Raw genomic sequence first — 263,888 nt, forward strand, 5'->3', positions numbered from 1 at the left:
ATTGCAACTCTCAGTCTTACCTCAGGTTTGTTGTAAGCATCTGAATTGGGTACAAAATTGTAAAAGGGCCATGACTTCTGAGTTCAGGAATACTATTCCGGTTTATATATTTTTAAAAAAGCCCAGTCAAATCACGATCTCAGAATTTCAGGTTTAAAAATGACTAAGATTCATCTTGCCACCAGTCCCATGTAAAATTTGCCTAAATTTGTTTTGGATCTGCTAAAAAGAAAAATGAGCTTAAGCACTGATAAGGTATTGTTTCACTTGTGCCGGTTTACAGTTTGCTGCGCTTCTAACCTTCTGCAGGGTGCCTTTTGCAAGTCTCTCCATCTCCAATGAAGCCAAGCCTACAAATGACAGGACCTCTGGAGAGGAACTGCGCCGTGCCTTTGGCATACCAGTGGCATCCTCCATTTTTTTTTGACAAAAGTAACTGTGATTCATGATGATCATGGTATTGTGAGCTGAGTGCCACAAGGTAAAGATTATGTAATGTAGTGGTGGTCAGCTGGTGGGTTCTGAAGATAAAGTAGAAGTTGCGCCTGTTCTAGTAAAACCATTAACTTTCTAAACCTTTAGTAACCAATTATTAAGTCATCTGACTTTAAGGACACTACTGTAGTTTAAGGTAATATAGTAACTTTATTTCTACAGCCATTATTTTAAGGTGAATTAAATAAAACAATTGTATCTTCACCCAGACATGAACACTGTCATTTACTCCCATTTCTCCCTCTTTCCCCTGTGGGACACAAGATATTTTGAAGTGTTGGTAACCACACACTGTTGTGGTAACAAACACTGATATTTCTCAATCGTCATCTTTTCCACATTAGAAAGTCATACTGTTTTGGAACATGAGTTTGTGTAAATGTTTTTTTTCTTAACAGCACGGCAGTATGTGCTGCTTTTGTGGATTTAAAATCTTTATTGTAGTTTAGTTCAAGTTGTTCAATGAAAACCAAACACTTAAACCAGCTAATCAAGACTTTTAGAAATGTAACTACAGGCAGGTGTTGGCAATAAACTCCGCAGCACTGGAGCAGTTTGTGATTGGCTGCGTCCGAAAACTGAAAAATGCTGCCTTCCGAGGACACGTTTCAAGGTAAGAAGGCATCAAGGCACGTCCGAATCCAATGTTAGCTTCACTTCCTCTCTCATGAGATGCCTTCCTCAGATCGATTTTTGAAGGAAGCATAGATGTATCCTTAGCTGCCTTTGATATCCATTTTATGCCTTTCCATTCTGTGACAGTTGAGCTAGAAAAATAAAGATGGCGTCTGAAGGTTGCGTTTGCTGCTCATTTTGTGTATAAATGTACGATTTTGATCAACATATTTCAATTTTGATATCATTTCTATCGAGAAATTACTACTGAAGTAATTAAATATTTGTTTAGTTCTCAAAGCTCGCGCTATATTGCTGTAGATCATTAAACTGTTACACTGCCTCAGAAGTCTGTCCGAAATCATAGACTGTAAAAAATAATTTTTCTGGCCGAAATCAATTTCGTGAGGTGCCTTCATGCATAAACGCTGCCATAATAGCGAGGCAGCAAGACAGCTATAGGTTTTCGGACCTATAGGACCTCAGCCGTTATTTGAGTGATATGGATTTTTTTTTTTTTTTTTTTTATAGATTAAGTTTTCTGCCTTTGGATGGTTTGTATATTAGTATCTTACCTTATTAGGACCTGTAGATGCTGACTGCATTCATATGGCATTCTCTATTATTACCAGCCAGGCATCGATTGATTGATTGGTTTCAGAAAGACACCCATTAACACATTACAAATACAGTTGTTTACCTTTCTTTGAAATGCATAACATTACATTCACAATATGTTTTCTTGACTTTTAAACCTAAGATAGTGGTGTCATGAGGGACATGTACTACCAGTTGAGTACACTACCCTACGAATAGAGTATTAAACGCTTACAAATGCATACTTTTCCATCGCCTTCATAATCTGGGTAACAAACACACATTTTCTCTCCTGGTACAGTACACTTGCACACGGCATGGACAGAGCAGCCACCACTTGTGTTGGAATTAACACCATATATTAAGTCACCATTTGAAATCATTGGCTACAGCAGTTATTTAAGTGTTTGAAAGTTTTCTGAGACGCTTACCTGTACAATATGTCATTGCCCTGAAATCCTGCTGCACAACTACAGTAATTTGTGTTGTCCACTACATTTAGCAAGCAGCTACAACACACATAAAAAACAAGTCAACTAAATGTAAATGCATTGTTTAAAGACCATAGAATATATGGATGTCACAAAAACATTAAAAAGCAAGTGCTCATCCAAATGTAGATGAGGAAAATTAGCAACAGGGTTATGCCCCTTGGATCTAAACCTACCCATCTCCTCCACCCCCTGGATCTCATGTGTTCTGCAGTGAGGGGCTACTGGATCCTGCTCCTGATGAGCCACTTTCCTGAGTTTTTCCAACCTGACTCAATGCTGCTTCAGATTGTGTTACTGACTACATTTCGAACAGTCACACGTACTTTTACATTTTAATACTCTAAATACTTATATGTTAAACTGCTGATCATCAGCTCCCTCTTGTGGTCAATAAATGTATCAGCAATAATAATTGAAACGACAGTCGAAGGTGAGAGGACTTTGATTTAAATTGCACATTACAACAATTCTGATTTCCTCAGTGTCTCGACCAGCAGAGCAATATGAATCAACAGTACCAGTTGTGGTAAATTAACCGGATGAGCTCTCAACTAATGGGAAATGAGTTAAACTCAAAAGCACATTATAAACACGCATGGAATAAATGATTCTCCAAGACTCTTTTAGTTGGGTAAAGTAGATATGTATTCGCTTTAATTTATTCAAATGGATGTGTATCATGTTTGTTCAGAGTGAAACAATGATTTGGTTTTGTGTCAGTTTTTGCAGATTCATAGGGAAGCTTGACTGGTTATTGAGAATTTACCGTCTCTCGTCCTGATATGAGGCTCAAGCTCAGATGAGATTTGTTATATAAAACAAAACTTTCAATAAAACCCTTTAAATCCCACTATTGCTTTACCAAATGCTCACACAAACTTTTACATTTTCATTCTTTAAAAAAAAATTGTGTTAAACTGGTGATCATCAGCTCCCTCTTGTGGTCAATAAGTGTATCAGCAATAATAATGAAAATGACAAACCCGAGATTGATGGATGGTTCACTCAATCAAAGGAGTGAAAACGGGACAAAAACTTTGAGTGGTGAGTGGATTGGCCTCTTCTGATTGGCCATTGTGTTCAATAAATCAACAGATATGTCTGTGATTGGCCACACTGCTAAACGCTGCAAGAACACGTTGTAAATAGAAACCTATGATGCTCTCCATAGTGCAAACACAGATTCGCACTGGATCATTTACCAAATCACCAATACGCTATTATTATGGAGAAAACTGATCCTAGACCAGCAGTTATAGGCAGCTTGTCCCTCTAAAAGCAGCAGGCAGTTTGAGTGTTTGAGTGAAAAAAATTTCATGCCAGTTTTAAGTCCATGAACACAAAAGAAGCCTTGCCCAGCCTTACATACGCTTATTTATCTTCATTTATTGTTCTTATTTTGCTGTTGTGTACATTAAACTGTTGGATGAAAATATATCACATTTAACTAATCTTAATTGTCAAATGATTTTTATTGCATGTATTGTAAAATTATGTAATTTGAGAGTAGGCATTGGTCCGCCTTATTCACCAAGGTCCACTTTAAAATTTCTGGCCTCGCCACTACCTATATATTTTATAAGAGATTTAAAAACTCTTGTGGTAATCTTTTATCTTACCGGTTTCTCAAAAACAACTTACACTGCATAGTCAGAGAATCCCAGATCTACAAAACAACAGAACAAGATTAAAAAAACACATCAACAAATGCTACACAAAGAAAACCTAAAATGGTGCAAATTAGTGTCAAGTAGGTCGGTGAGGAGAGTCTTAACACTGTTTTTCAACATTTTCCAGAAACTCACTGTGAGAAATTGCTGCTGTAACTCATTACATGTCCCAGCAGAGGGAATACACTTCTCATGTGTGCAAATAAATATTATAAGATGCACAAGGTTGACTTTTTTTCACTTTTGGATCAGATAAGGTCATATTCGTCAGTTGTTTGACAGCGCATAAACACACCCATTAAAAACCAGTTTTCACATGAGTGATTAAATGTGAATTTGAATCATTAAGTGGATTAAAAGATGTTTAAATGTCTTTCCGTTGTGTGCTTACGTTAGAAAGTTAATAAACATGCACACAATGATAAGTTTTATCCGCCTGCCGATTATATAACTTAGTGATATTTTAATAATTTGAGTGCGATTATGAATAGGGTGTTTACAAAGTATATATTTTCATGTTTGAGAAATCACATTTCTTTTGCCACTACTACAGTGTTTGAGTTTGTTTTTGTTGTACACAATGCAGCTTTGTTTTAGGTGGAAGTGGGTAAAACCACATTTAAAATGTGAGGAACTGTTGCTGTAACTCAATTCTGTTATTAACGAGAGTGAAACCACACTTTATTACCCACAATATATTAAGGACACAATTTCCGTAAACCTCGTGTTGTGTGAACAGAAATGGACTAGTTGTTTTTATGTGGGGTTTCAGTGACTCACATGAATATGGGCTGCATGTTCCGTTTTGATTACAGCGTCAAGTGTCAATCTGGTTCAAAGTGAAGCGCGTTTCTGCCGCCTAGTGGACCGGATGGGAAACTACACTTACCACAAACGAGTCTATTTTACACAGTCAGTAGACTCAGACTCAGTATTTTTATTTTTTAGTTCGATCACCGAACGTATATCATACTTTAACATTTACATACTCAATAAGTCCCTATAAAGTCAAATGTGTTTAAGGGATTGTTTACCTAGAAATGAAAATTCTCTCATCATTTATTCACCCTCAAGTTGTTCCAAACCTGTAAGAATTTCTTTATTCTGCTAAACAAGAGATTTTGAAGAATATTGAATAACTAAACAGTTGATGGACCACATTGACTTCCATAGTGTTTTTTTTCCTATCCATTTCCCCATACTATGGAAGTTAGTGGGGCTCATCAACAGGTTGGTTACCAACATTCTTCAAAATATCTTCTTTTGTTTTGAGCAGAAGAAATAAATTCATACAGGTTTGGAACAACATGAGGGTGAGTAAATGATGACAGAATTTTCATTTTTGGGTGAACTATCCCTTTAAGGTCACTTAAAAAAAAGTGAACAATTGCCCTCTTGTGGACAATTAGTGTGTAAATATAAGTATCAATTAATTAATTAATTAATTAAATGAAATGGTACATTTTAAATTAAATTTATAGTGAACTGCGATTGGTTTTGAGTATCCAAAAGATTCAGACATGTAGCCTAGTTATTAAAGTTTGTATCAAAATGTCTGTTGACAACTAGAATCTATAAACTAATGACTGATACAACTAATAAACTTATAAATTTTCTAATTGTGACTTTTTTACTGATTAATATAACAGTTTGATGTGTGTCACATCAGTGTACCAACCTGTAGATTAGAAGCATGCAACATTCTTGTCGTGCAGAGAATTCATTTCAGTGTGAATGATCTTTATTTCTCTAAAGTGGAACCATAAGGTAAGACTGCACAAAAAAAAAAAAAAAAAAAAATTATATATATATATATATATATATATAAACAAATGTAAAATTATTTCACAAGTGTGCTGATTTAACAGTCATTTTCGTTATATAATGCCAGCAGGTGGCAACAACAAGCGACTCACTGAACGAGTCATCTAATAATTGAGCCGATTCGCTCAAAACACCAAATTGACTCAGTAACAAAACAAGTGAGTATATGAACAGACATTTTAGATCGACCAACACAAATATTAGCAGAACTGTTTTATTGTATTAGTTGTTGCTGAATAAACATTAAATAGACATTGGTTTTGGTTGACTTTTTGTGTGAAGATTATTACAGAGAGCATTTTAACATATTAAACAGCCTGAAATATACATTACAAAAACAATAAAGAATATACACTTCTATTGGTCATTGCAAAAATATTGCAAATATGTTTTGGTCATGTATATGAACTGCAAACAGGTCGCATCCAAAAATATAATTTTGGTGGAATAGTTAAAAATATCGGTTGAAGTTGCATAATTAAGCAAAAATGCAAGTGTAAAATCATGTTAAATAATTTCATTCCAATATCATCCTGCATCTGATGATATAATGCTACAATAAAATCAAATAAAATAAATGTTGCTTTCATCAAGGCTTAAAACACACAACTTCTCCATGACTTAATGGCAGGCACAACTTTATGCATACAGAGGTTTCTCAAGAAAACAGTCGGTACATTTTGATATAAAGTGCCAGATAAAAGCCATATAGGTATTCGGCAGGTGGTAGCATGGCTATAATGTTGAGTGAAGCTGCACTTCTTTAATGCAAAACCTCTTGCGTTCAGGTTTCACAGGTGAGATCCTTCTAGAAGATGAAGCGCCTGTCAATGGAATGGCCCACCTTGTCCAGGCTGGGGTTGCAGGCGAACTGAATCATGGGAGGAGGTCCGCACATGAGAATGAGTGTGTCATCTCCGGGTGGAGGAAGCTGGTTCTTCACCATGTCCTCACTGATGAAGCCTTGGCTGTACTTCCAACCTACCACATGAAGTTGATTTATTTCAGCTTGTCACCTTCTGGTTGATTTATTAAAGAGTTAGTTCACCCAAAAATGAAAATTGTTATTTATTACTCACCCTCATGTCGTTCCAAACCTGTAAGCACTTTGTTCATCTTCAGAACACAAATTAAGATATTTTTGATGGCTCAGTGAGGCCTGCATTACCAGCAAGATCATTTCCTTTTTCAATGCCCAGAAAGCTTCTAAAGACATATTTGAAAACAGTTCATGTGAGTACAGTGGTTCAACCTTAATACTATAAAGTGACAAGAATACTTTTTGTGTGCCAAAAAACAAAGTAGCGACTTTATTCAACAATATCTAGTGATGGGCCATTTCAAAACACTGCGTCATAAAGCTTTACGAATCTTTTGTTTTGAATCAGTGGTTCGGATTGCATATCAAACTGCCGAAGTCACGTGAACTATTGAAATTTCAAAACACTTATGAAGTAACGAAGCATCGTTTACTGAAATCTCGTGATTTTGGCTCTGTTTTCGAAACAGAAGATTCGTGAAGGTTCATGAAGCAGTGTTTTGAAATCACCCATCATTAGATATTGTTGAATAAAGTTTTTTTTGGCACATATAAAGTATTCAAAATTCAAAATCAAAAACATCTTAATTTGTTTTCCGAAGACCTTCGTAAGGGTGTGGAACGACATGAGGGTGAGATTTGTGTGAACTAACCCTTTAATGTCTGGTTGAACTAGAGTTAGCCACCTAAACCAGTGGTTCTCAACTCCAGCCCTTAGGACATTTTGTATGTCAGTCTTATTTAATGCGTTAGGAGAGAGCTCCATGAACTGAACTGAACTGAGCGTGTCAGATATGCAAAATGTGCAGAGCAGTGGGTCCCATGTACTGGAGTTGAGAACCACTGACCTAAACTGAAGTTGTTCTTTGGCTAAACAGCATCTGCAAAAACAAGACGTTCTTACCGTCTGGAGCTCTGTCGACGGTGTACCACAGCTTAAAACGTGTGGGGTGATTGACCATGACCTCTTCTAACTCATCCTGTAGGAGAATGTCTTTTTCGGTCTGTTTGAAGATATAAAAAGTAGTAAGTGGGAATAATTCTTAGTTTTAAATACTTGCCAAGACAACAAACAAATTGAACCAAAGAGTGGTTGTGTGTCTTTATGTCTATAGGAATTGTACACACTTTAAACATAGTTTTGGTTTATAATTAGTACATCTATCATTTAAATATATATACAGGGCTTGACGTTAACACCCAACAAATGTGGGGGGATTTCAGCAGTGGAGTGTAACGCAATCAACTCCTAGCCACTTCGGCGGGTTGAATTTTACATATAATACATACATTGTTTGATTGTAGTCTTTTAAAAAGGCATCTGAAATAACCTAAGTGCAATGTAGTGCTGCCAAAAATATAGATTTTTTAAAAACTGAAACGTTTCCAATTCTCATTTTTCACAGAACAGATACACGGTTAGTGTGTAATGTTGCTGCTTGAGCATAAACAACATCTGCAAAGTTACAACGCTCAAAGTTCAATGCAAACGGAGATATTGTCTTTTAAATTTAAATGACTACAAACACGACCGGTGGCATGTGGAAGCGGAAGAGTTGTGTACACCAGACGCGAGCGACGTGTCAAAAGATAATAGAACCCATTGTAATCTGTGATATTTTCTATACTGGATGCGGTGCTGAAGACAGCTTTCAGAATCTACACAAGTTCAATGCTGGATTTGCACAAAGGCTTTTACTGAAAGAAGTAGTTCCCACTTTAAAAGCAGAAGCTGCTGTTTATTGGCTTCAAACTGTAAGTACATTTTTTTGTTTGTACATGTCTTTTAAACGTATAGTTCTGTTGCTATTTTTGGTTGCATCAAGGACATATACAAAGAGCAACTTGTTTTTGCTTCGCTAGCCAGTTAGCTAAATTCTACAAACACCAACAAACTTCTATGTTCATACACAAACGGTTGTTCATTCTATACATTAAAAGCTAACTTTAAAAAAATGTGACTACTCAATCATGTATTCGGCTACAGTAAAGCTTTAATCAGGATAAAACCGTATATTGAAAGCTAACAAACAGCAGTGACAGCATATCTAAAAAAATGAAATACCATTCATAAACGTTCTTTAAAAGCCGCGATTGCAGCTTGACCCTCTTCATCTGGGTCTGATTCGGGGTCAATTTGATACAGCAATATAGACGCTATTATTTACATTTTCACTGAAGCAACAGATGGTAAGGGGCGTGTCCTTTCCAGACGCTTCAGCGATACACTGGGCCAGCTACCAACCTGCTGACCAATCTGAGCACACTGCGTAATTTGGAGGGAGTCAAACGGCTCGTTCATATGACAGTGGAAACAGGTGTAGAATAAACGTAAAATATATGAAAAATACAGCGTTTTCAAAAAAATTAAGCATTAAGACATGTTAAACTGTGTCCCAAGAACACAATCAAGCCTGGAAAAAAACCACTTAACCACCCCTTTAAATTGAGTTCCTTTTCCCTGCTACAGTCAAATGCACACAAAATAACGTCAAAATGCCAATGCCAAACTCAGTCAGTTATGTTTTAAGTGAACGTAAACAGTTGAGAAAGAAAACGCATGTGTAATGCTGCGCTCACACCAGACACGACTTGTGTGAATAATAAATCGCGCTATTCGCGCATAGTTGGACGCTTGAACATTTTGAGTTTACTCGCTTCATTCGCGCATTAAAGTCCCTTCACAACAGACGCGAATTCGCATCACGAGAGGGGCTCTCCCGCTCCTTTATGTGTCCCAGACTCTCCCACTGCTTTCTGCACACTTCCTCTGAATAAACACAACTTGTCAGTGGGGAAATAATTGTAAATTACAGCGAATAAGCTCAATTGGTCATCTTTAGTTGGCTTGTAGTCTTTATATATATATATATATATATATATATATAGCTCAAATTGAGTAAAGACCGTTTTTCACAAATTATCAGATTGTCCGACTTTCTCACTCACTTTCTTTCAAACACGATCCTTTTTATTTCTGTTTCTATAAATGTATGAAGATGTACAGCGACAATGATTTTGTCCTCCATTGTTGTTCCGAATTTCTGCCTCAGCTCGCTACGTCACATCACTACTAGAGCAAGCTCCTGGTTGGTTAACGCGGTGCGGAAATTCGCCAAAGTTCAGATTTTTCAACTTGCGGCATTTGCGCGAATCGCACAATTCACGCCGCGTCATTCGTGCGAATCGCGCCGCAGGATGTCAATTCGCGTCTTTGCATTGACTTAACATGTAAATCACTCGCGCTTACCGCTTCATTCGCGTCCGGTGTGAACGCACCATAACAGTATAATGGATCCGTGCATCAGGTTTTAAAGTGACAGCAGCCTAATATACATGTTGCCAAATTATGAGATATTAAAAATATCTATATGGCAGTTTTTCCCCGTGGTATCGATGTTAAAATTGTGGCCAATGAAAATGCTGAGTAGCTAGTGACTTTGGAAAACCACTAGCCACTAGTGTCTGGTACGCAAGAAAGTTAATGTTAAAGGGGCTCTATGTAATAATGGCACCCAGTGTTCAAAATAGGTACTGCAGTCCAAATTCAAAATATTGTTTGGCCCGCCCCCTCGTTCAAAGACACGGGTTGCCAGCAACAATAGGTAGCGCAATTCACAATGAAAGCTGAGGAGACTTACACACTGTAAGCTGATGAGTTGATTTATCTGTGTATTAATATGCTATTGTTCATAGAGATTTTTAGATGGATGCAGAAGCTTTTTAGGTCATGTAGAATCTGCGATTCTCTGACCCAGTTTGTTTGTTGGTTTCCATGGTTGCAATACGCGGTCTTTTCGGCCAACTGGCAACCTGTGATGTCGAAATACTATTGGATAAACTGGCAGCACACAGTTTCGCACAGACCAAAACAAGGACAGACATCCCGACATATGTCTGTAATATGTATAATATCTGGCTGTAGCATTGTTTTTCTGAGAAACAAGTAGGTGAACTTAACATGTTTCCTAAATATCTGCAAACATATTGGGGTATTTTTATGTTTTATTAAAGTAAAAATCTTACATAGAGCCCCTTTAAGCTCTGTATGTATATACAATCAAACCAAAATGTATTCAGACACCTTGAACATTTCATTCATTAATAGTTTATTCACTATAGTTAAAAAAAAAATGGTGATAAAATATGACAAGTTAAACTGTCATAAAAAATTAATCTTCATTATGTCAGATAACACTTAAGCAAAACATGGTCAGGTCAAAGTGTCTGAATAATTTTTGGTTCCAAATTTGCATCAGTTTTACTGGTAGTGCACTGTATGAAGAGTTTTTGGGTATAAAATGTCAGTTTACTTTATTTTGCTATCCTCACTCACATAAATGAACTATAGTGTCCTGCACCCACCAGTAAAAATATATCAAAAATAAATACATTTTTGGTTTTACTGTAAGTCAGACAAACAAAAATGTACATTTAAAGTAGAAGAAAAAAAACTTTGCTCACTTGGTTTGCAAAAAGTAAGTAACACACGGTCTCATCCTTTGGATCTTTCATGATTGCTTTGATTATCTGGAGCATAGGTGTAATGCCTAAAGAAAAGGAAACAAAGGATTTTTTTGTATTGCGCTCCAAAAACTGATATAACAATAAAATGCATGATGATAATGTGCTTACCTGTACCGCCAGCGATCATGCCAACATGTTTTGCGGTTTTCATCACAGGGTCTGATTTCTTATCAGGTTTGATGGCAAATGATCCTGCAGAAATGTTGATACTGTAATTCACAACCATTTCGAAATGGTGTTATAATGTTTATAATAATCAGAGTACTCATAATTTCATTGCTTGCACAGCATGCTTTTTCAAGATGTCCTCGCTGTTGTAGCACTGTGATTGACATGAGTAATGAAATCTTTAGTATAAGCTGCGGGACGAGGTTTGTGCTGAACTGGGTTTGGGGTGGAAAAAAGTTCATTTTTCAGTTGGTTTTACAGCTTTTCTCTGACTCTTAGTGGATTTCAAGACTACAAACCTTTGCCCTTGTAAACCAGCAGCCCACTTGGTCCTCTGAAATCAATTGTGTCACCAATACGAAGGCTCTCCAAATATTGAGACATCTTCCCACCCTCTGGAAATTTTGGATGGACATTTTTGTAGTATATCTAAAATAAATGAAGCAATTAAAAGGCATTTTAATATGAAAATCTGTATGTATTGTACAGCAACATGCATTGTATGGTATACCTTCACAACGAGATCAACGAAGCCCTTGTCATCATCACTAGACACAGGAGTGTATGGCCTCACCACAATATTGCCATCAATCTTGGCAGACAGGTAGATGTGTTGCCCTGCAAATGCAATAATTCAGCATATGTTAAAGTTGGCCCATGAACAATATTCAAATGCACAATGACAGCTTATCTACTGCACTCACCAATAGGAAGTCCAAGAACATGATCGGGTGATTTTAAAGCAAAGCGAAACTTTCTTGTGTCATGGCTGATAATCTTAATAAAAGAGAGAGACCGAGTTAAAGCAGCTGATGCTGAGGAAAAACTTACCTATGCGCACAAGTTAAACAGTCACATTTTAAAACATCCTCACTTCTTTGTCCACAAGGCGCAATGGATACTTCACATTTGGGTCTTCAAGGGTAATGGCAGGTCTTTTCTTGCCAAAGAGCCTCTGGAGCAAATCAAACACGAATCGAAGGCTACCAGAGATGAGCTACAGAAAGGAAAATAAAACGGCGTTTTCTAAACAAGCAATAATATGGTTCATATACAAACGTGTATTGGGCGTGTGCTGCAGAAAAAGGCTAAAAAACAAACTTAATGAGTGTGTGACGCACAACAAACTGGATACAATTAGCATTCTTTCAAGCGATGAAATGGTAATGAAACATCTATATTATTGAGATTATAGTATGCTACGGCTTCAAAATACAGTTGCGTGCTGTACAAACAACAAAAAAAAACTATATATGGAACAACGACGTTGCAAGCATGCATTTAATATATAGATACTCACGTTGATGATGAAGGACATTTTCTTCTGCAGTGTTTACACAGAGACTATCAAGTAACGAAGACGGGAAATAACACTTACAGGCTAAGAATACTAGAAAGTTAGCTGACTGTCAAAACTACAATCTCTTCCTGAAAAGGGAGGAGCTAAATGCTAGTGATCACCAGACGGCGACAACGTCAACATGCAAGTTTTGAAATTATTATAATACAGCCAAAGGTAAATGATAAGAAACATGAATGATTGGTTCACATGTTTAATTTCACCCATGTGAAAAAATACTATAGGAAATACTATAGTGTTTTTGAACCATACTATAGTAAAATACTTGAATTCATTTGTTGTGGTAATTCTATAGTTGCTGTGATAATATAACAACTATAGAAATATAAACAAAATACTTTACTTAATACTGTACTAAGTTTTCTACAACTATAGGGTATATTATATACAATTACTGTAGTAAAAACTAAAGTATACTACAGTATTTATTACAGTTTATCAGTTCACTATAGTTAATACTGCAGTATGCTGTAGCATTCATTAACAAAGTGTTGTAAATACTATACAGTATACTACAATTTACTATAGTATGGTTCAAAAACACTATAGTATTTACTATAGTATTTTTTCACCTGGGCAGTCATGTTCGAAATAAATATCAGGTGAAAGGTGTATTGATTAGTTTAAATGCATGTCAACTTAATGCTTGCTAAAGGGTTAGTTCACCCAAAAATGAAAATTCTGTCATTTATTACTTACCTTTATGCCGTCTTAAGAACACAAATTAAGATATTTTAGTTGAAATCCGATAGCTCCGTGAGGTCTCCATAGGGAGTAATGGACACTTCCTCTCTCAAGATCCATAAAGATACTAAAACATATTTAAATCGGTTCATGTGAGTACAGTGGCTCAATGTTAATATTATAAAGCGACGAGAATATTTTTGGTGCGCCAAAAAAAACCTAAATAACGACTTATTTAGTGATGGCCGATTTCAAAACACTGCTTCAGGAAGCATCGGAGCACAGATGAATCAGTGTGTCGAATCTGCTGTTCGGAGCGCCAGAGTCACGTGATTTCAGCCGTTGGCAGTTTGACACGCGATCTGAATCATGATTCGATACGCTGATTCATTATGCTCCGAATCTTCCTGAAGCAGTGTTTTGAAATCGGCCATCACTAAATAAGTCATTATTTTGGTGCTCCAAAAATATTCTTGTTGCTTTATAATATTAATATTGAACCACTGTACTCACATGAACTGATTTAAATATGTTTTTAGTACTTTTATGGATCTTGAGAGAGGAAGTGTCCATTGCTCCCTATGGAGGCCTCACGGAGCCATCGGATTTCAACTAAAATATCTTAATTTGTGTTCTGAAGATTAACGAAGGTCTTACAGGTGTGGAACGGCATGAGGTTGAGCAATAAATGACAGAATTTTCATTTTTGATAACTAACCCTTTAATTCTTTAAATTTAAATATTAATTATTATTGCTGCCTTTCAATAAAATTAGAGGTTGGATTCTGCCGTTAAAATCCAAATGGTTATGATTCCCCCATTCCCAACATTGCTCATAAGTAATGTTAGTGCAATCTACAACTAGATTTAGAATATAGCAACACATTTGTTTAATAAAATGACTCATTTAGCCCAAAGAAACAAGGAAATGTTATGATTGTTAACACTAATAAACTTATGTATTTAAAATTCTAAGTGGTGCCATATAGAAAGTTATTGCACATATGCCCTATATTTGACATATTGCTTTAATTAGGCCTATATTTTACATTAATGTTTGTATTGAAATATTTTATATTCTACCAAGGATACAACTGTGCTAGATGTTGCGTTTTGTGATCACTATGATATAGAGATTTTGGCTTATTTTGAGTTTTGATATTGTCATTGGGCTAGTTTTGTTATGCAGACCGTTTCAGTTAATACAAATCCGGAAACACTCCAAATAACATTCATGTTTTCCGCTAAAGTTTTGATTTGGGCATATAACATTGCAAACTCACCAGTTTAGTCTTTCCAACATGATCTCTAGCTAACCAAACCTCTTTACTTGTTGAGGGCAAAACTTTCACCCACATTCTCAGTGAAATAACAAACAAGCTCTGTTGAACACACTTAAGGTGCCAATCAATCAAGACTCGACAGTTTATCACAGAAATTTATTGACGACCCAACACAGTGGTCAATCGTGGTCATTTCTATTGACTGTACACAAATGCATGTCATTGAACAACTGTACTGTAGCACAAGTGTAACATTCTTGTTTTTTCGATTGTTAAACTCAACCACGTCCCTTATATTTACACCAAGTTCTATAGATATTTCTCTATATATCTTTTGTACAATGTACAATGTTTCAATCAGGTGAAATAATAAGAGCAAACAAATTCTGTTAGACTCTGATCCAGCCAAAGCATGCAGGTTTTTGTCTAAAGTGTGCATTAGTGGAGTTAAAGCAAGTTTAACAGCCTTGAAGCAGAAAAAAGCTGAAGCCAAGAAACACAGAGCAAGTCTCTTTTTATGTGAGGAGGTATACAGCTTTTACGAACACTTCATGACGTTGGCCTCTGCTTTACATTTGGCTACATGGAGAAGCATCCATGCTAAGCACAAGTAATAGGTCTGATGAGAACACGGACCTTGCATGGACATATTTGTCTCAAGTATTGCTTTCACAAATCCTTTTTTTTTTTTTTTAACTGAACACATATGGTGGGGTTTGCTGAGGACATTGCAACTAAGCAGGCCCAATCTTCAAAATGACATGAACATGATTTATCCTTGTCTGTTTTTGTGTTAGCTCGCCAAAGCAATGACATTTTGCAAATGCAAGGAAATCGATACAGTTACATGACTTCTTATCACAAAATAGCAGACAGGGATTGCACAATAAATGTACTTTGTAAGAAAATAAAGTAACTATACTAAGTTTCTTTAAAATAAAATCTTCACAGTTTTAAATTATTTGCATCATGATATTGTCAGCTACATATCGGTAAACTATGTATTTCAATTGTTCGTTTTAAATTTAGTTATAATTCAACCTTTCATTTTACATGAGGATGTTCATAACCAAGTTGTTCCATTACTGTACATGAAATAAAAATCATACAACAAAACAGGACTCTTGGACAGCACTACCAGCACGTTATGCGTATCTAATCGGATAGTCACTACTCGATAAATGAGTATTTGGTGAGATTTTGATGTAATTTCCAGAGTCTTTGGATGAAATGCCATAAATATAAATCTGTTACTTTGGGTTCAGCCTGGTCAATAAAATCTTTTGCTGGTAACACCATACGTCCAGTACAGTTCCTAACTTACCAACATCCTGAAGGGTTACGGACGAACACAGGAAAAACCGGAACATGCACACTAAAAACAGCTTGTTTTGAGCTGGCTTCACATTTTTCACATTGAACAAAAGCAGTACAGCAGGTGAGGACTGGGGATTTGTACATTGGGCCACGAAGGTAGCGACCAGTGCAATGGCATCTTTCATAACACGATTTAGACAGACTTGCAAGCAACGAAGACCTTAAAAGACCATAGAGTCCTGCACAAAGGGCATTAGCAAATAATTCTGCATCCACTAAAGGAAAATGAGCTCCTGTTTTTATGTATTTTACAAAAGTTTCAGACTGCGAAGGACCCATGCAGATTATTCAACACAGATCGTTGGTTACACGACCCCAAGGCAAAGATGAACTGCTCAGTTTTAAGTGTACTAAGCACAGTGGTACATTGGAGGGTCATTAAAACGTGTGGGCTGAAACGAATAGCTCAGAACTAACGCACTGGTGGACATGATGAACATTTGGTGAAAAGAATAAACTAAAAGGGACAACTCAAATAAGTTTAGTCTACCATTGCTTGGATAATTTATGTTGGCAAATCCCTATTCCTTAAAACCGCAAAGCTTAAAACACAAGTGCTAGGATTTAAACAGCCGGCATATTATTGTTCAGTGACACAAATACCAAAAGTTGTAATTGGATGTGAGTATTATTAAGTATATAAAACACCTCAGTTTTAAAACTCTACACCTAATGGATGTTTTTGTCCAACTTGAAAACAAATGCTTAGGAAACTTGATGGCAGCATCACCTACCGAACTTAACATGCATCGCTTGCTTAGCGTTTAGTGTCACTTGGAGGGAAAGTTACACAAATTCAGGGTTCAGAAGGCAGGCTAACAATATTACATCAATTGGAGAGTAATATATATCTGTGTGTGTGTTACTAAAACTGTCCACAGCGGATAGCATGGCGACAGTTCCACCTAAAAATGAAGCAGACCCAATCCGCATGCATCGCCGAGGCAGTGATGACATCAGAAGCCATGGTTTCCCTGGGCACTAACGTTGGTTGGGCGTGATTAGCTTCTCACAACGTTGCTAGAATGTTTCCACAACATAACGTAGCCCTTGGAATGGTATGAGTTCAGCAGGCTGACGTTTCTGCAATGTTGTGGAGATGTTAGCCTGTTCATTTAAACGCATCTCTTGGTCTTCCCTACAGTACATCTCGTCGGGTAGGTGCTAGTCATGTTGGCGGTGATGTTTAAAATGTCTCCAATTGGTTGGCACACAATAATGGAGCTCTCGATGAAACCGCTGTAAGGAACAGTTGGCGTGAGTTTGGCGAAAGTGTCACACGATGGAGCCCTTGGAGGTGGAGAGATGGATGGAGCGGATCCGCAGGGCCAGGGTTCTCTCGAGGTCATGGAGGACGTCGTAGGACGGTCCTGGACCGGGGCTCTCTGCAGGAACCTCATACAGTAGCTGCTTAAAGTTCTCCAGCTCGATCAGGAGCACCATGTTCTTCAGGAAGTAGCCCTCGATGAAGGCTGCCAGCTCCAAGGCCCCCAGGAACTGAGGATGTGTGGGACGTAATGACAAGGTGAGATTTTACATTCCTAATAGAGCTTTCAACAATATTCTAATGCCTATTAATGTCTTGTAATTTTTCCTTAAAGGGTTAGTTCACCCAAAAATGAAAATAATCCCATAATTTACTCACCCTCAAGCCATCCTAGGTGTATATGACTTTCTTCTTTCAGCCGAACACAATCAGAGTTATATTAAAAAAATATCCTGGCTCTTCCAAGCTCCACATCCATTAATCATAAAAGTAACCTATATGGCTCCAGGGGGTTAATAAGCCTTCTAAAGCGAAACGATGCATTCTTGTAAGAAAAATATACATATTTATAACTTATAAACTGTAATCACTGGCTTCCGGTAATGGCCGTACACGAGTCTAATTCCGGTGGAAGAGTGACCTCTGACCCAACGTATGACGTACTGATGAACACTGAAGCGAAGAGGATAGAGCAAAACAAAACACCAGTCACAAATTAGAAGTCTAAAACGAGAATTTTTAAAGAGCAATATCGGATTAAAATGAGACGAGATTTCTCGTCGCGGTGAAAAGCTGTCTCGCTATATTTCCATAACAGAGTGTGAGGTTTAAATCAGGATAGAATATGCCACTGCTACACAGCAAAATCTCCAGAGTTAAATCAACTCTGCTCAGAGTGCATATGGTCCCTCTCTAAATAGTGTTAAAATAACACTGAAGCAGAGTTAAAGTTAAAAAGATAATTAAACAATTAATGAAGTGATGATTGTGCATTAGTGATGAACACCTGCTGTTAACAAGCAGAATCACTGAAGAAAAGAGAAACACAAGAACTACAACTGACTTCAGTCACAGCCTTATTAATTGCTTAATTATCTCATTAACTTTAACTCTGTTTCAGAGTTACTTTAACACTATTTAGAGAGGGACCATATGCACTCTGAGCAGAGTTGTTTTAATTCTGGAGATTTTACTGTGTACGTTTGCATTACACCTCCACTGTCATTTTGCTTTTTAATAAAAAAACAACCATTTAATTCAGTTGGAAAATGGACGCTTCAATCCCATCCAGCTCATCCAACATGAGCTGCAGAGTCGTAGTGCAACAGGAATCAGAGTTCCCTGATCACATAACGAGAGTAACTGACAAGATGACTGACAAGACCATGGCGGAGGATTCGTTGTACCACAGAGCCTAAGCATCTGGCAAATGCGCTCAGCACAACCGTTCCCTATTCACAGAGTACGCGCCATTGCAAAAACGAAAGCAAAACACGAGCACACATTCAAATGCAGTTTTAATACCCCACATTTTAAAACCAGCTCCCTGATGCATGCAAATATCTCCCAATATGAAAACTTTCTTAGGCTGGGCTGTGTAGTTGTAACCATCTCTTAGCTCTGTATCATGCTTGAAGAAAGATTTGGTCTCTATTTGCACTTTGTATATTGAAAGAGTATGGTTGCACTTATTGTTTGCACTTAATAAGACTAAGAGAAAACTGTTATTCATTTTTATTTATACTGTTTTTAATTTCTATGATCAATTTGTGGAAAGGAGTTCAGTTAGGAGGTCTTTGTTTCAGAAGTGTCAAAACCTTTTATTGTTCTTGAGTTTTGTCTTTTACTACATATGATTATTCATACTCAAAGTAGAAGTGAAATGACATGCATTACAACATGATTTGAACATTTCAAATGCACTAGCAGACTATTTTTTTTTTTTACTATGTACACTGTAAAAAGTAATACACTATATCTACTTCATAACATTTTGGCAACAGATTACAAGCAATATTATAACAAATAGAACTGAGTTAGAATTAATCAAATTAATTCCTTAAATGTCAACCATTTAAAACAAGTGAAATTTAAGTAAAATGTAAATAAAAATTGCAGAATCACTGAAGGAAAGAGAAACACATAAATTAACAGAGGTTTAGATGCTGATGTTGATTTTATTTAAAATATTTGGTCACCATTATGATGATCAGTGTTTCAGTTACTTGGGCAGTGTTGCTCTTTACCTTTTATGTCAGTTTGTGGTTTTTGTAATGGTGTTTGTTAATTTTACACATTTAAATTGTTGACTTTTAAGGAATTAATTAATCTGATTAATTCTAACTCAATTTAATTTAATTAACAGTATTGCTTGTAATCTGTTGCCACAATTTTATTAAGTTGATAGAGCGTATACATTTTTACAGTGTATTTCGTTATTGAGGATTTCTTAAAAATGCTGTGTAAAAATCTTGTCGCGTTCTTGTGTCTCGTCTCGTGAGCTAACTGTCTCGTCACACACCTAGTCGGAGGATTTCAATATAAGAGAAGAGGAACTTGAGTTTGTTGCCCAGCCCTATTTGTTTGAACCGCGAGAGGCGTCTACTCTCACCTAAGCTTACGCTACTCCTAGATCCTGAGCCGGGCCGATATTTCCCGCCACCGTCCTTGGGCCGGGCCGGGTCGGGCCCTTGATAAAGCACGTCACGTGTCATGCGCAGCGTCTCGTCCACTCGCACTCGCAGTCTCGCACGCGTGACGCATCACACCTGCTGTGCGTGCTGTACTATTCAGTAGCTTAAAGCCTCGTTTACACTGCACGCGTGTGCGACGCGGCTACCGGAGCTGATTCGCGGCTACTCTAGTCAATGCTCGTGTTTACACCAGCCGCGCCGCGGTGCGTTTGAGAAGCGTCCCAGAAGGGGCTCATTGCGCCGCTTCGCTAAAGATAGGCGCCTCGCCTATTTTTGACGCGCAGCTCAAATACAAAATAAAGTCAAAATAATCCTGTAAACTCCTGCTGATATTTCACATCACTACAATGACAGAAACTGAAGACAAGAGATTCGAAGTTGAAAAACTTGAAATTTCTTTGTTTTTGTTGTCCATAACTGGAATTTTAAGTGTGTTAACTTCATCTGTATGGCTACAGCAAAATAAAGTATGGCATAGCAATAAACACAATCAAACCGGACAAAATATAACCATTTAGCCATTAAAAACGTGAAAAATTTAACGAAAACAATGTTGGCAGGCAAATCGTGGTCTCGCGAATCCAGCCGCTTCGCTTCTGAAATGCTTCTGGTGTGAGTTGACACCCCTCAGAAGACGGAACAAAACCTTGTCAGAGCCATACGAACAGTGTAAACGAGGCTTAAGTACAACATGGAGCTTGAAGAAGCAAAGAAAAAAATTAAAACAGGAGAATTAACTTTGAGCAAGTCTGGAGGAAAATCGGAGGTATGGAAACATTTTAAACTAGTTTTAATAAACAAACAACGCAGTTTACATGCTTCTTCCTTGTCGTATTATTCATTAAGATAATAATTAATAAATGCACGCACAATTATGATGCATAAATGTTACAGATATGTTTACTATGCACAAACAAATGCTTTTCAACTTACATGTGCAAAATTCAGAATTAAATGAATGTGCTGCAATTTGTACAAAAAGAGAGTCTTTAGTCTACGTGTTTTAGCCATTAAATAAGCACATTTAGTTTCAAGTTTAAGTTTTGTTTTGAAGAAAGATTTTCTTTAAAGTGAATTTCGTTTAGTATAAATTGTATCTTAATTTTAATACATTTTTCATCATCCAATTACCTGGATTTAATACATAAAAAGCAATATAGCAGACAATGCAATTATGACATGGAGGCGCCGGCGCGCCGCGGTCACACACCTTTTGAAACTGGTAACACACGCTGTCACCGAATTTACAAATGCACATCTTGCTTGTTGCTCACACACATATTAGGCTATGTTGAAATAACAATATGTTGAAGTAACATTATTAATAATAATTAATCTTTAAGAATATTTGATTGAATGCTGAATGTTGAGCTTGTTCAATTTAATAAAATTAAAACTTTAATTATGATAATTAAAATAATTTAATATTTAATATTGAGTGGCCAATTTTTGCTCATTTATTAATAGTATTTATATAATTTAGCCTATATAACTGCGCAGCTCCCCCCTGTAGCCTAAATGATCTAGCACAGCAGCACCTGCGTTAAAAAAAAAAAAAAAAAAATCTGGCGCCGCCCCTGGTTATAACGGCCCACATATTAAAAATGGTCGGGTTTAAATCGGGCTCGGGCTCATAATTACAGTGGACGTGTCGGGCCGGGCCGGGCCGGGCTCGGACACAACATGCTCGGGCTCGGGTAGGGTCGGGCTTGATTTGTTGGGCCCGATCTAAGCTCTAGTGTACGCCCCCAATATTTGCATATATTCCAGCCCATGTTCCCAACTTTATGAAAGGCATTAGACAAGGGCAGAACGTCTGGATGTGCACAGCTGAATCAACAGACTAGGTAATGGCAGATGGAGCAATAATAACTGACATGATTCATGATAACATGATATTTTTAGTGATATTTGTAAACTTTCTTTCTAAATGTTTCATTAGCATGTTGCTAATGTACTGTTAAACGTGGTTAAAGTTACCATCGTTTCTTACTGTATTCACGGAGACAAGACACAAGAGCCGTCGCTATTTTCATTATTAAACACTTGCAGTCTGTATAATTCATAAACACAACTTCATTCTTTATAAATCTCTCCAACAGTGTAGCATTAGCCGTTAGCCACGGAGCATAGCCTCAAACTCATTCAGAATCAATGTAAACATCAAAATAAACACTGTACTTACGCGATTACACATGCTGCATGACGAACATTTTGTAAAGATCCATTTTGAGGGTTATATTAGCTGTTTGAACTTTTTTTTATGTTGTTTAAGGCAAGCGCGAGCTCTTGGGGCGTGGAGCACCAGATTTAAAGGGCCACACACCCTGAATTGGCTCATTTCGAATGATGCCCCAAAATAGGCAGTTAAAAAAATGAATAAAAAAAAAAATCTATGGGGTATTTTGAGCTGAAACTTCACAGACACATTCAGGGGACACCTTAGTCTTATATTATATCTTTTAAAAAAAGTTCTAGTGCACCTTTAACAACCCCCTGGAGCTGTGTGGATTAATTTTATGATGGATGGATGCACTTGTTTTGGGCTTCAAAATCTGGTCCCCCCTTCACTCCCATTATAAAGCTTGGACGAGCCAGGGTATTAACTCTGACTGTGTTTGGCTGAAAGAAGAAAGTCATATACACTTAAGATGGCCAGAGGTATACAATGTAAAAACCATGCAGTACTATAACAGTGTACCTCATCTCTTCTTATTGACACATAATTCACACAGCAACTTAGATTGTGTCTGAGGGAAATGGCTAAAAATATCAGCAAACACACCTCTGCCTTCCTTTATTGTCTTTATTTTTTAGTATATTTCTAAAGACTCAAGACAAGCACAGCAAATTTAGCTGTTGACATTTACACAGGTAGACAAGCAATTATTAAAACGGGTCGCATTCTTGTTTGCAAATTGTATTTGTCTAATCAGTGTTATTAACCTCATAAATATGCAAATCAAAATGTTAATCCAGGATTTGACAAATATACAGTGTGCAATATCCGATCCTGACAACACAGATGAAACGACTTATCCAGGGAAATGTATGAATGAAAGTGTAATAGAAAGGAATGTTTCAGAGTACCTTGGCATGTTTGTATATGTCCACGCAGGTGTCGGTGGTGATGTTCTTGGAGCAGATGATTTCACAGTGTCTTTGGAGAGCCTCAAGCTGGAAGAATTTGGCTGAAGACAGGAGCTTTGAAGCAGAGGGACTGTTAATGAGCCAAACTCATCAAGCTTTCAGGTTTATAACGATCAAGAGCAATCACTTAATTAAATTTAAAATACATAAACATTTATCAAAATTTCTGCTGCAGTTCTATGTGCAAGAGAGCCTCCAATCTGGTAAAGATGGAGATAAATGAGAGATTACATATAGATTTTTTTTTTCTCAAAGTGTTTTCTGATGAGAAATCTCCCATACGGCAATAGCCCGTAACTCATTCATTCATCACATTCAACATAATCTCAAGCCATTAATCATTAAGTCATCATTAGTATGTGAGTGCCGATGGTGATGAAAAAAGGTTTTAGGGTAGCAGGAATCATGAGCATTAAGAAGGAAAGAGAAGAGAGTATTTAATACCTCCATAATTTCAGTGTTCCTGATGTGCAGTGACTCAGTTCCGCCACAGTAGAGGTACTGCATTACCAACTGAAACACAACAAACCTCTAAGAAACATTTTAAGACAGATGCTAAGTACTAGTCACAAATGTACAGACACATTTTGTCATTAAGCCGAATTGTGATGACAGAGAAGGGAATTAGAGTAGCGCAGTTTGACTGTAATACCGACATGAGTTTGAGTGGGATTTATGAGTCAGTAGATTCCAACCTGAAAAATGTTGTACTTGACGTGACTGATCTCAATGCACGTGTTCTCAGCTGCTGGTCTGTTTGAGAGCAGAGACTTAAACCTGCAGGTCAGAAAGAGGGAGAGAGAAACAAGAACTTCCTTTAAAAGCTTTAGTTATTATTAAATCAATTATAGAGCTCAGTAAGAAAATCAACAATTTATATTGTAAGATATTCTGAATTGCAAAGCAGTGGCGCGGGAACAAGTTCAAGAGTGGGGCGGGTGTACAGTAGATGAGCAGGCTATTATGTCGTGTCATGTCACTGCATGATAATGAACTCATGAATATGACTTAGCTCATGCTGACATTATCTGCTAAGCCATCCAGTCACTTTGCATGAATTAATATTTTTGCAGACCCTGCAGATTTGCTAGAGTATTTTTACATGAATTTTTATTATTAAACCCTAACCCTAACCCTTGAGATGAAGTAGTACCCATTTCCAAGATGGCTAAATTGAAAGGTTAAAGGTGCCCTAGATTATGTTTTTAAAAGATGTAATATAAGTCTAAGGTGTCCCCTGAATGTGTCTGTGAAGTTTCAGATCAAAATACCCCATAGATTTTTTTTTAATTAATTTTTTTAACTGCCTATTTTGGGGCATCATTATAAACGCGCCGATTTTATGCTGCGGCCCCTTTAAATCCCGTGATCCACGCCCACAGAGCGTGCGCTTGCCTTAAACAGTCCCTAAACAAAGTTTACACAGCTAATATAACCCTCAAAATGGATCTTTACAAAGTGTTCGTCGTGCATGCGGCATGCATGCGTCGGATTATGTGAGTATTGTATACTGTTATTTTGTTTACTTCTGATTCTGAATGAGTTTGATGCTGCTCCGTGGCTAACGACTAATGCTACACTGTTGGAGAGATTTATAAAGAATGAAGTTGTGTTTATGAATTATACAGACTGCAAGTGTTTAAAAATGAAAATAGCGATGGCTCTTGTCTCCGTGAATACAGTAATAACCGATGGTAACTTTAACCACATTTAACAGTACATTAGCAACATGCTAACGAAACATTTAGAAAGACAATTTACAAATATCAGTAAAAATATCATGTTATCATGAATCATGTCAGTTATTATTGCTCCATCTGCCATTTTTCACTATTGTTCTTGCTTGCTTACCTAGTCTGATGATTCAGCTCTGCACATCCAGACGTTAATACTGGCTGCCCTTGTCTAATGCCTTTTATAATATTGGAAATGTGGGCTGGCATATGCAAAAATTGGGGGCGTAAACCCCGACTGTTACGTAACAGTCGGTGTTATGTTGAGATTCGCCTGTTCTTCAGAGATCTTTTAAACAAATGAGATTTATATAAAAAGGAGGAGACAATGGAGTTTGAGACTCACTGTATGTCATTTCCATGTACTGAACTCTTGTTATTCAACTATGCCAAGATAAATTCAATTTTTCATTCAAGGGCACCTTTAACAATTTAACATTACATACAGTCAAACCAAAAATTATTCAGACATTTTTGATATTTTTAATATATATTTACTAGTGAGTGCACTGCGGGACACTATAGTTCATTTATGTAAGTGTGGATAGCAAAATAAAGTTAACTGTGACAAATTATACCCAAAATTTCTTTATCCTGTGGACTACCAGTAAAATTGATTAAAATTTTGTAAACAAAAATTATTCAGCCACTTTGACCTGACCATGTTTTGCTTAAGTGTTATATGACATAAGATTATTTTTTTCTGACACAGTTTAACTCTGAGATCTTGTCATATTTTATTACCATTTTTTAAAAAATACAGCGAATAAACTCTTAATGAATGAAATGTTCAAGGTGTCTGAATACATTTTGGTTTGACTGTAGATATATATAAATTGGATGGATGGATGGATGAATGGATGGATGGATGGATGGATAGATACACTAAAAATAGCTTTAAAAAAACGAAACAAATTTTTTACACAGTAAAATACTGTTTTTCATTGAAACAATAATATACCGTAAAAATAATGCATTTTGGGTAATATTATTTGTCGTTTTCAAGAAACTAGCCTACAGGTTACTTCCTCGAAAATGACAAATAATATTACCCAGAATGCACTGTTTTACGGTGTTTTACTGTTTATTTTACTGTGAAAATTTTTATTTTTATTTTTTTTACATATATTTGTTTAGGATAGATAGATAGATAGATAGATAGATAGATAGATAGATAGATAGATAGATAGATAGATAGATAGATAGATAGATAGATAGATAGATAGATAGATAGATAGATAGATAGATGGATGGATGGATGGATGGATGGATGGATGGATGGAGATAGATAGATAGATAGATAGATAGATAGATAGATAGATAGACAGAAAGACGATAGATAGATAGATAGATAGATAGATAGATAGATAGATAGATAGATAGATAGATAGATAGAACAACAAATACTTCCTCGAAATGACAAATAATATTACCCAGAATGCATTGTTTTACGGTGTTTTACTGTTTATTTTACTGTGTAAATTTTTATTTTTATTTAGACAGACAGATAGATAGATAGATAGATAGATAGATAGATAGATAGATAGATAGATAGATAGATAGATAGACATTTTAAATTTCTCTATTTCTCTACACAAATTTTAATAAAATTGTTGATGTTTTCATGAGCACAAATGACCTTGTTTGAAATAATACCAGGAGCAAAAAGTACAGTGAATTGTAGACTATATTAGACAAGTGCTTTTAATGTGAGCCAACTCACATTAATCTGAACGTGTGTGCTAAAAATAAAGAGCCGACATCTCAAGTTCTGCCACTCCTGCTGCTGTGTAATAAATTCTACAATATCAATACATACCTCGGAGAAGCAGTGAAGAGCAGCACTTTATGGGCATAAAAGGGCTTTCCTTCCACCAGAAACGTCACGTCAGACATCTCTTTATTGTTGAGAAAATGTGGATCTGTAGGATGTAACAAATCAAATGATGAAGTCCCCAAGTTGGAGATGCAGTATTACACAACACTGATTACACAAGCTTCTTCATTATTCAGCAGTAGTCTTGTGTTTGACAGGCTGTCATCAACACATTAAATGAAAGCGCATGAAAGATGTCTGTTCTATGATTCTATGCCTTGCAATAGCTTAACCAAAGCCTAGATGGCACTAGTGTTCCTCCAAACCTTTGTGAGTCAAATGAAATGTAACTAAAAATTAATATTCTTTTTGTCTTCTGACTGAAATGTGTCCTTATAACTCTGTAGTTTGATGAATGCAGCTCACTGCATGGACTGAACAAGTCTACTTCACTAATTAACTCAAATTTGAATCCTTGTGCAGCACAAGTTGATTTGGCCTTTTCTAATGAACTGAATTGACACATAATGTGCATAACACAACAGTTAGTTTTGGTTGTCTATTTTTTTTTATTAGCGAAACAAAAACACAAAATTACTGGCCATATTGTGTCTAAAAAGTAAGTTGCTCTAATTTAAATTCTTGTTAGTAGAACAGCACAGACCAAACACTGTAGCTTTTTTAATGTTGTTTAATTATTGATATCGTTTGCAATATAGAGCAGAAATGGACTCCCTTTTGAAGGCAAACTTAACAAGGCGATGCAACTGACATACTCACCCAAACGAGACGTTTGCTTCTTTTTGATCTCTGTGAGTTTGGGGATTGGGAAAGGCCCGTAGCATTGGGTAAAGATTACTGACAGCTGCTGGCTGATCACTTCATTCTGTAGATCACAAAAAAACACTCGGTGTAGCTAGACCATAAATTCTGTTTTCTAAAAGTAAATCGCATCCAAGCCTACGGTAATAGCAACACGGTACTTATGATGGGCTCTGTAATGAGAGGATTTATCATGTTAATTACAGAGAAAGCTGAAACTGGTGTGGCTGACATTGATTGCCTGTTTGCTCAGAGACAGGGACTGACACGCAGTGATAACAATAATGCAGAGACTTAAGAGGGGCATTAAATTCGAAATAGTGTTGCAAATAATTTAAACAGCAAAATGACAACAAACTTGCGCTGTAATTTTACAGAGACTAAAACATAAACTACTACACTAAAACTAAAACTGTTAAAAACAGTAAAAGAAAATCCTGTCATCATTTACTTACCCTCAAGTTTTTCTAAACCTGTATGAGTTTCTATGAAGAATGTTGTAACTAAACAGTTGATGGACACCATTGACTTTCATAGTATGGAAAAAAAATTACTATGGACGTCAATGGGGACCAAAAACCTTTTGGTTTAGGGCTGCACAACGGTTAATCGTGATTAATCGCTTACAAAATAAAAGTCTGTGTTTACGTAATATTTGTGAGTGTTCTGTGTATAATAATTATGTATATATAAATACATGCACATACATGTATAAATTAAAAATATATATACATGTATAAATAAATATACATATTTATATTTTTAGATTACAAATAAATATTTTATATATATATAAATATAATTTTTTTCTGAAATATATACATGTATGTGCATGTATTTATATATACATAATTAATATACACAGAACATACACATAGATTACATAACACAGACTTTTATTTTGCAAACGATTAATCGCGATTAATCATTGTGCAGCCCTATTTTGGTTATTGATATTCTTCAAAATATCTTCTTTTGTGTTCAACAGAACCAAGAAACTCATACCGGTTTGGAACAACTTCAAATTTTTTTTTGGGTGAACCTTTAAATAAAATAAACCTGAAATAAAACACAAGTTTTAGATGAAAACTTAAAATGATTTCTTCACAATTAACTGAAATGAAGTTGAAGTACTAAAATGACTAAAACTGAAATAAAAATACATTTAAGCCAAATAACATATTAAGGGTGCCCTTGATTCAAAAATTGAATTTACCTCGGCATAGTTGAATAACAAGAGTTCAGTACATGGAAATGACATACAGTGAGTCTCAAACTCCATTGTTTCCTCCTTCTTATATAAATCTCATTTGTTTAAAAGACCTCCGAAGAACAGGCGAATCTCAACATAACACCGACTGTTACGTAACAGTCGGGGTGTACGCCCCCAATATTTGCATATGCCAGCCCATGTTCCCGACATTATGAAAGGCATTAGACAAGGGCAGAACGTCTGGATCTGCACAGGTGAATCAACAGACTAGGTATGCAAGCAAGAACAATAGCGAAAAATGGCAGATGGAGCAATAATAACTGACATGATTCATGATAACATGATATTTTTAGTGATATTTGTAAATTGTCTTTCTAAATGTTTCGTTAGCATGTTGCTAATGTACTGTTAAATGTGGTTAAAGTTACCATCGTTTATTACTGTATTCACGGAGACAACAGCCGTCGCTATTTTCATTATTAAACACTTGAAGTCTGTATAATTCATAAACACAACTTCATTCTTTATAAATCTCACCAACAGTGTGTAATGTTAGCTTTAGCCATGGAGTACTATCAAACTCATTCATAATCAAATGTAAACATCAAAATAAACACTGTACTTACACGATTAGACATGCTGCATGACGAACACTTTGTAAAGATCCATTTTGAGGGTTATATTAGCTGTTTGAACTTTTTTTATGTTGTTTAAGGCAAGCGCGAGCTCTTGGGGCGTGGAGCACCAGATTTAAAGGGGCCGCGTACCCTGAATCGGCTCATTTATAATGATGCCCCAAAATAGGCAGTTAAAAAAATGAATAAAAAAAAATCTATGGGGTATTTTGAGCTGAAACTTCACAGACACATTCAGGGGACACCTTAGACTTATATTACATCTTTAAAAAAAAGTTCTAGGGCACCTTTAAAGGAAAAACTAAAAATTACAAGAGCACATAAATAAATGACTAAAATGAAATATATAAATATAAAAATATAAAAATAAAAGCTAACTCAAAATACTAATAAATACTACAATACTATATAAATAATATTAAAATAACACTGATTGCAGATAGGAGGAGTGTAATAGCTCTGAATTCATACACTTCACAGGAAGTTTCAGAGGTGACTAAAACTCTACACTATGAATGTCTCCTGAAATGATCAGCAAGTAAATAAAGGACTGATACAGGCTCAGGCTGTAATAATAAAGCGTTGAGAACAGACCTTGCTGGCTCGAAGGATCTGGAACATGAGTGGCAATCCGTGCGTGATGAGTTCCTCAGTGTACTCATCTTCTTTAATGCAGCTGAAGTCCTTCAGCAGGCCTTGGATCAGCGGCCGCCTCTGCTGCACGAAGCACGTCCGCAGGGACTCCAGCCACGTGTGCAGGGTCCAGGGCACACCTGCATATGGAAATAAAATATCTATTATAATCAGAATTATATTTACTTCAGAATCGATCCGTAAATTCTCTGTAAGAAGAACTAATACAATGCATATTACAACTACACTACACAAAAAATTGGGGGTCGGTAAGATTTTTTTCATGTTTTTGAAAGGACAGTATAAAAAAGGAAAGGATACAGAGTAAAGCAGTAATATTGTATGATAATAACTAACTGTTTTCTATTTTAAAATGCAATTTATTCCTGTGATGGCAAAGCTGAAATTTCAGCATCATCACTCCAGTCACATGATCCTTCAGAAATCATTCTAATATGCTGATTTGGTGCTCAAGAACCTTTATCATCAATGTTGAAAACAGCTGTGCTGCCTAATATCTTTGTGGAAACTGTCATACAAGAGTCTCTGATGAATAGAAAGTAAAAAAAACAGCATTTATTTGAAATAGAAATATTTTGTAATATTACTTTACTGTCACTTTTGATCAATTTAATGCATCCTTGCTGAATAAAAGTATCAATTTCTTTCATAACAAAAACCTTACTGACCCCAAACTTTTGAATAGTAGTGTAGATACCATCTTTTAGTAGATAAATATGGTGCATAGTGATAGTGACAGGCAAAAAAAACAAAAAAACAATACACACAAAAGATATTCATGGGTAGTTCTAGTAACTAAGGGCCTCAAACATCTTTCAAAGAGTGACTTTCAAAGATTTGATGCCACTAACCTGGTAAACTTTGGCAAGTGATTAGTTCAGCCTCAAAAATGAGCATTATAGAATGAAAAAAAAAAGGGCTTTGTACCTTAACGAGTAAGATTGGAAATGGCAATTTCCACTAGTCCTTGCCATTTTATGCGCAATGCGCATCAGATGCCATCAGAGGCTGAGACTAATCGCTGCATGACAGAAGTGAGCCAGGCGGCAGATGTCTGTGGTAATCGTGCAGTGTTTTTACTAACCCAGGCTGCGGATGTCTATGGTAATGTCCACATGGCCGTGCTCGGCACTGTGGTACATGGCCTCGCGGAGGGCCCTTAGTTTGGCCTTGCCTGTCCGGAGTGTGCCTTCATTCTGTGGTGCTCTCCTCTCTACGACCTCGGAGCCCTCAGCTAGGATCTCCTCCAGAGACAGCACGTCCCCCTTGTCCTTTTCCACCTGGGACAGAAGCTTCCGGAACACGTTCCTGCAGGAGCAAGAGCGTGTGACAAACTCGCTCAGGTATGTATACTCATAGCTCACTCACAAATATATTTACTCACCCGTTTTCAAACCTGCTGTTACTTGTTTGACAATTTTTTCAAAAAAATACACAGACTATTGCATGACTTCAGAAGACTACTTTTGGTTACACTTTATTTTAAAGGGTTAGTTCACCCAAAAATGAAAACCATGTCTTGTCACATGCATGCATTGTGAACGCACATTGAAGACTGATGTGGAAGAAGGGAAATAGTTGAATAAAGTTGTTATTTAGGTGTTTTTGGCACACAAAAAGTATTCTCGTCACTTCATAACATTAAGGTTGAACCACTGTACTCACATGGACTGTTTTAAATTTGTCTTTAGTACTTTTCTGGGCATTGAAAGTCTAAATTAACTTGCTGGCAATGGAGGCCTCACTGAGCCATTGGATTTGAACAAAAATATCTAAATTTGTGTTCTGAAGATGAACGAAGGTCTTATGTATGTGGAATGACATGAAGGTGAGTAATTAATGACAGAATTTTCATTTTTGGGTGAACTAACTCTTTAAGGTGACGTAGTTACATTTTACTTAAGTTCTGAGTAATATTAATTAACTACATGTTCATTAACTACTACTATTACTACTATAGAGTTACGGTTAGGGTTAGTTACTTGTAATTATGCACATTTTACTGTTATTACTATAGTAAGTACATGTAGTAACGTGTAACTATGTCACCTTAAAATAAAGTGTTACCCTACTTTTTATAATATTTTTTACTTTGTCTTTTTTGAAGCTTGATTATGAACTGGAAATTTATACTAGAAAAAAAATATTATTAAAAAGAGCTGCATAAAGTACCCTTAAAATGCTCTTTTATCAAAACACCAGCATATACACTAATATTCAAAATGTTTAGGTCAGTAAGATTTTTAAGAAATAAATGCTTTTATTAATTTCTTTTTAACTTCTATTCATCAAAGAATCCTGAAAAATGTATCACAGTTTACACAAATTATTAAGCAGCACAACTGTTGTCAACATATATAATAAGAAGAAATGTTACTTTAGCACCAAATCATTGATCAAATCGATGATTTCTGAAGGATATTGTGAAGACTGGCGTAATGATGCTAAAAATTCAGTTTTGCCATCACAGGAATAATTTACATTGGAAAATATATTACAATAGAAAACAGTTATTTTAAATTGTAATAATATTTCACAATTTTAATACATTTTTAATTAAATAAATGCAGCCTTGGTGAGCATAAGAGATTACTTTCAAAAACAATTAAAAGTCTTACTGACCCCAAACTTTTTTTTTACATTAGTATAAGTTCAGAATGACATGAACAATTGAATTTTTGTGTGAACTACCCCTTTACGTAAGGATTAACAGTAAAGGTTTTTGTTTTTCAAAAGCAAAAACAATGTCATAATCAGACCGTTATATACAAAGCCATTAGCCATTGAAGATTACTTGCGTGCAATCAGTGGATTGATGAGTACAAAGTGTTTGAAAAAAGAACATTATGAAATACTGTGAGCGCTTCTTTGTTTATGACTTCATTTATCAATGCATTTCAATGTGTTTTCCTTCTCTGCTTTGCCGCATTTTCTTGTCTTTATAAACTCATATACCTTCATAAAAAAGTACCAGTGCGCTACAACTGATCTAATATGCATAAACAACCAATCACTGCGGCATGCCCAACTGCAAACATCACAAGGACTTCAAGCCAAAGACATCCAGTTCTGGCTCAGATCTCGCTTCGTGTCCCATTCTGACGCCCTTTATAACGGATTGCCTTAATACCGCAGAGGTGGGTGAGTTGGCCGTTGAACATGCTGGATTCTCATTCAGACGTATGCAGTGCGAATTTCAATGAGGTTGCATTATGCAGCGCTGGCCATAGGTGAGACTGAATGAATGAGCATGCAGTCATCCATACCGTTCACCAGCAATGGAGAGTGATTGAGTTGGAGTTATGGTAGTAAATTACATGCGATTTTGAGGTCAAATACACCGGCTCAGCTTTTATGTGTGCCAATAACAACACATCAGGGGTTCAGATCTGATAGATTAAGTTTCTGCAGTCAGAATGATGTATAAGGGCAGAAATAATGATATGTGTGACAAATGTGTCAATGAACTAATGAAAGTTCAGTTCCCTGTTGTGCTGGTGGTGAATGTGCTGTCATTTTATACACTTCATATGCTGTTGAGTCATTGGGTGTGCATTACCTGTGTCCATGTGCTGCTGCCAGGCTGTATGAGTTCATTTCGCCCAGCGGACCAGAGGAAATGCCATTACGGTAAGTGGTGCCAATCAAAGGGTCTGCTCCCCTTTCCAAAAGCAGACTGACCAGCTCAAAATTGCCTGTTAAAAGAAGACAATTTATATTACATTAATTTGGCTGATGCTTTTTATCGAAATAAACTATTTAGATACATACTACTGTTAAGATCAACAGAGAGAGATACAATGTTTGTTTACAACTAGCATATCTCTCAAATGTGTATCTTGTGACCAGATTTCAAGGTGGAAGGTCTCTTATGACAACATACATCAATCATTATGTAAGTGAAATATGTTGATAAAGTGTAAAAATTAAAGTGTGAAAAAAAATCTTAGTTATTTAAGTCAATCATAGTCATGTTAATAAATTAATAAATTGTGAGTGTGAAAAAAATCTGTTACTGTATTTTAGTCTCCTCCTTTTGCCAAGTTTGTCATGAGACATTGAGTTAGACAAGTTTATTTATTTTGTTTTGTTTAGTTTAATTAGGGAATGGATTAAGTTGTGGATTTTGTTTGTTATTTTCTGATTGGCTCTTCCAGCTACAATTCCCTTATTCAAAATAAGCTACAGCATAAATTTAAAAGCGCAAGTCCTTTATCTGTCATGGTTTGACTTTGAAAAGGTTATAAAAAGGTACAAGCATTTATGCATCCTGCGAATGAAACCCATGATGTTGATGTTGCGAGTGCTCGCTTTACCAGTTGAGCTACAGGAAAAAGTATTTATCAATCAGATTGTCTAGCAGGCCGTCCCCAGATTGATTTGCTAATGGAAATTAGCAGGCTGTCCCGTGCACATCCACATGGAGTAATGAAGAGAAGGCATTTCTAAATTAGAAGGAAAACCCGAACGCTAACACTGGGGGTAATTGACCCAGCATACAGCAAATGGGGCGTAATCAATGAGGCCTGATGAGTTTTGGATCCGATGAGGCTCAAACAATCCCATCCGCAGCCATTTCTGTTGGGTCACGAGGGAACACAGGCATACAGTTAAACCTGTTTCTAGACATTTCGGCTCAATCGGTTTGGCTTGTGTTCCTCCATTCCCCTCTTCTGCATGAGATGATACAATTTTTGTGCACCCCATCCTTTTTTATCACACCAAGAAGGTCTATTACCAGCTGACTCAAACCTGAATTACCCAAGTCTTCAAGAGTGTGTATGCTAAGTGGGGCAGACAGGTAATTTTCAGCATTATGCTGGAAAACACTTGGCAAATGTAAATGAATATCACTCAGGTCAATTCATATTCATAGGACTGCCACAGCCGGGATTATGAAATCTCATTTGGCACTGGTTTCCATACATCATTCCACCGTGTGGACTTGTCACATTCACACTGTGGATGTTAAGAAAGAAAAAAAAGCTGCTGTTGCTAAGGCTCATTAGCAAGTTTGCAAAGAGCTCCTGAGAGCAATGCAGCCCCATCAGTCTCTGAATAATACTATTATGGTTCTGGAACCAGTCTGGGGCACAAAAGTATAATGTCTTCAGTTTGTCAGATAACAGTCAGCAGAGACCATTTTGTTGAAATTAGAGGCACAAGAGGAATGGAATGTAACCATTTTAAAAATGGTTCTAAGTACAAAATCATCTAAAATGTATTCACTCTGCTGTCAAAGATTTCACTCACATGGAGCCTCCATAATGTAAAAGGCAGTACTCTCAAAAGTACCTTCTGTACCCCTAAACAGTGCATATTACTACCATAAAGTACTTAAAAGATATATTTTTTAAAGTCAAAGTATGAAGTTTTTTTGTCAATACAATGAAAGTCAGCTAAGTCCAATGTTGTTTTGGACCCCATTTACTTTCATTGTATGGACAAAAACAGTTGATACATTATTAAAAATATCTACCTGTTTCACAGAAGAAATAAGTCTTACAGCTTTGGAATGACATAAGAGTTAGTAAATGATGTCAAAATGATGACATTTTTTAGGTGAATTATCTCTACAAGGCACTAATATGCTCCCTTTAGAGCAAAAATCTACCTTTGAAAGTACTGCAACATTTAAAGGAAAAGTTTTTGCATATTTTTACGACATAGCATGTCATAAAAATAATTTACAGTGGCCCTAAATGTGTTTGGATACTTAAGCCAAAGCATAATGCCACTGTATTAGATATCAAACTATAAATATTAAACCAAGTGGCGTTTATTTTGAATATAGAAAACATCTTAAATGATAAAAAAGCAGATATACTGTAAAAAAAAAAAAAAAAAAGATAAACTATTTTATTAGGGAAACTACTTCATACATCCAATAAAAATAACCTTGACATCAGTAATTGTCTTCGCATTTTTTGCTTCATGTTTGCACTTGGTTTTATATTTTGCAATTTAATCATACATAAATTCATTAATCTTTCTATGTAGCTTCAATATTTCGTGGTACCTGCTGCCGACGCCAATTGAAGAGGCGTCTCAGTGTAGTTCTCTGCGCCATCTTGAATCGCTCCCTCCACGTTAGCTCTGGCATCCAGTAGAAGCTGCTCAATAAAGCGAGAAGGACAAGCATTATAAAACAGATTTCAGAGGATTTAACTTTAATATCACCAAGATATCGGTTAATATAAGTCCTGTAATTGCATAAAATTAGCCTGCTCTTTTCATCACCTAGGCCACCTCCAACTAGTAAACATCTTTATGGTAATTTGGTCATTATTTCTTTCACTCTTGATGCTTTAAGTGGACAATTTTTGGTCTGTTTGTCAAAGAAAATGGGAAATTATTTATGCAGAAAGAAATAAAATCCTACTGTGGATGTGTGCTTCTGGGAGATTGAGAAATTTCTCAGGAAATATCCCCTTGCCTTTCCATTTTCCTGGAAGAGCTATATAAGTGGGCCTTAGTAGGACATCGAATTCAACACTTTTAGAGTATTTATAGTGAAACTAAGACTTTTTCCACTTTTGGAGGGAAAAGTAGAGTGCACAGTCAATAAACTGGCCCCTATCATCAAAGCGTTCCTCTTTCTTCTTTGGCACATATGGCCTATTCCTGATAACAATCTACAGTACATGCCCGTTTAAGCTCCTCTGAACTGGGGCAGCACCATCCAGCCCACAAGAGTCTAACATCAAACCTTTTCTTTGTGCCATTATTATTATGATGGCAGCATCATCATAAGAATAATTTAGGAAAGTGCAAAGGTGGAAGGCATCAAATCATTTACAGCACCACTACCTGCACGACAGGGACGTGTCCGTGTAACACGGCGAATGTGAGTGGAGTCCCCTGCCTGGTGTCAGGATAAACTGAGGGGTGCTTGTGTAGTGAGCTGGGCACCTGGGAATCATATAGGTGAAGTTCAGGGAGAGAAAAATTCAGCCATTATATACCAGAACACTGAGCTCCAATTGCGGAATTGCAGGAGTACGAAAAAGAAAAAAGGGGAAGGAAAGAGTGAATGAGTGAGCGGAAAGTTGGAAAGTTTTTCAGCCGTCTGGTTGTTTTGTTAATTCAAGCGAACAGAGGAAGAAAGAGCCAGTGCTTGTTTTGTTCTCCAAACCCTTCTTCCATCCAGCCCATGTTAATCTAGAGCTTACTTGCATTCGCTTTCCTTTGGACAACCCCTACACGCCCTCAATGCTTTACTCAAAATCCTGACCACGGTTTGAAGACGGTTAAGATCTAGTTCACGGTTTTCATAGCGGTAACATGAAGACTGCAGGAAGAATAATTGGCAGCGAGTTCAAACGCTAGAAGTGTAAGTGAGCAGTGACTCATGTACAAAGCACCAAAAAAGACGGTTTGTCTGGTATTAATGCTTACAGCTGTACTGCATGCAGAATTGAGCTCTCCTTTAGTCAATGGTAAATTATGCAGGCATCTGTTCTTGTCTAGGCAAACATGACCTTTTGCAACCGATCGTTCAAGTGGGATTAGGGTTAAACAATTGTTTGTGCAAAACCTCCTAAACATTAGGTAGGCAAATAACTGCACATCTGCCCACTTGCTAATATTCTTCTTGTGCCTGAAGCAATTTGTAAAACAAGTGAAGATCACCGTATATGCATTTGGTGCTTTGTGCCCAAGTCAACAACTCCATGTTAAATCTCTTAGGGTCAAACGATAAAGACGACATAAGGCAAAAGAGCACAATATCACAACATAAAACACACGTATACAGGACTCAATTACATGAAAAACGGTCAAGAACATAAGGTCAAATTATTATAATAATAAGTCAAAATAATTTTCTATTCAATAACTTTCACTATTGTAATGTGAAATACTACTATGAAATAATCTAAGATGCAAATGTTTGATTTATTGTGGTACTATTTGTTATACTGCCTTAAATATATACTGATTTTAGTCTTTTTTATGGTAATACAGTTAAAAGAAATTCACTAAATTACAGTAATTACAATGAGAATTCTCATCCAGACATATTATGGTTAGGGCTAGGACAATAAATCGATTCAGTGATTCTGGATCCATTCTGATATTTTCCGAAAGTATCTCAATTCTCTCTCGAATCTATTCTGAGCTTAGTTTTTAACAGCAAATGGCACTACGTGCTTTAGAAACAGCCGTACTCTGCTTCCAATTCCTTACGCACACCACTTAAACCTAAAATAATCATTCATAAAGTTCAAAAAGGTTGAAGCGAATTACAAATCTCACATCATAAAAGCATTCTGAGCCAAAGTTCAAGTATATTTAACCACTTACATGACTCAGCAGAATGCACAGGCACTCTCCAGTACTCTTCTTCATGAGCATTTGAGCGTGCAGTTAAAAACTAGCCTAGAGCGCCATCTTCTGTTAAAATCTAAGCTCAGAATCGATTCAAGAAAGAAAATTGTGATACATTTGGAAAATATCAGAAAGGATCCAGAATCATTGAATGTAATGATACAAAAATAGGCTTAATTTTCTTTATGCAACATTTAATTTGGTATGGTAAAATACGACCTGGACACGTTCTTCACCATTTTCAAGACAAAAAACATGAAAGGCAAATACATGAAACATGTTTCTTTAAATATCATTGAATGACCTTTATATCAGTATGACTGCGTCAAAGTTGTTTTTTGCAAGCTAGCCAATTAAATCAGTTTTTATCCACTTTTATTATCATGTTTCATGTTTTCAACCACAAAGCATCTACTTTAGGCAATCATTGTATCTTTCCACCTTTTTTATATAATAGTGTTAAAAAGACAACATTTGTACAAATACGTTCATTTAGTTGGAAATCTTTAGCATATCTCATTTGCCTCTAATCTAATCAAATATTGATGAGCTCAATGAGAACCTAAGTAGACACACAACTACTATTTACTTCCACACAAGTGCATGCAAACAGAATCGGGAAGAGGACAGAGAGATTAGTTCATTATTTTTATAGAGACAGGATTGTTAGTTTAATAGAGACAGAGGAAAACACTCTACAAGACACTTCATAGTTGTCCAACCAATAAATACTGACCTCACTATTAATGTCTGCCCCAGCATCCAGCAGCATTTGCACCATGGCCTCGTCCCCACGGACGCATGCATACATGAGAGGGGTCATGCCCTGAGGAACACATAAAAAACCCTGAACACCTGCAGTACACATGCCATAGTATGAGCCCTTCGCTGTACAGCCTACAGCACAAGTCACTGCAGCACTAAGGGTTATTTAGCATAACAGTGAAAATAACAGTGTCTTAAGGCCTTAAAGTGTCCATTTAAATGAACTGAGTGGAACAATAATCTTTATGGATAATGCTCAATTGCACCACATTAAACCGAAAACAAAACATCAAATCTTACGCTGCTTTAGTGAAACACACAAATATAAGCATCAGTCCATGAAGGCACATAAAGCCAGCAAATAATTAGCTACGTTTTAAAAAACTTTTTTATGTCTTTGAAAGAATATACACCATTAATACCCTCTCACCTTTCATAGTCATGTTTTGATTGTATGTAGGGCTATTTGAAAGAGAAGAAGTTAACTAATAAGTTAGCATTAATTGAAAATAATTAACAATGAGCAAAACTTTTGATACCGATTTCTGTCATTAAACTCTAACGTATGCTGATTGGCTGTTTCTATTTACCTATTTACATATTCACCAATATTATTTAATAAAATATTGTGTCAAACTATTCCGAGAGTAGTCATGACTGAATTATGGTAATTATTTGTTAAACATTTGTTATATTGAGTCGGCGTTCTGACGTAGAACCTGGAAGCGCTTCACTGCGTTTACAACGTCAACAGCGTAGGAGACTGGGAGGGAAGAGAAGAAATTGTTGAATAAAGTCAATATTTTTTTGTTTGTTTTTGACCACAAAAGTATTCTTCATAAAATTAAGGTTGAACCACTGCAGTCACATGCACAATTTTAACGATGTCTTTACTATCTTTCTAGGCCTTGAAATTTGTTACGATGTTGCTATGAACAGGGAGATCAGAAAGCTCTCGCATATCAAACATATCTTAATTTGTGTTATGAAGATTAACGAAGGTCTTACGGGTTTGGAACGACATGAAGCTGAGTAATTAATGACAGAAATTTCATTTTTGGGTAAACTAACCTATTAAAGTTAACAGATATGACTTTTGATTTTAATAATGTCTCCCCAATCTGTTACAGAGATTTTACAACAGATAAAGGGGTTTTAGGCATTCTGCTTCATGTTGTGCCTAAAAAGTCACTGTAAACACTTTATTCTATTACCGACTCAAGAGTGTGCATTTCTACAAACAGTTTTCACCATGAAAAAGGAGATACATTTGTCAGTTGAGTCATATTTTCCCTCAAGGCTTTTCTTGAAATAACGAGTACCATATTTGCCAGCATGAATTTGGAGCAACTCTTCCAGAGTAAGATGGAGCTACTCTCAATGATTCCCAGCTGGACTCCAACAATTCTTTTTGTCATCACATTACATTTTGCCTCTGTGTCGCTTCAATTTTACATGTTAGTTTAATCCACTTTGTCAGCACCGGCATGTCGCTGTCATTCTTTGCATAAACTGGCTGCCGCATTCAAGACAGACTGTGACAATAACACACAATCATAAGATATATGGATGACACTATTTGATTCATAATACTGAGTGTCATGACTACTATCACGATAGATGCTTCCTATACAGATCAGGCAGATTAAAAGCTTTTTTTCCTTATTTAAAGGTCATGCAACTATTTATTTGTTTCCTTAGCCTCTAAATGTCTATGTTGGTCATCTTTCTTCACACATATAAGAAACCTACTAGGCCATTTTTCTTCTACAATAACACGTGCTGCAGAAACGTCATTGATTCTCAAATATTTAATGGTATGAGGCAGATGCTATACAGACGGAGGAGAAAACTATGGAAGGCAGATGTGGGGAAAGTCAGTTTACATGAGCATTTACATTACAGAGTAATTACAGTGCAAGTGCTGATTAATACTAAAGGATGTGTGGTTATTTCATGACAATTATTTTGTGGAGCTGCTCATAATTACACTCTGTTATTATGTTGTTGCTGTTGGTGTTGTAATTAATTGCATTCATAGTCACCGTAAAATTTAAAAGAAACTGTACGATCTATAAGAAAAGTAGATTTCTTTATCTTATTTTGCACAATTCAACAGTGCACATTATTCCCCCCAGAAAAAAAAGTCGAAATGTTAAATATCAAAATTTAGCAGATTTTCAACCCACTTTTATGTTGTAACAAATTAACAGTGTTTACTCAGTCGCCATGTTACCTGGACATTTATTTGTCAGCAAAATGCATCATCTGATGGACTTTTGACAGCTTCATATTTACAAATCTTTGCAACCTTTAGCCACTACCTACAACACGCTGGATCCTTCACTGGAAACTGAAAGTAAGCTAAATGTTTACTCTTCGAATTCTTGCACCCGGAAACAATACAAGTCGACACCATTATGACTAAATGTTTGCTAAGAAGTATTTCCTACTAAAGCAAGGCGGTATTTGACTCTGGTAAGCGTATTCACACACCAGACTGGTGGGAGTGGCCTTGAATGCCAACTTTTTCTACCTATTTGGCAAAAGAAAAGACACATTTTTTTTCTCTGTTTTCTATTTTCTCTAAGTACCCCTTTACAGTTTTTTACAATCGCTAGGAAACATTTCTTAATGTTTAGGTCACTTTCTTAAAACTCTTCACAGAGTTAGCACAACAGCAGTCTATCCTCCTGGCCCAGGAAGAGACTTCTGTCCTCTGTAGTAGACATGACATTTTAGTGGTTTTCTCTGACATCATACATGTCACAGTTTTAAGTCTGGATGTCCTGTAAAGAGCACATTCAGGGCTTTGCAGAGATACCAGATTTTTAGAGGTTTCCCCATTACAACAACTTCTTGGTCTTTAAATATGACTAAAAAATGAAAATTAGCACTCTTATGGAAATGATAATATTTTGTGATTATTTAAATTGGATTAATTTTCAAATTGTTTATTATAAATCAACATCTCAGGAAAATGTTATGGGGTTTCAAATCAAAATATGACTTTCTGTTATGAAACAGAACATTGATTTCATACATGTCCACTGTAGAGGACACCGGGACTTAAATCATGTTTATCAGGCATTTCAGGAGACACAACAAGTGAATAGGGAAAGAAATTATATATCAATATTCCTAATAATTATTAGATATTATTATGAAAATGTTGCCAATTATTGCTCCCATTATTACACTTCTTTTTTCATTGCATGTTGCTCCAAGAACACATTAATATGCAAATTAGATACAGTGTATAGATACATTGTATTGAATGGGAAAACCCATGTATGGCCATTTTACCCTCATACTGCATAAAGTAAAATGGTATATCAATTAATTCCATTATATGTTTCATAACATAGTTGAGAATCATCTTTATACAAAGTTTGGTTAAAAACAATCCTGAAGCCTAAAAATTGATTGGTGATTAAAAAAAATCCCTTTGTTTTTGCCTATACATGTCATTTCATGTCATTTTATTTTTTAAACAGAGTCCCGGTGTCCACTACAGGACATAGCATAACATATGAATAAAAATTTTTTTTTTTAAAATGTTATTTTTTCATTTGTTTCTTATGCTCTAAACAATGACGTGAAAAATATACTAAATTTAAAAAAAAAAAAACATTTGGGGGTCTCAGGAGGCTATGAGGACTAAACTGTGGATCATTTATCATTGCATCGGCACAGAATGCATTCAATGACTACTACTTTCAATTTACTTTTCTCACTTAGACACAACCACCACCAAAACTCTATGTGCCTATACAGCAATTTGCACGTTTACATGCTCTTTTCAAAACTGTTAAAAATAAAGTTCAAACCTAACATAGTACTAAAATGAATAAGACAGCAATTTGCTACCTTTCTACAGTAATACCGTATTGAAATATATTCAGAAATGTGTGTGGGTATGTGTGAATACACCAGTGCCCACCTGTTCACTCATACTGTTAATGCCATCTGGACCGAGCAGGTTGACTGCTTGCTTGACCAGGTCAGTCCGTCCACAGTTGAGCATCCGGAAACCCAGGTCCTGCAGGAATTTTGCTTCTGTGGATGCAGCATCCAGTTTCCTTGTGGTACAGAAGCAGTCATCTGCTCTGTTGAATAAAAGGTCAGTGTTTGTTTATTTACTTCTTAATACATTTACAACAGGTCTTTCATATTCTGCCATATTTCCATATTCATATTTCTTTCATATGTAACATCATTTCCTTAACAGAAACTATTACTAGTAAAAAGTAACTACACAGTAAAAAAGACAACAACAACAACACACACACACAGATGGTTATTAATTTAGCCAGCTTTCACTTGTTGCCATGGAAAAAGAAGCCCTGACATGAAATGCTTGTTTGCCAGGATAACCGGCATCTGTTAAGGTAATAGTGTGCTCCTGAAAATAACTATGTCCATGTAAAAAGCCATTTACATAGCACTTCAGAGCCTGTCACTAGGAAACTAAAGCCACACAAGAAGTTAACAATACTTTGAGCAATTCATAAGGGATGCAGTATGAGTACATGGTGTGTGTGTGTCCTTCAATGAATGACTAATTGTTAATTAAGGTACGTGCATAGCGTGTTTGCCGATCTTGTTTTTTGTGCATGTATGGAAGTGACGTTGCCTTCCAAACATACTTCAGCTGCCGCGGCTCACAATCCACCCCAGGTAACAGCAGTCGGGCTGCCTGTCGTACATCGTCGCTGTCCACAGAGAAGCTTCGGCGGTGTTCTGTGTGGGCCACGGCCACCCGGATCCATTCCATCAGAGGAGGCAGTACCAGGAACGGCCTGCAGGGGCAGAAGAAAGATATGTTTGATATAAGAAAAGCGGTTTTCATAATTTATTTTGTCTACAAACTTCATTTCTAGCATTTAAGAACTACATCTTCATATCAAATGGTTTTTAAGATAATAAGAAACAAATTCAGTCCAGTGCGTCCAAACGTCTGACTGTCAGCGTACGTTTGTTTCTTCTAATCACCTTTGTAATTTCCAATTTTAATGGACACATCTGTTTGTGTGCAGCTTCAGGATACTTTAGAGAAGTAATCATAAGCTCTCTGGTGGGATTACAGTTGCTACTAATTACCAGCACTAAGCTGCATCTAATTAGTGTTGCGGAATATGAAAGACCTGTTGCCATTCTGACAAGTTTTCAGTCAGAAAAAGAAAATTGGAGACTCAAGCTGCTCATTACCAAGAAAACACTCTCATTCCAACAGATGAATATGAATGCAAAAAATATAATTAAACGGCTGCAAATGTGCATTTCACTTTCGCTTTTACATATGGATTCAAAACTATTCTTTACAGGGGAAAGTTTGAAGAACATGAGGAAGTTGACTCAACTGCAGTGAGTCACAATGATCATTTTGCTTCAAGCATTTCTGATGAGCATATTCAGATTATTCACTGCTGTTTAATGAGTTTAGAGTCTTGTCAGGTTGTTGTGGACCAATATGAAATAATGCTGACAGCTATATTATATGACTATGAGAAACACACAGAGTTTGTTGAAATGGCCTTAGTTTATGGCTTTCAAGTTTGAAAAAACAATGACTTCACCATTTTTGTCTGCCTACACAACAACATTGTCTGTTTGTCTTTGTGTCAAAGTTGTTGCACACACCCCTCTGTGCTAAAAAGCTTGCAGTGTGAGGAACAAAGCATGTTATCATAATTTCCCCCCAAAATTGACGTAAATAAAAAAGGAGGCATTTGACACAAGAAATATTGGAAACAAAACCATCAAGCTTCATCTTGAACCCTCTATCTTCATCTAATTGTGCTTCCTGTGACCTGCGTCTAACAGCTAGCTATGCACAATCCACACTCTTCCTCCATGGACACCTACCCACCGCAAGAAAGCCTGCCAGGAATCTGAGTTTTGCCAAAACAAACCGCAAACCCTTCTCTGTTTCTCTTCTGCCTGAATAATGTGCTTCTCCGCTCCCCTCCCTTCGAAGAAATGTTTGTAGGAAAAGGACGTGGTTCTCATTCCAGTCTGGAGTTTAAAAGTGGAGCCACATCTGGCTGGAAATTTTTTTGTTGCACTATGGATTTCGACAACTTTGCATTGACCAGAGGAAGGGAGTTTCCCTATTAAAATGGTCACCCCTGAAAAATGTCAATGTCTTCATAAATATTTTGCATAGATATATACCATTGATTTATGGAAACTTGGTACTTTGATCTAAGGAGAAATGAAAAAGACCCCATGAAAAAAATAAATAAATAAATAAATAAAAAAATAATATATATATATATATATATATATATATATATATATATATATATATATATATATATATATATATATATATATATATATATATTTACAAATTAACTAAAATAAAATTAAAAATATTAAAAACAGAGATAGATAATCTCAAAATGATCAAATTTTGCTCCTACACATAGCACTTTAAAATTGAACAGTGAAATTAAATTAAATGAGTTCATTTCACTCAAATAATAATAAAAGTTTATTGTACTTAATAGAAAAAAAGATGCATGAACTCAAAATTTGATTGTAGTAAGCTGAACTTACTGATTGAGTTGCAGCAGATTTCTGGCCACTTGTCACAAACATTTTAAGTTCTAGTAACTTAAAAAAATGAGTTAGTTTACTTAAATGTTTTGAGTATTCTGAACTTATTGAGTTTTATAGTGTTGCTTTGTACCAATGTTAGTTTTTGCTTAGTCTCATGTAACTATTACTTTGAGTTTGATGAACTTAAAACATTTAAGGCAATCAGTTTCCTCAAACCATTAGTTGTTAAGACTTAGTTTACTCTAATGATTGAGTAAACCAACACTATTAGTGAATTTAACTTAATGTATATGAGTTTACAGTACTCATACTTATTGGTTTTAAAACTTAAATGGTTCAAGGCAAATGGTTCGAGTTACTGTTACTTATCAGGTTTCACAGTGTAAACACCTAATCATAACCTTACTTCCCTCTACAAATGACACCAGAGCTTTATGCTGAGAACGATTCCTCGTTTCAAATTTCAAGCAACTGTCTTTAAGATCTAGATGTTTCCAGAAAATATATTTCCCAGATCTTTCAGTGTATTTCTGTTGTAAATTATGCAGAACAGTATGTGGGCCAGAACAGGGTGATAATTACAGTGTGGATATATGTATTGGTGTGTTTTTCTTCTACTATGTATTGGTGTGTTTTTCTTCTACAGTAGGAATGTTGAAAGGTTGATGAAATTTCACTGAGCACATCAACAAAAATCCACTCGACTGAAGTCTGCAATCTTAAGCCACAACCCTGAACATCTCCAGACGCTCTTCGCTCTGATCTCTTGTTTTCTTTCTCCATCTCTATTCATTATTCCTGTCCTAACCTACAATCTATTTTATTTTTCCTGTCATTCTCTTATCTTTCACTCTCTCTTTCTTCCTCCACCCTCTCATTCTTCTGTGAGAAGCCAGGAAAGAAATGAATAAAATAGAGCAGACCCTCTCTGGGGAAGCAGACAGCTTGCTGATTCTTTCGAGCATTGCATGGATGTCACACAGGGTCCTTGGAAGGGGGCTTTTTATCACATCTGAGTGATGTGGGGCAGTCAGGGAAGAGATGTCCTGATGAATTTATCAATGTGCAGCGGATGCTGAACACAACTCCATAACAATCCATTAAGGCTCTCCTCCAACCGAAGTCAAGGGTTTTACTGTATCTTCATTGTGCTTAAACATTGCATCTGGGAATTCAAGATTAAGTCTAAATAACATTCTCCTTGCCTTCCCTGTGCCATGACATTGTCAATGCAGTTCGAAGTTACCCCATGGTGATTGAAATTTACCCTAGGGCATAAATTGACAAACAGAACAAAGACATATTGGAGTGTACTAGAGGTCATCTGAAGAAAATGTCGCCACCATCATGTACCAGGTCACTCGATGCTGTATAACACTGCAGAGGTGTTTTATGCAGTTGCTAGGCTGTCTTTGGGTGGCTGCAAAAGCCTATATGATACTCTGGTTCCTAGATAAGGCACAGGTCCCTACTTAAGGAAAATCCATGGGATTTTTCAGCTGTTTTATCATCTGCCAGTCAAAAAATCAGAGACATTGTTCATTTCTGCTGTACATATTGGTCAGGATGCAACAGAATATATTACTAGGGAAATTTTTAGTTACCAATGCAGTTTTCACTGGCCATTACTGATATAAAGAGAGGATGTATATGTGTATACGTGCCTTACGTCTTTACAAAGCTGTTGGCCGAATAGTCAAGCAGGCTTGTTTATGACCAAAATAACAGTCAATTAATCAACTTTGATATCACCAGTAATTATAGCATTGATGCTTGCATTAGCAAACACCACATATAAAATATTAGATTGGGATTTATGTATCTGTGCTGCATTAATTAGCCCTATTATCGGGACATACATGGTTCAAGGTCAAGGTCAAGGTCAAGTTTATTTATATAGCCCTTTAAAACAGCATAAATGCTGACCAAAGTGCTCCACAACATATAAAACAAAACATCAAATGCACAAAACACTGAATACCTTTCAGTATGCAGGGTAATCTTTGAGGGTTCAACATTAGGGTTTTCCCACTCCATCTGAGGACAGTGCATGAAGTAGCAGAGCGTATAGAGGGCTTCCGGTTCCCAGTGCACGGTGCCGGTGCGGTTCTCGTGTACGGGCGTTCCATTGCTGGGGTTCTTGATGTGCAGAGGCTGAAGTTGATGCATGGCACGAGACACCAGGTCACCTACAGGGGGCAGTAAAGACATGCGGTTAAGTGTATTGGAATTTTCTTTTGCAAAGTCTATCTCAAGATCGTGGCTTTGCATCAATTAAAGCTTTTAAACTGTCTTTGACATAAAACAAGAGGCCTCATACATCACCTCATGCACAAAGAGACACATACAGTGGCACATCTGATAGGTAGACATTCATTACAGGAGGAAATGAAGCTACAGGATAACAACCTTCTCCCTTTCTCACCCAGGGAAAAGATGCAGGGGTTACAGGAGATATTGCTCATGGTAAGGAAACTTGTCAAAATGTCACAATATTTGTATTAAACCTTAAACTGACAAAAGCTACCATTTAGACTGATTTCAACAAGAAGAAAAAAGCCAGAAAATATGTAGTTCTTGCACATTTAAACTCAGACAGTTTAAAGTGCCTAAAAGTGCCTGAAAAGGCACTAATGCAAAGGATTACATTTAGGGACTTACTTAAAGAAATCATGATTCATCAATAAGTTATAAAATAGACTAATGAAAACACACCTGGTAGACATAAAAGCAAGGAATATGTTATGTATTATATATATATATAATTTATATATAATTTATAATAACTTATGTAAACAATTTAACAAAAACAAACAAATTATAACATATTATAAACAAAACACCTGTTATAAACACCTGTTGTTACAAAATTGAATTTGACCACATAAGAACATTTGTACAGAATTATTAGTCAGTGAGACCTAGTATTTATTCACATAAACAAACAAATTATTAACTTAACTGATCAAATTATCTTGGATGAATCATTGCCTTCTTGGCAAAACCAAGGAAAATTTAATTGGTTCTTTAGGAAATCTCAGCAGTTAGAAACAGAACAACATCCACACACATTCACATACATAAACGACCCACACACACATCACAATTACTGAGAATGTGAGCAAGAGGAAGTCTACGCACTGTTTTAAAGCTTAAGTTGTTAACTTATGTCTGTGTGTGTGCTGCTTTCTTAATTTTATTGGATGAAGCACTATGGCAGCAGCTGTTGAATATCACTTGCCATCACACAAACTCTCTCTCAAACACACACAAACAAAAAAACAAACACACACCTCTCCTGCACACAGCTACACTGACTGTGCTACTCTATAATGGCCTTGTGAATTATCAAAAGGAAAGCCTTCTTATCAAGAGCAAATCTACTCTTTCCAAGTACACCCCTCATTCAAATTTTATATAGGAGAGCTGGTTTAAAGAAGGCAATCAGGCACAGATTTTCCCTAAAATTAATCCCTAAAAGCTTTTTGTTGTTGTTGTTGTTGTAAGTTACAGTAAATATTTGAGAGCACAGTTAGGATCAATTACTTTTTGTAACATATTACATGTTAAATTTACATCATAATATTAATAAATATAAGGCTAATTTTATATATATAAAAATTTATTTATTGACAAATACAATTGAAAATCCCTTTTTATTCTTGGAAAAATTGAAACATATTGTATTTAAGGTGCACACACTGTAAAAAGTATTTGTTATCACACCATTTTTTTCATCTGTCAAATCAACGTCAATAATTAATGTGGTTCAGATAACATAATATTTTGAGTTTCTGTTGATTAAACCAATCACCTTCATTGTATTAACTCAAATTTTTAATTTCAATGAACTCAAAATTTTAAGGCAACCAGGTAAATTAGTTACAATTCTTTACCAACAGTTATTTTTCAACTTACTATGACATTTTTTGCACAAAATAAATAAATACATAAAATGAGTGCCATTTTTCATTTACTTCGAAAATAAATAAATCACACACTTCCAATGTACAAATACCCTGCAAGCCACACTTCAACTCTGGAGGACAGGACTCTGGAGGAGTCTCAAATCATATGGTGAGGAAAAAAGTCACATGATCGATTCAATGAATCAAAATGGGCAATTCTCATCTTTTTTATGGAATATTACTGTATTTATTATCTCTTATTGCAGAATAAATCTCTTCTCTCATAAATGTTTGCTGGTACGAGGGCGGGACAACCTGCCACGCATATGAGATCACAGCAAAAGCAAACCACATTCCTGATGGACAAAGTCCTGCTCTACATGTTTTCTTGTTTGAGAAGCTGTTTCACTCGGATATACGTCACAATAGGAAAGAAAAGACTGTTGCAACTTGTTTCATGCCAACTCTAACGCTTTAATTTCCATAAAAAAGTAACAATAGAACATAATACTTTTTAAATTTTTATAATAAGTAACACTATTGTACTTTTAAAGAACACTGTTTGAAAGTAAGATGCAAATTAATATAAAATCGCTCTCAAGCCTTCTATGAAAAATTGATAAAAACCATGATCAGAAGACTGGCATGTTCAACTGCTCATGAACAGAACCACACATTTCATCACCTGTCCAGATGGTCTGAAACATGTCTTTCAAGCTCTGCCAAGCACCATTCACTTGAAGCTAGCCTTCACTTGATTGTACCGGTATGTATGAGGCAGGAATGATGTGGCAGCCGTTATGCAGCCGAGCTGCTGTTGTTATTCAGCACCGATCCGTGCAAAAGGGAACAACTCTCTCAGCAAGAATGAGAAAGGATTTGATTCCAGCGTGACCACTGTCCACCCTGGGAGTTAGTGTTAACATTGTACATTCTGCCTGAGCCAGTTTCTATTTTGGCTTTTGCTGCTTTAAGGTGAAATGTCACTGACTTGGAGCTGCACAAGGAAGACGAGAAGCCCAAATAAGAGAGGAAAAGCAGCCAGGACAGAATTCAAATCTTTGTAATTCAAAGAGCACACCAAAGGTTTCATCTCTGAAAAAAATGATTGTGTTGTCCTAATAAAAAGTAAATAATTATGTTATATCATTATTTTCTATGAAAAATAACATATTAGATGTTCAACAGGGGGTCTGGAATGGTGCTGCAGGGGGTCTGGATTATTGTTTGATCGCAAACAAACATTTTTTCCACTTGCTCCTCAAATAGTAATAGTTTGCCTCAGCTAAAATGTGACCTGTGAATCACCTCTGGAGCTATTGGGTGTGTGAGGAGCACAGCTGTAGGCCAGAGGAGTGGAAAGACCTCTGCATACCACTCATTCTCACTGCTGAGCTTTACAGCCGGTGACCTTTCTGCAGAAGACAACATATGGCATCAGCAAAAAATATGACTGTTCTGTCAAAATACTAAGAAACAGTTGGCCAATGGCTCTGGACCAAGGAGAGATAAGAATATGTTTCATATTGTAATCATATTGTGCAAAAGGCTAATCATATTAATTACCATTATGTGTTCGACGTTGTAAAGAGTGATACATAAAACCCATTACCATTCTGATACTTCGACTTGTAGATGAGCCTGTATAATTCACTCTTCCACTTCTTCTGAAACCGTTTCTGGTTCAAACATATATGACTGAATTAAACCAGTATTTCCACTTGCCATTGTGCAGGGTTTACTACAGTAAAGTCGACCGAGTGGATCTCTGAGCTGGTGTGAGTGAGTGGAGGCGGTGCTAATTTGCATATTTATGCTTATACTAAATGAAGCAAGGGTGTGGAGGAGAAATTTTTTTCACAGGAAAAAAAAGTTTAAATATGACATTTTGGCACACAAGATTTGTTTGTAAGGGATAAAATTATTGACTACAGGTGGACTTTAATGAATACATTAATAATAAAAGCAATTCAATGCTATTTAAATGATATCACTGAATGCACTAACTTCAGCAGCACAAGAATACTGAAACTGAAATAGACTAAAACTATAACCCCCCCCCCCAAAAAAAAAAAAACACAACAATAGTTGAACAACAGTTAAAGAGTGAAAAGTAAAATGAGAAAAAAAACAAAAAAAAAAACAAACCTTGGCAACTGGCCTCAAATATGGTTTTACACTGCCAAGTACCACTCACAATGTCTTCAGAAATTTTAAAATCTAGTTGACGCTATAATAATTGACACACAACAGGCTCCAAAACACATGCTGATAAATGGCAAGTTGGCCCACATATTCAGGCAAGTCAGACACCTCATACTCCTGGAAGGAGGCACATTCTTTTTTACCAGGATACAACAGAGGCTGCCATTTTTTTCAACCCAAGCCTTTTGGGTGTGATTCAGCTTTGAAATTGCTCCAATTATAGATCCACAAATTCCCCTTTACTCCCATCTTCTCTTGCTACAGAGAAACAGGCAGCCCAAATGATAGATCCTCTACATGGCCTTCGCTAGTCTAATTGCTCTTTGGCGGCTGGTGTAGTTTGGAGGGTGTCAGAAGAGGGGAGAGAGCGGAGGCATTCTCACGTCTTTATACTTTGCAGTAATTATTCTCCGGTCGTTCCCAAAAGGCCTCACAGGCACACCTGCATTAATCATGAAGAATGACTCGGAGGAACTCCCTCTCTCACCTCCCTTCAGCAGATGCTGGAGTGGGAGGTGTAATTATGAGGAACGGATCACGCCCCCGTCGAATATGATGCCGCAGAGATGCCCTGCGAGCCCATCCACTCAGCCAAGTGCGATATTGAGGCATAAAACTTAACTTTTATATTTCTTGCTGTATAGTTTTGCATAATATTGAAAGAGGGAATCTTTAAAGGTAAGTGATTGCAAAATGAACACTGAAGATCAATCTTTTTCCCCACTGCAAGTTACTTAAGGGAGAAGACAGTTCACCAGCCATTTTCAATACCATGTTTAACGTTTCAATAAATATTTGACAGATTTAAAGGATTAGTTCACTTCAGAATTACAAACCTGATTCCAAAAAAGTTGGGACACTGTACAAATTGTGAATAAAAAAGGAATGCAATAATTTACAAATCTCCTAAACTTATATTTTATTCACAATAGAATATAGATAACATATCAAATGTTGAAAGTGAGACATTTTGAAATGTCATGCCAAATATTGGCACATTTTGGATTTCATGACAGCTACACATTCCAAAAAAGTTGGGACAGGTAGCAATAAGAGGCCGGAAAAGTTAAATGTACATATAAGGAACAGCTGGAGGAGCAATTTGCAACTTATTAGGACAATTGGCATCATGATTGGATTTAAAAAGAGCCTCTCAGAGTGGCAGTGTCTCTCAGAAGTCAAGATGGGCAGAGGATCACCAATTCCCCCAATGCTGCGGCGAAAAATAGTGGAGCAATCTCAGAAAGGAGTTTCTCAGAGAAAAATTGCAAAAAGTTTGAAGTTATCACCATCTACAGTGCATAATATCATCCAAAGATTCAGAGAATCTGGAACAATCTCTGTGCGTAAGGGTCAAGGCCGGAAAACCATACTGGATGCCTGTGTTTTTTGGGCCCTTAGATGGCACTGCATCACATACAGGAATGCTACTGTAATGGAAATCACAACATGGGCTCAGGAATACTTCCAGAAAACATTGTCGATGAACACAATCCACCGTGCCATTCGCCGTTGCCGGCTAAAACTCTTTATGTCAAAAAAGAAGCCATATCTAAACATGATCCAGAAGCGTAGGCATTTTCTCTGGGCGAAGGCTCATTTAAAATGGACTGTGGCAAAGTGGAAAACTGTTCTGTGGTCAGATGAATCAAAATTTGAAGAACAGCTGGGAAAATTGGGATGCCATGTCATCCGGACTAAAGAGGACAAGGACAACCCAAGTTGTTATCAGCGCTCAGTTCAGAAGCCTGCATCTCTGATGGTATGGGTTGCATGAGTGCGTGTGGTATAGGCAGCTTACACATCTGGAAAGGCACCATCAATGCTAAAAGGTATATCCAAGTACTAGAACAACATATGCTCCCATCCAGACGTTGTCTCTTTCAGGGAAGACCTTGCATTTTCCAACATGACAATGCCAGACCACATACTGCATCAATTACAACATCACGGCTGCGTAGAAGAAGGATCCGGGTACTGAAATGGCCAGCCTGCAGTCCAGATCTTTCACCCATTGAAAACATTTGGCGCATCATAAAGAGGAAGATGCGACAAAGAAGACCTAAGACAGTTGAGCAACTAGAAGCCTGTATTAGAAAAGAATGGGACAACATTCCTATTCCTAAACTTGAGCAACTTGTCTCCTCAGTCCCTAGACGTTTGCAAACTGTTATAAAAAGAAGAGGGGGTGCCACACAGTGGTAAACATGGCCTTGTCCCAACTTTTTTGAGATGTGTTGATGCCATGAAATTTAAAATCAACTAATTTGTCATCTATATTGTATTCTGAATAAAGAATTGAAATTTGAAACTTCCACATCATTGCATTCTGAATTTATTCACAATTTGTACAGTGTCCCAACTTTTTTGGAATCGGGTTTGTAAAATTTCCTGATAATTAACTCACCTCCATGTCATCTAAGATGTTTTTTTTTTTCTTCAGTTGAATATAAATTTTGGTTTTTGAGGAAAACTTTCCCTGATTTTTCTCCATATAGTGGACTTCATTGGCTACCAATGGGTTGAAGGTCCAAACTGAAGTTTCAATGCAGCTTCAAAGGGCTCTACATGATCCCATCCAAGCAATAAGGGTCTTATCTATAGTGAAACGATCGGCCATTTTCTAAAAATTATATACTTTAACCACAAATGCTCATCTTGCACTGCTTTGCGATGTGCCACGCATTACATAATCACGTTAGAACGGTCACACGTGATGTATAGATGGAAGTTCCGCAGTAGGGTGAAAAACTCCATCTCAACTTCAAAATCGTCCGACATCGTTTTTTTTTTAACCTTTTTTTGTAAAGGCCGTTTGACTTAGTCTTTGCACGTTCACATAGTACACACTTGGTTGGTACTTCCGCCTAAGTCACGCGTTACCTTTCCAACGTGATTACGTAAAGTGTGGTGCATTGCAGAGCTAGTGCAAAATGAGCATTTGTGGTTAAAAAGTATATAATTTGTAATTTTATTAGAAAATGACAGATCGTTTCACTAGATAAGACCCTTATTCCTCGTCTGGGATAATGTAGAGCCCTTTGAAGCTACATTGAAACTGCAATTTGGACCTTCAACCTGTTGGTAGCCGTTGAAGTCCACTATATGGAGAAAAATCCTGGAATGTTTTACGCAAAAACCATAATTTATTTTTAAATGAAGAAAGAAAGACATAACCATCTTGGATGACGTGGGGGTAAGTAAATTATCAGGAAATTTTTATTTTGAAGTGAACTAATCTTTTAATATAGTCCTGGCATATATTACTGAACATTCTGTTTTAATATTGAAATATGTCACATTTCGGAAGTAAAGTGGGTTTAGTAAACACAGCAGTGAAAGTGACCTTCAATGATTTGAATCTTAAGTAGAATGCAATCTAATAATGAGGAACCACAACCTAAAGCTTCAAAGAGACGCCAAAGGACAAAGTCAAAGCTGAAAGACTAAGTGCGTCCCCTTCTCTTCTTTCCTGCCCTTTCAGTGTCAAAGAAGCATGGCCCCTTTGAAGTTTATTTCATGAATGTTCACTGATGGCATTTACAGAGCTGGACAATCTCCTCAGCCTTATTGAGACACCTTACAGACAACTCACCTTATGAACAAATACATACGGGAACATAGCCTAAGCCTAGAAATGTTTAAATAATTCAAATAAATCTTTGAAATGTTGATTAGTCATGTCTTAAGACAGATTTAAAGTAATTATTCACTTGAAATTGAGCTAGTGAAAGAACGAATCATTCTTTTAAGCTGTGAATAATGAATTGGTGGATCCTGTTCACAATTCGAACTGAACGAATTGTGAACGAAAAGTTAAATTTAAAATAAATAAATAAATAAATAAACTAATAAAAATGACAAAAGCACATAACAAAAACACAAAAATGTAAACAAATTAAAAATGAAAACTAAAAACATAAAAATAAAATCCAAGTCAAAATATCAATAAATATAATGATATACTAAAACAACACTGTGCTGTTAATGGAAACAACAACAACAAAAAATACTTTTTTTAACCACAGAATGAAGAAAGTAATACGGTTTTGAGTGAACTATAACTGGAGCAATTATATGAGGAGCAACAGCAACAAAAAAATGTTGATTTTTTTTATTCAATTTCTCTCCTTTTTTAAGTCTAATTTGTTTTTGATTATTGGTGAAAATGTTGTCTCTCACCATCAGTGATTCTGATTTGGATTCAAGGTCAAAGCGAACAATGGTCTACCCATCAGCGAGGCAATCTGAAAGAGATCATGGCTGGTGAATCACTGGTTATGCCTGACTAGTCAGCAAATGTGTCACTGAAATAGGTGCCTTCATTTAAAAGTCACGCACACACAAACAAAATTATGCAGTGTGTTTGTGTATGCATATGCTTTCTGGAGGCTGTCACACTGAATCCTCCAGAGAATGATGATTGCCTCATCCACCTTATGTGGCTGTGTGGACCGGAATTATAAAAGCAAACTATCACTGCGGGCCATGATTCATCTAGCTGAGGACTTGTCGCCATTAACAAAGGCGACTCACAATATCCATCACCCAGAGGCCAGAAGCACAGAGTGTCTCATCTATGGGTACATTTACAACATGACATCCATAACAAATAACCACCCTTTGGAGACCTTAACTACACACTCTTAGTGCAGTTACTGTATACTAAAACAGCTCTAGTCTTGTAATTTAATTTAACAAATTGCTCATGTCATTCTGTATGTGCACATTCACATTCGGATCAGAAATGTGGTATTGCTTTTATACAACAATTCAATAAACAAGAAGTTAATACTGAGTAACTTACAGTTTAGACACAATATTGCTTTATGTAATTTTGCTCCACCAACAAAAACACAATAGAACTGTTTAAAGGTGCCCTAGAATCAAAATTTGAATTTACCTCGGCATAGTTGTATAACAAGTATAACAAGATTTCTTATGTAAATCTCATTTGTTTAAAAGACTTCTGGAAAACACGTGAATCTCAACATAACACAGACTGTTACGTAACAGTCGGGATCATTAATATGTACGCCCCCAATATTTGCATATATGCCAGCCCATGTTCGACGCATTAGACAAGGAAAGGCAGAATTAAGGTCTGGATCTGTGCACAGACAAGGTAAGCAAGCAAGAACAACAGCGAAAAATGGCAGATGGAGCAATAATAACTGACGTGATCCATGATAACATGATATTTTTAGTGATATTTGTAAATTGTCTTTCTAAATGTTTCGTTAGCATGTTGCTAATGTACTGTTAAATGTGGTTAAAGTTACCATCGTTTCTTACTGTATTCACGGAGACAAGATCCATCGCTATTTTCATTTTTAAACACTTGCAGTTTGTATAATTCATAAACACAACTTCATTCTTTATAAATCTCTCCAACAGTGTGTAATGTTAGCTTTAGCCAACTATCAGACTAATTCAGAATCAAATGTAAACATCCAAATAAATACTATACTCACATAATTCGAAGCATGCATACAGCATGCATGACGAACATCTTGTAAAGATCCACTTGAGGGTTATATTAGCTGTGTAAACTTTGTAAATGCACTGTAATATAGTCGAGAGCTCGTGTGGCAGGGAGCACGCGAATTAAAGGGGTGGCGCGCTGCCAAAATCAGTGTATAGTTAATGATGCCCCAAAATAGGCAGTTAAAAAAACTAATTTAAAAAAATCTATGGGGTATTTTTAGCTGAAACTTCACAGACACATTCAGGAGACACCTTAGACTTATATTACATCTTGTGAAAAAGCATTCTTGGGCACCTTTAAGTGATTGATTCAATGACTTATTCATGAAGACAGTTACTTGTTTCATTCCTGAATGAATCAACAATTCTAAATAATTGTTTTAGTGACAATAACTCAGCCATTTATGCTGTTCCTGAATTAATCAACGTTTTTGAATTAATTATTTAAGTGAGTTATTCAATGACTCAATTATAAAGATGGTCACTTGTTTAGTTCCTAAAGGAATCCGCTTTTTTCAATGATTTGATTAGGTGAACGATTCAATGACTCATTTATAGTCACTTGTTTTGTTCCTGAATGAATCAACAATTCTATATAATTGTTTCAGTAACAATAACTTAGTTATGAGACGGTCATTTATGCTGTTCCTGATTTAATCAATGATTTGGAATTAATTATTTAAGTGATTTATTCAATGACTCAATTATAATAATGGTCACTTGTTTAGTTCCTGAATTAATCCACTTTTTTCAATAATTTGATTAGGTGAACGATTCAATGACTCATTCATAGTCACTTGTTTCGTTCCTGAATGAATCAGTGTTTTTCAACAAATTAAGTGAATGACTGCATGGCTTATTAATTGAATGACTCAATGACTCATTCATCTCTTGTTTCATTCCTGAATGAATTAGCGTTTTTAACAAATATGTTAAGTGTAATTCATTATTTATTCATAAAGTCTGCACTTGTTCTGTTCCTGAATGAATCAGCACATTTGAAATAATTGGTTGAGTGAATAAATCATTGATTCACTAATGACTTACAGTCATCTACTACCTACTGGCAAATTGATTTAATTTAAAGAAAGAGTCACTGAAAACAAGTGCACAGATGCACAGACTGACAGTCTGTCTGGAAGGCACAAAGACAGAAAAGCAGAGCGACACAAACGGTGAAAAGTCCCAGCACAGTTGGACTGTAAATTCAATTCTTGGACCAGAACAAACTGTTGTATAATCTTTAATTATTTACATTCAATCACATATATAAACACAGACATGCAAAATACAGTAACCACAAAGTGTAACATGGATTCAAGTCAATTTTTGTTTATCCTAAATCAATCCTAAACCCTGATTCTGTCTGCCAGGGGTGTTGCTTTCTAAGCTGTTCTCATGTTTTATGCATAGATGATGGTACCTTTCCCACAGGGAAACCTTTGCAGTGGTTTCAGAGGAGCCAGAGCAGGATTAGTGAGTGGCAGCCTAGCTTACCTTTATGTCCCAAAATCACATTTTATGATGAAATGTGTTGAGATTTTGGATATAAAACAACTCATCGCATAAAACCTGAACTGATCTTTGGAGATGGGAAATAATGCAAGACGTGTATTCATCAACACTGCCGTGTGCTGAGAGACAAGATTAAAGTATTCATATGACCTGGGTCTCAGCATCAGTAGGACTGAAGAGGATGCTCATTAGCAAAGTTTATACAACAAACCTCTATGAGACGCTCAGAGGAGTTCTTCATTTACACTATGTTAAAATGTTAAAAAGTGTCTGCTAAATGAATACATGTAAATGTCTATCCCTTTAAGCATATTATGGGACCTATAATGTCACTTTCACAAGACGTAATATAAGTCTCTGGTGTTCCCAGAATGAGTCTGTGAAGTTTCAGCTCAAAATACCCCACAGATCATATATTAGTGCTGGTCAAATTTTCCCCTATTTAAGTGTGAGCAAAAACACACAGTTTTTAAGTGTGTCCCTTTAAATGCAAATGAGCTGCTGCTCCAGGCCCCCTTTCCAGAAGAGGGCGGAGCTTTAACAGCTCACACTTCACTCAACAACAACAAAGCGGGAGAATCTCACGCAGCCAAAATGACAATTGTCAGTACTGGTGTTTGTTAAAATGTATGTAAATTTTCGTTGTAGTCCCTACAAGCCGTTTGTTGTAGTCCTTTTTGCAGATGTTGTTTATGCTCAAACAGCAACATTACACACTAACTAAAGTTAAAAAAGTGAAATCATAATCAATGACCCCTTTAAGCAAACACTAAACCACACACTTTTAATGTAATTTCTGTATTGAAAAACTATTTCTATCATGTTGACAACTTCCCCTTAGATCTAAGGCAAGTCTTAGCTGTATTTCTACATAAGAGATTGTCGAACGTGACAAATGGAGGTGTCTCAGTATTAACTACCAAAAGCAGCAGGAAATAGTGCCGGAGCCTTTATAATTACTCCCTCTCAGTATAATTACCGGGTTTTCCTTTGACCGTGAAATAAAGGCACCTTGCTATGCAATCTTTTGCACAGCTCATGGGATATTTTTCCATTGAGGCAGCACAAGACTTTTTGCCTCCATAAATTTTTGAAGGCTCTCACCTCATTTTCTAGAAGGGAGCACAGCTCAAGTGCACATTTATATTATCGATATTCAGACATATGGTAAACGCATATTAGATACTTTACTGCATATTGTCATCAAAATGAACTTTAAGCATAAATCTCAAGAATGTGATTTCCCACATGCTGATCCAGTGACAAGCTTGCCTGTCCACAATGACCACAAAACTGCTGTGCGAAGAAACCTTTTAAATATCTTCTGCTTGGCTGTGATTGCAAAATGGACACTTATGGACCAGTGTAGAAAAATTATCAAAAAAATTTGGCTGATTAGGATAGAAACTCAGATTTACATGGAAAAATGAAAGGAAAAAACAAAACAAAACACTTGTTGCTTTAACAAGTCACACCTGGTTAGGACAAGTGTTAGCATTGGAATTTTATATTTAATAAGGCCTGTTTTCCAAAAGTGTTAATTAACCTAGCATTTATTAATTTCACTATTACAGGCAATTATACTAAATTAGCAGCTGTTCTGTGGTATTGCTGATGCATGCTATGTTAATTACACAATTGTCATATTGGCGAGTTTAAGTTATCTTGTACAAAATGAGGGTTTTCAACTTTAACTGTCAGGAGGTTTACATTAAGCCTTACAGCGGTGGAATAATGCACTTGAATCATCTGCACGTATCATCCCACACAATACTCTGTATAAGGTGCAGGCTAATAAGGTGAACTAATTACAACAAATTCTTCAAGCCATTGTTAAATTACAATGCCCTTTTAATTATGATTATTGAAAGGTGATTGCTGCCACAGAAAGAGTATCTGCTGCAGTTTGCACAGATAAAAAATAATGACTTTCTTGCCCTTGTCTGTCTGGTCAACATCAGAGTTGAAAAGAGAGGGTTGTCTTCTTAAAACAGAAAGTTTTACTAGTACAGTTCTGGAATGCAATAACAAATCTTCTACCAATCAGCTGTAAAATGATCCTTCCGTTTCTTGGCGGATATGTGCCATTTGAATGAGTTTAAAGGGCCTTTGGCATAGATATACTTTAAGGCTTTCATTAAATATATATTTATAGCAGTCAATGGAATAAAACTGAAAATGCAAGATATCACATTTTTATTACCATCTTCTAATAAAGCTCAATTATTGAAAACCCCAAGAAATGGCTTGGCGAACACAGGTTTTAAGTTGAGGCAGGACATATCTGCAGGACATATAGATGCTCATTCCCCCTTTTTAATTAAATAATCTATATATTTTAGTAAGATCACAACCATGAACTATAATTTACTTTCTAGCTGGTTGCAGACAGTATTCAGGGGAGGGACATTTTCATCCTAGAGAGCATTTGATTTGACAAAAAATGTGAGTCAAATAAATTTTGAGAAAAGTGTAAAAAAAAACAAACAAACAATGGATTTATAATTAATTTTGAAGTTTTATTAAAGTCCCCCTGAAATCAAAATTTTAGTTTTTTAGCTTTCAGCATAAATATGTTAGCCTTCTTGTTATGAATATGCTGGTGTGTTCCAAAACAATGACAAAATTCGCTTTTAGGAGATATAAGCAGTCAAAACTTAAAGTCTCTCACTTCCGCTAAAATGGATCACGGATTTTCATGACATCCCATCGCACTTCAGCTTCTCATCAAATCTTCTGTCCAATCAAATGCTCTCTAGAATCTGAAGTCCCGCCTCCTCCTACACTATCAACAGACACTGAAGTTGCGACTGAATCGGTCGTTTGTTCACACATTTACTAGTTTCTACATGGTGAATGGCACATAGTGCACTATACAGAGAATAGGGAACGATTCAGACAGTGTGAATATATGTTACATTGACATAACATAGTATAACACAGTCTGCTCTGGCCCAGGGACACGAGGGACACGAAAGCACAGAGCGGATCATATCTGTGAGTCGGCTCGGACCACGAAAGGTATCAAACCCATTAAAATTCTGCACAGAATGCTATTATTTTAAAGTGATATAGAGGAGATTAGGATGATAAATGGTTAGATATTAAAAGCAAACGGAGGTTTTACTGAGTTTAATGGCTCTGGCCGAGCTGTGATATAAACAAAACGCTATTGGCTATTTTAAAAAAGGGGCGGGGCTGTTCGATATATCGCCCCGTCTTCCTGTTTCAGTTGAAATCACGTCAACACATCGAATAATGCTGCGCGTTCCAAGACACTGCAGTGGGCCTTTAAGTGTTAACAATGAGATTATGACATTTTAATAACCAATTAACACTGCTTTTATCATTTTTTACAAGATGTGTCACCAAAAAAGCCATTCGGTTTAACCAAAATTTCGGTTTTACCGAATGACACATTTTGGTTATACCAAATGACGATATTTTCAAACAATAACAGGCTGATATCTAGCTAGTTAGCAAGCTAACTAGCAAAAGGACAATCAAACATTTTATATTTATTTCAAGTTTTTAAAATATTCCAACATTTTCCATGTTTTATAACAGTTGTACTGAATGACCTGATGTTTCGGGACATGCATATGAGCAAGTGAAAACATGAATTTTTCAAATAGTTAAGAGAGAGTTAGTTACTTTGTTTTACAACCATGTGGTCCTTTGCAGGTGTCTGAATGATGTCACATCCTGTCACATGATATTGACTGCATGACTTGACCCAAAATGGTCCCTTTATATGGGTTACTCCGAATGACATTAATACAAATTTTATTTCTTTAAAGTTGTTTTCAGTGGCTTGATTTTAGAAATATAGTGTTGGGTACTTCAAACTCATAGCTAAGCTATTTTTGTGCTTGTAAAAAGGATGAGACATTTCTCATTATTTCTGTTCTTCGGTCTGTTTTCTAAAGCAAAGCATCCAGAAGGCATTTTCTCTTTGTGTTTTTTGATCATTTAGGTCACTGACAAATGGTTCAATGAGGATAAAGTAAAGTTCAGGGCATGAACGCTCTAGACCGAAGGCTTTCAGAGAGATGATCAATTTGGCAGGAGCGGTTTACGTCTAAATGTACATGTAAGTTTGTGTATGCGAGTGTGTGTTTACCAAATAGCCGTGTTTTAGTCTGCTGTCAAGGACTCAGAGAAGAAATTATGTAGCTCAGCAGGTAGAAATAAGTGATGAAGAAATGATAGACATGTCAGGTTTAAAGGACACAGCGATCTAAAGGAGAATGAGTTTGAGCGTCCATTTGAGAGCTAACTGCACATTTGTTTTCTACATTCTGAGTTCATTCTGAACTCTATGTGCTTAAAGGGTTAGTTCACCCAAAAATGAAAATAATGTCATTAATTACTCACCCTCATGCCGTTCTACACCCATAAGACCTTCGTTGATCTTCGGAACACAAATTAAGATATTATAGTTGAAATCCTACATAGCCAACAATGACATTTCCTCTCTCAAGATCCATTAATGTACTAAAAACAAATTTAAATCAGTTCATGTGAGCACAGTGGTTCAATATTAATATTATAAAGCGACAAGAATATTTTTGGTGCGCCAAAAAAACAAAATAACGACTTATTTAGTGATGGCCGATTTCAAAACACTGCTTCAGGAAGCATCGGATCATAAATGAATCAGTGTGTCGAATCATGATTCGGATCGCGTGTCAAACATGAATGTGGCGCTATGACTGTAACTGAATATTGTCATATAGATGTCTTCAGGTCAGGACTCTAATAAAACATGTGAAGTTTGGGGCAGATAAGACATTGTATGCCCGAGTTACAACAACTTCCTGTTTCATGGCGAAACATCAAACTTTGTCAGGGTGCCACGGACACGCCCTTCAGTGAAAACTCTAGATCTTCGCAATTTAACGTCTCAAAGGCCTTTAGATTAGACTGACCAAATATGATGTTGATCTGATTAAAGCTCTAGGAGGAGTTCGTTAAAGTACAACATGTGGAAATGGCAAAAACTGCCAAAATTTTGTAGAGAAAATTCAAAATATCTCACTTCCTGTTGGGTTTACAAACTTTGCACCCGGGGGCTTTTTTGTAGGTATTGGGCTGTTACATCTGTCTACCGAGTTTCATAACTGTACGTGAAACGTAGCACGAAGGGCACTTAATTGAAATTTTGTAGGTGGCGCTATCAAGCCATTTTGCCACACCTAATTCTGAAACCTATATCAGATGTAAATTTTCACCACATCTGATGCGTGTGCAAAGTTTCATGAGTTTTTGAGAACGTTTAGGCCCTCAAAATGCGATTCATTTTGGAGAAGAAGAATAATTGGCTGAGCAATTCCAATAGGGTCCTCACACCAATGAACATGCTGAAAACAAGCACTGACCAACACCAATGTAACACACTGATCCAACAAAACCTAACAAATGTGTCCGTTGCTACTGGCCGCTGTCTATTGGTGTAGTGTGAATTACCCAAACTTCCTAAGCATTTTGCAGCTGCTCTGATGCTGAAGTGGTTCTTGGTGTGTTTCTGTATGGCTCAGACCCATCAGGAAATATCAGAGAGGGGAAAAGGTTTTAAGTGGACCATCTTCATTTACAAGCAAAATAGAGCTGATTTCACTTCTCTCGCTGACACTGGACGTCATTATCATCAGTACTGCTGTGACATTTAAGTGTTAGCTAGATAAAAAGGAAAAATTTCATCTATATATAACAGCTATAATTTAGATTTAATTAGAAGAAAAAACCAACAAACTTGTCATGCAATTTAATTTCCATGATGACAAATCAGTCAAAGCCCAGCCCAGTTTTAATTTCTTGCATATTAAGATCACATCTTAAAACAGTGGAATCCTTCTTTTAATTACACAGAAGGAAAAATATTATGGGTAAAAAAAGCTTTGAAAAAGTCTTCAGTCTACTGAATGACTATTAGACATTATTCTGATTGAGCAGAGGGCTGTTATTAAAATTAGACATTACGTTTTTTAGAACTTTGTGTTACTATATCGATATAGACTTATTAAAGCTACTTAAGTTATCCTACCCAGAGCAGTGAGGGGTTTTCTCTTTGATTTGTCAAGATTGTGGTTTGATTAATATTCCTTAATTGCTAACTTTCCATATAAAGGCCTCTGGTAAAGGAAACTCATAAATTCCATGTGCTTCATTTTATTTCAGCCCACATATTGAAAGCAGCAGTTAATTCTGGATTTTTTTAGTTCCAGAATAGCATATATTGGGGATTTTTCAAAGATAAGGTAAGAATAAATGAACGAACAAACAAATGGATGTACAGACTGATGGACAGACAGATGGATGAATATGACTGTCCCTTGAATTCCATTTGCATAGTTTATTTTATTTTTAGATTTTAGCAATGAAATTAAGCTGGGAATAATTTAGTTAACCAATGAGAAAGCACAGTGCAGGCCGAACTCTTAAGGGGATTCTTGGAGTGTGTGGAGAGACAGATGTCTGAATTATGGGCATATTGTAAAAGGAGCTTCTTCTCACAATTTTGCACTAGGATATAAACAAAAAAGAATCCTTAACATTCTTTGAGAGAAATAACTAGGGTAAAATCCCATGGATGATTTTTGCCAGGGGCTGGAAAGCGAAGGTGAACTCTAGAGACATTTACTATCAAAAAAGTATGTACTTGTTAACTTAGATTGTCAGTGGTACACTAGAGATCACTATGGCAAAGGCATTTCTTTATATACATACATACATACACACACAAAATTACACAGTTTTTTTATAAATTGACTTTTCAAAACTTTTTAAGAACATATGAACAATAACATAACTAGCCATCAGGACAGTAAAGTCTGTAATGGTTGGGCCTCATTGTTAACTGCCCACAAAGTATTATGTTTCCTAGTTAATTTAACCTCAGCGGCATATGTGGTTTCACACAGACAGACGCCAGGATGCTCATAAAAAATGGACACATTCTAACAAGTACTGTTTTGCATTGCATCACAATGATAGTTATAGGTCTGTGATATGGACACTGAGAGATAATTACAGTAGACAGAAACAATATTTCACATAGCCAAACCTGAAATGATTCAATGGGAAATGAATATGCATTTGAACTTTTCATCAATAAAAAAGCTATTGCATAATTCAGACTTTTTTATTTTCGTATACAGTGTGAAAATATGCCATAATTAGTAAACTGTCAATTAGGTGACTTTTAAAGGGTTTGCAATCAATATATAAATGCTTATTGTGCATTGTGCACACAAAGCTGGAAAGGAGGAAAAAGTCAGTTACGTCTGATTATTATGCCTCATCTGTTGGTGAAATAGCTAAGGTTCTGCATGGTTACATCACCAATGCTGCATTATGAAAGCATCTTCACATCTGTGCTAATACTTCACACATGCAATAACACAAATACCCTGCAGCATCTTAAATAACCTACCTAATTTGTTTTGCCTGTCTAGGTCTGTTTAGTATTCAATATTAATGACTATTGAGTGCTACAAAAAAAAAAAAAAACCCTTCACAAAAAATACAGCAACACAATGATTTTGAATTCTAATCAGAACAAAGCCAGTACAACAAATACTGCCATGATAAATGATTTACAACAATGATTTTATAAATAAATAAATTATATATAAAATAATGTATATAATATATTTAAATATATAATTTATTAAAGGTCCCATTCTTCATGATCCCATGTTTCAAACTTTAGTTAGTGTGTAATGTATAAAGAGTATAAATAAAAGTATAAATAAAATCTGTAAAATTTTAAAGCTCAAAGTTCAATGCCAAGCGAGATATTTTATTTAACAGAAGTCGCCTACATCGAACGGCCAGTTTGGACTACATCCCTCTACTTCCTTCTTTAATGACGTCACTAAAACAGTTTTTTGACTAACCTCCGCCCACAGGAACACACAAGAGTTGCGTTTGTAGAGTGTGTTTGTCGCCATGTCGCCGAAACGCTGTTATTTTCAACCCGCAGTCCAATCACCGGGTCTGATTCCGGCTCAAATTGATAGGGTAAAATTAAAGACATGTTTACAATAACACTGAGCGCATGCATCTCCACCATAGACTGTGATCTCCACGTTATGGTAAGAGGCGTGACTTTTCCGGGCACGGTGCGCTCAGAGCTGTCGAATCACAACACAGGAACGAACCGCTGGCACAATCAGAACTCCTACAGTATTTCTGAAGGAGGGACTTCATAGAACAAGGAAGTCATCAGCCCGTTTTTATGACAGTGGAAACAGCGGTATACAGATAAGTAAATTATGTGAAAAATACTGGGTTTTTTTACACGCGAAACATGAACACATGTTATATTGCACACTATAAACACAATCAAACCTTCAAAAAACCACGAAAAACGGGACCTTTAAAAATGTTGATTGATTGACTGATGAGACAGCTGTGCTTAATTCTACTTTTTTTTTAGTTTTTTAGTTTTATATATATATATATATACATGACAGAAATATTGTTGACGTTTTTTGTGAGCCTCACCCAATCAAAATGAATTTAATAAACAAAACAAGCAAGCTCTGTTGTTTCACATTGCTAAATCTGATGTGTCTGTTTACAAGCAGAATGCAATGTTGATTAGAATGACAGAAGGGTCACTGGCTCTCTGTAATTTACTCAAGTCCCTCTGCACACATCGAGTTTCCCCTCCACAGAGGGGTCATATGTATTCTTCTGGCAGGCACACTTGAGCAAACATAATTAGTGTAGATGATTGTGTGCTCTTTTGCATCTTGACTTTTTGGGTGTTGTGTGTGTTCGCTATGATTATAAAATGACCATGACTTGAGTCCTGTAGTATGGATAAGCTCTGAAATCCACTGCCACACACAGACGATCACCAAGACAAATATGCACAGAGCTGTTATTCAGTCTGACATCCGGTGGACACTATAAAGAGACACACCCTGCTCAGATAGGGCAGGGCCTTCCAGTTGCTGACCACTGGGCTCATACACCCACACAAGTGACTAAAAACAGCTAATTCAGTGGATCATCCAGATGTCAAACTGCTCAGGGACTTGACACAGAATGGACACTAAACCAGGGTCGTTGCTAAAATTCTTATTGCGTGGGACAGATATTTTGACTAGATTTAAACGTTGACTCAATGCTCACTTTTAGCAGATTAAAAATGTACACTCTTTCTCTTCCCAGAAAATAGATCAAAAACACTGAGGATTCATCTTACAAAGATTTTTGCTCTCTAGAATGAGAATGTCTCTCCCCCTAATACCACCTGCAACCAACTCCAAAGGGAGTTATTCTCTATATCAGTAAGCACTGTTTCTGAACTGCCTCGATTGTAGTCTTGAGTTCTCTTATGGGAACGTACATGTCATAATAAAAGGGACGAAGCCTGGTTGAGTTGCATTAGTAGTGTGTTGTCACCATGTCCAAAAGACACTGTTTTAAATCTAAAGCCCCTTTTTTCAGCCTTCCCAAGGCAGGCAATCTTAGGGAAACAGTGCTTAAAATGTATGTCTATCACTATTCCTCAGACATATACAACCTCAACCTTTTGTTATGTTCTCACCATTTTTCTAGCAACTTCTTTCCGAACCATGAAGTACGATGCAGGTGAGATCTTATAAATGACACACAGATAAATAACATCAGATTTGAAATGTAACAGAGGTATAAAATAAAGATTTACTACTGTGAAACATCCTGCACAAGGTGGTTCGAACAGCTTGCTCTTCTTGACTTTCATTATCGGACTTGGGCTCAAACTGATATGGTGATGCACATCTACTGACACCTTTCTATCAGAACCTTCTTGAGCAATTTGAGCTACAGTAGTTTGTCTGTTGGATCGGACCACACGGGCCAGCCTTCGCTCCCCACGTGCTTCATTGAGCCTTGGCCGCTCATGACCCTGTCGCCGGTTCACCACTGTTCCTTTCTTGGACCACTTTTGATAGACACTGACCACTGCAGACCGGGATCACCCCACAAGAGTTGCGGTTTTGGAGATGCTCTGACCGTCTGTCGTCTAGCCATCACAATCTGGCCCTTGTCAAACTCACTCAAATCCTTATGCTTGCCCATTTTTTCTGCTTCTAACACATCAACTTTGAAGACAAAATGTTCAATATATCCTACTCACTAACAGGTGCCGTTATGAAGAGAAAATCAGTGTTTATTCACTTCACCTGTCAGTGCTCATAATGTTATGCCTGATCGATGTATATATATTTTATATTATTGATAATGAATAGATTGAGGAATACTAAAAAAGTTGATGTCTAACTTAAAAAAAATGAATGAGGGGGAGGCTAGTGAATGATATCCTTGGTCGATAAGACCCGAGGTATGCGTTTAAGGGTTAAATAATGTAACCGTATTTTAGTAAACTTCCTGTTTCGATAAAAATACATCAACAGACATTTTTGAGGCATGAGTACTTACTGAGCTCTGCGATGCTCCCCACGCGGGTCGCCAGGAGGGACTGCTCAATAGTGCGGAGTTCAGCCTGGCTGTAGGTATGGCTCTCTCCGGTTTTCCCTGCTCGCTGCTGGTCACGGTGCAGGTTCAGACTGTCCGGCAGGCTCAATACACCTGAGGGGCAAAGATCAGAAAATTCAAAATAAATAAATGTGAACGAGCCAAAGCTAGACAAAAAACATCTGCAATGGGACCAAGAGGCTTTGAGAGCTAAGTGTTATGACATTATTATTGTCTGAGAGGCAGATCAAACAACCCCTGAAGCAATTAAAACTGCTGTTTTTGTGTTGGATCTTTTTCAAATTGCAACAAGCCTTGCGCCCACAGGTGAGTTCAGCAGCGTGTATTGGCTGGAGCCCTGGCCATCTAATGTTCATTCAATAACCCTAATCAAATTACTGCACAGCACCGCAGCCAAGGCTTTTGTTTGAACTGAAGAATAGGCAGCAACAGATGGGATATTGAGCTCAGCCACAGGTGAATAAAGACAGACAAGCAGCTATCTGTCTGAGATAAAGGGTTCACACATTGGGACCACAGTATATTGTGTTTCTGAACTGGTTTTAATTAACGTCTCATATCTGTTACTATTTGTTTTTGAGCCATCCCTAGCCATTTGTCTTGTAGTGTGTCAGTATATTTAAGCTATATTGTTTGTATGATGTTGCTTTTATATAACAGATCAATAAACAATAAGTTAAAATAGACACAGTACTGTCAGTTACAATGTCTACATTTGACCCACCACAGCAGAACCACTCAGGAGTGGCATTTCTGAATGAATATTTTAATAATTCACTCATTAAAGAAAGCTATATTTTCATTCCTGTGGAGTAAATGGTTCAGTGACTCACTCATAAAGAGTCCCCTGATTCATTCCTTAATGAATCAATCTTTTTTGAATTATTTTATTGAGTAAATTCACTGACTCACTAAGATTTGTTTCATTCCTGAATGAAACATTGTTGAATGGATTGTTTGAGTAAAATTGTAAAAATATTAAATATTAAAAAATATATAAAGATAGTCCTCTGATTCGTTCCTGAATAAATCAATGTTCTTGAATGATATAACTGAATAAATGGTTCAATGACTCACTCATAAAAGAAGTCATCTGATTAAATTCGGAATGAATATGAATGAGTAATTAATGAGTAAATGATTCAACGACTCGCTCATAAAGACCACAACTATTTGTGCCTGAATGAATTCGTGTTGTTGAATGAGTTGAGTAAATGATTAAATGACTCACTCATAAAGGCAGTTGTCTGACTCACTTCTGAATAGATCAGTATTTTTTAATGAAACGGTAGAGTGAATGATTCAATGACTCCTTCATAAAGACCTGTGTAAGATTTCAGTTTCAGATTTAAAATGAGTAATTTGTTTATTGTTCAAGTGATTCATCTTGATAGTTAACTAAAAAGTCACAAAAGTAACTTAATGTGCATTTTAATAAACCTTAATAATAACACATACTGTAACATTACTTGTATAATAAGTAACACAATATTTAATGTACTTTTAAAAGTAACATTCTCCAACACTTCACACAAACATGCAACAGAAGCTATTTTGAGCAGGTTGTACTCTTGACTTTCATCTAAAGGGATTTGTGTTGTCAGTCTCCCAGAGGTGGGTAAATATCCTGCATCCTGTTGTATATTGAATGAAGCCGTTAGCACAAAACAACACAGGGAAAGAAACACAGAATCTCATGAAGTTTTCATAACGCCATGATTAAAATGACCTGGCACAGGGAGTTCTGGCTGCTGCAAATCTCTTTGTGGTTAGTGAGTTTATGCATAATGGAGGATGTGCAATATTTGCCAGATGGGAGACAAGCTGAATGCTTTGTCAAGAGACACAATGTTGTTCATGGGTGACATGATGCTTTTAAGGAATTTTGAAGGGAGTTCAAGCAAGGGAACGCTTTGTTTTGGTTGATTGTCTTGTCTGATGAAGTTTCTTTTAAGATGAGTGCCGAAATACTGCGTGAGGAGCAAATGTTTGCATGTGTACGGTCCCTAATGACGCCGCAGGACATCGCACAAGCCAGCATGATGATGCCAGTTACAGTAGTTGCAGTATTTTGCTGCAGGTTTTCATATAGTTGAGTGAGGGGTGAGCGAGAATGATGTAGTCCAAAAACAGGATCCGGCATGAAGTTACAGGGGATTGCTTGACCTGTTTTTGACTGTATAAAAAAAAAAAAAAAAAAACCTTACAGCTGTGACAGCTGGGTTATATATGGCAACAACATTACATACATTATAGGATCTCACTTAGTTAACTTTATATTTTAGTGCTCCTATGTCATTTAATTTTATTTTATAATGTTAATACATCAATTGAGCTTTTATTTTTACTTTTACTTTCAATTTTTTCTGTAAAATGTTATTCTGATAATAAAGAAAACAATTAATGTGCATAACCAAAAACAAAAATAAGACAATTTTTTTTTTTTCACACAGGGAATTCTGGGTATAAATAAATTCTGAATTTATTAATACTTTTTTATTATTATCTTTATTGCTACAATAATGTAATGCATTTTACTTCTAAACAAAACAATAGTTTAAGTTTTAATATATAGTAATAGTTTTAATATAAGTAGTAATAGTTTTAATATATTTTATATACCTTTTTTAAATACATTTTATATATTTATACATTTTATAAATATATTTATATATTTATGCATTTTATATACCATTTTATATTTTGGTATATTGTATATACCATTATACATTATCTAAATATAAATAATATCTAATTAAAATATAATTTAATTATTTTTTACTGGTTCACATGGGGAATTATGCCATTTTGGCCCATAAAGGCATTAAATTATTTTTACTCATACAAAACTTAACATATGTTTAACTTGTAAATCATTACACACACACACACACACACACACACACACACAAGGTGAATTAGAAATATATTAACTAATAACGTAGTTAAAATTACAAAAAAAAACAATGATGAACTGTTAAATATATAACAAATGGAATACATAAGTGTTGTATTTCTAACAATCTTTTTTTCCTCAGGCACAAACACACACACAAAAAAACATGCACTTAGTGGGGAAAAACATGCAGTGGATGTGAGCTGTCATCACCATGGGATAATTCCCAGAATGATATGGGAGGAGAAACAGACAGGTTTTTGATCGCTAGAAATCTTCTCATGACTCTTTCACTTTGGCCAAAAATATGCACTCCAGTGGGAAAAAAACAGGCCTCAATATTTTATGACCCCTCCGCCCAATCAACATTCCCTGCTCTTGAAACTCGTCACTCTCTCCCTCTCTATACTCTCAGCACATCAACTCTTCAATGTCATTACAGACGCTAAAAGATTCCCCTGCAATATTCATACAATGAGATCAAATCACGAAAAAGCGTTTTAGAACGTTCTAGTCAGTCCAACTTTGCAGCCCCACCATGTATAAACCATGTTATCTCTCTCCAGCACTTGTATTCCCTACTGAGAGGGAAGCAACGGTTATTTTTATTTTCAGCAATGTGTTTTTCTTCGCTTGATATGGCAACTTAAAAGGTGAAGGGGGTGGGAAGAGAAAAATGAGACCACAGTCCCTTGAAGATTGTGACCTTGGCCAGCTGGTGGCAAAACACTATGCTCTAAATGTTCTTTTGCGTGATATTTATAAAAACCTGATTCTCCAACAACTAGGAAAGTTTCTCAGTACTTACAGTCAAACGGGGAGAGGACATCGAGTCATAAGTACACCATCTACTCGAGAACAGTTTGCAATAACTTTGTTTTAGATTGACTGGCATAAATAATACAGTACAAATGCTGCTAGACACTTCAATCATAGCTGTGGAGTTCTCCATTTCATAAAAAGTGTGAAAACTTCTCAGAAGCCAGACTTGCTTTCAAAGACACATTTTGTGACCTCGTCATGTAAACCGATACCCAACGGACACCTGAAGAGATTCATCTGGAAAAAAATTTCTTTAGAATACATGCTGATGGATATTTGGGTGTCATACGATTCTAAGACTAAATCCCAATGTCCTTGTTTTTATAAACACCCATAGTCCTAGTACCAATGGTGCTCGGTTACCCAAGACAGAGCATATCCTTTTTTATTAAACTTCTGGCAAAACAAACATTTGCAAAGAATATGGATGAGCACACGACAAATCTTCAGTTTTTATAAGCTGTTCACTGACCTGAATATCACATTGCTCGTAGTTCAGAGGTAATCCTGTGCTTCTGTAATCCAATTTATTCACCAAAATAAGACAATATCCTGTGTTTGAACTGGGTTAGTAAAATATATTTTTTTATTATTTAAAATTTTAAATCTGCTGCAGAACCTGAAGTGCACGTTATGTCAAGTGGACTGATAAACAAACAATAAAGTGTTAGCAGACATTAAGTAGACAGTTTACAAATACTCTAATGAGAGTTAGTTGACGTCTAGTTGCAAAGTTATAGTCAGTAGAATGTCTAAAGTGGACCATCAAATTAAAGTGTTACAACACACAGCATTCATTTAAACACAATGCATTGTGTAGGCACATCTGCATTTTAAGAACTAATTACAATTGACTGATAAAATTACAGCTTCAGTCATTAAATGAGTGAATACTTTTAATGGACATTAAAATCTCATTAAATGACTGTAAGACGTATGCCTTTGGGGACCAGTCATTATGTGCAATATTCCTGCCATGATGATGGGCCCATAATTCTCTGCTGGTTTTAGCGGCATTTAAATGATATCCAAAAATGACTTGGATGCCTCAACATTGGTCGTAAACCCAGAACTTCGACAGACTATCACATCATCCCCCTCTGCCCATACATCTGTCACTTCTTAAAAGAGCCAATTCATTTTCTTTATAAGGAAAGGAGAGGAACACAATGTGCTAACCAGATGGATGGAAAATGAACACTATAAGTGCAGGTAAATTATATTAGCTGAATGCCAAATGGATTATTCATATGTTGATGCTGGTTTCAAGATGCATTACACTGAAAGTACTCCAAATAGATGCATTAAGACATTAAGCCTGTATTCGCATGTCTTTGAGTACAATCATGGCCGTAGCCAGCTATGAGGTCACCGAGGTCCGGACCTAGGTAAATTGCTCACACTCAAATAATATTATTTGTAGCAGTGAGCAATGTAGCCAATCACAGACATAGTTGTTGATCTCTTGAACGCAATGGCCAATCAGAGTTGTTTAAGTTAGTCAGAATCCACTCACCACTAGGCTGCGATGATCTGACAAAATGACAGTTTCTTAGTGATTGTAAAGGGAGCGGTCTTGGTTCACTTTTTGAGGATACAGCATATATAATTCATTGAATAATAAGTAACATCATGCTGGATTCACTCTGCACGGGACAGTAACAGATTTATGACATGTTAAAATAGTAACACATTAAAAAGCAATGTAAAGTCAGACTAATAGTTTAATAGAACAATATTTGTAGCAAAATATTTTTGAAATTCTATTTCAATTATTGGTAAAAGTGATGGCTTGTAAATAATCTTGTAAATTAATCTTGGGTTAGTTCACCCAAAAATGAAAATTCTGCCCCCCAGTGGTGAACCATTGAAATTTGGAAAGTTTCGAAACATTAATGACGTAACGAAGCCTCGTTTACTGAAATCACGTGAATTAGGCAGTTTGATACACGCTCCGAACCGCTGATTCGAAACAAATGATTCATAATGCTTTGAAACTTCTTGAAGCAACGTTTCATCACTAGATATTGTTGAATAAAGTCATTATTTTGTCTTTTTGGCACACAAAAAGTATTCTCGTCGCTTCATAACATTAAGGTTGAACCGCTGTACTCACATGAACTGTTTTAAATATGTCTTTATTACCTTTCTGGGCATTGAAAGCGTTAATTGCTGTTAAGACAATCACTGAGCCATCGGATTTTATCAAAAATATCTTAAATGGATAGTTCACCCAAAAATGAAAATGTGATGTTTATCTGCTTACCCCCAGCACATCCCCATCTTCATCAGAACACAAATGATGATTTTTAACTCCAACTGCTGCCGTCTGTCAGTCAAATAATGCTAGTGAATGGGAACTTCTACTATAAGAGTAAATAAAACTTGCATAGACAAGTCCAAATTAAACCCTGCGGCTCATGACGACACATTGATGTCCTAAGACACGAAAGGATTGGTTTTTACGATAAACCGAACAGTATTCATATCATTTTTTACCTCTAAAACGCCACTATGTCCAACTGCGTTCAGCACTCGTTTAGTAAGGTGTGATCGCACTCTGACAGTGGCAGTGATGTCTCGCACTCATTGAAGTATATGAGACATCATTGCCATTGTCAGAGCACGATCAGACCTTACTAAACGAGTGCTGAACGCAGTTGGACATAGTGGTGTATTAGAGGTAAAAAATTAAATACTGGATCGTTTCGTGTCTTAGGACATCAATGTGTTGTCACGAGCCGCAGGGTTTAATTTGTATTTGTCTATGCAAGTTTTATTTACTCTTATAGATTGTGTTACCATTCACTCCCATTATTTGACTGACAGACGGCAGCGGTTGGAGTTAAAAATCATCATTTGTGTTCTGCTGAAGAAACAAAGTCACCTACATCTTGGATGCGCTGGGGGTAAGCAGATAAACATCACATTTTCATTTTTGGGTGAACTATCCCTTTAATTTGTGTTCCAAAGATGAACGAAGGTCTTACAGGTGTAGAACAACATGAGGGTGAGTAATTAATGACAGATTTTCATTTTAGGGTGAACTATCCCTTTAAATGTTTCACTGTACACTGATATGATGGAGCCGTTGCATCAGCACTTTATTAGAGCACCCTCAGTAATTTCAGAAGCACCCTTTTTTCATAGCAATATTAGGCAACACTGCATTGCCGGTCTCATGTTGAAATCTGCTCAACATAATGCGGGCAGGTTATTTCTGACAGGATATCACATTTGGTAAGACAAGCGCAATGATCATCATGATATCTGTAAGAAACAGAATCAACTCTTTCAAAAACTCTATCCCCATTTCACTAGAAATTATATTGCTGGATTAATTTGGGTAAAAATGATGAATGTCTTTGTATTTGGCGAGCATCTCTTTAGCTTTACTAACAGCAGTATTTGAGCTGCATGAACTCCAAAAGTTTGTGTACATGTTCTCCAGCATTATTTGAAATGATCCAAAGAGCATCTGAAGCTTCAGTGGAAGAACATCTGACCATCTGTACAAAAAAGTTCACATGATCAATGTCACAAATCGACTTAGCGACCCAGAAACAGTGCAAACTTTGAAATATCTCTTTTTCATTTTACCTCATAATGTTTCTGTTTTAATTTTGTCGAAATCCTAATATTTTCCATTTAAAATTAAATTCTGAATAGCACATTTTCAATGCAGTCTCATACTTTTGGACCACACTGTATTTGTCTTTTACAAATGGGCGGAGGGTATACACTAGATTTGCATATGTGCACACCAGCCAATTCAGTTTTTCCACAGTTTTTGCACAACAACAGATTGTTCCCTTTCTTGGCTTGCCTTTAACCGGCGGTTCTGGCAGAAATGAGCAAATGTGGGATATTCAAGCTTGCCTGAAATCCCCTGTCAGCTCTTCACTGAATGATTAGATCTACAATCAATATGTCCCATTCTTTTCCTGTGACAGAAACACACTTCTCCTCCTGAGTGCACACTCAAACACTTTGTTTTGATTTCTTGCAGCTGTTGAAGTGATAAGGTATTAGGGGAAAAAAAGTGTTCATTCCGGCAAACTTTGTTAATGGAGTCACAGAGTATCAGGAATACAGATTAATTCCACAACTGGCAATCAAACTTTGCAGAATATATAAAATTGAAATCAGTCAGAACAATAAGATTGTTCAAAAATTCAAAGGGGTTCAGAGTAGCTTTGTTCCACTAACTAAATTAAAGTATCCTACTGGGGGAATGGTTCAATCGCGACCGGGCAAGGGAACCAGTCCTGTCACACACAAAAAAAGACAACAAAACTCTTTAGCTCGCTTTCAATTTCTCTTCTTTTTTTCTCCCTTGCTGCACTGCTGTACGTTTGCTGGAGGAAAGTCCCATCGATTTCTCTACGGTGCGCGGCCGGTCTCTTATCAGAGTGAGACTCGTACGGAATATTAACAGCCAAGTCTCCATAGCAACAGGGCAGAGCTGCCCAGCAGTCGTGCGATTGGTGGAAAGAGAGGCAGGGGTGGTGGGGATGTACTGGATTTGGAGGTGAGCGCATACAAAATGCGCAGTGACAAAAAACTGAAATTTTGGGGGTACCTCCCAAAATGAGGGTGTGTTTGTCATAGCATAAGAAAAAAATGCAGAAATACAGATAAGTGGATCTCATATTCGACAGCATTTGAGTTAATAATGTCTGAGTTTTAAAATATTCAGAGCGTGTCTATTTTTTGCCATTCGACACGACAGCTTGATATTTCCTTCTGAGTCATGCATTATTGTATGTAAAAAACATCTGAAAAGTTAGACTGAAAGTTTCACTGAAAGTTACAGAACTTACAGTATGCAGCAAAAAATGTGGGCATGTTTTCGAACGGATGCATGTAAAACATAGAACACCAATAAAACTTGTCTGCGCCACAGTAAAATTGTCTTAAACCCTGATGAGGAACATTTACAGTACGTACACCGGCCTGAGAAACAAGCATTCCAATTCTCTGGATTTGATCTTCTCCATTTGTTTAAACCATTTAAAACATGGCGGATAAACAAAAAGCGGACAACACAAAGTTTGAGTCCAAATGTTGCAAAATTCACTGTAAATGATGACAGATAGAGTTCTACTAAAGTTCTACAATCTATTTAGTTTTTATTAATGTCTAGGTCAATCAAAGTCAAATTTTAGCTTTTTAAAATATGTCAAGGATACAATTATGAACTACTGAAACCATCTGTATCTCATAGTAACATTAATTTTGCACAATAGTAGTTCTGAAAATTTAAAAAAGGCTCTGAAAGACACCAACATTTAATACCCAGGTAGTGTTTTGGGGAGAAAAAAAACAGCCACTAAACATTTCACATCGTCTGTCTCTGGTCAGTTCTTGCAGAAAGTGGGTCATATGGTGCTTCTCTTTTCACTTGCATAAATATTGTGTAGAAACTGGGCTGGGAATCTGACATTAGAGGAAAACATTCTAATATTCCTTAGGAACAACACAAAATATGTTGTAAATAATATTGATCACATAATAAAGGCCGCAGCTGCAATTCAATGCAACAGCGATTGTCTAGGCATTGAAAATGCTGAATAAATATCATTATGTACAATCAGAGTTCAAATGTGGAGACAGGCAGGGTTATGCCTCGAGTGCTAAATCATTAAAACACCCCACAAGCTGTCCGAATTCTCCTTCACCATGACAACCGAGGTGAATGCCCCCTTCTTCATAACACACACTGCTTCACAGCTGCAGCAGTTACGGGCAACATTTTCCCATTCTGACATTTTACATCAGCTTGAAGCAATATGATCAACAAGAGACATTGGAAGATTTTAATGAGTGCCTCACTACTGACTGCTACAGTATCCGTAGAGCTCAATTAGTAAAAAAAAAACAAAATTAATGCAAAACTGAAAATTCACTTCTGTTAAACTTCTGGCACTGAAGATCTTAAGGTCAACTTAATTGAATAAACAATCAATACTTGAAAGTAACGTTGTATGGGAGTAGAAACTATTAGCACATGATCCCTTTTTCATACTTTTTATAGATAAATGGAGGTTCATATTATATTGTTTGCCTTAAGATTGTGTGCAAAGCATGCTGGGACTGTAAGAAGATTGAGCGACATTGACCCGGGCACAGCCTCTATGTGAATGATGATTGACAGATGAGATTACTTTTAGGAAAAGGACACTGAATTTCCAAACCACAGAGATTCTGGCCAAGAGTTCTATCAGTGGATGACATTTCATTCTGCTGGGGAAGTATTTCAATTCCATTTCCACATTAACCCATCAATGGCTCACTTGTGGGTGTGGGTTTTTGGATAGTTCATTTCCCACATGCAGAAATGTTTTACCAGGTTACAGAGCTTTTTACTAGTGATACTCAAGCAGAAAACCCAAGTGCTTTGTGCTCAATCTCTCTCTCCACCAATGGAAGTCACAAGGAAACATCACTTTGCCACCGTAATAAGCATGTGTGTGGCGGTGTTGCTTAGAAACTGTAGCTACCCAAGCTTCTAGTAATGTAAAGTAGTTCTACAGTCAGTTTTGAAAAAGCAGTTGGCTTTTAACACGTAATTGCCAAATTATATATTTTATTTTTACAATCAGAGTAGTACTTACTGTATCTGGTGACAACATAATTTGAACATGCTGGTAATTTACAGTACACCAAATATTCATAAAATAATTTAAAAAAAGGTGTTTATTATTAACATATTATCCCTACTTGGACCTCAACCTTCTATTTTGTGATTGATTAGAAATACCACATATTTAGTCATGAAACAGTCTTTTCAAATTACAAATCACAATATGTTACATAAAGGTCAAAACAAACTTTTTTTTGTTTTGTTTTCAGTTTTCAAACTTGGCCTGTTTATCAGCAAGCTAACAGCTTAGATAAGAAAGGCTCCTTTGATTAGAGAACACAATAATCCACTGTTTTTTTTCAATCAAGCATAAAAGAGAATTCTGGATTCTGTGAGGAAAAGGATCTTGCACGACGCGGGTTCATTTAACTGAAATGTTTTCGAATGAACAAATTAAGCTCACAAAAATGAATCTCACTACCCAATATAAAGTAAAGAGAGAGTACAGTCTAGGAGAGTGTATTTGATGGCTGCTTCAGTTTGCTTGGTTGTAAATTTGACCAAAAGAAAAAAAATGTCACACTACACCACAACTCAAAAAAGTAAAATTTTGCTACTGAACATTTTTGGCTATAAGTTAGAAGCATTACTAGTTAGTTAGTCACTTACTCCCCAAAACTTCACTGCAGTCAGTCTGTAAACACACAAGATACTCATATTCGCATTAGTCAATGTCTAAGTTAGTCAAGGACTAAAGGTCTTCAGTCAGCCGCAAAAATTATGTTATCACAAATGTTACAAATAACCCCAACATACCGGCACTCTCCAAATAATTAACACTGTTCACATCATATAATGGGATCAAAAGAAAGTCCCATGCTGCTTTGCAGCATGCTCCTGCTCTCCATCTGTGCTCCCTGAGCCTGGACTGACTCATCGTGGCAGAGGACAACAGGCAGAACCCATGGAGTCAAAACCAACCAGTCAATAAATAAATGAAATACTCTTCATTTACTATCCCCCCCCCCCCCCCAATGATTCATGACTCACATCTGATGATTTATAACATACTACATGTGTACAATATACACCTGACTGCTATTTAGCCCTCAGCGACCCACTACATCAAAAGCAGGGTTGCCAGGTCTCTGCTGAATTTGTATGTCCTGGGGGGGAATCAACCCATTGGGAAAATAAATAAATAAATAAATCAACCAATGGCAACAACTTAAAAGTAGCCCAATTCCACAGGAAACCCACAGACTTGGCAACACTGATCAAACCACTTGTTGAAAGCAATTAAATAACTTAATTTTCTCACTAAATGTAGGTAATATAAATAACAGGACCTCACACTCTGAGTCTGAAATGTATCAAAAAAAAAAAATTGTCTATATATATATATACACAGTCAAACCAAAAATTATTCAGACACCTTGAACATTTCATTAATTAATTTTATTCACTTACTTAACTCTGAGATCTTGTCAAATTTTATTACCCTTTTTTTATAGTAAATAAACTGTATTAATTAATGAAATGTTCAAGGGAAATGTTCTAAACCTAAATGGAATGAAAAAGGACTGGAAGGCCAAGAATACTTTCAAAATATGATGAAGTTCCTCAGATTTAAATGTAAATGTAATTTCTATTCTATTAGAAGTAAAATAATGTGGCAAATATATGTTGGAGGAGGCTTGTAGGAACAGATGTTTTGTGCTGATGTAAGATTGTCCAGTTGATTAACATTGAGTGGGCAACAAGCAGCAAAGTGCATGTAAAATGTGGTCAGTTTGGGGTCATGACGTAAATGCTCTTTGGCCCGCAGGCCTCAGCATCAGTCAGTCACTTTTGGGAGGAAGAAGAAATTTCAAAGCCAATGGCGTAGCCAGATTCAGTGACCTATTCAAAACCCCAACTCTCTTCACGCGCTTCTTATCTGCTTTACAGGGACTGAAGGAAGAACAGAGATGGAAGATGAAGGGAATGAGAGAGTAGTAAAAAAAAGTGACAGAGAATTGCATGAGACGAAAAAGACATGGGGGAAAAAATTATAAAACAAGCTTTTATGTCTGCTTTCTCCTGTGCTGTATTTCTCAATCCTGACCAGACCAAAACAAACTTCAAATGTATATTTCATGTGAAACTGAAGCTGTCTACATTAAAGTGACTAGAACAAGGATTACCAAAAGGCTGTAACATACTCAAACCAGCCAAGGTGTTTTACTACACAAAATATTCCGTGTTCAAATTGAGATTCTATTCATCCTGCTGGTGAGATGGTCCATCTTAGGGGTTAACATGACCCAGAGGCCCCTGCTTGGGGCCCAGCATGTGTACCTTGATGCAGCCAGACCCAAGCAGATGGTAGCCATATGTCCGCAGAACACGGAAGAACAGCTACAAATGTGAGGCCAAAAAAAACTGAGTTATATTCACATTTAGAGCCCACTCGTCTTCAAAAATCGGCTGTATGAAGCTAACACACACACATACACACACTGTCATCTACTCATACTGAGGGTTAATGTATGCAGTCAATGAGAAAGCATATATACATTCCACCTACAGACTTAGAAATAGAAACACACACAGATATGTCAAGTGTCTGAGGAACAGTTAGCACTGCTAAGTAGCATATTAAAACAAAACATTCCCTGCATCCCAATATGCCTACTTCCATACTATATAGTAGGCAGAAAACAGTTTATGAAACTATTATTAAGTCCAAATTCATAGTATTAATAAAACAGGAGGCGAAAAGTACAGGGATGACTTACTGCTTCTCTAAAGATTCCTAAGTGTGCATCTGATGGACATTTTACTATTCCATGAGGCACGAAAGGAGTTTTAAATGGCAAAGAACCGATGCAACTGACACCATAAGTCACATGATAATTTAATTCATACTACACACATTGATACAATGTTGTGAAGCTTGTTCACTGTAAAATGTACAGTATTATGTATTTTACGCGTTTTTTGCGCTGGTTGATACAACAGTCGCCTTGAACTAATACCAAAGACTATAGAATAACACAAGACGTGTCACTCGTATTGTTTTAAATGGGAGAAAGTGTAACACGCAATATGGCGAAATAAGTCCTGCCTTCTAAATAAGAGCCAATCGCCGACTCGTCATCGCGGCCGTTAGAATCACCGGTTTCTATAGAAACAGTCAGACACGCGCCTCCGAAGAGACGCGCATTTAGGTCTCCGCATGCGCATTAGCTTGATCCAGCCTGAAAAATACTTTTTTTTCATGATTCGAGCGTTTAGAAACTAAATTTATGAGCCGGTTGTTGTTAGATTTCATTGGTGATTTCAAACATGAAATTTAATCGTAAGGTTGGCGAACAGTTTTGGAGAATTTGATGTTTCCCCATTCAAAGAGATTGCATGATGCATGCCCAGGATGCCGAGAGGCGTTTCAAAGATGGCCGCCGAGTGAAATGACTTGTCTTAAAGGGACTTTGCTAATACTGACAACTAATGGTGTGGATGTAAATGTAAAATAAGAGCTTTTATGAGGCTACAATTCTTGATTTCATGTGTTTATTTTTTTGTATATACTTTTTTTTACTTTCTGTAAAAGTTTTTTTTTTTTTTATTAATGTGTACCACATATTTAACAAAACTCAATATTTTCATTAGTCTCAAGTTAGAGGTACCCACCTCTAGTCAAGCAAATAACTGTATACCAGTAGGTGTAATGCAGGACTGGAATGCTGCTTTGTTGACTTTCTCACGGTCTTCCTGTTATACAATTAGGAAATGAACCATAACATTACATAACAAACCTTTACGACACAACACGGCTTTTACTTTAATCCCACATATGACATGGAATAAATGCATAGGTGTGGTCCAAAAGCCTCTGAAAATACCACAAAACATGCCGGAACATGTGGAAATTAGCCTAACCTTTAGGCAGCAATTACTGTTTCTCAGCTGACATTTACTCCAATTTGTCTGGCAGCAAAAATGTCCTTGAAGTCACTGGCTCCTAGATAGGATGTCACAGTCACAGGTTTCATCATGCCCTAGTCGACAGTTTAGAGAAAGTCAAACCGAAACACACCTTTGGGGTGGAACGATCCTACAGACACATTTACACGAAATCAAAAAAACCACAATGCGTTTTCAAGTATAGAAAAGGCAGATCAAAAGTCTTCACTTGAAAATTGCATTTTCTTCCTTTGTTTTGGTTTGTTCCCTGCTGCTTATGAGATGAAAGCAGTGCTAAATTAAGATTCATATATGAAAAGACATGACTTGATAGTTAAACATCTTCATTATAAACCAAAATTAGACTCTAACCCAGACATCAGCATGGATTATTTCCTTTCTTTCTTTGGAAACGGAGAAGACAACAGATTACAGAACATTCAGACACTTCTAACAGAGGAGTTGAAGGGAGGTGAATATACAGTTAGTTCAACTGAGCTGAGAGTGTTTCCCCGTCTGAAATGCTCCTTCATTCGGTCTATTTCCTCTATGCCACTGCACATTCATTTCCCTCTCGGTTTTCCACCATCCAAGCGGGTTCCGGCAAGTTCTGCCACAGGCAAGCAACACTCGGTTTAATTATTGCAGGGGGTTGAGCTCGTTTGACAGGTCGACCTACTCTACTCCATTTGATATGAATAAGTAAGTGTGAGAGAGGAAAAAAAGAGGAGGTACAAGACAAAATAAAATACAGAGATGGAGGGAAAAAATAGGAAACTATCTTTAGATGTCTAAATTTCTATGCACTGTAAAACTCAATAAGTTCAGAATACTCAAAACATTTGAGGAAACTTAAAACATTTAAGTAAACAAACATATTTTAAGTTAGTAGAACTTAAAATTTTTGTGACAGGTGGGGTGAGGCATTCCTTCACAGTTCTCCCATCATAATGTTAATTACATACAGTTCATTTACATAAACATATTCAGATCATGGTTAAATGTTAGATAGCAAATAACACATGCTATTATAACCATCAAAGAGACTGTTATGACATACTTGCATAATCAAACAACATATAGTATATGTGGTCTTAAAAGTTGCAGCCCATCCTCAACCTAACTACAGGCTCTACTCTTCACCACGATAGTAACCCTACAAAAATTAACATAACAGAACCCCCTGTAAATGAAACAAAACACAACATTAAACAAATTGTGTCTTAAATTATGTTAATCTTGTGCAAAAACACAAAATAACACTTAATTTCAACATTTATGTTGGATGCAAAGCATGCTGGGAATTAGCAATCTGCTGCAACTCAGCTTAATCATATTAAGTTTAGCTTACTACAATGAAATTTTGAGTTCACTAAATTTTTTTTTAAAAGCCCACTGAAGTGTCTTGGAACACGCAGCATTATTCAATGTGATTAAGTAATTTCTGCTTCCTAACCGTTTGCCCTCTTTATCTCATCTATATTGCTTTAAAATATAGCATTCTGTGCTGAATTCAGATGTGTCCAATACATTTTGTGGTCTGAGCCGATTCACGGATATGATCCGCTCTGTGCTATAGTGTCTCTGGACCTGAGTAGATTGTGCTCACGCTGCAGTGGTTCACGTGACATTAATCGCGTCAATTTAAAGCATATTTACACTGTCTGCATCGTTCCTTATTCTCTATATAGTGCTCCATTCACTATATAGAAACTAGAAAATTTGTGAACAAATGACTGATTTCAGCCGCAGCCTCTGTTTATAGTGTAGGACGGAGGTCGGCAACCCGCGGCTCTAGAGCTGCATGCGGCTCTTTAGCGCTCCCCTAGTGGGGACTTTAAGTACAAAAAACATTCCAATTTACCATTACCAAATTTATGTGTATCTAGTATTTGTTCTAAGTTTAATCAAGAAGCTCACAGTGTATGCACAAAAATATTTCTCAAAGCTTTATTTGTTGTCAACTGGTTGTCAAAACGGGAAAGCTTTCATTATCAAACACCCGTAACTGCAGAACATTAATACATCACCTATCATCCGAATGTCCACAAATGTCACTCTCCAACTTTGGAGGACATTTTAGTGCCTCACTGCGCTTTGATAGTTTGATGCTTACTGCTGTAGCAGTGACAGCTCCAGCAGAGGCTGTGGGAGACAGTGGCCCACTTTCTCCAGGACTGACAAATCAGAGACACCAGGCAGAATTTTAAAACTGATTACAAAACAAACCCAGCAGACCACACTGGAGTGACACAGACGCTCCTCTGCTGCTAGCCTCCGGTTCTGTCTGGCACTTAAGGGGCGATCTTCATCAATTCTTAACCTTACCGATCACAATCTGGCCATGACCCAGAGCCTCTGGGCTCGGCCCCCTGCATCCTGCGCTCTCCTGAGTGATGTAAACAGCCTGGTGCATATGTGGTCTCATTTTGTGGTGACCGTAATTATGTCGGTGAGAAAACAAGCAGCAGTTTTCCGGCTTTAAGCCTGCAGGTACAACCCAGGGAGCCAGGAAAGCACTGACGGGGATGTTTACCATGCAATATGACTGATTTGGGTCAAGAACACAAGAAGAACTAGGAAAATGCCAGGCCAGGGGGGAAAAGATAAGACTATCCTGCTAAGTGACCCTCATCCTGCTTGTGAAGGTGGCTACATTCACACAGTAACAGTTTCAGTCATCAGACCTGTTTTACAGTGCAAAATACAACTGCATTTAGGAATGCATAATATATCAGTAACATGTAAGTTACTGGCCAATTTATCGATATTGGATATTTACTTGTGCACTGCTGTAAAATGCTTTCATTTTTCACTGTACATTATAGTATTGTGATGCTTAAATGCATTTGTAGCATTTAAAATAACTGGTTTTAGTGTTATATTTTAATATTTTTTAGACAAAATAGTATAATTTTCAGCTATTTATCGGTTATAAATCATAATATGAAAATACTGTATCGGATTATTGGTATCAAACCAGAAGTAATTCCTTTTTTATTTATTATATATTTTAAATATTTTTAGACAAAACAATAAAGAAAAATGTATTGTTGATTTATTGGTTATGTCGTAATATGAAAATTGGCTTATCGTATTAGCCAGGATTTTAATATTGGTGCATTGTAAATAGGATTGTCAACCCCAAACACTGACTGTGATCATAAAAGGTGCAATTTACTCCATAACTAAAACTTTTAGGCTTTGAATTACCCCCAAAATCTCATAGAAATGCAAATGTATCTGGCAGAAAGTGCACCTTGTTTACTGCTGTGGCATAAATTAATCTAATTTTGTCTGAGTGTTTTTGTATTGCCATACTGACAAGGTAAGAACTTTGACTCAGTGAGTTCCAACAGTAAACACAGCAAAACCAGTGGGTTATTAAAATTATGGATATAGTTTATGATTGTAGTTTTCTTCACAGCCGGAGTCTATAACTCAAACTCGTCTTAATGTTTCCGCTCATTTTCCACCCTCGTCACCCTCCATTATAGCTAGTCTCAGAGTCCCTGCACTACCTCTATTCTTGTCTATAGCCTGACAGAGCAATACAGGAAAACACAATAGTTGTCTGTCACTCACAGGGCATGGAGGGATTCTGTGGAGGCCAGAGGCACTGGATTGAGCTACAGTTGAGCCCTAGAAATATCAAGACGTTGCCAAAACTAATGAGGAGAATAAATATGGGGAAATATGATCGACTGGGAAGTGCTGTTCATTATGGAAGTTAAGACACTGGGCCTATGGTTATAAAGAAATATTTCTCTCATACCCAAACAAAATGGAATTTTGTATTTTTTCCACTAGGATACACATGAAAACCCAGATTAATCATTAAAGAGACTAATTGCCCAAAGATGGTTCTATCATTTACTCATTGCTATGTGTCTAAGAAAACATTGCTCTGTGGTCCAGAAACATAAAAGTCAAGCCCTGTTCCAAAACCTAGTGAGCTATCTGCCTAGACATTATTCTGGTAAAAAAAAAATGGTAGACCTACTAGGCTACATTTATGGACCAAACTTAAAGGGTATGTAAAATTATCAAAACTTCTGTCATCATTTACTCAACCTCATGTTGTTCCAAATCTGTATGAGTTTCTTTCTTCTGTTGAACACAAATTAAGATATTTTAAAGAATGTTGGTAACACGACAGTTGATGGTTGCCATTGACTTCCATAGTATTTTTATTTCCTACTATGGAAGTCAAGGATTGTTTGATTACCCACATTCTTTAAAATATCTTCTTTTTTGCTCAACAGAAGAAACAAACTCATACAGGTTTGGAATAACTTCAAGGTAAGTGATTACAAAAACTTGGTGTGTTTCGACCGTAGGAACCAGGGTCTAAATGAAGTTCCAGGTAAAAAAAAAAAAAAAAAGTACCTGCTCATGAGGTAGCACTCTTTCAAAGTTCCGGAACTTTCGGGGGTGGGACTTGAGTCCTTGAACATGCTGATTGGTTGAGTCCACGCAGCATTTTGATTGGTTGACTCCACTCAGCATTTTATTAAAACTATTATTTTTTAAAGGTGCCCTAGATTCAAAAATTTAATTTACCTTGGCATAGTTGAATAACAAGAGTTCAGTACATGGATATGACATACAGTGAGTCTCAAACTCCATTGTTTCCTCCTTCTTATATAAATCTCATTTGTTTAAAAGACCTCAGAAGAACAGGCGAATCTCAACATAACACTGACTGACTGTTATGTAACGGTCGGGGTATACGCCCCCAATATTTGCATATGCCAGCCCATGTTCCCAACATTACGTCTGGATGTGCACAGCTGAATCAACAGACAAGGTAAGCAGGCACGGACAATAGCAAAAAATGGCAGATGGAGCAATAATAACTGACATGATTCATGATAACATGATATTTTTAGTGATATTTGTAAATTGTCTTTCTAAATGTTTTGTTAGCATTTTGCTAATGTACTGTTAAATGTGGTTAAAGTTACCATTGTTTCTTACTGTATTCACAGAGACAAGTGCCGTTGTTATTTTCATTTTTAAACACTTGCAGTCTGTATAATTCATAAACACAATTTCATTCTTTATAAATCTCTCCAACAGTGTAGCATTAGCCGTTAGCCACGGAGCAAAACCTCAAACTCATTCAGAATCAATATAAACATCAAAATAAACACTGTACTTACGCGATTAGTCATGCTGCATGACGAACACTTTGTAAAGATCCATTTTGAGGGTTATATTAGCTGTTTGAACTTTTTTTAATGTTGTTTAAGGCAAGCGTGAGCTCTTGGGGCGTGGAGCACGGAATTTAAAGGGCCACACACCCTGAATCAGCTCAATTATGCCCCAAAATAGACAGTTAAAAAAATTAATTAAAAAAAAAAAAATCTATGGGCTATTTTGAGCTGAAACTTCACAGACACATTCAGGGGACACCTTAGACTTATATTACATCTTTTAAAAAAAAAAGTTATAGGGCACCTTTAAAGTCTGTTGCAGTAAGTTGTTTGCTATTCAAATCAACAATGGAGTTTAAAAAATACGATCGATGAACCAACAACGAGGTTTAGGCTTTATTGAGCTTATATGCGGGGGATAAAATCCAGCGGGAACTGGAAAGTTCACTGGACTACCTTCACAGTACTTAAGACCGCTATGGAAACTAGCGATAGATCTGGGGGAAAAAAATTTCCTGGGACAAATTGTTCCGGGTAATTTTGGTGGAAATGTGGCTTATGTTTTCAGTGGTGTATAAAGACCTTACATAATGAACTGTTACGTTTTTATTACCTTAGAATAAGCCATTTCTATCTACATACACCGCGGGTCTCCTTACTTCAAAGTCGCCATTTTGTGCAGCCATGTTTCTACAGTAGCCCTAAATGGAGAAACTGCTCTACAGAGTGCGTTTGTTTGACTGGCTACACTCTGCTGTCTCAGACGATGACATCTTTGTCCTGTGTCAGCCACCGTAGCTTCTCTATGTGCTTTGAAAGGGAGGGGTAAGCGGTGGACTGAGCAGTTGGTTGCAATTTGCAACCTTACCGTTAGATTTCACTAAAATTTACACACTGAACCTCATTAAAATCCAAATCCAAGATGGTGGATGGATTAAAAGGAAATAGCAACTATACATATGCACTGATGTTAGGCTGTCTGTAAAAAATGTTTAAATGTTTTTGAACATTGTGAAATATTATTACAATTTGTTTCCTATTTTAATATATTTAAAAATGTAATTCATTCCTGTGATTTTCAGCAGCCATTAGCAGTCTTCAGTGGCACAGGATCCTTCAGAAATCCTTCTAATATGCTGATTTGCTGCTTAAGAAACATTTCTTATTATTATCAGTGATGAAAACATTTGTACTTCCTAATAGTAGGGGCGTTCTAAATCAGCCACTTATGAGGTTTTATGACAGTTGGGATGCTGCCTTAGAAGGAAGTGCTATATGTTTTAGAACAGAGCTATTACATCTGGTGATGATATAAGATCACATTAGAGCATAATCTCCCATTTAACTCAAGGACAGCACATTTGGCAGAAACCTGTAATAATCTGTTCTGTGCTTGATAAAATGTATGACTTATATCTTAAGATTATATACGTGTGTAGCATAAAATGCAGCCTATTATGAAATAAAATAGCACCAATAACACTGCGCCTCTGTGATCAACATAAATATACAGTACGAAACCTCTTTCTCTAACCTTCAGATAAATAACAGGCTGAGGCTGTTGTCTCACTCTGGTATACCCATAATACTTTGATTTATTGCTATGAGAATTTATTGTTTACCAGAATAAAGAGAAAATCATTGTTCATGTATTTATTACTTGTGCAAACATTATCTTTTTTATTTACACCGAAGCTTGTGAAGAGCTAGCGAACAAGACATCTGACGTGTTATTCTCGGTTTTGACAGGTGCTAGAGTAAACAATGCACTGTGCCACTATTGTTTATATTATCAAGACACAAGCTATGCCGGTAAAGGGGTTATATTATGCATTATTCATTTCTTCATCATACACTATTTTTTTTAAATCTACTTTATAATGTTTCTAAAGAGTTTTACAACAAAAATAAAATAACATGAAATAAATGAAAAATAAAAAACAAAATATATATTTTAAAAAATATATGCTTTGTAAAGTTTTTATTTTATTTTTATTATTTTTAAATAAAATATTTGTGTGCATTATATATGCATAAACTCACTCAAATAAATAAATATAAAAAAAAAATTGCGAATTTGGAAATTATTAAAGTTACAATGTTTGACTCTTATAAAATCAAGGAAAATTGTATTCCTCATGATATGACTCTTTTAACAAAGTCTTAAGAAAGAGTTTTGGTGGGTAAAAATAAAGTGATTTGATTGGCAGACTGCTGAGTGGACAGAGACAGGGCTCGCTGACTCATGAGGGGAGAGGGGAGAGTTGGGTCAATGATTCAGCTGGAATAAGACTGAAAGGCCAAGAGACCGTGCCACTCAATGTCACTCTCAGCTGTCCCACAACCACTCTGGGTAACAGAGCAGCCACTTACACCGCAAAACTACTCTTCTCACTGTCTGCCATTTCCCATGCAACTTAAAACCAAGAATGATGACTATTCATGAGCCTCTGATTCAGACAGAGGAATTAGAATATGAATAGAACATCTGGTGATAAAATAAAGGTTGCTGTCCGCTCTAAAACTACAGACATGGTAATACACTTCAGCAAGGGTTCATATTTGATGTTCTCATGATGACTTTAGAGTGCCATTAAGTCCTGAATATAAAACACCTCTTTGGTGAGGAGTCTTAATAATGTCCAGCCTCAGACTAAGACAAAAACTGACATCAAAAGTCTGTGTAAACACTCTTTCATGCGGTTTCAGTGGGGAGTAAGTTTCTGCAGATTTATTCATAAGTAAATTTGGGGGTGTCCTTTACACCAGTAGACACTTTTATTTCTTTCCCTTCACATTTCAGTGCTATTTCTCATGAATACGAAGAGAAAAGTTATGCAGTGAGCATGTAAAAGGTGCTTTGTGAGGAAAAGAGTGAGATTCCAGCTGAAATATGATATTGTTTGAGATGAGCTGCTAGGTGAACTAGCTAAAAAGTAAAAAAAAAAAACATGTCTCCCTGCACAATAAAAATAACAGTTTTACCATCTTTTTAAGACATCTTTCTTTAAGACTATTCTCTGAAGTACCATGCCATATTTCAAAGTACGATGCTACCACAATAGTTATAACCGAAACACTGTGTTTCCAATTATATTGCGCAAATTGAAATTGCAAATTGAAAATACGCCCAATGGAAACATGTCAATTTCACAAAAACTCCCATATATCGCAAAAAAGTTTTTACAATTGCATGAGGTGTTTTTTTCAGGAAATTCGAAAAAGGAATATTTCGCAAAACAGGTTTTCGCATTTACAGGTCACCTGTTGTATGTAAAAGTCGACCATTCTTTAAAGAGGGTGCGGTATGTTTGGACAGAAGGCGAGAATGCTTCATAAAACTCATAAAAGTCAAAAGTATTACGGGACTACTGGATTCTACATAACAAAGAAATGCCACAATTTGAATTTATCAAGACCTCAAAGCAGGAGGGACAAACACCCAGAAACACCTCATACGTGGCCGCTCCCAAATATAAGGGGCTTTCCTTGGCATAAATGCTTGGATAACATGCCTACGTCTCCTTTGATTAAAAATAATGGCTAGTGCAGTGGCTGGGATATACGTAAACCTGTGACTTATGGCGAGAGAAAAAAAAAGACAGATGTTTTAGTTGTAAAACATCGGTTAATGGATACGCTGTCATTTTGCAATAGCTTTTTATCGATATTTAGAACATTTCGTAAAAGTTTTGCACAAATCTGTAATAGAAACGTGGCAAATAAAATAAAATAAAATAAAATAAAATAAAATAAAATAAAATAAAATAAAATAAAATAAATAAAATAAAATAAAATAAAATAAAATAAAATAAAATAAAATAAAATAAAATAAAATAAAATAAAATAAAATAAAATAAAATAAAATAAAATAAAATAAAATAATAAAAAAAAAAATAAAAAAATAAAAAAATAAAATAATAAAATAAAATAAAATAAAATAAAATAAAATAAAATAAAATAAAATAAAATAAAATAAAATAAAATAAAATAAAATAAAAAAATAAAATAAAATAAAATAATAATAAAATAATAAAATAAAAAAATAAAAAAAATAAAATAAAATAAAACAAAATAAAATAAAATAATAAAACAATAAAAAAATATGTTTTTTAAAAGAAGTCTCAAAAAGGCTGCATTTATTTGATAAATATACACTAAAAACAGTCATTTTGTGAAATATTTCAATTTAAAATAACTGTTTTCTATTGTAATACATTTTAAAATGCAATGTGATGGAAAAGCATAATTTTCAGCAGCAATTATTTTTCTATAATTTTCTATTGCAATATATTTTGAAATGTAATTTATTCTTTTGATGGCAAAACTGAATTGTTTAATCAATGAATCAATGTTGAAAATGTAAAAACTGCATCTATTTGAAATGGAAATCTTTTATAAAATTCTAAATGTATTAAATGCCACTTTTGACAAATTTAATGCATCCTTACTGAATAAGAGTCTTAATTAATAATAATAAAACAATTACTGACCCCAGACTTTTGAACGGTAGTGTACATGCTGAGAAATGTAAAACCATTAAACGTTTTTAAATGATACCAGTTAGTGCATTCAAACTGGAAGCCCCAAAATTATTATAAATGTAAAACCAGAAAACTAACTTGAATTGTAAATACAACTTGGAGGAAAAAAAAAAAAAACATAACTCTGTCAGGATCAAGTATTGCAGAAAGCTGTGTATAAATGCATTTAAAACTTGTAATCATTTAATAACATTTGCCACAGCCCTCGGTCGAGTACAGTATGAGAGATACTTTATGATTTCAACTATATGCTTATAACTTTCATTTCAAAAACAGAAACTTGAAATGATTCATAACCGATAAAAAACCCATAATATTTCCATAAGGAGTGATTCAGACTCAGAATACACACCCATGACAGACAGATGAGCAATATACAGTATCTGGCATTAGAAGAGGAGCTGCTGCAAACTATAAATCTTTGTCACAAACAGCCACAAAACCATCACAATCTTCAGGTATGCAAGAGCCGCTGCCGCTGATGTAGGTCACAGGCACTCAGAATATGAGAGGAAGTTACAAGTAATAACCAGGAACGGCAAACACCAACTGTTTTGTAATCACACTTCTAGCACTTTCCCAGCTTTGGGCTTTTCTACAAGGCTTCTGGAGGTCCTCATTCACTCCCTTGCACTTCAGCAGCGAGCGTTGTTGCCTGGTAACCCGAGCGCCGTATAAGTGCTGCAATGCGAGCCGCAGAGGGTCTGACTGCTGCTACTGCTCAGGTTGGGGGCGAGAATAGCGCAAGGAAATAAGGGTTTGGGTCGCTGAGGGTTTCACCCACTCTTCCAGGCAGGTGGCGGAACTTCCTCTGGGCTATTTTGAGAGGAGGGGATTGTAACCTATGGCAAGCCAAGAAAAAAATCATTGTTCTTTGAAGACACTATTTGTGGAGGCTAGCTGAGTTCCCTTGTGTTCCTTCAAACTTTTTCACACCCCTTGTTTATTGATTTGGTACGTGAGAGGGAGGTTGCATTGACCAGATGGATTCTGACAGAAAAGATTTCTAAGCGCCTACACACACATATACACATCTAGAAATTTCAGTGATGACCGCTAATATGGAAATGACCAAAACATGTGATATAGAGTGAGATGCAGACCATGTAAATGCCTATAAACTTGATCAAATTGAAGAACACTGGAGAATGAGTTACCAGCTGCATTTTATGGACACACTGTGGATATGGATAAATATCTTGCAGCATTATTCTACCGTAGGGATATATTGTTGTCTTCAGAATCAGCATGCGGCTTTTAACACACTATACCAAACGAACGTATAAATGCAACGAGAGTTCTCAAAATACCCGTTTTTACCCTGCTATCTTTCTGATGAGTCAGAGCTTAAAAGCAGAAGCATCTCTTGGGAATGGCACACTGGCTGCTGGAAATATCCACAAGACCCCTGACTCACGTGTCTGAACAAAACAAAGCTTTTTTTACGCTAATATTAGCCATTGGCTTTGACCTTAATTTGCAAAACACCTTCCAGACAGCGAATTTCACCGGTGGACAGACAGCTCAGTGCTCTCATACTGTGAAAACACTTCTTTATGACTCAGCCGAAATATGCTAAAATCACACATTCACAGTAGCTAAATGCTACAGCACAGACACAGATTCAATTTGGTACAGATAATTTAGTACCAAAGAAGTGTTGCACACATACAATATGCTGTTAAATGAACATAAACAGAGAATGATATATATATATATATTCAGTCATTAATTCCTTACATGTTATGAGCAATAATATATATATATATATATATATATATATATATATATATATATATATATATATATATATATATATATATATATATATTATATATATATGGTACAAACCGAGGTATGTACCAAACCATGACCAAACCATGCCTTCTATGTACCGTTACACCCCTAATATACACCAATCAGGCATAACATTATGACCAGCTTCCTAATATTGTGTTGGTCCCCCTTTTGCTGCCAAAACAGCCCTGACTTGTCGAGGCATGGACTCCAGTAGACCCCTGAAAGTGTGCTGTGGAATCTGGCACCAAGATGTTAGCAGCAGATCCTTTAAGTCGTGTAAGTTGTGAGGTGGGGCCTCCATCGATCAAACTTGTTTGTTCAGCACATCATACAGATGCTCGATTGGATTGAGATCTGGAGAATTTGATCACCTCAAACTCATTGTTGTGCTCCTCAAACCATTCCTGAAAAATTTTTGCTTTGTGGCAGCATTATCCTGCTGAAAGAGGCCACAGCTGCCAGGGAATACTGTTTCCATGAAAGGGTGTACATGGTCTGCAACAATGCTTAGCGGTACGTGTCAAAGTAACATTCACATGGATGGCAGGACCCAAGGTTTCCCAGCAGAACATTGTCCAAGTCATCACACTGCCTCCACCAGCTTGCCTTCTTCCCAGTGTATCCTGGTTCCATGTGTTCCCCAAGTAAGCGACGCACACACACCCGGCCATCCACGTAATGTAAAAGAAAACGTGATTCATCAGACCAGGTCACCTTCTTCCATTGCTCCGTGGTCCAGTTCTGATGCTCATGTGGCCACTGTTGGTGCTTTCGGTGGTGGACAGGCGTCAGCATGGACACCCTGACTGGTCTGCGGCTATGCAGCCCCATATGCAACAAACTATGATGCATTGTGTATTCTGACATCTTTTTATAAGAACCACAATTAACTTCTTGAGTAATTTGAGCTACAGTAGTTTGTCTGTTGGATCGGAGCACACGGGCCAGCCTTCGCTCCCCATGTGCTTCAATGAGCCTTGGCCGCCCATAACCCTGTCGTCGGTTCACCACTGTTCCTTCCTTGGACCACTTCTGATAGACACTGACCACTGCAGACCGGGATCACCCCACGAGAGCTGCAGTTTTGGAGATGCTCTGACCGTCTGTCATCTAACCATCACAATCTGGCCCTTGTCAAACTCGCTCAAATCCTTACGCTTGCCCTGCTTCTAACACATCAACTTTGAGGACAAAATGTTCACTTGCTGCCTAATATATCCCACCCACTAACAGGTGCCGTGATGAAGGGATAATCAGTGAGTCATAATGTTATGCCTGATTAGTAACATATATATACTTTATTTATTTATATATATATATATATATATATATATATATATATATATATATATATATATATATATATATATATATATATATATATATATATATAAATATGGCAACATGCTATTAGCCAATGTTATTCTTAAGCCTGTAATTTTGTAATGTGAGTGTGTTATCCAGGAATTAATTGAATCATAAAAATTGGGTCTCACACCAGGCTATATTTCACTAAAGAATCTTGATGTATTTAAATAACTGTTGTCAGATTTCATTGCAGATTTGCAATATGTTCTTTTAGAGAAAAGCAAAGTCATTTCAGGCGGAGGCAATTATTACATTTTGATGCCAGAAGATGAAGAATTTTTTTTTCTTTTTTTTTTGGAATAACATGCACTAATAAATTACTCACAATATGACTGAGAACATGAATAAAGAAAATAAATAGGCTAAATTCAGATTTCATGTTGAATGCAGTTATTGTTTTGACAACATATCCTTAAATTCTTGCTTTTACAACACTGAATGCTGTATAGAAAGAAAGAGATGAATTTAAGCCTTAATCAAACATTACAAAGCTCAAAAGGAGAGATCAAACCGTTCTTTCATTGATTCTGATATCCAACCCCATGAAAAGGCACAAAAAAGGAATATTTCAGAGCTAAAACAGGAGCTTAAAAGATACAGATGGAACATTGAAATATAGTCAGAATAAAAGCACTTAATCCACAGGTGGCTTTTTTATTACCTGTGAAACATAGGTCTGCATTTTCTCAAGTGTGTCCATCTCTATTGATGTTTTTCCTGTTTTTCATTGAAATACTGTAAAAAGAAACACTTGACTAAAATTCATGGGTTTGATATTTGGATGCTGGCCTGTTTATTCTGGCTGAATTGTTTATTATGCGAGGTAATATGAGCCATAGAGGATTTCCCTCAACGCACAGGACTGCTGCAGTGTCGGACTGCATTCATATCCACTTATTCAGGATTAAATCCATGGGTGTACACAGGCAGACTCAAACTCTCAGTACTTATCATCATGAAACCCCCCAGGAGAGTGTGCTGTGCTCAGACCAGAATAACTTTGCTGATATAATTCGGGCACTTTATACTTGAGATACATTTATCTGCAAAAACTTTAGTAAATCACACATACAATTTCTAACACACTGAAATTGTACAGCAGAAAGGTCATTTGAGATACATAAAAGCAGTGGTCTCAACCTGCCAGCCCGCAGGCCATTTACACTGGAATTGAGCGCACTTGCCTAAATTACAGTAAAAGCTCTCGTGCAAGTTGCGAGCGTCGATTTAAACCAACCAAACGCGCCCGATGCTACCAATAAACGTTACTGATGCTCAAACGGCATCTTGAGCAAATGTGGAAATAAACAGAATAGTGTACAAATGTATTCAAGGATTAAATTTGATCAGTAAAGTGCTGTTCAGTGCAAGGTTTTGATGTTATTTAAGTTAAAATAAAGTAAGGGAAAAATATTTGCACTAACTGTTAAAAACTAATACTGTAAGTAACAATGATAGAGACACAATTTTTTGGTAAGTATGACAAAAATATTTTAGTAATAAAATTTAAAGTAAATGAGAAATAACGCAAAGTAAATTTTCAGAAATTTTGCGCTTTCTTGTACTTTTAATGTTAAAATGGCCTCCCTATGAAGTGTCAATCACAGCCCCCAGCCAATTTGAGTTTGAGACTCCTGCATATAAGGCACGAACAAACATTATTTTCAGCAACCCAATGGGACCACTATGCTGCCTGCTAAGATGTGTCAGTGTGAAGATTATTATTGCAGGATCTTTAAGCCTCTTTAAATGGCTGAAATAAATGTGGTCAGGACAAATATTGAACTCTCATTGTGTGGAAATCGCTTCCAAAGTTATTAGACCTGTACCATTTGAGATACAAACACAAAGCCAATCGGATTTACTAGAGATTAGCTAAATTACATAATAATCCAATTGATAACTCAATCAAAATGAACATATAAACATTGCTTAGTTTCTTGCTGCTATAGTAACCGTGACGCAAATTGCTGCATGCACCGATACTTTGCTTTGAATATGATGTGCGTTTAAATGAATATTTTGTCCAGGTGGGTTTAAGGTTAGTGATGTGCAGGATGATTTACTAACTGTCATAATGAACTAATCAATTAGATTAGATTTATCTTTTCAAATGCTCACTGTGATGTTGCATATCTTGATTTTTTTTTTTCCCCAATGCAACATCACTATGAATAATTTTGTGCAATGAAAGTTTATCGGTTGAATATCTCTGTGACTGTGTTGCTGTGGTGTCTCATACAATGAAAATTGCATTTTGAAGATAGCATACCAATTAAAATGACTTTATCAGGTTATCTATCAAAAGTCAAGAGCCCTAAATGAAATAGTTTGTTGTTGTTGCTCTGAACATGACATGTAAATAGCTTAAAACATTTATAATCAGGGTCTGGTGGACACTAACCATAGTGGTCAAGTTAATATGTTGTACAAATAGAACAAATATGCAGTAATAGAATTTTAGCCTGCATTTAAATTGAATTAATTCAAATTGATAAAAATCACAACATTTAAACAGTCACTGACATGTCAAGTTTTATCAACTCCAAAATCCATAACAAAAACTGATAAATCCACATTTTTAATAAACCCAAATGTTGAGTTACTAAGTAACAGTGAATTCTGCAATTTCTCTTGAAAAGAATGACTTGTCCTGATGTAGCTGAACCCAATTAAAGCCGTGACCATTGAGCCCTAAGCGCTGTGGTCACAGTTGCAATAATGGATACGGGGAAGTTGCCAGCTTACTGTTCGCTTCAGTCACTGGCCCTGCAAGACCTACTGGGCAAGGCAACACAGAACATTTACACTTGAATTCATAAAAGCGCTCACACACAACCTCACAGAGACACATTCTCATACAAGCTCAGAGTCTGCAGGTTTAATGAAAAGAGATAGCTAGAGATGTAAAGAGTGAATAGATGCAAAGAGAGTGAGAAGCAAGGAATATGGCAAGATTTGGAGAATGGAGGACAATTGCGAGAGTGGAGGAGTGGGGAAGAGAGATTGAAGAAAAGACTGTGTGAAAGAACGAGGGGGTGTGTGAGACCAGGACCGCAGAATATGGACCATAGGAATTTGGCAACCGAGTTGAGATACAGAGTGAAAGAGAAGTAAAGACATCGTTGAGCTGAAATTTTCAAACTGTTCAGTTCAAATTCTTCCACTTCCAAGTCCTCAATTTAAAACATCTGCTACATGCATAGTGAGAAACGATAATTAAAATGAACACAAATAATTTTTTTTATGAAAAGACTTTTGAAGCTACCAGATGCTTTTCCAAAATGTCTATTAATTAGGGATTAGAAAATGCAAACTAATCAACTCTGTATAATAATTTAACTGGTTTCAGGTTCACCTGACCCAGATTGAATGCCTTTTATTATATTTGTAGCAGTAGTGCTTTAAACTAAGATTTCTAAGAGGGTTTTACTGTGCTAACTGCCCAACAGCTAAAGCACAGTATGTGGTCCACGTGTTAATTAAAGCACAACTGCTAGACATATAAAAAAAAAAAAGAAAAGAAAAAAAAAAAGCTTTATACTAAACTTCACTAAATGACTACTTGATTATTGAATAGTGACCCATTCTTACTATTAATATGCCAAAAAAAAATTTTGCTGCAATTTAGTGACAGAGCTAAAAACTGCTACAGAAGAAGCTCTAATAGAGCAAAAATGTGCTGTCTGGAAGATCACATGCATCTCTAGCAAGTTCGCCTGAGTCCACGGCCTTAAGCGCCCGGCCTACGCAGTCTAGAACAGACCCAGTGTTTTATATAACTGTCATGAGAAAATCTCAGAGGGACCGAAATAAATTCCTAAGTCTTAACTATATATATATATATATATATATATATATATATATATATATATATATATATATATATATATATATATATATATATATATATATATATATATATATATATATATATTTTTTTTTTTTTTTTTTTTTTTTTTATATATATATAATATATATGTGAAATCACATGAGCATGTGCTGATTCTGCACCACATACGCACTGCAAACGGAGTATGTGAGAACCTGGCATAAGGTCTATTGCTTATGCTTTAGCTCAAGGACAACACACATCTGTATCTAAAGAGGACGTACATGGGAATATATATATATATATATATATGTGTATATATATATATATATATATGTATATATATATATATATATATGTGTGTGTATATATATATATATATATATATATATATATATATATATATATATATATATATATATATATATATATATATATATATATGTGTATATATATATATATATATATATATATATATATATATATATATATATATATATATATATATATATATATATATATATATATATATATATATATATATATGTGTATATATATATATATATATATATATATATGTATATATATATATATATGTGTATATATATATATATATATATATATATATATATATATATATATATATATATATATATATATATATATATATATGTATATATGTGTATATATATATATATATATATATATATATATATATATATATATATATATATATATATATATATATATATATATATATATATATATATATATATATATATATATATATATATATATATATATACACACACATGTATATATATATATATATATATATATATATATATATATATATATATATATATATATATATATATATATATATATATATATATATATATATATATATATATATATGCAATAAATAACTCTGCATTTCATTCAATTAATTTCAAATGTTTGAACATTTGACAGCCCTTATTAAAATCTATTACCAACATTTCCGATTATTAAACATATTTATCTAGGCATAAAAATCACAAAACATTGAATGAAAGACACGACTAAGTAGTAAGGCTAAGGTCCCATTGGGTCCTTTATAGTGCTGGAGGGGGGACACTTCCTGTTTGGGCAGACTTGCAAAACATTTGTTCTAGCTGTGCTGCTTTAATACCGTGACAGTGGTGTTAATCCACTTTGTCAGTGTTCTGGTCTTGTTCCCTAACTGCATCAAGCAGAGTCGACAAGCCCCTGGGGTTTTCCATTAGACCCATCGGGGCAACACTGCATCATCACTGTGGGTGATTCAAGCCTATTGACCACAACCATACTGTCACTCTCTGCCTATTCAAAAGCCACGGTGGGCTCTAAGATTTTCATTTTCCACAGACATTATAGTAATGGGAAGCATTAATTAAACAGGAAATTGCAAGCAGAAGCAAATCGATTGGAGAATGATCTGATTACAAAGACAGAGCTATTTTATATGGATACACACATTCATTAAGTCTGTTAACGTGCATGAACTTCCTAACATTCACAACACCCAAAGTTCTGGGTGACAGATTCCTAACCAGATTTATCTGCATTATTAAAAGCTTTCCCTCTATTGTCGAAGTGCTAATTGAATGAAGATCTGATGTAAATCTGCAGCAGATCTTTTTTAAGGACGACTCGCAAAAGTAAGCGATTTAGGTCGAGCGTCTGCTATGAAGTGACACCATTGTGGGTCTCGAAATGGAAATCCTTTGTAATGAACAGATAAGCACATATCCAGAACAATTACCAATGGCACGGTGGTTTAGCTCTGTGTTGGAATAATCAGAGTTTGACAATTAGATTTATCTTTTCAATTTATTTCATCCTGAAATTCAGAGTTCACAGATGTAATTGAACACGGAGTACTATGGTACACACTAATAGATTGTCCTTATTTCAATTTACTTGCTTTTTGAATATGTTTATGAATTGTTTTTGAGCAAAATGATAGATTTCCAAATCCCAAAAAGAAAGAGACTTAGCTTAAAAGATTGCAAAAGTCAACAGGAATGTTTTAAACTAGACAGAGAGAGCTAAGCACTAACACTTGTTTGGTATATACGATTGAAAAAATTGTAAAATCATTAATTTTAGCAATGAAACCATATAATATAATATAATTGGTAAACAAAAAAAAAAAAAAAAAAAAAAAAAAAAACAGTAGATCAAATATCAGTGAAAAAATTATATAAACTATCTATGGTCTAAGGGTAAAAACTTTAATGTAATGCTACTGTACATTAAAGCTAAACCAAAAATGATCAGCAAATGTTCCTACTTGTGTGAACATCAAAGGCAGAAAGCTTTGCAGCATTCACTCTGCAGGATCAAACCCTGAGAAGTCTTTATCTGATGGGACACTCGACGCTGGTGGTTCAGCGGTATCAGGGAATTATCTTTCTCTCTGTTCAGAGCCGAGTCAGGCTAAAGCACCTCATAAGAACAACCTGCATTTTGCTAAATTAGTTCATACATCAAAAGCTAAGGTAAAGGTGAATGCATCCGTTAACTTCTGTTTACACTTGGGAGGTGGGGAAATGCATCTTGGGTACATTTATACAAACATTTTATGTTGTTTTGATCACAATCAGACAGCTATTTAATGATGCCTCTTGAGTTTCCTGATGCATTGCAGCTAATTGTTGTTTTTGGTGGCATTTTTGCAGAGTTCCCTATGCAAAAGGCTTGATAGCAGTTAATGAAGTGCATTACATAAATATTGCATCTCTTAACAAAACCAAACAAAAGAACACAGGTGTTTGTCCCCTATGGGGGCCCTGAGTGCTGTGTGAGTAATGAGGGAGTTACATAACCTGGAGTTGAGGGATATTCCCATGTACGTCCTCTTTAGAGACAGATGTGTGTTGTCCTTGAGCTAAAGCATAAGCAATAGACCTTATGCCAGGTTCACACACGTTTGCAGTGCGTATGTGGTGCAGAATCAGCACATGCTCATGTGATTTCACATGATTCATGGCTGTATACCACAAATACAACATTTATTCATTATTTTTCTTTCAAATACAAAATGTGTTACTGAAAAAGCTTTTTTCAGCATTGTGATTCTCTATGTACACAGTATAGTTGTACAATATTTCATAGGCGTATTCATGTTTAAACGCACTAAATGTAAACAATGTACTATTCAATTCATTGCTTCTATATTTACAGTGGTATGCGAAAGTTTAGGAACCCACTGCAGAATCTGTGAAAATGTGAATAATTTTAACAAAATAAGAGAGATCATACAAAATGCATGTTATTTTTTATTTAGTACTGTCCTGAGTAAGATATTTTACATAAAAGATGTTTACATATAATCCACGAGACAAAAAAGTAGCTGAATTTATTAAAATATCTCCATTCGAAAAGAATTCTGTTCTTCAGAAAAATCCTCCAGCTCCTGCAGATTCTTCAGTTTTCAAGGATTTTTTGCATATTTGAACCCTTTACAGCAGTGACTGATTTTGAGATTCATCTTTTCACACTGAGGACAACTGAGGGATTCAAACACAACTATTAACAAAGGTTCAAACATTCACTGATGCTCCAGAAGGAAACACGGTGCATTCAACTTTTTGAATTTAAAGATCAAAGTAAATTGTACTTAATTTGTCTTCCGGGAAACATGCAAGTATCTTCTGTTGCTTCTGAAGGGAAGTACTAAATGTAAAAAAAAATAAAAAATTCAACAAAATAAGAAAAATTTGGACTTCTTCATCCTGTTTAAAAGTGTTCACCCCCCGGCTTTTAATGCACCGTGTTTCCTTCTGGAGCATGAGTGAATGTTTGAACCTTTTTTTAATAGTTGTGTTTGAGTTCCTCAATTGTCCTCAGTGTGAAAAGATGAACCTTAAAATAATACAGTCACTGTTGTAAAGGGTTGTTGTAAAACTCCTTGAAAACTGATGAATCTGCAGGACATGGAGGATTTTTCTGAAGAACAGAGCTTAGTTTAACTGCTCAGGACAAACAAGGGACTCGTCCATCACAAAACAAAAACCACACACAGTATTAAGAATCAAGGGTTCCCAAACTTTTGAACTGAGATATTTTAATAAATTCAACTACTTTTTTGTCTTGTGGATTATATGTAAACATCTTTTATGTAAAATATCTTACTCAGGACAGTACTAAATAAAAAATAACATGCATTTTGTATGATCTCTTATTTTGTTAAAATTATTCACATTTTCACAGATTCTGCAAGGGGTTCACAAACATTCGCATACTACTGTATATATTAAGTTGCTCAAGGAAGTGGCAAAACATTTAAACCTATACTTTTCTTATTAAAATCACAAACATTTTAAACTAAAACTTACAATTGACAAAACTGCCGACTCGTATGCCTTTCTTTTCGATTGAAATCGTCATACAAGAAATGCAGGTCATAAAGGACTTTGTTTTTCCACCTCCACGAAGGTGTGTCGTATTGTTTATCTAAATGTGAGGTAAAGTGTAGTTTTACCCTGGGCAAACAGCCACATGTTGATACACTGTAGAGTTTAAATTATATGCATTTATGGTGAAATTACTACATTTTAGTGTCAATCCATGTTTATTTTTAAAAAAAACAATCAATGTGCTGTCACTTTAAATCAGTGTGCGCAGCACAGCAAAAATAAACTCGGTGTGGAAACGATTGCTGCACTGCATTGTCGGACAGTGTGAATTCTCTAACCGGTTAACATAGGCACGGAGAAAAATACACAGTACAAACATTCATTCACTTAAGAGAATGCTAGATTTGTCAATAATACCTTAAGAACCAATTTTCTCCGTTTTGTAGCCTGTTTTGTCCCAAGAATCAGTGACATTACCTATTATGCCCTTTTCAAAGTCTTAATTTTGTTTTTGGAGTCAACTAGAATAGGTTTTCATGCTTGAATGTTCAAATAACATTTTTCAATAATGGTCTAAATATTAAAACATGTACATATATCTTCTGTGGAAGTCTCAGTACCAAATATTGTTTGTCCAATCATTGCATTCGGTCCGAATACAAAAAAACATATGCAACATATGAATTTCCATACCTCCGCGGAGGGATGCTGTGACATGTACATTCCAGGAAGTAAACTCAAGACAAGGCATTTCAGGGAGAATAACGCCCTTTGGTGTGGACTTTGTAACTTTACATACCCTTTTTCATGCTCAAACAGCAACATTACAAACTAAGGAAAGCAGACAATTTAACAAAGCATAACCGGACCACTTTAAATATGTGATGAATCAGGCCAAGACTCCCTACAAGGACCTATCAACAACATACTTGGAAGCAGGAAGTGTTTAGCCTAACATGCTGGAAATTCATTTTTTAAGAGTTATCTTGGGACTTTACAAGAGAAGAACTGCACTAGCCAATTCAAACACTAGCTATGAGGTAATTTTCTTTTTAGTGTGAATGCCTCAAGCGGCGATTCAGGACTAAAACAACTATGACTCTTACCACGTCATCGCCTTACTCGCGCTTTCCCTAATGTGCCTTACACAGATTACTAGAGAGAGATTGATCCCTCAAGCCTTAACACATTGTCTTTGGCTCTTATTTCAAAAACAATGGGAAGTCTTATATAATACTGAGTAAGCTGCCAAGTTAATGAAGGCCTATGCTTGATGGAAAGAAATTAATCAAGAAAAAAACATAACCAACGGAGAATCTGTAGAGCGGTGGGAATATTCAAGACCACCTTTCGGCTCTCTTGTTTAATGGCTTTCACCTCTAAAGTGCTCAGCAATGGGGAACTGACATACACGGATGTGGTCACAAATGTCAGAGGCAAAAACGCTCATTTATATATAACATTATAAATCAGGTTTCTGGGATAATAACCGGTCACGACATAATTAACGCGCAGACCACTGTCGATGATAAAAGCCTGTTGTAACTACAGTTATACTTGATAACAACTGAAATGCACATCTGCGCGGGTAAACACCACACCTCTAAAATGCAGACTATTATTGTGGCCATAATTGTTTTGACATTTCCAGTATGGCATTAAGAGTTTTGACCTTCAGTCGCAGAAAACACTGCCTCAAAAGCCAGATCTCACTAAGGCTGTAATACAGTAACATGCACCCGGATGATTCACATTTGATTAAACAGACCCTGTACAGATTACTACTTCATATTTTTCATGCTTTTACACCAAAAACAAATAAATAAATGAATATGAATTTAATTCTTGGCATCAGATATTCCTGCTTTTTAGACTCAAAAAGAAATTAGTGATCTTGAGAAAATAATTACACTCCTAAGTAGATGATACAAAATTTATCACGTCTAATTAAACAATAAAATATCAAAATTATTTTTTTTACACTGATTTCTGCTTGTCACAATAGAGATGATTAACTCATCTCTTCCCATTAATACTAAACCACTTGATAAATTCATCCTGCACGTGAAACAATTGACTTTTTGACCTTAATTTGTTCCTTAAGATTGGACATGGTTGAATAATCCGCCCCTCCTCTAGTTCTGGATGCGGATTTGTGCTTCACACACTTGCAGGATATTGCAGCGCTGTTTATAATGTAACCGTTATTTTTCTGCATATTGCATAAGCAACCCCAATATTTTCAAAAAGACAGGGTCACAGTGAGAGCATATACTCCACAAGTGTTTGTATAATTATGCAGAAAAGTGTAATCCTTGAGATGTGTCAGCATATTCCAGATATGCAAGATAAAATTGTGCTGTTTAAGTGTTTTTAACAGCCTGAGGCCTTCAATTACACCCTAGATACCATATCAAAAATACAATATATGCTGTAAGGCCCTTAAATACAAGGATAAAAGGGATCTACTACAATTCAATTCTCCACCCACTACTGTCCGCCTCAGCTTTCAATAAAAGGCTGAGATTAAACCTGCGCCGTGAGTCACTATGTCTACACCTTTAAAGGACATCTCACAAGCTAATCCGCCAGAAGCAGGACAGGTTGCCAAAGCTCTGGCCTATAACACCTGCTTTGATCCATCAGATTTCGACAGACTGCTGGTGAAAATAACCAAGACCAGCATCTGATTCCCTTTAGTTTCTAAAATACAGGACTATAGGTAGATATGCAAGTATAGATATTGTTCACTTAAATAGAATAAAATGCAAATGCGAAAAAGTAACAACCAAAAAATGTGGCATGGAAAGATAGGAGACATAAAAAAATGTGACATATCTATGGCATACTGTTATTCACTAAAGATAAATTTGATCTGAAAATACATAATGATTTATAGAATTCAAGAGGGTTTAAATGAAGTAACTGGCAGCTCATAATTTTGATAAAATGATTACATTTATCATTTTGTACAAATCTTTGTGTTATTTAAGATATAACAATGTCTAAATATGTTCTTTTATTACTATTCTACACATTTGAATCTATTTTGTGGGTTAGCAAGCAGTTTTATTATGTTAACACATATAATGTTTGAGGATATATTTTCCAAAAGTTTGTTTTTAACATTTATCCCTATGCGATGCCTTTTCTTAAGTGCTTGATTGTAAACAGCAACTCTTTCTTGTTTTTTTTAACCTGAATGTCAAGTTAAAATAAGCATGTTCGGTAGTAAGGTTGCTGTTATTAAGCTTAATTTGTATTGAATCTTTAAATTTAGTTTTAATTGCCCAGTGGGTTTTATTTAAAGGGATAGTTCACCCAAAAATGAAAATTATCCCATGATTTATTACCCTCAAGCAATCTTAGGTGTATATGACTATCTTTCTTTCAGACAAGCACAATCAGAGATATATTTAAAAAATATCCTGGCACTTCCAAGCTTTATAATGCTAGTGAATGGGGGTGAGATTTTGAAACCCAAAAAATGCATCCATCCATCATAAAAATAATACATATACGGCTCCAGGGGGTTAATAAAGGACTTCTGAAGCAAAGTGATGGTTTTTGGTATTAAAAATGTTAACTATAATAACTATCTTCCGGCAGGAAAGCTGTACACATCGATTTGCAGTGGAAGAGTAACCCCTGACCCGACGCATGACGCAATGAAAAATGCGGAAGCACAGAGGATCGAGCAAAACAAAACACCGGTCACGAATTAGAAGTCTAATTTTAAAGAGAAATGTTGGAGGGTTTTGATACAAGAGAAGAGGAGCTCTAGTCTGTTGCACAGCCCCATTTGTTTAAACCACGAGAGCCATCTAAGCTTACGAAACTCCTACATCCTGCATCATTGCTTTAGGGGTTACTCTTGTGGTGCAAGTAGACTTGCGCAGTATGTGTACGGTCGCCTGCTGGAAGCTAGTTATTTTAGTTTATAAAGTTAAAAATATAGCTATTTTATTACAAAAATCCATTGCTTCACTTTAGAAGGCCTTTATTAACCTTCCTTTATTAACCACCTAGGATGGCTTGAGGGTGAGTAAACCATGGTAAACCATTAGTAAACCATTTTCATTTTTGGGTGAACTATCCCTTTAAAGCTTTTTAATTTAATTTAGTCATTTTATTGGGTTTTTGAGATGAATTTACAGTTGATCACAATATAAGGTTGATCAAAAACAATTTCTGCACACACACACAAAAAGCATTACAGTGACCTCATGACACGGTCAACTATCCCACCAATCAGGTGCAGTTGGATTCACTCTCTTGCACACCTGCAGGAGACCAACATGGGTGGTAACTGAGCAGCCTGAGGGAGGACACCAGACTGAACAGTAATTCACTTTGATAGCCCAACAATGCTCTTGGCACTCTTGAGAATGCCAGGGCTGCTGTGTGCATCCGTGAAAGACTCCCTTTGTGACAGGGAAAAAAAGACAGCTTAGCTTGGACTGGACTTAACAGAAGTGCTCTTGCAGAAAACCATTCAGTTACCACCCAACCAAGCTCATTGATCCAGTGACGGCCTTCTGTTTGTACTCGTGTTAATGTAAATGTCCTCAGCTGAAGGACCGGGTGGGTTGCAAACAACTGAGGAAAAATACTACAAAATGCAAATAATAAAATCAAATATGTAAAAAAAAATAAACCTGGCTCAATGAACAAAATGAAGCCACATCCATATGCATCATATTGATTTGTGTTGGCTATGATGTTAGCTTCAATATTAATATAAAATGCAGAGTAATTTTCCGTATTTAAGTTAAATCTGTAAAACCTAAAATGTTGCTACCGCATTTTTCACAGTAAATTTCTGGCAACCACAGCTGCCAGTTTTTTACCGTAAATTTAACGTAGAATTTGTATTTTTTTTTTACAGTGTATGAGTCTTGACTGTTATTGACACATCAGCAGCACCTGAAAATAAAGCTAAAGCTGTTGTGTTATTGCCGTACAGTGTTATCTGATTTGCATCTTGGAGTCCAGTGAGCACATTGGCAGGCACAGGATTGAGTGCAGCTTTCAGTCAGCCAACTGTATTTGGTCTCTAGCTGCCTTATCGATTATCTGTTCTCTGCATAATTAACACCTTCGCCAAAGGCTCCGAGGCCAATCCGAGTGAATTCCCACAGCTCTCCTACAGAGACGCTCACTGTCACAACTACGTCATAGGCACAGTCACAAACCCAGCACGAAGTAATGAGTCAAGCACTCCTGTGGCACAATAATGATGGTATAGCTCGCTGGCTGATGCACGGTGACACATTTCCAAGTGAGATCCAAAAAGAAGTGACAACTGAAAGATATGAACATCAAATACATTATTAGATCGCTTTTAACTCGGGTGTAGCATCAGTACAGTCAAGTGCGTAAGCTACTCTTAGTGAATGTTTCTTTTTCTTGCATTTATAGGATATAGTCTATCTTCTTAATTACTCGAGTAAAATAAAACGTGTAATTTAAATAAACCAACAATACACCAAAGCTAATGAACGTGAACATGAATAACAGCCTCTTAAAGCTAAATTACTCCAGGCAAGACTGCAGGGGAAATCTTCCAATCAGCATGTATTAAAAACAAACACATGTACAATACTGGTGTTAATGAGGGCATTTGCATTTCTGCCAAAAATTGTTTTCAAGCTGAAATAAGGCAAGAAATCATGCTTATTTTTTAAGGCTCTATTTTTCTAAGCATTTGGATCAGATCTGTGTCAATTGTGATGATACACGGGTTAACTTTTTGAGCAATGTTGCTTGGGAACTTTCCCATTGAGAATGGGCAACAAATTTCTATCTGGATACTTTAGATATAAATTTGTTGCCCATTCTCAATGGGAAAATGCCCAAACAACACTGCTCGATAACATTGCTCAAAAAGTTGCCCTGTGTATCACCTTTAGAGTTTGTACCATGTACTGCAGTTCGAACCCAAAAGGGCAATGTGAAAAGAGGCTTTAAAGGTGCCGTAGAACGTCTTTTTAAAAGATGTAATATAAGTCTAAGGTGTCCCCTGAATGTGTCTGTGAAGATTCAGCTCAAAATACCCCATACATTTTTTTTAATAATTTTTTTTAACTGCCTATTTTGGGGCATCATTAAATATGAGCCGATTTAGGCTGCGGCCCCTTTAATTCTCGTACTCCCCGCCCCCGGAGTTCACGCTTGTCTTAAACAGTGCATAAACAAAGTTTACACAGTTAATATAACCCTCAAAATGGATCTTTACAAAGTGTTAGTCATGCAACATGTCTAATCGCATAAGTATGGTATTTATTTGGATGTTTACATTTGATTCTGAATGAGTTTGATGGTGCTCCGTGGCTAAAGCTAACACTATACACTGTTGGAGAGATTTATAAAGAATGAAGTTGTGTTTATGAATTATGCAGACTGCAAGTGTTTAAAAAATGAAAATAACGACAGTCTTGTCTCCGTGAATACAGTAAGAAACGATGGTAACTTTAACCACATTTAACAGTACATTAGCCAAATGCTAACGAAACATTTAGAAAGACAATTCACAAATATCACTAAAAATATCATGCTATCATGGATCATGTCAGTTATTATTGCTCCATATGCCATTTTTCGCTGTTGTTCTTGCTTGCTTACCTAGTCTGATGATTCAGCTGTGCACATCCAGACTTCCTGCCCTTGTCTAATGCTTGAGCATGAGCTGGCATATGCAAATATTGGGGGCGTACAACCCGACTGTTACGTAACAGTCGGTGTTATGTTGAGATTCGCCTGTTCCTCTGAGGCCTTTTAAACAAATGAGATTTATATAAGAAGGAGGAAACAACTTTGTTTGAGATTCACTGTATGTCATTTCCATGTACTGAACTCTTGTTATTTAACTATGCCAAGATGAATTCAATTTTTAATTCTTGGGCACCTTTAAGCAGCAGGAAAGGCATCAGAGTCTGAAAACAACCTAAAAGAACAAGGTTTGTGAGCATTTTGTCTTCAAATAGGGGTTTTATTTCCCTGAGAGCAAGCAAACGCACACACACACACACACACACACACACACACACACACACACACACACACACACACACACACACACACACACACACACACACACACACACACACACAGCAGCTCTTTATAAATGAACCCATTCAAATAACTGACCAGGAGCACTGATGCCTTGATATCAATCAATAGAGCCTGGTTGTGATTATCTAGTTGGTCACTTGACTGGGAGTAAAAGGATAAGACTTGACAATAGAGGATGATGGAAAGCAGGTGGAGAGAAAACAATTTCAAGGGGGGCAGCATTTTAAAGCCCTGATGAGGAGGCTGTCAGGCGATTATAGGACAGATATTGACTGCTGCATCTAAGAGGAACTATAGGAGACCTTCTCTCAAAATTAAAATCGAAGTAATACAGCAGACAATTTGAGGCCCTTGGCATCAAATAGTTTGAAAACCTCTTATCTGCACAATAAGAAACCAGTAAAATGGCAAAATTTTATCTTTAATAGAAGAAACGAGGCAAAGTTTCCATGCAATGACGACATTTTTTTCTAGCAGCATGTGGGCATTTCCCTGATTTTGATGTGTTTCTCAGAGGAGAGACTCCTGTCTGAGAAAACCTCTCGATGTAGCTCATAACACAGTGAGGGGCACAGTGAGGTCCTCAGCTCACCGCAATACCTCAAGCTAAAGAGCCGCCTTGCATCTGACTCATCATGATGAAGCACCCAATAACTTTTTCCCACGTTTGTCCCTCTAGGTTTTGGCTGTGTAGAGAGATGATCTGTGAATGATTTAAGATAATGCCTCTCTCTGTGCAGAAAAAGAGCACATGACCTTGCCCTGAGTGACAGTGATATGAATAGCCTACATATAAATACAGTCCTTACAGTTGCATATACATGCTCAGCTTTAAAACGAAATAAATACATGAATATTTGATTTCAGTTGTTGATAAATCTTATATATGTTGATACAAGTTTGGTCTGTTACAATTTAACATACAATGTGTATATTATTGTAAACAAGAATGTTTCAATCCAATCAAATGAATATGATGACAAAATATTGACTAAATTTAATGTCTTAAGTGTCCAATTTTAGTGTTTTTAGATAAAAAAGACAACAACAAAAAAATCCTGTAAAAATAATTAAAAAATACAATAAAAATATCTAAATACTTGGTAACACTTTACAATAAGGCCTCATTAGTTAATACATTAATTATGTACATTCACAGTTCACAGAGCATGAACTAATGTTTATTTTTGATCTTAAAAAATGTAGTACTACATGTTGAGATTAAAATGAACTAAGACTAATAAATGCTGTTCAATCTGAGTTCATGTTAACTAATGTATTTAACTCATTTTAACAAGTCGTCATTTAGTTATAATATAGCTGACACAATTTCTCCAAAGCGAATTTCTAGAGGGATAGTTCCTCTGGGATGACATAATGTTAAGACTTTTGCTTAAGGGCACAACTCACAGTTCACAGATCGTCCTTCAAACAAAGGCCCTTTGGGTTATCAACCGTGACATAATATCCATGTCATCACAACCTATAGCATATGAAATGTATATTATAACATAAAAGCATCTTGTCATGGATAGAGATTATGAAAACGCATAAAACATGAAAACTAGCCATATAAATGATGTGAATTACATAACAGTGCACTGGAGAGATTGCACAGAAATATTAAATGTGGACAGTGAGGGAAACCGCACAGAATCAAGCATCACTGGAAGGATCTTCTCTGGTGTCAAGAGTGAGGACAGCGTGGGTCGTGTAACTGTGTTTACAGAGAATCATTTCCTCATTTGTTTAGAAAAGATCATGTTCTACAGGAGTGGGCAGGTAGAGGATACTGAATAAATCATATGTGGGTTTCTGGTTTCTGTTACTTGGGAATGTAAAGGTGTTCGGCTACTTATGGTGGAATGAAGTATGCAACGCGAGATGTCAAAAGCTTTTGGGCGCCTACACTTTTAACTGTGTGATTCCTGGGACTCATGTACATTATATTCTATTATGTTACTAATTCTGGAAATTTGAGAGAATACTTTAAGTGTAAAAAGTCAAACCTTTAAGGTGGCATTACAAAAACATGTGATTCTGACCAACATGTCAGCTGATTTCTGGGGTCTGCTCTTCAAATATGAATAAAGCCTGCATGACATTCTTTCTTCTGAGAAAACCACAATAGAAGTTGTTTTGAAAAACGTCTCTGGGTTTTTTATCCATTCAATTAAAATTAATGGCGTCCAAAAGAACATTGCACCACTGACTTTCATTGTACACTAAAAAGTTTGGAAAAAATAGGGCCCAATATACTGTTAATATGAATGGATTTTTCACAGGTGTTTTTCCCGTATTTTAAATTACACATAGCAGTGTGTTGTGTTTTGTGGTTGAAGGAACTATCCGTAAAATTATCAGATAATGTCCTGGAAGAAAATAGTAAAAACGATTTTCTTTTTACAAAATATATTCTTTTGTGTTCCACAGAAGACAGAAAGTCTTGTAGGTTTGGAACAACACATTTGAAACATATATTCACATGTTTCGGTAGCTTAATGGAGATAATATATTACATAACCATCAAATTCAGTTCCAGAGGAGAAAAAAAAACTTCAAGAAACATTTATGATAGTATTTTTTCACCAAAAAGAATGTTGTTAAAATATGTGAAGTCAAGACCGTCAGCCTCAAGCCTTTACGAGCAGCAAAGATCAGAGGAAGAGATGCACAAACACTTTTAGACAGACCCTTTAGTAGAGCACTTATACATCTTTGATTCAATTCAATCACAGCACTTACGTCAGATTAAAACAACAGAAGGTCAGACTACTGTTTTTGTGATTTACAGCCAAATAGACAGAAATTAACATTGCATTTACTCAAAGACAAATTTTATTCACATTTAGAGCTATCAGTTAATTTTAGACTAAGTTGGCACATATACAATGACATTTTAATGTCCATAAATAGCACAAATGTATTTAGAAACTATGTATCATACATTCAAAAGTTGATTCTCATGTGCAGAAACTGATTGTCATGACAACAGCAATATTGTGAGAAGGATAAGCTCACTAGACTGAGAGTCATAAATCATACACAAGTCAGAACAACATTAATTATAAAAAGTCATTAATTTTATTTGTTTTATTGATGCATTCAAACAATTATGGAATGACTTTAGCTCTTCAAACCCCTCTAAAAACACTCACACAGTAGCGCTTGATGATAGCAACACCAAGGTCGTACGTTCAATTCCCAGAAAATACTTGAACTGATAAAATGATTGCAATACATGTCGCCTACATATAAAAGCGTCTGCAAAATGCATTCAAACCTCAGACTAATTAATGTGGAATGTCCACTATATGTACTGCAAGTCGCTTTGGATAAAAGCATCTGCTAAAAGACTATAGTAGTGAGATGTAAGAAAAGCAATCTTTCTGTGTCCTCTTCACAAATGTTCAATAACTGGAGGTAATGTCCCTTTTCCCAACATTTAATGATCAACGTGTACCACCACAAGCTATCGAAACAGTACACTGTGTTAACACAACCCCTGCAAGTCTGTAATAGGTGTCCGACGTCTGTTACGATTGATTTTCTCTACTTCAACCCGCACATCAAGTAAGAGCAATCAGGCTTAACCTGCTAAATCTAATCAGAATGCTTCTGGTGATTCATTCACTGGACGTCACGCCTCAATTTGTCCATTTGACCGAATCTGACTCACTACTTCTTTCTCAAAAGCATAACGCAAGAAAGCAATAGCCAGGCATAAATAAGGGTTCAATTAATTCTGTGACTTCTCCATTTTTAATACAGCCTGACCTGAATCTCACTCCCTCCATTAACTAATTAAACACTATTATCATGTCATCAGCCTTTTTAAGAAAAGGTCTCATGCATATGAATAAAACATTAGCATTACATTATAAAGGCGCAGTGTGGAAAGTTTTACATGGGAACATTTGCATGATGCAAGCAGCTTTGCTCCACTAGGATGGATCATTTCAAGGCCAAGCAATCTCTGGGCCATTAAAAGACAAATTCTTTTCATAATTAATGCACATAAATATGTGACCCTCGGTGAAAGCTGAATAAATGCATGTAGACAGTCACTCAAAAACACTGACAATAAACACCAGAGGAACAACTGCTATCTTTGCGTTTCTTTTCGCCTATGTTTAGTTAAGCACTACTGTCTATTTAAGTAATGCCCTCATTGATTTTCTTTTTTTCTTTCTTGTCAAACAGTCCGATAATAACTGCATTGGTGCTCTGGCCTTTGTTTCAATAGGGCACCTCTTGTTCCTAACGATGCTAATTATCACCAATTATGTGATGATTCTCCTGTTTCAATACTCTTTGGCCTTGTACTTAACCAGTATTGACTCCACATCTGTTGCTGGAGGTTGTCTTAGTTATTGACCCAAAAGGAAGGTGAATTAAGGGGAGTTGCATCAATGTGGCCCTTGACGGCCCATCTAGTCTGTTATATTGGACTATAGGGTGACCAGACCAGACATCAATGTTTTAGTGCCTGTCCTTGTTTTTTTTGTGTGTGTTTTTTTTAATGTGTGTTCAGAGCAGACACAAAGGCAATACTATAGATATTGGACATGCTTGTTTAAAGGAATATACACACACACACACACACATATATATATATATATATATATATATATATATATATATATATATATATATATATATATATATATATATATATATATATATATATATATATATATATATATATATATATATATATATATATATAAATATATAACAATACAAGATTAAATGGTTACACTTTACATTAGGGTCCAATTCTCACTATTAAAGGATTAGTTTTATTAAAAAATATTAATTATGACTTTTGAATAAGTCATTAATATGTGCTTTATAAGTACTAATAAACATCCAATATCCTAGTAATATGCATGCTAATAAGCAACTGTTCATAGTGAGAATTAGACCCTAAACTACTAAAAGTGTTACCAATTAAATATATATAGAATTCTATATAATATCATTTGTAATAATACAATGTCTTCCTATGTCTTTTTACTGATTTAATATAAACCTGAGTCTCGAGGGCTTGTTTACAGGCATTCAATACACAGTGCAATTACTCAGCTCTCAGTTTTACAGATCCCAGGGTATCAGTAATCACTGTACTAAAGTTAGCAAAATCATTCTCCGAACCAGGTGCCACAGGTTTAATGACCTAAAACAATTACAGCTCACCCACTGAAAAGCATCGTAGGCTACGGTCCTCTCAGCCCTGAAATCGACAACCCACATTCTGTGAGAGACTCTGTTCAGTGTTATAGTATCATTTCTTTCAGTTCTTTTAGTCTTTGGTTTTTCATTGCAGCATTATAAAACATATAAGGTTCAAGGAAATAGGAATCAAGGTTGGATATGTGGTAGCAATAGGACAGGTTCTGGTTGTTTAACAAGAAGAACTGACCTTGGATTATAATATGTCATTTAAAATCGCTACTTTATAATTGCAGTTGCGAGCAAAATTTTGTTTAGAAAAGTTAGAGATCCCTTGAGGGATATCCAAATGCATCTTTTCTTTGAGAGCCAATAAGATTGCTGATTCACGACAGCTACGTTTATGTGAAGAAAAATGAGCTTAATAACCATGGCCTGGCTAATATGGGCAACTGAGTGCTAATTTAAAATTTTGAAGGGCAAATTGGTCCAGACTAGAATAAGGCCTTGATTAAAATTATATAGCAAACCAAACTGTTCACGCCAGATGAGACACTTCCCAAAAAGGGCCTTTCATTGCAACTACCATCACAACCAAAAGACTATTTGATCTAAATCACCAGATGAAACTGGAAGAAAACTTAACAGACCAAAACGAACAGCTGCAAGACAGTGTGTGTTTCAGTCCAAAAGCCATTAATCAAGATGGAGGCCTCAGGTCAGCCGTAACCTCACCACCATTCACAATTACACTTCCCTCTGAAACAAATACTACGCCATCCCAACTTGAGTGCACTCAGAGGCCAACAGGCACGTTTTTTCTTTGTTAAAAGTCTAATGTGCTCATTAACATGTCATTATTTTCTCATTATTCTTATAAGCTCTGAGCATCACGGTCAGGTTATGCAATGCCAGCGGTGGGAGGGAAACCAGGCGGTGAAGGTAATTCAGAGAGAGCCCAGTTGAACTTTATTGTGACATTCACATTCTCCAAGCTTTAAAGTCAAGAGGTCGGACCAGAAGGGAGAGGGATGATAGAGATCTAACAAATGTGTCACCATAAAACATATTGAGGGAATATGGGAGATTTATATGTCAAAATTTAAAAGGAATTTCCCATGGAAGTGTTTTGAAAGTGCAGTGATGAATGTCAGCTGAAATTGCATAATGGCACTCATTTATTTTAATTTGCTATAAACTGATATGGTTTGATGCTTAATGGAGTTAGATACTTCACAACATTTCATCATTCTGTGGTTCGAAAAAGCAAAGGAACTGTATGTTAATCTTACCTGTCAACAGAATGACATCAGCGGTGACATCATGAATCATGGAAAAGAAAGAAAGGAATTGATTAGAATAATCTGTTAATTACACTGACACATATACTATGCATATATACTGTATATACATTATATATATATAGAGAAAGAAATGATAGATGAAATCATTTCGTAAGACTGCACAAACAAAAAAAAAACAAACTCAATTATGAATTAAAACAGAAATATTCTTAGTTTAATGCTTTGGTGGAAAATAAGAAGTGTTTAAAGCATATCAGAAGATGCAGCTGTGAAGTATATACATTTTATATTCTAGTACTCATTTTTTTCTTTATAGCGATCCAAGTGCAGCATCCTAATTTCATAATGCATTGCTATAAATTGCATCTTTTTAATCATCTGATGGTGTTATGAAAGATTTGCTCATTTCCAAGATTTTGATGAAGGCATTTTATTTGTCAAATCCTGTTCTTTCTGTTTTCAAGTAGAAATGCCATATTCTGCCTGGTCGATTGATGTCCAGATAACATATAGCATGTTATGTAACACACAGGTTGGCAGACACTTTTTTGTGGCAATTACAGTCGCTGTCAAAAGGAAAGGTCTCTTGAGCTGCAGACTGTGATGACCTTGAGAATCAAAAACTGGCTTGAAAAACCTATCAAGTCTTAAGGACACATCGATGTCAGCTTTGAGAATATGGAAAAAAAATATGAGACAGGTGAGAGAACGGGAAGAAGAATCCAATCACTTCTGACTTGGTCTGTCACAATACTGTGTGAGTAACTGGAAAAATAAAAAAAGTCCATCACATGCTTGGGTGGGGGGTCAGACTTACGCAACAGAATTAAAAAGGCCTCAGCGGCTCAGACGCATTGACAACACTGACTAAAACCTTGTGAGGTGATTTGTAGAACTGTGCATGTCATCTGAATATATGCATTTTTTAAAAAAAACATTGTTTGTATTTCCTGTAACAGTAAAATTTACACCGACAAGCCAGTGGATAACTAAGCTCATAAAGGCTGTTACGACCTTGGCAAGTAGCGTGATGCGAGACGTGATGTGAATACCGGGAAATATTGCTCAATAATATGTCTTCAAGACTATTCACAAGGAAGGACTGCAAGAAATAAAATGTTACAAAACTGCCTTTGGCTTGAGTTTAGTTTTAGTGTTGTGTTGTTATTATATCCCTTTATGAATAGAAAGGATTTTATAGGTTCATATATCCAGGGTTTGAAATGTTTGGAAATCAAATTAACCACAAAAAGAAGAGGACGATGGATGGATGGATGGATGGATGGATGGATGGATGGATGGATGGATGGATGGATGGATGGATGGATGGATGGATGGATGGATGGATGGATGGATGGATGGATGGATGGATGGATGGATGGATGGATGGATGGATGGATGGATGGATGGAAACTTAATATACCAAAAAACAGAACTGAAATTGAAAAAAGCTTTAAAAAAACCTAACAATCATAGATTGAATGTTAAACTAAATTAGAATGACAAATTGAAAATAACATAAAAACTATAATTACACTGCTCTGCTATTACCAAGCTTAAGTCTTAGTTGAAAAAAAAGACATGACTGCTTGTCTATCAGCTTCTGTTTTTCAAATTTCCCAATGATGAGAGTTTTAAAAGTTCAAATCCCCTTCCTTTAATCCCCAAGGAGGATCAGTGGTAAAACAACACCACATACTAAATCTAAGTACGGATAGAGCCAAATGCATGTTCAACCACAGAAAGAGCATAAGTGCATTACATCAACATCTAAGATTCATGAGAGATTAAATATGACTTGGGAAATGAACTTAAATGGCTTCAAAGTTTCTCCCTCATGGACCAACCTCAAAGCTGCAGAAATAAAAAAAAAAGAACAACTCAACTCTCAATTTCAAAGAAAGTGTTTCACATTATCGCAGTCAACTCATATGGATTGATAGCGTGTTTAAAAAACATACTTTTTGTCCCTGACAAAATACAGTAGGCTCCAAAAGTCTGAGACCATTTTGAAAACGAGAATTTAAAATTCCATTTAAATTGGAAGATAAACATGTATGAATTTTTCATTTTGATTTCTTTGGTTTTAAAAAAGCAATACAAAATAAAAACAAAATGAAACAAAAAATATACAAAAGTAAAATGAAGAAAGATTTAAGAATCTGCACCATTTAAGGTATTTATACAAATATTTATGCTCAAATAATATTTGTAATTCAAATACACGGATTATCCAGCCAAATATGACTGCATCACTTCCAAATTAAACACTTCCACTTCCTCCACAGATATCTCATGCACACACTTTGTGTTGCAGCAAAAAAAAAAAAAAAATCAATGATCCCGCTACTTGTCTATTGATTACCATCTCTAATGAAATAAATAATCCACAAATGCCTCTCAGTTGAGTGATTGGCCTAAGCAACACTTTTCATAGCATTGTGTAAGTGAAATGGCCATTGATCACTGACCTGAAAGCAGATTGCCTGATAATTGGACCATGTCCTGTTTATCTAGTATGCACATGACAACACTGGGTTTGTAATGGGTAATCCCTAATACTAGTGACACGTGTCATTCTGACTGGTCTCCCTGAGGGAACATGGGACATGATCAGGCACATGCAACATTGATGATGGACAGGCGGACAGGCAGGCAAGCAGGCAAGCTCATGGGAATGAAAATAAACAAAGGGGAACAGAAACTGATCTGGTCTCAGCCAGGAGCCATCTGCAAATTAATTATTAGAGTGATTTTAGTGTGATTAGACAGATCTGAGAAATGTCCAAATGAGATGAAGGGAAACATTACTTCTGGATTTGACCTTGCCCAAATTTGCATGTTTTTGTGAAAGAAGGAAGTGCCAAATGCAAAGTCTGCCCATATTTATTTGGCGATTAGAAACTAATCAGCAAAATATTTATACTGATAAGTTTTTAAATAATATTAACTTGTGTGCTGTTATTATTCTAAGCTATCAGACGCAGAAAAAAATCTAAAGAATTATACTAAAGGAGAAAATTTAGCCATACAGTATCAAAGTACCAGAATATAATAAAGACTTGAGCTCTTTTGACTTAATTGAACCAAACTCTTACAAATCAGGGTTCCAAAAGGGGGTTTTCGCATCGATGCCACAGAAGAACCATTTTGGTTCCCCAAAGAACCGTTGGTAACACTTTATTAGACAGTGTCATTGTTACAATTGTTATCTATATTAATAACTTTAAATTATGCATAATTACAATAAACCCTAAACCAAACCCTACTTCTAACCCAACTCGATCTCACGGCAATTCGTACGTATTTTAAGAGGTGGCTAAATCGTATGAATTCATACGACCTCACTCGTACTAATTCATACGTTTTTTGCTAAATCGTATGTATTTTACGTGTTGACAAATTCGTGTGAATTCATACGAATGACCTACCCCAAACCCTGCCCCTAAACCTAACCGTCACTGGGGTTGAGACAAATCGTACGAATTCGCACGAGTGAGGTCGTATGAATTTATACGAAATAGCCACCTCGTAGAATAAGTACGAATTGGTCGTGAGATAGCGTTGTCTAACCCGATAGTAAGTAAAAGTAGTTAATTAATATTACTCAGTACTTAAATGTATAATTATAGTGTAACAAAGACACCTTAAAGTGTGAACGAACATTTCAGTGAACAGTTCTTAAAAGAACCATTTTATTTTAGTGTGAAGAACATTTTTATATTTGAATAACCTTTTTTTTTCCATTGTGCAATGGAAAGGTTTTGTGGAGGTTAATGTTTTATAATGGAACCTTCAATGTCAATAAAGCACCTTAAACATATAGAAATATGCTACAAATGCTCAAAACACCTTATCAACTACATAGAAACACATTGGAAAACACATTTTAATGCAGGCAAACAGTCAGATTTTCTTCACTAAATCTTAAAAGCCTAGTGTTTAATGTTAATTTCTTGTGAAAAAAAAGGTTTTAATAAAGTAATTAAATGTTGGTAGTCACATTTTCTTCATTAAATGTAAAAAAAACTAGTGTTTAAGATGATAATTTCTTGCGAATGAGCACAGTAATTATTTCATACACACATCTATCAATTTCATATTAATTAACCTAGATATAACCTAGATATTACAAAACTCTCCAGATAATTTGTAATGTTTTCTTGCTCATTGCAATAGTTAAAAAATGAATTGTCTCACTGCATACGTTTTACAATTGAGCAATAGATTTCAAGGCAGTTCATTTCCAGCCAGACCGCATGACACAGCCATTCTTTAAATAAACACCAAGAACATCCTGCAAACGTGTTTCTTATTGGATATGCAGTGCAATTATGTAAATCACAAGCAGTCAATCAATGTCATCTGCATCTTAGTTGCAAACAGACATTTATCATCCCATCTGTATTCATTGGATTGCATATCTGTTATGTAACGCAGAGCTTCTAAATTCCATGTTTTCTAGTTTGATCAGAACAACATGCAACAGCAACATGCTCGGAAAAGAACATAAGTTGTAGTTGCTAAATTCAAGTGTATTTGTGTGATGCAAAGGCTGGACAGAAAAAACATGGTGGATTGTATAAATGCCAAAATAAACAGTCGTGTCTGAATCTTGAGGGTCTAATGAACAGTTTGGGAAAAGGTGATTATGTTTGTCCTCTCTCTATATATTAGCTGTATTGAACCATTAGTGGTGTTAAATGAAAATTGATCGGCTCAAATGGCATTTAGTTCTGTAATCCCAACTGAGATCCTCAAATAATTCAATGTAAGTGTTAAATTGTAACCATATAGTTTTTTTTTTTTTTTTAAGTGTACACTCTTAAAAATAAAGGTTCTTTATTGGCATCAATGGTTCTAACATCTGGATCTTCTAAGCTATCACTGTTTAGACTATTGAACTATAGAATTATGAGTCATTTCTAGCTTGACAAACTCCTATGGTCAAAATGACCTATACATTAGTTTCTATTTCAGAGCAGTTCTCGTCTCTCTCTAGCAGAGGAGAAAATGAGACAGCTCAAAAAGAGGTTTTCCCGGAGACAGGACATTGGGTAATGAGTGTTTGTGGTGGCACTGACCCTTTGCTCGGCCATCTGAGCCCAGAGACCTCTTGTCATTTAGATCCCAGGCCTCCTCACAACACCAGACGGCAGTCCTTTACTCTGGCACAGCTACATAACCATTGCAACAGGCCAATGTTTTAATTAGTATGTGATGAAGGGCAATAAACTGGAGTCGTTTTGTGCCGAAATAGGAAGAGATGAAGCTGAATTTCTATGAAATTATATATGAAATATGACATTTCTAATGTGTTTTTTTTTTTTTTTTTTTTTTTTTACAGCATTTATACCGGTTAAATGTTAATTTATAAATATACTATTGTTAATTCATGTTAGTTAAAGGCACACTATGTAAATTTTCACCGCTAGAGGTTGCTTATTCAAAACAAAGGTGTAGCTTGATGACGCCTTGATTTTGTGGAATCATGGGAGGTGTTGTCTTTACTTCTACAGCCGGTGGAAAAGAATCGGGATGGGACTCGGGCAGAAATCATGTTCATGCGGCTGGAGCGATTGCTTATGAGAGATGAGCATGACACACATTTCGAGAACAGTGGCACTTTTATTATGGCGCAGTCGCCGCTTCCATTTCTTCCTGTAAAGCGTACCGCAGCGCTGTTTTATCATATTAGATACATTTGTTGAAAGATGTTAAAATGCAACTCTGCATTCACTCAGCAGCAGCTATGAGACACTTGTTGAACACAGCAGTAAGATATATCGATATTAGGCGTGGTAAAACATTGTACTCGCTGTAAATCAAGAAAACACAATTTAAACAGTAAGACTTACTGTGTTGAGCTATATAACATGATTAGTTTTCAGTCAATGAATGTATCCAAACAGTCGCTCACTTGTCTAATAAAACACATAATATATTATAGCGTCTTTGGTGTTTCCATGGTTTCTACAAAATAAAACCGGAAACCGAGGGTAACGCGGGTATGATGTCAGGCAACGCAAAGACACGGTCCATGTCCTGGTTAAAATTGCTTATTTCTCTGGATTTAAATTTTCTTGAAAAATTTGGATAATGTAAGTACACAAGTCAACAAAATATATGGTTTTTGGATATTTTAATCCAAAAATATTACATATTGTGCCTTATTGTAAAATGTTACGAAATTATTGTCTTCATGAATCACAGAGTATGTCAAATAAATGTAATAACAATAATAATAATAATAATAATAATAACAATAACAATAACAATAATATACATTTATATGAATCCTGAAAGACTTTCACCATTTATATTCATAGCGCCCTTTGCTGAACCAATCCAAGCATTGACTCTATTATTGTGAGTGGAGAGACAATCACTTCATACACTTAAATTACTTGAAACGGGTGTTAGTAAGTGGATCAGTGGCGATGAATAAAAGTGAGCAATATTGTCACTGATCCAATTCTTCATAATGATTGCAAAAAGAGCTTCAAGATTTAATGTACTTCAAATTCATAAGTGAATTGATAGTGGCACTGTTTTTGAGATCTACTAGTTACATCTAAGAGGAGAGAGTGATTTTCAAGGCAAAGCGCAATACAAAGACTGCATCTTAGTTTTCCCACAGAGCAGCTTTTCTCTGGAGCAAAATTCTCAGAAAAGCACATTAACTGATGAAACCTAGTTCAACAAAGCGTACAAAAGTTTTAAAAAGACTACCGAGATAGCAGTAAGCATCGCGGTTAGCCTAATCGTCTCGGAAAAAGGTTACTCAGCCAATACAACCTTTTCGATCAAAATAGGCAGTAAATGCACATTCACAGGAATTTAACTACACTTTCCCTTCAAAGGATTCATGGATTTGGCAGATAAAAGCATCAGTTAATTAGCAACCCTTTAATGCACTGGAAGAGCATGTTGTTTTCTGACTGAGCTGCCATCGATTCCTAGCCTTGTGTAGATGGCAAATCGAGGTACAACTATAGTACTGGAACCCCTTTAAAGCATGTGCACAATGAGTCAATAAGCCCCTGTCAATCACAATGTCATTTCAGTCAATCGATTCACTACGATTCCCAACAAAAACAAAAGGTGCAACGCTGAGTGTGATATTGACCACATATGATCATAACATAAAACAGAGTAAGTGTTGTTTCTGCAGTTCAGCCTAGTCCAAACCACCCCTGAGGGCAAAACGGATGCTGAGTGGTGTATTTCCGATGACAGATCTAATGCAGGGGTTTATTGATTGCTTTAAAAACACCACAATTAGGGTTAGGACATAATGAAATGCAAAATAACAGCTTGTACTACAGTGCACAGGGTGAATCTCCCTAAATAGTACTATGAATCATGGAGGCTATAGTAAAAATAGAAAACATTACTAGCAACCACTCGTAGGTTTTACTCATGATTCCCTGTGAGTGTTACGGGTGGCTGGTAGAGAGATGAGGCAGATACGGATTTCCACGATAATAGAGACTTTACTTCAAACAATGGCAATGAACAACAGACAGACACCTTAACAAAACAGAGAACGGACGAGGAGTGAAGGGAGTGAGTGCAATATAAAGGGAGTGCTAACAATAGAGTCCAGGTGCAGGTGATGAGTGATGATGAGGAACTGACGAGGGAAGTGAGTGCAGGTGTGGAGAACAGGAGGATTCTGGGAAATGGAGTCCAGGGAAACAAGGGATCTGTAACAGTACCTCCCCCTCCCGGTAGGCGCGTCCTCGCGCCGTAGATGTAACAACCGGGAGGGGGGCGGGCGCCCTGGAGACCTCAAACCGGAGCAGGGGGAGGAGTAAACTGGAGTGGAGGTCTCCAGGGCAGGTCCAAAAACCATGGCGGGTCAGGAGCCGTGGGCAGCCATGGGGGGTCAGGAGCCGTGGGCAGCCATGGGGGGTCAGGAGCCGTGGGCAGCCATGGCGGGTCAGGGGCTGAAGGCAGCCATGGCGGGTCAGGTGCAGCGGGCAGCCATGGCGGGTCAGGTGCAGCGGGCAGACATGCAGCGGGAAGACATGGCGGGTCAGGTGCAGCGGGCAGACATGGCGGGTCAGGTGCAGCAGGCCGCCATGGCGGGTCAGGGACCGAAGGCTTGATGCCGTAGTGCCCAGGCGGCGCTGAAGGACCGGCGGGAGATGGCGGAACCAGCGGCTCCGCCGACCGAAGCGCAGCCGGTGCTCCAGAAGGCCGCAGTGTAAGCAGAAGGACAGCCAACAAAACGAACACCGGGGGGAGTGAGGAGGCCAACTGAATCCGAGGGACGGAGTGACGGAGCGGAGACGGAGGAGTGAAGTCCAGAGGGGAGGGCAGGCTGATGAATGACCAAGGTGTGAGTGGAGGCAGGATGGAGACTGGTGAAGCTGGAGGACTGATGGGCAACGGTGGAGCAGAGGGAGGTTGGAGCCGGGGTGAAGGTAATCGCCCAGAGGTCCGAGGTGGAGATCTGGGCGAGGGGGCTTGAGGTGGAGGTGCAGTATAGACATGACTTGGAGGAGGCGGGAGAGGGAGGCTGGGAGGGAAAACAGTCTTTGGGCTGGAGAGTTCAATCACAGAGACCATACTAGGAGCGGCTGGCTCGGCGGCGGCGGCTGGAGCGGCAGCCTCGGCGGCGGCGGCTGGAGCGGCTGGCTCGGGCGGCGGCGGCGGCTGGAGCGGCAGGCTCGGCGGCGGCGGCTGGAGCGGCAGGCTCGGCGGCGGCGGCTGGAGCTGAGGGCTCGGCGGCGGCGGCTGGAGCTGAGGGCTCGGCGGCGGCGGCTGGAGCTGAGGGCTCGTAGGCGGCGGAGACTGGAGAACTTTGCTCGGCGGCGGAGACTGGAGAACTTTGCTCGGGCGGCGGAGACTGGAGAACTTTGCTCGGCGGCGGAGACTGGAGAACTTTGCTCGGCGGCGGAGTCTGTAGAACTTTGCTCGGCGGAGGAGACTGGTGACACTTGCTCGGCGGCGGAGACTGGAGAACTTTGCTCGGCGGCGGAGACTGGAGATGTTTGCTCGGCGGCGGAGACTGGAGAACTTTGCTCGGCGGCGGAGACTGGAGAACTTTGCTCGGCGGCGGAGACTGGAGAACTTTGCTCGGCGGCGGAGACTGGAGAACTTTGCTCGGCGGCGGAGACTGGAGAACTTTGCTCGGCGGCGGAGACTGGAGAACTTTGCTCGGCGGCGGAGACTGGAGAACTTTGCTCGGCGGCGGAGACTGAGAACTTTGCTCGGCGGCGGAGACTGGAGAACTTGGCTCGGAGGAGACTGGAGAACTTGGCTCGGAGGAGACTGGAGAACTTGGCTCGGAGGAGACTGGAGAACTTGGCTCGGAGGAGACTGGAGAACTTGGCTCGGCGGAGACTGGGGTTGAGGGCCATTTCATCCCCTCAAATACAATTAAAATCCCCACAGGCACTGGAGCTGGCTCTGTGGGGACTGGAGCTGGCTCTGGAGATACTGGAGCTGGCTCTGGAGATACTGGAGCTGGCTCTGGAGATACTGGAGCGGGCTCTGGAGATACTGGAGCGGGCTCTGGAGATACTGGAGCGGGCTCTGGAGATCCTGGAGCGGGCTCTGGAGATACTGGAGCGGGCTCTGGAGATACTGGAGCGGGCTCTGGAGATCCTGGAGCTGGCTCTGGAGATACTGGAGCGGGCTCTGGAGATACTGGAGCGGGCTCTGGAGATACTGGAGCGGGCTCTGGAGATACTGGAGCGGGCTCTGGAGATACTGGAGCGGGCTCTGGAGATACTGGAGCGGGCTCTGGAGATACTGGAGCGGGCTCTGGAGACACTGGAGCGGGCTCTGGAGACACTGGAGCAGGCTCTGGAGATACTGGAGCGGGCTCTGGAGATACTGGAGCGGGCTCTGGAGACATTGGGGCCGCTTTCTTCCTCCTCCTCCGCTTACTGGGCCCAGTAGCGGAATATGGGTCCAGCCTGGGGCAGGCAGGGAGTTCGCTGGAGCGGTGTGCGGAGGAAGCCGGAGGTTGACTAACTGGCCCGGCCAACCGTGTTTCTGGATGGACCGGACGACAACACTGATCCTGAACCTCTTTCACTAAGAATTTGGAGCCATTCAACCACAAAATTAAATTGATAGTTTCGCTTAAGGAGAAACAAAAAACAGGTTCATCAAAACGGATAGTGTCGTCATCCAATCCATCCAAAAACAGGGAGATCAACTGAGCGTCGGGCCAGTTAGACAAGTAAGCAAGCTCAACGAACTCCTCCACATACCTCTCCAGCGAACGTCCTACCTGCAGGAGCCCGATAATGCGTTCGCTGGCTGTTAGGGTGAGAGGCGATGGAGGAGCTGGATCCAGGGAGCTGGGGAAAGTCTCCATTTTTTTTTTTTTTTTTTCGTGGAAAATCCGGTCGGTTTAGGTCCGTTCTTCTGTTACGGGTGGCTGGTAGAGAGATGAGGCAGATACGGATTTCCACGATAATAGAGACTTTACTTCAAACAATGGCAATGAACAACAGACAGACACCTTAACAAAACAGAGAACGGACGAGGAGTGAAGGGAGTGAGTGCAATATAAAGGGAGTGCTAACAATAGAGTCCAGGTGCAGGTGATGAGTGATGATGAGGAACTGACGAGGGAAGTGAGTGCAGGTGTGGAGAACAGGAGGATTCTGGGAAATGGAGTCCAGGGAAACAAGGGATCTGTAACAGTGAGGCACAAAAAAGGACAATGCGTTCCACTGGAAAACATCTAGCAGAAGAGGATATAATTCATTTTTGTGTTCTTCGGTATTCTGAGTTCAAAAAAAGTAACAAATGCAAGGCATAACATTATAGGAAAATATTTACTTGCTTTAGTAGGCTTGAGTGGGGTAAGCTGTGCCACTTTTGACTTAAATTGCCAAAAATAAAATAAAATAAAATAATTCAATTAAAAAAAATTCAGGGTGTCTGATGTAGAAACTTTTTTTATACAGAAAAAAAAAAAATAAAAAAAAAATATATATATATATATATATATATATATATATATATATATATATATATATATATAATAATTAATTTTAATATTATTATGTATATGCCACTCACACTTACGCATAATTAATATAAACAATATTAACCCAGAATATTCCTTTACGTTTAAACCTAGTGTGTATGCCATATTTATAATATTAATTTTTACACGCCAGTCAAACTTAAAATTTGGTGACGAAGGACGTGTTTTCAAAAGATGTAATATAAGTCTAAGGTGTCCCCTGAATATGTCTGAGGTTTCAGCTCAAAATACCCCATCGATTTTTTTAATACATTTTTTGGGCATCATTATAAATGCACCGATTTAGGCTGTGGCCCCTTTAATTCTCATGCTCATCGCCCCGGAGCTCGCACTTGCCTTAAACAGCATAAACAAAAGTTCACACAGCTAATATAACCCTCAAAATGGATCTTTACAAATTGTTCGTCATGCAACATGTCTTATCGTGTAAGTATGGTATTTATTTGGATGTTTACATTTGATTCTGAATGAGTTTGATGGTGCTCCGTGACTAAAGCTAACATTACACACTGTTGGTGAGATTTATAAAGAATGAAATTGTGTTTATGAATTATACAGACTGCAAGTGTTGAAAAAATTAAAATAACGACAGTCTTGTCTCCGTGAATACAGTAAGTAACGATGGTCAATTTAACCACATTTAACAGTACATTAGCAACATGCTAACGAAACATTTAGAAAGACAATTTACAAATATCACAAAAAATATCATGATATCATATATATACATATATATATATATATATATATATATATATAATATATATATATATATATATATATATATATATATATATAGTCATTGGCACAGCTTTACCTGAAGTATCTGATACACTTTTCCCCATAGCTACAATCATGCTTAATTCGCTTTAACATCAAATAAATGTTACCTGCCATATAGAAAATTTATTTTGACATGCAAAAACACAATTACCCACTGACACGTCTTACCGCACGCTCAACTATACTTTAGTGGCCAATTACAGCCAAACTGATAAAGGCAAACGGTGCATCTCAGGATAACTGTCCAATATGCCAAACTCTTTATTTTATCAAGTATCATTACATGCTTCACTGGCCTTTAAACAACAAAAACAAGCCCAAAATCGAATTAACAATCTAATTTAATGGCATGCTCTGACGTCAACCCCTTTGATGGAGAACAAGTGAGGACAGATAATTGAGCATCATACGCACATTAACCCCTGAAACATATTGCATCGCATAAACCCTGCCGTTTGAACTAGATCAAGGGCTTTGACCAACTTACGATCCACCAATAAATTATGAAGAAAGCTATCAAAACCAAAATAATAATTAACTAGATGCAATTACAAAACATAATTTCCACCAATGGCAGGGGGTATCCTCAAAGGGCCGTGCCCCAAAGCTGTTGTCAACATCCCACCTCCCAATCCATCTCCGTTCTCCTCCATTAGACCCCAGACAGGCTGAGAAACGAGGGATCGTTACAGGAGATAAAATTTACCGTGATGGATGGAGTCGCTCACAGAGCCAGGATAAAAGTCATCAGACCTCGGCAGCAAAATGGAGCCAGGTGTCTGCGTGCCCTACTGCTCTGGAGAGACATTTCTGAAGAGCCAGGCATTTGTAACCCTTTACAAAGTGAGGTACTTTCTCAAGGGAATGGATTTCACTTTTCCAGTGGTCATAAGACCTCCACTGCAGTACTGTGACTTCTGAACATTTACTCTAGAGATTGTAAGGATGACAATTAAGTAATATTTCTTCCAGGTTACGCTTCTGTACACATTATTTTAGTTAACTCTAAAACACCTGTTCACCACTGGCAAGAAACATAAAAAACTGTGATGTGGCACACCAAAGTTGGATTTGAAGCCAAAGCGTTTCGATTGCCCCCTGGTGGCTTGATGCAGAATAGGTCATAAACTCCGCCCTCTCCATGTAATCTAATGGGACGTGAGACAAACTAAACAATTAAATTACATTATAAATATTTTAATATCATTTTAGGTCATTTTTATCATGCTGGTGTATGTTAAAGTGTTCGTTTTTTTTTAAATAAGTCTGGTTTTAGTTAGTTATTTGATGCTATAAAAACAGGGGTGTGACGTCATGATTAACAGCTGAGACTGACAGCTTCTCTGAGTAGTCACTGAGGCAGCAACATACTTTTTTCAGGATTTTCGGAAGGAGATTGCTTTAACTTTCATTTAAAAATGTTCTGTAATTGTTTATTTTACACCGACATAAGTTGTTCTGCAGTAAACTGTACTAACCGATTCTGCGTGTGTGGTTCCAACTTGGAATGGGGTTCCACTCCTTTAATACTAAAAGGTAAAATTTCTGTGATGGTCTAGTTCAATCCAATCCAGCCAGGTTGTTTTCCGCCAAGATGGGCTCCCGCATTCCCTCAACCAGACGTAGGACAATTTCAGGGTGATATTATTTTTATTATTATTATTATTATTGCTGGTTTTATAATTAATTTTAATATTATTATGTATATGCCACTCATATTTACGCATAATTAATATAAACAATATTAACCCAGAATGTTCCTTTACATTTAAACCTTTTGTTTTAAGCATGTATGCCATATTTATAATATTCATTTTTACACGCCAGTCAAACTTAAAATTTGGTGCCGAAGAACGTGTTTTCAAAAGATGTAATATAAGTCTAAGGTGTCCACTGAATGTGTCTGTGAAGTTTCAGCTCAAAATACCCCATCTATATTTTTAATTCATTTTTTTAACTGCCTATTATGGGGCATCATTATAAATGCGCCGATTCAGGCTGCGGCCCCTTTAATTCTCGTGCTCACCGCCCCCGGAGCTCGCGCTTGCCTTAAACAGCATAAACAAAAGTTTACACAGCTAATATAACCCTCAAATGGATCTTTACAAAGTGTTCGTCATGCAGCATGTCTAATCGCTTAAGTATGGTATTTATTTGGATGTTTTCATTTGATTCTGAATGAGTTTGATGGTGCTCCGTGGCTAAAGCTAACATTACACACTGTTGGAGAGATTTATAAAGAATGAAGTTATGTTTATGAATTATACAGACTGCAAGTGTTTAAAAATGAAAATAGCGACGGCTCTTGTCTCCGTGAATACAGTAAAAAACGATGGTAACTTTAACCACATTTAACAGTACATTAGCAACATGCTAACGAAACATTTAGAAAGACAATTTACAAATATCACTAAAAATATCATGATATCATGGATCATGTCAGTTATTATTGCTCCATCTGCCATTTTTCACTATTGTTCTTGCTTGCTTACCTAGTCTGATGATTCGCCTGTGCACATCCAGACGTCCTGCCCTTGTCTAATGCCTTGAACATGGGCTAGCATATGCAAATATTGGGGGCGTACATATTAATTATCCCGACTATTATGTGTCGGTGTTATGTTGAGATTCGCCTGTTCTTCGGAGGTCTTTTAAACAAATGAGATTTATATAAGAAGGAGGAAACAATGGAATATTCTAGGTATTCACTGTATGTCATTTCCATGTAATGAACATGTTATTCAACTATGCCAAGGTAAATTCAATTTTTCATTCGATGGCACCTTTAAGTTAAAAACTTAACAGAATATTCTAGGTTAATATTTATAATAATTATAAATAATAATGTTTACATTGTTATTATTATTATTATGAAGAATGCTAATATTTCTGAGCACTTACAAAGACAGTCTATGAGGTAAACCCAATTTTTTTGTATATTTTTACAAATAATAAAATAGTTTTCAGATGCTGTAGATTGTGTTTAATATAATTACGCCAGAATATTCTTCTGAAGTGGTTTTGGGGTTTAAAAAAAACAATATAGGCTCATAATACAATACAATAAACATCTCTGTAGTGGTTTAATTTTTTTTTTTTTTTCCCAGTGATATTTCGTCCAATGTTGCTTTGCCAAATAAAAGCAAGAAAACAAAGCACTATTATCCACTTCTCTTTTGGTTCCAATATATTTTATGATGTGGTCTCTGTCAAACAGGATAAGTAACAAACACATAAAAATTCAATTAATAAAAAGCAAGGGCAGATAAATCTCCATTTTTGTCCGTCATTACGACATTAAGAAGACAAATGGCTTGGCCATGACACAATCGCTTAGGAGGAACGTGGGAGAGCTCCAGTGGGGGCCTTTCCCTCTCAGCGTCTGTCTGTCTCTCTCCTTCGCTGGGCTTATAATGATGAACGAATATCAATGAAATACACACAGATGCTGCGGCGCCATGGAATTAGACACAAAATTGCCTGCGTTGCAATAATATGGACATTTTGCACTAAAAGCAACTCTTTAAAAGCATGAAAATGTTTTATCAACTGTACTATCTCTGTGTTCATTTTATATTAGACATGGATAATGGAGTTTTCTTTTTTCACGTACCTCATAGTCTAAATCTAGCATGCCAGCCCCATTTGAGGTGGGCGGCACTGTAATATCTGCAGACAGCTCCTTTCATATGGATGTGCTAATGATAACAGACATGCATAATAGACATGGCATGATGGGACACCAGCTAGTAATATACAATGAAATGTCATTCTTTGTCTGACTTTAAGGGTACCAGACTCATTCCCATTACATTAAACGCCTGCCCTGCTAAATCTGGAAGATTTAATAAAGCCAGTGACTTTTTTACTGCTACTTACCCCTTCATCTCACCCTTTTATTTCTGCTCTTAGAGGGAAAAGATCACCCAAGAATGGAAATTTTGTGATCATTTACTTACACTTGTGTCCTTTAAAACACACTTTGGTTGCACTTCATTTTACAGTACGTGTACTTACAGTGTACTTACCTACTGAGTAATACAAGGTAACTACAGGGGTTTAGGTGTAGGTTCAGGGTTAGTACCTAGTTATTACCCAGTTATTATAAATTCTGTACATAGTATGTACATGGGGAACAGGACTGTAAAATAAAGTGCGTCCAACACTTTATTCCTTGGAACTTGAATAATATCTAACCATTTTTTATAAAACTCTCAAACAAGCATTCTAAAAGTGATTATTCTATGACTCACTATATTCCAAGTTTTGAAATCATATAATAGCATTGTGTGATGAACAGACTGAACTCAAGTTATTCACTAATTACCTTGACTGGACTGAATACTTTGTTCATGAATCAGACTGAACTGAATCTTGAATTCAACTCACAGTGATCCATTTGCTTTCAACAGACCAATGAAAAGGAATACAGACTTATTAATTTTGATCTGTTTGTCACACTAAGCTATTGTATGACTTTGAATATAATGTATAATAGGCACTTTCTGGCACTTTTCTCTCCAACAGTGAGTTGACACATACCACAATGTTTGTATTGCAAGCATTTCACAGTAAATGCAGCAAACTCCATTTCTGCATGCGCTGAGATTAACATGCATTTTGGAAAAGCAACATGCACCAGTTACACTTTATTTTAAATTTCCAACATTTTTGTTGAAAGATGATTACCCCATTTCACGCAGATTTGTAATGAGAAACATCTGTAAACCTACTGTCATAGAAACTTAAAGTGTCCCAGCAGTTTTGTTTCTTCTTACCTACAAGGCTCTCAATAATCTTATTCATTCATACTGTACCACTCTGATCTTCTTCTTATCTACACTCCTACACATACTCTCAGATCTTCTTCATCAGCTGTTCTTATTTTACCACGTATCCGTCTGAACACTACGGGGTCAGGAACCGTTACGTTGACCCTCATTTACGGAATTCCCTTCCTCTGGATATTCAAAACAGCGACAGTCTTCATACTTTCTCTAAATCTCGTCTCAAAACTCACCTATTTTTTATCACTGCACATGCATTGAGTTTGTATTTTATATCTTCAAGTGTCTTATTGTATATTGTTTGTTGAATGTTGTTAGTACTGATGCTTTCTAGGTTTCTAGGATTTCTATGTTTGTAAGGTGACCTTGAGTGTTATGAAAGGCGCTTTAAATAAAATGTATTATTATTATAACACTACTGCACTGTAAAACATTACCGCGATTTTAACAGTAAAAGACTGTAAAAATGCTGCGGTAAAAACTGTTAATTGGTTTACAGAAAGTTTCCGTACTATATACGGTGAAAAACTGTAATAGATCTAATAATCTATAATTTTACGGTAAAATACCGTTAAATTCACAGTTTTTGGAAGTGAAAAATAACAATTAATTGTAAAATTTACAGTGAAAAACCGTAAATTGACATTCCCACAATTCCCTGCATGACACTTCACATTTGATATATTTTCGTTGAAATAACTCTTAGTTATATGACTTACTTTTTCTAATTTTTTCTAATCAGTTATGTACATTAGGGTTTTATGTTACATTAGATGTTAAATTAATGTTTATTGCATTTTTAAAATGTCATGCATGTTACCATGATGGTGTTTAGTGTGTGTGTGAATGACACTGTGTGCACCTTCTATATGATAGTGTTGTCCTTCTCAGCTTGTAGAAAATCTGCTTGTGATGAACTTTGATTCATCATGTGACTCTTATCACCACTGTGTTTGGTGACTGTCAGTGTATTATAAAGATACAAAACAGATATTAGTACTTCATTAGGTTGGTAAATTAACATTATATCAGTTAATGAAATACTTTATTTTACCGTAAATTTAACAGATTTTTTTTTACGTTGCTACTGTATTTTTTACGGTAAAGTTCTGGCAACCACAGCTGCCGTTTTTTTACCGTAAATTTTACTGGGATTTTTTTTTTTTACAGTGTGCATAAGTCACCATATAATTTTTACAGTGCTTTCTTACAGTAAATGATGACCATTTTCATTTTAGGCAAAGTTTGTGGAAACTTTTCTCAACCTTTATTTCTGCTCTTAACTGATTTCACTCTTCCATTGATCTCCTTGCATCATCTTGTCTTTGATCCTGACTTTTATTAGCTTACAAAAGAAATTATGATAATGGAGAATGTCATCATAGCACAAAAAGGTTGAGCGTTTGTAACACTCAAATGCACTTGCCTCTGTGTTGTTAGAACTTTAGCGACCAGTATAACAAGATAAGAGATAATTATGCTCTCGCTTCCAAAACAATCCTGTAGTGAGAGGGAAATTGCGAGGAAGTGAGATTTATCTAGTCAGTGACCTGTCAAGTTACTTTCTTTTGGGTCTCTTGAATGCTCTTATCAGTCCAGACGGCTACAAATGCTTTGGTTCTTCAGGATAGAGTTTCTAATAGCAGTGCGGCAAAAGTCAGTCCGCTTCAGAGCCGAATGTATGGATGACTGCCTTATCTTTGGCTAAAGGAAATGGAGAGGGCTTCATTGAAAGGTTGCTTTTGTGTTGGATGTGACTAGGGAGGAATTTGTAACATGCGATACATGGTGTTGTCTTATCAGAGGGAAGCCACCTGAATGCAGAAATGAATGCGGTATCGAACACGAATCAAAGGGCAAAGTGACAAACCATCTATTCTTAAAGACGTGACATGATGTGATGACTTGGAGTATCATGAAAGGAAGCAAGAAAACCATCAAAAACACAATCCCTCTAGAACAAGTTGTAAAATCCTATTTCAATGACATTACACACCTTTTTGTTTGCATTTTGCAGTGGATTATCCTCAACAAACACCTCTGGAGCTTGTCAAATAAACTCCATGAGGACACAAGCAAAATGAGACTAACCCTCCACTGGCGGAGCTGTGCAAACCAATCCATGTGGGCCATTTAAGATTGTGTTTTAAAATTACAGGGCCATCTAGGTACATTACTCTATGCATGATATGATCTTTGCGCATGTGGGTGAGCTAGTATTCAACCCAGCATGATGTAAAATGAAACAGAAATGCTCCAGATGACCTCTCGTAGTCTAGTCCATTCATTCTTTGTGGCCTGGCTGTCGGTTCGCCCGCCATTTGAAATAAACGCTAGGGAAAGCCTAATGAAGTGTGAATGGGACCGAACGCAATAGCTGGGTTATATGCAGATCTGAGCCTTCCAGCTACATTTTACACCAATTACAGAAGTCAAAAAGAGTTTGCGTGTACAACCAACATCTTGTCAATTTCTTTCTCTCATCATCTAAAACTTCCTCGCGGTGATAGCTGATAGTCTCAGCGTTTATTTCTATCCATGTAGCAAAACCAATGAAACGTCAATTTAAGGTCGTCAGTGTATGTCCAAGGGCATCGAATGGACAATTATAAGACAGACCATTATCCATTCCAGTTATTGCATTTATTTTCTGCAGCAAAACTGAATGTCAGACTATTGTCATTCATACAAGTCCTTCAACTTCCATGGTTTGAAACTTTATCTTACCTTTACAGTGATGTGAAATAGCACAAAATCTAATAAAAATGACCCACTAAGGTGCTCTAGAAACACAAAGCAATACGATACAAAAGGTTATAGGTTCAAATAAACAAAATTCTGTGCACTTTTGGATTTTTACCAGTTCAGCAGAGGATTTTTCATAAAGAAAGTGTTCAGTTTTTAAATCCACCTTTGAACTCATGTGGGTCTTTTATATAAATCTTTTAATCTGACAAAAATTTGACATACCTGTTGAGTTGACATCAAATCTAAATGCAAATTGAAAAAATAAATAATTACATCACGCAAGCGATAACATCTTAGACGACTTAGCCTGCGAGAATGCACACAGGATGTCAAAGGATCCATTTACCTTAGGCCCTTTTATTTAGCCTATTACGGGAACCTGCCACAGGTTCTGTATACCGTCATTAAACTCAGTCGCCCTTGGGCGAGATTCTAATCAAGTATGAAAGAAACTGATAAGTGTGTGCACATAAAATAACATTTTTTATCTTCCATGTCTATGACCAAAGGTTGAACCATCATAGCTCATTCTCTCTAATATCTTCCAAATGCCCTTAGGAAATTTGTCTGACCCAGTTATCTGAAATCACACATAATTGTGTGTGTGCTTCTCTAACACACATGCTGATTCACTAAGGTTACTAATACAGACCTTTGTGATCAGAATGTGTCTTGTATAGAAAATTTTTATTGCAATAAATAATAATAAATTATATTTATATTTTATATATTTATTATATCAATAAAATGATAAATTTTTATATTTAATAATTGCATATACCTAAATAAATAATATGTATTTGTATATTTTATATAATTAAAATTCCTTGACTTTAAATTAAATTAAGGCTCAAAAATGAAGAACAAGGAAAAAAATATTATTATTATTATTTCTAAAATGCTTTAGCAATATGTCTACATGGCCATTGCAACACTTGTTTTTTTATTAGTACATGTTACTAAATGACACTGTATGAAACACGGGTAGTTTTTAGGTAAAACCGGACTTTGATACCAGTCCAAGCCTATTCCCAAGACCCTCAAAAGCCAGTTGAACTCCATTACTTTAAACCATACTGTACATGTAGTTCTGTTAAAACAAGCTCCTCAGCCACACAAATAATCCACAAACACAACGCCCTACTGTGTGACAGACAACCTGCGACATACGAATAGCAGTTGGCCTAGTGTGAGTGAGTTGCAACTTGGTGGTAGAGAAACCCTGATGAGAGTTAACTAAATATTTTCATTCCATATCTCCCCCAGCCATGCTGTTAATGATAAATTGGCACTGTTGGAGCCGCTGTTCATTTCTATAAAAATCATAGAAAGTTTGAAATCTACCTTATTCTGTGTGCTGCATCTATAGTTACTGTATGAGGAGTTAAAAGGTGTAATTAGCTTCTGTCTGGCCTGCTACAATACCCACAGAGCTTATTGCAGTGTCACTTGCGGTAAGACATATACTTGAGGCCTATTTCAGACACCACAGACAAACCACATCAGCCGGGCCCCAAGTTTGTAGCCTTACTTTGCCCTGGTCTTCAAATGCACTGGTGTTTGAATATAAAAATGGAGAAAAAAACTAATGGAAAACAAAAATAATCTATATTTAAAGGTTGTACTTAACATTTAAAAGAAATATGTGTTTTATTTTTATTTTTATTTTTTTTGCTTTAACCAGCATGCTGAAAAATGGCCTGAAAAAATGCTTAAACAGTTATTTTTTATGACATTTTGGTCCTTCAACGACTCTTGAACGTCTGTATGATGTAAAATACTCAGTGGACAGTGTTTTCTGAATCTACAGCACTACAGCAAAATAAGTTATGTTTTCTGGTTTTCAGTTTGAATTTAATGTAAAGAATGAGAAAGACTGATGTTCCTATGCTGAGAAAAACCATGCATGCTTAAGCATTCTGTCCTTTGTAGGGTCGCATCTTGTGACATCACATGCTGTTTTTGGTTTGTTTTGATATCTTTGGTCCATGTTGCATTCATATTTCAGTTGAACCGCACCAACGTTTGTTTGGAAGCAGATCAAGACCCACATTTTCAGGGGTCTCGGTTCGCTTGTTTGGTGCACACCAGGATTCAGAAGGCAGCATTCACACTTATTCAACTGAACTGAATTAAGAGAGCAATCGCACCAGCGTTCGTTTTAATCAAACCAAACCTGTGTGAGCACACCCTCAGATTCAATGCATCATGCAAACTTGCCAAATGCACTGACTAGCTCTTGCTCGGAAGAGTTTATCGTAGCAGCTTGGTGCTTTGCTTCCCGTCAGACTGAAAAAAACCTGTGCACCATGTCTACTGGATATTATGTAATAGCCATCCAATTCGATTTGAACCCGATGATTTCAGCCAGCTCTCGCCATTATTGTTCAATATGCGTTAGACGTTGTGTGGGTGTGCCGTCTGATGCTGAGACTAATTATGCCTTCGCTCCTTCCCCTCAATCTCCACCTCCATCTTTCTTTGTTAAGTACCCTAAATCAGGCAGGCTAGAAACCCAACAGCGACATACCTGCAGTGCACTTCCTCAACTTCCTCCCAATATCTTTCTCTTTCTCAGATGAGAAGACACTTCCATCCATCAGAGCTGTCAAGTGAGTGGGCCTCTAGGCGCGGGAGCCCTGTGTGGGACTCGCCTCATTTCCCTGCTCTGATTAGCCTGGTTCGGCACTAACACTCCCCGCCTCCCCAGCTTCCTTCTCTTGAGGTGTGTGCGTCTGTGTGCTTTGTACCGCAATAAAGAGCTGTGGGACTTTAGAAACAGTGTGATGTGCTCTCTTTTACACGGTCTATAGACTACAGGGCCCTAACCAAAGCAAAATGTGACACATATTGTGACATTGCTTATTTGTAGATGCGTGCCTGTTTTGGCATAGTTTGGGAATAAAATGTATTCTTCATTTTGACTGATTATTATATGCTCAGGTAAGACAGACAAGGATTTTTAATCACTTACTACTGCTATTCCATTTTAATAAAGCTCAAATTAAAAATGCACCATAAGGTGACATACTTTTTCCTCCTGAACATACAAGAATTTTAATCTCACTGCAGTGACTCTAATTCAACTTTAAATATGTTTCACAAGATCTGTGTAACTACTGTTGAAATGATGAGGCATACTAAATATCTCTATCATACGATTGTTTTTCCTTTAAAGCCAGGCTTAAAGGGGTCCTTGATTATGATTTCACTTTTTTAACTTTAGTTTGTGTTTAATATTACTGTTTAGGCCGGAACACACCAAGCCGATGCCGACGAACTAGTGGCAACGAAAACAGACTGCGTGGTTTGCTCATGACGACAGCGCCTGTGTCCAAAGTTGCCCTGACACACCAAACCGACGTTCGACGGCCAAGTAGCATGTCAGTTCTGCGCCTGCGTAAGATGAAATGCCTTTCCGAACCAGCAGGTGGCAGTATCTGAACAACCAATCAGAATTATCAGATGGCCCGACGAGCTCTTACCCCGATTCAACATTTCGAATCGGCCGAAAAAAGGCGATGCGGACGAACTTCAGCCAACGGCGTGGAACAAACTGAGAAAACTTAGTCGGCCGACGAACAAAAACTGCCAGATGGCCGACCGTCAGCTTGGTGTGTTCCTGCCTTTTGAGCTTAAACAACATCTGCAAAGTTACGATACTCGAAGTTCAATGCAAAGGGAGATATTTTCTTTTACAAAAATCACTTTGTGAGGACTACAACAAACGGCTGGTAGGGACTACAAAGAGCTTCTTCCTGGGTTGGTGACATCACAAATCTCAAAATTTACATAAACCCTGCCCATGGGAAAACGCAACAAAGGGGGTGAGGCCATGTTGGTCTGCTTTAGAGAAGAGGAAGAGTTGTTGTAGTACAGTGTTGTTACAATGCTGTCATTTTACACTGGACTGCTTCACAAACGAGGGTCAATGCACCAAAAATTAACATGATTCAACTCATCGACTAGCATGTGGGTCAATTCCACAGCAACTACAACAATTTATCCACTAACCATTCAGAAACATCCAGCTGCATTCTAAAAGTTGTAACTTCTTCCTGAGTCTCTCCATCAGTGTCCGACTCCGGTTTGAACAATGTAAGGCTGAACACCGTTACTGACAATCATTATTTTGGCTGCGTGAGACTCTCCAGCTTTGTTGTTGAACCGCAAGCTGTTAAAGCTCCGCCCTCTCCTGGAAAGGGGGCCAGGATCAGCAGATCATTTGCATTTAAAGGGACACACACAAAAATGGCGTTTTTTTGCTCACACCCAAATAGGGGGGAGGGAATTGACAAGCAATAATAAATGATCTGTGGGGTATTTTGAGCTTAAACTTCACATACACATTCTGGGGACACCAGAGACTTATATGACATCTTGTGAAAATGGGCATAATAGGCCCCTTTAAATGAGGAATATTGTGATATGTATGTTCCCAGAAGAAAACTCAAGACTACAAGGCATTTCAGGGAGTTCAGAAACAGTGTGTACTGATGAGAATAGCTGCAAAATGTCGCCAATGAAAAATTCAAGAAAAAAAAAATACAAAATTGTGTTACTGTGCCTGTTGTGCTTGAGGACACTTCAGTCCCAGCGGACACTCTGCTTGCTGAATCATTTGGCACGTCTGCTCTCAGGAACAGTCTGGCCTAGTTGCAGCTGTACACTAAGTAGGCTACGCAGCCCGACCTGGCACCCCAATAACCTACAACTCCTTCAGAGCATCCCCCACTGTCCTCTCCTGTTTTTCTTCTTTCACCATAACTGAAACAGCCCTGGTAAGATGCGTAGCTGTGTGTATCTACAGCGTGTGCTATGTGTACATAATCAGCGGTGGGAGAACCTACTGTGTGGATAGTGGGAGATCCTGTTACAGTATCAACAAACTCTGTCCGCCGCAGGGAGTCTTGTGCCATGTGTGCTTAAAACATAAAGGAAAAACTCAAAACACGATCCATCACATGGACAGATGCATCATTTACAACACATTTATTTAAACTAAGGTCAGTTGATGGCTGTCACTGGAGTCAATTTTGATAGCATAATGTTAAGTAAATAGATATGAGGAAAATCAAAGCTTTTAACTCTTTGATGCATGGAATTAATAAAGTAATTATGTAATTATATAAGTAAATATGAACATTATGTATCAGAGGGTTAAGGCTGGAATTGCTAAAGCCAAGTCACTGATGCAACATGATTATTACTCAGTGTCAACAAGCTGAACTATAAATAGTTCAAATTATTCATACCATCAATATGGTTATGCAAAACCATGACATTTTAGCAATTGTCATAATTGTGAGCTGCAGATGGTGTTGTATTAAACATTATTACTGCACAAAAGCCCCACATGGCACAACAAACTGATAAATGTATGGGGTTCTCCATGCAAGAATCCATGCATTATTATTTTTATTAGTCATGATTTGTAATGATCATCATATTTTCACATTTCTTAGCATGAAAAAAGTTTTCTTGAGATCTAAACCAGATTTTTGCAGAATATGTAAAATATCTCTCAATCATCTACAATTTGTTTTAGAAAAAGGTAAAATAATCAAATAATTGTCATTTTAGTTAAATAATGCAGACAAACATTACACTGTATAAATACATCAGTTTTATACAGGTCTACATTTTTGATATATTAATAATGTAATGTTTTATTTTTAATATTTAAAAGGGATGTCATAATAGCAATAAACTATGAATTTAGATTGATGATTTCACTCAACTGTCTACAACAATGAATAATGAAATTTAATTTGTGAAAATATTAAATAATATTAAATATAAAAAAATATATATTAATTAAATAATAATTTATTAATCCCTAGAATTAAAAATTTAATTTATCTTGGCATAGTTGAATAACAAGAGTTCAGTACATGGAAATGACATACAGTGAGTCTCAAATTCCATTGTTTCCTCCTTCTTATATAAATCTCATTTGTTTAAAAGACCTCTGAAGAACAGGCGAATCTCAACATAACACCGACAAGTAACAGTCGGGATCATTAATATGTATGACCCCAATATTTGCATATGCTAGCCCATGTTCAAGCATTAGACAAGGGCAGTACGTCTGGATCTGTGCACAGCTGAATCATCAGACTAGGTAAGCAACAAGGACAACAGCGAAAAATGGCAGATGGAGCAATAATAACTGACATGATCCATGATATCATGATATTTTTATTGATATTTGTAAATTTTCTTTCTAAATGTTTCGTTAGCATGTTGCTAATATACTGTTAAATGTGGTTAAAGTTACCATCGTTTCTTACTGTATTCACAGAGACAAGAGCCGTCGCTATTTTCATTTTTAAACACTTGCAGTCTGTATAATTCATAAACACAACTTCATTCTTTATAAATCTCTCCAACAGTGTGTAATGTTAGCTTTAGCCACAGAGCACTATCAAGCTCATACAGAATCAAATGTAAACATCCAAATAAATATCATACTTACGCGATTAGACATGCTGCATGATGAACACTTTGTAAAGATCCATTTTGAGGGTTATATTAGCTGTGTATCTGTTGTTTATGCACTGTTTAAGGCAAGCGCAAGCTCAGTGGGCGGGGAGTGTGAGCATTTAAAGGGGCCGCAGCCTAAATCGGCTCATATTTAATGATGCCCCAAAATAGGCAGTTAAAAAAATTAATTAAAAAAAATCTATGGGGTATTTTGAGCTGAAACTTCACAGACACATTCAGGGGACACCTTAGACTTATATTACATCTTTTAAAAAGACGTTCTACGGCACCTACGGCAACTTTAAAACACCAAAATAAAAACAATATTTGTTACTGTACAAATTTAAATAAAATGACTGTGTCCACAAATCCCCCATAAACAAATAAAATCCTATATTAAATATTTTTTTTTTTTGCCAAAAAAAAAAAATGTTGACGTTTAGACAAAAAGTAAAGACTGATATCAAAATGAGAAAATCATAAGTAAGACCTCATAAGTCTGAGACCGCAAGTGATCCTGATAAAGAGAAATCAAGAAAATGACCATGCATAGGGGACTATACTAACTTTTGTTTTTCTATTTAATGACACTACAAAGTCAGATGCACTACAGCACCAAACTAATGTGTTTTGCGTGTAATTGATGTTATGAAAGAAAATATAATTTCATATAATTTGCAGAGAAAGCTGAAAAACCCATTAACCAAATGTTGTCTCACTTATACGGCAATTTCTTCAGTGTTTATCAGACTTCTGACAACATGAAATGCGACCGCTTTCTAAAGTGATAAATGTTCCATATCGATAAACAGCACAGGTATGCTCTCATTCTTGAAATATTTCCACCACTTTCTAGATTTACATACGCCAATGACTGTGGGCACTGCAACCCAGATACATTTGCTGCTTCAGAAAAGTGTTGCAGAGGGACTGTACATCCCATCAAAAGTGAAAATGAGGAGTTGAACTTCGGCTACACCTACATGTGAAATTTCACAGTTATGAAGAGTGGGGAAAGGAGGAGGATAAGGAGGAAGGGATACATTTATGCCAATGCCAAAAAATGCAAGCATAATAACATTTAGAATGCCAACATGAAAGCTGGTTCAGGGATCTGCAAAACGACCCCGGAGTGTGCGCCATATTTCTGAGCTGACACAGAAAGACGGCCCACAGAGCAACACCTGCTGCTGCCAACTGGGCAAGAACTGTCAAATGAGGAATATTTCCCACCACATACACACTACATCAGCAGGACCGCGAAAAGTTAAGACAGGCAAGAAACAGAGTCCTCTAGTTAACTTTAAATATGTGCAAAACATACTGTTAAACATAACAGCGTATATTTACATGTATACTCAGGTATATTTATATTCGGACACATATTATTATAACAGATAAGAGAAACAGAGACACAAAACTGTACGTGTGTATTTAAACTGCTAAAACTTTTAGCAGCAAATTAGTATAAACTAAAGGTTATGGAAGCTTGTTTCTGCCACTGAATAAAAAATAAAGTTATAACTGAGTCTTATCTCACAATCATGAATTGCAAGTAATGAAATGTTTATAACAATTCTGAAAAGTCAGAATTGCGAGATGTAAACTTGCAATTGTGAGAAAAAAAAGTCAGAATTGTGAGATAAAAGTCGCAATTACCTTTTTTATTTTTTATTTAGTGGCTGTTTGTCTGGAGCTGCTGTGCTGCTGGTGAGTACCAACAAACTCTTGCTCGTATATACTCTTGTGTGCTGTATGTTCATTTTTTCATCCTTGTCATTCGTTCATCATCTTTGCTTTATTGCAAAGCTTTATTTTGCTTCACTTCAGCTACGATAAAGAGACATCCACTCTTAGATTGCATGTTCATGCATTTTGGGGGCGGAGCAATAAATAAAGGGGTGTGTTTGTTTGGGTTGATTTCAAATATCAGCAGTGTTTCTCAGAAATTGCTTACTGCAACTTTAAAAATGGCTACATTTTAAAATTGCTATGGAATAGATATTAAGAGGAAAGTAAAAAGGTCAAATATAGTTCATACTAGTTCAAGGGGAAATATAAAGCTCAACCATGGAAATATAAGTTCACATTGACATTATAACATCTTTTAAATCATATTTAAGGCTCATACCCAATCCAGGCACAGTATTATTGTTTTTCTAACATATTATAAATTGTAAAAAATAAAAATAAAAAATAGCTGAAATTTCTCAATGCCTGGGGACTTTCCTTTGAAGATTGCAGCAATGAAAACATGTCTGAAATATAGCATCAATCAGGTCGTCAAGTGTTAAGTATTATTCTGTAATTGAGCATAAGGAAGAGACTGACTCATATGCAGTTATGAGTGACATAAAGCTGACTTTTCTTTGTTCACAGTCCATCAACAAATCACTTAATATTCACGATCACACATTTACAAACAAACCCACTGCTGGAATACACAATTCCAGTCAGAAAGGGCTTACGTGATACTGTTGACTCAGTGAAATGTACCAGAGTCCTACACATTTGGCAGGAGGGCAAACAATGCATCCCCACACACAGACACAAGCTTATCTAAACACCTCTCACGCACACTTCATTTTTTTAAAACATCAAAAGGAGATGCACTTCCGCAAGATTCTTAAAGTCTTTTAAAATGTTACACATCTTCACATATAAATGAATTTTGGTCTTTCATTAGCACAGTTTTAGCTTCAATGGGTGCCAAGCAACCATGGCCAAGTGACGGTTTCTTTTGAATAGTCTCCTTATGTAACTTTAACTCCTTATTTTCTTTATTTACACTCTGACCATTTTCAATTAATTTTAAAGCTGTTTGATATAGGCTTTATCCCGTCTGAACCTTGCACCTAACCACCTTACTCTCTGACATGACAAAAAGGCAAGCTTCGTACCTGAATCACAGCCAATATTCCATCTAATATTCATCTGCATATGTGTACAGTTGCTCATTTCTATTATTGCAAAAAAAGAAAATCTGTGCTAAACAGTATGTGGAGAAAGAAATTAGAGATTTTATCTGAATTTTCAAATATATATATATATATCCATATACATGTTTCAGAAAAAAATATATTTATATATATATATATATATATATATATATATATATATATATATATATATATATATATATATATATATATATACAAAAATTTGATTATATAAAATCTAATATTTTATAATTATTTAAAACGTGTAATATTTAAATTAAATTATATTATATTATATTATATTATATTATATTATATTATATTATATTATATTATATTATATTATATTATATTATATTATATTATATTATATTATATTATATTATATTATATTATATTATATTATATAAAAAATGGTTGGGAACACTGGAATTTTTCTAAAAGTGTAAAAGTGCCCAACAGTCCCTAAAGAAACACCATTAGCTTGCAGGTTCCTCTCCAGTCAGGCAGTGGTAATCGAGTTGGACATCTGACTAAACGAGAGGAAACAAAGGAAGGTGTCAGAACAGCTGGACTGTGATTCCCAGAGCAATGGAGGGATGAAATGGAAAGACCTAATGATGACATTTTGTGCAATGCTGCTATCATTTAATGAGCTTTTTTTGCTCATCTGCAACCACATCACTCTAACGCAATGTTCCTCTTAATACCCAGCAGTGAATTTTTACTGTAGTGGCATATGCAGGTACAAAGATGGGTCTATAAATGGCCAGTGAATGCTGGGACGTTTGATATGTTGATATATTTGTGAATTATGGCTTTTATGAACATAAAGCTGGTGCAGGAGATAGAGTGATGGCTTGGTTAATGATTTCCAGAGTGGATAATGCAAGGTGAAGATCCCTTAGCAACAGAGAGAGTGGGTGTATGAAAAAGATAGTGGAAAAGGGAGGCAGGGAAATGGATATAAAGCGAGTGAGAAAACAAATACAGTGTGTGAAAGAGAGAATGCAGAGCTGCTCATACTTCACACAATACTTTTGTGCTGCTTTTGATGCAGCTCAGCTTTGCTGATTCATATTTTTTCACACCTCACATTGTTCAACTGATCATCCTGCTCAGGAATTTTCTTCAATAGTTGAAAACTGAGTATTCGAGGAGCTATATTATGCAGCTTTAAGAAATTTCAGTTTGAGGGTCATCTATTTTATCTCTCATAGGGTTAACTCTCATAGGGCTATATTTTTGAGTCAAAAGTCCAATTACACAAATGAATTTTCTCTAGCAGTGGATTCTCTGTATATTGCTTTTAAACTAATTTAAAATGATCGTACATTAGAATTAAATGAACAATAATAATAATATTAGTTTTCATACATCTCAGGTCAGGGCAGGCATTTCTCCAATCACATTTTTCATATCCATATATTTAAAAATGTTATCATTAATGATAACATTTTTGGTCAAAACAATAGTTTGTTATTTTTGTATGTATTTATATATTTAAAACTTTATTAAGTATAATAACTAGCTTCCAGCAGACGGCTGTAGGCGTCGATTTGTGGCAGAAGAATAACCCCTGACCCGACGCATGACACAATGACAAACGTGGAAGCGCAGAAGATAGAGCAAAACAAAACACCAGTCACAAATTAGAAATTTTAAAGATAAATGTTTTTCGATATAAGAGAAGAGGAGCTTGAGTTTGTTGCCCAGCCCTAATTGTTTGAAACACAAGAGGTCATACATTGCGTCAAGGGTTACTCATTTGGCGCAAGTCAACAGTATGCGTACGTTTCAGGTACGGTCGTGTGGCGTGAGCTAGTTATTTTAGTTTGTTTTAAATATGTATATTTTCGCTTTGCTTCAAAAGGCCTTTATTAACCCCCCCGGAGCCGTATAGATCAATTAATGATTATAAAGCTTGGAAGAGCCAGGATATTTTTAAATATATCTCAGATTGTGTATGTCTGAAAGCAGATAGTCAAATACACCTAGGATGGCTTGAGAGTGAGTAAATTATCTGATCATTTTCAGTTTTGGGTGAACTAGCCCCTTAAGGTCTGTATTCTCAGCCTAAAAATATTTACTGGAGTATAAATAGTGACAACTGGCCCCTCTCTACCTGATACCTTGGCTTTGGGGTAAAATAAAGTAATAACACAATGTTAGCAAGGTGAGATGTTAAAGTGTCTTGAAATTGAAAAGGAAAGACTACAGAAATATGAATCTCTCTTCCAAGTGGTCTCGGGGCAATTCTCACAAGAGCCTCTCACTTCGAAGAGGACGAGATTGTAAATTGCATTGTGGGAGTTGGTATTAGGTTATGACACTAAGGGTTAAGACTCTCAAATCCCTGACCCATCAATGCCAGGCTGTGAAAAGCAACAAACTACATGGACCTGCTGATCTTGCATGTTTCTGTGGCAGAAGGAAAAAAATGAAGTGTCTACGAGCCGTCGTATCAGGCAGCCCGAGGGAAACGAAGATAAATTAATGGTACACATGGGGAGTTTCTGGTGTGGGAGAAAAAAAAAAAGGATAAAGAAAGATGCGTTTTTCCATAGAGAGTAAAATTGAGGATGTATTTGTGGGAAGAGCAAAGCCGTAAGACTTGTTTCTGTTGCTATGGCACGCACAGGGTGTGGCAAGCACAAGTAACTGTGCAAGCAGCCTGCATGTGGGCGTGTGAGTATTAACGAAAAGCGTGAGTGAGTATGCAGTATGATAGTGCCGTATGTATATGTCTGCATGTGATGGTGAGAGTGTTCAGTAGGGTGTTAGCATATGCATGTCTGTGCCAAATGATGTATGTGATAAGACGAGAGATGAGAAAACTAGAGATGATCTGCAGTGGTATTATTTCAGTTCCCATAAGCTGCACACCACATCAGTTAACCACAGGTCCAGACTTGTCCCCCCTCAAGGCATAAGGGTGTTGGCTCCCTAAAGCCAAAGCACATACAACCAGATAAATGCACAAAAGTAGAAACAAACAAACAAATAAATTATTTAAAATAAAAGCAAAAAATGTATTTATTTATAAATCTATTTATTTATTTATTTTTAACTACTTTTTTGTACATTCATTATATATTTATATTGAAATTTCCAATATATTATGAATTACTAATTTATGCATGCATTATATTTACTTATTATAAACAATGAAAAAATTAAAAAAGCAAATATATCATTATATTACATAAAATATATAAATTTTTTATTTATTTATCTTTATTATTTATTTTAACTTCTTTTGTGCATTAATTATAATAATAAATTAGATTTCCAATATATAACTGAAGTTGTGTATATTTATTTGCATATAAAACTAAATAAATAAGCAAATAACTAAAAACAAACAAGTTTTTACTTAGTTTATTTTTATTATTTAACTAATTTTGTGCAATCGTTTTAAAATATATAATGAAATGAAATTTCAAAATATATAATATATAATAAAGATATAATGTAATATTTTCCAACATATGTATTACTGAATTTATGCTTATATTCGGTTTATTTATTTAGTATGAAGACAAAATATTTGCAAATTAAATTTGGTACTTATAGCAGTAGAAATAATGAATTACTGGTAACAGAACACATCAGTCAGTAAAAGTGTAAATCTCGTTGTGGCTTCATACACGCTCTAACATGTTGTGGTTTTGTGTGTACAAATTTGAGCTCAATTCAGGTCATTTCCCAATCACAACCATAACCCACTTCTCCGGTTTGTTAACCATGTGATCTTTCAGGCCTAAAGAAGATGAACACACAGTTGTTTTGCTGTCAATGCACCCACAAACCCCTCTGCCACCCACCTTCATCTTGCCAAGTCAGACTAATTGTTTGTTTCCTTCTGGCTTCTGTCGAATGAAAGACGCTATATTATTTTGCCAGTTTCTGTGGACTCTCCCCTTCTCTCCAGGGACTGCCAGCAAAACAGTAATTAGTAGGACTCTGAGAAAAAGAACGAGAGGCCTTTTGAAAACTGTTAATTACAACTTTATGAGCATGACAGAAGGGCAGATACGGTATACAACACAGGCACTGATGCCACCAGAGCAAAAGACACTTGAATCGCAACACACGTGCATTTATTGAACATGCACGATTAAATGGTAAACATGAATTCGGACAGATTCAATTAAATATGACTTGTATGTCATTGACAGAAATAGAAAACTTTTCATCTGTCACAATGAAATATTGTCTTTGAATGATCTAATTTGGATGCTTTTCTCAACAGAAATTGATTGATTGATTGATTGATTGATCGCAATATTATGCAATTCAATTTAATGTTAAACAAGTAACAGCCCTAATTTAAATCAATATATTGCTACTGAAAGCATTTCAATAGAAAAAACACAACTGAGCAATCCAGTGCACTTTTGGTATCATTTTTCCTTGTCATTCCAGATGGTCATCATGTCAAACAGCTCCAGGCTGTAACGCTGTGATTCACAATCACCATCAGAGGAAACTACAGATTGAAGTGGAGAATGATTCATCAACTAAATTATAAGAAATATTCTGAAAGCATTACTATAAAACCTTGCATTCCAAATACAATTAAATATTTAAAATTATGAGATTTCTTAACTGATTTATTTTTTTTTAAATGCTAAACAGCTTAAGTAAACAGTAGCCCAAGAACAATGTGCTTTTGTAGTTAAAAATACAGCCTGTTTCCTGCCTTTCCGGCAAAAAAAAAAAAAAAAAAACAGTGGTTGAAAAGCTCTCCACTAATCAATAGCATCCTGCTTTCAAACTCCGTTCAAAGGAAAAATCACTGCTCTTCCGAGCACAACCCAGAATTCATTATGGTGACCTGAATGCCTTAATCCAACCCATCTGAACTAAAAAAAAAAAAAAAAAAAAAAATCAAGCTAAACAAATTGAAAAAGTCATGTACTACTGGGACATTACACAATTCTATCTGTTGGCTTCCCCGGCTCACGCCACATTGAGTCAAACGTGACTTTACCTACACATTCATGAAGAAAATGTGCAATTAAATGCAATAAATTATATAGAAAGTGGTACAAATAGACTGCCTTAAAGGGTTAGTTCACCCAAGAAATGAAAATTCAGTTACAATTTACTCGCCCTCTTGTCATTTCTTCTGTGGAACACAAAAGAATATATTTTGAAAATTGAGGGGGGTGTTGACCATACAATGAAAGCCATACAGTTTTGGAATGACATGAAGGTGAATGAATAGTGACAGTATTTTTAGTTTTGGGTGAACTATCGCTTTAAGGAGGCAGAAAACGCCTGCGTATTACACCACAAGTGAAGTGGGGACACATTTGCTGAATTCCAATAGCAATAGAGACATGCAAAATACAGATGGGGAGATTCCTGAGTGGAATTCATCAGCACACATGGACAAGATTTAAACTGACTCTCATAAATAACTGGAAGATATACATCCAAGTTTTATATAGAAATGAAACAAAAACTGCTGCAATCTTTATCTTGTTGGTTACAAAATTCCAGATATTTATTTTAGGCAGATGTAAAACCTCAAGAATGAAAAAAAAATGTTTCAACATGCACCTGAGTACAATCTCATACAGCCTTTGGGGTTCATCTAGTACAGAGCCTGAAATAGCCCCAGCAAGAGGATGTTTAAGACGAGTTTAGCCACAGAGATGCGTAATGCTTTAATATGCAGCTTTTGACAATGATTCGTTTACCTCCCACAGAGCAATGTCTAACTAATGGGACCTATGTCTATATTTTAATGAAATTCACTTCGACAAAATCAGAGACTGAAAATTATTGCGAAACTGTAACAGTCATCTGAATAATGCAGAGCTTAGAGGAATGTAAAATAAATGACGCATGGGTCTTGCAGAACTTCTGGGCATGTTTTAAAGATTATATGACACAGTAAAGCGTGGTTTCATCAGCAATAAACTATTTTGTAAAAAGCAAGTGCAACAGTGGCGTCTTGTTTCCACTACAGTATGTCACGTAATATCTACTTATTCCAACCAACGTAAATGACGATTCTTGACTGTTGACATTGAAGACTTCATGAAATCAAAATAAGACGTTTGTGCCTTGAAGCTAATGTATATCACTCACACATACACGGTACATAAAAAAAAATCAATTCAAATACATAAAGTTCGAAAAGAATTTAACACAACACAAACACATTTAAATTCCTCTTCTCATCATAAACACAGGTAAACACTGCAGAGAATCATCAGGACAAGAACATGACTGTCTGGAGAACAGAAAACACTCATGTCTATAGAAAGAAAAGAAAGAAACACTGTGACAGCTCAAGGCTTTTGTTTCTCACGGAAAGAAAACAAGCGACTTCAAAACAGTTTGGTAATTATGCAATTATGATGCAGGCTGCATCAACACATCTGAAAGGATTACGGGATTTTAACGTCAAAAGGCAGTCAAGGACACAACAACTCATTGTACCATGAAACCTTACTTTTGAAATCAGCTTGCAATGGCAGACTTCAAATAGATGGGATTTAACTAAATAATCGTACATGTCAATAGGGAGAGTCTGCAACAAACTACATGCTTTATTGGTGTACAGAGACTGTGGAAAACAAGAACAGCATGCAAACATGATTTGCAGGACCTTTGGGAATGTCCAAAGATCTTCATGAAAGAATCCGTTCATCATGGATGAAGCAGCATCAGGTTAATCCTAGGAATTAGGGATGGGTTATGACGATCGACTAGTCGTCTAACAACCATCTTTGGCTATTGCAATCGGGCTCACCGTTTTTTAACATTCGACCACAGCAATTATGTTTTTAAAGAGGACCTATTATGCTTTTTATATTTTCAACTTTCTTTAGTGTGTAATGTTGTTTGAGCATGAAAAAGGTCTGCAAAGTTACAAAGCACAAAATGCACTCAAAAGTGTGTTATCAGGAAAACCGTTTCTGAACTCTCTGAAACGCTTTGATTGTTGTTTTGAGTTTTCTTCTGAGAACGCACATGTCACAGTATTCCTCATTTAAATAATTCCCACCCAAGGCATACACAAAATAAAGGGTGCAAGGCCTGGTTGAGTTGCGTTAGTAGTGTGTTGTCGCTACGTCCAGGTTTTGAAAGGTGCGTGAGATTTCTGAAACATGCTCGAAGCTGTTGACCAACCACGAGACACGGATCCAACTGACCAATCATAGCACGTTGTGCTTTGGGAAGGAGAGAGACTGGAACTAAAAGTATTACTGACAAAGAAACTGGGAAGCGAGGTGCTGCAATAATGTAAAATATGTGTAAGAAAAATATGGCTTTACATTCAAGCATGAAAACCTATTCTAGTAGACAACAAAATCAACGCTTTGAAAAAGGGCATAATAGGTCCTCTTTAAAGGCTGGAACACACCAAGCCGACACCGACGAACTAGTGGCGACGAAAGCAGACTGTGGGGTTGGCTCACGTCGGCAGCGTCTGTGTCCAAAGTTGGCCTGACACACCAAACCAACACTAGACAGCCGACAGCCAAGTAGCATGTCAGTTCTGCGTCTGAACAGCCAATCAGAATGATCATATGGCCCGACGCCGATTCAACATTTCGAATCGGCCGAAAAAAGGCGACGAGGACCAACTCCAGCCGACGGTGCAGGACACACTGAGAAAACTTAGTCGGCCGACGAACAGAAAACTGCCCGATGGTGTTCCTGCCTTAAGACCATGCACCAAGTGAAAAATAGCCCAATTTTTGAAAACTTGTCTTGAAACATTGTGTCCATAATATGACTATCAGGGCTGGAATGGGACAAAAAATAGCCCTGGCATTTTTGGTCCAGGAGGCCCACCACTACAATCCAGAATCAGTCCAGTCAGACACCATCTATATACATACATATATTCAAAATACACACACACACAGAATAAAGAGATAAATGACATAAACATGGCTTTACACTTTTAAGGTTGGTCTAACAGTATATTCGGGTAAAAAATAATACAGAAATTAAAAAATTATTCCAACATAAAATTATGGAGCACCGGACATGACATGCAGGAAAAAAATAGTAGGCTAAATCATGCGCAGGAATTGCTATTTTGTTCCTTCGATTTATAAATCATGCGCATGATTTATAAATTGAGGGAAGGAATTAGTAAATCGTGCACATGATTTAGTAAATCAAGGGAACTAAAGAGTAAATTGTGTGCACGATTTAGTAAATCGAGGGAACTAATTAGTAAATCGTGCACATGATTTAATTTTTTTCTTCTTGCATGTCATGTGCAGGGCACTGTATAAAATAACACCAGATAGACTTCATTGTAAAAATTTAATTAATGTGATCAGATTAATGCTTACAATTAAAGTTACAAAAGTTATTCAGTCGAAAGCAGCGAGTGATTTCATTTATGTCATTTGTTCTTTGATTAACATGAGAGACAGCAGGAAAATTAGGCTGCTGTCACTTTAAGAGGTTATGCATGGATCCAATATACTGTTACATAACATGCAATTTTTTCTCAACTGTTTACATTCCAAAACTGACTGTGTTTACCTGAATACTCACCATTTTGACATAATTTTGTGTGTATTTGTCCATTTAAGTGCAATAAGACAAAAAAAAAAAAAAAAGTGATCAGTGGTGCTCGTGCTTTTGGTGTGAGTACAAAACCTGGCCTAAAATTATGTGCAATACCTGCAACCACGTGCCAAAATTCGTCCCCTGTAACAACACTATTCAGCCAGATCGAATGAGATGAGTGAGTGAGAGAAGGCGGGTGTGTGTCAAACTGTCAAGTCGCCGTCGGAGATAAGAGAGAGCAAGAACACACAGCTATCGGTTTATCGATACTGCAGAAAATGAGCACTGGAGTCATTTCAGATATTTCGGTATACATATCGAAATATCTATAGTTTTGAAAACACTAGCGCGCACACATTTATTATATATTACACCAACAAATGGGCTGCTGTCCCTGCTTGAGGCCATTCTTTGTCAAAAAAACTAAAACAAAACAACAACAACAAAAAAAACAAACACTTGTATTGGCCCCAAAGTGCGTCGGCCCGCTGGGAAAATGCCCGGTATGCCAGATTATCAATCCAGCCCTGATGACAATAATCATTGGCTTATCAGCCAGAACTAGTACATTATATATCAAGGTGTATCAATGATTTATGAGTTATTTATGACGGTCCCCACAGGCTGGTGTGGAGTGGGTGAAATCTGGCTGCGAGCTGTCCGTGCTGCAGCCCTCATGAAGAGGAGTGTTGTAGAGAATCACGGCTGACAGTGTGTTTCACCGTTGGCCTGAGCTCAGCGTGGGCTCAGAATATACTCATCAGCCACCTGCTGGAGCAGCATTCTTACAGTTTAATCCTTCAGAGAGGTCAGGGGGCAGCACACCATGCACACTGACTAAGCAGACCCCACCAATACGTCATTTGGCAGACGCCAGCATCTAGTAATCAAAGTCTTACAAATAGTAATCCACAGCTGATTTAAACGCAAATCAATATGTAACTGCAAATATATGGCATAGGGTCTGACATTTGCAAATCAGGGATTGTCAGAGTTGGAAATAATTTTTGACATCAAGTCAAGGTCAAGCTCAATCAGAGCAGTGTGGGAGTAATGATGTGAGATACAGACTACAGGATGAATTGTGACTAGCACAAGGATTGAAGTTCCATGATTTGAGGACTTCAGGATTCTGCTCTCATTTGACTGAAGGATTGATTGCTGTTAGAAATACTAAGCAACTTAAAGGGATAGCTCACTCAAACTGAAGACTGCTACTCGGAATCAATTTGTTCCAAAATTCTATGACTTACTTTCTTAGTTAGACATCCTTTTTTTTTTTTATTAAAGGGGACCTATTATGCCCCTTTTCACAAGATATAATATAAGTCTCTGGTGTCCCCACAATGTGTCTGTGAAGTTTCAGCTCAGATCATTTATTATAGCTTGTCAAATTTGCCCCTATTTGGATGTGAGCAAAAACACACAGTTTTTGCGTGTGTCCCTTTAAATGCAATTGAGCTGCTGCTCCCAGCCCGCTTTCCAAAAAACGGTGGAGCTTTAACAGCTTGCGCTTCTGTTGCTCACATTGAACATTGTTCAAACCGGAGTCGGACACTGATGGAGAGACTCAGGAAGAAGTTACAACTTTTAGAGTGCAACTGGACATTTCTGAATGATTGGTTTATAGTTCGACTCATCGATTAGCATGTGCCGCCATGTTAATCTTTTGTGCAAATCCACTGTTGAATTGACCCTCGTTTGTGAAGCAGTCTGGTGTAAAATAAAAGCATGGCAACAACACTGTACTACAACAACTCTTCCTCTTCTTTAAAGCAGCCAAACATGGCCTCGCCCCCTTTGTGAGTGTTCCCGGGGGCAGGGTTTATGTAAATTTTAGTTATGTAAATGTCACCAACCTGGGAAGAAGTTTGTTGTAGTCCTTACCAGAAGTTTGTTGTAATCCCTAAAAAGCGATATCTGCAAAAGGAAATATCTCCCTTTTCATTGAACTTTGAGCGTCGTAACTTTGCAAGATGTTGTTTATGCTCAAACAGCAATATTACACACTAACTAAAGTTAAAAAAAGTGAAATCATACTCAAGCACCCCTTTAACATTCAATTAAACCATTAAAACAGAAATCAGGAAATTGAAAAGGCAACAGAATTTGGGAAAAATAAAACAGAATTTGGGGGAAAAAAATATTTCGCGGGGCTTTACATAAGCACCATAAAAATATATTCTGCGCTATATTTCCAATTCTACTAAAGACTGCTGAATCATTCATTTGATTCATTTCAGTGAATCAGATTTGGTTCATTAAATTGATCAAAAGTGACAGGAAAGACATTTATATGGTTACAAAAGTTTTCAATTTCAAATAAAAGCTGTTCTTTTAAACATTCTATTCATCAAAGTATCCTAAAAAATGTATCAAGGTTTTCAATAAAATATTGAGCAGCACAACTGTTTCAGCATGATAATAATAATAAATATTTCATGAGCAGCAAATCAGCATTAAAATGATTTATTTAGGATTATATGACACTGAAGACTGGAGTAATGATGCTGAAAATTCAGCTTTGCCATGCTATGAATGAATTACATTGAAATATATTCAAATAGAAAAGAGTTCTTTTAAACATTAATGTTTCACTGCATTTTGCTCATAAATGCAGCCTTGGTGAGCATAAGAGACTTTCCAAAACACTGAAAAAAATTAACCGAAACTTTTGAATGCTAGCGTAAATATATGTAACAGAAATGCCGTTGATAGATTTATAGATTTTGGAAATGACATATGGAGTAAGTTGGTGCATTCACTGCATTTTAAATCTCCAAAACATACTTCTTAAATCTGCCATACATTCAATATGATACATCAAAGACTTTACAAGCTTCAGTTAAGCAGCTGACCGTCTACTGCTTTGGTTTTGAGTTCAAAACACCCCAAAGCAACATTTCGCAAGCACATTTAGGCAGTGTAACTATACCTCTCACTTTTCAGGTGTCTTGAGGGACACATTTCCTGACTGACATGTAGCCTATATACGCTTGACAAGTAACAAGTGAAACGACTGCTGTCAGCAACTCATGAAAAACAAATTACACCAAAATCGAGGAGCGACATTAGCTATACATCAATAATAGATGTGGAGGGACAGCTTGTGCACCGAACGAAATTGAAGAGATGCAATATTTTGCGGGAGGCAACAAAACCTTTCATATCAAGAAACAAAATTGCATTTTCTTGGCTTATCTGGGACTCACAGTCTGCTCTTTTTGCGGCCACTTTCTTCCTACATAAGACACAAAATCCTATCAAAAGTCCTTCTTGCTCTTTTATCCTAATATTGGGGTCTTCACGCTAATTTTCTTCCAACTTTCTCATTTCACCGTCTCATCTCAAGTCATTGCTCTTTCAGGATCATTTTATGCACCTTCATCACCTCTCTCCAGCCTTTCCTGACATTGTCATTTTTTCAATTGGTCCCTCCACACATCTTTCACTTTAACTTGGTCTCTTTATTCTCCTTCTCTTGCAGAGAGAGCATTATTCCTGTAAACGGCCTGTCAGTTGCGTGTGTCGATAATCAGCCCTGCTGGGTGGGCCACGGAAAATTGATCATAACCACTATTCAAGTAACTATACACTGTTGGAAAGGAATGCACGTATTCGAGACAAGCGAGGAGTCGGGCATGAAAAGAGCAAGGGTGAAGGGAGAAAACGAGATAATCATATAGGAGAAACCCACATATATCAATCAATCAATCAACAAATCAGTAATGCATAACAAGCATAGACGTTTGCATACAAAAAGTTCTTCGAGTTTAGTATAGGAGCTGATCATCAACCAGTGCTGCAATCATTGTATTCTAAAAGCTCCTAAGAGCAACTGCAATTTGCTCCAAAATTGACCATTAAGGCCACAGTGACATGAGGCCTTGCAGGAAATGTGCCAAAAGCTCAGCATTGGAAAGGTGGCAATCTTTTGATTAATTTGAATACTGCCGGTGCAAAAACATACTTTTTTTTTTTTTTTTTGATCACACAATTTATTTCATCATAATTTTTGCAACACTATAAAGGCTTTAATCAAGGACAAATCCAAAATCTATTAAAGGAACAAATCATTTTCTCACCCTAACATCATTATAAATCCATATGACTATATTGTATGGCACAAAAAAGGTGAAATTGTATGGAAAAAGAGAGCCAGGTACATTCTTTAATTATAAAATAAATGGAAATTTTAAGCATTTAAAAAGTGATTCATTTTTTCAAGATTCTTTGAAGAATGGAAAGCATTTAATTGAAATAGATTTTTTTGATAAATGCAAGTATAGTCATAAAGTTTACGTTAACTTCAGTCTCGATTCATTGTAAATGCATTGAAAAGAGCAACTGATACATTCTCCCAAATTTCTTCTTTTGTGTTTTACAAAAGAAATAAAATTATACGGGCTTAGAATGTCATGAGGGTGAGTAAAAGATAACAATTTCCATAAACAATGACTAAGGTGGCTAGAACAGATGTGAAATTCTGTCATTAAGTACACACCCTCATGTTGTTCCAAACCCATTAGACCTTCGTTCATGTTCGGAACACAAATTAAGATATTTTTGATGAAATTCGTGAGTTTTTTTTTTGTTTTGTTTTTTATCCCCCATTGAAAGCAACGTAATTACTACATTCAAGGTCCAGAGAAGTATTAAAGACATTGTTAAAATAGTCAACATGACTACAGTGGTTCAACCTTAATGTTATGAGGTGAAGCAAAAACAAAATAAGTTGTGTAAGTTGCGCTTTAGACGCTAGTTATTTTACTTTATAACGCGTTAAATATTGATATTTTTCTCACATAAACGCATTGCTTCGCTTTAAAAGGCCTTTATTAACCCCCTGGATCCTTGTAGAGTACGTTTATGATGGATGGATGCACTTTTTTGAGCTTCAAACAGGTGGTTTCAGTGCACTGCCATTATAAAGCTTGGGAGCATCAGGGTGGTTATTAATCTATCTCCGATTGTATTCGTCTGGAAGAAGAAAGTCATATACACCTAGGATGGCTTGAGGGTGACTAAAACAAGGGGTAATTTTCATTTTAAAGTGAACTACTCTTTTAAGGTTGAACCACTGTAGTTGTGTTAATTATTTCAACGATGTCTTTACAACTTTTCAGGACATTAAATATGGTAATTACATTGCTTTCCATGGGGGATAAAAAAAAACCTCTCAGATTTCATCAAAAATGTCTTATATTGTGTTCCGAAGATGAACGAAGGTCTTACGGGTCTGGAATAACATAAGGGTGAGTAATTAATCACAGAAATGTCATTTTTGTGTAAACTATCCCCTTTAATGTGAAGCTGGACATTCAGCTCTAGAATTCTTTAGATCTTTCAGTCTACTCTCCAACTGTGCGTCACATCAGACTGTCAGAGAAAGCACAGGCATGCCTGTGGTGATGTAAAACAAGTGTCAACTGCTGGAGATGCATCATGAATAGCAAGTGTGGAATTTCATTGTAGGAATCGTTATTGTTTGCTGGAATCTGCCTCAACCATAAAAAAGACCAAGCCCAAACTGAACACTCTCTAACTGGAAATGGATAAAAATGTTGCTAATAAGACTCCTTGATTATGCCATCAAAATAAGCCCCTCATGGCAGAAACCAAAAATGAGTTTGTTTCAACAGGTGGAGGGAAAAGGTACTGCGGCACACAGTGTGAAGCCCTTCCTGTTGTGATTGCACCTGTTATAGTGTCTAAATGAATAAGAAGTCTGAAAACAAACATCCTGCTGGGACTTACTCACATCCCCCCACAGAAGTTATTTATCTTGAGAAATAAATAAATCAACAGTGCTGCAGAGAAGCAGATATCATTTATGAAATAGGGAACACACACAAAGCTACCAAGTGAGGAGGTGATTGCTAGCAACTGTTATGAAACACCATTTCTATAGTTTTATCACAGAAGAAGGCAGGTAGGAGGTAAGTAGGCAGATTGTTGACTGACCTCAAAATAGGTTTGTGACTGAGTTCAGGTGCAAATTGCATCACAAAACCAGCAGGAATCAATGACAAGAAGGGCATGAGCTGGTCAAATGAATATATAGCACATTCTAAATATTAAAAAAAAAAAAAAAAAAAAAAGTGTGTGTAAAAAATAATAACAAGCAAACATTTACCGCTCGCGTTCTTGCCACAAATGAGGTGCTGGTACGGCTGCAAGAGACCCCACAGCTCCGAATCGTTATTTATGGCCTGTTCCAGGGACTCCACGGAAAACTTTGGCACTCCGTTCTCCTTTTCCACCAGCGCGCTCCTCTGTACCCGGCTGAACACCTCTCTGAAGAGGCTTTCCATACAGGCGCACAGGTAGATCGCCGCGTGCTCATGGATGCGCAAGGCCACCCGGCTATCCACCATCCACCTGAAGAACTTCCCTACGGAGAAGACGAGTCCGCATCGGGTAGATTTGCCCCGGCTGAACTTATCGCCTGTGCTCATGTTGTAAAGCGACAGCGCGCTGAGCGCCGCAGTGATGCAGTTCACGGAGATGGTCCACGAGAGGACCATCTTGATGGCGCTCTGGATCTCGTGCTTCGTGCATCTGGCGTAACGCAGACTCAGGCGCTGCGCCTCCCGGGCGATCCTCACCAGCGCGCGGCTGACCAGCGCGGAGAGCTTGGCAAGGATCTCCCGCGACGCGTTCCCCACGCACAGCTCCTCGTCTTTGCGCAGCGCCACTTCCACCTCTCCAAGACTCCACGGCACGTCCTCCTCCAGCTCGGGCAGTTTAGCGCACTGGCCCGAGCACTCCAGGATCTCCGTGTCTTCCGCCAGGACGGTGTTGACCGTGTCCAAACTGTTGTGTCTGCTGTGCATGGATTCAGTCAGATGCCAGCAGTTTCCCCCATGCGCATACGACAGATGCGTGTCCGAACAACAGAGCGACACGCTGGACGACCTGAAGGAATCCGCTGCTCCACCATAACCGGAATCGAGCGTTAAATCCTCCAGCGTCCTCGCCGCTGTCTTACCCTTGCCTGCCATGGCTGCACCTCATAATGTTAGGCTTATGCCTGATATTTTAAAGAAAGCCCAAAGCGCGTACCTGTGGCGCGCCCTCTCCTCGGAGCAGTATAGGAATGTATTGCCACCTAATTTCACGCGCAAACACTAATTTGCAAGACAATTCGTTTAGTGTTTTGGTATGGTAAGTCACCAGAAAAATATATATCTCTCCAACGCGTGCCTCTGCTCTCAACTTTGCGTGCGTGATTCGAGAGCTCAAAACGCCTTCACACCAACGACTGCATCATTCACTGCGAAACCACTCATTTGGGGAGGAGCTATGCAAATACACCACTCATAGGGGAGGGACTGCGTATATAAATCACTCTCACACAGGGAGGGACTATGCAGAAAGACAATAACTCATGATCACATCAACAGGCTCCAAAACTACATGGGTGCTTTTTCATTTAAAAAACAGTTAAAAATAGTGTTTTAAAATTGTAGCGTCTTCTATAAAACTATTAGGCCTATCGAAAATTATTAGAGCTAAATAAGCCAATCACATATATACGCAAATTGCAGATTGTTAATTTAAAAAAAAAAAAAAAAATATATATATATATATATATATATATATATATATATATATATATATATATATATATATATATATATATATATATATATATATATATATATGTTTAGAAGAGATTATGGGGTGTCCCTAATAAATATTTATTTATGTCCAAATATGCAGACAGAGATAATTATATATATATATATATATATATATATATATATATATATATATATATATATATATATATATATATATATATATATAATTATCTCTATCTGCATATTTGGACATAAATAAATATTTATTAGGGACACCCCATAATCTCTTCTAAACACTCTTCTCTCTTACCATCTCAACACCCTTCTCTATAGCCAGAAGATGTTTACGCGATGATTCTCAAATTTGCAGATCAAAGCAATCTCTTGCACAGCTTCTGCACCTTTCATCTGTCTCAAACCATTTAAAATTTAACTCAGGCAATTATTTCAGAATTGTCAAATTGTCAAAAAAATCAGAAATGAGAATCGGTTTAAACGGGTCTGGGTTTTGTGTGTTGAATTATGCAAGTGTTCTGGTTTGACAAAGAAACTAATTGTTTTGAAGTGAGATTCAATCTGTCTCCTTATCAAGTTAATTATTAAAGTGATAGTTCACCCAAAAATTGATTGAAATTCTGTCATCATTTACTCACCTCCAAGTTGTATGAATTTCTTTGTTCTGCTGAACACAAAGGAAGAAAGTTTGTAACCTTTGGGGCACTATTGACTTCCATAGTAGGAAAAAAAGATTCTATGGAAGTCATTGGTGCACTAGAACTGTTCAGTTTCTCACATTTTTCAAAATATCTTCCTTTATGTTTAACAGAAGAAAAACATTTATACAGGTTTGGAACAACCCGAGGGTAAGTAAATGATGACAGAATTTTCATTTTTGGGAGAACTCTACCTTTAATAGGCACAAAGAGAGCGCCATGGAAGGCGACGTTTGGTGCATTGATAGAGAAATGTTGCGTATCTAGCGCCATCTATAGGTGATTTAGAGTAAATATCTTTTATTCTGTACTTGAGTGGTTATCCTCTCTGTATTTCAATCACTCACTTGTCCTATTATCACAATATTGCTCTATTCTCACACAGGCAACAAATTTGGGAAAACATTTCAAATTAAACAGGAAATAACACCACAATGTATGAGAACATTTTCGAATCATTAAATATCATGCCAAATAGTATGCATGCAGTAAAGATGGTGTATGTGACACATTCAGCAAAGCTTGTGAATATGGTGGTATAGCAATATGGCAGGAATATTGTATAACTGAACCTGTAATTTCCACTTGACTGTTCACAGTGGGAAAACATTATGACATATTATGGATAAAATTCAATGCCATTGCACAAAAGTTTATTTTCACTATCAAAATCTATATTAAACCTTTTTTTTTTGCATCCAGTGTCCAGTGTTCTATTCCTTATTCCTATAGGATACATTTTTTTTTTTTGTAACACTTTAGTTTAGGGTCCAGTTCTCACTACTAACTGGTTGCTTATAGCATGCATATTACTTGGATATTGTCTGTTTAGTACTTATAAAGCACATATTAATGCCTTATTCTGCATGACCATATTCTACATCCCTTAATCCTGCCGAATACCTAAACTTAACAACTACCTTACTATTAATAAGCAGTTTATTGAGGCATAAGTCGTAGTTAATAGTTAGTTAATAGTGAGAAATGGACCCTAAATCAAAAGTATGACCAAATAAGTCTGTAAATATGGACAATAATTTTTTTTTTAAACAGAAATGAACTAATTATTTTAGTACTGCAGTGTTTATGTTATTAAAGGCACTTATTTAACTGACAACATTCAGTCTTAATAAATAATAAATGTTATTGGGCATTTATTGACATTTCATCAATTCTACATATTTTAATTACCTTAGATATGCACTGTGCATGTGAATAAATCAGTGTGTGGCAGGCTGGGATACAGAGGTTATCCTTCTTAATTGAGATTTCTCCTTCACGTTCTCCTAGAACAAGATTGCTTGTTGCCTGGAAACACAAAGCTGACAATGTATTTGGATCCTATGAACTCCCATAAGAATTCCATCTTATAGACACACAGAAACCATTATGGTTATATCAGGATGAAAAGAACAAGTATGAATAAGAAATGTGTAATTAAGTCTAGATCTCCAGACTCATTCCTCATCTGGAAGGTTTAATTTGGTTACACAAATACTACGGATAATGTTATATGATTGGCGATAAATTGCACAAGGAACTTCACACATTCAGATATTTTTCAAGATATCACTCCACTGGAACGGCAAAATTCATACATAAATAATGCTGAAAGAAAAATGATGGTGCACCACACTGAGATGTAAATATGCTTGGAACCATTTGAATGGTAGCATTATGTAATTGGTAGCTTAATAGATTATGGCATTTAGGAATTTGGATATAGTTAAAAGAGAAAATGATTTTCCAAATCAATTATCCAATTATTATCAGCTATAGGCAAATATAAATATCGAACTCATTCTTGTTCAAATGGCGAGAAAAACTCAGCATCATTATGACCAGGACTTTTATTTTAAATCAGATCAGTTCAAAATGATTTTATAATAGTGTAACACATATTTCATATCATACTGAATTACAGGCAAAGTGTACACATTAATAATGGGTGTTCTTTGATTTTTATGCTTCTCAGACTTGCTCTTCTATTAAAGGACATCAAAGCTTATTCACTGATGCAGGTCTGAACTGAAAGAGGGGTTGTAAAATGCACATTTGAAGTATTTTCTTTACTAATGATCAACACTGGATAACAAATCGTGCTTTCTAAATACAGCTGTGCTCATAATGCTTAAAGGGATAGTTCACCCAAAAATGAAAATTGTCACAATTTACTTACCCTCAAGCCATCCTAGATGTATATGACTTTCTTCTTTCAGTCAAACACAATCTGAGTTATATAAAAAAAATATTCTGGCTCTTCCAAGCTTTATAATGGGAGTGAATAGTTACCAATATTTTGAAGCTCAAAAAAGCACATCCATCCATAATAAAAGTAATCCGTTAATAAAGGCTTTCTGAAGTGAAACGTATGAAAAAATATCCATATTTATAACTTTATAGAATATAATTATTAGCTTCTGGTAATGGTTGTCCGCACATTCACAAGAGAGTCGAGTTCCGGCGTATAAAGGAGTAGCATAAACTTAGGTGTATTGTTTTGCTCTATCCTCTGCGCTTCCACATTCGTCAGTGTGTCAGGTCAAAGTTTACTCTTGTGCTGTAAATGATGGAAGCTAGTGATTTATAAAGTTATAAATATGGATATTTTTCTTACAAACGCATCGCTTCACTTCAGAAAGCCTCTATTAACCCCCTGGAGCCATATGGATTATTTTAATGATGGATGGATGTGCTTTTTTGGGCTTCAAAATTTGGGTTACTATCCACTCTCATTATAAAGCTTGTAAAAGACAAAATATTTTTAATAACTCTGATTGTGTTCGACTGAAAGAAGAAAGTCATATACACCTAGGATGGCTTGAGGGCGAGTATTTTATGGGATAATTTTCATTTTTGGGTGAACTAACCCTTTAAGCTTACACAGCCTTTGCAAAATCTGTAAGATATTTAGCATTTTTAAAACATGAGTGATCATACAAGTTGCATTACAAGCTCCACAAGACAAAATAATACAAATTATCTTGTTCAAATGTGAACACATTCTTGGTTAACAATATGTGTTGGTTAATTTAGTATGTTTTAAATATGCCGGGAAAGCAAAGACCTTTCAGTACCTGAGGGTTTTTTCCCCCCAAGAACTGTGGGCCGTAAACAAACCAAGGACTATAAGAGCATCACCTGATAAGGCAACACACAGTATTAAAGAACATTAAACATTAATGCAAACATTTTTACAGGATCATTTGTATATGTTAAATCTTATTCATTTGTCTTTTGCAATGGGTCTATATGTAAACTGGGGTCATTGGGACACTTTTTGCCAGAGATGACTTGGAAAAAAGTGTCCCAATCACCCTGAATTCACCCCTATCTGTTTTGTCAAACAGAATAATCAACAGGGTGAAGTCAGTTAAAATGGGCTATCAGGTAAAATGGGCCAAATAACGTTGTAGCGTCATATCTCTTTAAATTTTTACAGCCAATCACAATAATTAATCTTGTATTGTTGCTTCAACACTTGTTGACATGTAACAATAGTTTTGACTGCTCTGAGTTTTTAAGGGGGCAGGGCAGAGTGTAACATGAAGCTTGTCAGAGAAATTGAAAGGACATAGTAAATTTCATTCATCACTAATAAGGGTACTAAAGCAATTATAATTAACCTTACCAACAAAGTAAATGTTTATGAACAATGTTTTGGCATGCTCTTTCAAATAAAAAAAATAAAAAAGTTGAATTTAAAGAAGAAACTTTGTTTTTTGTGAAAAGGATCATTTTATTTAGAAATGGCTGGTTAAGCTAAAATGGGCTGCATACACACACACTTACGCAGAAATTGAGGGTGAAAATAGGTTTATAGGCCTAGATCCATACAAAATCTTAAGTTTTAAAAAAAATGCATTGCAGACAGCATGGCAGGAGGACAAGCAAAGGAAGTAAAGATAAGAAGAGAGAAGAGAAAGTGAAAGAAAGGAATATAAGTACAATGATAAGACCTATAGCTACAGGAAATGTTAGTAATTTTTTAGTTTTTGTCAAAGATGTTCTAATCTTTAACAAAAAGTTTGACAGATATTTGACAAGCGTACACACATGCATGCACACAAAACACACCAATGCACAGAAACACACCTACAACATGATCAGTTCATTTTTAATAAAATATTCCTTCAACTTTGTATTTAATGAAATACATTTATAGTGTTGTTGCTGTGGCACACTAAAGACAATAGTGTCAATTTACTGTTAAAAATAAAATGATTTTAGCCAAAATTACCTGTGTTGATCTTTTTTTTTTATATATATTGGCCCATTTTACCTGAATGTTGTTGCTGATATTCTAACTCTCATAATTTTAAAACAATTATGCTTTTTCATGTTATATATATATATATATATATAAGACACCCATGCTAATTTATAAAAATATAATTAGAACTCATGCATAGGTTATTTGATTATATTATAAGTCATTTTAGCTGACTTCACCCTACCTAAACAGTAAGCAAAATGCAATTTTGCTTAAAAACTGAACGTGTCTGCCAGCACTTCTTGTAAAGAAAAAGTGTTTTTAACAGCAGAACTCAACAGCGCCATCCTGCTTCAGCAAAGAACAGCGCACACTGACACGAGCTTGATCATGTCGCTTCTCATGTGCCTATCCGGGTACTTAAGCTCCAGCCAATCCGCTTCAAGGATCGTACACTAAAGTCCTTAAATGTCGTTATGGAGTGGAAATGTATAAATCAAGCCTTGCAGTGTTTATACTCTGCTCGGAGTTTGCATAGACAAGATTTGTAACCATTTTATGCATTTATTAATAGTTTTATAAACAATAAATTAAATATATATAAACAAAAAAAATGACATTGCTATCATATGAATATTAACGATATCAAGAGTAATCTTCATGCACAATATCTAGTGAACAACATTTTATAAAATATAACCGGTTAGTGCATTAGTTAATCACACCCTGATATCACACCAAAGGAACGTGACTGGGGACCAGCTACGTCATTCTAGGGCTTGACAAAACAGAACGCGCTTCTTCATGTGCGCAATCACCAAGGTGGAGCCAAGTCGACTGACTGAAGTGCATGGCTGAAAGTGTGTGGAACCTTCTCCGTGGGAAAATACTTGCAAGTTCACGTAACCTTGAAGGAAAACAATCAAGACACGTAGGATACCTAATATGAGGTCTCATCTCATGAGGGATTTTGCTTTATTTTGCTACAGCTGCCTGTAACGCGGTTACGAGGGGCTCGAGCCAATATTAGTATTTACATAATCGTTCTGATTCGGGCTCTCACGTCAGACTCCGTATTGACTTCAGCTGGAACACCGCGCGCATTGGGATTGAAGATAACTCAAAGCTGAACTTACTCTTCATGCGACATATAAAAAATGTACAGTTATTGTTGATTATTTTGGGTAATTCAGAAAAACAAGTTATACAACAGGGAAGTGTACTTTGCGTTGCGTCCTGGTCCTAAAGCCAGTCGTGTATTCGGCTGTTGCGCGGTTATCCAGCGCGTGCTCCAATGCTTCAACTGTGGTCGTGTTCCAAATCAATAGACATAATGATGGAAAGTGTTTTGTTAGAGCAAGGTTAATTGTTTTTTTTTTTTCTCCCCGGAGATATTCAGATTAATTTGAACGAACATTTACAGTAACTTTATTTGAATATTTGTCGTTTTTTTACGCATTTGAAAGCAGTTTCTTCTTTGGAGTGTAGTAGAGCAAAGTGAAGAAGGTCTGTGTCGTAGCAACCCAGCATACTAAAAGCGTTTGAAGGGACTTGAGTGAAGTAATGGTGGTAAATACGGTCCACTGGTTCAGGAAGGGCTTGCGGCTCCACGACAATCCATCACTCAGAGACTCCATCCAGGGAGCCCACAATGTCCGATGTGTGTACATCCTTGACCCCTGGTTCGCCGGATCCTCGAACGTCGGGATCAGCAGGTGGAGGTAATGGATCAGGATGTCAAATAATAAAATATATGTGCTTTGAATTCATTACAATATCTTATTTTGAGTAGTGTGCTAACAAGAATGGGAAAAAAAATGTTACTAAAAATGATATTCTACTGTAATCTATTGTATTCTTTTATGGTTCGAATCTGTTCTAATCTTTTCACATATATTCTATTCTACTAATTTTTGATTCTGATCAATTCTATCCATTCAATTTTGTATTTTAATTCTATTATAATCCGTTTTCTACTTATCTATTCTACTCCATACTCTATTATATCAATTCTATTCTATTTCAGTGGCATCACTGCAATAAGAGACTGATGAACATTTATCAAAATAATGCAAAACCTCCATTAGTTTAAATACACATACTATCATTTAAAACTCTTAGGGTAAAACATTACCAGTCTAAAAGTACAGTAATAACAAAATGCATTGGACTTATAGACTTTGCTTTTAACAAAGACATTTTACAATTTATCAGTGGTTTTACAGACTGGTTAATGGTTGATTGCAGTCAGGACTACATATTATGTCATAGTATCTGAATTAATAAAGGGAAACTAGTATGTTTTGTAATTTGTTGAGTCTACCTACTGGTTGAGGAAGGTCCAATTGACGGCTTGCAGCTTGTCTATCAATGTCAAGGCACTTCTGAATAGGTTTCTGATTCTGAATTTCAGTGCAAGTAAGGCAGTTTGTTTGAAACACTGATTGAAACTCAGTCAAGGTCTATATGTAAGGCTATTTTGGTTTTCAAAGAGGAGCCAAAATATCTTAATGTGTTCGTAAACTTTCCCTGATCCCACCTTCCAGTGAGGTCATACACAGCACATGATACAAGATAAAAAAAGAGTGAGTTCTAATTTATTTATTTTTAGCAATGAGCAGAGTATTGAAACTGTAGTCAAATAATATTAAATCAAAAATGACCTTTTTTTCAATGAAATGAATGTACTATAAATACAAAATATTAAATAAAAAACATTATCGAAATAAAATAGAGTACTAAATTACATTTATTGAGTAGTTAAAGGTGCTAAAGAGGATGTTTTGTTTTATACATTTTGTGCAATATTACTTGAAACTGTCTTTACTAACGGATAAAAAACTATTTATTAGGTGCACTGAAAGTAATAATATTAATATACATCACCTGTGCATGAGTTAGGGCCTTAAAAACATCAGCCAAACGAATGGCCCTCTGACTTGTCAATCACTGCCGCGACGTTCCTTGTGAGAGACGAGCGCGGCTGCGCGCTCCAGTAACTTTCCACACTCCGCAGGCGCCGCATGCAATGTTTTTGTCAGGAGACAGGAGTAACAACTGCAGATTATGAGTTACCTGCGGTGAGTCCGACATAATGAATCCAAAAAACACGACACAGCGAATGCCGGTGGTAAACACTCGTGTTCCAATACTCGTGCACGATTTTTGGGAGGCGTTCCTTTGAAGTGAGCTGTGAAGGAGGGGGGCTGTTCTTACGCATGCGCTCAAAACTCATACGCAAAACTCAGTAACAGTCTTTGGATACTCAGTCGACGAAAAAATCCTCTCTATCACCTTTAATATCCATTTATTACCTGTTAATCACTTTTTTAGCATAGACCTGAAAATGAAATTTCCAACTTAAACTGTCTTAAATCTTGAATGCTTTGGAGCACAGACTTAAGTTTGGTCTCTTTTTAAAGAAGACACTTGGCAGATTATTGCTGAAGTGAAAAAGTGAAGTGAAGTGAAGTTTAAGTTTCTTACTGTGAAAAATATTAAATGTATTTTCCAAAACACGTTTTACTTTAAAACAGAGAAAATCAAAGCCATAAATCTAAACAAGTTGTGTTCGAATTTTTTTGAGGTTGATACCTCTAAAAATTATCTTTCAGTAAGATTTTGTTTGGGCGCAGTACCAAACATTTCCACTAGATGAATTTTTCCTTTCCATTAGTTTCTAATGTGGTAATTTTTGACTGCGAGGGGTAAAAATGAGACTATTTTTTGAGGACCAATTAACTTTTTTTTTAATCATGTCCATGATTTGTGTGTGTGTGTGTGTGTGTGTGTGTGTGTGTGTGTGTGTGTGTGTGTGTGTGTGTGTGTGTGTGTGTGTGTGTATTCACATAGCAATTGCCAAAACTTTTACCAAGTTTCATACCATTCCGATAAAGTAATAAAAAAAAAAAAAGAACAGCACCAGAGGGTTAAAGATTATTCATTTATTTATTTATTTATTTTAAGAAGAGATGTTCACTATATAAGCTATTTGTAGCATTTGCATATAAGAAAAAGTAAGCAAATGCATTAGTTACAGAGTCTGTTGTGAGTCCCTGACTAGAAGCAATATTGCATAATACAGACCCTTGCATCAGTTCTCCACAACCATGCTTGCTTACTACACTCCTCTTAAACTGTTCAAGGTATATTTTATCCATAAACAAATGTTATGTAATTTACTCACCTTCATGTTGTCATTCTAAACGGTTTTTACTTTCCATGACGAACACAAAAGGAGGAGTTTTGAAGAATGTTCATGCTGCTCTCTTCCTTACAATGAAAGAGGATGAGAACTTGGGACTGTAAACTGTAAACAAAAAACACAAAAATATCATCACTCTTTATCCATATAAAGTTATCTTAAGTCATGATAGCCTTGGGTGATGAAATGTAACTAACTTGATTGTATATGGAAAAAGCAGCACATAAGCAGCTCCTTATGTGATCCACATTAGAAAGCTATATGGGTTTGGAAAAAATGAGAATGCGAAAAATGAGTTTCTGTGTTTGTGTTTTACAATGCTTTTTAATGCTTGGTGCAATTTATCTAATACTATAGCATGTGGTGTGTGCATGTGTATCGGTTTCTATAAATGTGTGTGTTCAAACACTTGAGGTGGTCTGCTGGACGGCACAGGTGACCTGCTGTGATGATAATGTAACAGCGCTTAGTGTCTCATTGTGTTGGGATCAGAAATGGGTCGGTGTGTTATATAGAGGATGATCATAATAATGACTACTACAAAATGCTTAGTAACATGCCCAGTCATGGTGACCTACTTTATTCACCGTGGTATCAAAATAAGCTCTGATAGGACCCATCTAGTTTACATGAACTGGGGAAGATAGATTGTGATTTTACATGATATAGAATAATAAACTAATAAAATCTAATTTACTTTATGCCTGTTTGGTTACTGCAATTATATTTACTCCCATACTGGCTCTGTAAATGTGATTATATATTTTATGAATTATTAAAATATTGAGAAAAAAAAAAAAAGAAAAAAAAAAAAAAAATATATATATATATATATTTCATATTATTAAAATAGCAAAATGTTGTTCTGTAGAACTGAATGCTAACGTACACCACAAACTTGATATACTTCAATTTCACATTTGAACTTAATGCACTATATTATCTCTGCAATCATTACAACAGTGCTGCAGCTAGTCCCATAACATGATACTGCAGTGTTCCCTGACCAAATGACCCAGGTTCTGTTTGGGTGTCACTGGATCAGATGACTGGGAGACAACGGTGTTTGATTTCAATCATAGGGCAGCGAGTCAATGACAAAGAGAGGGAGGCTGCGGCTTAGACAGGGATTTACACATTATCACTGACTGCATGTAGAGGACAACATTTCCTGTGAGGACATGTGGAACAGACAGGATTGTACAACAGTACAGAAATAAAAGGACAGATGATTTGGTGTAGCATGAATCATTTGTAAACACTGATATACAGTGAGGTCCAAAACCGAGAGATGTCAGGATTATGTTTAGTTTAATTTTCTTCTGGTTAAGTTCTAGTCATGGTTTTCTTTGTCTCTTGTTATTAGGGGCCATTTACCTGACACCGTTTTCAAAACCTTTTGCGTTTTGCCTGTTCATTTACATGTCAACTGCTTTTGGTGCAAAGCACGTTTTTGAAAACTATACTGTTATAGAATAAAAACATGAATTTGTGAAAACGGTGACATTGTGCGTATTACGTGTTCAGTCTATAAAGTCGTTTTTCTTTACAAAGTGACATCACCAACTACTGGCCTGGCATGAATAATACAGTGTTTTGTTTTTGTGGATCCATGTGAATGGGGATCTTTTTGAAAACGTTGCTGTCTATGTGAAAAACGCAAAGAAAAAACTTTTCCTGTGTAGGTAATAAATTCCTGTGTTTCCATACACTATTGTTCAAAAGTTTAGGGTCAGTAAGAAGTTTTGGTAACACTTTAGTTTAGGGTCCAATTCTCATTATTAACCATTGCTTTTTAGCATGCATATTACTTGGATATTGGCTGTTTATTAGTACTTATAAAGCACATATTAAAGCTTTATTATGCATGACCATATTATACATCCATTTATAATGTACTCACCACTCATAATTGCAAAAATTACAAAAAACAAATTATATAAATATGAATGATGCTGCTTACCTAAGCAAACCTGTTGCCATGATGTTAGGCGCCAGGGTGGTTTTATGTGTTTGCTAGGTTGTTTGTTGCTAGGTGGTTGCTTACTCAGTCAAAAGATCCCATGTCCAACTGGACAATCCACATGGCTCACTTCCTACTATATTATATTAATTCGTCTAGCTTTTTTTTTCCCATTCCATTTTTAAACAGACCATAATCCATGTGAAACTAAATAAATGTTTGATTGATCACGCTGTTGAGCACTTGTTTAGCATCTTCTGGTTAGTTTATAGTCCAGACAGAAACATCACCATTATGTCATATAAGAACAAAACATAATTTGTACTAAAATGAAAACTGTCATGCCAAGACACTTTAAGCTAGTGTCTGCTCTGCACTAAGACCCAGACAGGAATCCGTGAAATGCAAATTACATAACATTCTTGTGTCTGACTGTGTGAAAGTTTTAGAGAGATTTATTTGAGATGGAGTATAGTTTGGTCAAGATTACCCAATGGTCGTCTTGGGGTTGAGAAGAGGTTAGCTTTGGAGGCTGGAGCTTTCCTCTTACTCAGCATTTAAGGATATGTGAGATTCTGCAGGCAACAAGAACTGGGTTTCTGGGTCAACAACACAATGCATCATGGCCAAGTGCTCTTCCGATCGCTGCTGCTTGCTACTTTAAAAGATCAATTGGTTTTCCTGCACCACTTTTCAACAGCACTGTACACCAAAAAAGCGTTCTGTACAGTTTGCATTCAAATCGCTCACATGGCTTGGTTCTTTATAATGAGCCAATCTGACAGCCGATGGGCGAATCCAACTGAAATATTAAAGTCTTCATCTCGATCATGGACTGAATCATTCAGACAATTCACTATTTCACTGAATCAACATATTATCCAATTATTTCTATGTATCAAAGTTGGCATCGTTAAATTCCCATCCAGTGCTTAAAAAGTGAATGAAAAAATCTTTGGTGAAGTTTGCAAATGCAATATTAAAAATTTAGCAGGCAACTTGTCTACATTGTTGATGGGTTGAAAGATACCTCAAATAGCGCAACAAGACTGTAGTCTTTCACTGAAGGAGAGAACCAAATAGTATCTAAAGACTCATGTGGCCTTTGACTTAGACTAGTAAGCAACCACCTAAAACACTCACATAGTAACACATTAAAAACAATTCAGAATACATTAGAAACCTTGTGTCAGTGCCCCAGCAACCACCCACAGCATTCTGATGGAAAATTTTACACAGGACTGCATCGCTCAATATACAGTAAAAGTATACAGTAAATCGGTAAATGTATATTCCTATAGCTCAACTGGTTCTAGCAATGCCAAGGAAGCATAATTATAAAGGTAAAGTCTTGTTTACAAAGTACCAAATTGAGGATGAAATAATCGCATGATTTTTTCAAGTGATTAGCGGCGCCAAAACTTCGAAGGGTATTCAGTTTTGTGAATGGAAATTAATAGAACTGTATATTCAGTTTTGTTCATTTGATATTAGAAATAATCAGATCTTATCTTGAATGAATTCAGGGTCATTGGAGTCTGCTAAGATGAATCAAGTGTCTGTAGATGCACAATGACAGCTAAGGGCTTTAATCTGTTTTAATGGCAGCCCCTCACTTAATAAAAATATCAATGTTCGGTTAGCAGTTTTCTTTCGCTGTAAGCATGGCTCTTTGTATGTAGTAATCATGCCAATGGTTTCAAGCTGACTCAGGCGTTCTGAATATCCCATGTTTTACCCCTATTTTCCAAAGCAGTAATTAATCAGTTATCATCAATGTATTCCAATATACTAAATCATGCATGATATATCACCATTTATCAAACTGAAAGGTATTTACAAATTGAATATTTATACTAAAGAAAATTCTTTATCATTAAAACTATCAATTCAAAGTTTGAATGCTTAGAAAAAAAAGGAAAAAAAAAAATTATTAAAAAAAAAATTATATTTTAATGTGCTAAATTATTAAAATGTTGGGTAAAAATTGAAAATGAAATGCATGAATGCACTGTAGTTTCACCAAGCAATTATCTATAATTATAGCCATTATTCTGTCAGTGGATAGTTATTTTTTACCCTATTCTTGTTCAATGCCTTGCCCTCTTTGAAATGTTTTACAGTTCTGTGGCACAGTGCAATAGCACTGCAATAGTTATTGTGGAGTAGACCTGCCTTATTGTTAGATATTATTGTGCATGATATTATTTATCAGTATGCGGCTATAAATACATGTCATGTCTCTTGTTGTTTAGGTTTTTACTGCAGTGTTTGGAAGACTTGGACGCCAGCCTCCGCAAACTCAACTCACGACTCTTCGTTATCCGTGGCCAACCCACTGATGTCTTCCCCAGGCTGTTTAAGGTCCAGCTACATTTCATTTGACTGAATTGTTAGATTTGTAAAGTAATGATCTAGGCACCAGGAAAACAATTCTGGATTAGATGGAATACAATTGACGCAAAAAATATATACATTTTGTCTTTTAAATATGACATTTTGCACTTAATCTTCCATAAGTTTCGTGATTTGGCTCTCTATCACTATTGTGTGTCACTATTGTATGCCCCCCTAATGGTATGATATTGAAACGTGTCCAGGAGTGGAACATCACTCGTCTGTCCTACGAGTACGACTCGGAGCCATTTGGAAAGGAGCGAGATGCCGCCATCAAGAAACTGGCCAATGAGGCAGGCGTGGAGGTGATTGTTCGCATCTCTCACACGCTCTACGATCTGGACAAGTACGTACTTCTAAATCCATCCAACTTATTTTAACTTACCAATTGATTTGTTTGTAGTAATTGACCCTTTGCTAAGCTCCACCTCCCTTGGTTGTCTTTCCTTGCTTAGAAAATCAGTTCTTTTCTAAAAAATCAATATGCAAATTACAGTTAAATACATGAAGGGTAGGTTTACATGATGTACCAAAGACGGAAAAGTTTTTCCTTTGCTTTTTTGTGCATACAGGCGACAACATTGTCAAACGATCCCTGTTCACACGGATCCGAACTAAAAACGTTGTATTTTTTTATGCCAGATATATTGACAATGTCATTTTGTAAAGAAACACAATGTGCCTATAGACTGAACACGTAATACACATGCGCATTAATTCGCGTTTTGTAGTTCGTTTCAAGGTAGTTCGTTAGGTATAGTTTCAAAAACGTGCACTTTAAAACAGTTTTCAAAAGCTTGCGATTTCAGGCCCCCAAAATGCTGTTGTCGTGTAAAATGAACAGCCAAAAATCCAAAAAAGTTTTCAGTTTTAAGTTGAAAACTGCGTAGTGTAAATGCCCCCTAATTTACTTTGGAGCAAATGTAGGTGTTCTTAATGATATTCTCAAGATTTAGCCAGTATCTTGTGTCAGCCTCTGCAACATTTTATCCTATTTTTGGATAATGTTTTTGTAACTACTCAAACGCACAGGACTACCATAGATTGTCATTAGAATCGATCAAAAGCTTGTCTGATATCGCGCATGCCAACAGTTGATAAGGTACGATTGGTTAGTAACATATTTAAGGTGAGGCTTAGCAAAGAGTCAGCTGTAATGACTTATTTTTTCTTACTCACTGGTGGATTGTTGTCTCTCAGGATCATTGAGCTAAATGGAGGCCAGTCTCCGCTCACGTACAAGCGCTTCCAGACCCTCATCAGCAGGATGGAGGCGGTGGAGATCCCGGCAGAGACCATCACAGCAGAAGTCATGGGGTCGTGCACCACGCCCATCTCTGATGACCATGATGAGAAGTTCGGGGTTCCCTCTTTGGAAGAGCTTGGTCAGTTTCTATCTTTCAAAAAAATAAGTTTCAAACTTAAACGTGTAGCATACTAAACAGTATGTAATACATCCTTTAACTGTCTTCATGTTTAAAAGTTTCAATGTAAAAAGTGTAATTGTTGATGCTTTTCCTGAAACAGGCTTTGACACAGAGGGCCTGTCCTCAGCCGTGTGGCCTGGAGGAGAAACAGAGGCCCTCACTCGTCTAGAGAGGCACCTGGAGAGAAAGGTTGGAGACACTCCTTAATCACACATGCACAACTGTAGGATTAATAATATTGACATCTAAAACACAGATCATAGATGCACAATCCTACTGTAAGAAATTAAGAAAAGTAAATGTTATGTTTGTAAGACAAACTGGCCCCTAGACATCCTTATTATTGTAAATTAATGATAATTTCATAACAAATACTTTTTTTTCTTTCTAGGCTTGGGTTGCCAACTTTGAGCGTCCAAGAATGAATGCCAATTCACTGTTGGCCAGTCCCACTGGCTTGAGTCCATATTTAAGATTCGGCTGCCTCTCCTGTCGACTCTTCTACTTCAAACTCACAGACCTCTACAGAAAGGTCAGCATGTCATCATGTGTATCTTATGTACTTCAAATGATGTTGCTAATATTAAATGGACTCAATTATCACTTTTGTGAGTAAATTACACTTTTCTCCATAGGTCAAAAAGAACAGCTCACCACCTCTGTCCCTCTATGGCCAATTACTGTGGCGTGAATTCTTTTACACAGCCGCCACCAACAACCCACGCTTCGACAAGATGGAAGGCAACCCCATTTGTGTGCAGATCCCGTGGGACAAAAACCCAGAGGCTTTGGCCAAGTGGGCTGAGGGCAGGACAGGTTTCCCCTGGATCGATGCCATCATGACCCAGCTGAGGCAAGAGGGCTGGATCCACCATCTGGCCCGACACGCAGTTGCCTGTTTCCTCACCCGCGGAGACCTGTGGATCAGCTGGGAGGAGGGCATGAAAGTATAAAGCGCTTATTATTGTGATTATTTTATGTATTTTACTAAAATGACAGAAGTTCAGTGGCAGCACTCACATGCATCTGTCTTCACAGGTCTTTGAGGAGCTGCTGCTGGATGCAGACTGGAGTGTGAATGCAGGAAGCTGGATGTGGCTGTCCTGCAGCTCCTTCTTCCAGCAGTTCTTCCACTGCTACTGTCCCGTGGGCTTCGGCCGTCGCACTGACCCCAACGGAGACTACATACGGTGAGTTAGAATGGTACACTGTAAACAAAGAACAATAAAATAAAAAGATTTAGCCTCTGAACAAAATTTATTTTCAACCCCAAAACATTTAATAAAATTATATAGTATATGTCTGGCCAAGAAAAATGTACATCTTCACCCTTTATTCAAATATTATTAAATATTTGTTGAAGATTTTGTAAACATATTATTGTGCTTAAAGTCAATAATTTTATTTGGGATAACACAATAAATTTCAAATTACATGGATCTAATTTTTCAACATATTAATAACGGATTGTTGTAGTCATTGTATGCTTTTTCTTGTGTGCTTCTATGCATTTTTTTTGTGTAGTAAAATAAATCCTGTTGCTGTAGTTTGCATTTTTTGCCACATAATTTTGTCAGATAAATATCTTAGTAAAGTGTTTTGATCTTTTTTCTATATTTAAAATGTATAAATATTCTAGAATATTATTCACATATTTTGATGGCTTAATTGAACTTGTAGGGTCATATATATATATATATATATATATATATATATATATATATATATATATATATATATATATATATATATTTATTTATTTATTTAAATTTACACAATATCCAGTACATTTATATATAAAAATTGTATTAGTATGGTTTAGGGCCTCCTTTTGCAGCCAAAACAGCATCGATTCATCTTGGAAATGACAGATACAAGTCCTTTATGGTGGCCAGAGGGATTTTGAGCATTTCCTCTTCCAGGACAGTGGCCAGGTCATGTGATACCGGTGGAGAAAATTGTTTTCTGACATGCTTTTCTGAAATACCCCAAAGTGTCTCAAAAATATTTAGAGCTGGTGACTGTGCCGGCCATGGGAGATGTTCAACTTCACTTTCAAGATCATCAAACCATTCTGTCACAAGTCTTGCTGTGTGTATTGGTGCATTATCATGCTGACACATGGCACCCCCTTCAGGGTACAATGCTTAAACCATTAGGTGCACATGGTCCTCTAGAATGGCTCGGTAGTCCTTGGCAGTGACACGCCCAACAAGCACAGTAGGGAATGCCATGATATTGCCGCCCGGACCATCACAGATCCACCCCTGCGCTTCACTCTGGGCACACAACAGCCCAGGTGTTAAGCCTCTTTGGGGCTTTTTCACACCATAACTCCCACGGATGTGGGACAGACAGTGAAGGTGGACTCATCAGAGAACAATACATGTTCCACACTGTCCACCAATGAAACCGACATTTGGCATTGGCACGAGTGACCAAACGGTTTGGCTATAGCAGCTCAACCACGAATACTGACGAATATCTTTTTTTTTTAAAAAAGGAGAGTTGAGGTGCGTATTTAATTCTGCAGTGAGCTGGGCAGCTGTAGTTTTATGTTTTTGGATACAGTCTGGGTTAGTACCTGGACATTCCTTTCAGACAGCTTCCTCTTGCTTCAACAGTTACTTCTGTTGGATGTGGTTCATCCTATGTGGTGGTATGCCGATATTACCCTGGATACCATTGCTCTCTATACACCACAAAGACTTGCTGTCCTGGTCACAGATAATAGCCAGAAATTGCACTGTTACAATGTAATAGATTACATTATATATATGTATATAATGTACTCCCCTTTTCTCTTGAAGGCGATATTTGCCAGTGTTGAGGGGTTTCCCAGCCAAGTATATCTACGACCCCTGGAGTGCTCCTGAAAGCGTCCAGAAAGCAGCCAAATGTATAATTGGTGTACACTACCCCAAACCCATGGTGCATCACGCAGAGGCAAGCCGCCTTAACATAGAGCGTATGAAACAGATCTACCAGCAACTATCCTGCTACCATGGCCTGGGTAAGACAGAAAAGGGAAATGAAAATGCCACACTAACCCATACCTCGCTCTCGCTATATTGTCCTATAGGCTTCTGCAACATTTATTGGTGTAACTTCTAAATACTTTTACGTACAAAAACATAATGGTGTAAATGTGTTTATCCTATATGAACTGATAAGCTTGAGGATACTGAGGGTTGATTTAGGTTATTAATTTTTTAAAGGATTTGTGTAAATTGAATATGATTTAATACCTGAATTAGCAGAAAAATAGCAGAGGATCTAAAATGAGTCTCTGACTGATGCCTCATTCCCCTACAGGACTGCTGGCAACAGTGCCATCCAACGCTAATGGAAATGGTGAGAATTCCACTACATTTATGGGATTCCAAACAGGAGATGTGACCAAGGAAATCACTGCACCTTCAGGTTTGCACATTCTCAAACTTCTCTATCCGTTTTTATGCAAGCTATGCCCATATTAGACACATCTTAAGTAAAACTTAAACCATGACTTAACCCTCTTGTATTGTTCGGCCATTTTCGACTGAAAAAATAAATGTTTTGAAATTTTAAAAATCAATGGTACGAAACTCAGTGACTTTTGCGGCAGTTGCTATGTGTCCACAAGAAAAGAAAAAAAAGCTAAATGGTCATAAAAAAATGGTCACACTTGTGTTTTTCGCAGTCAAAAACACATGCCATAGGAAATGAATGGGAAATAGGCAAAAATGCAAAAATACAGAGAATTTTTGTGTGTAGTGTACAATCTAAAAATTAGCCACAATGCAGAAAAAAAGTGCACAGCAATGAAGGGCTGACGCTCTGAAATATTAAGAGTGCAAAATAGACAACTCAAACACATATCAGGTTTGATATAACTCTGATAAAGCATTCCTATTCATTTTGGTTACATTTTTGTTGAATTTTAATGTTATGTGTAACAAAATGTATTTCTGTGTTCAGGTTTGACTAAAATTAATACAAAAACTGACACATCATTCAACATCTCAAATAAACAAACAAAAATCTAAACCTTGGCAAAAAAGTCTTTGAGAATGTCCAAATCCACAATTTAAAAAAAAAGAAAAAAAGTATTTATGTCTAAAAACTACGGAAGAGGATTAGGGCCAAGCAATAATAAAAAAATAAAACCATCCCGAGATTAAAGTTGTTAAATTTTGAGAATAAACTCGTTAAATTACGAGAAAAAAGTTGTTAAATTTCAAGAAAAAGGCCGAGATAAAATGTTGAGAATAAAGTCATTAAATTATGAGAAAAAAGTCGTTAAATTACGAGAACAAATTTGTTAAATTACCAGAAAAACTCGTTAAATTTCGAGAAAAAAGTCGAGATAAAATGTTGAGAATAAAGTCATTAAATTATGAGAAAAAAGTCGTTAAATTACAAGAACAAATTTGTTAAATTACCAGAAAAAAACTTGTTAAATTCGAGAAAAAAGTCGAGATAAAATGTTGAGAATAAAGTCATTAAATTATGAGAAAAAAGTCATTAAATTACAAGAACAAATTTGTTAAATTACCAGAAAAAAACTTGTTAAATTCGAGAAAAAAGTCGAGATAAAATGTTGAGAATAAAGTCATTAAATTATGAGAAAAATGTTGTTAAATTTCGAGAAAAAAGTCGAGATAAAGTGTTGAGAATAAACATAAAATTATGAGAAAAAAGTCGTTAAATTACGCAAACAAAAATTCGAAGAATTTTTTTTTGTAAAATTCATGTAATTTAATGAGTTTATTCTCAACACTTTATTTCGACTTTTTTCAACAACTTTAATCTTGAGATGGTTTTATTTTTTTATTATTGCTTGACACTAATCCTCTTCCGTAAAAAACAACTAGAGAATTTATAAGCCGTTTTATATAGAGCTAAATAGGAATCTAGTGGTCACACCATGGCATTAGATGTTTTTCCTTTTTACTCCCACCAGATGGCACTATTTTGCACTAATTGGATTTTAAAGGCATTGTCTCTATTTTAACATGAAATACAGATTTAATTGAAAAGCAATAAAAAAATTATTCAAAGGGAAAATATTTATCATAATAATTGCATACATAATTATTAGTACCATGAAATTCTCTCAAAATAAAAAAAATATTATTGAACAAAGTATTGATTTTACTTTTAAAAAAAAAAAAAAAAAAAACAGAAAAAAAAGTTACATTTCAGGTGTTCAGTCACTTTCGACCGTGAACAATACAAGTGTGACCCCCAAATGAACAATACCAGAGGGTTAAAGTCAGCATGAAATGGATGTCGTGATAGCCTTTTCTTATTTTTTGGGATGTATATCCGAGTGAAATATCTGAGTTTGCTTCTCAAACAAGAAAAAAACTTGAATATGGCCATCAGTAATTGATTGGATGGTTGTGGTCACGCCAGTGAACACATAATCTGAAAAGTAAAGAGATGCAGAAAACACTACTATATCTGATTTATCTTTTTTAATTCATCTCAGGCTATCAGATGCCACCCACCTCTCAAGGTGAATGGCACGGCAGGATGATTTACTCACAAGGAGACCACCAAACAACCAGCAGCATGCCACTGCAAGGTACAAAACCTATACCAACGACGTGTCAATATCTATATCCGCAATTATCAACAATGTCATTAAATCTCAGCAGTATTGTTATTTTTCCAAATGCAAGACATGTCATTATAGTGTTTATCTTGCAGGTTTTGCAGGCAACAGTAGTAGCATAATGTGTTACAGGCAAGACTCACAGCAGATACCTGGTACAGCTATACAGCCAGGTAAAGACCTCCACATTTAACCAAAGACCAGTCTAACTTTATAAAGATGTTACAGGTAGCATTATAATCTTTAAATCTCATTCTCAGGACGAGGGCTGCACAGCAGCATCCTCCAGACATCTGGAAAACGACACAGCGAGGAGTCTGGTCCTGCCACGGGCTCAAAAGTTCAACGTCAGAGCAGCTCTTAAACATCAGGTCTGCCACTGGTTGGCTATATGTGCAAAAGCATTAATTACGAAAATGTTATATACACACACACATATGTACACATTTACATCTTAAAGTATATTATTAAACAAATCATAATTAAAAATTATTAAAAAAGACCTTTTTTGTCAAGCACTTGTTTTTCTTCACGTTCTAATGTTTTATGAAGCCTCATATATGTTGTTTTTGTGTTTTTTTTTTTTTTTTTTTTTTTTAGAAACGGTCCATCCATGCACAGCGGTCAGCACGACTTCGCCGAGGCCTGATTTTTTTGTTAGCACCTTTTTCGAGTTGTTATACTTTGCATTTTTATGGAAGAAACCAAAATCCCATTGACGGGAGCGACTCAAGGGAGTGCATGATTCTCTCTGAAAGCACATCAACACATAGCACTTCAAAACTGACTGTACTTTATCACAGGGACTTCACCCAATCGGTCCGCAACATCCTGACAACATTGGAATTACGTTGTGGCTCTGTAATCTTCACAGCTGCAATGTTCTGTCAACATTGCGTTCATGTTTGGACTGTTTGGGACTAAATTTTGTGTATATAAGGATTTGATGAATACTTACATACAAAATGTACATATTTAATATTGTATGTGCTTTCTCTATTTCATGTAGTCATAGACCCATTGATATATTTTTGATATAAAAAAATATTGTGGATCAGTTTTACTCTGTTCGTTATTGAAAGCATTTGTAGACTGTCCATGCAGTACATTACTTAGCCTCTCCTCCGGCTGTTTGCTTGCACTACGTTTTTTATTTTTAATCTCTCCTTTGCTTGCTCGTTCTCTCTCTGTCTCTACCACAGCCGTTTGCGATCTCTCTCTTTTCAGACTGACATCTGTCTCGTCCACCTCCTTAGCCCGTTTACTCTTCCTTGCTATCTGAGTCTCTCCATTGCTGTAAACTATTCGAAAATATAATTCACCACAGTGTTTCTCATTGTCTCACATTGTGCTTGTTTAATAAAGTGTAAATGTACATGTTTTCTCGCTTATTTACTTACAGGATGCTGTTCTGTCTCACATATGCTGTTGTCACTTATTTTTTGGGTGACTAATGCTGATTCACAGCATAGCTGATGACCTATTACATAAATATAAATAAGTTTTATTTGGAAATGTGTGTGTGTGTGTATATATATATATATATATATATATATATATAGATATAGATATATGAAGATATAGAATAATAATTATGAAAAACAATCATAGAGAGTAAAATAACAAACCAAGTAGCATCTGCAAACAAATGGTGCTTAGCATTTTCTTAAAACTAACCTTTCTTAACTTTTGCAATTACCTGCTGTAACCAGCTGGTGTCGAGGTGATTTTAAAGGTTTAGTTCACCCAAAAATGAAAATTCTGTCATTTGCCACTTACACTATCCACACCCGTAAGACCTTCGTTAATCTTCAGAACACAAATTAAGATATTTTATCTGATATCACCTCCTCTCTCAAGATCCATAAAGGTACTAAAAACATATTTAAATCGGTTCATGTGAGTACAGTGGTTCAATATTAATATTATAAAGCGACGAGAATATTTTTGGAGCGCCAAAAAACAAAACAAAATAACGACTTATTTAGTGATGGCCGATTTCAAAACACTGCTTCAGGAAGCATCGGAGCATAAATGAATCAGCGTGTCGAATCATTATTCAGATCGCGTGTCAAACTGCCAACGGCTGAAATCACGTGACTTTGGCGCTCCGAACAGCAGATTCGACACACTGATTCATAATGCTCTGAATCTTCCTGAATCATTCGGAGCAGAAGCATCTCGTCGCTTTATAATATTAACATTGAACCTAACATGAACAGATTTAAATATGTTTTAGTACCTTTATGGATCTTGAGAGAGGAAGTGTCCATTGCTCCCTATGGAGGCCTCACGGAGCCATAAAAATATCTTAATTTGTGTTCTGAAGATTAACCAAGGTCTTACGGGTGTGGAAAGGCATGAAGGTAAGTAATAAAGATTATAGAATTTTCATTTTTTGGTAAACTAACCCTTTAAGTGGATTTTAAATCCATTTCTACTCATGTTCAAACAAGTGTCTAATCAAAGTTCATCACATTAACTATGAACATAATGAAAATGCTATCTAAGGTCAACCACAAAGTGTCCAAAACACAGACCATTGGCCCAAATACTTTTTAAATCTTAAGTTTGAGCAAAACATTTACTTATTCACAGCTTAAAACCTAACAAACATGTTTGTTTGTGTTATCTTTCTTTCAAACAAATGAAATCCGTGCACTTTTTAGGGTGGAGTGAGTGTCCAAGAACTTTTTGAGTCCATTATAAACGCCTTGAGAGGTTATAATCACACATATGACTCTTAAAAACATCCCAATATCGATTGCTTACCTAAAACAGTGGGGGGTTTTGCCTAAAAGGACAGAGCGAAACGCGCGAACGTTTGCTTTTAGAAACCTTGACAGTTTCACTGAATCCCACGAACCAAAACAAACAATAAGAGTGTAAATTAACGAGAGAAATCTTTGTATACTAATGCCACATTAGCAGAGATTCAAAATGCATAACCGCTTGGCCACGCCTCCACGTCGCGTATGACGTGACGTCTATAATATTATTATTTATTTCTTTGTTCAAGTCTTTGCATTAACGTTGTATGAACTCAATGCAGTTATTTTCTATATGTTAAAATGTGACGTACATAAACCATTCACAGCTGATCGGTCGAGACATCTGTCATGTTATGAAATTTATTTTGCAAAAAAAGACATATCAGCACTTAATAAATAAATCTTCACAGCCATGCCTTTTCTCTGAAATAAAGAAGATTCACCTGAAAGTGTCAGATTAAATGAAACTTCATAATTAAATTAAAGAAGAGGTAAAAGCTTCCTGTCACAATACATAAATGGTGTGTGTCTCCGTATGTTCACATGATGGCGCTGTGAGAGAAAAAATATCTCCTTCGAGCCGGATTCGAACCAGCGACCTAAGGATTTCAGTGATAAACCGCTACAGTCCTCCGCTCTACCAACTGAGCTATCGAAGGGATACGTCACCGATGACTAAAAGAGAAATTAAACATTTGACATCAGTGAATATCGACTTTAAAGTACCAATCAATTTTCAATCATATGATCATGTAACAGATACTGGCTTTAAAAGAACATATAAATCAGCAGATAAAGTTACAATATATATATAACGTTAGGCCTATCCTCTTTCGAGTTGCATATGCTGTATGGTAAATTAGTTTTAGTCATTGCGTTCTGATTTCAATTCTGAAAATGCAAAAAAACAAAGCTAGATTATCAAAAGACTAAACAAAATTTACTCTCCAAGTACAAATTGTACACACAAAGAGAAGTACAAAACATATTGGAACTTAGTGTAATGTCAATAGCAATAACTGATGTACAGGAATAGCGAGGAATTGGTTATATTTTAAAAAAATATTGATGTACCGCAGAGTAGATACTGCTGTAACTGTGAATTTGCTATTTGTGGATCTTGTTGTCAGTCGTCGCAAACACTGGGCCCCTACTAGATGCAGCTGTCCGTTGTTGGGTCTGTCCAATCAGGAATCTGATTTAAATAAGACCTCCACCTGTCACTCACAAATAACATGCTGACAGACGGTACGTTTTACACGACAACGATGTACTAAAAACGGAAAAGTTTTTCCTTTGCATTTTTCGTGTGCAGACGACACCAATGTCAAAATAATCCCTGTTCACACGAAATCCGTGAAAATCAATGTATTATGCATGCCAGGCCAGTAGTTGGCGATGTCACTCTATAAACAAACCATTATCGTTTTTTTTCTAACTAGTACTTTGAAACATGTTTTGAAAAGTTTGCATTTTCAGACACTCAAACGCCGTTGTCGTGTAAATGAATGGCCAAAAAGCATAAAAGTTTTATGTTTTAGTTCGAAAATGGTGTAAACTGCCCCCAAAAGATTGATAGAATCACTCCTTAGTACAAGGGTACAGTGAGCTCATAAAGACTATTTATATTCAAACAAGGGAGGAAGAAAGGGAGATAGTTACCCTTCATTCTTGATGCATCACTCATCCTGTCTATTAGCTACTGAAGATGACATAAGAGAGACACAATTACTTTATATAAGTGCACAATGATGTAACAGTAAAATCAACGTTAATAAGAGGTGGCATGGGAGAATTGGACCAGTGGAGAGCCATAAATTCCTTCACAATCCTAAAACAAATACCATCCCACAAATGGCTTAAGTGGTTCCTTATTTCTCTGTACACATTATGACAAACTCTTTCCAGAGCTCATTAGAAATTGCTCTGGAAAAAAACGCAAAGCATCTAATGTGTAATGCTTTTAAGGGGCAACTGAAATATTTTGCTATGCTCTTATTACAAATAAATACAATACAATAAAAAACATCAAAAGTAGACCGTGCTAATATTGTAGTCATTGTCACAAGGTCCTTCTGAAATCATTCCAGTATGCTGATTTGGTTTTTTAAACAGGATTCTGTGATCATTTCAAAAGAACAGCATTTATAAGACTTTTCCAACATTATACATCAAATAGAAAACTGGCATCAGGGACAGACTCAGTGTTTATTTTCCCAAAGGACTGGCGGTGGTTCCGTAGGTTTCCAATGGCAAGCAGAGACAGCCAGCTGAAATGTTAATACACAAATAGTTGTACAGTCGCCACTGAACACTTGTCTGCCTTTGTCTGTTATCTGTCTGTCTACCATTATGCAGTTCACATTGTCTCAGGGGTGGGGTACAAAATTCCCTGTAATTTTCAAATAGACATTGAATTAATGAGAGATCCATTAGCCTAAAAATGACACAGAATCATTGTTTATATTCAAAGCAACAGATGGAATGAAACCACTGATGCTAGGCAATTAAATCAATGCCTAAATATTGGTGCCCAGTTAATCTAATCAAACATGGTGTGAAACAAGATCCCTACCAATGCACAAGTGTACGTGTGCATCTGTTTTTAGTCAGAAATAGGCTCCTCTTCACACCACAAAGGCTTTAGGGTAGGAGAGTCAGAGGTTAGAGGTCAGGGTCTGGGTATTGGACAAGACAAGGCCCTGCTAGGTAGAAAATAGATCCTACATGCATCTGTTCAAAAAGCTTACCCAAGAGCCATTTAGCAAATGTCACATGGGGAGGGAGAACCCTATAAAACCACAAGGCATCCATGGAGAACATCTCAGTCCCTTTAGGATCTTTACCACCGGCTGTACAGTGATCCGCTCTTCCCAAAACATTCAAAAGTAGCACCATGTGTGACACCATGCAGTATGTGGAGGAGTTTGAGGAGGATGTGAACGAAGAAGAAGAAGAAGAGGATGAGGTTGAAGAAGAGGCTGAGGAGGAGGTTGAAAAAGAGGCTGAGGAGGAAGAAGAAACCGAGGAGAAAGAACAAGAGGGAGATGAAGAAAAAGAGGCAGAAGACATAAAACCCAAGCTCAAGATGTATGTTCCCAACATTATGGCACCAAAGCTGCCTGATGGAGAGAAGCTGGACTTTGATGACCTCCACCGGAAGCGTGTGGAGAAGGACTTCAATGAATTACAGAGTCTCATTGAGCTGCACTTCTCCACCAGGCAGAAGGAGGAGGATGATCTCATAGCTTTGAAGAACCGCATTGAGCGGCGTCGAGCCGATCGTGCCGAGCAGCAGCGCATCAGAGCCGAGCGTGAGCGTGAGAGACAGGCACGCATTGCCGAGGAAAGGGCACGACGCGAGGAGGAGACCGCCAAATTACGAGCTGAGGAGGATGCCAGGAAAAAGAAGATCCTTTCAAACAAGGGCTACGGTGGCTACCTGCAAAAGGTGGATCAAAAGAAAGGCAAGAAGTTGACAGAGCGTGAAAAGAAGACCAAATGTCTGATGGAACGTCGCAAGCCCCTCAACATTGATCACCTCAACCAGGAAAAGCTGGGAGAGAAAGCCCTTGACCTTTGGAAGTGGCTCAGCCAACTCCACGCTGAGAAGTTTGACCTGGCTGAGAAACTAAAGAGGCAGAAGTACGACATCAAAGTTCTGCGTAACCGCGTCAATGACCATCAAAGGGGAGCTAAGGTGACCAAGACCACCAGGAAGACCAGGAAATAAATTAATCAAACTGACACATGCAATGACACAGAACAGAACCAAAAAGGTTTATTGGAATCACAGTTTCAAGTCTCATATCGAACCTTCCCAGGACATCATCCTTTCTGTTTTTATTTCTTTTAATATGTTTATTAAGCATTGTATCATACATGTAATGGGTTTAATGTTTTGTTTCATGTAATCTGATGTCATGATCTGATGCTGTAAAACTTTAAAAGTTAGTTATTTTTAGATTTTTTTTTTTGTTCCACAAGATCTCACAACAGAAATGCAATCTTATATTTTAATGTATGATTTTTTTTTGTGATTCTGAACATTTGCTCATTAACCCAAATGTTAATATCTCAAATTAAATCAGTAATTTCAATTTGGAAAATATGTATCATCTCTTTATCATCATCAGGCAATGTCAAGGCTACATTAATCAATCCACTCACATAATATACACTCACTGCTGCGTCCAGGGGCCTGTTTAATAAAACATGCTTACCAAATAATCCAGGTTTATTTCAGTAAGTCTGACTTATTGTCAGCTGATTGGTTCAAAATAATCAGACTCACTGAAACAAGCCTAGCTCATTTAACTTGTTTTATGAAACAGGCCCCAGGTCGCACTCAAAATAGGGTTTAAAATGCAACGGTCATCAAGCAGGACAGCAAATGTGAGTAAATATATTTGCAAGAATGTAACTTAATATAAAGATTAATCAAAGGAGAATTTATCTTATGATATGTATAGTGAAAAGCGCTATACAAATAAATGTGAATTGAATCTTGAGCAATACTGTTAATGTAAATAACAGGCACAACAATGCTGGTATAACTATAGATACTGTAGGTACCTATGGATACAATGTTCGCCACGTGACTAAACATGCATCATTGTTTTCAAATACCTCAGTTTTCAGTTCACAATCCACATACTAGCTACAACGCTTCAAATTTATCCACTTTGCAGAGAGTTTTCAAAAAGCTGTTTTCCTTGACAAAAACGCTGCCTCAGTGTGGACAGAAGGCAAAAACGGAGAGAAAATGATGCGGGGAAAAAAAGAAACATCAACATGTTACATATATATATGAAAATGTCTTTATTCAAACAGTAACAACCATAAGGCACATGTATACTGCTGTATCAGTAGTAAAGGTTTTGGTACATACTTCAAAGTATCTATTTCGATTACATAACAAAAATGCAAAATGATTTGAGTAGAATCAATTTTATGCTATGCAGTTCCAAGGACGGATAAGTAACAAAAAACGACAGTAATATTCATCTATAAATGCCCATATTCATTTTCCACATTCCACGGATGTCTTGCGCTTCATAAAATATACATGAGTCTAATTTCTGATTTGTAACTTTCTTGCTCAATTTTAAAAAGAGAGAGAGAAAAAAAGCAGAGGTCTAAAAGCTTGTAGCAGTTAAGCTTTGGTCTATGATTGTCAGTGATTATAGCTGCTTGTAGTTTATAGGCTAAATTTAAGGCTCACTCAACTTTTGAGTGCAATTATGATTCATTATGCAGAATTCTGATAGTGGTACAAACTATATTAGTGCATTCCCAGGAACAGGGTTGAAGACCTATGACATAAACAGTTCAAGATTATGGATTTAAGAATCACAAGCTGAAATTTTTGAAATCAACTTTGTCCTAGTTAGCCTTTTTTTTCCCCACCAGATATTTTATGACCTTTCAGTGAGACCTAGAGATCCCGGTTGTTGCTGCTGATCATTTTGGGGTATGATGTCCCAATGGAGTACCCAAATCTGTACACCACAATCTCCAGCAGGTACTCATCCACTTTCACCTTAACGTTGGTCACACGCTCATCCGACAGAAGGAAGACGATGGTAAACAGAGCCACCTCAAACTCTGGGCTGACGCCTATGAAACAGCTGCCCACTGGCTTGACTAAACCATTCCAGCTGAACTGCAGGTTTAAGACGTGATCATCCTCATCTGGCTGTGAGATTGAACCACAGGGCAAATTTAAACATTGAAAGTAATGCACACAAAGCTATATTAAACAAGAGTTTCCTTGTCAAATCAATATTAAATGATGAAATACCGTGTCCTTGTTGCTTCTAGCCTTGTATCCTTTGTAGTCCACATGATTGTGTTTCTCCTGATGGTAAAACTGGACCCAGTTGTGGAGGCCCATGATCTCTTTACCATGCTTGGTTTCGCCTACAAACACATGCTCAAATCCACAGGAATCTTCACTGCATCAGAGATGAGAGGGAGATGGGCAGATAAATATAATCTTCTCTATGTATAAATGCTGGGCATACAAATTACACAAGTTATTAGCACATAAGCCTCAAGCAATATGATGAGAAAGGATTTTTTCATACCAAATGTCATTAGTGTGTCAGTTACTAATCTAAAAACCCAATTCAAGTCATATGTCTGAAATACACAGATGTATGCTTGCCTGTTCAAATCAGGTTTATAACTCACCCTCCACTTTTGTCTCTGCGATAGAGCTTGAACCAAATGTCATAGAGCTGCCTCTTAAACTTAGCCGGATCCGACGAGGCTCGACCTTTGCTTACTAAATACCTGTGGGCACACTGCAAAGACAAAATTCAGAACTGGACTGATAGATTACAATGTTTTCTTTCACTTGTCAGGTAATGTTTACACATTAATGGTTGTATGTATATGCACAATGTCTCTGCACTTTGTTGTAAGTGAACCAACACCTCTGTACTACATTTACACATTTGTCTCACATGACCATATTCACTGTCCACTTTCCATCCACTACTTTAAACCATTTTTAGTGTTTTTTATCAATATTTGGCTAGGCAGTGCAAAACAAACCAATACACACTGACCAGGCATAACATTATTTCTAATATTGTGTTGGTGCCCCTTTTGCTGCCTAAACAGCCCTGACCCATCAAGGCATTAGCCATTAGACCCCTGAAGGTGTGCTGTGGTATCTGGATGTTAGCAGCAGATCCTTTAAGTCTTGTAAGTTGCAAGGTGGGGCCTCCATCGATCAGGCTTGTTTGTTCAGCAAATCCCACAGATGCTCGATTGGGGATCTAGATCGGGGGAATTTGGAGGCCAAGTCAACACCTCAAACTCGTTGTTGTGCTCCTCAAACCATTCCTGAACCATTTTTGCTTTGTGACAAGGCGCATTATCCTGCAGAAAGAGGTCTCGGCCACCAGGGAATACCATTTCCATGAAAGCGTGTACATGGTCTGAAACAATGCTTAGGTAGGTTGTATGTGTAAAGTAATATCCACATGGATGGCAGGACCCAAGGTATCCCATCAGAATACTGACTCATCTAGCCATCACAATTTAGCCCTTGTCAAACTCGCTCAAATCCTTACGCTTGCCCATTTTTCCTGCTTCTAACAACATCAACTTTGAGGAGAAAATGTTCACTTGCTGCCTAATATATCCCACTCACTAACAGGTGCCGTGATGAAGAGATAATCAGTGTTATTGACTTCACCTGTCAGTGGTCATAATGTTATGCCTGGTATTTAAACGAAATTTTAAAAATATGAAATACTACTGAGAAATGTTTTGTGGTTTTAACATTAGTTACTTGCCAACTCTGTTCAGGAATTACCTCTTTCAATCAGATAACATTCAGTAGTACACATACTACACATTCGTTGAGTTGCTAAATTTCTACATGTTCAGACATGATTTTACTAATAGCAAGGCAAAACAAGACCTTTGAGCAATGTGATAATGTACCTTCATGACCTCTGTCTTCAGAATGGCATCCAGGAATAGATTGTTCTCCTGAAGCTCCTCTTTTGTCACCTGCTCAGCCACTCCTGTAGACATCTCATAGTTGTCCAGCAGATTTATGAAGTCTGGGAAGACACAAAGTAGATTAACCAGCTGCCTCAACATTTGTGCCATGCATTGCATTAGATCTGTGAATCTAATGAAAGCAAGTGTTTTTATTAGATTTATGTATGAGGATACAAAGACCAAAGACATGTAATTAGAATTAGTATAGAAACGGCCCATGGTTTCTTACGGGCATAGGTATCAATGCTTTTGAGCTTGTTTTCATTGACATAAGAGAAGAGAGGAGCTCTAGCACTGTCCCTGGCATTGTTACTGCCCTCAGATACAAAGCCAGCCTTTCCCTGTGTGAAAACAAATGCACTATAAATGACTGTATACATCTAACATTCTGTATGTCTTTAGTTAAATTAATATATAAACCTGCCTCCTCCTCCAAACACCTACTTGTAGGTTGATTTTATAGTCTTTTCCAGGTTTCATGCGGTTCACATCCAGCTTCCAGAGTTCGTTCAGCACGTCTGAGAGCTCCTGATTGGTGCCTTGACTGCTGTTAAAAAAAAAAAAGTATGACATTAAAGGTCTAGAATCATTCAAGTCTGGCTGTATAGCAATATAGTGTTGGGCCGATTTCAAAACACTGCTTCGGAGCTTTACGAATCGGATCAATGATTCAGATCAGTATTAAGGTTGAACCACTGAACTCAAATCTCAAATTAACTGTTTTAAATATCTTTTTAGTACCTTTATGGATCTTGAGTTACAATGGCATTGCTGTCTATATAGAGCGCTCACTGAGCCATCGGATTTCATCAAAATATCTTAATTTGTGTTCTGAAGATGAACGAAGGTCTTAAGGGTGTAGAACGACGTGGGTGAGTAATAAATGACACTATTTTCATTTGTGGCTGAACTAACCCTTTAAGCAATAATAACAATAACTAGTAACTATGGTATTTGGGATTATGGCTACCATGGCTATTTCTGAGGGTTATTTTAGTTCTTCTGTCTAAAAGTCAATGACAAACGTCCAAAGGTTATTCAAGATAGAAGTCTTAAGAATTCTCAAGATATCCAAGAGAAATCTTTAAAAAGTCTAGATTACAACAAAATGTATTCTTTGTATTTGTGTTGGTTATACATAAATACCTAAATAACTTTTAATTCAGAATGTGTTTATGTTAATCTCTGAAATGTATTTTGGTATGTATTTGAATAAATTATAGACTACGTTGGTTCTCGGTGAACAGGTGTTACCTAAAAATTGTAGCCCGGTTTCTCTCGACACCGGAAATTCTAGTCACACATCAGTCAATTTGGAGACGCGAGATCGTACAGCGCAGTATTATGGTTACGCACGAACAACAAACACAAGAGGAAGATGGTGATAGGATCTAACGTTCAGATGACACACAGCCCATATCCATGTGAGTCACCACACATGAACACACGACCCTGTTGTGTCAACTACTTGTCAAGTGCAGTTGCAGTACACACAACACAGATTGAAAAAGTCATGAAGATATTAGGGAATTAGTAAATAATGTAATAAAAGGTGCCGAACTGCGTGAACGTAGTCATGAGTTACAACAGCAATTCCTCGCATCTGGAAAACGTTAAATGTTGCATCGCCTCCACTTCAAACAAAGCTCGATTGTACAACAAAGACGCCACACTCAACACGGTAATAATGGCGAAAAAAATGACATCTCAAATGTTTATGAAATTATAGACACGAAGCTTCGTAAAGAATATCCAGCTGGTTGTTGTGCGCATCCGTTTCATTAACTTACTAGCTGTGTGTTTTAATACGCACCGGATGTTTATGCCTGTTTGCGCGTGAAAAATACGTTAAAAACATAGCATCTTCACCCCCAAACAAAACCGATCACATTTACAGTTTGGTTAAGTAAAAGCATAGTCATTATGATTTTAAAACTACAATAAGCATCAACACAACTTTGTGTGGCGGCTGATATAAAGTATGCACAACACGGAAAAACCGTTAAACATCTGTTGCTGTTAATTTTCTCACCCTCTGGCCATATTCGCAGGTTAAACCACTTTATGATTCAAAGAAACACGTTTAGACTCAAGCGACGAAAGGCTGGATTTGATGGGTGTGTTTACGCGTTTGATTGATTGACGAATCTGACCAATGAGAGCGGCGAACGGTAACGCCTCTAAAGGGCGGGACAATTTATTTAACCAATAGTAGCCCGGAAGAGAGGAAACAGGCAGAGAACCAGGAAGGGAGTGTCCGAGCAAAAAATTAACAGGTAGCAGAGTCAGGCTATAAACTTTTTTACAGTCTATCTCACAGTCTATGGTCTATCTCTGATCCAAAAGTGATATAAACAAAATCTCAACCTTAATTTTTCTCCATTTTGTAATATTTGAACAATCAAGAAGTGCATAGCCTACTTTATAATATTTCTTTACCATACACTAACTATTTATAAAAAGTGCACCATATTATAATGTGCTGGTAATGCTTCCCAAAAGATCTGTTCCTTTTCATAAAAAGGTGTAGTAATAATAATAATAATAATAATAATAATAATGATATTGGCACATAGTCTTGAGAGTCTAAAAGGAACTAATTTCTGCAAATAATACAGGTCAATATGAACAGGTTAGCACTCACATAGGCTATGGTAAGAGATTCAAAGATGCTGTGGTCCTTAAAGGAAAAATATTAATTTTACATAATATATTTATAAAGATTGAATAAAAAAAAATAAACAAAAAGGGATAAAGCTTTCTGGAACTACCCAATTTTTCATCTTGGCTAGAAACTGATCCAAATTAGGGATGGGTACACAAATGTTGATTATGAAATAATCGATTATGAAAACAATGATCGCATGACTTTGATAATAAATTGTTGTTTTTTTCCTGATTGTTAATAATGGCATTTTGGGCTGTACTTAACACTTCAATGTAGGATTTGAGGTGGTCTATGCTGGCCTTGGGGCCACAACTGTCCAAATAGAGAATTTGGTTGTTAAGCTTATCTATTATCTTGTACGGATTCCAAACATTACCACATCCAAATATAACAAATATAATACAGGACAAACAACGACAATAATTCAAAATTAGGATATATGAGGGTAATAAATGTGTTTTTAACCAAATAGCAAGAACTTTTGGGCCAAATGTGGAAGATAGCCGTCACATCTGGCCTAGATATGGCATGGATGAGCACAGTGGGACAAAATTTCCACCATATCTTGTCTAGTAAATGTAAAACTTTGCTAAAATACTGATATGTTGCAAAAAGTTCTTTTATCACATACAGTATTCTATAATGGCTTCATTTAAATGACAACGTAGATAAATAAGTTTGTAAAGAACTTTTTTTTTTCTGCCCAGAACAGCATCACACTGCAGAATCGCAGGCATACTTCACAGTAGTTTCAGGCCAGCAGTCTCTGGCTGGAAGATAGCGAGGGGATTGTAGCACTGAGGAATTACAGCAAAAACCATGGTAAGTTGTTATTGCAAATGTAAACAGTTTATTTACAGATTTAATTAGATATTAACTGCTGACCAGTTAACTTATATATTTTAGATAGGTGTGTTGTGTTGCGATATAAAGGCTGCTTCTGTAGATTTTTATAGATAAATACGTTCACACCGAAAGAGTTTATCGCTGCATGTCTGTGTCAAGTAAGTCACTCTTGGGCATTCCTAGTGCTATCGCTCTAAAGTTATTGGCAGACTGCACTTCTGAAAATATCTTTAGAAAATCACAAGTGGTATATATTGCCGGTAAAGCGACAATATAATTCCACAGCTTCAGACTGCGACTAAATGCTCATATTTTGTGACCATTTTTCCTGCTGGTGCGATCAAAATTTGTTAGCACGCACGCTGGCGCGACCACCATAACGTTGCCCAGCATCGAATGCCGAACATAATGAAAGCGGAAAGAAACTGCACTACTCATTTGTGCTTTACGGATCGTTTATCAGTTTGGACCAATGTCAATGCAAGGCACGAGCGACTCAAGACTCACGAGCCAACCATGATCATGCGACAGCCTGGGAGATCCAGTAAAGAAAGCATTTTAATTCGCCATGGAATTAATAACATCGCTGCAAGATCTAATGAGAAGCATTCAAATTCGGCGCAGAGTTCTCAATTATTAGCGTAGATAAACCAGGAGAAACATTGAATGAATAAGTTATAGAGGGCTTTCAGTCCACAAATTGCCAAAATTGGCCATGAATTTAATGTAGTAACAATGTAACCATGGAATTTTGGCATGAATAGTAAAATACTTTACACATCTTTTTCCAGCACTTCAAAACTCTAATATTATCATATTTAAATGTTATTGTTAATGTGATGAATATTATTTGTTCATTCTTCATAGATTACCCCCATTTATAACACTAAAAGTGTAGGTAAACTCACACTTATTTAAAAATAAAAAAGACATTAAAAGTGCCCAAGAATGCTTTTTCACAAGATGTAATATAAGTCTAAGGTGTCTCCTGAATGTGTCTGTGAAGTTTCAGCTCAAAATACCCCATAGATCTTTTTTAACTGCCTATTTTGGGGCATCATTAACTATGCACTGATTTTGGCAGCGCGCCGCCCCTTTAATTCGCCTGCTCCCTGCCACACGAGCTCTCGACTATAATACAGTGCATTTACAAAGTTCACACAGCTAATATAACCCTCAAAAGGATCTTTACAAGATGTTCGTCATGCATGCTGTATGCATGCTTCGAATTATGTGAGTAAAGTATTTATTTTGATGTTTACGTTTCATTCTGTATGAGTTTGAGGCAGTGCTCTGTGGCTAACGAATAATGCTACACTGTTGGAGAGATTTATAAAGAATGAAGTTGTGTTTATGAATTATACAGACTGCACGTTTAAAATAGCGACGGCTCTTGTCTCTGTGAATACAGTAAGAAACGATGGTAACTTTAACCACATTTAACATTACATTAGCAACAAGCGTAAATGAGATTTATATAAGAAGGAGGAAGCAATGGGGTTTGAAACTCAATGTATGTCTTTTCCATGTACTGAACTCTTGTTATTTAACTATGCCGAGGTAAATTCAAATTTTGATTCTAGGGCACCTTTAAATTACCATTGTAACCAGTAGGTGGCTGCCATTTCCACTCCCTTATTTTCAATCGTTTTGCTTTTGAATTCTTGAGTAATTATGAAGGAATAAAATGAATATTATTTAGACATTATGAATGATAATGCTGCCCTCAAATGCTAATCTGAAGCCTTGCAAACTTAAAATAAAACTGCACATTGTAATTTCTGTAAGTTAAGTCTATTTTTTACAAAGGCATTTGTCAGTAATACAGTCAAAAAGTGGGAAAATGTGAATAACTTTGCAGCAGGTCGATTCATGGTGTGCCCCTAAATTTTCTCCTTGTGTTCCTAAAATTTTTAGTAAGGTGCTCCTAGTAAAAAAAAGTTAGTCTGGGGGCTGGGGCCCTTCTAATTTGACTACTTATCATTTATTAATTAATTAATTCAATTATTCACGTTTAAATTGTTTAAATGAATCTAAGACCAACTCTCCCCAAGATTCCATGTCTAATGATAAAATAATAAATAGCTTTTGGACAGCTTTTCTAATAATGATTTTTGAAGTAAAACGACCTCTTTTACAGCATGGTAAAAGACCAATAGTTACAAATTTATCAAGGTCACTGCTAATATGAGTTCTGATAATACATGACATAACAGGGTAAATTACGCCTGTCACAATTTTCGATTCATGATAAGATAATAAATTTGTTGTTTTTTGCCGGATTATCTGAATGATGCTGCTCTTCTTTGCGCATGCGCTATCATTTCTCCTTTATTTTTTTCTGCTGGCAAATTAATACGCGAAAAATAGCCCATCCTGTTTTCACTAGCTTACTCACCACAACTTCAATCGAAGTTGGATTCGACCGACCGAACTCCAAATCAGCCATTTTCCAATCCCATTTTTCTCACTGCCATCGCGTATCAATCTCGGAGAGGTGTTTTATTAAAATAAAAATGAAAAGTATTTGTAAAAGTGAAAATAAGTGACTAAAAGGTTTTTACTAGGCCTGTAATTGAAATTTGATGTGGTGTTGTAATATTGCAGTGTTTATTAGAAATTATTCTTGCACATCTTTTTTTTTTTTTTTTTTTTTTTTTTTTTAAATGGCGAGGACATAAACCGAGGGGCGTTTTTGAGAGCGTCACCTGATTTGCCCACATCAGAGTGTGGGTAGGGTTCAGAGGGTGGGGTCGGGTGAAGGGGATCATTTTCATTGCATGATTTATAAACAACCACCTTTTTGAAAACACCCACAAATTCAGAAACGCCCACTTTTGTTCCGCAGAGACTTGGGCCGGAAACGCATGTCACATGACCGTTCATACACACTGGGCATGCGCGTACCCGTGTAAACAGTTGCCTCTCGCACATATAGGCAGCTGTAGAGTTAAAGTGCATAGTTAAACTGCACAATGCTTGCTAAAAATTACAACAAAACCAGCAAAAATTGCAGTTCAGTCCCCCTGTTATTGTTTACACGGTCTTCAAGTATACGCAAAGTGAACGTGGGCAGCCACGCCGTCGTTTTCAAAAGTCTCCGTTTTGGTCAGTTTATACTGATACGCAACCGGCGTTTTCAAACTAAGTCTATTTTTGCTGTACTGCAAGTGCAGCACAGCAGATTGTGTGTGGGCAAAATGAACATGGATTGACCTGAAATTGTAAAAAAAAAAAAAAATTATGCACATTTAAACTACTTTGTATATTTAGTACATTACATAAAGGATTTTTTTTTTTTTTTTTTGATTTAACGCCATGCCAGCAACAAGCTATATTCATGCCAAAAGGAAACATTTCAATTGAACATGGATTGTTGGATACACAGTTCAGTTGTATCATTTCAAAACAATTATTTTATTTTTAAAAAAATGAACAGTGTTTACTATTTTTGCGTTACGCCTGTTTCACACATTATCCGTCTGCAGTGCGTATGCGTTGCGTATTTTTTTACGCACCCATGTTAACGTATTAGAGCGTTCACACTGCACGCGGTTGCGGTCCGTCATTGCGTTCCAGGAGCGGTGCGTCTGCAGCAGTGCAGCGATCGTTTACGTACCGAGTCTATTTTTGCTGTACTGCAAGTGCAGCACAGCAGATTGTGTGTGGGCAAAATGAACATGGATTGACCTGAAATTGTAAAAAAAAAAATAAATTATGCACATTTAAACTACTTTGTATATTTAGTACATTACATAAAGGATTTTTTTTTTTTTTTGATTTAACGCCATGCCAGCAACAAGCTATATTCATGCCAAAAGGAAACATTTCAATTGAACATGGATTGTTGGATACACAGTTCAGTTGTATCATTTCAAAACAATAATTTTATTTTTAAAAAAATGAACAGTGTTTACTTGCATAATGCGATCAGATATGTTTTTCCCCATCGTTGGAGGGAAACTCGCATCCCAGCAGGCAATGACGTGACTTGGGTAAAGTTGGTTTTATATTCACACATTCGGACATCCGTATTCAGTAGCCTTGTTAATCACACTACATTGGACATTCAGTGGACATTCACAAGTAAATATGCCATTAAAACAATACTTGACTATTTTGATCGACTGTGAAAAAATGTTGTAAGTTGACAATCGTTGGTTGTCAATATCATGTCGCTGCTTAAAATTCGCAAACATTTAATTTATTGCACATTTATTGGAAAGTCTGAATTTATCAGAAGTCCGAATGTGCGAATATAAAACCAACTTTACCCAAGTACGTGACAGGCGGACCTAAACCAACCTATTCAAAAACAAGGTGACATGGATGACACTCGTCTCATCGTTGAGGTGGAAAAACATAAAATTCTGTGTGACCCGCAGAATGTATTGTATAAATATTTGAATGCGAAGGAAAAGGCTTGGGAAGCAGTTTCGTTGACTGTTGGTGTCGACAGTAAGTTTTCAAATCTTTGTGTCATGTTTACGTGTACTAAACTACTCCAGCAACTGTCAATATATAAGCGTAATGAATATAACTTTACGCACTGCAAACGTGTGCTGTGTGAAAGCACAATGGCCGCTTCCTGCTTCAGCAACACATACGCACTGCATACGGACCGCACATGCACTGCAGACGGATTATGTGTGAAACAGGCGTAAAACGAGGTCTGCAGCGTTTAAGAAAGTCTCAGTTTTCGAGGTTCAAAAACGCCGGCGTAGTGTAAACGACAGGCGTAACCGTAGCAAAACTTATGAAGCTAAACTTTTAAAACGACAACGCACTAGTGTAAACGGGGCCTAAGCCCAAAGTAAAGGTTATTTCATTTTGACGAGACTACCAGCAGTAGTGGATGTATACAGCCAAACGCATTTTTTTTTAAAGAAATTCTAATCCATATATGTGTGTGTGTATATATATATATATATATATATATATATATATATATATATATATATATATATATATATAATATAGTGTGTGTGTATACATACATACATACATACATCCTAAATAGTATGTGACATTAGTAATTTTCAGTACTATTTAAGGCAGATAGGGTGGATAGTATGCACCTAGTATGTACTAGTGCTTTTTATTTAGCACTGTCCTGAATAAGATATTTTGCATAAAAGATGTTTACATATAGTAAAAAAAAATAGCTGAATTTATAAAAATGACCCATTCAAAAATGTACATACCCTTGATTCTTAATACTGTGTGTGGTTACCTGGACGATCCATGACTGTTTTTATGATTTGTGATGGTTGTTCATGAGTCTCTTGTTTGTCCTGGAAAGTTAAACTGCCCAACATGCTTCAGAGAGATCCTTAACACACATTTTGCATGATCACACTTATTATGTTAAAATAATTAACATTTTGCAGATTCTGCAAGGGGTATGTAAACCTTTGAGCACAACTGTATATATATATATATATATATATATATATATATATATATACAGCTATGGAAAAAATTAAGAGAGCATTCCAAGTTCAGAAATCAATGTTAAGTGGTCTCTTAATTTTGTCTATAGCTGTATATATATATATATGGCTCCTTAACTGATCAGCAGGTTCAATAATGTTAACGTCAGGTTTTAGGGATAGTTAGGGATAGGACAAGTAAGGTTGTGATTTTAATAAATATAATAATGTATATAATATACACTGAATATGTAAAAAAAATAATAATAATCATGCATCATGTTTTGTTTGGTCAGCACTCACAACTGAAGGATGTGAAGGAGTGTGTTTATTTCTATGCACAGTTATTTTAGTTCTGTGGCCTGTAAGACAGTCATTTAATTAAAAGAACAGTAGATTGATCCAAAAAAAAAAATATTATTGATACAGGATTCATAATATAGGATGTATTATATATTTTTATATATTTTTTTTTTTAATTTGTACACTGTACAGCTTTAAGAATTTAATTTATGTAGTTGATTACATTTAACTATTATTTAGACTAACTTTTAAATTCTGATGTTTTAGATATACAATGTGTAGTAATGTTTGTGTTTATGTGTATCTCCTAAAAGCAAAGGGAGATGTTTGGAGTGTACAGTCATCAGAAGCAGAGCTCTGGGACGTGTGGACAGACATTCACTGTAATGATGGACATCTGCTCTTGGACAGGTAATGTGTGTTGTTTGGTGCTAAACATGTAGGTTATCATCATTTACCTTTTGGAGGATCACTCCTTTAAAAAGCAAATAATGGTAACCTACATGGGTGGGGAAGGGATGGAGCCCAACATTTTTATATGGCTAGAGAGATGTGTTTAAAAGCATCATTATGATGAAGAGTATATTGAAACAAATATTATTATTGATACAATATTTCTGAAGTATAATATACTCTGTAATCTGACACTGCACAGCTTTAGGAATTTAATTTATGTAGTCAATTTACATTTATTAAACATTTTTTAGACTAACTTTTAAAATAATTTAGGTATACAAAATAGCATAATGTCTTTATGTCTTTGCCCTACAGAATGAGAGATGTGTTTGGAGCGTTACACTCAGGGACGTGTGGACTGACATTCGCTGCAATGATGGACCTCTGCTCGTGGATGGGTAAGACTTCTTTTTTCTTCTTCTTCTTCTTCTCTTTTCTTTCCTTTTCTTTTTTTTTTTTTTTTCTTTTTTTTTTTTACTCACCTAATCAAAATTTTTCCAAGCAGAAGTATAACCCCTGCTGGACATCGTGCTGGAGCTTAGGGAGAACCCCTTGATCTCCTGCGCCTTCTCGCCCGCACCATTCCTTCATATCGCCCGCACCATTCCTTCATATCGCCCGCACCATTCCTTCATATCGCCGAGATCTGGCTGGGATCGAACCAGCAACCTCTGAACCCATGAGGCAGCGCTCTTAACCTGTGAGCCACAGATCTCATGTCTGAACGAGTGCGGGAACTTATATTTCACCTGTATGTGTCCTACAATACAGAAGAACAAAGCATCATCCTGAGCAGGGTTTGAACCCATGTCTCCAGCACACCCTTATGAGCAGAGAACGTGTGTTTAGCCACTTGTGCCACTGTGGCTTTCACACTGAGTGTTGGTGTTTGAGGCACTTTGTTGAATATATGCTCTATCTATAACAATTTAATGAAAGCAGTAGTGCAACAACATTCCAGGGTGAGGTTCGAACCCACATCTCCAGAACAAACTCATCAGCAGAGAACATGTGTTTAGCCACTAGCACCACTGTGCCTCTCACACTGAGAGCTGCTGTTTTGGCCTCTTTGATATAATGACAAAAATTTAACAATCAATTGTGGGATTCTCTTAGATGGAAGCACATCTCTTTATCATCTGAGCATGTTTTTAAAAACATGAAATTTCTTAGATGTTGTAATTTTTTTTAGCATTTTTCCTCCCCAAGCTTTGTGAGTTTTTGCAGGTTTATAAATATTAATCAATTTCTAGCACATTATTTGTGTTTAAATATATTAAATAATTAGTGTTTGAACAGTATTTGAGCAAATGTTTTTATTTATAGGACAGTAGAGCACGGATGGGAAAGGGAGTGTGGTCAAAACATGATGGGACTAACACAGGTGAGCCTACATCACTTATATGTAATGATGGAAACACTGCTTCATGAAGCTTTGACATTTTTACCAATCGTTTGCTGGAAACAGTAGTTCAGAGTACAAATCAAATTGGCATTTGCAGCAAAATCAAACTTCATTACATCGTACTGTTTTGAAACATTTCTGTTTCACCACTAGGTGGCACTGACCTAGTGAACCCATGAACCAGCAGCTAATATAGTTTTAACTGATCTTTGTATCTCATGTTGCTGGTGTAAATGAAAAATAGAGAGTGATAGTGGCCTGATTAGCCAAGCCCTCTTAAAAACACAAAACAAGCCCTACAAATTAATAAAACAACACAAATTTTACAGACACTTCATATTTAATGGTATTTAATTTGTACCTTACATATAATAATTGATTTGTAATAGGTGTCATTATATGTTTGCATTGCATTCTTGCTACATTTACACCATTTTGGCCAGTAGGTGTCATCAGCATGTGGCATTTCTCTTTGAAACAGTGAATCATTTTGCAAATCTTTGATTCATTTGAATTTATTGAGTTTTGAAAAGCTCCATTCCTGCCATCAATACTATGTAAAAGATGAAGTTGACACGTTGTGTCTTACTTTATAATTTATACAGACTCGTTTGCAGTTAGACCTTAATTATTTAAAACTAAGAATTATACTAATGACACTTTTTGTGTTCTCAAACAGACAGAAAAAGACATTCTTCAGTTAACAGAGGTCATGGCCAATCGCAGACACATTCTAAGCTGTGAGCGGTAAGAACATCTTATTTTTGCAGATGCTTATTAGGCAAAATAACCTCAGTTTAGGTGACTTAAGTTCTGCCAGACATCATCAGAAGGTGACATGCAAAAATAGGGCTGGTCCCAATACAAAAAATTAAGCTTGATGCATTTACTTAAATCATGTATTTCCTGTATTTGGTTCAAGTGGGAGTGAAGATCGCAAGTGTGTGTAGAACTTTTGATCATTCAATACACTTACATCATAGTGGTGTAAAATTGCAAGTATATACAGAGCTTTCTTAACAAATTATTAATACTTTGCACTTTTAAATGTCTGCTCAGTAATCCCTATGTAACAGACAACACATTTTAGTAATTGTGATGCTTCTAATTAAGTTTTAAAATACTTTTTTTTTTGTAAATACACCAACTAAATGTGCAACACTGTAAGTTTAACTACCACATTTGATGTAATATGCAATTAATGTAACGTGCATGGCAAAGATTTTTCTTGATATCTTGTGATTTCTGGCCACTTAAGTTCCAGAACATGATGAATGATTGAATACGTTTCAGATACTAGGAAACTAGGTCTATCAAATAAGAGAGAGAAACAAAATGTGCAGCACTGTGAGTCCCCAGGACTGGAGTTGAGCACTACGAACAGTCATCACTGTAGATCCATTCCAACAGAAGTCATCTAATAAGAAAAAGAAAAAAAAAAATCAAGGGGTTATTTACCACATTGCATTGATCTGAAAGTGCTTTATCCCAGAAATGCCATATTCAGCCCTATGTATTGTAGGACAAGTAATTTATGTCATGACCTGTTTGCAGTTCACATTACTCGTCACAGAAATTCAAATTTCAGGTTGTTTACCGTTTAAATGCTGGCTAAAAATCATCTTATTTTTTTAATTGTCACATGATTGGCCTCCTAACTAATTAGGAAATTTGCCAATCTGATTTTCTGCTAATAGAGCCATATTCTCTACCTGCAATGGCGTTTCGCTCCTAAATGAATCGGTGTTTTGAACAAATCAGTTGAATGAATTATTCTCGAGTCACTCACTTGTTTGGTTAATGAATAAATCGCCACCTACTGGCGTATAGATATAGACGCGCGGAGTGATACAAACAGTAAACAGTCCCTACGCTGTTGGACTGACTATCAACTTATGAACTAACTGATGTATTATATAATTATTAAACAACGGTCTAAAAGTACATAAACTGCAGATGACAGCTCAGTGATAGTATATTAATGCCAATGTCACTCAACAACATATTTCAGCTCATAAACAAACCCGACACACGCTGCAATAAAGTTCAGGAAGCAAAGATGTAGCGACTCACCTGTAAGTAACTACAGGTAAAGTGTTTTTTTTCTTTTGCATTATCTTAATAACACTTTAAATCATTAGTCTGTGCTTGTAAGTCGTTATTTAAGTTAAGTATTTATGTTATGTTGCTGTCTGATATTTCATAGCAGGGCTCTTTTGTCAGTTTATTTAGATTCATATTGTGATGATTGAATGTGTTGTATTTATTGTGACTCGACGCAGACTATAAAGTGAACGAACTTGAACTAAAACCCACAAAACGTTCATTTTGTTGTTAACGTAAAACTTTACTGATGTTTACTGAAGTTTATTGCGTTTGTTTTTACTTGGAAAAAAATCACCACGAGCTAACGTTAAACAAAACACAGCACATTAAACTCTCTCTCTCCATTGCATTATCATCAAGATACAGCGAATTACACAAAACACTTACTACAACTAACAGTTAACAAATATATACAGACCTTATGCCTTTTCGGGCGGTGCATAATAAACTGGCAAACTTTAAATCTGCAAATTATCTCTGAAGAACTGCGTGCTCCCCATTTCTCGTTTCACTCTATAGACTAGAACACCTGTCAAAATAAGAGTCCCGCCTTAGTAAAGGAGATCTTACACATATTTAAACTTACAAAAAATATTAAAATTTATACAAAAGCAAATTAGAAGATTAATCATAATAAAGTCTGTTACAATAAGGAAGGATTCATACGTATTTAATTTATACAGTGAAGAATATGTAGTGTTATTTTACATTTGTTTACTTTATTTTTTTGTACCTGAAAACAGTTAAAGCTACCTAAAAAGCGCTGTTTACTTTATGTGTTATGAATGTTCAATGGATCCAATCCATGTTAATTAGAATTATTTGGTGATGCAGCAAATAAACCTGCTAGTATAATTTAATGCAGGTGTTTTTGAACATTGCTGATTTAAAACATGATCAAAATACTATCTATTTTGATGACAAAATTTCAAATTAGAGAGCAAGTGACAAATATCGGAATCGGCCTATAATTGTTTGTTAAAATTGGTATCGGCCCCAAAAAATCCTATCGGTGCATCCCTACCAGTAATGTTTGTGTTTATTTATGTGTATCCTCTACAGGTTAAGGGAGATGTTTGGAGTGTACAGTCAACAGAAGCAGAGCTCTAGGACGTGTGGACAGGCATTCACTGTAATGATGGACATCTGCTCTTGGACAGGTAAGACCTCTAATGTGTGAATGTGTTGTTTGGTGCTAAACATGTAGGTTACTATCATTTCCTTTTTTCGAGGGTCACTCTTCTAAAAAGCAAATAATGGTAACCTAAATAGGTGGCCCAAAATTTTTATACAGCTATTTTTTTTTTTTTCATTGTATCGTGTTGGGGTTCGGGGGGGGACCCAACTCATCCCCACACCTTCATGCACGCACCATTCACTCATATCGTAGTGATCTGGCTGGGATTGAACCAGCAACCTCTGAAACCATGAGGCAGTGCTCTTAACCTGTGAGCAACAGATCTCTTGCTTAGGTGTGTGTAGGAACTTATATTTCACCTGTATGTGCCTTGTGATTTTACACTAGACTATAACAACCCACCATCCCAACATGCTGAGGCAGGATTTGAACCCATGTCTCCAGCGCAACCTCACCAACAGAAAACACGCGTTTAGCCACTTGTGCCACCATGGCTTTCACGATGAGTGTTGGTGTTTGGGGCACTTTGTTGAATTTAACATCAATGGTAAATAATTTAATGTAAGCAGTAGTGCAACAACATGCTGAAGCAGGATTTGAACCCATGTCTCCAGCACAACCTCACCAACAGAAAACACGCGTTTAGTCACTTGTGCCACCGTGGATTTCATGCTGTGCATTGGTGTTTGGGGCACTTTGTTGAATATAACATCAACTGATATCAATTGAATGCAAGCAGTAGTGCAACAACATGCTGAGGCAGGATTTGAACCCATGTCTCCAGCGCAACTTCACCAACAGAAAACATGCGCTTATCCACTTGTGCCACCGTGGATTTCATGCTGTGCATTGGTGTTTGGGGCACTTTGTTGAATTTAACATCAATGGTAAATAATTTAATGTAAGCAGTAGTGCAACAACATGCTGAAGCAGGATTTGAACCCATGTCTCCAGCACAACCTCACCAACAGAAAACACGCGTTTAGTCACTTGTGCCACCATGGCTTTCATGCTGTGCATTGGTGTTTGGGGCACTTTGTTGAATATAACATCAACGGTAAACAATTTGATTTAAGCAGTAGTGCAACAACATGCTGAAACAAGATTTGAACCCATGTCTCCAGTGCAACATCACTAACAGAAAACACACGTTTAGTCACTTGTGCCACTGTGGCTTTCATGCTGAGTGTTGGTGTTTGGGGCACTTTGTTGAATATAACATCAACGGTCAACAATTTAATGTAAGCAGTAGTGCAACAACATGCTGAGGCAGGATTTGAACCCGTGTCTCCAGCGCAACCTCACCAACAGAAAACATGCATTTAACCACTTGTGCCACTGTGGCTTTCATGCTGAGTGTTGGTGTTTGGGGCATTTTGTTAAATATAACATCAACTGATATCAATTTAATGTAAGCAGTAGTGCAACAACATGCTGAAACAAGATTTGAACCCATGTCTCCAGTGCAACCTCACCAACAGAAAACATGCATTTAACCACTTGTGCCACTGTGGCTTTCATGCTGAGTGTTGGTGTTTGGGGCATTTTGTTAAATATAACATCAACTGATATCAATTTAATGTAAGCAGTAGTGCAACAACATGCTGAGGCAGGACTTGAACCCCTGTCTCCAGCACAACCTCACCAACAGAAAACACGTGTTTAGTCACTTGTGCCACCATGGCTTTCATGCTGTGCATTGGTGTTTGGGGCACTTTGTTGAATATAACATCAACTGATATCAATTGAATGCAAGCAGTAGTGCAACAACATGCTGAGGCAGGATTTGAACCCATGTCTCCAGCACAACTTCACCAACAGAAAACATGCGCTTATCCACTTGTGCCACCGTGGTTTTCATGCTGTGCATTGGTGTTTTGGGCACTTTGTTGAATATAACATCAACGGTAAACAATTTGATTTAAGCAGTAGTGCAACAACATGCTGAGGCAGGACTTGAACCCATGTCTCCAGCGCAACCTCACCAACAGAAAAAACATGTTTAGTCACTTGTGCCACTGTGGCTTTCATGCTGAGTGTTGGTGTTTGGGGCACTTTGTTGAATATAACATCAACGGTCAACAATTTAATGTAAGCAGTAGTGCAACAACATGCTGAGGCAGGATTTGAACCCGTGTCTCCAGCGCAACCTCACCAACAGAAAACATGCATTTAACCACTTGTGCCACTGTGGCTTTCATGCTGAGTGTTGGTGTTTGGGGCATTTTGTTAAATATAACATCAACTGATATCAATTTAATGTAAGCAGTAGTGCAACAACATGCTGAAACAAGATTTGAACCCATGTCTCCAGTGCAACCTCACCAACAGAAAACATGCATTTAACCACTTGTGCCACTGTGGCTTTCATGCTGAGTGTTGGTGTTTGGGGCATTTTGTTAAATATAACATCAACTGATATCAATTTAATGTAAGCAGTAGTGCAACAACATGCTGAGGCAGGACTTGAACCCCTGTCTCCAGCACAACCTCACCAACAGAAAACACGTGTTTAGTCACTTGTGCCACCATGGCTTTCATGCTGTGCATTGGTGTTTGGGGCACTTTGTTGAATATAACATCAACTGATATCAATTGAATGCAAGCAGTAGTGCAACAACATGCTGAGGCAGGATTTGAACCCATGTCTCCAGCACAACTTCACCAACAGAAAACATGCGCTTATCCACTTGTGCCACCGTGGTTTTCATGCTGTGCATTGGTGTTTTGGGCACTTTGTTGAATATAACATCAACGGTAAACAATTTGATTTAAGCAGTAGTGCAACAACATGCTGAGGCAGGACTTGAACCCATGTCTCCAGCGCAACCTCACCAACAGAAAAAACATGTTTAGTCACTTGTGCCACTGTGGCTTTCATGCTGAGTGTTGGTGTTTGGGGCACTTTGTTGAATATAACATCAACGGTCAACAATTTAATGTAAGCAGTAGTGCAACAACATGCTGAGGCAGGATTTGAACCCGTGTCTCCAGCGCAACCTCACCAACAGAAAACATGTGTTCAGCCACTTGTGCCACCGCGGCTTTCATGCTGAATGTTGGTGTTTGGGGCACTTTGTTGAATATAACATCAACGGTCAACAATTTAATGTAAGCAGTAGTGCAACAACATGCTGAGGCAGGATTTGAACCCATGTCTCCAGTGCAACCTCACCAACAGAAAACATGCATTTAACCACTTGTGCCACTGTGGCTTTCATGCTGAGTGTTGGTGTTTGGGGCATTTTGTTAAATATAACATCAACTGATATCAATTTAATGTAAGCAGTAGTGCAACAACATGCTGAGGCAGGACTTGAACCCCTGTCTCCAGCACAACCTCACCAACAGAAAACACGTGTTTAGTCACTTGTGCCACCATGGCTTTCATGCTGTGCATTGGTGTTTGGGGCACTTTGTTGAATATAACATCAACTGATATCAATTGAATGCAAGCAGTAGTGCAACAACATGCTGAGGCAGGATTTGAACCCATGTCTCCAGTGCAACCTCACCAACAGAAAACACACGTTTAGTCACTTGTGCCACTGTTGCTTTCATGCTGAGTGTTGGTGTTTGGGGCACTTTGTTGAATATAACATCAACGGTAAACAATTTAATGTAAGTAGTAGTGCAACAATATGCTGAGGCAGGATTTGAACCCATGTCTCCAGTGCAACCTCACCAACAAAAAACATGCTTTTAGCCACTTGTGCCACCATGGCTTTCATGCTGAGTGTTGGTGTTTGGGGCACTTTGTTGAATATAACATCAACTGATATCAATTTAATGTAAGCAGTAGTGCAACAACATGCTGAGGCAGGATTTGAACCCATGTCTCCAGTGCAACCTCACCAACAGAAAACATGCATTTAACCACTTGTGCCACTGTGGCTTTCATGCTGAGTGTTGGTGTTTGGGGCATTTTGTTAAATATAACATCAACTGATATCAATTTAATGTAAGCAGTAGTGCAACAACATGCTGAAACAAGATTTGAACCCATGTCTCCAGTGCAACCTCACCAACAGAAAACATGCATTTAACCACTTGTGCCACTGTGGCTTTCATGCTGAGTGTTGGTGTTTGGGGCACTTTGTTGAATATAACATCAACGGTCAACAATTTAATGTAAGCAGTAGTGCAACAACATGCTGAGGCAGGATTTGAACCCATGTCTCCAGTGCAACCTCACCAACAAAAAACTTGCATTTAGCTACTTCTGCCACCGTGGCTTTCTTGCTGAGATTTGGTGTCTGGGGCACTTTGTTGAATATAACATCAACTGATATCAATTTAATGTAAGCAGTAGTGCAACAACATGCTGAGGCAGGATTTGAACCCATGTCTCCAGCGCAACCTCACCAACAGAAAACATGCGCTTATCCACTTGTGCCACCGTGGATTTCATGCTGTGCATTGGTGTTTGGGGCACTTTGTTGAATATAACATCAACGGTAAACAATTTAATGTAAGTAGTAGTGCAACAATATGCTGAAGCAGGATTTGAACCCATGTCTCCAGTGCAACCTCACCAACAGAAAACACGCGTTTAGCCACTTGTGCCACCATGGCTTTCACGATGAGTGTTGGTGTTTGGGCACTTTGTTGAATTTAACATCAATGGTAAATAATTTAATGTAAGCAGTAGTGCAACAACATGCTGAAGCAGGATTTGAACCCATGTCTCCAGCACAACTTCACCAACAGAAAACATGCGCTTATCCACTTGTGCCACCGTGGATTTCATGCTGTGCATTGGTGTTTGGGGCACTTTGTTGAATATAACATCAACTGATATCAATTGAATGCAAGCAGTAGTGCAACAACATGCTGAGGCAGGATTTGAACCCATGTCTCCAGCACAACTTCACCAACAGAAAACATGCGCTTATCCACTTGTGCCACCGTGGATTTCATGCTGTGCATTGGTGTTTGGGGCACTTTGTTGAATATAACATCAACGGTAAACAATTTAATGTAAGTAGTAGTGCAACAATATGCTGAAGCAGGATTTGAACCCATGTCTCCAGCACAACCTCACCAACAGAAAACACGCGTTTAGTCACTTGTGCCACCGTGGCTTTCATACTGAGTCTTGGTGTTTGGGGCACTTTGTTGAATATAACATCAACTGAATGCAAGCAGTAGTGCAACAACATGCTGAGGCAGGATTTGAACCCATGTCTCCAGCGCAACTTCACCAACAGAAAACATGCGCTTATCCACTTGTGCCACCGTGGATTTCATGCTGTGCATTGGTGTTTGGGGCACTTTGTTGAATATAACATCAACGGTAAACAATTTAATGTAAGCAGTTGTGCAACAATATGCTGAGGCAGGATTTGAACCCATGTCTCCAGTGCAACCTCACCAACAAAAAACATGCTTTTAGCCACTTGTGCCACCGCGGCTTTCATGCTGAATGTTGGTGTTTGGGGCACTTTGTTGAATATAACATCAACTGATATCAATTTAATGTAAGCAGTAGTGCAACAACATGCTGAGGCAGGATTTGAACCCATGTCTCCAGTGCAGCCTCACCGACAAAAACATGCATTTAGTCACTTGTGCCACGGTGGCTTTCATACTGAGTCTTGGTGTTTGGGGCACTTTGTTGAATATAACATCAACTGAATGCAAGCAGTAGTGCAACAACATGCTGAGGCAGGATTTGAACCCATGTCTCCAGCGCAACTTCACCAACAGAAAATATGCGTTTAGCCACTTGTGCCACCGTGGATTTCATGCTGTGCATTGGTGTTTGGGGCACTTTGTTGAATATAACATCAACTGATATCAATTTAATGTAAGCAGTAGTGCAACAACATGCTGAGGCAGGATTTGAACCCATGTCTCCAGTGCAACCTCACCAACAGAAAACACGCGTTTAGTCACTTGTGCCACGGTGTCTTTCATACTGAGTCTTGGTGTTTGGGGCACTTTGTTGAATATAACATCAACTGATATCAATTGAATGCAAGCAGTAGTGCAACAACATGCTGAGGCAGGATTTGAACCCATGTCTCCAGCGCAACTTCACCAACAGAAAACATGCGCTTATCCACTTGTGCCACCGTGGTTTTCATGCTGTGCATTGGTGTTTTGGGGCACTTTGTTGAATATAACACCAACGGTAAACAATTTAATGTAAGCAGTAGTGCAACAATATGCTGAGGCAGGATTTGAACCCATGTCTCCAGTGCAACCTCACCAACAAAAAACATGCTTTTAGCCACTTGTGCCACCATGGCTTTCATGCTGAGTGTTGGTGTTTGGGGCACTTTGTTGAATATAACATCAACTGATATCAATTTAATGTAAGCAGTAGTGCAACAACATGCTGAGGCAGGATTTGAACCCATGTCTCCAGTGCAACCTCACCAACAGAAAACATGTGTTCAGCCACTTGTGCCACCGCGGCTTTCATGCTGAATGTTGGTGTTTGGGGCACTTTGTTGAATATAACATCAACGGTAAACAATTTGATTTAAGCAGTAGTGCAACAACATGCTGAAACAAGATTTGAACCCATGTCTCCAGTGCAACATCACTAACAGAAAACACACGTTTAGTCACTTGTGCCACTGTGGCTTTCATGCTGAGTGTTGGTGTTTGGGGCACTTTGTTGAATATAACATCAACGGTCAACAATTTAATGTAAGCAGTAGTGCAACAACATGCTGAGGCAGGATTTGAACCCATGTCTCCAGTGCAACCTCACCAACAGAAAACATGCATTTAACCACTTGTGCCACTGTGGCTTTCATGCTGAGTGTTGGTGTTTGGGGCATTTTGTTAAATATAACATCAACTGATATCAATTTAATGTAAGCAGTAGTGCAACAACATGCTGAGGCAGGACTTGAACCCATGTCTCCAGCGCAACCTCACCAACAGAAAAAACATGTTTAGTCACTTGTGCCACCGTGGCTTTCATGCTGTGCGCTGGTGTTTGGGGCACTTGGTTGAATATAACATCAAATGATATCAATTTAATGTAAGCAGTAGTGCAACAACATGCTGAGGCAGGATTTGAACCCATGTCTCCAGTGCAGCCTCACCAACAAAAAACATGCTTTTAGCCACTTGTGCCACCATGGCTTTCATGCTGAGTGTTGGTGTTTGGGGCACTTTGTTGAATATAACATCAACTGATATCAATTTAATGTAAGCAGTAGTGCAACAACATGCTGAGGCAGGATTTGAACCCATGTCTCCAGTGCAACCTCACCAACAGAGAACACGCGATTAGTCACTTGTGCCACGGTGTCTTTCATACTGAGTCTTGGTGTTTGGGGCACTTTGTTGAATATAACATCAACTGATATCAATTGAATGCAAGCAGTAGTGCAACAACATGCTGAGGCAGGATTTGAACCCATGTCTCCAGCGCAACTTCACCAACAGAAAACATGCGCTTATCCACTTGTGCCACCGTGGTTTTCATGCTGTGCATTGGTGTTTTGGGGCACTTTGTTGAATATAACACCAACGGTAAACAATTTAATGTAAGCAGTAGTGCAACAATATGCTGAGGCAGGATTTGAACCCATGTCTCCAGTGCAACCTCACCAACAAAAAACATGCTTTTAGCCACTTGTGCCACCATGGCTTTCATGCTGAGTGTTGGTGTTTGGGGCACTTTGTTGAATATAACATCAACTGATATCAATTTAATGTAAGCAGTAGTGCAACAACATGCTGAGGCAGGATTTGAACCCATGTCTCCAGTGCAACCTCACCAACAGAAAACATGTGTTCAGCCACTTGTGCCACCGCGGCTTTCATGCTGAATGTTGGTGTTTGGGGCACTTTGTTGAATATAACATCAACGGTAAACAATTTGATTTAAGCAGTAGTGCAACAACATGCTGAAACAAGATTTGAACCCATGTCTCCAGTGCAACATCACTAACAGAAAACACACGTTTAGTCACTTGTGCCACTGTGGCTTTCATGCTGAGTGTTGGTGTTTGGGGCACTTTGTTGAATATAACATCAACGGTCAACAATTTAATGTAAGCAGTAGTGCAACAACATGCTGAGGCAGGATTTGAACCCATGTCTCCAGTGCAACCTCACCAACAGAAAACATGCATTTAACCACTTGTGCCACTGTGGCTTTCATGCTGAGTGTTGGTGTTTGGGGCATTTTGTTAAATATAACATCAACTGATATCAATTTAATGTAAGCAGTAGTGCAACAACATGCTGAGGCAGGACTTGAACCCATGTCTCCAGCGCAACCTCACCAACAGAAAAAACATGTTTAGTCACTTGTGCCACCGTGGCTTTCATGCTGTGCGCTGGTGTTTGGGGCACTTGGTTGAATATAACATCAAATGATATCAATTTAATGTAAGCAGTAGTGCAACAACATGCTGAGGCAGGATTTGAACCCATGTCTCCAGTGCAGCCTCACCAACAGAAAACATGCGTTCAGCCACTTGTGCCACCATGGCTTTCATGCTGAGTGTTGGTGTTTGGGGCACTTTGTTGAATATAACATCAAATGATATCAATTTAATGTAAGCAGTTGTGCAACAACATGCTGAGGCAGGATTTGAACCCATGTCTCCAGTGCAGCCTCACCAACAAAAAACATGCTTTTAGCCACTTGTGCCACCGTGGCTTTCATGCTGAATGCTGGTGTTTGGGGCACTTTGTTGAATATAACATCAACTGATATCAATTTAATGTAAGCAGTAGTGCAACAACATGCTGAGGCAGGATTTGAACCCATGTCTCCAGTGCAACCTCACCAACAAAAAACTTGCATTTAGCTACTTCTGCCACCGTGGCTTTCTTGCTGAGATTTGGTGTCTGGGGCACTTTGTTGAATATAACATCAACTGATATCAATTTAATGTAAGCAGTAGTGCAACAACATGCTGAGGCAGGATTTGAACCCATGTCTCCAGCGCAACCTCACCAACAGAAAACATGCGCTTATCCACTTGTGCCACCGTGGATTTCATGCTGTGCATTGGTGTTTGGGGCACTTTGTTGAATATAACATCAACGGTAAACAATTTAATGTAAGCAGTAGTGCAACAACATGCTGAGGCAGGATTTGAACCCATGTCTCCAGCGCAACTTCACCAACAGAAAACATGCGCTTATCCACTTGTGCCACCGTGGATTTCATGCTGTGCATTGGTGTTTGGGGCACTTTGTTGAATATAACATCAACGGTAAACAATTTAATGTAAGCAGTAGTGCAACAATATGCTGAGGCAGGATTTGAACCCATGTCTCCAGTGCAACCTCACCAACAAAAAACTTGCATTTAGCTACTTCTGCCACCGTGGCTTTCTTGCTGAGATTTGGTGTCTGGGGCACTTTGTTGAATATAACATCAACTGATATCAATTTAATGTAAGCAGTAGTGCAACAACATGCTGAGGCAGGATTTGAACCCATGTCTCCAGCGCAACCTCACCAACAGAAAACATGCGCTTATCCACTTGTGCCACCGTGGATTTCATGCTGTGCATTGGTGTTTGGGGCACTTTGTTGAATATAACATCAACGGTAAACAATTTAATGTAAGCAGTAGTGCAACAACATGCTGAGGCAGGATTTGAACCCATGTCTCCAGCGCAACTTCACCAACAGAAAACATGCGCTTATCCACTTGTGCCACCGTGGATTTCATGCTGTGCATTGGTGTTTGGGGCACTTTGTTGAATATAACATCAACGGTAAACAATTTAATGTAAGCAGTAGTGCAACAATATGCTGAGGCAGGATTTGAACCCATGTCTCCAGTGCAACCTCACCAACAAAAAACATGCTTTTAGCCACTTGTGCCACCGTGGCTTTCATGCTGAATGCTGGTGTTTGGGGCACTTTGTTGAATATAACATCAACTGATATCAATTTAATGTAAGCAGTAGTGCAACAACATGCTGAGGCAGGATTTGAACCCATGTCTCCAGTGCAGCCTCACCGACAAAAACATGCATTTAGTCACTTGTGCCACGGTGGCTTTCATACTGAGTCTTGGTGTTTGGGGCACTTTGTTGAATATAACATCAACTGAATGCAAGCAGTAGTGCAACAACATGCTGAGGCAGGATTTGAACCCATGTCTCCAGCGCAACATCACTAACAGAAAACACACGTTTAGTCACTTGTGCCACTGTGGCTTTCATGCTGAGTGTTGGTGTTTGGGGCACTTTGTTGAATATAACATCAACTGATATCAATTGAATGCAAGCAGTAGTGCAACAACATGCTGAGGCAGGATTTGAACCCATGTCTCCAGCGCAACTTCACCAACAGAAAACATGCGCTTATCCACTTGTGCCACCGTGGTTTTCATGCTGTGCATTGGTGTTTTGGGGCACTTTGTAGAATATAACACCAACGGTAAACAATTTAATGTAAGTAGTAGTGCAACAATATGCTGAGGCAGGATTTGAACCCATGTCTCCAGTGCAACCTCACCAACAGAAAAAACATGTTTAGTCACTTGTGCCACCATGGCTTTCATGCTGAGTGTTGGTGTTTGGGGCACTTTGTTGAATATAACATCAAGTGATATCAATTTAATGTAAGCAGTAGTGCAACAACATGCTGAGGCAGGATTTGAACCCATGTCTCCAGCGCAACCTCACCAACAGAAAACATGTGTTCAGCCACTTGTGCCACCGCAGCTTTCATGCTGAGTGTTGGTGTTTGGGGCACTTTGTTGAATTTAACATCAAATGATATCAATTTAATGTAAGCAGTAGTGCAACAACATGCTGAGGCAGGATTTGAACCCATGTCTCCAGCGCAACTTCACCAACAGAAAACATGCGCTTATCCACTTGTGCCACCGTGGTTTTCATGCTGTGCATTGGTGTTTTGGGGCACTTTGTTGAATATAACACCAACGGTAAACAATTTAATGTAAGTAGTAGTGCAACAATATGCTGAGGCAGGATTTGAACCCATGTCTCCAGTGCAACATCACTAACAGAAAACACACGTTTAGTCACTTGTGCCACTGTGGCTTTCATGCTGAGTGTTGGTGTTTGGGGCACTTTGTTGAATATAACATCAACGGTCAACAATTTAATGTAAGCAGTAGTGCAACAACATGCTGAGGCAGGATTTGAACCCATGTCTCCAGTGCAACCTCACCAACAGAAAACATGCATTTAACCACTTGTGCCACTGTGGCTTTCATGCTGAGTGTTGGTGTTTGGGGCATTTTGTTAAATATAACATCAACTGATATCAATTTAATGTAAGCAGTAGTGCAACAACATGCTGAGGCAGGATTTGAACCCATGTCTCCAGCGCAACTTCACCAACAGAAAACATGCGCTTATCCACTTGTGCCACCGTGGTTTTCATGCTGTGCATTGGTGTTTTGGGGCACTTTGTAGAATATAACACCAACGGTAAACAATTTAATGTAAGTAGTAGTGCAACAATATGCTGAGGCAGGATTTGAACCCATGTCTCCAGTGCAACCTCACCAACAAAAAACATGCATTTAACCACTTGTGCCACTGTGGCTTTCATGCTGAGTGTTGGTGTTTGGGGCATTTTGTTAAATATAACATCAACTGATATCAATTTAATGTAAGCAGTAGTGCAACAACATGCTGAGGCAGGACTTGAACCCATGTCTCCAGCGCAACCTCACCAACAGAAAAAACATGTTTAGTCACTTGTGCCACCGTGGCTTTCATGCTGTGCGCTGGTGTTTGGGGCACTTTGTTGAATATAACATCAAATGATATCAATTTAATGTAAGCAGTTGTGCAACAACATGCTGAGGCAGGATTTGAACCCATGTCTCCAGTGCAGCCTCACCAACAAAAAACATGCTTTTAGCCACTTGTGCCACCGTGGCTTTCATGCTGTGCGCTGGTGTTTGGGGCACTTTGTTGAATATAACATCAAATGATATCAATTTAATGTAAGCAGTAGTGCAACAACATGCTGAGGCAGGATTTGAACCCATGTCTCCAGTGCAACCTCACCAACAGAAAACATGCATTTAACCACTTGTGCCACTGTGGCTTTCATGCTGAGTGTTGGTGTTTGGGGCATTTTGTTAAATATAACATCAACTGATATCAATTTAATGTAAGCAGTAGTGCAACAACATGCTGAGGCAGGACTTGAACCCATGTCTCCAGCGCAACCTCACCAACAGAAAAAACATGTTTAGTCACTTGTGCCACCGTGGCTTTCATGCTGTGCGCTGGTGTTTGGGGCACTTGGTTGAATATAACATCAAATGATATCAATTTAATGTAAGCAGTAGTGCAACAACATGCTGAGGCAGGATTTGAACCCATGTCTCCAGTGCAGCCTCACCAACAGAAAACATGCGTTCAGCCACTTGTGCCACCATGGCTTTCATGCTGAGTGTTGGTGTTTGGGGCACTTTGTTGAATATAACATCAAATGATATCAATTTAATGTAAGCAGTTGTGCAACAACATGCTGAGGCAGGATTTGAACCCATGTCTCCAGTGCAGCCTCACCAACAAAAAACATGCTTTTAGCCACTTGTGCCACCGTGGCTTTCATGCTGAATGCTGGTGTTTGGGGCACTTTGTTGAATATAACATCAACTGATATCAATTTAATGTAAGCAGTAGTGCAACAACATGCTGAGGCAGGATTTGAACCCATGTCTCCAGTGCAACCTCACCAACAAAAAACTTGCATTTAGCTACTTCTGCCACCGTGGCTTTCTTGCTGAGATTTGGTGTCTGGGGCACTTTGTTGAATATAACATCAACTGATATCAATTTAATGTAAGCAGTAGTGCAACAACATGCTGAGGCAGGATTTGAACCCATGTCTCCAGCGCAACCTCACCAACAGAAAACATGCGCTTATCCACTTGTGCCACCGTGGATTTCATGCTGTGCATTGGTGTTTGGGGCACTTTGTTGAATATAACATCAACGGTAAACAATTTAATGTAAGCAGTAGTGCAACAACATGCTGAGGCAGGATTTGAACCCATGTCTCCAGCGCAACTTCACCAACAGAAAACATGCGCTTATCCACTTGTGCCACCGTGGATTTCATGCTGTGCATTGGTGTTTGGGGCACTTTGTTGAATATAACATCAACGGTAAACAATTTAATGTAAGCAGTAGTGCAACAATATGCTGAGGCAGGATTTGAACCCATGTCTCCAGTGCAACCTCACCAACAAAAAACATGCTTTTAGCCACTTGTGCCACCGTGGCTTTCATGCTGAATGCTGGTGTTTGGGGCACTTTGTTGAATATAACATCAACTGATATCAATTTAATGTAAGCAGTAGTGCAACAACATGCTGAGGCAGGATTTGAACCCATGTCTCCAGTGCAGCCTCACCGACAAAAACATGCATTTAGTCACTTGTGCCACGGTGGCTTTCATACTGAGTCTTGGTGTTTGGGGCACTTTGTTGAATATAACATCAACTGAATGCAAGCAGTAGTGCAACAACATGCTGAGGCAGGATTTGAACCCATGTCTCCAGCGCAACATCACTAACAGAAAACACACGTTTAGTCACTTGTGCCACTGTGGCTTTCATGCTGAGTGTTGGTGTTTGGGGCACTTTGTTGAATATAACATCAACTGATATCAATTGAATGCAAGCAGTAGTGCAACAACATGCTGAGGCAGGATTTGAACCCATGTCTCCAGCACAACCTCACCAACAGAAAACACGCGTTTAGTCACTTGTGCCACCGTGGATTTCATGCTGTGCATTGGTGTTTGGGGCACTTTGTTGAATATAACATCAACTGATATCAATTGAATGCAAGCAGTAGTGCAACAACATGCTGAGGCAGGATTTGAACCCATGTCTCCAGCGCAACTTCACCAACAGAAAACATGCGCTTATCCACTTGTGCCACCGTGGATTTCATGCTGTGCATTGGTGTTTGGGGCACTTTGTTGAATTTAACATCAATGGTAAATAATTTAATGTAAGCAGTAGTGCAACAACATGCTGAAGCAGGATTTGAACCCATGTCTCCAGCACAACCTCACCAACAGAAAACACGCGTTTAGTCACTTGTGCCACCATGGCTTTCATGCTGTGCATTGGTGTTTGGGGCACTTTGTTGAATATAACATCAACGGTAAACAATTTGATTTAAGCAGTAGTGCAACAACATGCTGAAACAAGATTTGAACCCATGTCTCCAGTGCAACATCACTAACAGAAAACACACGTTTAGTCACTTGTGCCACTGTGGCTTTCATGCTGAGTGTTGGTGTTTGGGGCACTTTGTTGAATATAACATCAACGGTCAACAATTTAATGTAAGCAGTAGTGCAACAACATGCTGAGGCAGGATTTGAACCCGTGTCTCCAGCGCAACCTCACCAACAGAAAACATGCATTTAACCACTTGTGCCACTGTGGCTTTCATGCTGAGTGTTGGTGTTTGGGGCATTTTGTTAAATATAACATCAACTGATATCAATTTAATGTAAGCAGTAGTGCAACAACATGCTGAAACAAGATTTGAACCCATGTCTCCAGTGCAACCTCACCAACAGAAAACATGCATTTAACCACTTGTGCCACTGTGGCTTTCATGCTGAGTGTTGGTGTTTGGGGCATTTTGTTAAATATAACATCAACTGATATCAATTTAATGTAAGCAGTAGTGCAACAACATGCTGAGGCAGGACTTGAACCCCTGTCTCCAGCACAACCTCACCAACAGAAAACACGTGTTTAGTCACTTGTGCCACCATGGCTTTCATGCTGTGCATTGGTGTTTGGGGCACTTTGTTGAATATAACATCAACTGATATCAATTGAATGCAAGCAGTAGTGCAACAACATGCTGAGGCAGGATTTGAACCCATGTCTCCAGCACAACTTCACCAACAGAAAACATGCGCTTATCCACTTGTGCCACCGTGGTTTTCATGCTGTGCATTGGTGTTTTGGGCACTTTGTTGAATATAACATCAACGGTAAACAATTTGATTTAAGCAGTAGTGCAACAACATGCTGAGGCAGGACTTGAACCCATGTCTCCAGCGCAACCTCACCAACAGAAAAAACATGTTTAGTCACTTGTGCCACTGTGGCTTTCATGCTGAGTGTTGGTGTTTGGGGCACTTTGTTGAATATAACATCAACGGTCAACAATTTAATGTAAGCAGTAGTGCAACAACATGCTGAGGCAGGATTTGAACCCGTGTCTCCAGCGCAACCTCACCAACAGAAAACATGTGTTCAGCCACTTGTGCCACCGCGGCTTTCATGCTGAATGTTGGTGTTTGGGGCACTTTGTTGAATATAACATCAACGGTCAACAATTTAATGTAAGCAGTAGTGCAACAACATGCTGAGGCAGGATTTGAACCCATGTCTCCAGTGCAACCTCACCAACAGAAAACATGCATTTAACCACTTGTGCCACTGTGGCTTTCATGCTGAGTGTTGGTGTTTGGGGCATTTTGTTAAATATAACATCAACTGATATCAATTTAATGTAAGCAGTAGTGCAACAACATGCTGAGGCAGGACTTGAACCCCTGTCTCCAGCACAACCTCACCAACAGAAAACACGTGTTTAGTCACTTGTGCCACCATGGCTTTCATGCTGTGCATTGGTGTTTGGGGCACTTTGTTGAATATAACATCAACTGATATCAATTGAATGCAAGCAGTAGTGCAACAACATGCTGAGGCAGGATTTGAACCCATGTCTCCAGTGCAACCTCACCAACAGAAAACACACGTTTAGTCACTTGTGCCACTGTTGCTTTCATGCTGAGTGTTGGTGTTTGGGGCACTTTGTTGAATATAACATCAACGGTAAACAATTTAATGTAAGTAGTAGTGCAACAATATGCTGAGGCAGGATTTGAACCCATGTCTCCAGTGCAACCTCACCAACAAAAAACATGCTTTTAGCCACTTGTGCCACCATGGCTTTCATGCTGAGTGTTGGTGTTTGGGGCACTTTGTTGAATATAACATCAACTGATATCAATTTAATGTAAGCAGTAGTGCAACAACATGCTGAGGCAGAATTTGAACCCATGTCTCCAGTGCAACCTCACCAACAGAAAACATGCATTTAACCACTTGTGCCACTGTGGCTTTCATGCTGAGTGTTGGTGTTTGGGGCATTTTGTTAAATATAACATCAACTGATATCAATTTAATGTAAGCAGTAGTGCAACAACATGCTGAAACAAGATTTGAACCCATGTCTCCAGTGCAACCTCACCAACAGAAAACATGCATTTAACCACTTGTGCCACTGTGGCTTTCATGCTGAGTGTTGGTGTTTGGGGCACTTTGTTGAATATAACATCAACGGTCAACAATTTAATGTAAGCAGTAGTGCAACAACATGCTGAGGCAGGATTTGAACCCATGTCTCCAGTGCAACCTCACCAACAAAAAACTTGCATTTAGCTACTTCTGCCACCGTGGCTTTCTTGCTGAGATTTGGTGTCTGGGGCACTTTGTTGAATATAACATCAACTGATATCAATTTAATGTAAGCAGTAGTGCAACAACATGCTGAGGCAGGATTTGAACCCATGTCTCCAGCGCAACCTCACCAACAGAAAACATGCGCTTATCCACTTGTGCCACCGTGGATTTCATGCTGTGCATTGGTGTTTGGGGCACTTTGTTGAATATAACATCAACGGTAAACAATTTAATGTAAGTAGTAGTGCAACAATATGCTGAAGCAGGATTTGAACCCATGTCTCCAGTGCAACCTCACCAACAGAAAACACGCGTTTAGCCACTTGTGCCACCATGGCTTTCACGATGAGTGTTGGTGTTTGGGCACTTTGTTGAATTTAACATCAATGGTAAATAATTTAATGTAAGCAGTAGTGCAACAACATGCTGAAGCAGGATTTGAACCCATGTCTCCAGCACAACTTCACCAACAGAAAACATGCGCTTATCCACTTGTGCCACCGTGGATTTCATGCTGTGCATTGGTGTTTGGGGCACTTTGTTGAATATAACATCAACTGATATCAATTGAATGCAAGCAGTAGTGCAACAACATGCTGAGGCAGGATTTGAACCCATGTCTCCAGCACAACTTCACCAACAGAAAACATGCGCTTATCCACTTGTGCCACCGTGGATTTCATGCTGTGCATTGGTGTTTGGGGCACTTTGTTGAATATAACATCAACGGTAAACAATTTAATGTAAGTAGTAGTGCAACAATATGCTGAAGCAGGATTTGAACCCATGTCTCCAGCACAACCTCACCAACAGAAAACACGCGTTTAGTCACTTGTGCCACCGTGGCTTTCATACTGAGTCTTGGTGTTTGGGGCACTTTGTTGAATATAACATCAACTGAATGCAAGCAGTAGTGCAACAACATGCTGAGGCAGGATTTGAACCCATGTCTCCAGCGCAACTTCACCAACAGAAAACATGCGCTTATCCACTTGTGCCACCGTGGATTTCATGCTGTGCATTGGTGTTTGGGGCACTTTGTTGAATATAACATCAACGGTAAACAATTTAATGTAAGCAGTTGTGCAACAATATGCTGAGGCAGGATTTGAACCCATGTCTCCAGTGCAACCTCACCAACAAAAAACATGCTTTTAGCCACTTGTGCCACCGCGGCTTTCATGCTGAATGTTGGTGTTTGGGGCACTTTGTTGAATATAACATCAACTGATATCAATTTAATGTAAGCAGTAGTGCAACAACATGCTGAGGCAGGATTTGAACCCATGTCTCCAGTGCAGCCTCACCGACAAAAACATGCATTTAGTCACTTGTGCCACGGTGGCTTTCATACTGAGTCTTGGTGTTTGGGGCACTTTGTTGAATATAACATCAACTGAATGCAAGCAGTAGTGCAACAACATGCTGAGGCAGGATTTGAACCCATGTCTCCAGCGCAACTTCACCAACAGAAAATATGCGTTTAGCCACTTGTGCCACCGTGGATTTCATGCTGTGCATTGGTGTTTGGGGCACTTTGTTGAATATAACATCAACGGTAAACAATTTAATGTAAGCAGTAGTGCAACAATATGCTGAGGCAGGATTTGAACCCATGTCTCCAGTGCAGCCTCACCAACAAAAAACATGCTTTTAGCCACTTGTGCCACCATGGCTTTCATGCTGAGTGTTGGTGTTTGGGGCACTTTGTTGAATATAACATCAACTGATATCAATTTAATGTAAGCAGTAGTGCAACAACATGCTGAGGCAGGATTTGAACCCATGTCTCCAGTGCAACCTCACCAACAGAAAACACGCGTTTAGTCACTTGTGCCACGGTGTCTTTCATACTGAGTCTTGGTGTTTGGGGCACTTTGTTGAATATAACATCAACTGATATCAATTGAATGCAAGCAGTAGTGCAACAACATGCTGAGGCAGGATTTGAACCCATGTCTCCAGCGCAACTTCACCAACAGAAAACATGCGCTTATCCACTTGTGCCACCGTGGTTTTCATGCTGTGCATTGGTGTTTTGGGGCACTTTGTTGAATATAACACCAACGGTAAACAATTTAATGTAAGCAGTAGTGCAACAATATGCTGAGGCAGGATTTGAACCCATGTCTCCAGTGCAACCTCACCAACAAAAAACATGCTTTTAGCCACTTGTGCCACCATGGCTTTCATGCTGAGTGTTGGTGTTTGGGGCACTTTGTTGAATATAACATCAACTGATATCAATTTAATGTAAGCAGTAGTGCAACAACATGCTGAGGCAGGATTTGAACCCATGTCTCCAGTGCAACCTCACCAACAGAAAACATGTGTTCAGCCACTTGTGCCACCGCGGCTTTCATGCTGAATGTTGGTGTTTGGGGCACTTTGTTGAATATAACATCAACGGTAAACAATTTGATTTAAGCAGTAGTGCAACAACATGCTGAAACAAGATTTGAACCCATGTCTCCAGTGCAACATCACTAACAGAAAACACACGTTTAGTCACTTGTGCCACTGTGGCTTTCATGCTGAGTGTTGGTGTTTGGGGCACTTTGTTGAATATAACATCAACGGTCAACAATTTAATGTAAGCAGTAGTGCAACAACATGCTGAGGCAGGATTTGAACCCATGTCTCCAGTGCAACCTCACCAACAGAAAACATGCATTTAACCACTTGTGCCACTGTGGCTTTCATGCTGAGTGTTGGTGTTTGGGGCATTTTGTTAAATATAACATCAACTGATATCAATTTAATGTAAGCAGTAGTGCAACAACATGCTGAGGCAGGACTTGAACCCATGTCTCCAGCGCAACCTCACCAACAGAAAAAACATGTTTAGTCACTTGTGCCACCGTGGCTTTCATGCTGTGCGCTGGTGTTTGGGGCACTTGGTTGAATATAACATCAAATGATATCAATTTAATGTAAGCAGTAGTGCAACAACATGCTGAGGCAGGATTTGAACCCATGTCTCCAGTGCAGCCTCACCAACAGAAAACATGCGTTCAGCCACTTGTGCCACCATGGCTTTCATGCTGAGTGTTGGTGTTTGGGGCACTTTGTTGAATATAACATCAAATGATATCAATTTAATGTAAGCAGTTGTGCAACAACATGCTGAGGCAGGATTTGAACCCATGTCTCCAGTGCAGCCTCACCAACAAAAAACATGCTTTTAGCCACTTGTGCCACCGTGGCTTTCATGCTGAATGCTGGTGTTTGGGGCACTTTGTTGAATATAACATCAACTGATATCAATTTAATGTAAGCAGTAGTGCAACAACATGCTGAGGCAGGATTTGAACCCATGTCTCCAGTGCAACCTCACCAACAAAAAACTTGCATTTAGCTACTTCTGCCACCGTGGCTTTCTTGCTGAGATTTGGTGTCTGGGGCACTTTGTTGAATATAACATCAACTGATATCAATTTAATGTAAGCAGTAGTGCAACAACATGCTGAGGCAGGATTTGAACCCATGTCTCCAGCGCAACCTCACCAACAGAAAACATGCGCTTATCCACTTGTGCCACCGTGGATTTCATGCTGTGCATTGGTGTTTGGGGCACTTTGTTGAATATAACATCAACGGTAAACAATTTAATGTAAGCAGTAGTGCAACAACATGCTGAGGCAGGATTTGAACCCATGTCTCCAGCGCAACTTCACCAACAGAAAACATGCGCTTATCCACTTGTGCCACCGTGGATTTCATGCTGTGCATTGGTGTTTGGGGCACTTTGTTGAATATAACATCAACGGTAAACAATTTAATGTAAGCAGTAGTGCAACAATATGCTGAGGCAGGATTTGAACCCATGTCTCCAGTGCAACCTCACCAACAAAAAACTTGCATTTAGCTACTTCTGCCACCGTGGCTTTCTTGCTGAGATTTGGTGTCTGGGGCACTTTGTTGAATATAACATCAACTGATATCAATTTAATGTAAGCAGTAGTGCAACAACATGCTGAGGCAGGATTTGAACCCATGTCTCCAGCGCAACCTCACCAACAGAAAACATGCGCTTATCCACTTGTGCCACCGTGGATTTCATGCTGTGCATTGGTGTTTGGGGCACTTTGTTGAATATAACATCAACGGTAAACAATTTAATGTAAGCAGTAGTGCAACAACATGCTGAGGCAGGATTTGAACCCATGTCTCCAGCGCAACTTCACCAACAGAAAACATGCGCTTATCCACTTGTGCCACCGTGGATTTCATGCTGTGCATTGGTGTTTGGGGCACTTTGTTGAATATAACATCAACGGTAAACAATTTAATGTAAGCAGTAGTGCAACAATATGCTGAGGCAGGATTTGAACCCATGTCTCCAGTGCAACCTCACCAACAAAAAACATGCTTTTAGCCACTTGTGCCACCGTGGCTTTCATGCTGAATGCTGGTGTTTGGGGCACTTTGTTGAATATAACATCAACTGATATCAATTTAATGTAAGCAGTAGTGCAACAACATGCTGAGGCAGGATTTGAACCCATGTCTCCAGTGCAGCCTCACCGACAAAAACATGCATTTAGTCACTTGTGCCACGGTGGCTTTCATACTGAGTCTTGGTGTTTGGGGCACTTTGTTGAATATAACATCAACTGAATGCAAGCAGTAGTGCAACAACATGCTGAGGCAGGATTTGAACCCATGTCTCCAGCGCAACATCACTAACAGAAAACACACGTTTAGTCACTTGTGCCACTGTGGCTTTCATGCTGAGTGTTGGTGTTTGGGGCACTTTGTTGAATATAACATCAACTGATATCAATTGAATGCAAGCAGTAGTGCAACAACATGCTGAGGCAGGATTTGAACCCATGTCTCCAGCGCAACTTCACCAACAGAAAACATGCGCTTATCCACTTGTGCCACCGTGGTTTTCATGCTGTGTATTGGTGTTTTGGGGCACTTTGTAGAATATAACACCAACGGTAAACAATTTAATGTAAGTAGTAGTGCAACAATATGCTGAGGCAGGATTTGAACCCATGTCTCCAGTGCAACCTCACCAACAGAAAAAACATGTTTAGTCACTTGTGCCACCATGGCTTTCATGCTGAGTGTTGGTGTTTGGGGCACTTTGTTGAATATAACATCAAGTGATATCAATTTAATGTAAGCAGTAGTGCAACAACATGCTGAGGCAGGATTTGAACCCATGTCTCCAGCGCAACCTCACCAACAGAAAACATGTGTTCAGCCACTTGTGCCACCGCAGCTTTCATGCTGAGTGTTGGTGTTTGGGGCACTTTGTTGAATTTAACATCAAATGATATCAATTTAATGTAAGCAGTAGTGCAACAACATGCTGAGGCAGGATTTGAACCCATGTCTCCAGCGCAACTTCACCAACAGAAAACATGCGCTTATCCACTTGTGCCACCGTGGTTTTCATGCTGTGCATTGGTGTTTTGGGGCACTTTGTTGAATATAACACCAACGGTAAACAATTTAATGTAAGTAGTAGTGCAACAATATGCTGAGGCAGGATTTGAACCCATGTCTCCAGTGCAACATCACTAACAGAAAACACACGTTTAGTCACTTGTGCCACTGTGGCTTTCATGCTGAGTGTTGGTGTTTGGGGCACTTTGTTGAATATAACATCAACGGTCAACAATTTAATGTAAGCAGTAGTGCAACAACATGCTGAGGCAGGATTTGAACCCATGTCTCCAGTGCAACCTCACCAACAGAAAACATGCATTTAACCACTTGTGCCACTGTGGCTTTCATGCTGAGTGTTGGTGTTTGGGGCATTTTGTTAAATATAACATCAACTGATATCAATTTAATGTAAGCAGTAGTGCAACAACATGCTGAGGCAGGATTTGAACCCATGTCTCCAGCGCAACTTCACCAACAGAAAACATGCGCTTATCCACTTGTGCCACCGTGGTTTTCATGCTGTGCATTGGTGTTTTGGGGCACTTTGTAGAATATAACACCAACGGTAAACAATTTAATGTAAGTAGTAGTGCAACAATATGCTGAGGCAGGATTTGAACCCATGTCTCCAGTGCAACCTCACCAACAAAAAACATGCATTTAACCACTTGTGCCACTGTGGCTTTCATGCTGAGTGTTGGTGTTTGGGGCATTTTGTTAAATATAACATCAACTGATATCAATTTAATGTAAGCAGTAGTGCAACAACATGCTGAGGCAGGACTTGAACCCATGTCTCCAGCGCAACCTCACCAACAGAAAAAACATGTTTAGTCACTTGTGCCACCGTGGCTTTCATGCTGTGCGCTGGTGTTTGGGGCACTTTGTTGAATATAACATCAAATGATATCAATTTAATGTAAGCAGTTGTGCAACAACATGCTGAGGCAGGATTTGAACCCATGTCTCCAGTGCAGCCTCACCAACAAAAAACATGCTTTTAGCCACTTGTGCCACCGTGGCTTTCATGCTGTGCGCTGGTGTTTGGGGCACTTTGTTGAATATAACATCAAATGATATCAATTTAATGTAAGCAGTAGTGCAACAACATGCTGAGGCAGGATTTGAACCCATGTCTCCAGTGCAACCTCACCAACAGAAAACATGCATTTAACCACTTGTGCCACTGTGGCTTTCATGCTGAGTGTTGGTGTTTGGGGCATTTTGTTAAATATAACATCAACTGATATCAATTTAATGTAAGCAGTAGTGCAACAACATGCTGAGGCAGGACTTGAACCCATGTCTCCAGCGCAACCTCACCAACAGAAAAAACATGTTTAGTCACTTGTGCCACCGTGGCTTTCATGCTGTGCGCTGGTGTTTGGGGCACTTGGTTGAATATAACATCAAATGATATCAATTTAATGTAAGCAGTAGTGCAACAACATGCTGAGGCAGGATTTGAACCCATGTCTCCAGTGCAGCCTCACCAACAGAAAACATGCGTTCAGCCACTTGTGCCACCATGGCTTTCATGCTGAGTGTTGGTGTTTGGGGCACTTTGTTGAATATAACATCAAATTATATCAATTTAATGTAAGCAGTTGTGCAACAACATGCTGAGGCAGGATTTGAACCCATGTCTCCAGTGCAGCCTCACCAACAAAAAACATGCTTTTAGCCACTTGTGCCACCGTGGCTTTCATGCTGAATGCTGGTGTTTGGGGCACTTTGTTGAATATAACATCAACTGATATCAATTTAATGTAAGCAGTAGTGCAACAACATGCTGAGGCAGGATTTGAACCCATGTCTCCAGTGCAACCTCACCAACAAAAAACTTGCATTTAGCTACTTCTGCCACCGTGGCTTTCTTGCTGAGATTTGGTGTCTGGGGCACTTTGTTGAATATAACATCAACTGATATCAATTTAATGTAAGCAGTAGTGCAACAACATGCTGAGGCAGGATTTGAACCCATGTCTCCAGCGCAACCTCACCAACAGAAAACATGCGCTTATCCACTTGTGCCACCGTGGATTTCATGCTGTGCATTGGTGTTTGGGGCACTTTGTTGAATATAACATCAACGGTAAACAATTTAATGTAAGCAGTAGTGCAACAACATGCTGAGGCAGGATTTGAACCCATGTCTCCAGCGCAACTTCACCAACAGAAAACATGCGCTTATCCACTTGTGCCACCGTGGATTTCATGCTGTGCATTGGTGTTTGGGGCACTTTGTTGAATATAACATCAACGGTAAACAATTTAATGTAAGCAGTAGTGCAACAATATGCTGAGGCAGGATTTGAACCCATGTCTCCAGTGCAACCTCACCAACAAAAAACATGCTTTTAGCCACTTGTGCCACCGTGGCTTTCATGCTGAATGCTGGTGTTTGGGGCACTTTGTTGAATATAACATCAACTGATATCAATTTAATGTAAGCAGTAGTGCAACAACATGCTGAGGCAGGATTTGAACCCATGTCTCCAGTGCAGCCTCACCGACAAAAACATGCATTTAGTCACTTGTGCCACGGTGGCTTTCATACTGAGTCTTGGTGTTTGGGGCACTTTGTTGAATATAACATCAACTGAATGCAAGCAGTAGTGCAACAACATGCTGAGGCAGGATTTGAACCCATGTCTCCAGCGCAACATCACTAACAGAAAACACACGTTTAGTCACTTGTGCCACTGTGGCTTTCATGCTGAGTGTTGGTGTTTGGGGCACTTTGTTGAATATAACATCAACTGATATCAATTGAATGCAAGCAGTAGTGCAACAACATGCTGAGGCAGGATTTGAACCCATGTCTCCAGCGCAACTTCACCAACAGAAAACATGCGCTTATCCACTTGTGCCACCGTGGTTTTCATGCTGTGCATTGGTGTTTTGGGGCACTTTGTAGAATATAACACCAACGGTAAACAATTTAATGTAAGTAGTAGTGCAACAATATGCTGAGGCAGGATTTGAACCCATGTCTCCAGTGCAACCTCACCAACAGAAAAAACATGTTTAGTCACTTGTGCCACCATGGCTTTCATGCTGAGTGTTGGTGTTTGGGGCACTTTGTTGAATATAACATCAAGTGATATCAATTTAATGTAAGCAGTAGTGCAACAACATGCTGAGGCAGGATTTGAACCCATGTCTCCAGCGCAACCTCACCAACAGAAAACATGTGTTCAGCCACTTGTGCCACCGCAGCTTTCATGCTGAGTGTTGGTGTTTGGGGCACTTTGTTGAATTTAACATCAAATGATATCAATTTAATGTAAGCAGTAGTGCAACAACATGCTGAGGCAGGATTTGAACCCATGTCTCCAGCGCAACTTCACCAACAGAAAACATGCGCTTATCCACTTGTGCCACCGTGGTTTTCATGCTGTGCATTGGTGTTTTGGGGCACTTTGTTGAATATAACACCAACGGTAAACAATTTAATGTAAGTAGTAGTGCAACAATATGCTGAGGCAGGATTTGAACCCATGTCTCCAGTGCAACATCACTAACAGAAAACACACGTTTAGTCACTTGTGCCACTGTGGCTTTCATGCTGAGTGTTGGTGTTTGGGGCACTTTGTTGAATATAACATCAACGGTCAACAATTTAATGTAAGCAGTAGTGCAACAACATGCTGAGGCAGGATTTGAACCCATGTCTCCAGTGCAACCTCACCAACAGAAAACATGCATTTAACCACTTGTGCCACTGTGGCTTTCATGCTGAGTGTTGGTGTTTGGGGCATTTTGTTAAATATAACATCAACTGATATCAATTTAATGTAAGCAGTAGTGCAACAACATGCTGAGGCAGGATTTGAACCCATGTCTCCAGCGCAACTTCACCAACAGAAAACATGCGCTTATCCACTTGTGCCACCGTGGTTTTCATGCTGTGCATTGGTGTTTTGGGGCACTTTGTAGAATATAACACCAACGGTAAACAATTTAATGTAAGTAGTAGTGCAACAATATGCTGAGGCAGGATTTGAACCCATGTCTCCAGTGCAACCTCACCAACAGAAAAACACGCGTTTAGTCACTTGTGCCACGGTGGCTTTCATACTGAGTCTTGGTGTTTGGGGCACTTTGTTGAATATAACATCAACTGATATCAATTGAATGCAAGCAGTAGTGCAACAACATGCTGAGGCAGGATTTGAACCCATGTCTCCAGCGCAACTTCACCAACAGAAAACATGCGCTTATCCACTTGTGCCACCGTGGTTTTCATGCTGTGCATTGGTGTTTTGGGGCACTTTGTAGAATATAACACCAACGGTAAACAATTTAATGTAAGTAGTAGTGCAACAATATGCTGAGGCAGGATTTGAACCCATGTCTCCAGTGCAACCTCACCAACAGAAAAAACATGTTTAGTCACTTGTGCCACCATGGCTTTCATGCTGAGTGTTGGTGTTTGGGGCACTTTGTTGAATATAACATCAAGTGATATCAATTTAATGTAAGCAGTAGTGCAACAACATGCTGAGGCAGGATTTGAACCCATGTCTCCAGCGCAACCTCACCAACAGAAAACATGTGTTCAGCCACTTGTGCCACCGCAGCTTTCATGCTGAGTGTTGGTGTTTGGGGCACTTTGTTGAATTTAACATCAAATGATATCAATTTAATGTAAGCAGTAGTGCAACAACATGCTGAGGCAGGATTTGAACCCATGTCTCCAGTGCAGCCTCACCAACAAAAAACATGCTTTTAGCCACTTGTGCCACCGTGGCTTTCATGCTGTGCGTTGGTGTTTGGGGCACTTTGTTGAATATAACATCAACGGTCAACAATTTAATGTAAGCAGTAGTGCAACAACATGATGAGGCAGGATTTGAACCCATGTCTCCAGTGCAACCTCACCTTATCTGCTGAGCCACTGAGTCTGTAGAGTCGAAAAGTGTTTTTGATGGGGTTTTATTGGGAGCTTTGTTTTATTTGATGGAAAACTCAAGCAGTTGCAGGATTTCAACCCAAACTTTTATGATTAAAGGTAAATGATTATCCTCTGTGCCAGAGAATTTGTGATGAGGCAATATTTAATTTTTTATTGTTAAGATAGATTACTGCACCTGCAGGATTTGAACAGGTTTCTGTTGTAGTTTTGTTCTTCAAAGACCTGTGTTTAAACAGCACACCATCATGGCTGGCATGTAAAACTATAAGTTTGTCTCACCCTACCGAGCTTGATACATGGAAATATTATGAATTATGTGGCATTTGAATTCAGTTTTTCAAGCTTGGTCAGTTTTAATAACAGAAATAAAGTAATAATTCCTAGCACAATAACTGTGTGAATGGTGGATTTTTTTCTCTCCATGTATTGACAGGATTAAAGTTGGACTCAACCCTGTGTCTCCATGAGTCAATAGCTCTTATGTGTATTAGTGATGGTCACAGCTCCCTGTGCCACAGTTACCCATTAAAAACCAACTAATCCATGTGCTTATGATTAAATATGCATCCTTTTAGCTAAAACAATTCTAAAATCAATTATCCACAGCTGGAGGATCCTACCAACTTCATAAATGCTCATCTAAGCTTGTCTCATATCAGGACTAGATACAGACGCCCAGTGTGCTCTGTTTTTGTCATGACTTTTTACTGGAGTAGACAGTGACAACTACTCATTCTGAAATAAGTGGAACATTGTCCCAATATAAGATAATATTGAACAAACTGATTATTCAAATGAATTTATAAAATCACAGTCATACCATAGTCAATTAAAATAAGTCCCAAATTAATATGAATGATCATTAACACAACTTTGAGATGTATTTATTTAGTTTTTATAGTACAACAGAGAAAACCTCATGAAAATCAGTCATGTGTACATTGTAAAAAAAAAAAAAAAAGTTAGTTGAGCTTGTGATTAAAATAAAAAAGTAGTGATTTATGCTAAAACAATCACAATGCAGATCATTTAAAAATGACACATTTTAAAATAACTATTTTCTTAAGAACATTTTGTTGTGAAGTACATCTGTTTTGTGTAACACGAAAAAAAATAAATAAATTGCATTTGGAAAATATTGCTTTGCTAACTGTATTTCACAGGCTCTACAGGATTCAATAACATAAAAACTCTTTAGGATAATAATAGCTTCTAACCAAAAAACTAGTATCCAACTTTCCGATTCCATTAAGTTGTAATATGAATGGGCCACAGATTGATTTAAAATATACAGCAAATGTGCTCCTGGCTTCAGTAAATGTCTAGATCAATGCCAGTTTTTGGCGAGTATGGGCAGGGTTGAGACCGTAGAAACACTTTCTAGGGCACTGGAATGTGTGCAGCACTAAAAGCGCATACAAAGCTTTCAGTTGGAACAATACATGTCTTCAAGGGTCATAAAATCACCCTCTGGAAAAGATCCCTAGGTCTTAATGTGTTTGTGCACCATTTTTCAATCCTGCAGTCAAGTTACTGCCCCTTTTGAAAGCATTCAGATGACTTGCACCAGGCTACAAGAATCTAGACAACCTCTGAAATGAACAACTCAGATTGAATGTACGGACTACAAAAATGGCAGATATCTGAGCGAGTTGTCTGAAATCGAAAGACTGCGTTGTTGTACAAATTTGGGCATATAATAGACTTTAAATGTTTCTCCAGAGTGGAAAGAGGTCATTGGGGAGGTGTACATGGTCCATAGGCTAGGAGTAAAACGACGAGTCAGCGTGTCGGCCAACCTCAAGCGCAGATTACAGCTCGAGCACACAATGTGGTTTGGGCAGCAGGACTGCAGGGGAGCCTGCTTGGGTTGGTTTGGGGAGGAAAGGAAGGTTGGGGAAGTTGAAGGCAGGGTCAAAGTAGGTCTGTTGACAGCACTTTGGCCACCAAGGCGGTCAAGGGTTCTTCTCAACTCTTGCTGTATACCCTGTACCCCGGCCAGCTCCCGCTGATACTGCATGTCCAGTGCATGCAGGGTCCGCTCTAGCTGCATGCTCTGACGCCGCTGTGCGTTAGTCAAGGAGCGCTCTGAGATTGACATGAAATAACAACAAAAAACCATGCATTAGCACATTATGTACTCTCTTATTTGTAATACTTAAAGCATTTAATATACAACACAATTCACTTTTCAGAAATGTAATGAATGCAGTAACACGATACCTCGTTCTTTGTGTCTTTTTATTCCTGAAAGAGAGATAAAACTGGACATCCCACGTTCGTCTGAAAGAGATGGAGATATGCAGGATCCAGTCACAAATCCTGAAAAGTTGAGAACTCGTATCATGTTTTACTTTCCTTATAAATTGAGCAGTGTTGCACTACATTCACAGCTTTTGATTAGCTACGGTTCATCATACATGCACCATGAATATATATCAGACACTAAATAGTATATAAAATCTGGAAAACAAAAAAATTATATATTTACTTTCCTTAAATTTAAAATTAGACTTGTATTTACTCACCCATGGATGTTGCAGCAAGCATTTAGTGTCTAATGGCTTCCAAAATATGCAAACTTTATCTTTTATTTTATCTAAAGATGAAAAAAGGCTTCCGAAAAGACTTTAGCGAGGATAACGTCTGTTAGGTAACCTAACTTACATAAAGTGACAAAGCATCTCTTCTTAAGGACTGAAACAAAGGATTTGGAGGGGCCAAGTAAGAAAAAAGTGGGCAGAACTAGTGAGAGAAAGGCAACTCCTCATAAACTTTCCAAAAGCGCTACCAAACGTACTTTGTTAGCCAAAAAAAAAAAAAAAAAAGTATAGGGGTGAATAGTGTCAAGATCTGTGACAGCTTGTAAAAGCAAGCAGTGAGTTACATTTAATTTCAAATGAAATGGAAAATAAACGCACAAAAGCATTACACAGTTTTCATGCACTTCTTTAATATATCAGTTTTTTCATATTCACAACAAATACATTAAGCTCTTTTTCCTTTTATATAATACAGTCTTAAATATTTTTACACAGAAATATTTTCTCAGAATTTCATCTATCAAAATGTCTTTTCTTAACCATTATTTCTTAAGTTGAAACGTTTGAAGTCATTTCATTGTTGTTATCTCCATGCCTCCTAGCAGACGGACAGTACTTCCTTTATACAGCTATTTACAGATGAAAAGAGTCTCCCAAACATTTGTATGATAGTTCTCACTTGAATGAACTTGTACTGGGGTGGGGTCGGGGGTTTAAAGTGCAGGCAAGGCAACAGAAAGGAATGTGATATGGACGTTTTTGGTGAAGGCATTAAAAAGCAAATAAAATTGGGTTTTGGAGAGTGAAAGAAAAATGGTTTTAGAGGATATATATCAGAGATATATATCTCTGAGTTGTAAATAAGTATGTCCCCAAGTATTCCAGTCAAGAAGGAACAGTCCTTCTCATGTCAGACCTCTTCAGTAACATTCCCATAGAAAATAAATACAGCACTCTTAAAATACACCTCTACTATCTCCATACGCAACCCATGATAGGTTTGCCAGCTTAATCTGAGAACAAGTCCATTCAAACGTCTCGTCAGAAACTATACATGTGAAAACAGTGACCACCGTCACGATCAACAGGATCCATGGAGCTCCTCTCTCCTTAATGGCAAGTTTAAGTGGCGGAACCAATTCACAGAGCATCGTCCTTATAAAAATAAAAAGAGACTCAAAATAAATAAATCAATCCATCTCAACAGAAGCAAGAAGTTGGCGTATGTGTCCTCGCTTTTGTAACAGAGCACGATTGGTGAACCAAGCGCAGAGCCTCAGTTATATGTGCAACATCAAGCATTTTGTGGAGCCGAAAGCAAAAATGCATCATTTCATATAGGAAAAAAAAAAAAAAAAAGGAGGTGGAGCCACATTTTTCAATACGAAGAGGCCAAAATAATGAAAAGCATTCCTACGAGGACACTTCCACCGTCCACAGTGTCTAGGCGAACTTCAGGGCTACACAGTGCTAGTGTCACTACAGCCCAAAGCTATGCTAGAGGGTTGACGCAGAAGTCTTTGGGCCAAGGTGAAACGAAGAGCCGCCATTTTGTTGCACTTTGCGAGCAGGAACCGAGGAAGCCTGTTTGTATCATAGGGTGAAACGATTTGGTCGAAGATCCATATAGCCATTCTCTGGCAATGGCGAATGTGGACACAGATGGTGTTAGGAGGTTGGATTAAGCTTTGGTTTTTAGTGTCCTATGGCCCTGCCTGCTTTTGAAATTCCTTTTGCAATCCTTTTAACCTCTTCATATGACAAAATATATTAAGTCTTTAAAAAGGCAAAACTGCTTATCTGCATCAATCATTTATACAAAGTGCACAGACACACTGCGTAATGTCCATTTCAGCATTCAGCAAAATCACAGAATGAGTGAGAAAATGTGTGTACATATATATATATATATATATATATATATATATATATATATATATATATAAACACACCTCTCCAAGAGTTTGAAACATCAGTGAACAAAAAGTAATAAAATTAAAGCAATATAAATTAATGTAACTTTGCAGGCCTGCCTGTCTATAACACAAGAAAAAACTATATGAAAACTTAAAAAAAAAAAAAAAAAAGCTATGACCCGTGAACAAACATATCGGAATGAATCCAGCGGTGCAAGGTCCAAAGAATCACATGACTTGTGGATGGACCAAATTAAAAAAAAAAAAAAAAAAAAACATCAGCTAACCGTTATGGCCTCAAAGGAATGGCTTCTAATAACAACAGTTTAAGCATAAAGTTGTAGTGAAAAGTACAGAAATACATCTGAAATACGCCCACATCTGAACTCCATAGCAAGGCTTCGTGTTTGCTTTATACAGTGGGTTTTTTCTACAAGAAACTTCAAATATGACCTTTGACTTATTCAGAAACATGACGTCAGCTACTATAAGTCAGCAAAAGAAAATAAAACTGAATCTCATTCTCTAGAATACACTTTGATTTTGCCCACCTTGGAAATGTCTGATGGAATTTGTGCCAATCCAAAAGAGGCTAAAAACATGTACCCAGGCTTCTTTGTGTGGGGCATTCATGGGGATGTGAAATGTAAAATTAAAGATACTAGAGTTTGCCTTGATGAAAAATTAAAATCAAAGAACCTACAGAATATATTTATAAAAAAAAAAAAAAAAAAAGAGGTCTTTTCAATGGTTGCTTCATTTACCCCTGCTCACAAACTGCCTGTAAAAAAAAATAAAAAAATACAAGGGTCTGTTTATCTACAACATATGACCCTGGGGAAAAAAAAGAAGGTATTATTAGCAACTCCAGCCACAGGCAACGTTACGTAACAAACTCGTTGCAAGAGAAAGAAACATTTCTAAATATCGTTCAAGTTATCTCCAAATATCCAGCACCTCTCCACGACTGCGACTTGACGTCCTTGCTCTTATGCCAATTTTTCCGTCATTCCATGCCACTGGTCCAAATATGGACCCTGTTTTCTGATTGGACAGTGCTGTGTGTTCTTCCCCTCCTGGGGCGGAGCGAAGGCGGGGCTTGTGCTCCAATATCATTCATCCCAACCCCATTCATCTATCTTCTTGGGGACAATATTTTATCCCCCTCCACAATCTATGCCTTTTTCTTTCCAGTGACCAGGCATTGGTTTATCGCATCAGTCATTTTTTGTTCGCTGCATTATCGAGTTGTCCTATGTGATGTTTATGACATTTTTGTAAATTCAGCAATGACACCCTGCAGAGATCTTTTTATTTTAAAACAATTCCATTGAGGCCGTAGCTCTTCAGGTAAAGAGGAAGAAAAACAGCACATTCTTTGAAAACTAGTCCTTTTCTGTGTTATGGATGAACCCACCGTAGGAACACAAGACGTCGTAAAAACTGACAAGGGATGGAGTTTTAGGATTTGCAGCACTATTTAAACGCTGAGAATTCACCTAAAAGGGGACACAAAGGACCAATTTTTATCAGTTTTCTTACCAATTAATGCAATACCAGTCAAAACGTACAACGTTTGTCTCGGTGTACTTGCCATAGCCACCAGCCTGAATGGGCGTCTTGGGGGAAGCGCAGGCGTACAGGCTGAAGTCCTCTGTCTGAAAGCCAGCGCGGTTAAGGGACGGTTCAGAAGCGCTGCGGTGGATCTTGGGCAGAGAGCGTGCCAATAACTCAATGGAGGCCAGGATCTGCCATAAATAGATGATATATACATACATAAAATAAGATTTGGTAAGGATTTGGTAAAATGTGCTTGGAAGAAGAAAAAAAAAAAAAATACGATCAGAATATTGACTCGCCTATACACACACACACACACACACACACACACACACACACACACACACACACAACATGCAATAAAATGTATATTCAAGAAATTTCAAATCAAAGTATATCAAATTCAAAGCTGCATTCTGTTAATGACACTCTAATGCCATCTTGTGGCAACATCCTTCAGCTTTCTCCAATTCGCCTGCCATCTGTCAAGGGCATGTAGAGGTCCAACAGGTGTTCACAACATTACCTGAGGGAAAAGAGGTCTCTCCTCTCGCTTTTTCTTCAAACAATCTGCCATAAGTCTCTTCATGGCCTTTGGGCAATTACTGCGCACTTTGCTCAGGTCAGGGGAAAGGTAACCCCGGCCAACCATAAAGATAATCTGGATTAAGAGAGATTCAGATATTTGCAGTAATCCTTCAGAAAAGACTTGATTTGTGTCATAGGCATCCTACTACTAGTACATTACACATACAGTACATTAACATTTTGAAGTAGTGATGATTATATAATCAAATTTAGACAATAAATTAGGGCAAAAAAGTCTCAAGGAGCAAAAAAAACAAACAATCACTGGTCATAAATTTCAATCATCTGAACTAATTAAATGCACTGATAAGAGGTTCACCTGGTCTCTGTTGTTGATGTTGGAATAAGGCAGAGCCCCTGACATGAGCTCATAGAGCACAATGCCGAACGCGTAGACATCCGACTGGAAACTGTATGGGTTTTTATCCTGCAGTCTGATCACCTCTGGAGCCTGGAGCAGACCAATGAGTCAGTCCAGATGCAAATGTCAGTGCAAAAGAAATACTCATAGCTAGGACATGTGCCTTCACTCACCATCCACAAGATAGAGCCAGAAAGCTGCTCAAACTGGTGCGAGCCACTCCAGCGGGACTTCACTGTAGCCAGACCGAAATCACCGATCTTTACCGTTAGATCCTCATGCAAAAAGATATCTAGGGAGGTGGAGTTAAGGCTAATATAGAAGCGTATGTATGTGCACATAATTTCATATACCTATCAATAGTGATCTAAAAAGTTATATTTATAAATTTTTGTTTTTTTTCCTTCCAAGACATTTGAAAGCTACAAATCAGTCATGAATTACAAAGGATACTGTTACTCTTCAGATCTCTATGGATGATGGACTTGGCGTGCAGATAGCTGTGGATAGAAATTATTTAAAAGTGTTAGATGCATTATAACCTGAAGAGTTTAGTATCATGATGGCAGCAGGTTTCACGCGTTCTATTGAAGGCTAAACGGATTCTTTATTCCTAAACATTAGGATCCAATGGATCCAGTGACTCACTCCATGCCCTGGGCTGTCTGACGGGCAATGTCAATCAGCTTGATCATCTCAAACTTGGTCTCGATGATGTGCAGGTGATGGTAGAGACTCGAGCCTTCACACCACTGTGTAACTATAGCCAGCTGGGGTTTGGTGGTGTAGCCCATAAAGAGCAGGATATTCACATGGCGGGTTTTCCTATGGGAGATAAAGAATTTTCAATAAGCTTTGGTATAACCCTAGGAGCTGTCAAAAGTACCTGTACCTTGGTACGAAGTTGATACATTTTACTGGAAATACCGGTAATACCGAGTACTGGGTCAATCCAGTACCCGCTGATAGACGGCTGCTTTCAAATACTCCTGTTTTTTTTTTTTTTTTTGGTACATTACCAAAATTGGTACCAAGAACCGTGAAATTTGACTGGTATTGGTATCGACATCTGAAATTTTGTTACCGTGACAACCCTAGGTAGCACATAGTTTCGTGTTTTTGAGATTAGCCTAACATTTAATGACAAAATATACAAGGTTTATAAATAATTGATTTTTTTTTTTTTTAGCAAATGTTCAAATACTAATCTGCAACTTAAACCTACATGTATAAAAACACTTTATGATAGTCATTTACGATTATGAAATGCATAATTGTTACAATATTTTCCTTTTTTGTTTTAAGTTTCATCACCTAATGAATGATAAGAAACTCTTAATACAATAAAATCAATGGTCAGTGAAAGGAAGTGCTTAACCTTCATATTGATAGGCAATCTTAAAGGAACACTCCACTTTTTTTGAAAATAGGCTCATTTTCCAACTCCCCTAGAGTTAAACAGTTGAGTTTTACCGTTTTCGAATCCATTCAGCCGATCTCTGGTTCTGGCGGTACCACTTTTAGCATAGCTTAGCATAGTTCATTGAATCTGATTAGACCGTTAGCATCGCGCTTAAAAATCACCAAAGAGTTTCGATATTTTTCCTATTTAAAACTTGACTCTTCTGTAGTTAAATCGTGTACTACGACCGACGGAAAATGAAAAGTTGCGATTTTCTAGGCTGGTATAGCTAGGAACTATACTCTCATTCCGGCGTAATAATCAAGGAACTTTGCTGCCGTATCATGATATTACGCAGCGTCTCTCACAAACGTCTCCATGGTTGCAAGGCACGTTCCCTGTGCAAGCAGAGGCTCACAGGCGCTGCGTAATATCATTGCACTGCTGTAGCCATGGAACGGCAGCAAAGTTCCTTGATTATTACGCCTGAATGAGAGTATAGTTCCTAGCCATATCAGCCTAGAAAATCACAACTTTTTATTTTCCGTCGGTCTTAGTACACGATTTAACTACAGAAGAGTCAAGTTTTAAATAGGAAAAATATCGAAACTCTCTGGTCATTTTTAAGCGCGATGCTAACGGTCTAATCAGATTCAATGAACTATGCTAAGATATGCTAAAAGTGGTACCGCCAGAACCGGAGATCGGCTGAATGGATTCGAAAACGTTAAATCTCAACTGTTTAACTCTACGGGAGTTGGAAAATGAGCCTATTTTTAAAAAAAAGTGGAGTGTTCCTTTAAAGGGTTAGTTCACCCAAAAATGAAATTTCTGTCATTAATTACTCACCCTTATGTCATTCCAAACCCTTAAGAACTTGGTTCATCTTCTGAGCACAAATTAAGATATTTTTGATGAAATCCAAGAGGTTTTTAATCCTCCATTGAAAGCAATGTAATTACGCAATAAGCTTTTGTATAACTCTAGGGGCTGTCAAAAGTACTGATACCGGTAAATTGTTGAATGAAGTCATTACTTTTGTTTTGTTTTTGCACACAAAAAGTATTCTCGTTGCTTCATAACATTAAGGTTGAACCACTGAAGTCACGTTGATATTTTAACAATGTTTTTACTACTACTCTGGACCTTGAATGTAGTAATTAAGTTGCTTTCTATGGGGGATAAAAAAAAAAAACTCTTGGATTTCAACAAAAATATCTACATTTGTGTTCCAAAGATGAACAAAGGTCTTACAGGTTTGAAATGAAAGGAGGGTGAGTAATTAATGACAAATTTCATTTTCGAGTGAACTAACCCTTTAAGAGGTCAATTTAAGAGTTTTTTTTATATGCAATTTAATTGTTTATGTGAATTGAACTATTTAATGAAATTAAAATAAATTGATTTTTGCAACCTTGTCCCCAAAAATGGGGATAGTTTAAAACTCTTGATTATTTTCTTGTAATAAACATTAAAAATAAATGGTATTCGTAATTAAAACAAACAAACAAAAAGTACATGAGTTGAACACATTACCTGAAACCTTCAATTTGGACAAATACTGTCCCTGATTTTGAAATTATGAGCAATTTTAAGGAATATCTTACCTGAGGACACCCACTTCATTTTTAAAGGCCTGTAGCTGCTGTGGAGTGGGGGCTGTGACATTCAACATCTTTACCGCCACATCACCTGTGAGGAAGAGGAAGACAGACATTTAGTCTTTTCTGTATATTCCTTATTAATCTAAAGTCCAAAGGCCGTTAATATTCTCACAGGACCCACCGTGCCACTTCCCCTTGTAGACTGTTCCAAAGGAGCCAGATCCTATCCGCTGGCCTAGGGTGATCTGACCTTCTGGGATCTCCCAATCATCGCTCGAGTCCCGTCGACCCAGAGTTTTCTACAGACCAAAATATTAGACAAAATAGATTAAAATGACCTTTGACCTAGACTAAATGTGCCAAGTGAGGTCAGAAAAATCACCATTTTATTGCGGTCCTCAGATGAAGACGATGGCTTCCGCTCCCTTGGTTGGCACGGTGATTTAGACACCTTCACATTGGGCAGGGAACCAGGCAGGGAGGCAGGAGGTGTGGCCGACAGGCCTGTTGTGGAGCCTGGCATTGCGAGAAGTCGAGAAAGAACATAAAAAGTTACTTCAATGGGAAAAATGGGAGCCAAAGAAGAGAGAAACAGAATAAGAGGGGAAGGAGACAGAAGGAAAGGAATAAAATATTGTGTAGAGTCACATGGGGGAGAGAAAGAGAGGAAAGGGGCAAGTCACAGCCCATGCAGTGTGAAACGAGGCTGTGAGCGAAGCATGCCTCAAATATAAAGTATACTAACAAATCCTGAGCCACATCCCCTCTCTTTCCGAAAAGCCAATATCTAAAAGTATATCAAAAATATATCACACAAATATGTACGCAAAAGTATTGTAAGTAGGGATGCACCGAAAACATTTTTTATATTGTTGTTATAAAAATCCTTAGTATAAATATTAGATGAAAAAAACTTAAATTAGAAATGTTACCTTAGCATAAAATACAATGTTGAAGTACTAAATATCCTAAAACTGATTTTAAGAAGCTAAAACTAAATAATATTAAGCTGAATTGAAAAATGCTAACAAAAATGACAAAAGCAAATCAAATTATTAAACAAATTAAAATTAAAATATACAAATTAAAAAATTTAGATAAAATAGTATTGATTTTAAAATTAAAAAATACAAAATGCTAAATAAAATTTAAAAAATTATATATTTTTTAAATAAAAAATTATAATATACAATATGAAATGTACATTTTGAGATTTGCTAAAGATTACATTTAACAGTGTTATTTAATAATTTTTTGTTTTAAACATTAAGTGAGCTTTAGAAAATGACAATGGCAATCTAAATTTAAAAAGGAGTAAATGGGCACACTTATACTGACCTATATATTTAACACTGACCGATACATTATCATTTAAAAGAGAGGGACCTATACTTCTAAAATGTCTAAATTTGATATATGCACCATATATATTGCCTTACTAAGAGAGTTTGTAGTGTCGAGTTGAGAAAAAGTGATTGCAGCCCTTGTGTCAAAAAGCGCGTGTGTCAGAGTGGCAGAGAACGTGAAAATTCAAACAAGGAGGAGTGAAATACATCAACAAAGACAGATAAACAGACAGACAAGCAAAGGACGAGACAAGGTGTGGGACACAGCCACGCACAAAGGCCTATCTACCTCTGAACACTGGCTCAGGCTCAAAATCAAAGACAATGTCATTGGGGTGGGAGGACAGAAGGGGGCTTGAGGTCCGTGTTCGGTTCTTCCTCAAGCAGCGGGCTGGGTGTTGCGAGGGGGCTGCAGGGGGGAGAGAGACAGACACGGGATCACTGGCCCCCGAAGCTCAGGTGCACTTCCTGTCACCCACTACCAAAATCCTGTGTCTACTCTCAGAGCTTGATTAGAGATGATCAAGTGAATTACAGAGCCAGTTTTTATTTATTTCTGTATACAGTCTGTCAGGGATAGTTCACTCAGAAATGATAATTGTGTTATCATTTATTCACCTCGTGTCATTCCATTTCTTTTATGCTTTTAAATTTACATTTGTTTTATGGAAAAGAGCAGCTTGAACATTCTTCTAAACATCTTCTTTTATGTTCCACAGAGAGAAAAAAAAAAGTTGCACGGGTTTGGAACAACATGAAGGTGAGTAAATGATGACCGGATGTTTATTTATAATGTTCTGGGACATGTTTTGAAACAGAAAGGACAGGGGGGTAGGTTTTGAGAACACCGATTAGGAATTAGTAGTTTACAGCAGGCCGCTATTGATAAAGAAAAGGGCAGAAGCAGTTCACAAAGCGGACAGGGGAGAGAAAGGCCTGTTTGTCAGCTTTAATAGCAGGCAGGGTGAAATGGATCAGCTATCCCAAACTTCTAAAGGCCAATGACACAGAGATAGCACAAAGACATGGGATGACGGAAAGCCATTTGAATTCAGTGTGTCTTAGTGTATGATTTCTGTTTCGGACAGCCCTTACCTCCATCTGACCTCGGTAAGCCTTGATCACGGATCAAATCCTGTACAGGAATAACACAGATTAGCAGGGACTTGGAGAGTCTGGGCCAATTGTAACTTTTTACACAAATGTTCCTTACGTTTTTTTGGTAGTATAAGAAACAGAGACTTTATAGAGATTATAATAAACTTTACAAAATAAATGGAGGTGATGCAGTGGTTGAGGGCAACTGTAACACTTAATATAAATACATTTATTAATAAATAATATTAATATAATGCATTTAAAGTAAAAGCACACATCAATTATTATTATTATTATTATGTTAATATTTTGTCATATTACTAAATAGTTCACCTTTTATATAATATTCTTTTTTTTTTTAGATTCAGGAAGTGGGACCTACATTAGAATTATTAAAAATGCATTAAATCCCTTTGACTAAAATATATTTATCAGCTGTTCAACTGTCCAGTTCTCACGTCAATGTTGACCGGCTCGATGGTGTTGATATGGACGTTAGGGGCCGAGGAAGAGCGATCCCTCTGGCCAAACTGGTTGCGGTGGTCCTCCTCTCCAGGTCTGAAGGTCTGTGGGATAGGGATGGATTTGGACGGGGACACAGTAGGATGGCACAGAGACCTAGAGAAAAAAAGACAGGAGAGCACAATTCAGTTTTGAATAGTGCATAATTAAAATCACTGTTAAAGTCACTAACACACTAAAGTATATACTTTAGATGACCCTTAATTTTTCCCAACTAAAAGACGCAGCAGCAGTAACTAACTACACTGCAATTTAAATATTAAAAATATTACATGACAAAACATGTATACACTACCATACAAAAGTTGGGTCCAGTAAGGTGTTTTTTCTTTTGTTGTTTTTTTGCAAAAGATGATTTTGATTTCTGAAGCATCATGTGACACTGAAGACTAGAGTACGGCTGCTGAAAATTCAGCTTTTCCATCACAGGAATAAATTACATTTTAAAGTACATCAAAATAGAAAAAAAGTTATTTTAAATTGTGATAATATTTAACAATATTACTGTATTTTTGATCAAAATATTGCAGCCCTGGTGAGTGTCTTTCAAAAACATTTGTAAAAATCTCACACACATACATAAAAATAATGTATATGTAAAGTGTATGTGTATATATATATATATTAATATTATAATTATATAATTACACATGAATTACATAATACATATGTGTGTGTGTATGTATTAATAAGTGCTGTCAATCTATTAAAAAAAAGCTAATTGCACATTTTTTTTCTGTAATTGGAGTTTTTAATATTTTATATTTTAATAATTTCACAGTTACTCTCGAAATTAATGAAGAAAAAACTTAATGGCATCTTTTTATGAATGAAGGCCAGGATCACTGGTACTGATGTCTCTATAAAATAGATTTTTTTTATATATTATATTAATATATATTAATTATAAATTCTTACCCAGTGGACTCGGATGGAGGGAGGGAGGGGCACATCTCTGAAATGGGTGTCGTGCCCTCTGATGACGCCTCCTCCTGGGTAATAGGGTGGTGCACCAGAAATTTTGATGCCAGCAGTAAACTGAACAAAAATATAAATAATAATTAGAACAGTACAAACATATTATGCATAATTAATTAGCCACAGCACAAAAAACTATACATAGGATGCAAAATATTCCAAACACAGTGAATAAAAATATAGAAGAAAAAACTGTTTGTTTTATTATTTAATTTAAATATTATGTACATGCTTTATTTCACTGTGTATTATGTATGGATCAAATTTCACAATGCAGAAGTGAAAATATTCCCATGAGCACTCACTCCAGCTGATCATAGTTGACACACATGAGCGGGACCTCTGTGCTGCAGCGCTGGTGGAACTTGTAGCCGCACGTCTGGCAGCGGAAGCCTTGAAACAACAGCTTCCGGCAAAAGTCACAGAACGCCAGCGTGAAGAAGGTCTTTCGCACCTGTTCAGTCACAGAAATAACGCTTTGAATCATTACGAAGAATCTGGATGTTTCCAGAGCACAATATATTACAGTCAAGGTGGATGAGAAAGAGGTCAATGTGTCTTTAAGACACTTAAGAAGAGTAAAATCAAGAATTGAAATGACCACTCCTAAAACATGTCAACAGTTGGCTCTAATTTCCTCTTTGTCATTTCAGATCTATTTTAAGCCACAGCTTGTGGTCACTTTCATCATACTCACAAAATTATGGGTCGTCAGTGGCACATTCTCTAAAACCTCAACATGGAGCTCCTCCCCCGTCAACCAGGAAATGTCTGTGTCCCAGCCAATAGGCTTCTTCTCCCTAATGTGGGGGGCACAGACATTAAATGTGAAGTATGGTTGCCATTGTGATTTTTTTTTTTTTTTGCACTTGTGATGATTAAAACAGTTATTACCCATCCTGAACTCTGTAGACCGCACAGCATTCTGGGATCAGGCCTCGCATCATCAGAGCCTTCTTTAAGGAGTCTCTCACAGTCATCCCACAACGAGCTGGAACCTGAAACACATACATAAACCACTTACTCAAGTAACTTTCATCTCCGTACAGTGAGACTGTGTGGTTACATCTGGGCACGTTTGATTTCTTGGCTCCTATTCATATGGCCGCTTCTCTTTGCTAAACCAACAGAGACAAGCTGAGCAGATAATCAAAATAAAGGGGGTCACCTATATTCGCTCATTTCCCATGGACTCCCACCGCTCTACAATCTGCTTGGAGTGGAAATTCCTTTCAAAAACCTCTTTTTAAAGCCCTGCCTGAAACCTTAATGTGAAATATTGTCAAAATATTCTACCATCTCCATTCATGACAGAACTTCTTAAATCGCCAGTATTAAATTAGTATTGTTTACATACTAGTATAGTATTTATATTAGGGCTGCAACAATTAATCGCGATTAATCATTTGCAAAATAAAAGTCTGTGTTTATGTAATATATATGTGTGTTCTGTGTATAATAATTATGTATATATAAATACACACACATTCATGTATATATTTATATATAAAATATTTATGTTTATATGTAATATAAAATATATATAAATATATATTTATAATACATGCATATATATTTCTAAACTTTATACCTGTATGTGTGTCTATTTATTAGGGGTGTGACGAGATCTCGTGTTACGTGTCTCGTGATGTTGCCATGACAGATTGTTAGGATGATTAGGAAAGAATATGCCACCGCTACGTTTACATTATGCCTCCACTGTCGCTTTGCTTTGTATTTAAATAAAAAACATTTAATTCAATTGGATAACGAACGCCGCCGCTCCATATTTACAGAGTTACGCGCGATCGCTGAAAGTGAAAGTAAACGCGAGCGCGCATTCAAACGCGATCTCAATACCCCGCATTTTGAAAGCGGCTCCCTGATGAATGCAGATATCTCTCAATATGAAAGCTATTTTAGGCTGGGCAGTGTAGTTGTAACCATCTCTCAGCTCTGTATCAAAGAAAAATGTGGTCTTATTTGCACTTTGAATATTGAGAGAGTGCGATTATGGTTGCCATAATAAAGTGTTACCATGAAAACGAATAACAGTTTTCTCTTAATCTTATTAAGCAAAAACAATAAGGTTTCATTTGTTAACATTAGTTAATGCACTGTGAACTATGTAAAAACTATGTAAACTATATTATTTTAAATATATCTAGTCAGTGACAGAGTGCAAGCATATTCATCTAAAATAATTCTGTATTTTCAGCTACAGAGTCATGAATATTTTTATTCTGGTGTCACCACTGTCCTGTGCATTGGGTTACCAGCACCAAATCCAAGCCTATTCATTTCCACCCCCAATGTAATACTCAAAATATCAACAATATATATATATTTTTTTAACCATTTACCATGTCTTGGAGTTTCGTAATAATATTGTATCGCGATATGTATCGAATCATGACATGAGGGTATCGTTTTACACCCCTAATATAGCAAAACAGTACCAAGTATTCAGCAACAAATAATATCCAGCAACAACTCACCACTGTCCTCTGTTTGTTGGGCAGGAAAACCCTTACGATGGGTTTCTGGGGGGAGCGGGGATTCCCTCGTGTTGCGTCAGTGGGGGTCTGCAGGACAGCCAAGGTGTTTGGGGCAATGGGGGCACTTTGGGCACCCGGTCCCTTCACATCCAGCAGGGTGGGTGTAGGCGAGGAGCAGAACTCTGTTCCATTTCCAATGGCCTCCAAAAGCTGCTGTTCCCGCTGCTGTAATGCATCCAGCTTACTAGTGTACTCCTCATAGGCCTGTGGCGTGGAGGAAATAAATCATTAAGACTTTATGAACGCTTCGCATAAACGCTCATGTTTTGCACCTGTTGGAGGATAAAGATCTGAGGTTATGCATTAGCTGTTATTGCATACACAAGAGGGGTAATTTTACAGCTTCAACAAAATACTTCATCAGTTCTTTTCCTCCTTTGAATTAATTCAGAAATTTTAATTATTTGCCAAAATCCCTAGACAGGCAGATACCCATCCAAGCAGCATCTTAACTGTCATGGTGTGATGATGTTTTATGTAGGCAACAACTATCGTTTCATAGAAAAGTTTTCCACTAGAGTGTTGCTAAGCTAAGTACTCTAATAAGCATAAAAAGTAAATATTAGGGAAAAGTGCATTTTTTATTTTATTTTTTATAACTATTGAATTATATTTCAGATCATTCACCCAAAAATGAAAATTTGTAGGAAAAGATGTAGGTGACTTTTTTCTTCAGTCGAACGCAAATTATGATTTTAAACTGCAACCGCTGCCGTCTGTCAGTCAAATAATAGCAGTAGATGGGAACTTCAACTATAACAGTAAATAAAACTTGCTTAGACAAATCAAAATTAAAACCTGCGGCTCGTGACGACACATTAATGTCCTAAGAGACGAAACGATCGGTTTGTGCGAGAAACCGAACATTATTTATATAATTTTTACCTCTAATACACCACTATGTCCAACTTCGTTCAGCTTCCTGTTAGTGAGGTCAAAAAACGCATTGTGATGACGGAAGTGATGTCTCGCCCATATACTTCAATGAGCGCGAGACATCACTTCCGTTGTCAGAGCGCGATCAGACCTCACTAGCCGGAAGCTGAACGAAGTTGGACATAGTGGTGTATTAGAGGTAAAAAATGATATAAATACTGTTCGGTTTTTCGCACAAACCGATCGTTTCGTGTCTTAGGACATCAATGTGCCGTCACGAGCCGCAGGGTTTAATTTGGATTTGTCTATGGAAGTTTTTTCGACTCTTATTGTTCAAGTTCCCAATCACTGCTATTATTTGACTGACAGACGGCAGCGGTTGCAGTTAAAAATCATAATTTGCGTTCGACTGAAGAAAAAAAGTCATCTACATCTTGGATGCCCTGGGGGTAAGCAGATAAACATCAAATTTTCATTTTTGGGTGAACTATCCCTTTAAAGATGCTTAACTTTTGAAACAGCCTTTGTGTTGCCTATGATGCCTTAAAGTAGACTGGGTAAACCCAGCCTGATCTGCCGGCGATTTGATTTCGCCCGGCAACTCAGTCTGGAAACCCGTACATTCATTTCTGCTGCATCTGTTACACTTTTGCGGGAACCAATCACAGACTGGCTTATCCACCTTGCTCGCTATTGGCAAGTACAGAGCTCTTTCTATGGCTCTGGGCGGGTATAACACGATGACGTCTCTCGCACAACCGTCAATCAAATTCCTTTTAACCTCTCAATGATGCTAAATGACTTCTTTAGTTTAGCAAACAAATCGCTCGACTGGGAGGAAATACCACTCACTTTCATGTTTTTTTTTTGCACAACCTGCAAAAATCGCTCGATGCCATTGCTGCTTCTGCAAACCGCTGATCATTGCTATAAACCAATATCGCTCTGCAAAGTACGTCACCCGGATCGTTGATCTGATTGGTTGAAGGACTATCCAATTGCGTGAATAATGCTCGTTGATCACGCCTCTTATGCAGTAGAAAATACATACAAACTCCCCAGACCAATGTTCAATTTTAAATTGAGCTTGGTCTGGTGATAGCCAGACAAGCCTTAAAGCAGAACTCAGTAAGATTTGCGAAGCTCCCCCTACAGGTTGTGTCGGGTCAGCGCAGCTCAACTGTTTTTTGGCATAGACGTGCCAGAGGGGGTTAGTGCACGCCTCAAACACACCACTACAAGTCAATTAACCATCGTAAGGACATAGAAAACTATTTATGAAGGTAAAAAAGTTACTTCGTTCTGCTTTAAAATGCTGCCTATTTAGGCAGCTCACTAGAGTTTAGAACAAAGCCCAAAAGTTAACTAAAGAAGATGGTATCATAATCACTTCATTTATTATATTCTTCATTTAGAACATCAAAATTAACTTTTTTGGTATAGTAACACACCTTTCACATCACACCCATGACAGCAACTCTTTGTCAACTCACCCCAACTCAGGCCAACTCACCTCCAGGTATATAGATGGCGGATTGTGTTCTCCTCCAAACTTATCTAAAAGGGCTTCTAGGTGCTCCTGCGTTAACTTAATCATCTGTTTGATGTTCCATATCTGCAAAGAAAATGACAGTTATCAAACCAGAATTTCCCAGCTTCCTTTTTATGAGAAGGTTCTACTGATTGGCCAAGTGTTTGAGCCTTTGAATGAAGACCCTTACAACTGTGCTAAATCTAATAAAGAATCACTTGCTTGTCTTCACTTAGCTGTAAAAACTGACACTCGATGGCTGTCTCTGGCCCTGCCCACAGAAAATGTGCAATATTAATTAAGTCTGAGGTGTGAAGTAAGTGAGCTCTAGCAAAGAAACAGCTTCAAAATGCATCAGCTTGCTTCAACTGAAGAGTGTATTACATTTTGTTAAATGCTTTGTCCAGTCCTTAACTTAATTTGCTGAGACAATTTAATGCCGTTTATAGTTTTATTTTCCCAAAAAGCATGAACACTGCACTGCACAACATGATGGCACTATCTAAATTCCAGTTCACCCAAAGAACGGTAACTATATTAGCATCCACATGATAAGCGTGTGCTGCAGGATCGATTCTGATTGGTTGTCAATGTTTTTATTGTTGATTAGCTAGAAAAAAAAAAATTGTTCTGGAAGTGATTCCAACAATATTGTTTCTCTGAAGTTATCATTATATTTGTGGTGTATGATTTTTAAAACTATATCTTTATCGTTAGCATCCTTTGTGTGAACATGCCTTTACTCTGTTTGTTTGAGCATCACAAACAACCTGACAAAAAACAACACTGGCTACACCAATGGTGTGCATTTGAGGGCGGGGCTATCTTTTTTTCAAACCTATGGAAGCAGGGGAGATCTTCAGGAAACCTGTTTTTTTTTTCTTTTTTCCCCCAATTCTGTTTCGTGACACTTTTTGACAGGAGATGGATGATCTAAAATTTTTAGTTGTTAAAGATTTTATACATTTTAATTATAGCACATTTTTAGAACAATTGGTGTGCATAAGGTCATGATTAGCTTTGTTTCCAATCCACCTATTTTTTATGAGAATTTTGGGATATTGCAGGGGGAAAAAAAGCACTGGATGAAAACACTAGACGCTAAAAAAAAAAAAACTAGCCTGAACAGAGGATGTGATTGGATAACTGGACTAACCAGTGGATAAATTTCATTGCACAGCATCTCTAATGTTGGATTAGTAACTCTGAAATGCCTGAGCCAAAGTTTGTCATAAAAAAAAAATGGTTGGCTGTAATGACCTCCCAGAATTTTCTCACATGATTGCGTTCCCAAACACCAGGCATCCACCTCCAAATGCAAGATACCTGACAGCATTTATTGCGTTTCGCCTGTGCACTCTGAGGGTCAAAAAACAATACAAAACAAACAAAAAAAACACAGTGGCTTCACAAATTCCACCAACTTCTAGTTATTACAGATATACTGTATTTTGCGCTAATTTCCCAGGAAGTGACGATTTCATCACATGGGATGGAAAGGTGCTTTATTCGTATTTTTTGCGCATAAGTTCATGGAATAAACTGCAATTTGAAATAAAAAAAGTACTACTATATCCAATTTTATAAGAGTTTCTCTCTTAATATAAAGTACTACAAAATTATAGCCTATTTTGCAATGGGTTGCAAGCATTTGCTCAAAGAAACATCAAAGCAAAGTACTGTTCCAAAAAACCAATAAACATTTTTCAAATTTGCCAAGCAATACAAGCAGCATCATAAAATACTCCAAGTTCGCTGGAAAACGTCCCAGCCAAGTGAACACAATCTGACAGTGTACAAAGCTTTACAAGTAAACTTTATTATGATCACCATTTGGAGAAACAATTTTCCAGCAGACTGTCAAAAAACTTGGAATGCCTCTTGAAATAGCACATTTAAGTGCATCTAACTTTAGTTCTGATTAAAAATCCTGCATTCCTAGTCAAGCTGCCACTTGATTCCTAATCAACTGTGCAGATAAACTGGCTCTACTAGTCAAATTAGTGCAAGAAATAGCTAAAAGGCACCTGTGACAAGGGATTTTCTCAGAAGTTTTGCCAGTATAAACTCCTGACAGACAAAGATTGCTGACAGCTTCTTAAACAGACATTTGTTACAAGCCTTTCTTTTAAAGCAGCAAACCCCATGTGGTAATATACTCCGTGTTTCCAACATGATGCAACATAACCAAGACAGTTTAAAATAGCTCAATACATGTGAAATACTTGCAGGCATCTCTACAAAGGAAAAGTTCACCCAAAAATGAAAATTCTTTCATTATTTACTCATGTCATGTCAAACCTATGCAAATTTCTTTCTTCTGTAGTACACAGAAGCAGATTTTTTAAAGACTGTACTCTGGTTTTATTTCCCATAAAATTTTATAGAAGGGAACTATAATTTCTAAACGTACGTAAACACCATATTATATTCCAAGGCTTCTAAATCCATAAAATAGCGCTGTATAAAGAACAGACAGAAAATGAAATCCTTACTCACCGAAATCATTTATTTGAATGATTTATAAATTAATGACTGATCCATTTCTCAAGTTCAATTCGAACCACTTGTGAGAGTTAATAGTCCATTGAAGATTTTAGCATTCACATTTTTGGGTGAATTATTCCTTCGACATTCATGCCGAAAACAAATTTGTAGCCAAACAGATTCTAGGTCAAAAGTTTGAAGAAAATGCCACAGCATAACCCATCTAATTATTGGGAAGTCATATGGTGTACACTACGTGGTTATGGCACTGACCATCAATAAAACTGGTAACTAGTTTTATGCACGGTTCAATCAGATGAAATCATGCTCCACTCTTCAACTTAAGAGCGAATTCAACGTTCAAAAGTATGAGTAAAATCAAAGTAAATATATAGCTACTTTTATAAAACAGCAAGAACAATGTATAATCAGATAGTATAACCCAGCAGTAAAAATTATCTAATTACCATTAAGCACTCCTATAATGATAACTTACACAAGCTTCCCTTTAATCCAACTAGTCTGCCAGCAAAATAGGTAAGCTGTTTCCTGAATAACCAGGTTTGTGACCTGTTCCATGACGGAGAAAACTTTTTTTTAACTTTCCGAATTAAACCGAATGAAAGGATGCCCTGCTGGTAAACCCATCTCAAGTTGGTAGCACTGTTTTGAAGCAAAGTAGATGGTTTCTTGATTGCTTGAGAAGACAGAAACCAGCTGAAATGTTCCAAAAAAAAAAAAAAAAACAGCTACCAGTTAGTCAGTTAGTTTTTGGAACATTGTAGTTGGGTTTTAGTTTGTAAAAAGCCAACAAACCAACTACCAGCTGATAATACCAGCTTAAGGTGGTTTCTGGAACATTGTGGATGGTCGACCAGCTAATGACCAGCTTGGACCATGTTTCTAAATACAGCTACTAACTTAACCTGGATATTCCTGCAAGGTGCAGAATGTACCCATTAATACCCCAGTGTGCATCTAACAGCAAAGGCCCCTTTACAGCAGCTGCAGCAGCATAGGTGATTTGTGCAGACAGACAGTTGACAGCTTAGAAGAAACACAATGCAATACATTTGCACGGGATCAAAAACGAACATAAAACGTTCGCGGGGCTCAATGCACGAGCACAATGACATCACTGCAGATTTAAATGTAAATGTAAATGCATTCGACTCGCAGAACGCGCCAGCTGGTGACACAAAGGAGATAAAACAATGCACGCGAGCAGTTAATATATTCCCGTTGCATCTGTAGTTTCCCATTAATACGATGCATCCCAAGGTGAGATACGTAGCATGCATGCGATGCAGCGGGGTCTGGGGGGGGGATAAAGCCAATGAAACACGAACAGGCCTTCTGATAAACATTGGCTCAGAGAACTGCAATGAGAGAATTATAAATGGCGTCATTCGGAAATGCACCTTGCGAAAATGCATAAGCGCCCGATATAAGATTTGGTCGACTTATATATTTGTGCATCATCTCGCGCCCCTGCAATGCATTGCATCCCCCCACGATCCGTATTACAGCCGGTGTTTCCTGAACATCTCCATCCAGCCCAGCTCCGCTCAACAGCCGAGCTCTCCTTCAACCCTGACTCCCCCATTGTACCTCCTCGGGAATGTCCTGTTGACATTCGGGGTTTGCCGCTCCTCCGGGACAGGCGGATTCGAGCCCCGCGCCCAGCTCGTCTAGTCCCGGGTCCCGCTCCGGATCGCGGTTCATGCTGTCTCCGTTGAAGACGGGCGGTGGGGACTCGGCGCTGCTCAACGCCGCCATTTTAAACCACGAGAAACTGAGTGGAAAATAATAGAGGAAAGAAACAGAGACAGGAGGGGGAGACAGATTCACCAAATGTAAACCCGTGGAGGGGTAAATGGGGATACAATGCTCTAATATTAAAGTGTAAATTCTAAAATAAGTAAGTCACAGTTTTGTTTCTGCCATGTCTTTCATTCTACTTGAATTATGTTAGCGGTAGGTTATCTGATATCTGACCATTTAATTGCAGCTGTTTCATCTAGTAACTAATTTTTAACAAAAAGCTTTGCATGTAAACTTTAATATTTATGTATATTACCTATAAAGAATAAACAGAGTTTATCTAACATGACTGTCATTTGGCCAGACGTGTACAAAGTACTGATAAAGCATAGTGTATCATATTTCATACACTAAAATCTCTAATATCAGCATCATCAAACCTGTTGTTCAGTTCTGTTTGAGAAACATTCATTTGTTTCTCTTAATCATGATTGTATTGCAATACATTATGTTTTGCCCCCACATTTAAAACTATAAAGTTTTTAAACTATAAATGTTTTAAATATCATCTATTATTGGGAGACAGAGTGATATTTATATACATTTATATAAGTAGACTGCTACACTATTATATAAATCTGATTGATTTACCTTACTAGCTATCAGAATTTCATATAAAGAATAAATAATATACATCAAATTAAATATTGAGGTTTTTCTCGTTGAGTAATCATTTGTAGTATTTTTTTTAATTCACTGACAATATCAAGAGTCAAGTTCTCAATGACCATGTTCACATGCATATGAAAACTTTGATTAATACCTAAATACAGCTGCTTCAGGATCAATGTCCTGACAATGTAAGGACACATCAGATGAAATTGTTAAACCTTAAATGCTGCAGTTGTTTTTATAGTCATTTATAGACTCATCACCAACTATTTTCACACACTGATTCAAGATCATCTATCTATATTTAAGTCAAAGATTTTAAGCCAAAGACTGTGTTGTGGTGACTGAGATGTCTGTTCCCTACACCAAAAGTATGACCATAGTTGTGTCCAAATATAGTTCACACTGAAACTAATGTTATTGGCTGAAAAGTTTAGCCAGGAGAGTAATTTGATTAGTAAAATAGACAAAAAGTTGTATGTCATGATGACCTGCAAAAATGTACTTTGGAGGTCTATATGAAACTGTACAGAATAGGAAGTATATTTAGTTTCGATACTGCATGAGTAAATTACATATATCCCCAAAAAATACTTAAAGTACTGTTTTCTCATTGTTATTTGTGATGCATGTTGTCGTTCTCAATTATTGTAGTATTCGAATGTTGCTACGGTTTTGTTTTTGTTTATGCAGTATCATCAAATGTACATTGTGTATAATGTAAGCCTTTATATAAATTAATTAATTTGTTTGACAGAATTCATGATTAAGGAACTGATGACCCTCTTGTTCCTGTTATTCTTGGAGAAAGAAGTGATTATTTTTTAAAGATGCAAATTTATCATCTTCATCATATTGGGGATAAAAAAAATGACCCAATATAGACGGATTCACAAAATGGCACGTCATCCACAATCAACGTTGTAACGCACCATTTCTAACATGCTCCTGCAAAATTTCCTTTATGGGTCAATAACAATATGTGGCGTATTGATTTGTGGGCACAAATGTAACAACTGAATAGGAATTATTTTATGTATGTAGTCAATGAATTGGCTCTTCTTTCTTTATAACATTCCACAATCTGAATCCATGAAAATTGTCCTGATGATGCTACGCAATGGCGTTTTAACATGCATCTGTAACAAAACAAAGAAGAAGAATAAAAAAACATCATGCTTGTGCGCTAATGGTTTATTATCCCTTTCAGAAAAGGATAGCTCACCCAAATATGAAAATTCTGTCATCATTTACTTACCTTTAGGTTGTTTCAAACCTGTATGAGTTTCATTCTTCTGCTGAACACAAAGGAAGATATTTTGAAGAATTTCCCCCATACTGTTTGGTTCCCATATTCTTCAAAATATCATTTTTTGTGTTCAGCAGAAGAAAGAAATTCATACAGGTTTGGAACAACTTGAGGGTGAGTAAATGATAGAATTTTCATTTTTTGGTGAACTATCCCTTTAAATAATTATTTTCTTTCAATGTAGTCTACAAACCTAAAAAGGTGTTGGTGAGATAATCTGAGGATTTTCCAAGTTGGAAAACTGGCAAAAAGCATATATATATATATATATATATATATATGGCTAAATGAAGATGCAAATTGTACAAAAAAATCATATTTAATTTCCATTACAGACATCATGTTTGTTTTTTGTTTCACCACAGTCTCTGCTGATGTAATGTTGCCACAGTCATAAACATTGTCCTGTTGTCCATACAGGTATTTAGTTCAGTTTCTTCATCAGTTTCTTAAGTGTCCGTTCATAAATAGCTGAAATGCGTTGGTCTACTTCTTCTTTGTGGCTCTCTTCCCTTCTCCCTTCTTAGGTTTTCCTTTCCCCCGTAGTTTCCTCAAGCGCCTCATTTCCTCCTTGAAATCCTGGTGCTCATCCCTAAAACAAGACCAGAAAAATGTCATCTACAAAAATTTGAAGATAATATGTTCATAGGTGCACTATAATCTTACACCAGAGCCTACCTGAAAAGCCCTAAATATCTGAGCTTCTGGGTCATTGAATAGTAAATCTTGTGCGGGGGGTACCAGTCATACACTTCTGTTCTCTGGGCCAGAGGGGGTTCTTTAAAAAACCCTACCACTCTCATAGACTTGGGGTCTGTGTGACGGGACACATCTCCAAATATTCGGGCGCTCAGACGGGCCATGCGCAGGGCATAGTTAGAAAGACCTGCCATCTTCACCTGACAGAGAAAACACAAATAAATGCATAAGTTAAATGACTCGCGCATGCATTATTATTATTATAGATAAATAGACAGACATATTTATTAATGAGTCTGTAGTTGTTTTGTAGATACCTGGCAGATAATTTATCCAAATGTTGTCTGCTTACCCTTTAATAAAATCCCGAACGAAGCAGGTTGAGGTCCAGAAATATAGACTTTATTATAAAGGCATGTGGACATTAGGTACTGAACAAATCAGACTACCTAGTAACTAGTTTTAAATACTCGTTTGTGGTTAGTTGACAGTTCAACCTTCATACGCTCAAACACACATTGGTGAACATGAAAGATGCGCATGCGCGGAGAAGGTCAAGCACTTCCTCTTATCCTACTGTCTCTCAGGTCCTTAAAAACAGTAATATGTTACATATTATTTAATAAAGCAAGTAACATTTATTTTACTCACTTCTATTTTTCCCAGGGTTAAAATTTACAAAGCTAATGAGAAGACCTTTTTGTAATAATATGACTTATTGGTGCTACAGATTTTTTTAATTGTAAAAACTACTGCTTAAAGGACCTGGACATTGACGACATTTCATTACAAAATAAATGAGATTTCGTGTGGTCAGTCAATGATTCGTGACTTAATCTTAACATAGCTAAATATTACATTTAACAGGGTTGCAGTAGCTTTTTTGGTAGCCTTTTTACTGTTAAAAAAAAAAAAAGTCTTGTGCATCACAGGAAGTTGTACGCCTGCGTATTCATTCCGTATGCGAATATTTGACAAGATAAAAGTTCTGTCTTGGTAACAAAGTTTATGATTATGTTATGCAATCATTTTAACATTTTAAATAACTTTTATTTTTATTTAAATTTAACAAGAAGGGATACACAGTTTCTTTATTAAATGTGTACAAGTTACCACCTAAAACCATTATCATTATACTATGTGAAGTATTGTGCACAATACAATTATTATTTTATTTAAATTTATTTAAAATTGTTTAAAATTATTATTTATTTAAAACCAGCCAAGAGCTGTGTGACATACACTATAGATTTGCTGTGATATCTTTGTTCACTAGATGGCGATATATGCATTAAAGACATTAAAACAGAAAGAAGCACTGAAACAGACATATGATATAAATAAATAAATTGATGGACAGCTCTCTGGATTAGCAGGACAATCACGTTTTTCTTTTCCTTCCAGAGGATGTATCTATTAACACAATTCTGGGGACAAAAAAGGAACAAGATAACACATCCTCAAATAGCACAAGACAAATTGCCTTGTGTATCGGCTGAATTTTTCAGATTACATTGTTCAGTTTTCACTGTTAGCTGCAAATAAGTTCCAAACAAACTTTGCCTCTCTTAAAATGTAATTAAAATTTAGCTGTCAAGCTGTCATTCATACAGTTCCAGAGACAATTACAGTGCGACAGAACTCAATAAAGAAAAGACATCTTGGAATATGTAATAATAGTCAATCCGATGCAAGACAATATTATGCAGTTTCAGACCCATTTTGCAAATTATGTCACACTCAGTATCTGTCAATAGCAGCTATCGCCAACCGTGGCATAAAAATCCACTTAAATAGTTTTCCTCAATTCACTTCTGTTCAAATTCTTGAGTTTTAAATACAGAACATCTCAAGTTTTATGTTTCACAGTCTATATATTTGTTTGCCATGCAAAATAATGCTATATTCTCTATTGTTAACTTTACTGCATGTTGTTTTAGTAAGGAAACATGTAAAATTACAAATAAGGTCCCATTAGTTAACATTAGTTAAAGGGTTAATTCACCCAAAAATGAAAATAATGTCATTTATTACTCACCCTCATGTCGTTCTGCACCCGTTAGACCTTCATTCATCTTCGGAACACAAATTAAGATATTGTTGATTAAATCCGATTAAATCGGAAATCCACAAAAAGTATTCTTATCGCTTTATAATATTAAGATAGAACCACTGAACTCACATGAACTGGTTTAAATGTTTTTTTTAGTATGGACCTTGAGAGTTTGAATGGCTTTGCTCTCAATAGAGGCATCACTGAGCCATCGGATTTCATCAAAATATCTTAATTTGTGTTCTGAAGATGAACGAAGGTCTTATGGGTGTAGAACGACATGAGGGTGAGTATAAATGACATTATTTTCATTTTTGGGTGAACTAACCCTTTAATGCATTAATTAACATTAACAATGAGAAATAAATTTGTTCAGTATTTATTTATATTTGTTAATAAATATTCTTATCAAGCTGTTCATTATTAGTTCAGGTTAGTTCAAGTCCATTAATTAATATGAACATACAACATTTGATTTTAATAATTTATTAGTAAATGTTGAGACTGAAATTTGCTTTAGAATGTTTTTCATTGTTAGTTTGCCAATTAATATAAGAAATTGAAAAGTGTTACCAAAACATTATAACCAAAAAATTGCATATCAAATGTGAATAGTGCATCTAAAACATTTAGGCCTACATACATTTAATAAATGGCCTGCTAAGTGTTGATGTTCCATTATAACTGCATCTTTGCTCATATAGGCTATATTAAAGGGTTAGTTCACCCAAAAATGACATTTCTGTCATTAAGTACTCCCCCTCATGTTGTTCCAAACCTATAAGACCTTTGTTTGTCTTCGGAACACAAATTAAGATATTTTTGATGAAATAGGGTATCTGATCCACACATAGGCAGCAACGACATTGCACCCTTTGAGGTCCAGAAAGGTACTACAGACA

At 37.2% G+C, this 263,888-nt stretch overlaps 7 protein-coding genes and 1 non-coding gene across 14 annotated transcripts; 2 read left to right on the forward strand and 6 right to left on the reverse strand.

Annotated features, from left to right (window-relative positions):
• Positions 1–5,743: 5,743 nt before the first annotated feature.
• cyb5r3 (cytochrome b5 reductase 3) lies at positions 5,744–12,868 on the reverse strand. 2 transcript variants are annotated; one of them, XM_067391765.1, is made up of 9 exons: positions 12,730–12,868; positions 12,304–12,426; positions 12,134–12,206; positions 11,941–12,047; positions 11,729–11,858; positions 11,370–11,453; positions 11,199–11,284; positions 7,639–7,738; positions 5,744–6,676 (listed from the first exon to the last, which is right to left on the reverse strand). In XM_067391765.1, exons 1-9 carry the CDS (start codon positions 12,745–12,747, stop codon positions 6,504–6,506), a joined length of 894 nt encoding a protein of 297 aa, XP_067247866.1. In that variant the 5' UTR covers positions 12,748–12,868; the 3' UTR covers positions 5,744–6,503. The 2 variants fall into 2 exon arrangements, with proteins under 2 accessions (XP_067247866.1, XP_067247867.1); XM_067391766.1 differs by lacking the exon at positions 5,744–6,676 and adding an exon at positions 6,689–6,901.
• Positions 12,869–14,734: 1,866 nt separating this feature from the next.
• On the reverse strand, positions 14,735–162,819 carry btbd11a (BTB (POZ) domain containing 11a). 2 transcript variants are annotated; one of them, XM_067390962.1, is made up of 17 exons: positions 161,737–162,819; positions 69,332–69,481; positions 47,758–47,965; positions 43,859–44,011; positions 43,153–43,318; positions 39,181–39,270; positions 36,927–37,028; positions 36,136–36,229; positions 33,676–33,811; positions 31,201–31,424; positions 30,057–30,235; positions 27,573–27,678; positions 26,796–26,898; positions 23,939–24,020; positions 23,688–23,756; positions 23,184–23,297; positions 14,735–17,630 (listed from the first exon to the last, which is right to left on the reverse strand). In XM_067390962.1, the coding sequence occupies exons 1-17, from the start codon at positions 162,602–162,604 to the stop codon at positions 17,409–17,411; spliced, it is 3,066 nt and encodes a 1,021-aa protein (XP_067247063.1). In that variant the 5' UTR covers positions 162,605–162,819; the 3' UTR covers positions 14,735–17,408. The 2 variants fall into 2 exon arrangements, with proteins under 2 accessions (XP_067247063.1, XP_067247062.1); XM_067390961.1 differs by having other exon boundaries at positions 23,688–23,774.
• A 6,085-nt stretch (positions 162,820–168,904) lies between these two features.
• Positions 168,905–185,084, forward strand: cry1a (cryptochrome circadian regulator 1a). Its single transcript, XM_067391767.1, has 14 exons — positions 168,905–169,833; positions 176,535–176,643; positions 176,880–177,022; positions 177,877–178,061; positions 178,204–178,292; positions 178,495–178,635; positions 178,739–179,050; positions 179,142–179,293; positions 180,914–181,116; positions 181,419–181,526; positions 183,580–183,675; positions 183,801–183,878; positions 183,966–184,076; positions 184,306–185,084. The coding sequence occupies exons 1-13, from the start codon at positions 169,676–169,678 to the stop codon at positions 184,067–184,069; spliced, it is 1,878 nt and encodes a 625-aa protein (XP_067247868.1). The 5' UTR covers positions 168,905–169,675; the 3' UTR covers positions 184,070–184,076; positions 184,306–185,084.
• Positions 185,085–187,047: 1,963 nt separating this feature from the next.
• Positions 187,048–187,135, reverse strand: trnay-gua (transfer RNA tyrosine (anticodon GUA)). The gene is given in 2 exon segments: positions 187,048–187,083; positions 187,099–187,135. It is a non-coding gene; the product is annotated as a tRNA-Tyr (tRNA).
• A 2,237-nt stretch (positions 187,136–189,372) lies between these two features.
• Positions 189,373–190,464, forward strand: tnnt2c (troponin T2c, cardiac). Of its 2 annotated transcripts, XM_067391770.1 has the most exons (2): positions 189,373–189,642; positions 189,745–190,464. In XM_067391770.1, the coding sequence occupies exons 1-2, from the start codon at positions 189,373–189,375 to the stop codon at positions 190,207–190,209; spliced, it is 735 nt and encodes a 244-aa protein (XP_067247871.1). In that variant the 3' UTR covers positions 190,210–190,464. The 2 variants fall into 2 exon arrangements, with proteins under 2 accessions (XP_067247871.1, XP_067247869.1); XM_067391768.1 differs by having other exon boundaries at positions 189,373–190,464.
• An 834-nt stretch (positions 190,465–191,298) lies between these two features.
• On the reverse strand, positions 191,299–196,134 carry si:dkey-222f8.3 (Poly(U)-specific endoribonuclease-C-like). Of its 2 annotated transcripts, none has more exons than XM_067391774.1 (7): positions 196,033–196,134; positions 194,445–194,544; positions 194,230–194,341; positions 193,938–194,059; positions 192,672–192,784; positions 192,280–192,433; positions 191,299–192,174 (listed from the first exon to the last, which is right to left on the reverse strand). In XM_067391774.1, the coding sequence occupies exons 1-7, from the start codon at positions 196,041–196,043 to the stop codon at positions 191,914–191,916; spliced, it is 873 nt and encodes a 290-aa protein (XP_067247875.1). In that variant the 5' UTR covers positions 196,044–196,134; the 3' UTR covers positions 191,299–191,913. The 2 variants fall into 2 exon arrangements, with proteins under 2 accessions (XP_067247875.1, XP_067247874.1); XM_067391773.1 differs by having other exon boundaries at positions 194,445–194,547; positions 196,033–196,122.
• A 41,928-nt stretch (positions 196,135–238,062) lies between these two features.
• braf (B-Raf proto-oncogene, serine/threonine kinase) lies at positions 238,063–258,292 on the reverse strand. Of its 2 annotated transcripts, XM_067391772.1 has the most exons (20): positions 258,101–258,292; positions 253,985–254,086; positions 251,536–251,799; positions 249,932–250,035; positions 249,735–249,837; positions 249,343–249,491; positions 248,978–249,097; positions 247,996–248,155; positions 247,535–247,574; positions 246,729–246,848; positions 245,476–245,609; positions 245,275–245,392; positions 245,097–245,181; positions 242,736–242,912; positions 242,541–242,587; positions 242,261–242,379; positions 242,046–242,177; positions 241,665–241,799; positions 241,173–241,326; positions 238,063–241,077 (listed from the first exon to the last, which is right to left on the reverse strand). In XM_067391772.1, the coding sequence occupies exons 1-20, from the start codon at positions 258,266–258,268 to the stop codon at positions 241,055–241,057; spliced, it is 2,454 nt and encodes an 817-aa protein (XP_067247873.1). In that variant the 5' UTR covers positions 258,269–258,292; the 3' UTR covers positions 238,063–241,054. The 2 variants fall into 2 exon arrangements, with proteins under 2 accessions (XP_067247873.1, XP_067247872.1); XM_067391771.1 differs by lacking the exon at positions 246,729–246,848 and having other exon boundaries at positions 258,101–258,269.
• A 1,799-nt stretch (positions 258,293–260,091) lies between these two features.
• On the reverse strand, positions 260,092–261,461 carry mrps33 (mitochondrial ribosomal protein S33). 2 transcript variants are annotated; one of them, XM_067390965.1, is made up of 3 exons: positions 261,251–261,461; positions 260,913–261,133; positions 260,092–260,826 (listed from the first exon to the last, which is right to left on the reverse strand). In XM_067390965.1, the coding sequence occupies exons 2-3, from the start codon at positions 261,125–261,127 to the stop codon at positions 260,721–260,723; spliced, it is 321 nt and encodes a 106-aa protein (XP_067247066.1). In that variant the 5' UTR covers positions 261,128–261,133; positions 261,251–261,461; the 3' UTR covers positions 260,092–260,720. The 2 variants fall into 2 exon arrangements, with proteins under 2 accessions (XP_067247066.1, XP_067247064.1); XM_067390963.1 differs by having other exon boundaries at positions 260,094–260,826; positions 261,286–261,461.
• Between the last annotated feature and the right edge of the window lie 2,427 nt (positions 261,462–263,888).

Source organism: Chanodichthys erythropterus, chromosome 8 (genome assembly GCF_024489055.1).
Source record: "Chanodichthys erythropterus isolate Z2021 chromosome 8, ASM2448905v1, whole genome shotgun sequence".
NCBI classification, from domain to species: Eukaryota; Metazoa; Chordata; class Actinopteri; order Cypriniformes; family Xenocyprididae; genus Chanodichthys; species Chanodichthys erythropterus.

What these genes read in the sequence shown, in the direction of transcription:
- cyb5r3 (XM_067391765.1), bottom strand. An exon ending in TCGTTGATCTCGTTGTGAAG is followed by an intron (nt 11,859 to 11,940) that starts GTATACCATACA and finishes CATTTATTTTAG; the next exon opens with ATATACTACAAAAATGTCCA. An exon ending in CATGATCGCTGGCGGTACAG is followed by an intron (nt 11,285 to 11,369) that starts GTAAGCACATTA and finishes CCTTTTCTTTAG; the next exon opens with GCATTACACCTATGCTCCAG.
- btbd11a (XM_067390961.1), bottom strand. Translation starts at nt 162,604, where the DNA reads ATGGCAGGCAAGGGTAAGACAGCGGCGAGGACGCTGGAGGATTTAACG. An exon ending in TTGTGGCAAGAACGCGAGCG is followed by an intron (nt 69,482 to 161,736) that starts GTAAATGTTTGC and finishes TTTGCCCCTCAG; the next exon opens with GTGTATTGAGCCTGCCGGAC. An exon ending in GACACGTCCCTGTCGTGCAG is followed by an intron (nt 36,230 to 36,926) that starts GTAGTGGTGCTG and finishes TTTATTGAGCAG; the next exon opens with CTTCTACTGGATGCCAGAGC.
- cry1a (XM_067391767.1), top strand. Translation starts at nt 169,676, where the DNA reads ATGGTGGTAAATACGGTCCACTGGTTCAGGAAGGGCTTGCGGCTCCAC. An exon ending in TCTTCCCCAGGCTGTTTAAG is followed by an intron (nt 176,644 to 176,879) that starts GTCCAGCTACAT and finishes AAACGTGTCCAG; the next exon opens with GAGTGGAACATCACTCGTCT. An exon ending in ACGCTCTACGATCTGGACAA is followed by an intron (nt 177,023 to 177,876) that starts GTACGTACTTCT and finishes GTTGTCTCTCAG; the next exon opens with GATCATTGAGCTAAATGGAG.
- tnnt2c (XM_067391768.1), top strand. Translation starts at nt 189,373, where the DNA reads ATGTGTGACACCATGCAGTATGTGGAGGAGTTTGAGGAGGATGTGAAC.
- si:dkey-222f8.3 (XM_067391773.1), bottom strand. An exon ending in ACTATAAAATCAACCTACAA is followed by an intron (nt 194,342 to 194,444) that starts GTAGGTGTTTGG and finishes GTTTTCACACAG; the next exon opens with GGAAAGGCTGGCTTTGTATC. An exon ending in CGCAGAGACAAAAGTGGAGG is followed by an intron (nt 192,434 to 192,671) that starts GTGAGTTATAAA and finishes TCTCTGATGCAG; the next exon opens with TGAAGATTCCTGTGGATTTG.
- braf (XM_067391772.1), bottom strand. Translation starts at nt 258,268, where the DNA reads ATGGCGGCGTTGAGCAGCGCCGAGTCCCCACCGCCCGTCTTCAACGGA. An exon ending in TCGAGCCGGTCAACATTGAC is followed by an intron (nt 247,575 to 247,995) that starts GTGAGAACTGGA and finishes ATTCCTGTACAG; the next exon opens with GATTTGATCCGTGATCAAGG. An exon ending in AATGAAGTGGGTGTCCTCAG is followed by an intron (nt 242,913 to 245,096) that starts GTAAGATATTCC and finishes TATCTCCCATAG; the next exon opens with GAAAACCCGCCATGTGAATA.
- mrps33 (XM_067390965.1), bottom strand. Translation starts at nt 261,127, where the DNA reads ATGGCAGGTCTTTCTAACTATGCCCTGCGCATGGCCCGTCTGAGCGCC. An exon ending in AGATATTTAGGGCTTTTCAG is followed by an intron (nt 260,827 to 260,912) that starts GTAGGCTCTGGT and finishes GTCTTGTTTTAG; the next exon opens with GGATGAGCACCAGGATTTCA.